The following is a 246,974-nucleotide window of genomic DNA, read 5'->3' on the forward strand; positions in this document are numbered from 1 at the left end:
TTTATAATTAAAATGTGATTGACTTTTAAGTAACACACGTACATATATATATCCAACGAATAAAAAGAACAATAGATGAAAGGATTCATTTAATGAGTGAAACCAATGTGGAGCCAATGTATGTCCTTCCAATAGTCCTAGTGCATTTCCATGATATATGGAATGAATGACAATATAAATGCAAGTGCTAGCAAGGAAGTGCAATAGATGTGCTTAACATTCCTGGGTAGGAGAAGCAAAGAAGAAAAGAGAAAGATTCTACATCTAACAACTGGTTTGGGGCTTTTTTTGCATGCAGTTGAATAACATGTTAACTACAATATATATGCACAAGCTGTATAATTATTTCAGCTTAGGGGGCGTTTCATTAACTCTAGAAAAAACAAAACAAAACAAAACAAAAAAAGGAGTACCTTTCATTCCAGTCCCTGACCCAAAATGGAACAAGGCCAGATTCTCAGATGGTGCAATTTGACATAGCTCCTTTGACTCAGCAGATACACTCATGGCGGAAGAGCAGTACATTCATTCATTTGGTGATCTTGCAAGGTACAGGGTTCTGATGTCATCAGTGTCACCGAATGCAGGTCTGATCATTTAAATCCATATTCTGGGCTTTCCAGAGTCTTCAGCATCATCCTCGTCCAGCAGCTGTCTCTGCTAGGGCTGTGCGAGTAATTGAGTTTTTGATTCACTACCAAACTGAAAAATGGAAAGAAAATAGAATGTGTTTGGGATGATCTGAAACAAAAATTGTTCACATTTTTGGCAAACCGAAAAAGTTTTAAAAAAAGTTGTGCATCGACTGAAACAATTTGACAAATTGACCATGAATTCATGAAATGTTTTGGTCAACCTGAATTTTTCTGCATAAGGATAATGATGTTATGTAAAAATAGTGTAAATATGAATAAGATGAACATTTTAAACCCCTCCATTAAGATTTCATCTGGATTTTTCTGTAGATTTTTATTAGTGCTTATGTGTGTCAATCACCATTTGGTAGCAATAAAAGACACATGACAATCCTCTACTAATCCTTGATTTATATCCAGAAAGCTTCAGTAACACAGTTTGCTATTTTATTATCCTCTCTATCCTATGTCAAAAGTACAAATGCCCATGAGACGTTTACACGGGAAGCTTAGAAATCAAATGCCCAACCAATTAGCTACATCTCATCTTCTGATGTGAATAATAGATCTAAATGAACATCTAAAGCACAACATGTTTAAGTATCCTGACTCTGGAAGAGGGAGCAGAGAGATCTGTGGGGACTTTTGGGCAACATATAAAGACTTTCCTTCTTCCACTTGAATTCTGTGGTGGGTTTAGGAGGGAAGGGATATAAAATTATGGAATTTTTAAAAGGCTTTTCTTTTGTTTTCTATTCTCCTTGGCTGCATTCTTATATTTTAATACCATATAATAATAAGGCACAAGGAGAACCATTCAAAATATTTTTTAATCTTTATTAAAAACAGAACTGTCTTTTGCTGCTGCTGGACCAAAGTTTATAGAAAACCCATAAAATCCTACAATGGCTGACAGGGCTGTAACCATCACTTCTATTCAAATGTTTAAAGGACTGTAATGAGAGTTTAAATGATCTCAGTGATTGTAGAATGCTGTACTACTTTCATATCCCAAATTTGCAGGCATCCTCTCTCGATCTTTTCTGTCTAAGTTTTTATATGGGCCTGATCTCTGTAATATCTGAATGCAGCCTAGGAATCAAAGATGAAATAACAATCTTCTTTCGCTCTCTCTCACACAGCAGGTAGGGAAAATACTTGAATTAGATTATGGATGATTTCTGCATTTAGGCCCTGATTCAGCAAAGCACTCAAACATGAGCTTAACTTTCACTGACTGCGATGGGACTTAACATGAACATAGCTGTGTTGTCACATAGTACTAGCATATACTGTCGAAAAACCTTCTAGGATCAAATCATTAAATTTAGCAATTTAGCACTGGCAAAAAAAAAACAGCAGCAGCAAAGATTAGTGGCAGAAATTCAGCCTCCAGCTCCCTGGCCACTCTGGAAGAGTTGCATGTGTGTGTGTGTAAGGGAGTGGGAACTTGGAGTTCAAAAAACAATTTTGAGTTATGGTTTCCCACCCCTACTCCAAAAAAAAAGGAAAAAAGTGAGATGCTTTTTGATAAAGACAAAACCATGTTAGTTTTCAGATACCTTTAACACAAGTATTTTGGGGGAGTTCTATAGCAGGGTTGGCTGAACTTACTCAGTCCCAAAACCCCCCTCCCCGCTGGACAGAATACTCTAGTCTCCCCTTCCCTTCCCCCCCCCCCCCCCCAAGCTCCCCACTGCAGCCTGGTAGTCGGGTGGAGGCGGCTTTGGGAGCTCTGCGAGCCGCACTTTAATTGTAAAAGAGCAGCATGTGGCCCATGAGCTACAGTTTGGCCACCCCTGAGCTATAGCCTGTGTAAGACAGGCAGTCAGACTAGATGATCACAATGGTCCCTTCTGGCCTAGGCATCTCTGAAAAATATGGCTGGTTTAGTTTGCTTCCAAGTTTATGTACACATGAAGGCCCACTTGCAACCACCCACACACTTACCTTTATAGTCTGGGTTGAAGAAAATAATTTTAAATGAGGCTTGCTGGGGGAAATTAGAAGGCATGGGGAACATTAGTTAGGGTTTAAAATAGAGTGGGTCTTGAAACTTTTAACTATGGATCCACAGCTGTGACTCCAGTCTATTGTAGGGAATAATCCTTCATTGAGGGATGGGTGACTGGATTTAATAGTTTTTTCCCCATCTCTAATGTTTAAGATTCTGCAGAAGTTTGTAGTAATCAGAAGTAAATTCCTGTGTCACTGGAATTCATGGATTTGCTCCACCTATGGATTTCGGTTTTCCACTTCAGTTTATAGAAGAGATGATATGTTTTTTCCCCAAATTCTTGCCAAGGGCAAGATCTCAAGGTTCTACACAAAAGAAATAAAACCCAATGATGAGTTTAATCCGGACTAATCAAATAATCCACACGCATTACTATCTGATAGAGGCACAGTTATTATCAAGTAAAATGAACACTAATATCATTATCAGGCCAGTCAAATGAGTCACTGGTTTCTGAAGTAAAGTCATGCATGGAAGATTTTAAGAAAGGAGCATTTAAATATGTTTACATAGAAAATCATAGTTTGCCATCAAAGAATCAAACAGTAATTTGGTCTGCACTATGTATGCTGACCGTCTGAGATGCCCCATTGCTATCTTTGATCTTGAAAGGAATCTTGCCTCATCTTGAGAAGTAAATATGTGAAACACAAAATGAATAATAAAAACTGTAAAATGTCAGCATCCTTTTAAGATCAGATGAAATGTTCTCTTCAAAGTGTGAATGTCCCGGTTCGTACTATAATCTAGTTACAATGGAAATTCTTTTTTTCATGTGAAGAACTGGGGAAATTTATCTTGAACAAATATGCTGCACACACAGAGTAAACTGGCTGACCAGGAGTCTATTCTCTATTAACCTAAGAAAAGTATCCTGCAGAAATTACAGCAACGTCACCTATCTGGAGGGCAGTATATCTTAGGCCATTCGGAGTATCTATTAGTGCTAGTTTTTATCTGTCTCCAAAGGGAAGCTATGTCTGACCCCCGAAGGAAGGTCAACAACTTAATTATTGTACTCGAGACAAAGCTACTTTGTGCACAGGAAATGAAAGCTAAATAGAAGCACTTTGAAAAGAAAGACATTTTACTCTCTGAAATAAATGAGACTTGCAGAATCCAATATTCTTTTCATCCCAAGCAGAGCTCCTGACTAGATGTTAACTGATGTGCATCATGCAAACAGGGGAAATCCAGCATCCTTCCTGCCTTCGGAACACAAGAGTTGTAGAAGGATGAAGCTACTCGGAAGACAGTAACATAAAGGATTTTACATGGGAGGGGGAGAAGGTGGTTAAGGCTTTTTGCACTGTGTTCATACCTAATTAGAAGACCAAATAAACTTCCTTTGGAGACCCCTCAGGGAATATTCTTATGAAAACATACATTCTGTGTACAAGGGCTGTTAGGGGGATTTACCTGGGAACAGGAGGGATGCAAGTTGCTGGTTCAGCTGGTCATTGCTCTTCCCACTTGCCTTATTGGAAATGAATTAACTCATTATATGGAATTTTGCCATGGGAAAGGGCAGGAGCAAAGTCCAGCTTAACATACAGGAAACATTCCCTCTCCAAGGCAAAGTATAAGGGTACAGATTGTCATAAGAATTGCTGTGTGCCTGGTACCTGTTATAGGCTATTGATAGGGTTCTAAATTGTATTCTTTAACAGTGACCTTGAGCAAGGCACTTAGGGTCAGATTTTTCAAAAGAGGTCAGCACTCAGTAAGTCCGGCTGAGAGCAGTAGGAGCTGCTGTTTGCTGAGCTTGTTGGAAAAATCTGTCCCTTAATATTTCAGTGCCTCAGTTTACCCATTTGTAAAAATATGAATAATACGTTACTGCCACACATGGGTAATGTCTGTAAGTGCTTTGCGATCACTGCTTTAGAAGCACTATGGATGTACACAGTGTTATTAGTGTCATTAGTCAAGGCCTGGACTAAGCTGCTGTAAACAGTACAAAAGCACTCCCCAATGCTGCAGAGTAGTTGGAGCTGTTCTTTGACAGGGCAGAGTGTTACATGAAAGAATAGAGAAAGAGGAATAGAGCTCATCGAATGGGAGGAATGGGATAAGTGGTAGGAGATGGCGGAAGACAGATCATTCGGAAGAATGGGGCCGGGGGACCAAAGGACATAGAAATCTCCTCTGCCGTGTCATAGTCAGGTGTGTGCCTCTGAAAACACAAACTCATTGCACCAGATGACAGGAGACCTGAGGGCAGTGGTAGCATTAGTATTTTTTTGGATGGGCTTGTCATACAATTATTCACACGCTCTCCCCCACTAAAACACATAGGTGATTCTTTTCACTGAGATCCTGCACCATGGTTAGCGTCGCCTCCAGGATTTGAGGGAGAGAGACAATTCTTTGGGGGCACCCCAAATTGTGTTAACTTGATGTTTATTAAAAGAAAAGGAGCAGGCTGGACTGCCTGTACCAGCCTCTAGCCTTGTATTACAGGAGATGTGGAGCCCAGTTGCTTACGCTGCTGCACAGTTGCTGACATTGATAGAGCTAATAATACTGGGATGGGGTAGTGAAAGGTTTAACGTGGGCCTGCGAAGCTAATTAACACACCTACTTGCACCTGAAGAGTGGACCAGGCCTAAGTAAAGATGAAGGCCTGTTGGGAGTGGAGCTGGGTGGTGTCATGTGGAGAGGAAATCTGGAGTAGATGGAGGGCTGCAGGGCGAGAACGCGGCAGCTCCTCTCGTGGCACTAGAGTGTGGAAGGTCTGGCAGGGTCAAGGAAGAAGCCCAGGAGAAGAGTTGGGCGCAGCCATTGGCATGGAGCAAGCTCTGGTGATGAGCCCTGATATAAGGACAGGTTCTAGGTTTCTATTTCTGTTTGGGTTTGGGGATTTGATGGGAGGATTCCAGGGGTCAGCCCTGTAAGACTTGGACATGGGAGAAGGGTGAACCTAGAGAGGTTGTGGGGAGAAGGATTGGAAAATAAAAGCTATGGACTACGTTAGAGCCGTCCATGACTGCTGGTTATAGGTCTCTGGATTGGACCCCAGAATAGGGGGATAGGGAAGGGCCAGGGTTTCCTTACTAGTCACTAGGGAAGTTGGCATGAGGCCCCTGAGATGGGGCTAAGAATGAGACTGATAGCCCTGAGCGAAGGGGTGTAAGGACTGTGGGGCCTAGAGTTGAGGGCTGAAGAGCCCAATGTAAGAATTGGGACATTTTTTTGTTGGCTTTTGTGAATCCCATTCTAAGGTGCCTGTCTCTCCCCGTTCACCGTATGCAGCTTCTAGGTACCTAACAGGCTTTGTGAATGCCAATGCTTTTTCAAGGCACCTAAATGTCAGGTGTGACAATGCTCAGCATCAGTATGCCCAAGTTCCTTTGTGAATCTAGCCATAGGAGTCTCAGTGACTTACAGGGTGCACTGAATAAGGCAGGGGCCCTATGGAAAAACTAATATGTGGCCACGTAATTACAGACTGTATCATAATGCATGTGCACAAGGGGGCAAATTAAGGTTGCAAGGACAACTTTAATTCTGCCATTTCCTAACTTTTAAGTGTTTGACTTTACATTAAACGAACGTTAAGGTTGCAGTGTTTTGCATGTAATAAAGAATACATACGAGGGATTGTTCCATTTTGAAGGGTTTAGCTGCAAGAGTGACTGCTAGAAACTGTTCTTTTAACATAGTGTTACCATTTAACCAGTGGACCTTTAAAACATTTGGAACTGCTTTTAGATTTGTGTTTCTTCAGTAGTTACAAGATGCTGAGCTGCTCTAGAACTGGAACCCTTTTTAGGTAATGGATTGAGATAACCAGCAATGTTCACAATAAAATGATCACTGCTTGGGTGGGATAATGTACTTCAGAGGGAAAGGCATGAACTGAGCTTCAAAATCAAAAGCTGGTGCTTTGTGACCAGACAGCAAGAGTCAAAAATCAGGCCAGGGGTGCAGAGTAATAGGCACCTATATAAGACAAAGCCCCAAATATCGACAGGACCCTTGTGCTTTCTACCTTTTTCCAGGTATGGGGAAATATGGACAAATTATGTTGACCATGTAAACTTTAATCCCAGCCTACATGGTGGCTGGGAATGAAACAGTCTGACTATTTACATTAGTCTGACAGATTACATAGATTCAGACCAAATAAACAGATTTAAAATGTAGAAGGATAGATTTTAATTTGTCTATACATGTGTATCTACAGAGAGCATAGCATACAGAGAAGCCATGCTAAGTTGTAAACGAAGTCGAAGTCTGTTATGTCAACACAATTACCTTTAACTACTAAATTTGTAATCTCATAACAAATGTCAAAAGTATTTGACAACATGTTTTCCATGAACTATGTTGAGTGGCATTAATTTTGGTGCCATCCTTTGTTTACTGAGTGAATCCCATATCAGCCTTTCAGGCTAACTGTCTACTGTTAACTGGGTCTTCCCATTTATCCTCTTTAAATAATGGTACACTGTCTTTTTTCCAATCCTCTAAAAAGTTGCAATAATCTATGAATCAGGGGGCTGAGAAAAGACTGTGCTGATATAAAGCTGAGAACTCTGTATGCTACATAATTGTCCCAGATGCTTGGAAACAACTGTTGGGGTCAACTCAGTCTGCATGGAACTGGATTGTTTCAGTTCTTGAGGGTTAGCACAGTCCTTTCTGGCTTTGGTTTGTGTGTGTTCAGCTTCCTGAGTGTTACCTCAAGTTTTTGAGGTTCACATGAGCCCAAAATCTCAAAGCAAAATTCATGCAGTTTTTATCTACTCATGTATCAAAACCACGTGAAACTATTAAGCTCTGCCTGGATTCCAACTGTAACTATAAATTATCCTGGGTTCAGTCTAAACTTGGCCCCAGTTTGCAAGTATCAGCACAACTGGTCTGAGCTGCAGGTTTTCAACAGGTGAAGCAGGTAAGTTTCATCTGGTTTCATTATGTCTCTTTTGCACTGCTCTAACTTCAATCATTTTCATGGTTACAGTGGGAGCCCCACAGAACTTAAAATGGAGAAGACTCGAGCTTTTAGCCTGCCTCCACCGCTGAAGATTGTTCTTCATGGTGCATTTTCAAGTGTTTTGCCTGGTCTAGTTTTACCCTAGTAACTTGGCCTCCACTCTCCCTTGGGAGAGTATTTTAATTTGTCTACTGCTATAAATATATATAATCTTCTTCCTTGGTGTTTCACCTTTCAAGACATATTTCCCCTGAGTCATGGCTTAGCTGCTTCCCTAGACTTTAAGGCAGTCTGCTTACACTTTGACTGAATGCTGGCAGAGGTCTCCCTCTCTTTCCCGCTAGTGCACAGCAGTACAGGAGGGATGTAGTGGCAAGGAGGCACCTTCACATGTGTAACTCACTATTCTTGCAGCAGCTTGAACCATGTGATGGCTGATTCCCTGGCTGTGTCTGCTGGGGGAAAATAACTCTCTGCTTAAGGCCTAGACACGAAGAGGGGAAAGGACAGCCATCTTCACATAGTAAGTGCCCCTCTGGAAAGGGAATGTTATAAATAGCTGCGAAGGGGGAAAACATCATTTTAGGTTCCTAAGGTTGGACTTGGCAAGCAATGCTTCTGGGCCTAGTTTCATAACTCCTGGTGCTTCCTGTCAATGCTGAGTCCCCCTCTCTAGCACCACCTATTGTCAGTGAATGGGATGTATGTGTATGCTGGGGTGGCTGCCTTGAAGGGAGTGGGATATGAAGGAGCATTGGGGAGGGGAGAATGTTGGGCAGAAGGAAGAAGTCAGGGAGCATGAGATGATGAGAAAACATAACAGAGGAAAAGAAAGAAGGGAAATAAAGAGTGATGAAAGGTGAGAGAAGGAAGGATGGAACAACAGACACTGCATGCGATGGAGGAAAAAAGATGCGGAATCTCTACAATAGCAAAGGAATGAGAGAGTAGAGAAATTAGAAAAGTATAACAAAAACAAGGAAGACATTGTACATTACAATAAAATTGATTACATTAAAAGTTGTCGATGTTACTACTGAGTATTAAGACTTCGTATGATTGGATTCCTTGGCTCATAAAGTATAACTCTTTTGTCCCCTCTGGAATACATCAGCTTGCCAGAAATGGCAGGCATTAAACATTTGTTTTGTTTGGTGCTACACAACCCACATGGATTCTTTCACTTCTGTCCAGTTACTAAATATTTTGTCACTTGTTCAGAAGATACTAATTGGGTTGGTTGGCTCAGTCCTGTTAGGCAACAGATTTTGGACTCAGGCATCCCCTGTAGAAATCAATGTCAATAGATTTACATCAGTATAACTGAAATCAGAATCTTGCATTTAGCTCTTTCCTCATAAGCAGTAAGAGACCACACAATTTCTGTACTTCTGGATGCTCTTTTAGGGCTTGTCTACACAGGGACACTCAGGAAAATTAATCTGAATTAACTGAAGGTGTGAATTAAAAGTGGATTAGTTAAACTGCATTTAAACCCATGTTTGGACACTTTCATTCAGAATTAAAGTGAGCTTAATTTGATTTAGTTTAATTACCTTTGGACATACTTTACTTTGTAAATTAATTAAACTAACCAAATTAGAGCCATGTTAATTTTGAATGAGAATGTCCACACTTTTTAAAAGAAATCCTTTCCATACCAATGTTGGTGCACAGAGCAGAAAACATTCTCTTTCATTCCTCTTTGTCATTTGCTGTTGCTTCTATTTGCTCTCTGGTGTTGAGATTGACTCTTCTACCCTCCCCGTTAAGAGTTCTTCTTAAAGTTTCTCTCGGGCCCCGTTGTTTGCTCGCACCAGTTGGTTTCCACTTGACAGCTTCAGGTCTGTGTGTTGGCATCTGGAGTACATGCCCCAGATATATCCAGTGCTTCCATCTGGTTCTAGTGGAAACAAGCTGCTGGGTAGTGATTTCTCAGATCTCTTCACTGGTGATGAAGGCTTTCCAACAAATGCCCAGGATCTTTTGTAGGACCTTATATCCAGACATCTAGTTTTTTTTACTGATGTTATGGCAGATCTCCAGTTCTTGCAGCAGTAGGTCAGCACCATGATTATGCTTGAACTGGAAGTTCTCAGTTTTGGTCTGGTGTAGAATATCTTTGATTTCTGTACATTGATGAGTTTAGTAAATGCTGATCTCTTTCCTATCTTTGATGTCACTTCCTTCTCGAGGTTTCAGCTGGCTTCTAATGTGGTGCTGCTCAGGTAACTATTCCATTTTCTATATATTTGTGCCTTCTAATGTGATATTACTGCTTAAAGTACGCAATACCACTATCCTAATGAAACTGACAAAGCTGTTCAATGAAGTTTGGGAAAAGAGACCTCTCCTGACCAGTGGAAACATGGAGTCTTTGTCAGAATACCCAGAATGGTGAACTTACTGACCGGAACAACAGAAGAGTTACATTACTCTCTGTTGTAGGAAAAGATTCTGCATTGTGGTAATAAAGAGGCAGTGGATGTAAAATGTAGAAAAGAACAAAATGTATTCAGGACCACCCAAGAGATCCTGACTTGATCAGATATTCACACTAAGGACCATCATAGAAGAATGTATAGAATGGTAAGCTCCCCCCTTCATTAATTACACTGATTTTTTTTTTAAAGACATATGCACAGACAGAGATTGTGGAATATTCTTCAGTCCTACAGAATCCCAACTAAAGTTATCGACATCATCAAGGCAATGTGCAGATATACAACATGATCTATACAACAGAGTGTTTCAGTGTCAGTGCTGGCATGAAACAGGGCTGCGTTTTAACTCCTCTGCTGTTTGGCATTGCCATAGACTGGATATTGAAGAAGTGTATTAGCAATACAAAACAGGTATAGCACAGATAAATGGGAAGTGGACATCTGGGTTTAATACAGTTTAATTAATCCACTTTAAATTCACACTTTAGGTAATTTGGAATAATTTTCCTCAGTGTTCCCATGTAGACAAGCCATTACTCAGGCCTAGTCCACACTTAAAACTTAAGTTGAAATAGCTACAGGGCTCAGGGGTGTGAAAAGTCCTCATCCCTGAGCACCGTAGTTACTGAGCTAAGAGCTGGTGTAGGTGTACCTAGGTCAATGGAAGAAGGCTTCTGTTGAGCTAGCTACTATCATGTGTGTGGTGAAGTTCCTACAATGCTGGAAAAGACCCTTATGTAAGTGTAATCTGTGTCTACACTATGGGCTTACAGTCCAAAGCTATGCTGCTGTAGTGTCAACATGGCTTATATGTGGTTTCTAGGAATTACTTCCTACTTACCTCATTGGGATTATGTGGCTGTCAGGTTTGTAGATGTAAAATGAGTGAGTGCGGAGGGATGGGAAGGGAATGTTAAAAGAAGATCACGTGAATGTTCTAGCATTTTTCATAGAGGAGATAGTAACGGACATAAACAGACAAAAAATATTTTGTTTTTACGTGGCAAATTGGTGGACCAACTTAAAGCGATAGGCCTAATTTCATCACTTGACAACTTTTGAAATATTTAGACATTCATGGTTTTCTTTAAAACCAAGTTTATGGCTGGAAAAAGTGAAATTTCCCCTTGAGGCAAGAACAAAACTTAGCTTCATCAAAGGCTTTCTGGATAGTTATAAACTACTGAAAGCTGGGGGTTAGAACGGAAACTGGAACACAACCATATAAATAGAGTGGTTACTGCCAAGCTTGCTCTAATAAGCAGCAAACTGTATATTAGGTCTGGGGTAACATTTTCAAAAGCATGTAAATGATTTAGAAGTCTGGATCCTATTTCCAAAAGCGACTTAGGTATTTAGGCCCAGATCCACGAATGTACTTAGATGCCTCAGTCCAGTTTTTAGGCGCCGTTATGGTGTAGGAGACTCCTGCTTGGCTGCCATTCGAAACTATAGGTGCCTAAACTCCCTCATTGCTTACATTTTTGCAGTCAAATTTCCCTAGGTGCCCATATTCCTGCCTCTGGGCACATGTACTACTGCCTCCCTCTAGGTGTCTGGACATCTATCTCCTAACTGAGCCCCTAAGTGCGATCCATGACCTAGGGGAAGATAGACACTTTTCTGCCTAGCTCGCATGCGGGGCCTGATCCGATGGGTGTGCTTGGAGCCACCTAACTCCACAGAAAACAGTCCAGGAGGGGAGGAGGAGTTGGACATGCCTTATAACCTTTTGCCTACCTGTCACAGCACTCCCCCAAGAGGTGGAAAACCACTTGTTCAGATCCCAACCCCCTCAACCTGCCTCATGAGAAGGGATTTGAAGAGGGCTCTGCCACTTCTGAGGTGAGTGCCCTAATCTCTGGGCTATAGGCTCTTTCACTGTCCCAATTAATAAATAATACATGCTGACTTTGTGGCTCCCATTCTAAGGCCCCCTATGTCTCTCCGTTTGTTGAATAGGGAGCCAAGGCACCTAACTCAGGCTTTGTGGGTCACAGTGGTGCTCTAGTTATTTTTCTAGGTGCCTAAAAGTTAGATATTGCAACACTCAGAATTGCTCTGTCTGAGTCCTTTTGTGGACCTGAGCCTCAGAGTGGGACTTGCGGTCTCTGATGCTCCCTAATGGGATTTGCCACCGAGTTAGGTGCCCAGGCTCCCTATACAATGCATGCGGAGACTCAGGCACCTAAGCTTGGAATTCACAAAAGCCAGCATACCATATGCATAGCTGCCAAAATGCAGGTGCCTTGGGGATATTAACTATGGAAATGTAGATGCCTAGGGACTTTAAGCTTTTACAGGGATAGGCAGCAGCTGAACGGGGGATTTGAGAATGCCACTGGCACCTAATGCTGGATTTAGAAACTGGGAGTGCAATTCACAAGGAGGAGTTAGGAGGTTAAGTCCTATTGACTCTCTGAGACTTATGTGCCAGAGTATCTAAGTGAAAAAAAAAGGGGGAGGGACTTAGGCTCCTAAGTCACTTAGGCACTTCTGAAAATTCCACCTCTGATTTCTAGCTTCCTGGGTCAGAGGGGAATGAGTTCTTTGAGTACTGATCTTCCCTACCACTGTCCCTCAATCTTACTGTGGAATGGCCACCTCTATAGAAGATAGAACAGTTCAGTGTGTTGACCCTTATTCAGTTCTTGGCTTCTCTGCTGAGATTGCAAACAAGGATAGCTCATTAGAACTAGGTGTAACATGGATGCCTATCCATTAGACACCAGGCTGAGATACTCACTTCTATCACAGATATACATCTGCATCATCAAAACATGAATAGTCTTCTGAAGACCATTGTGCCAGACAATGTGACTGATGGCATCGCACCAAGCATTGTGTAGTGGAGTTCCCAGATTTGGCTCAATCCAGTAAATCCATGAATTTCTGGTGCAGCCCTATGGGCGGCCTCAGGTAGGGTCAGAGTGTACTTCTCTTCCTGCATCAATGGAGAGTTTGAGAGCATGGTGTGCTGAGGTGTTTTTGTCTGCCCTGGTGACATGGATGAAGAGCATCTAATGTTGCTTTTGAATATAATGAGTGTTTGAAGGAAGGCCAGATCTCTGTGAGATTGCGACTCATTTTGCACAAAGCCAGATCACTTTATGCTCAGGATTTGGTGCTGACAGCATATGTAGAATGCCTCTAGTCACTCCAAGTCTGCCTAAATGAGGATCCAGGTTTCTGACCTGTATACCAATACAGGTAGTATACAGGTTTGATAGATCCTGAACTCTGCCTCAGTGCAAAGACTTTTTTGCATCCAGAAGTGAGACATGGACTTGAAACGGGAAGCAGTGAGACCTATTCATCAAAGAATGACCAGCTTCCTGTGACCTTTTGAACTGTGCTTGCAGCCAAGGTACATGAATTTATAACGGTCTCCACAGTACTTGACCCCACCTAGCTCAGCTCTGAGGTTCTGGACCTTGGTCTGCCATGAGACATACAACCTCATAGGACAGGTGGCATCTGGACAACCTTGCAGAGCGGGGCTGAAATTCTCTGACTTCTCCACAAGAAAGGAAGTGTTGTCGATGTAGTCGTAGTTAGTAAACAATTCTTGACCAATCTTGATTCTGACATGTGGAGCAGCAAGTCCTGGTAACTAGTCGACAGCTATACAGAATAGTGGTGGGGTGAAAATGCATCCCGACATCACACCTGAGATTGTATGGAAACACTGTGAAAGCCGTGAAACAACATTCACCCTTGCACCAGTACCATCATGCAAGAAGAACATTTGGATCACCAACTTCTTTTAGGGCAACTTGGGCAAGCCAAAGTGCTGACCCATCAACTGAATCAAAAGCTACTTTGATGGCGATATAGGCCATCATTATAGCAGAGGCCAATTCAGGGCTGAACTTCCCAAAATTTGTGGTGTTCAGATTGGGATTTTAGGTTTGGGCTCATCTCCAACAGATGGCTGGCTCAGTGGCTTTGTTGTACCAACTTCTGATCTCGTCTGACTTGGGCTAGAGTCACACTGCTGATCTAGCGCTGCAAAACTCCATCTTTCAACACCATGAATTATACAATTAGCTATTGCTTCAAAAAGTGAAAGCCCAGCAGAGACTTTCCTTGTGTCCCCACTTGTAGCATGAAACCATTTGGCTGTATATGATGGTATAATAAATTAAGTGAAACCATGAACTTCTGGTCACAATAAAAGCTTACTCCTGAAAGCATAAAAATCTGCTGAAAATTCATCTGCTTAATGTGAGCAACTGGAGTAGTGCTGATATTTCAAACTTTATAGCCCTTGTTTGATTTACTTCCTTCCACACCTAGAATGTGGCTCTGTTTCTGCCCATACAGTTATATCCAATGGAGCAGCAAATGGTAATACAGTTTATATGGGACATTGGAAAATAAGGGTATTTTCTTTACTGCTGTGCTTCAGGAAGGAATAATAATAATAAACGAAACCAGATGAAAATCTGAAAATCCACTTCCTATTACAAAAATCATTAATAACATTAGGCTAATGGTTCCAAAGTCACCCCAGATGTAATTCTGCTAACATCAAAAGAATCATTCCAAGGGATCTAAATGAAGATATAACATGATCTCACAAGAATGACCATTTTACACACTATGCAGAAAACCATTCTAAATCCACTGTGTTTTGTGTATTAAATGTGCAACACAAGTGTACCATGAGGAAACACACTGGTCAAAATGTCAGCTGGTGTACATGGGCATAACTCCATTGACATCAAGAGAGCTATTGCAATTTCTATCACCTGAGAATCTGGCCAGCTGCCTCTTCTACCCTAAATGGGAGATGACAGGATAAATTTTACATGATGCTCTACCACACACTAATGTGCAAGTCCTTTGCTAATAAAAACAGAGAGCAAGCAATTGGCGTTTGACGTTGTATGAGCAGCCAGGTAACCAAATATCTAAATCAAATGCCAGTATCCAGGTGCTAATTCCTATCCCCCTACCACCTCCCCTCCCCACCCGCCAATGGGCTGCATTGAATAAGAAACACAGCAGTATTTTGTTTTTGCAGAAGGCTCCTGTCTGATTTAATTACAACATTGTAAAATTTGAGTGAATTTACCAGTCAGTGCAAACTCCACAATGGAATCATACCATTAAAAAGGGGCCTATTTGCCAGCTGTGACCTGGTAAGTATGGTAAGACCATACTTACTGAAATCAGGTCTTACAAAGACAATGAGTCTTTCATTATTGCCTGCATAGGATCATAGATACTTAAGGTGGAAAGGGTTTCTTAGGTCATAAAGTCCAATCCCCCTATACCTAGTGCAGGTTTAGCCCCTATGTTAGTCCCCTGAGTGTGTTATCTAATCCTTTGTGAACATTCCTTTTGATTGTGATCTACCTCACAGCCTTATTTCCATCAGGAAGTTTTTTTCCACTATGGCTAGCCTAAGCATACTCTTGTTTAGTTTAAGGCCTATAAATATAGCCTTGGAGTTGATTTTTAAAGGTATTAGGTGCCAGTGATTTCTATGAGGCACTTAACTCCCATTGATTTATACAATATTACTGGCTCCCCCCCTCAATCTAGCTCTTTCTGTGTTTTCTCCCTCCTGCACTGGCAATTCCTCTGCCTTTTGATACTACTTGAATATTTGATCACTAGAACTCCTTACTTTATTTCCCAGTTCATTTAGGATAGGGAGGCGGCCAAGTACTGACTTCTGTGCATCAGCCCTACTCCAGAGGCTGCAATCCCTTCCCAGTCATTTGATGATTAATAATTTATCACACGTCTTTGTCTCTGATTTGGGGACCAAGTCAGCAGTAATGTTTTGTTTTCCACCAAGATTATTTTTCTTTAGATGTCAAAGTCAATTTGCATCCACATGGGGTATTTCGAAGGATATTTGTAATTCACCACATGGGCAGCCACACTGTCTGGTAACCCTTGAGATCATTTGTGGCAATGTACATGACATTAGCTTGATGGCCACTGAAGTGAGAAAAAAACCCCTCAGCCTTTCTTTTAAATGCTAATTATTCCATATGGATGCAAATTAAACTTCTTTTTGTTGGTGGCAGTAACTGATGGTGTTGATAGAGGGAAAGAAATTGTGTACCTTACTGTTAACTCACACTCCGTTCCAGCAATGCCTACTTGTTAACAGTGACCTAATTTTGTATGTAACAAATCTGACAGAAAATATCTTCAAGATCAAAGATCTTTGGCTGAGTTACAAGCACCATGAAAATAGTGAGGGATTATTCTGTCCTGGCATGCCAAGCAATGGTTTAGCACCTAAAATGAGAGATCAAGTTATTCATATTATCACCTGTTGGCTGGATAAACACGAAGGACTTGTCTACATGTGGACACTCAAGAAAGTTAATCTGTATTTATTAAAAGGTGTGGATTAGTTAAACTGCATTAAAGATGAGTGGACACTTTCATTCAGAAGTAAAGTGGCCTTAACTCAGTTTATCCTAATTCACTTTAATTCTGAAAGAGAGTGACCACACAGAGGTTTCATGCAATTTAAATTATCCAGTTTGAATTCACACCTTTACTAATTTGGATTAATTTTGCTATCCCTGTATAGACAAGCCCTAATAGTAAACAACTGTTTTATGATTTGACCGACAAACTTCTTCTGAGAAAGAAGAAGGAAAACACATTTCCTAAAATTTGGTCTACACTAGAAATTAGGTCGGTATAACTGCGATGCTCAGGAGTGTGAAAAATCCACACCCCCTGAACAATGCAGTTAAACCAACCTAACCTTTGGTATAGACAGTCTCCCATTACCTAGTTTCTGCCTCTCGGGGAGCTGGGTTACCTACATGGATTAGAGAATTCCTCCCGTTAGCATAGGTAGCATCTTCACTGAAGTGCTACAGTGGCACGTCTGCAGTGTTTTAAGTGTAGACAAGCCCTGAGATTCTGAGGTAGGGCTCCAAGTTAATATATGTAGGGTTTATATCACATCTTGTTTTCTTCCAGTAATTCTTCTGCACAAATGGACGGGTATAATGGCTGCATAGTATTAACCTGAAGATTACTGGAAACATGGTGCTGGTGCAGCAGAAAAGGTGAGCTTTGAGTCAAAGTTCATGCAAGTTATGATCATATTCAGCTGAACAGCAATGAGACAATGCACCTTTCAGAGAGAGACCACCTCCTGGAGAGGATTAGTGTGCAGAAGATGGATGGACAAAGGCTATGGCTACACTGATGAAGATCGATTTCTCTGGATCGACTGAGCCATCAGTGAAGACCCACTAAGTCGATCCAGAAATAGACATACTAAGACCACCTTCACAAGTGGCGTAGCGCTGTGTCGTTCCCATCAGCGCAGTGCAGTGAAGACGGCGCGCAGAAGAGAAGCAGAGAAGTCGACAGGAGTTACGCAAGTTTTTTGCGTAGCTTGAGTAACTTCCACCGACTGCCGCCGAATCTCGGAGGTAAGTGTAGACAGGGTCAAAGTTTGGTATTCTGACCCAAAACAGATTTGGACTGGGCTGAATTTAAACCACACCAAAAACCATGGGAGCTGCTCTCAGGAGATTTGGGCCCAAAGTGGCGGAAATCTTGTGAGATCAACTCTTCTCGTGTCATTTCAGTCATCGTAAAGCATAGGAATCTTGACAGGAAGGTTGTGTTTGAGATTTCAAGTGCATTCAAACCAGAAAACGCCCCTTCTTTTGGTTTTGGATCCCAATCAGACACAAATCCTTTGGATGGGTTTGGATCTGGGAGTTCAGGACAGAATCTGAAATATACACATAAACCAATAATACTAAATCTTTTAATAAAATCTTAATTCAAGAAAAAAATGCACTTGGTAAATAAACCAAGAGCTCTCATTTTCAGACATGAGGCACACCCTGCAACACATACACATGGAGGTTCTTTATAGATGGTTCTAGAAGAGAGAACACAGACATCACACATTTCAAGACTGGGGTTTTTAAATAAGTCTGATGGAGCTGGAATTCCATGCGAATTGGGTGCCTAGATTTACATTATGGAATCCATCTTGGTCAAGAACAAAACTGAGCATCTGGGCTCATGAAGAGGGGCGGGGGGTACTGTCACATGCTGTTAAGCAATGACGTGATATGCTCTGTTGTAGTTGGCCTTTTTATTGACTTATATTTGAAATCCTGGATGACAATGTGCAGAAAAGCTGACATGTTGGGTTCAGATTTAATCTGTGCATTTCTTCTCAAACTGTGATATAATTGGAACATCACTGTTTCAGGATTCTGGCAAAAGAGTAAAACTGTCCAAACTACTCCACTCTGGTTTGAATTAGCCCCTGGAAAAAATATTTTTAGCTTTGAAGGCAAAACTGTGTACTATAAAATCTTGAACATCACATTAACAAACAGACAACAGATATTTTAACAGATTGGAAAAAGGTTGGTTCCAAATCTTTGAAAAGATAAATTCATGTGTTAAAAAACCCCTGAAATCTGACTGGCATTAAATAGTAAGAAACATACCAAGCGTAGAAGTATAGAAGAAAGAAAACTTTAAAAGTCATTATTCCAGCAATTTTTATACAGTGTTTATAATGAATCCCTGCCATTGTACTGGCTATTAGGTATGGTGTCCATAAACAAAGCAGTCTTCTAATACCTTTAACCAGAATAATGGACTAGTTCTGGGATTTATAAATGAAAAGACCATTTTAGATAATAATACCAAGCTCTTACACAGCGCTTTTCACCCATAGATCTCAGAGCACTGTGCAGAGGAGGACAGTAGCATTATCCCCCCTTTTTTTTTAGATGGGGAACAAGGGGACAGAAAGGTGAAGTGACGTGCCAGCGGGGCCAATAGCAGTGCTGGAAACTGAACCTAGCTCAATTGAGTGCTTCCGTGCAGACATCACCTACGCTGATGGGAGGAAAGGATTATTTATCAGGTGCATGGTTTTTTCTTGAATTAAGATTTTATTAAAAGATTTAGTATTACTGGCTTAAGTGAATATTTCACATTCTGTCCTAACCCCCAGATCCAAACCATCCTTAGGGGGCTTGGGTCTGGTTGGGATCCAAAGTCAAAGAAGGGATTTTTCACAACCCTGAGAGGCGGAACTATGCCAGTGTAAATTCCCTGTGTAAACCAGCCCCTAGTCTGGTTCTTTATCCACTAGACAACACTATTGTAAAGAGAATATAGATTTTCAAAGTTGGCTGCTGCAGTGTGCAACAGGGAATTGGGTTGCTGTGAACATTGGGAATTTTCAACACTGGAGCGCTGACAATATCACCCCTATTCTGACTGCCCCCACTGGCTGAACCCTATTAGATTAGAGTACCCAGCTACCGCTGTGCCCACCAACATGTGAAAGATAGTCTGCACTGCTCTTGGCTATCGGTAGTTAGGAGACCTATCAGGTGACCCAGAAGCAGTCATAAAACAGATGTTGAGTGAGGAAGCTTTGCCTTGGAAATGTCTCATCGGTCAGATGCCAGCTCAGAACCGTTGCAGGAGAGGTATTGTAGAGAAGGAATTGACATCAGATGAGGGGCTACCACAGCACACCTTCACTGCCAAACGCTGTCAGGAAACATCCTCCATTTAGACCTTTCTCTGGAACACCGTATCAAATCTCCAGGGCCTGCAGCGTTTTAGACCATCATACCATACCTGCACACACACATTGCAGTGAGCTGTGGTCTGCATATGGAATTCAAGATGGGTAAGTTGCTCTCTGTGCTCTAGGTGGACATGGAGGAGCCCTTCTCATCCTTGTCACAGGCACCAGAGGCAATAACCAGAGCCAACACCTGCAGAGAACTCTACTGAATAATCGCCTTCCACGAGAGATGCAGTGAGTCACCAGACACATATACCCTGGCCTAGTATAAAAGGCTGATGCCAGTCTACTTTGAGGGCTGAATTCAGTCAGAGGGCCCATTTCAGTGGGGGTTCATGAGAAAGCAGGCTCCACTACTCAAAAGTTACATCACTCCGTGTGCTAATTCCTCAAACCTTGGCCTGCATATGTCAGAGAATGCCACCGTCATGGCCTGTACCTGAGTTACCTGTGAGCATCCATCTCCTCAGACTTGCTTCCATGTCCTGCTTTCCCAGCTACAATCTGGTAGATCTGGCCTCCCAGGGGGCAGCTCACTTGCTGGAGAGACCTGTATGCCAAGTTTTCCTGCAGCTGCAGAGAAGGAAGATGCTGTCATGCTATCACTGGAGCGAGTAGGTATAGCAGCTACTCCCAGTACACCATTCCAGACACGCACTATCCTCACCAAGCCACAGCAGGCGATTTATTAAAATCTCCAGACTCGCCCTACCTGCTTCCCAGGCAGGTGGAGATGAGGAGGGCCCGGCGGCCAAACTTCCACCCAGGACCTGGGATACTACATACACTGTAGCTGCTGCTGGCCTGGGGAATACAGATGATATGAACCCTCCTGGCCAGTTCACGAAGGGAAAGGTTGTCTTGGCATGTGAAGGGGATTTTAGGATGGTTCCAGCCAGTATGAAAAGTCGTGCAGACTGGCTGCAGAGAAATCTGAATTGCACACATGACGTTAACCCAGGGGTTCCCAAACTTTTTTTGCTGGGATCCCCTTTGAAAATATTTCAGGCTATGATGACCTTCCCCCCCCCAAAAAAGTGATGAACACCCTCATGCCATGCCACCCTTACCAGCATGTGTGGGGGCTGACAGCTCACGATCCCCCCCATAATAACCTCATGACTCCTTGAGGGTTCACAACCCCCCGTTTCAGAACCCCTGCATTAACCCATTCATTGCTGGCTGACACAAATGGGCGCAGTGTGACCCAAAGGGTGCAATGCATGGTCATTAGTGCCAGTGTCCCAAGGGATGCATGCAGAATCTGCATGATCCTATGCGGATGCTGGCAGACATTTGCTGGATCCGATGTTCCCAGCTGTCCCAGGATTGCCTCCCGAATACTGCGTCGTTAGAAACGGGTACTTGCATGAAGGCATGACACCTCAGCAAAGATCACCATTCCCCCGTCAAATGAGTCCAGGCCGAGCCCTGGACGTGTGCACTCCCTGAGCCAGCGGTACCCTCACCTCTGACTCGCAGATGGGCCCTGCCCCTCCCAGTGACTTTCTGGTATCAGACCCAAGAACTGACTCTCCTCGAGTCACATCAGCCAGCACTAACACTACTGACCAGCACAGCCCTCCAGCTCTGACAGGAGGAGGGTGCATCAACTAGTGCTCATCTGCCTGTCACAGATGGCCCTCTAAGAGGGCGGTTGCTGCAAGAATGGGAAAATAGGATAATAGGGACCGATGCAGCCATCATCCCGTCCTCCTGCCCTCCTCTTCACAAACTCATTGGAATCAGAGTCTCAGATTAACAGGCTGCTCTTTATATGCACCATCGGCAGGAGCCATCATCATGATATTCGAGGGAACAATCTGCACCCACAGAACGACATGATTCAGTCCTGTGTAATTTTTTTGTTTTGTTTTGCTCTGCTCACCTGAAAATCTGTGTGCACTTCATCTGTCTCTGATTTGTTGCACCATGGTCTCCTGCTCCATTACTTCTGTCCTGGTCCTGCACCCTCCATCCCTCGCCTTAGCCAATTATCTTGCAGCATGAGCTGATTTGTGTCCACTCCCTCAGGCAAGGGTGTTCCATGTCTCCTGGCACCACTGTGGTGTGCACAACAGGAATAAGGTTAAACTTTTGGGGAAGCCTGTTGTGCCCTCCAGCTGATGCAGACACCAGGCTCTGCAGGTGAAACAGTGAGGAGCCCTTCTCAACCTGGCAGTAAGGAAAACTTCTAGGCTGTGTGAAAGGGAACAGACAGGTCGGTGCTAATGGTGTCCCGCAGGGCCCCAGGTGAAAGGACTCGGTGCTAGCCTGTCTGAGGAGATGGTAACCCTGACAGAAACTGAAGGGGTGTGTCTGCAGGTCATGCTTCAGCACATCACATCCTGCAGGTGCCTGAAGGCTCTCAGGTTAAGCTGTAGAACGCTGCATTACCTGCATCATGGGGAGGTCCTTCTTTGACTCTCAGACCCTCTCTGCAGAAGTGGGCCCCTCTTGTGTGTGACACCGAGGCAGGGCAAGTCATGCCCATCTTCTGCGCTGTTTCCTTTGCCCCTCTCATGGCTGGGTTTTGTGCTGCAGTCAGCCTGCTGTAGCGTCCCCCAGCCCCCGCCCTCCTCAAAATACCCAACAAGACTGATCCTCCCTCAGACCACCGACCCCCCACCGCAACTTCCCATTCTATTCCTTCGAGTGTAGTGCGCCTCCTCTTGTTTACCTCAGGTCCCAAATGACCCTGAACAACTGCCGTTACTCACTTTCTCCCCACTGGGCTAGCAAGAGTCTGGTTTATGAACACAAACTGTATTTTCATGTACATGAGGGAAACACCTCCGTACTCTATTTGTACATGAAAATACAGTTTGTGCTTGCAAATACGCTCCTGCACAACCAAAATTTGAGATGTGGCATTTGGAATTGCGTCTGTATATTGTAGCCCCTTTAGAAAATGTGGGCCTTGATCCCTAGTTTCACTGGAAGAAAAATGAAAGTTAATGCATGAATAAAATCAGAACATGTTTTAAATAGTTTTTTTTTTTGCATTTTTGAGGAAGTTAGAAATTTGTTTGTTGCAGCAGACTTTAGATAAAAGAAAATAATATACCTCCATTAAATTAAAGAACACAATTTTTTTGCCCTGTCCCTATAGGCTAGCAATGTTTTGTGTGAAATGCTTTCACTAGAGGACAGATTGGAAAAAAAGAAAGTGATGGTATCCTATCTAAATGCTACCCATAACCTAAACTCCACCCAGAATATTGGATCTTCCTGGTAGTGAGCAGCTGTGAAATAGTTCAGTTAAAAAATCTTGTCGTTAGATTTCTGAGTTAAAATCCCATTGAAATAAATGTGGGCAGTTCACATCACATTTAGACCTATTGGGCCTGATTCTGCTCTCACATACACCAGTGCAGCTCTGTTGACTTCAGTGTAAGAGTTAGTCTTCCTCTACACTAGTGTGAGTGAGCAGCGAACCAGGCCCACTGTTTGTCTGAAAGCTCAAACCGCCCTGCATTGGTTCAAATTTTTAAGATTAGCACCCTAACTAGGAACTTTTCTTTTGAAAAACGATAGGTTAGAATGAACAGAAACTGATGGGGCCACCAGAAAGCATTGGCACAGCGTACTGGTGCCTGTGATGCCAGTTTCCTCCCCCTGGACTTTAAACTTGTAAGTTCTGAAGCTGCATGGGTGCTTTCTGATGGGTAAAGTGGACCAACTGCCCAGGAATAAAGAAATACATAGAAGTGGATGTAAACATTGTAGGAGGAAAAGCAAGCAAGCAAGACAGGAAAAGGTGAATAATAAAATATACGAAGCGGCATGAAGGAAGAGGAAAGGGCTTTGTTCAACAGCTTTGTCACATAGACCCACTTAGGTCTTACCAAAGCACCCATAGGGGAACCACCATTTTAGCTCACAGGGCTGTTGGAACTGGCTGACTTTACAAAGGGTTATTTAGCTTACTAATATGCAGATTTGTATTAGGATGTGTCACATGACATCATGAACAATCTTTATTGATTATCCAAAAAACTTAGGCAGATCTTGTATTAAAACCATAAAATAAATCAACTATAGATCTCTATTTATGCAGACAGAGAAATAAATCATCCACAAACGTACACTCCTTCTAATGGAACACATTTTATGAATCATTTACCAAAAATCTGTGATCATTACACTGGATGTGTTCATTTCCCAATAGATGATCCATCACATTGTGCTTTTTTAAAAACAAAGTGAAGTGACTTCATTACCAAGGGCTGTCCAAATTCTGATCTATCTTACACGGGTGTAAAGCTGGAACCACTCTACTAAAGTTACACTGGTAGAAAACTAGCGTGAGATAATTAGGACTCTATGAGGAAATTCTGGCCCCGTTGAAGTAAATGGGAATTTTGCTATTGGTAGCAATGGGGCTCAGATTTCACTCCAAGTGTTCAAAGTTGAGTATGCTTAGCTCATACTTTTTCTAATATGTAAGGAATGGAGGGAATCAAGGGAAATCATATAATATTATATATAAACTGACAACTCTGAAAAATAGAGGTCCTGTCTCCTTAATATGAGAGAGAGTGAGCAGAGGATAATTTTTGAGGGCAGAAGGAATTCTGCTTTAGACAGACAACATTCCCCAATAGGATTAAAAGTGATCAGTCTCTAGCTTAATGAAACTCAGGCCTCTCTGAGAGAAATATAGCATTGGTTGCATCAGCACGTATAATGCTGTTTTCTGAAGTATCGACTGTGACCATATACTCTAAGATTGAAGGTCAGAAGTCAGCTATGCCAATTTACACTAGCTGAAGAACTGGCCACAGATGTTCAGGAGTGGGGAGCAAAACTCAATATATCAACTCAATGCTTTTTCCTTCAGGAAAAGCACTCCAAGGCTGTAGAGCTTTCTGCTCCTTCCCCCATCATCACAGAGTAGTGTTAAGCATACACACCCTACATGTGAATTGCCTGGTAGCTTTATATTGCAAATAGGTGCCTTAACAAAGAAAAAAAAATCACTTCAAACGTAAAAAAACCAAGAACATTTTAAATACGTATGCAGTAAATTTACCCTGATGCACAAACATGGCTCCCTTGATCCTCTTTAGTGCTTTTCAAGTTCATCTGGTCAGAGTGAACATTCATATGACACTGTTTAGTTCCCCTTGTCCCCCAATATACATGTTCTAAGCTGACATCTGATATTATGGAATGTGTCGTAATCAATTCTTAAAATTATAGCACCATTGGATTTTTATTAACTCGCACAACAACAAAAAAATCCCCCTAACAAAACCCAGGACCTCATAACTGATCAGCCTTGTTTTATCCTCAAAGCTGCTTTAACAAGCAGGGAGTAATATACTGCAATTGCTATGCCACAGTTTAATTGTTCTGTTTCTAAACCTAATATTGCAGCTGTGAGTTAAGTTTACACCACAGCTTTCAAGAACATGAAAGTGTGGTACATCTGTGCAACAGAAAGCTAAACATCTCTTGATCTAATGTGTTTACAATGACATTTGATACTGTGGAATTGCTTGGAGTTTGTTAAAGCTACAGAACAATTTTTAACTGATATCATACAAAAAATATGGTCTGCAAAAATCTCCTCATAAACTGCTCAGCCTGAACAAGTTCATTGATATGAGACCAATAAAACTGTGGAGGATAATATTTTCTCAAGAATCTTTGTGGATCGTTTGATACAATGGAAATGGAATTCTGACCATATCTTCTCTCTCAGACTGTGGACCATATTCTCAACTCTTTCAATCAAGTATTTGAAAAATAAACACTATTTAAATAAAAACACCTGACTATTTCATAATAGCATAAAGAGAGAACACAATATGTTAACAAGTGATACTTAAATCAATTGGGGGAACTCAGTACATTCAGAAATCAGAGTCTTCAAGTTAACAGGTGGCAGAGCTGAGTAAGGTACCCTGGACGGACTTCATATTCTGTGTAACAAGCAGCTTAAGCATTATTTACTTGTTAGTGCATTTATTAAACTCATAAGTAGTTCGAGAACTTTGGAAATGGGCTCATAAATGTCAGCTGCAGTTTGTGAACGGCAAGTATGCAAGTGTTTTGATCAATGCTTTACAGGAAAGTTAAAGGGTTATTAAAATTGTTTACTACTGCTACATGAAAAGGGAACAAAGCTGTCGAATAACTTCAGTGGCAATAAACTGCTTAAGGCTGTAGATTGAATGCTGTAGCAGAAAAGAATTTCCACCTTTAACCAAAAGATTCAATTCACATACAACATACGAGTCCACACACTATGAAGCTTGCTGTGTGTTCTTTCTTCGCAATGAAATACAACCTTATGGTTGGTTGGTTTTGTTTGCAACATCAAGTGGCCAAGAGCAAGGGGGGAAAAAAATCAGATATTTTCCCCCTCCACAGGTTTCTGTCAGAAATATTTAATATGAGTAGGTTCCTGTATGAACATTTTCTCATGCTCTAATATGTCCTTCTAACACCTGTCGTCCTTTGAGAACTCACAACGTGGAAATTAGGTAAGAAGAACTTATCTGCCATTTCCTCGGTGGCAGTTCACATTGATGCATTGGATATTATCCAGTCTGACAGTTGAAATTCATGTAAGCTAACATACTACACTGGAATCCACTCAGGTTTTTACATTTATTATTTCAACCAGAATTAAGACCTACCCAAAGCCTCTTCATAAAAAGACCCCAAGGCTGCACAGTGGCAACTTGACCTTTGGGACAGTCTCTTTGCATCAAAAATACCTTTAAAAGCATATAACTCCATGGGGGTAGATCTGTAGCAATATTTCAGTCTCTTTCACATGGAAATTTAGTACAGTAAAATGCAACAACAGTGCCTCCCCTCAGTTCAATTAATTGAGAAACAAAAATTGCCCTTAGAAGGGAAGAAATGCATTTATATTTCTTAGGCTTTTTTTTTCCTTTTTGTAACATCATAATGTTCTCTTCACGGGTGGGAAACTTAATCTTCAAGTGAAAAGCTTGTTTCATCGTATAGTTCAGGACGAGATGACCTGGAATGCCGTGAATATTTCAGTTGTAGAAAATCGCCCAATTCATCAAGGGCATTCAGGACCTGCAATATCATTACACTCTATCAGTTATCTTAAAAGGATTTAAAGCTGTTCTCACTTCTGCTTTACATCTGAACAGCAAGTGTCACAAAAACATGTGGTTTTCGCAGTTTAAAACCAAAGAAAAAGGAATAAAGCCAAAGAGGTGAATTTTTGCTATCAGCTACAGTGTTGTATGTCAGTGAAATCAACTGAGCTGCACTGGAACAGAATTTGAGAACAGAATTTGGCCCTCTGGCAGGTTATGTTGTATTAGTCAATGGCAATATTTATTAGCCAACTGTTGGCAAATTGTGCCCATTTCTCAGACATGCAGGGGGAAAAATATTCCAACTAGAAATTCTCTTTTTTACATGAAAAAGGTACATATATATAACATAATGCAATATTGCTGCTTCTGTATTCATATTCCAAAGACCAGCTTCACCACTGTATAACTCTAGTGGTGAACCATGTCCAGAATGGTTATCTGGATTATTATGAATATGTTGAACAGGATTCTGTGTTTTATAGCACATTTTCTGCTTTTGCTTGTTTTAATATAACAGCTGGCCTGATCCTATAATGTGTGTGGTTGTGCATCTTTAACTCCCATTGGACTCAATGGGAATCAAGTGCATTCAGCATCTCCCTGGAGAAGATCAGAACCTTGCAGCTGCAAGCCCATGCCGAAGAGGAACCAATAGGTTGGTATCAACTAAAAATACAGCACCTGTCCTTCAACCCTGTTTCTGTTTACCCAGTGACATACTCAAGAACAGAAAAAAGGTTAGTTTGTTTTTTCTGGTTTAAAAATGTGGTAAAATGAGCTAAATAAAGAGGGACCTGCAAGGTAGCTAAAAAAATTCACCATTCTTGGAAACTTTCCCATATTATGTGTCGTCCTTCTTATGTATTCCAGCCAGTGGTTTAAGCCAATGGTTGATGTGGTTTGAAATGTCCCTGGCATAAGAGCTGTGTGTTTTTATCTTACACGGAATTTACAGCACATTCACACAGTGGTTATCCTTAAAAACTTTTCAGCTGCCTGAGGGAACTAAATAACACTAACCAGGACATTTCCCATTCCCCACATTAAGTATAGGGATGTTTAGATAGTGTTGTAAATACTGTGGCAATGATACCTCAGTGCAAAGGCAAAACTGGAACTTGTAAAAAATGACTGCAGGAGAGCATTCAGGGCCCCAATTTGCATACTGCTGTGATGTGAATTGCAAGATCAGTGCTTGAAAATTGTAACTTTAATGTGTTTATTGCTACTGTTTGAAGGAAAGAAAACCTAAGCGAAATAAAGAGCTGAAACCCTTAATCTTCAGGCTGATATCACTGCATATTACTGCAGTTTCATAATCAAAAGCTTATGCAACTCTGGAACTACACAGCAAAATAACAGCCTACTTAACTACACCTCTGTAATTGAGCATGGATATATATTTATGTTACCATTCAACTTTATCTTCATGTTAAGTATTCCATTGTTCCTTATTGTAGCTTTAAGATTAGCAGGAATTTCTTACTGCACATGTGTAAACCAGATTTTTCAATTTTGTTGCTAAAATGGTCTAAATTGGCCTGGAGACTAGTCTTGAGTATAGGGCTAAGCCTCAGTCCTCCAAATGTGTTTGGATCTATGGGGTCACATCAAGTCCCACAGAGGCTATGTGTGGGCACAGGGGCCTGCTGCATGGAGTCAGAAGCAGGATCAGGGCCCTTCTCACTTGAAAACATTGAGTGTATAAAATTCATTAGTTTCTGAGAGTTATGCTCAGGCAAACGGAGCCTTAAAATCAGTTGGAAATCAAAAAAGTCCCCCCATCCATCCTTGCTTAACTCAAAAATGGATGAACATATTTCATCTAAACTTCCTTCTGTCTCTTAGCAGGAAAAAGCTCCTTCGGACTGAGAGAAAGATGGAAAATTTCAATCTTAAAAATACTACCTTTTTTTAAAGAAAGTTATGAATGAACACATGGAAACAGAAGTTTATAATGGACATCTCAACGTAACTGTAACCGCCCTTCGGGAAGCAGGTAAAGATACAGGGGTGGAACTGATCATACGGCACCATTTAACCCTCTTGTTAGATAAAAACCATTCCAAATATCGGATTGAAATTTCCACATGTATCATACAAAACCCAAGATGGTGCCATATTTTGCTGCGGCAATTTAACTAACAGAAATATGGAATGAAAATAAGAGTATGGAAACCCTTACAATGCAATTATTTCCACATCATTTAGGGTTTCCTGCTCTAGCAGTTTTGCCCTAGTAGTTAACTTTAGTCTTGGTGTGCTCCTCATGTAGGTCTTTATTAGTTATGACAGATCTGGTCACTATTAGAAATAGTGGAATATAGTGCAGTTAACTGTCATATAGTATTTTAAATAAAATATGTAATCATAAAGGCTTTAAATATCAAGTGGCAAAGATCAAGAAAAACAAATACAAAATGAATTATTGAGATTCAAAGTAACAGACTTGTAGCTTCTCCCTGCCCCCCTAGCATCTGATGTTAATTTCACCAGGACATCTGCTATGCTTACCGTGTCTAACATCTCCCGTGTATGTGAAGCTGACACACAAAACCGAGCCCTTGATTCTCCAATAGGAGTAGCTGGAAATCCAACCACAACTACCCCGATATTTTTGTCTAACATGAGCCTTGAAAAAGCCCTGGAAGGAGGGAAATAAGAAACCAAAAGTGAGTTATTGCCAATAAACTGACCACAAAGAGAAAACACTCAAGTGTGAAAAACAATGGTTAAAAAATCTTGGCCCTACTGAAATCCATGGGAGTTTTGCTATCAACTCTCCACTGCCTTGCAGCTTGTATAGTCATTTTCATCTCTGCAAAGGCACTGTGGAATACAATCACTGATGTAAGTGAGCAGGGTATTCTATTAGGAGTAATTTACAATCAGTTCGCATAGGTGCACATGTTTATGTAACGTGTAAGACAGCAAGAATCAGACCCTATATCAGGCAAATATTTAGACCAATGGATAGTGATAAATAAAATTAATGCCATTTAGATCAAATTTAAAGCACCTTTTATTGAACAAGGCACTGAACATAAAGTAGAAGGATGCAGCATGAGACAGGGAATTGAGAGACCTGGGCTTAATTCCTGGCTCTGCAAAGACTCCCTGAATGGTTAGGTTATTTAATCTCTGTATCATTTCCCCACCTGTAAAATGGAGGGAACAGCTTACCTGCTTAGTGTCCCAAAGATGAAATTGTTCATGTTTGTGAATTAAGTAATGCAGAGGGACATAGATCGATTCATAACACTTAGCTGGGACTAATGGTCTTGAATATAACCTATTCTACCGATCTGTGCAAACTGGTAGAGAAGACTGTGGTCATGAATAAACTGATCCAAAGATAAAGCATGTATGAGCTAAGGAGACAGCTATAGAGGGACTCTGACAAACAGCTTCAACAGGGAGTTCCAGAAATGTGGCCCCAACACCGAGAAGTCTCTGTACCTTGACCAGTCCACAATGAACTTCAGGATGGCAAGTGGAGACATCTTGGTTGACCTTAAATGCCTCAAGTGGGAAACAAGATGTTTCTGCAACTATGCATGTCTCCTATTTCCCCCAGCATCTAGCCTAATTATTTGGGATGTGTCCTGGGCTGAAGATTTTCTGTAGCTCATGATTATAAGATCCACTTTCTGCCTGTCAGATAGTCCTTGCAAGAGGGTTTGATAAATAATTAAACTTCAGACCAAAGGGATCCTGGTGTAACTGGGAGATAGGGGAGTTCACTATTTCCACAGATCCTGAAATGCTGATGTAAGCTTGATCATAGAAGGACACGAGTTCTCAGTGCAAAAGCTGTCCTGTGTTCACATCAGCAGGAGTAAGCAATTATCATGGTGGGCTTACTGTTACCAGGCCCAATGGTATCTATGGACCTGTATCTATGGTATCTAAGAAACTAGGGTAGATGCCCTCCTGAGAGTTACTTCTGCAAAGACTCCAACTCCTTACACTCTGGGCCTTAATTGATAAGCTAATAGGTTTCTTCCAATTTCACTTACATAAGACAATAAACAGATATCATCAGATACTGTAAAATGGTGAAATGTACATCACTCTAAGACACATCATGTATTAGATGGAGAACAATGAAATACAATGAAAATAATTAGACAATGCACAGCTTTTAAATTATTATAAATTTTGGAAAACATAATCGAAAGAAGAGGAGGTTACTTACCTGTAACTGGAGGTTCTTTGAGATGTGTGGTCCCTATCTGTATTCCACTGAGGGTTATGTGAATGCGCCATGCGCCCAGAGCCGGAGCTTTTCAAAGTAGTAGTGTCAATAGGTCCACACGTGCCCTTGTACAGCCTCATGGTTTCACCCAAGGTGATAAAGGGCAGGGTGGATCGACTGCATCTTTGGTTCCTTCTTCACTGCAGATCAACCATATCTGCAGCAGAGGGGAATGGGCCTGGAATGCAGGTAGGGACCACGCATCTCAAAGAACCTCCAGTTACAGGTAAATAACCTCCTCTTCTTCTTCTTCGAGTGATGGTCCCTATTGTATTCCACTGAGAGAGATTAACAAGCAGTACCTCAATTAGGAGGAAGGTCTGAGGAAGATGATGGAAAGGTGGAACTGAGGACCACTGTGCCAGACAAAGCGTCTATTGCAGAATCATGCACTAGAGCATAATGGGAAGAAAAGGTGTGTACCGAACTCCTCGTGGCTGCCTTATACATGTCCGCAAAGGGCATGTTGTGGAATGCTGCTGCAGTTGATGATTGTGCTCTTGTGGAATGGTCCCACATCCCACCTGGTCTGGGCTGTCCTGACAATTGATAGCAAGAGTGTAATGCACCCTGAGACCCACTTCAAGATTCTCTGGGTAGAGAAGGCCTGCCCTTTAATTCTCTCTGCTATGGCAACAAATAGCCTGGACTTCTGCAATGGCTTTGTCCTTTGTTGGTCAGGGCCCTACATACATCAAGGGAGTGAAGCCATTGTTCCTCATGTGATGCATACAGTTTGGAAAAGAAGGTGGGTGGCTGTATGGGTTGGTGGAGGCAGAAGCGGGAAACAGCTTTTGGTAGAAATTTGTGATGCAGGCACAGTGCAACTTAGACCTTATGGAAAGGGGGGGTTTGTCATCATGGCCCCCAGTTCACCAACCCTCCTTGCAGAGGTAACAGCAACCAGGAAGGCGACCCCCCCAGGAAAGAAGATAAAGGGAACAGGAGGCCAGATGTTCAAAGGGAGAGTTCATTAATGATGTAACAACTAAGTTAAAGTCCCACTGGGAAGTGATAGGCTGAATGGGCGGGTATTTACATGCAAGGCCCTTCCAGAATTGGACAGTCAAAGGATGGGTAAAAGCCAAATGCCCCTCCACCGGAGGGTGAAAAATGCTATTAGCTGTTGTATGCACCCTGATGGAGCTGAGAACGAGCCTCAAGGCCTTCAGATAGAGGAAATAGTCTAAGAACTTCAAGCTGCCCACAGCCTCAAGACCTTTCTGTTGGGCCCAGGAAGAGAAACATGCCCATTTGGCTTGGTAGGATTGTCTTGTGGAGTCCTTCCTGCTACTGGAGAGGACATCTGATACTGCTGATGAACATTCCTGTGCTAGCGGAGGCGTCCATCCAAAAAGCAAGCTGTCAGGTGAAGTGTCTGTGGATTGGGGTGCCTGAGTCTGCTGTTGTGAGCAGTTCCAGAAACATTAGGATTGGAAGTGGAGGATGCTTCGTTATGCAGAGAAGAAGAGGAAACCAGTGCAGAATGGAGTGATCAGGATGACTGATGCCCTTTTCCGTCAGAGTTTGTGAAGGATTCATGGCAAGAGTTGTAGGGGAGAGAAGGCTTAGTTGACCCAGTCCGACCAGTGGACGACCAGGATGTCGCCCTGTGAATGAGCAGTATTGAATGACTTTGGTGATGGTATGAGATGATCAGGGTTCCCCAGTGAACAAAAATGTCCATGATTACCATGTCGTACAACTCCCATTCATGGTCAGCTGCGAAGTTCCTGCTGAGAGCATCAACAATGATGTTCTGGGTTCCTGGCAGGTAGGCTGCTGACAAAATGATATGATGTGCAATACATTGTTTTCAGAGATATACTGCTTCTGCTCACAGCATTGGGGACCTTTTGCCCCCTTGCTTGTTCATGTAGTAAACCGTAGTGCTGTTGTCCGACATGATGAGAACATGATGAGAACGGATAACTGGTAAAAATGCATGGCATGCTTTGAATATTGTCCAAAGTTCCAGGATTTGATGGGCATTCTGGTTTCCTGAGTGGTTCAAGTGCCTTGTGTCATGAGATCTCCCATGTGGGCACATCAGCTGTCGAGTGATGTGTCCGTTATGATTGTCATGCTTGGTGAGAATGGAAGGAATGGCATTCCAGAACAGATTTGGAGTGGGTTTGTCCACCATCGAAGGGAAGAGATGACTTTTGGTGGAATGGTCAGAATGGTGCCATGGGATGGTGCATGGGGGAGTAAAATCTCTGTGGCCATAGTTGTAGACAGCAGAAGTGCAAGCAAGTGAAGGCCATGACTTATGTGTATGCTGCTATGTGACCAAGGAGAGAAAGGCAAGTTCTGGCTGAGACCGAGGGACTGGAAGTCACTAAGATGATCAGGTCCAGTAATCTCTGGAACTTGTCTTTTGGCAGATAAGTGCGTGTGGAGACTGCATCAATACATGCTTCTATGAGTTCTAGGAACTATGTAGGGTGCAAAGTTGATTTTTTTGATGTTGATACTCACTCTTAGGAAGGAGAGGAGTAGGAGCTGGCATGTTAATTCTTGAGCTTTCTTTCTGGACTGCGCTGACAACAGCTGGTCATCTAGGTAAGGGAAGATAAAGATTCCTTATAGTTGGAGGTGAGCTGCTACCACGGAGAAAACCTTTGTGAAGACTTGTGGGGCAGTGGTAAGTCTGAACAGGAGAACTCTGTATTGGAAGTGTCAAGGACCCACTATGAAACTCAAGAACTGTCTGTGGGTTGTATGGATGTCAATATGGAAAGTAGATGTCTTGCACATTGAGAGCCATAAACCACATGCCTTTTTCTAGCGAGGGAATGATGGCTGCAAGTGTGACTATGCAAAACTGTGGCTTGCGAATGGAATGGTTGAGGCATTGGAGATCCAAGACTGGTCTCCAGCCCCTCTTCTTTTTGGGTACCAGGAAATAGTTGGAACAGAACCCTGTGCCCTGAAAGGATGCAGTGACTGGCTGCACTGCTCCTTTCTGTAGGAGGGAGTCCACATCTAGGGTAAGAATACTGTCATGAGAGTGCTCCTTAGGAAAGGATCCTGGTGGGTATGTGGAGGAGGTAGTGTCATAAACTCAATGGTATAGCTGCGTCAACTGATATCCGGGACCCACTTGTCCATTGTTATCACACTCCATGCTGATAGAAAGAATTTGAGATGGCCCCTGAAGGGGGGGGCTGGTAAGAGCGTTGGGCTGCAAAGTGGTTGGCAGCTCTCTAGTTGCACTCAGAAATATCTCTTATGCGAAGTTTGAGTGTGTTGTGCAGAGGACTACACCATTGGATAAGACGGATGGGAAATGTGGATCTTTGGGTATTTCTGTGGAGGCTCATTGGTGATAGACTGGGGGAGTTCTGTAGTGTTGTGTAGGCGGCCAGTTGTAAAATTTTCACTTTGGCGCAGGAGTATATGTCTAAGGGTCACAAGGTGGCGCTAGAGTCTTTCAGTGAGTTTCAGTGAGCGCAAGGAATTATTCGTCTTTTGATTGAGGACCTGTTATTCATCAAAAGGGAAGCTTCAACTGTGTTCTTTACCTCTCTCGGGCAACCTGAGGAATGTAACCAGGATTCCCTCCTCATGATGATTCCAGTCACCAATATGCGTGAGGACATGTCCACTGAATCAACTGCAGCCTGAAGTATGGACCTAGAGATCAGCTTGCCTTCCTCTGAAATAACTTGGAATCAGGCATGATCCTGCTGAGGTAGCTTATCTGCAAAATCTGTCATCTGTCCCTAGTTTAAAAAGTCATATTTGGCCATCAGTGCCAGGTAGTTCGAGAGCCGGATCTGGAGGCCGGCTGAGGAGAAGACCTTTCAACCCATAAGAGTGGAGTGTGGAGGCTGTTGTTTAGCCTGTTCCACAGCAGCCTGAATCACCAGGGAATTGAGTGGAGGGTGTGAGAACAGAAACTCAGACACCTTGTGGGGGACATAGTATCTCTTTTTTGCACCTTTCAGGATGGGGGTGCATGTGGCTGGGGTATGCCACGTGGCGCATGCTGGTTGGAGAATGGCATAGTTGATTGGTAGGGCCACGTTGGCCAGTACCGATGCATGCACAATGTCTAGTGGCTGATGCTGACTCTCGTGCTCCTCTTCCAATGGGATCTGAAAAGCATTAGTTATCCTCCATAGCAGTTCCTGAAACTGACAATAGTCATCTGGGGAAGAGGAGGGCATCAACAACTCAGCTGCATCTGGGGATGAGGGAAACCTCTCTGGATCTGTCGGTACCATTGGAGCTGGGCTGACTGGCATATCGCCTAGCCCCAATTCTGAATGTCTACTTGACAAAGGATGGGGGTATGAAACAGGGGAGTCCTCCCGTGTTGAATGAGGCAGTTCCAAAGTTGAATATTGAGGCCATGAGTTCCAATATGGCCAACCTAGTTGATCCTGCTTCTGCTGCAGCAGTGCCCAAGGAGCTGGGTACCAGTGGCTCCTGGGCTGAAGTAAGGGAGGGTATTGCCACAGTGCCATCAGAACCCTCTGTAGTCATGTCTTTGGAATGGAAGTGTAACATCCAAATCCTCAGACTGAGAGGAACCGGACTCCTGCACATTTGCCAGTGCCAATGGAGTTGACAGAATGGGCTGTGTTGTAGGAACACAACCAGAAGGTGACATATCTGACATGAAGGATGGGGCCTTTTTAGCAAGTGAGTGTACCGGAATATGTGGGGAACTCATACTTTCCAGGATGAACAGTACTTCTGAATCTGCCCAGAGTCAATGGCGCCCGGTCTTTGGACAGAACTGGGGCTGGTAAGAGGACTTGTGTTGGGACCAATGGTTCATGGGATGCTGGTGGGGCTGATGCAGGAGGGGTACGCAGGTCTGGAAGTGGGACCAGCAGATCCAGCAAGTGATGTGGCTTCTTGTTGCTCTTGTGGGCCTTGGAATGCGGTGCTCTTCTGTGGCCAGAACTTGTGGACAGTGTGGTGTCTTTTTTGGATCTGGACAAAGACTACTGCCATGCTTATGCACATGCTTCTGTGACTCAAGGCCAGGCCCCAGCATGGGGTACATAGTGCTGGTACCAGCAGAGCCAGACTGAGGCTCCGCTGTAGGAAGTGCACTCTTGGACTGTTCAGGCCGATGTATGGGGGGTTTCCCCAGCCAGGATCCAACTGCAGTCCATAGTGACCTCCATGAGGTGCTTCTTAAGAGAGAGGGCTCGGCCTTCCTGTGTATGGGCAGGGAAGGAGAGGCAGATACTGCATCTGGTCCCGGCATGGGCTTCCCCTAAGCAGTACCGACAGCGTTGGTGCTCAACGCGGATCGAAAACCAACAATAGGAAGAAGCGCAGACTTTGAATCCCAGTGTCTTCGGCATTATCCAGTACCCATAACTGAGTGCTCAGGTGGGGGCAGGTTGGCGGGAAATGGCTGAAGCTGTGTCCCAAAGTCCTTAATTCTACAAAACGTCTAGAAACAGAAAAATTGTTACAAAACCAGTAAAATCCTGACTGTGCACGAGAATAAAAACAGTTTTTCTGGAAAGTTTGGAAAGTGCATCGCCAAGGACAAGAGGACAGTGGAAGCTCCAACTTGGAAAGGCAGAGGAGAGAAGGAACTGAAGACCCGGTCAACCCGCCCCACCCTTTATCACCTCAAGCAAAACCACGAGGCAGTACAAGAGTGCCTGCACAGACCAATGGACATTACTATTATGAAATGCTCCGGCTCCGGACGCATGGCTCATGCACATAACCCTCCAAGGAATGCAACAGGGAACATCACTTGAAGAAGAAAGAAGAGATATGATTTTTTTTTAAATTCTGTGCAGTCATTTATTGTATGGAGAAGCTGGCTCAAAATTAAGGCCAGATTTCAATTTAAAGCTACTTAGGGCAAGTTCACTGAAAGGAAGAAATTTCTCCCATGCAACATCTACAAGTAGGCAGATTTAATAGTTTAAAACATGCCCTCCCTCTATATAATTTTAATGTAGTTTGTTTGCCTAGGAGGCACATTTCAGTACTTACCCTAATTTAGCAGGCATATAAAGGAGCAAAGGGACAACAGGGGAATCATCATTTCCATAAACAATGAAACCCATTTCGTGCAGTCTCTTCCTGAAGTATCTTGTGTTTTCGCTTAGCTGGCGCACTCTCTGAAGCCCTGAAATGGGACAGTCGTGAAATCAGTCAGTGCACAGATCCCAGTGGGGCTTCTCTCCAGAAAAATGAAACCAAAACAGCGACATCAGTTGCAGAAATGCTTGGCTAGCCTTAAGATCTTTATGTAGCAATTTGATCCATGAGAAAAATATTTAGTGAGTCAACTGTACAGGCTACATAAATACAGATGCATATACCGTACCTGTGTAACAATAGTGTAACTCCATTGACTTCTGCTGAATTACAGCTGACCTACAGTGACATGAAGTGAGACTCAAGCCTATTGTATTTATCCTATCTCTCTCTGTGTCTCTGGACATAGCTTAGGGAACAGTTGCCTTTATAATGCATTTTTTTAATAAGGACATGCTGGATGAAATGTACTCATGGGTAGCAGTGGTGGTTTGGTATGATTGTGTATAAATCCATCCAGCTCTATTATCATTCTTCCCTGACTAACAACGTCCTGCTATATTCTTGTGCTGGAAAGATATGCAAATTCCATTCAAAATAGGTGCAGAGATTTTTTCTATCATAACCTATTTTCACAGGCTCTCATTCTAGGAAACCTGTTTCCACATGTCCCTTGTCTGAATCGCACTCCAAACTCATAGGCAAGGCTCAGGTTCTCATGGGTTTGCATCTGTACTCACGGGCTGACCAAAAACAGAAGCAGAACTAGTAGCCATGGAAGAACCAAAGCCAAGTTTATCTTACTGCATTTGAGCACTGTCCCTTCAGGGATGCATCCAAGGGCGGAGGCTGCCCGCTTCCTACCCCTATATTACCCTCCCTTACTGGTCCACAGCTAGTGAAACATTTCCAGCTAACACAGACAAAGAACAAGTCAAGAGAGGATAGAAAATCAGCTTTATTTTTTTTCAACTTTAAAAAATAATATTGTGTCCACCATTCTTTTTTAAACAATGCTGAAATAACCATTTTTTCCAAACATGCATTTTAAGTTCTTCCTCCCACCCACCCACCCACCAATTAGGTGTATATATTTATAAGACTGGCCAAGTAAAAATGTTTTGCAAGAGAAAGTAAAGAAATAGGGAAGGGGAAACCGTTTTATTTAAACCCTTTAATATCTTTACTTTGGAAAAAGGTGAATGAGTACCCTACAAATACAGTTCCACATGCACTATAAACAAAAAGGTTAAAGAAATACCTGATATGAAACTACCTGCAAAAGAGTTTATCATGAAAGCATTACATAAAGTCCCCGTCAGTGGTTAATGGTTCACAGGAACACAGGAACTGACAGATTGGATCAGACCCAAGGTCCATCTAATCTAGTGTCCTGTGTCTGATAGTGGCCAGCATCATATGCGTTAGAGGAAGTTGTGAGAACCCTGAAGTAGGTGGATATGGGGTAATCAGCCTGGTCTCTGATAGTTAGAGATTGGCTTCAGCCATTATGAACAAGCTTTAATATCCCTTGTACAGTCCCATACACTGCTACAGACTGGGGACCGACTGGCTAGGCAGCATTTAGGCAGAAATAGACCTGGGGGTTACAGTGGACAAGAAGCTGGATAGTGTGCCCTTTTTGCCAAGAAGGCTAATGGCATATTGGGCTGCATTAGTAGGAGCATTGCCAGCAGATCGAGCGAAGTGATTATTCCACTCTATTCAGTATTGGTGAGACCTCGTTTGGAGTATTGTGTTCAGTTTTGGGCCCCCCACTACAGGAAGGATGTGGACAAATTGGAAACAATTCAGCAGAGGGCAGCAAAAATGATTAGGGGGCTGGAGCACATGACTTATGAGGAGAGGCTGAGGGAACTAGGCTTGTTTAGTCTGCAGAAGAGAAGAACGAGGGGGGATTTGATAGTAGCCTTTAACTACCTGAAAAGAGGTTCTAGGGAAGATGGAGCTAGGCTGTTCTCAGTGGTGTCAGATGACAGAACTAGGAGCAATGGTCTCAAGTTGCAGTGGGGTAGGCCTAGTTTGGATATTAGGAAAACCTTTTTTCACTAAAAGAGTGTTGAAGCACTGGAATGGGTTACCTAGGGAGGTGGTGGAATCTCCATCCTTAAAAATCTCTAAGTCCCAGCTTGACAAAGCCCTGGCTGGAATGGTATAGTCAGGGTTGGTTCTGCTTTTAGTAGTGGGTTGGACTAGGTGACCTCCTGAGGTCCCTTCCAACCCTAATCTTCTATGGTTCTATGATTTGCTGCCAGTAATTCTGATAACTCTGGATACTGTTGATATCCATATAGCTATCTGACACCTTTTTGGATTGATTCGATTAACTTCCTCAACTGTGTCCTGTGGCAAAGTCAGGGTCATCTGCCTCCCTTTGCTCCTGTCAATTGATACAGGGAGGAAACAAAAGAGAGAGATCCATTTCCTCCTTTCTCTCAACGCTATGGAAGCACCTCAGGGATGTGATCACTAGTTTGGGAAGGGCAGGCCAGGAGCCCAGATGAGCTTAACAGCATTCTTCCACTGCCAAGCAACACAAACTACAGCAAACAAGCACTATCCTATGTGCCTCCACCGGGGGAGAAGAATATGATGGGATGAGCAGCTGGCTGCCCGGGACAGTTACCTAGGCCAAACTCTTGACTTAGGTAATCAGACACTGTCAGAGTTCAAGGATGATTTTTGATCATTGTAGAGAATGTGAAATGATTAAAGTCACTTTAACAATATTTTAGATGCATTAACTTTCTTAAGTAAGTGACATCCAGGTATGTCTGCTTGAAGAGAAATTACATTTATAAAAAGCTTTTAGTTGCTTTGTAAAGTACTTTCACTTGTATCAATGTGTTGAACAGAAAACAGCAATACAGGTCATTCATACATTTGAAATACTCACATATTATAGTCTATTAAAAATGATTTTCTCCTCCTATTGTTTTAATGGCAGCATTGCTAAACTGAATGTGCTTTTCAAAAATTTGTCTTCCCCCCCCTCTGCCAACCTTGCAAATGGATGAAACACAACATGTAAGGCATGCATAGTTACACTAAGGATGTATACAAGCAGTTCCATCCAATCCCTGCAATAGCTATACAAATTATAGAATTATGCATACTCTCCACATCAGTTTGGAAAGTAGAATCCACAGCTGGTGATCTGTTTACACCCTGAAGCAAGAGAACTGATAGACCTTGTAATTTTTTAAATCTTAGCTGATGTAACAGATGCTCTTCCAATTCATATAATTGTCTGATCCTTTGAATCCTTCTGAACTACTGTATTTCTCCCAGTCATGTCCTGTGGCATTGATTATTATGGGATAATTATATGCTGAATTAGAAAGTATTTCCTAGTTTCTGTTATAAATTTGTTGCCTTTCAACTAAGAATGCCCATTTGTTTTTGTGTTATGGGAAAAGGGTAAATAGGAGTGTTTTATTTGCCTTTACTGTACTATGCTGATCATGATTTTACAGACCTCCACTATATGATCTCCTTTTTATTCTTTCCAAACACTCTTTTTACACTTTTTACCTGTCTTTTTACACTTTCCTTGTATGGCATCTCCTTCTAATACCTCTGATCTTTCTGGTTGCTACTTTCCTTCTGATGATTTTCAGATTGGGTGATCAAACTGAACAGTAATTGAGGAGATGGCATAACACCCTGTATCAAGATGTATAATACCATTGTAAAAGTATCCATGTGCTTTATTCCTAAATATCAGTCACCCTCAGTCTGTGAGATGTTCCAATATTAGGACGATTGTCCCTGGTTCTTGCACGGAGGGAGAGAAGAAGGAAGAGTTGTGCAAGGGCTAGGGAGAACTGCAGTCACTGGGAGCATAGCGAATGCTCCCTCCATCTGGCCCCATGTGCATGATCCATCCTAAAGAAGGCAGGGAGAAGACAAGGCCATAGGGATAGCTGGGAGCAGCAGTCTGTACCATCAACGAAATGGTGTAGCTTTGTGGTGAGACACAATCTTTCTTGTGCTCTTCATGGGGCAATACATCTCTGTATCATACTCAACAGAGATCAGTGGCTTTTAATGCCACAGTCTATCCCTTAATCTTTTTCCACTGTAAGAATTGCCCATGTTTTACCTCCTACATCTTATCCAGCTTATAATGCATAAGAGGACCTCATCTCGTAACCCCTGGTTCCTCAATAGCACTGCATAAAGGAATTTCAATAACAGCTTTTGGAATGTGTAAATGAGTTATGTCCATGAGTTCCTTCGTTGTATGCAGTGTTCTTGTAGCCATGTCGGTGCCAAGATATTAGAGAAACAAGGTGGGTGAGGTAAAAAAATATATATATATTACCTCACTCACCTTGTCTCTCCATGACTTCCTTTATCAGTTATTTTGTGGGTGCTTTCAGAGAACATCTTTACCAAAACCACACTAATTTCGCCCCATCAATTTATACTCCCTTAAATTCTATATTACACAGTTTTCTCAGCAAGAAATCCCAGAACTTCTGGGTTCACCCTTTCTTTTTTTTTTTTTTAATTAAAAATTAACACTATAATTGGCCATCGTCCAGTCTTTTGCTTTAATAGTAGCCTAGTTGTTCTATCCTTCAGTTCCTTAGAACTCTGATGATTACCATCTGGTCCTGGAGATTTATTGCCATCTAATCAGCTTTTTCATTGTTGATACCTTTATCTCCAACAGTACTTCATCTTTATTACCTGTGAAGGATAGTCACAAATAGACATTTCCCCCCCATTCCTGTCATCCTGGTGGGGTGAAGACCAATGCAAAAAATCCTACTTAGCTTCCTTATTATTTCCTCCTTTATATCTAGCTAATCCTAGCTTCTTAATTCTGAGGTACTTCATATATGTGTTTGGGTTGACAGCTTTAGCTATTTGTGCTTCACATTTCCTCAGAATCACTGAATTTCCATTATTAAGAGGATTCCTTTTTTGCCTGAATGAACTTTTACAAACCTGGAGCTGAATTGTGGTATCCCATTCACAGGAAGGTGCAATTCATCATGTCCAGAGGGCCTGCACAAAGTTTATGTACCACTTCAGTTCATTTACTCATATGACCAATCGCACTGATTTCACTGGGACTAATTATATGAGCAAATGCTCACTAACATAAGTGAAATTTCCATAGTTGGGCTCTTGCTATTCAGCTGTTGCCCTACTCTTCCCTTGTTTTTGTTCTGAGGAATGCAGACATTGTGACTCTAAATAGGTAATTCTTTAGTGGTCTACATTTGGATTCTATGGATTTTCATTTCCTAACTTTTCCCCTTCAGGCTGTGTCTAACTTCCTATTTAAAAAGAAAAAAAATCCTCCTTTCTTGATAGGTACCATCACAGTACTATCTTCTGACATGGTCCCCTGCTGAGGCGATGTCAAATTGTATCCTTTTATGGTCATTGGGCCAAATGATGCAGTTAGGAAAAAAGCTGTAAAATGGTGAAGAGTGTGGTAAGTTAAAAGTGACCTGCAAAATAAAAAAATTGTGTTTCTACCCTTTTTGGTTTTAATGATGCATAAAGAAAGACCTAAAGCATTTTTTGTTTTCCAAGGTATTCTTTCCTGCTTGTTTTTAATCTTAGAAAAAAGCAGGGATATCAAGCTTAATCTTCCCTCTTTAAGATGGGGGACTCATTGGAGGATGGGAGAACTAGAGTGAACTTCCTCAGCCATTAGTTAAAGGGGTCATGTTGCTGAATGTTCCAGAAAAAGAGCTTTTCTCCCAAGCCCTTGCCAGGAGTTAGAATGAACAAACTCAATCTCTCTCTCACCTACTCCTTATTGTGGCCCTGTTATAATTTCATGATTCCAAGCTGACAATGTTTAGTAATATAGAACCTAGATCAGTATAATCTGATAGAGACAAACGAGTTTTAAATAATCGGACTAAAAGTCTCTCCTCCTCTCAGTTGCTCAGGCTGCAGTCTCTACTGATGTGATAACCTCACTTTCTCTCTATTCCTCCAATAAATCCTCCCGCAAAAGCAGGGGAGTAAAGAATCAATATTTCTAAATGTTAAAAAAAGAAGCAGTGAAAAATCACTTATATATGTAAAACCTTTCAGTCTTTCTTTCTACATCACAAGGAAGCAGATTTCAAGCAGACTTTGTTGCTTCCCCATACCCTTTGGCAGCCTGACTGCACAACCATGTTTCCGATACGAGGCCGGTATCACACTCCTCATTACTTCATTTCTGTTTCTACATAGCAGAGATTCTACAGTAAATCCAGCTCTGCCCCACCTAGAATTTGTATTCAGATAGTCTATGAATTTCTTGTGGTTAGTACTACAGCTCCACCACTGCAAGTAAACCTGTTTTGCATTTCTCCCCATGGTTAATCTCCAGTAATTACAATACCCATATTATTCTTATGTCACTAAAGCGTCAGAAATTTTTATGTCTCCCAGTAAGGTATTTCAGCTTCTCTCTTTTGTTTGTAAAGTGTACAGTATTGGTACTCCACATGAATATTTATGGTTTTTACTCTTAATACCTGTTTTAATTTACTTCTTTCTGCTGACACCATCCATTTATTTACTGGATTGCTGTTCCTTAATTCCCCATTCTTTTCTCTGGTCCAGCTGCAGTTACTGTGCTGATCCCTAGTACTAGCTAGGTACTGAGCAGATTTCATTGTCAGACTACACTACTACATAGCACCTGTTATCTTTCACTCTATTCCCTTTCGGTTAATGTGGGGATCACCACACCTATGTAAGCCCTCTTCTTCTAATCATTTCCGACTGCTTAATACATTCTAGGTTTAACTAAGATCTACTGCTTCATCCATTCTGTATCTCATCTAGTCAAGGCGCTCTCTTGTCAAGCTTCTGGCGGGGAAATTTATAGGGAAACTGGGACTTGCTCTATAGTGATCAGTGTTTTGCTGAACAAATTAAAAGATCCCATAAAACCACTGCATTTGTAACTTCATGCACAGAGCTGCCCACACAGACAACTTGTTAGCTACAGTTTCTGCAGTTCAGTTTATAATTTTTTGTGTAAGAAATCTGCTGGGTTAGTAGAGGCTGCAAATAGTTTAAACCATCTCTCCAATGCTACTAAAACAAAAACAGATGTGCCAGAGCAAGGAAAACAAATGAAACACAAAAGCATCCTACTACAAAGCTTTCCAGTCTCTAATAAAAACAATAGTCTGTGGTATTTCCAAAAATATTTTTGGTGTAGTAGCTCTCAAAAGAACCAGGAGGAAATATTGAGGGAGGGACCACAAAGTAGCTTGATTGAAATCCACAGAATGAAAGTTCTCCCTTCATTTGAATATGAAACACATTATTAGCACCTCTTAATGCATAGATTAGAAAGAACTGTGTGGGTGTGTCTTAAAGATTAAAAATCACTGTAGTATTTTAAAAGACTACCTAACCTAGTTCCTAAGCTCTCAGTCTGCAGCATTTGAAACTACTGGATTTTCAATTAGGGAAAGTTTTCATAGATGCAGATGTCGTTGGCGGATGTAGTTTAATACTTGCTGCCTTCCTCTTTCTAGTCAGCTATTTGCCACAATGCTGGAAAAAGAGTCTCAGCCATTCAAAATTCCAGGCTGTTCAGTATTTATCAAACCATCTGATCATTGTATAGAGTTGACAAATAGGAAATATGTAACAATTTAAGGTGCAGGTAATATTCGTTCCCTAATAAGGGAAAAATCCTACCATGGGAAACATTAGAACTGACAAAAGAATGTCATTTGCAGTGTTCTTGAAGCCATGTCAGCCCCGAGATATTAGAGAGAAAAGGTGAGTGAGGTCATACTTTTTATTGGACCTCTGTTGGTCTCTGAGTTTACACGGAGCTCTTCTTTAGAGCTTCTCCTGTTGGTGTAAGCACTCCACCTCCCTGAGAGGCAGTGGCTATGTTGGAAGGAGAAGCCCTCCCATGATGCTGTCTACTCCAAGGGTTAGGCAGGTATAGCTATGTCACTATCCCTGAGTGACGTAGTTATGCCAACATAAGTTGGTAGTGTAGACTGAGGCTATGTGCACACTACAGCTTAAGTCGGTATAAGTTATGTCGTTCAGAGATGTGAATAAGCCATCCTCCTGAGGGACGTAAGTTACACTGAGCTAAGCGCTGGTGTGGACAGCGTTATGTTGGCGGGAGAGCTTCTCCTGCTGACATAGCTACTGCTGCTCGTGAGGGCTGGAGTGATTAAGTATTGTCTTAGAGCGTCTGCGCTAACAGTACTACTATCAATGCAACAGCACTGGGGTAAGCTTTCTAATTAACCATAGCCCAAGGCTCCTCAAAAACTGAATACCCATTTCCCCCCACAGTTTTCCCTGAATCTACATCCTTAGGCAGTTCGTAAGTGGGGAGGGGAGTTCTCCTGGGGAGCATGCCCACGGGGCCCATTTCAGGAACTACACATACTGATGGAAGAATGCTTATGGGTATTTTTTAAAACAATGATAGCAGACAGTATGACATCCCAGATTTAACTCAGACTATTAACTCATTTTGCTGGGAGTGGAAAAAGTCTAGCAAAAGATCAAAAAATGCAGGAATTCTGAAGAGTAAGGTGATCACCGCGGGAGAGAATACTTGAAGAGGATGGGTGGGCTGCTGACTGTTTCTTTACCAAACCTCAACACTTTCCTTTCTGATGTTAAGGTTTTTGGTTAAAGACCACATACTTGCCTCATACACATTGTCACATGATGTAGAGCTGCTTCACTACTTCCATATATAATCAGTTATTTATCTTGTATCCTACAGTGATAAGTGAAGCAGAAAACCCTCAAGTTTGTAATTATATTTCAACACTTTTTATTTTTAGTTTTATGTGGCTCTTCAATACTAGATGTAAAGATAGTTTTGGGTAAAGAACAGGCCTTCATTTAAAGGGCCCCTCAAATACACTAGATTAAATCAGTGTAATAATGATGCAACTTGGGTCAGAATCAAATTTTAGATGTTCAAAATCCTATTATGGCATGTTTAACCAAAGTTATCACGCTTACATTTTTTCTCTGATTCTTTAAACCCCGATCCTGTAAACCTTTCCTCCTCTTAAAGCCTTTAGAGCCTGATCCTGTAAACCTTTCCTCCTGTTAAGCCCTTCATCATATGAATAAGAATTTGCAAGATCAGGTCCTTGGGCCAAAACTGTGTCATTGTATCCAGGTGGATTCAAGAGTCTGTCTGCAGGATCAGAGCCTAAGACTGTAAATATATTAGTTCAAAAACTCTTAGGTTTATAAAATTCTGATTATTAGCAGCCTCTTTAATCTACGCAACTGACATACGGCACAGTATGCATGAAGTGCTAGGTAGCTATATTTCATAAAACCTGAGCCACATCATACGCTATATTCATAGAAACCAGAATGACGGGACTGTGAAAATCAACTTTTTGCTAAGTAGTTAAATAAGAATTGTTAAAATCCCTGAGTTCAATGCTGAAGTTGAGTGTATACCATGTAAAAAGTTCCAAGTTTTGACTAACTGAATGATGCTGAAAGGAGAAAGAGAAAGTTGAGGGATAAAGAGAGGATTTTTAAATTTCATAAATATTCTCTACAGTGTAAAATATAAACCTTTTTGGTAATTTGTTCATTATGCTTTTATTAAATAAAATATAACATCTGGATTTTACTATACAAATATAAACTTATTGCATCTGCAATCTACCTATTACTGGCAAATTAAGTATTTATATTTGTTACGCTTTTTTAAAAAAAAACTATTTTTGCTGCTGGGTTTCAAGGTGCTGGCAATTCTGGTAAAATGCTGATTTTGTTTTTATTTAACATACAGTATTGTATATTGCAAGTTTTGGCTCATTAATTTTAAAAGGCTTTATTGTCCACAATGAATATTTTCCTTTAAGGACGAAACAAAGGGAATGAGAAGACAAGAAAGAAAAGAGAAGAAGAGAATGAAAAAAGAGAGGTGGGTTTACTCATAATCTCTCTGGAATAAAATAAGTACTAATGATGGGTCCAACTGGGGATACAAGCCCTGAGTCAGGAGGATATTGGGAAACCAGATCATTCCTGGTTCCCTCCTTGCTCTGGGATGAGAATAATCTGCACCATCCCCTGGCTATACGCAAGTCCATTTACTTCTCACTTGCTGGAACTCCTTTGCCAGCTGGCAAATTGAGGAGGCAAAGCCTACTCTTTGTCCCTGCTCACTTACTCCCCATCACATGTGTGTGTGTGTTGGGAGGCGGGGGAAACAGTGGTTCTGTGGAAGCTGCCATCCCACCTGTATTGCCACCTGGAATATGGGTAGTCAGTGCAAAGGGACATGGGTGCTTTATACCCTCTCACTGCCTTGAGTAAGCATGTAAGGCAGCTCACAGTTGAGCTCTCTGGGTACAAACATGCTCTCACTGGAATTCCTCAATGTTAGTGTTGAATTCAATAGTTTAGCAGTCTGAGGGCCAGATTCTTAGCTGGTGTAAATCACGGACTTCAATGGAACTATGCTGATTTACACCCGAAAAGGCTCTTATCCTGACTGCAAAACTATCCTCTCTCTCAAACAAAGTTCCTTTTACACTACCAAAGACATTTGTTTTTCACTTCTGAAAGCTTTAAACTAGCACAGAATTTAATGTGTCCAACTTCTGCATGACATTTTACCTTTGAATGTCTCATGAAGGTTTTTAACCTTGGAAATTCTTTATCAACGTATTGAAAAGAGGAACCAGCAACCTGTAGCCCTTAATGTCTATATCTCAGGTGTATGTTCACTGAATGAGGGTTATTTTTCCTGAACATGTTCCAGAGTGGATAATCCCACTGTCTGTACTTTTCCTTGGCATACAGTGAGCTATGCAAGACACAAATCCACCTGCTTTAATCTTCTCCAGCTGTTTTTACATGGGGACTTTTTAGATAATTAGTTATCCAATCAAACTTCTCATACCAGTGTCAGAATGTCTCTTCAATCTGTATTCCTGGGATACAGAGCTTCCCCCCTGCCCTCCTCTAGTAACAACTAGATAGTAAAAAGAAAACTTTAATAGACTGCAAAAAATTTTGTAAAACAATAGCTGTTCTTCTTCTCCCCTAAACAGTTACAGATGGACTGATTTTCTTTCCTTCTCTGTTCCACTATAGAAGTAACACATATGTACCTCCATGTGCATTAAATCACAAATAGAACATTGTAAAACCAGGGTGCCTAAAGGAAATGAGCTCTAAGATAATGATTCTGTATAAAAACAACTTTGTTATGGATTGGGGAGAAGCGAAGGCATTTTCTTCTACACTAACACCAACTACAAACCAAATGATTTAGACTAATACTCCTGCTAAATAAGTCTTCCAGGACTAGAGACAGACTAATTTTAACTGTGAACTGCTGTAAAACACTTTCCTCAGAAAAAGCAATGGTAATTTCAAACAAAGGACAAAGAAGAGGAGGAATTGTACAAAATGCTGTGGACTTTTTATTGGTCAGGTATGTATAGGCACTTACTGCATTATCAATATTTGTGTGCATCATGCAAACTAAAAGCATCTTGCATGAAAACAGGGAGAGAGCAACAAGCCCTTGCTGAGCATATTTACTACCCAACACAGGTGATTAATCACTAAACATGTCAGTCTCTCAGCTGAAAGCCAGCCAGCACACATTGCACTACATCTGTAACGTATTAGCTATTACTGAAATGCCAACGATCTAACTGCATTTAGGAAAGGCAAGTCTCTCTTGTGTTTCTTAAACTGATAACTCACTGCCAACTGGATTGATACGACAGCAGCAGCTTCTTCTGGACCCACCAAAGGGAATCTAAAGTTCTTCTATCTCTAGAAGGAAGAAGGTACCATTTAAAGACTACTGTGTCATGGAACTATGTGTTATTGCCTACTGTGAAAATGAGATTTTGCTTATTGAGCACCACATGGTGAACCCCTTGCTTTCACTGAATAATTCCTATTTCCTTGACTTCAGTACAACTACTTGAAGGAATAATTACACACCAGCGTGTGTGAAGGCCTTCAAAATCTGGCTCCAGAAGAATAACTGTGAGATTTATTTCTGTGTTTGTCTGTGGATCTCTTCCACCCCCCCCTTTCTCTAATGCTTAATTTGCGAATAAAGGGAAGACCATTATTGTGCATGGGATTATCAAAAGCACCCAGCATTGCTCTCTGTCCCAGTGGTGTAGCGAATGGGGGGAAGCAGATGTGACCACACACCCCTAGCAGTCATTAGGTGTATGCGTGGTGCCTTTCCAGGCCTGAAGAATGAGCCCGTCCCATGCTCACACTGCAGCAGTGGCTCCCGTCCCAGCTCTTTGCCTGGGCATTGCACCATGATGCATGAGGTTGCACAGGGCCCAAACCTAAGTGGAGCCATGACCCTGTGCACCAGGTTGCAATGCCTGGAGGAGGGAGCTGGGCCTAGCCCTGCAGGACAGGAGCCATGGCTGCCAAGTAAGTGCAGGGTAGGCTTGCTCTCCAGCTCACCACCAGTGACCCATCACCCCACAGTCCCAGTTGCACCACCTGGCTCTGCCACTGCTCTATTCCCATTGACGTCAATGGAAAAACTTCCACAGACTTCGACAGGAGCAGCAGTGCTGAGTGCTTTTGAAAAATTTTACTCTGTTAGCCTATTACACAAGTTCCCTGGCTTGTTAGAATGAACAGGCCATTATTCTCTATGGATGCAGGTGGTGCCATTGAAATCAGTGCAACTACGTTCTGTGATTGTTCTGATTCAGCTTCAGTAAGGGTGAAAGAATCTCGCCCGGTCTCATCATCTGCTGCTGAGAAAATGGCTATGGATGTAAGACCCTGATCCAGCCAAGCACATAATCATTTTAAGCACATGTGTAGTCTCATTGCCTTTACTCATAGGCTTAAAATTAAGCATGTCCTTAAATGTTCTGCTGGATCAGGACATAAGAGAAGGTATTGTATCTCATAATGAAAAGACAAGAAGAAAATCTGAGGGACCAATAAAGGAAAATTCCATAACAATTAGAAAATAATGTAGCTCATCATGGCTCTGGTCCTGCAAGCTGCTGTGAGTGGGTGGTGGGGCCTGCCCACAGAGAGGTCTTCTCTTTTACAAGAGACACTGACAAACATATTTAATGTTTTGTAAAGCTAAAGGCCAGGTTTTCAAAAGAGCTCAGCTCTCACCGAGAGCCATGGAAACTTAGCTGTGAGGTGCTGAACTCTTTTGAAAATTCACTTCTGACTACAAACTACTAGTCCATTTTAATTTTTCAGGCAGAGATAGAAAATGTGACATGGAGTTAAACCAGAGCATAAACAGCAAAAGTAATTTACATTTTAAAAATATCCTTTCTGTTTTAATGATCTCAGGTATTGTTTTCTAACATACAAAGGATAGTAGCTTCTTAAGAATATATTTTAAAATTTGACAGTGTCCCATAACTGCATATAAAAAAGGAATGCTACTTTATTGTTATGAATTGCCACATATTAATAGAAAAAATATAACTTTTTAAATGCTTTAATCTGCAAGTTACATCACTATATTTTCTTCATCATTATGGAAATTGCTTTTGTTTGCTAGCTGTCTTAAATCTGTACACTTAGTGGTTTTGTTTTTTACCCATCAAATTTAAGTGTAAAAATATGGTTGTGATATTCTCAATAAGAAAAAAAGGTCCAAGGTCACAGCTGGAAGGGGCTAGCATGGCGTTTTCAGACCTAATCTTAGTCGAGAAGCTATGTCAGTGCTTTACAGGCAAGTAAGCATAGTAAGAGGAATCATTAAAAACCAGACAAAGTCCAAGTATTCTGAGCTAAGTGCAGGTTCATCACAGAGATAAAACTGCTAAGGCAGCTGTTAAGTTTCCTGAGATTTTGCCAATGCTGTAATGAGAAGCCATGAAAAGAAGGTATAAAGAATATATATATATATATATATATATATATATATATATATATATATATATATATATATATATAAAAATCAAAATTATGAAGAGCTTACCAAGTCCCATATGAATGAAGAAGACTATATTTGAGATTAAAAGGCAATGTAAGCTTGAAAAGGATAAAATGACTTAAAAAAACCCAGAACAAAACAATGCAGACTAACCTATAGAACTCACAGCTTTGTTGTATTAGTGAGGAATATAGTAATAGCTGTGAAAGGTTCATATGGGGATTAGACCACTTGTATTTTATGAACAACTGTATTACATGAACTACAGTAGAACATTTGCAGTTACTCTGGCTAGGATAAAAATAGCAAGTGCTATTACTCCTCAAGCTTTAGTTCCAGAACTGACATATGGGCTCAAGGAGAAGTTTCCTCTTCTTCAACCAAGAATGCTATAAAACTGCACAAATGGCCAGATGTATCAGGAATTTTTTCACCATTTTCTGAATCCTCTGGCATAAGCCATTGTGGAGGTAGAATACTTAACTAGATGGACCATTAGTTAGAACCAATGTGGCATTTCCTGGTTTGGTTTGCTCAGTCAGCAGGAGAAAACAAGTAGAATGATGGGCTTGCAGTATTTACTCATGGATTCTGTAAAATTGTTACAGGCCATCTAGCGTACATAAATTAGTCAAGCTGTAACAGATACTGCTGAAATGATCATGAAATGATGCTTCATGGTTTCAGGACTCTATCACAAATACTGGGATAAGAGGTACCCAACAGTCTAGGTATTCATTTGTAGACACATTTTTGGGGACAACTTGTATTTCCTGCATTTCTTTTTAGTTTTATAATGTGGGAGTTTTTGATTGATAAAATGGAACATTCCACTACAAGTAAAACACACGTTTTGCCAGTGCATTCACAGGTATTTGTTAACTGTAGGAGAAATGGTGACACTCAGGAATCCTGGGTTCTGTTCCATGTTCTGAGGGGAGTGCACTTTAGTGTGTACAGACCCTTCTGCTCCTGTCCCACTCAACCCTGAAAGCTTCTACTCCTGCCCCTCTAATCTGTCCATGTCCCAGTTTTAGAACCCCCCCCAACCAGCAACTTCTGCTTAACCCCTGTTTTGCCCTTCATCCCATTCGCCTCCAACTCCATCACCTCACCTCAGCCCACTACCTTCCCACCAAACTCCAACTAGTTTCTACTGAGCATGTGAAATGGAGATGTTTTAGGGGCTCATATTTGGGTGGATTTTCACAGAGATGGCAAAAGGCACATCTTTGATACTAGAATGACCCCTGTCTAGTTTCAAGTCCTTGCTCCAAAGCAGGGATCTGCTTGAGCTACTCGGGGAAACCGTTATACACTTTTATGCCCATATTAAAAATTCTAACATTTCCTTAACTTTGTTCAGAGAAACAACTGAAACAACTTTTGTTGAAATATAACTAAGTAAATAAATTCAGCCATCAGCAGACACCTGGCATGCATGGAAAATTTCACTCTGAAAGGTTAAAGTCTGGCGAAGTAGAAAGAACTGAAAACAGGGGCTTATAATAGAAAGTGTTGGGCAATGTTGACTACAGATATCACTACCTGTTATGCCTATAATTATACAGCACCACTAGTTTACACATGCATCTACTCATACTCTTCAGCCATGCACCCAATATACTACAGGGAACAACCTGGAAGTTGCAAGGGCATGACTAAACAATCAAATAGGTCTTACCCTATCTGATTTCTATGTATCTATCATTCTAGGATTCAGTGAGAATCTGTAAGAATGGGATTAGTTTACTCATTTGCCACCAAGGCATTTCACTATCTCTTTGTTAAGTTAACACAGAATAACTCCCCAAGATGTATTTTCTTTCCTTTTCAAAATACTTAACACATGAGTTGGCAGCTTCCCTAGATATTTGTGGGTCAGAACATCTTCACCTACAGGAATATTTTGTGGGAGGGGAAATACTTTGTGGGAGAGAGTCCCCCAAATCATTCTGTAGGGTGAAGGAGTAGCTTTACCCACATACAATGAGTTCCATTCTCACAATCCAGCAGATCCTCAAGGAGAGGCCAACCCTCCTCACTGGCTCTGGGGGTTCCAGGTTCATCTCTACTCCATGGTAACACTGAATTCATTACAGCCTCCCTGTCAGGCGCCTCCTCTGCCATTGGGACCTACACTTACAGGGAGGGTTCCCCAGTGCAGAGGATCTGTGAAAAAGGTAATATGGCCTGAGGCCATGTTATCTTTTCAGGGTAATCTTCATGGGGCTGTTGGAAGATCCATCCCCAACCTGATCCATTTCTCATGAAGACCCCAACTCTTCACAGAATTTTCTGTGTGGTCCTTAATTTGAGATTGGGAAGAGAAACATGTATGGAGGTGGCTTGCCGAGAGATAAAATCCATATATAGAGGGTTTCTTCCACTTTTGGATCTAAGGATGCCATCTTGTCTGGGTTACGACTTTCCCATCCTGTAACATGTTGTCCCACAAGGATCATTCACAAATTAGCAGCTGTTATTTTATATTCTAGTAGTGCACAAGGGCCCCAGTCAAGATCAGGGCCCTGCTGTGCAAGGTGCGAAACAAAGCGTGCTTTCTCGGTCTCCTTTTACATTCTGAGCCACAGTCTCTGTTCCTGATGCCAAAGCAGCATCAAAGCCTAATGGCCTGATGTGCAATACATTTGTATTCAATATTACAAGGCAAATTAAAATAAATTGCCAGGACTTTAGTTGCAATTTATTTGCTATAGCATTTTCAACAGAGATAACTCAAGCAATTCAATTTATGTAAAAATACAAACATTGGGTCACTAAACTACACTGCAGCTGACGGAACTTTTTCTGAAACTCTAATCCTCCAACTCACTTGAGGGTGGACAGGTTTAAAGGCTCCCTCTTGAACCCAAGTCCCCTATCAGAGTGCATTAGACTGTGTGCAGAATCATGCTAGCTCAAAGTCGTATCTAAGCAGCTTTGAAAAGCTGAGTTTAGAAATGCTCTACAGATATAATGCTTTATGTACCGTATTTCTTAGGCCCTAAATACATAACTCTTGAAAAGGGTTGGTACAATATTGCCCTCTGTTGGTGAGTGTTTTTATAAAACTGATTCAGAGAATTCTATAATGTATCAGGACTGTTTGCATATATAGTAGGTAAAATACAGAGAGTACATTGGAATGAGTCTCTTATATCAGATAGTACATTGCTATTACTATCCCCATCCCTTACCTTTCAAATTGGAGAGTATAACAACAGTTTCCTTAATTGGTTTTGGATTATTTGACTAAAATATCATTTCCCCAGCCTCCAGGCATCACAATGGAGTGTTTCTAGATTCCAAGTAACCTGAATTTTTACTACTGCACTGAAGCGAATTTTGGGCCAGATTCTCCATTCCTTGTTTTCTGCACTGGCATCTTGCAAATGCTGGCCTGGGCCAGAGGATTCATTGGCCTCTGGTGCAAATCTAAGTAGTCCCAGGGATGCTCTGGCTTGCAACAGCCATTTATGGGCCATTACCTCACCCTAGTTTGCCCCTCAAACCAGGACTACGAGGGAGGGCCAGCAGGATGTCCTTAAGTAGCTGTCCACCAGGCAGGGAACCCTACTACAAGATGATTCTCTCTCTTTTGTGCTGCTGACCCAGCATAAATGAGCTGCTGTTCAGGACAGAATCTGGCTCTTAAGTGTAGGTTATACATAAAATTACAACATCCACATCATACTCCCTAAACACCTTTAGAAAATTAAAATGCACTAGGTACAACAACATAGGGCTAGGAGCTTGGATATACTTCAGTAACATACTGCAGTATTAGCGGATAGTTACAGAACACAGTTGTTCTACAGTTTACTCTATTTAATTTACATTAGACAGAGACTCTGCTCCTAAGCTACATTAAATAGATCACTTATCGGAGAAAGAATACAAATAAGGCTTATCCTCCATAAATGACATCAATATGTCTTTATTGCAGTTTCTCCGGAACATGGGGACAAGGCATGTTTGGAAACAAATTAACTTCAGGACACAACAATCTAGTTACAAACTGAAGTGTGACATTAGTGTCATAATTTTAGCAGTATCATCATTTACAGTGTCACACCTTGGTAGAAAGTCTATGGCATGCTTTTAACTGTTTGCTGTTTCAAACGTTTACATTCATTAAGAATCTCATACAGCAACCGTCTCTACTGAGACAGGACTGAGACATCACCTACAGTCCCCAGCTAAAATCTCTCCAATACATCATTAAAGATCTACAACCTATCCTAGCCGATGATCCATCTCTTGCTCAGGCAGTGGGCGACAGACCCATCCTGGCTTACAGACAGCCCCCCAACCTGAAGCAAATACTCACCAGCAACCATACACCCTACAAAAAATCCTACCCAGGAACCTATCCCTGCAACAAACCCCGTTGTCAGCTCTGCCCACACATCGTCTCTAATGACATCATCACTGGTCCTAACCACATCAATCACACCACGAGGGGCTCATTCACCTGCACATCTTCTAATGTAATATATGCCATCATGTGCCAGCAATGCCCCTCTGCCATGTACATTGGCCAAACTGGACTATCACTATGCACAAGGATAAATGGACACAAATCAGACATAAAAAATAACATCCATAAATCAGTGGGAGAACACTTCAATTTCCCAGGGCACACTGTCACTGACCTGAAAGTTGATGTACTTCTCAAAAAAAACCTCCAAAAACAGACTTCAAAGAAAAACTGCTGAGTTAGAAATGATCTGCAGACTTGACACATTCAAACTAGGTTTAAAGAGAGACTTGGAGTGGCTGTCTCACTACCAAAGGTAAATTACTTTGGTCACCCATTCTCACCTCCTACTCAATGGTCGTCATTAGGTCTTAAGTACCGGACTCCACCTCCCCCATTGTTCTCAATGCACCTGGATACCTATAAGATGCCTCTGTGTTACCTATTTTCTGTATTACTGCATCTGAAGAAGAGAGCTGAAGTCTCTCGAAAGCTTATGCCTGCAGATATTAAATTTGTTAGTCTTTAAAGTGCCACAGAACTCGTTGGTTTTTTTTTTTTTTGTTAAGACAGACTGAAACTCCACGAGCGGTCTCTAAGTAGTATTTTTATTGCAATACATACATGAGCATAACAAGATGATTAATGAGAGATACTCAACTTTAATTCTGAACTCATGCTGTGAAGTCAGACGTAACATTTTAAGAGTTTATATACTTTTCCTCTTTGTTTTTGGGAAGCAATGTAGTCTAGTGGCTAGAAAAGCTAATTGAGAGTAAGGACTCCAGAAGTGCACTTCCATCTCTGCCACTGTCTTGCTCTGTGACCTCAAACAAGTCACCTAACCACTGTGTGCCTCAGTTTACCCAACAGCAAAACAAATCTTCTTGCAGGAGTTTTGTGAAGCTTAGTTTGATAAAAAACACACAGGTGTGCAAAGATGGATATGACACAGTCAGGGGTGCTGGAACAATATTTATAGTGGGAGTGCTGAGAGCTATTGAACTAAACTGTAAACCCTGTATATAATGAAATCCACTTCAAGTCAAGGGGTTCCAGCACCTCTGCGGACAGTACAATGTGAATGACTGCATTTACACTGCAGCTTTTAACATACTTCTCTATTGCCTTGATGACCTTTGTTGTTGGAAGGTATTTTTTGCTCCCTTTCAGTAAATGCTAAGACTATAAATAAAATGTGTGCAGTTAGTAAAAAGTGTCTTACCTTGTGTTGTTCCATCTAGTCCCATGACACATTTCATTGCCCTAATGATTTGCTCGGCTACAGGTGGACACATAGATGTGGCATAAACAGCACTGTGGGAGTGAGTTCGTAAAAAATCCACAAGTTCCTTAAACAAGTGAAACAAAATATGGATTAATTTTGCGTTGTCAGGAGAGCAGAACTCCTTCCCAACTATTGCTAAAGGTGGAAACATACAGAGATCAAAGATATTTGACTAAGACGTTTCTCGACTGATTTATTTTCTTGATTGTTATTAAAAATCCATGGTGTGACGAAATACAGGTGATACTTTACAATATAAGCTATGCAACCAAAGCTGAAACAAAGCTATGAACTACAATGCTACTTTGCTTATATGAGAATCTTTACAGAAGAGGGGGAAAAACCAACCACATGTCTCACCAAGGGACCGATTAACAGCTGCATTTAAAATACTGTGTTGTCCCACCTTTCAGAAGAATAAATGTGATGTGCAAATGCTAAACAGTGCAGTTTCTCTTCCATTGGGTTTAGCAGAAGAAAAGAAACCACACCAGTGTTTGTAATCAATTTCACTATAGTCTTATTAGTTTGTCTTTAATATAAGGCTGAACCCTAGCTAACCAGTTCCATCAACATCCATTGCAACTCCCCATTGCCACATGCTCCCCACGTTAACACACTCCTTAATCCCTGTGACACATGCTTTTGCACAGGATGAAAATGAAAACAGGCTCCAGTCATGCAACTGGATCCACCAGCCTGAACCCCTGCACCTGTGCAGATCACTATTGACTTAATGGGAGTCAACGGGGCACGGGGATTTGTGCTAGTGGATCTGACTGCAATTCTTAGGCCCTGATGCAGTGATGCCTCCCTGCTACTTACCTGAGCCAAAAGACTTCATACAAATGAAAAATCATGGGGAGGGGGCCTAGTTACAGGACATAAAGGCTTTAGGCCTTGTGTACAACGGAAAGTTTTACCAGCTATACTGATTGACATTATACAGGTATAGTTTTACTGGCATAATCCCAAACTGGGCACTCTTGTTCCTGAATGAGTGACTTTTTTGGGTTTACCACTTCCCTAGCAATAGTAGATAAATTGAAAAAAGCCCTTCTTATACAGAAACAAGAGTGACTTCATGAGGGTATTACTATATTGGTTTGAATGGACACTGTAGGTATAAAAAGCAAGCAAGCAAACAAATCAAAAACAATCCCTTGGTCAGCCTCCCTGATGTTCCTGTGCAGACAATGCCTTAGATTTCAGAATCTGATGATTCACCCTTCCTAGTGGCATGTAATCCAAGGATGGCGGTAACTCAGAATTCTAACAAGGCTGTAGCTGGCTAAGCCCTTTAATACTAATTTCACAACCCTATTTACTTCAAAGAGCAGATAAATGCAGCTCCTTAGCTCTGAAATCAAAGAGAAAAGCATGGAAAGGAAGAATGAGACTAGTTTAACTTGGTACTGGTATGTTGTAAATTACAATAAATTCTTCTAAAGTAACATTGCTGTACCTCACTAGAAAGCGATTACTATGAAGAATATTAGCAACCTGTTCTTTCCTTTCTCTTTTTCCCTGCCCCATCAGCCGTTTGTTCTGTATTTGCACAGAGGTCCAGGTCCATGCCTGGGGTATCAGATGCTAGGGCAGTCCAAATATGAATAAAAATAATACAGAAACAAACTCTTGGACACCAAGAAATCATGGCTGGATACTAGCGGTAATTCACTTGTTTATATTTTAAAATTTTTGAATAGCAATGAAATTACGTTGTGTGCACAGCAATACATTTGACACAAGAAAAATCTACTACTAGTGCCACTAAACTCTTTAAACTGCACATCCTGAGAACTTAAAAACAGGCAGGGAATGAAGAGCATTTATGGTTCTTAACTCACTGATACAACACATGGCAAAAAGGAGCTAAAACTGGACATTTTCATGCCAGGCATTTTCTGTTATAAAAGCAACATTTTACCTAACCAAAAGATGAGGCTTCACATGAACAGAACAGCAGAGGTGGATTACTATGAGTAAAGGTAGGAGAGGATAAACCCCTCCCCCAACACTGATGATATTTTTGGGCACTTTAGGGACACATATATAGAAAACGTCCACTGGGTTTAATAATTGCCTAACCGGTGGATGGTGAGGGTCAGATTTTCAAAATGAGATCGTTGGTGGTGAACACCCAAATTTATGGGCCATATTCTGCTGTCAGTTACAGTGGTAAAAGACTGGGACAACCCCATTAAAGCCAGTAGAGTTGCCCCAGCTTTATGTCAATGTAACTGACAGCCGAATTTATTCCCTTAGAAGTGAATTATTATGTCTATTGGGGAAACTCCTAAACTGGTGTACAGTATCCTAGCTTTACTGAGGTCAATGGCACAATGACAATTTGCATCACCTGAGGATTGATCCAATTATTCTTGTGCACAGAAGTCAGAGAGCAAAAGTGACATATGCACACACCAACGAAGCTTTAGGTACAGGCTGGATTAAGATTAAGGCCTGTTTGAACACTTTGTCCTGAAAAAAAGGGAACCAAAGGAAAAGAATGGATGACTACCAGATTTCACAACTGTGTGCTCCACATGCCTTGTTGTGGGCTACCCGTTCAATTAAAATACATTCAGCTACACCTGTTGAGGTAGTTTTCCTTGAATACACAGGGCAACTGAGGGCACAATTGTTGACATTGCAAATAGTCCTTCAGTAAATTTCCCTCTTCACCACCCTCCAAAAATGTAAATATGACACTTCATAAACATTATCAGGGGATGAAATTGTGGCTTTAATCTCTGTGCAGCACCATGCACTTTTAGCATGTTATTTAACAAATGTTCTAAACTAAAATAATAAGCAACCTACGTGCAAATCTTTACATCAAAGTATATTTAGCCAACCAAAGAGCTGGCTGAATGTCCTCAAGACAACAAACAGCAGCATTATTTATAAAGCCCTCCAACCAGGTTTGGGACAAAAGTACCAATAGCACAGCAAATTACATAATATTAATAGCAAACAAAAATAAGAAAGTTGAATATTTTACCCATCCCAACATATAGAATATGTGAACAGCTCAATCATGCATTTGGGATTCAAAGAAGAACGGTGCATTCTTTACTATAACACTACTATATAGCAGATTATATGGAAAGGTGTCTACATATGCCATACACAGACACGATGCCATTTATTTTGGTGTAAAACAGATACAAAAAGTTTTCTATTTACCTTCTTGCCAGCTATGTATCCTCCAGCTGCTCCAAAGCTTTTAGTGAATGTACCCATCAATACATCGACATCTTCAGGGTCCATTCCAAAATATTCCACGACTCCCCGGCCGGTTGGTCCCACAGCACCAATGCTGTGAGCTTCATCCAAGTAGAGGTAGGCTTTGTATCTCTTCTTCAAAGTGACTATCTCTGGCAGGCGCACAATGGAACCTTCCATGCTAGAGACCGAGAATTGCTAATTAATTTTTTAATCCTGGTCCCTTTAAATATTAGCACTATGGTACACAATATGGATAACATGGTTACCCTGATATCACAGCAGGCCTCTTTAAAGCTCAGATCAAATTCATAGCTCAGAGAAAAACTGGGAAGTCTTTATACCCATTGCTGAGCAGACAGTCACTGACATGACTAGTCCTAGTGACTTCCTTGGTCTTTGGCAAGTTATCAGTCCTACCTCTGCATCCAGAAAAGAGAAAGGAAGCATTCAAACGACATGTTAGACTTTATCCAGAGTAGTGTATATAATACATTACAAATGCTCCACAAAGATTCTTTGCAGCTCTGGATCACATTCTGGCCCCACTTATGTCCTATATGCCACTCTGACAACATTTACAGTTTGTAAAAGCAACAGATCCAGGCAGAATTACCCCAGTGAAGGAGAAGTCTAGGGTAGCACAAGTGGGAATCAGGGGCAGAATTTCTATATATGGGCTTCAAAGCAGCCAACAGGTGGGTGTTGGGACGCTCCCTAACTTAGAACAGCCTTGGCCCTTGGAGCAGGAAGAATCTAGGAGGCACAAAGGTGGCTTAAAGTCATCGTTGACCCTCTGCTCCTGTTGTGTGGCTTTCAGGGGATGCCACACACAATCTAGCAATGCACAGGAAAAGATCTCTACATATTTTATGTTTTTTTTTCCCCATAGTACAAGAGAAGGATTCAATATTCCGTGCTGATGCACTAACTTCATCTTGAAATTCCTAGGGACAAAAGGATAAGAAACCCCGTGCACTCTCGGATGGGTGATCTGCAGGATACACACTGCAAGATGAACTCCCCAGGAAACAAATTAGAAAACCACTTTAATGCAAGGCAGTTTAGTTATCCATACCTTTGCTGTGGACACTATTATGCCTTGAAAACCTGGGTGAGATTACTAAGGAAGCTTATCACTAGATACCTTCAGATATACTCTCAACAGTTTATTTTTACAGAGAGTTAAACTTGTTCTCTTGCACTAGATGTGGTGAGGGAAAAAATGTCTGAAAGTGCTAACATATTTCATACCAAAAGCAAGGTGCTTTGTGCCAAGCAAAACCTACATTCTGTGGGTAGGCCCCCTGCTCAGGTGGGTCAAATTGGAAATCTTGAGGCAGCGCCAGCTAAATTGAAAAATGGAGCCTGTTCCTGAATTGAATGTGCAAATGAGTAATACAGTCAGTTCAGCCTCCCGGCATTATTTATCTCCATATCAGTTTCAAACTGTTTTATGCTGTCCTCACAGATTTTAGTATTTGCAACATGTAGCTGCATTGTACAAATTATCAGGGAGAAGCTGGAGGTTTGGCAGTCGAATAGGGGACAACAAAGCATTTGGCACAGGAGAGGCTTTTCATGATTTTGGCCTCTTTTCTTTCCTTCTCTCTCACGGGCAGGGTTGTAGGTTACTTGGAAGTTTTGGAAGGACTAACCCCTGCTTCCTAAATCTCATGAACTCTTGACAATGAGGAGCCTTCCCAATACCCGACACTACATCCAAACAATGGCAATGTGACAGTATTTTCATATAGCCCATGTTGATCAATGGGGGCAGATTATACCGCTGTCTGAGTTATTGTTTCCGGGTGTCTGCAGACTCTGGCAGACACTCTTCATTTGTTTACATTTGGAAATTTATCTTCATAGCTATTAAGGCAAACATCTTAATTTAAAGGCAGAAAATTTAGATTCCACTGCACAATTCTCTAGCAAATTATGTGATTACCGAATTCCCAGAATACACAGAGCTTGATTAAATTCCCACTCCTGATATATGACTGCCAGGAGGTTTTAAATGGGAAAGGAATTGGATGGAATTATTTTCATACAGTATGGCTGAATGATGTAAATAGGAGTTAATTGTTTTTCATCTAAACAGGTTAGTGAAACAAAGAACTTTTATTTATTTTGTGGTGTGAACTTAGTTCTCTTGAAAGATGCTGGTTTATTTAAATCCTGGGAAGGTGGCCAGAGCCCACCAGAACAACGAAAGGACCAACCCCTCTGAGCAACCAACAGTCAACCAACAGTTCATCTACAGAATGGACAGAACACAGGCAGCTTTACTGCAGGTTTCCCTGAGTGCTGCCCTGCTAATGAGTCTCAACCCTCCCGGGGTGGGACCAGCACTAGAGACAAGAGACCATTTTGGTTTCTGTGCCCATTCAGTCCTGGACCTCTCTGCTGACCTTTGGTGATTGTGGAAGAGGGCTCGTGATGCGGACACCTCTTTACTTAGAACTAGACTGAGACCCAACTCATTTGATGTTGGCCATCGAGCAGCCCAAGTGGAAGATAAAACTTTCAGTAAATATTACCCTGGGCAGGATTTAAACCAGGGACCTAGAGTTGAAACTAAATTTACCTGTGTGTTTCATTTTGGTAGTGTCATTCTTGCAAAACTAGCAGGGCATTTCACAGCTCTGGAGGTTTGTAAGAAGGGGTGTACCAAAGTTTTAACATTTTTTGGATGTGTGGGTGGGGAGAGGGTTAAATTATGTCGTTATGGCCTGACAAAGGGGTCGCATAGAGCTGTGCCATCCACTGAGGAATTCAGGAAAGGATTGTGCATCAGGGGGCATAATCCCTCCCTGAGGAGCCCAGTGTGCGTGAGGCCTGTGCAGATTACACCATTCATTTAGGATGGTGCAGGCTGCTCCTCCTCCCTCCGCTGGGCGCCTCCTCCTCTGTGAGGTGATGTGGAGTGACTGGATGAGGCCTTAGTTCTGCTTCCTTCCTGTTCCCTTTGGGGCACTGTGTGCCTCAGAAGAGTTCAAGGACTGCAGCAGTGACAGGCCCTCGCTTAGGCTGCGCGATGTCGTTGGGGAAGCAATTTGTGCACCCCAGTTTCACGCACCCCTATCAGGGGCTTTAACCAGAATCTGGCCCCAAATTAATCTATGAAACAGAGTGATAATGATGTCAGGGAAACGTGATTGGGTACAGAAGTCTAATATCGCTGCATTAGTGCCTCAAACCCAGCCCGACTGGAATTCGTCAGAGTTCAGACCTGCCCTGGTGGAGTTCTGTGTGGTCCTTTCAGCCTACAGCTTCTGAGGTGATTTTCCCTCACACAGTATTCTGTCTCCAACCCTAAGCTGTTCCCTTCTCAGTGCATCATAAGGCCAGTGAACAACTCAAAAACAACTATGAACTGTTTACAACACTGATGTCCCCTGACGCAGTTACAACAATTCAGATCTGTACTGCAGACAGGATCTGAACTGTGTTCTGTACTAGAGCTAAAGCTTCAGGTACATACAGGGTTTTAGCTCTGCTACACAACTTGGGGACAACATGATTGTGTCCCATTTTCTCTACAAGTCTAACGAGACAAAAATGTTGTAAAGAGGTCCCCTGGCAAGGTGTGCACAGGACACAAACAATGTAGTTTCCGAGTCACTGAATTTAGGTCTTGATTCAATTCCCATCATAGTTAATGGGATTCTTTCAATTAGCTTCAATGAGCTTTGGATTAGATCCTTGGAGATGGAAGACACATATCACTGTAGGTCAACTATTCCTCCCTCTCTGCCAGTGCAGGCTTGTTTCATATAGCACACTAACAGCATTTTATCCAGTTTCATTTTAAAATTCTCAGGCAACTGGGCTTCTATCATTTTTCTTGGTAGAATGAGGCATTTTCCATAGCCTCATTCATTGCACTGTCAAGAAGATTGATTTTACTGATATTCAGACAGCCATTTCCCCTTTCTTAATTTCATCACACAACTCCTAGATATGCCAGCATGTAATACCCTTCCAATCTCTAAAGACTTATTCTAACCCTTCCAATATTTGAAGACTTATCATATCCCTTTCCTTAGTCATTGCTCAGATTACATATAAATCTTTTCTTATAAATCAATCCCTCTGTCCCCTTGATCATTTCTGTCATGGGTCTTTAAACTCCTTCCCTCTGATCTGACACATAACTAGATACACACAGTGTATTCATGTTGATCTTGTTCTTCCAAAATACACACATTAAATCTTAATCTTTGCTTTTAGCATTATTTTCTTTGGTAAACTTTGTCACAGTGGCATTTAGAAGGCTTGAGACAGACGTCTCTATTTTGTGGTTTATTTGACTTTTTAAACTGTTGCTGTAAATTACCGTACTTTGAAATGTTAGGAAGCAGCCACTGATTGATTAACCCTTTTTGCTGGTCTCTGGCCAGTGACTTAAAATGTTGCCCGTTTGGACAAAGGGACTGGCAATCACCTAATAGCAGGATATAAAAATTGCCCCGCTAGTCTGCCTTGGGTACTGGCACTGAATCCCAAAAAACCTCAAGTATACATGAAAATGCACTGGACAGTGGCCAAGCATTAGAGAACCATCCACTGAGTTGTAAGGAAATATGACCAAGTCAAATTGAAATGAAAATGGAAAAAAGTTTGATGAAAAACCTTCTGTTTTGACCGCTATATGTTGCCCCTCACTTCTTGCCTTGGGCCTTGGCCCATCTGACTCATAAGTAAATATGTTACTAGGTAGCACAAATCTACCAGAAACTGAGCAAGAATGCAATAATTGACGGATCCTGAATCAAAAACAGTAGAAGCCAAGGAAAACACTAGCTAGAATTTAAATGATAAAGACATGATTTAACAAGTCAGTTTAATTTCTGCCATGGACACTGCCAAAACTTGTTCATGCTTTTGTACTAAGGATTGATAGCCATGTGGTCTCTCTCAGCTTGGAATGAATATGGAATACATTTACTTTCAAACTAGTCCAAGTTAAAAGTCAGCATTCATTAATAGTTATATTTACCTGTGCTGAGCTTTCCTTTTCCGAATGTTAAATAAATTTTAGAAACAAATGGTTTCTCGCTGTTTACTTGACATCCAGCTTGGGTCCTTGACAAACTATGGGCCAAATTCTGCCTTCACTTACCCCCATGCAAATTCAATGGGCCATGATTTTTCAACACCCATGTTAGCTCGCAATAGTTCTTTTCAAGTTTTTCCAGTCTTGTAAGTTAAGATTCATGTGCAGTGTAGCTGAGGAAGATAATTCTTTAACATGCCCTTAACATACCAGTAGGTTTGCAGGAGTGTAAATGAAGGCAGAATTTGACCCTTAATTTTGATCTCATTAATGTCATAAAGTGGAAAGTTGCATCCATGGAAAAAGATGCCAAGCCAAAGTTGTAAATCAAAATACTTTAACTTGCACGATGGATCTGATCAAGTGATTTTAATTCTATTCAATAGTTATCAATGATGCTCCATTTCTTTAGAAACCCACTTAAGAATGCAGCATATGACTATAGCCAGAAGGACACTTTAAAGAATTCTCCTCTCCTCCTTAAAAAGGACTAACTCTAGTCGACACAGGTGTTGGAAAAAGCTTACTGCTACATCAAAACCAGAGTCCAACAAGGAAAAGGGTCAGAAGGAGAGGAACCAGCGGCTCATGCACATATAAAACGAAATTCTAATGTCTTCCCCCTTCCTTCATTTTGTGTTTAAAATGTTATTGCCAACATACTGGGTTTGTTTTGGTCTACTAATCTGTCCCTACCAGTGTTGAATATTTGGAGATTACTTATCTGTAATTGGAGGTACGTTGACATGTGTGGTCCCTATCTGTATTCCACATGTAGCTATTCATGCACACCATGATTCTGAGTCTAAAGGTTTTTAGTAAGCAGCATCTGTTGGTCTGTAGAAGCACAGTTGTTTTCCTCATGCTCTGACCCGGGGCTATAAAAAGGGCAGTGCGGGCCAATACCTCTCCAATTCCTATTCTTACCTGAAATCTGGTCAAGATCCTCAGCAAAGGGGATGGAGGGTGGGAAGTGGAATACAGATAAAGACCACACATCTTGAAGAACCTCCAGTTACAGGTAAATAACCTCTATTTCTTCTCCAAGTGATGGTTCCTATTTGTATTCCACACATGGGAGATGAGTAAACTGTATTCAAACAAGAGGTGGGTATGAGGATACAGCTGGCATGGATGTCTGTAACGTTGCCATCCCCACAGTTGTATCTGCAGTAGAAGTCTAGACCAATGCATTAAGTCTTGTAAAGGTGTATATGGAGCTCCGGGTGGCCGCCCTACACATATCTAATAAGGGTACGTCTCTCAGAGATGCTGCAGAGGTTGGTGGGAATGTGAGCTAATTAGTAACAAAGGATGATGCAGCCTGGTATCCATTTAGAGAGTCTCTGAGCAGACAGAGCTTAATCCCTTGATCATTCTGCTAGGATGATGAAAAGTTTAGGTCTTTTTCCTATTGTTTTGTTTTCTAGATAAAACGTCCAGAGAGTGAAGCTGTCTCTTCTCATCAGAGGCATAAGGTTTTGGAAAAAATATTGGTAAGTGAATGGTTTGATTTATGTGAAACTCCGACATTATTTTAGGGATGGATTTTGGGTGGAGATGAAGAGAGATCGCTTTAGGAAAGATGGTATATGGCACATCTGCCATGAGTGCTCCCAGCTTGCTCACCTCCTGTGACGGGGACTGGGAAGGCAACTTTATCGAGAGATGGGACATAGTACAGGTTGCTAATGGTTTGAAAGGAGGTTTGGTGAGAAGTGAAAGGATGAGATTGAGATCCCATTGTGATGTTGGTCTCACCACTGGTGGGAAAGTTCTAAATAGTCCTTTTAGGAATCTTTTCATCACAGGGTGAATAAAGATAGTATGGTTCTCAGCTGGGTGATGAAAGGTGCTGATTGTTGCAAGATGGACCCATAGGGAACTGATAGAAAGGCTTGATATCTTAAGGGCAAGTAGGTATTCTAGAATAACACAAATCCTAGAGGACTCTGGAGATAACGAAGAGGAAAAATGTTCCCATGTGGCTAAATAGCACTTCCTGTTAAATCCTTTCATGCTTTGGTTGAGAATGGATTGAACTGCCATTGAATATGTGTGCTCTATGTCTCATGCCCATCCAAATACCAGGTCTTGGGTTGTAGTGGTCCTGGGTTGGGATGTCTGATTGTATCATGGTGTTGTGTCGGCAGATCTAGAAATAGTTGGATGTTGGTGGGTGCATGGGCTGAAATCCTCAGGAGGTTTCAGAATCAGCTGGGAGTGATGAGGATGACCTGAGCCCTGTTGTGACAGATCTTTCACAGAATTTGTGGTATTAGTGGGATGAGAGGGAAGGCATACCTGAGGTGATCTATCCAGGTAGCAACAGGGCATTGCCCTTCAGGTTGCAGCCATAGCTGCTCTGGAGCAGCATGGGGTAGTTACTTGTTCCTTTGCAAGGCGAAGAGATCCCAAGATGGTGTTCCCCACTCAGTGATGATCTCATTCAGAACAGAATTGCAACTCTCCCATTCATGGTTCATGGAAAAGTGTCTGTTGAGACTGTCTGCTAAGTAGTTGTGTGCATTTGGTAGGTATATTGCAGAGAGGGTTATGTGGTTTGTGATACACCAATTCCAGAGGATGACTGTCGCTACACTCGGCAGGAGGGGGGATCTTGTTCCCCCTGTTTGTGTATTTAGAAGACAGTGTCATATTGTTTGACATTACCTGGATATGTCTGGATTAGAGGAGTGGAAGGAATTTGTTGCGGGCTCTAAGGAGTGCCCTTAATTCCAGTAAGTTGATATGGATCCTGACCTCCCAAGGGGTCCAAGTGCCTTCTGCAGTGTAGATTGTCCATATGGACTCCCCAGCTTAAGAGAGAAACACCTGTGATGATAGTTGCCTTAGATGTGGGTTGAGCAAGAGAACTCCCACTTGAACTTTCTCTTGATTTGTCCACCAGGTAAGGGGGGCTGTAACTTTGGCTGGAATTGCTACTCTAGTATTGAGGTTGTCTTTGTCTGCTGAGTAGATGGACTGAAGCCAGGTTTGTAGGCAGTGGAGATGAAGCCTGGTGACTGGTGTTACATGGGTGCACAAAGCAATGTGGCTTAGGAGGGAAAAACAGGTTCTGAGTGTAGTCCAAGATGTGAGGGCAATCTGTTTTATCAGATCACTCATGGTGTGGAAGCTCTCCAACAGGAAAGAGGCTCTTGCTGTAGTTGAGTCCAGGGTCACTCCTGTGAAATCTATCGAACTTGTGAGAGTCAACATGGACTTTTTGTGGCTGACACAGATTCCCAGGGAAAATAGTAGATGGAGCAGGAACAGGGTTGCCAACTGGAATTCCCCGCTGAATCTGCCTGTCTGGAGCTATTTGAAAAGACAATAAACCTGTGTTTTCTCATCCAAGCAACTACCACTGAAAGAACTTTTGCAGAGATCCTGGGTGCCATTGCTAGTCCAAATGGGACTCTGAATTGGAAGTGGTCTCTCCCAACGAGGAACATGAGGATTCTCCAGGGGCACAGGTGAAAGTCCATGTGAAAGTAAGCGTCTTTCATGATGAGAGCCACTAACTATGTGCCTTCTTCCAGAGAGGAAATTATTGATGCCAATTGGTGCAGAATTTTAGTTTTTGGATGAATACATTTAGTTGGTGCAGGTCATGAATTGGTCTCCATTCACCAGACTTCTTGGAGACCAAGACATACGGGGAGTAGAACCCCTTCCTTTGATGTTGCAGTGGCATCCATTCTATAGCCCCTTTCTGGAGGAGAGACTTTACCTCTTGATGAAGTTTCTCCTTGTGAGAGTGGTCTCTGACAAGGCACTAGGAAGGAGGATTGTGGTGGGGAGAGGAGATAAACACAATTGTGTAGTTGTGGTGGATGATCTCTACTTCCTATTTGTCTGTTGTTATTGCCCACCAGTTGTGAGCAAAGTGGGTAAGGTGGTTACCAAAGTTTGAGGGTGGGGAATGAGGCATGGCATCAACTTTGGTATGCATTCCTGCAGCATACCATTGAAAGAACCCCTTGGATGGTGGGTGGAGCTGGGTGGCTGTCGCAGAGATGGTAGAAGCCGTGTATCTTTTCTTTGAACACTGTCTTTTGTGGGTGGGTTCTTAAGGGTACTGGTGATAGAATGCCTGAGGTGGCGGTCTGGGCCTGTAGGTTTGCTTTTGATGTTTCCTCTTCAGAGCTTGCGGGGTAAATGCCCAGTGAATGGAATGTTGTCCTAGAGTATTTGAGAATTCAGAAACTCATCGGTCTTTTCATTAAAGAGATTAGACTCATCAAAGGGAAGGTCCTTGACGGTATTCTGGACTTTCCTGGGGAAGCCCAAAAATTGCCACCATGATTTGTTCCTCATGGCTACAGCAAGAGATATCTTGGCCATCAGCCTGCCTTCATCAACAAGGGCTTGGAACTGTGCACTGTCTTCCTGTGGAGGTTTGTCTTTAAAGTTTAGACATTTTGAATAATTCAAGAAATCATATTTTGCTATCTGGACCTGGTAGTTAGCAATTCTGAATTGGAGACTTGCTGATGAAAATGTTTTCCTTCCCAAAAGGTCAAGGCATTTAGCGCCCTTTATGTGCTGGCTACTTAGTGCATTTAGTTCTACCAGTTTGGGTAGTAGTAGAGTGCTGTGTCCTGGACCTTCCTATAGTCGCTTGTGCCATGAAAGAGTTGGGTGCTGGATGAGTGAATAAAAACTGTACCCCGTTAGTTGGCACAAAATATAATTTTTCAGCCCTTTTCAGGGTGCGGACACAGGAGGCGGGGATATGTCACATAGATCTGGCAAGTTCCAAAATGACCTGATTGATTGGCTCTTCTAGGATAGTCCAGAGGGCTGGATGATGTCCAGTAGATCATGCGGGGTGTCCTGGACATCCTCAACAGGTATCTGGAGCTTGGTGGCTACCCTCTGTAACAGCTCCTGGTACTACCTGTGGTTGTCAGGCAAGGAGGGGGGGATGATGGACCAACTGCTTCCTCAGGTGAGGAGAATGACACACCCGTCTGAACTGGCAGAACCAGTGGATCCAGCTCAGCTTTTTCCTCCATAAACTCGACTGGAGCTGGTTGGTATCAGCTGGGAAAAGAGGGTTGATGTGATTCTTGCACAGATCCAGTACATCTATTATACGGATCCCATAGGGTCCCAATTAGGCCAGTTAGAAGAATTGACCAATGGGGGAAAACCCCAAGGCAACAGTCCCTTGAGTAGCCATATCCTGACAAGGTAGATGGTTCCAATGTCTCCTCTGGGTTCTGTCTGGGCTTGTTTCCCTGAGGTGTGATGGGGGGAAAGACTTGTCTGGAGCCTCAGGTTTGTTTGAAAATAATATACTCCTGCTGTATTGGCAGTGCTATCAGTACTGGTGGAAGGATGAGCCAAATTGTGGACATAGTAGGGGAGGATCCTCTTCTTCTCAAGGTGATTTTTTGGATATAGGGATGTATCTAAGGAGGACTGGGCCTGACAACAGAGAAGATTTTGTGTAGGATAGTGTGAATATAAGATTTCAGTTTTTCCTGGGATTTGGGAAGCCCCTGAGAAGGGGACCGGTAGATCCAGGGCATTCAAAGGCGCATTTCGAGAATCCCACATGGAGTATGTTGGAACCATTGAATGGGGTCCCAGTGTGGAGCTCTCAGATGGGGCTGGTTGGCACTGTTCCTTTGGTCTGTGAGATGAAGCTGGAACCAGTACCTTTGGATCTTTCTTAATTTGAGCTTTGCCTTCTTGAATGGCAGGTTTATGTGGTCCTAACTCCTTAGGACCCATGTGCAAGGACTCACCCAACTTGAACCAAGGTGGGGAGAAATCCTTTTTCTTAGAGGCAGATCTGGATGGGGATCTGTCTTTATGCCTATGGTCATGTCCCCTACTCTCATAAGAGGGTTTATTACGCATAAGGGTTTTAGCTTCTACTCCAGATCTTGTGCTTGGAGGGGTGCTCCTTGCAGTCTGAGGCCACGGTACAAGGGGGTCTCCCCAGCCTTGATCTGAATGGGGCCTGATAGCCTACTCCATCAAGAGCTTCAGCAGGTGGAGCGCTTATTTCTCATGAGTTTGGAAAGGGAAAGAAAAGCAGATACCGCCCTTGGTGAGGCAATAAAGGCAATGCTGGTGTTTTTTGCTGATGAAGAAGGAACAGGGACAGGAGACACAGTTCTTGTACCCTGGGACTCTTGGCATAGTTCCTCTTCACATGGAGAAGCTTCCTGGGGCAGGGAGAACTAAGCTAACTATACTAATTATAAAACAACAGTAGAATATTTAGTCTAAACTACAAAAATATTACTAAAAATATTTACAAATTGTATTTACAGATATTAAAGTAGGAAGATTTAAGTGGATGCAGAGAATTCTTACTCAGGCCATGAAGTGGTAAGAAGGAACTTAAGAGACATCCATTTGCTTTGACCTTTTTATCCTTGCTTCAGAGCATGAGGAGAACAGCTGCGCATGTGCGGACCAATGGACCCATCTTATTAAAAATCTCCAGACTCAGGCAATGTTTACCTATGTGTGCAATACACATAGGGACCATCACTCAGAGAAGAACCAGTGCTTCATGGGCAGGTCAGCTCTCATCCAATATTGCATCAGCCAGTTGTGCAATGATACATCATGGTGGCAGTGTGGTAGGGATTCCTTCTTGATCCAGTACAGAACTGGTTTGCCATCTAAAGCATGAGCTTCGATTTCTTATTTGCCTACTTATATAATAAAGATTTTAAAACTAGCTGATGTTTGGACTAGTCTCTGATGAGGTGCTGTAAGAGAGCTGGGTATTATTACTACTCTTATTGTATGCTTTTTGCTTGCACAGTTACAAAGGCTACTAGTGGAAATAAAATGGCCCAACACTTTTAAAAAAACAAAACGAGAGATCCCAGATACAATATTTGACTCCATGTCCTTCTATGCTGACTTTCTTTAACAACCACTTAACAGGTGCCACACTGAGGCTGGGATTTTTAATGGAGACTAAGGGAGATAGGTGCCCAAATCCCACTGAAAGTCAATAGCTGTTAAGGTTAAGTTAGGGTGCCTAACTTCTGTAGGCCCCTTTGAAAGTCCACACCCACAAAAAATAATCGGAGCTTTTGAATCAAACTCTCTCTCTGAAGTTTTACATGCCATTATTTTGCAAACAAGAGAAAGGCACATGGCTCTTCTGCTTTCTTCAAAAAGAAAATTCTCTTTGAATACTAGTTGTAGATCTAAGGAAAACTATGCTCAGTGTCCTATAAAATTGGAGATTGATTAAGTGACAAATGCCAGAGCAAGTTGACATTGTGGGTCTGTGTAACTGCTCACTTTAATCAATGCATCCATGTCACAAATCTACCTTCACTTTCCCTTGTTGGTCCACAACCAAAGTAAAGGATCTAAAAACTAAACAAAGTATAGCAGCTAAAGTGTTTTCTGTAGCCATATGACTAGCAGGAGAATTTGTCATTAAAATGTTGGTGGTCCACTTAATTTCTGCATGATCAAAGTCCTTAAAACTTAACTTTTTTTTAGTTGCACCCAGCTATGTTTATTTGCAGCTTTGTTCTGTTTATTCTGGCTAAAGGGAGATATTTAGCCTGCTTTGGATCAGCTGGCCTGTTGTTAAACTGTTCATTCCTGAATGACTGGTGTTTAGATGAGGGCTAACTTGTTCGCTGCAGCAGCTGGCACAATTTATACAAAAAGAACGTGCTGATGACTATGAAGATATGATGACATGAAATAGAAAAGGCATTATTAGAGCGGTACAAGTAACTGACTTTTATTTGCTTGCAGATCTGAAAAATCAAAAAAATCATTTTGGGTCAACTTGAAACTGAAATTTTTCAGATGTTCTGGCAAACTGAAATGTCAAAAAATGTGTTTCATGGTGGTTTGGCATTTTTAACTGTTTTTCTTTTTTCAAAAAATAAAAGCTAAGCTTAGACCCTTGTAAATCTAGCCTGAAAAATCAAAACAGTTCATTTCAGAAATGGCATAAAGAACTGTTTTCTTTTTTCACTGAAACAATTTGCCAAAATTGACACAAATCTGTGAAATGTTGCAGTCAACCCAAATCTGCCTTTTTCAGTGAAAAAATTTTCCGCCAATAAATTTTGCCCAGCTCTAATTCTAATGAAAAAAGAATCCCGCTCAGGACGACTAGTGTTAATTATTCATATGACAAATTGCTGCCACCCAACGTGGCTGTATTTCAGTGATGGATAACGTGATCCTTGTGTGCACCTTTCAATATTGGTTTGTAAATCACTTTGGCATCCTTTGGGCTGAAAGGATGCTATATAAAATGATCTGCTATACAACTGCAAGGTATTATTACTATGCATAATACTAGACAGACTCCCAAAGTTGCCTCTATTATGCATTGCCCCCTTATATTGGGACATAGGTACCAGAACTGTATAATTCTTTGAATCCCAGTTTTATACCCACAACCTTAGTGCAGCTCCATTGGACATTGACACTGATTACTGAAGATGTGCTAGTTTCAGTAAGGTTAAATTTAGTCCTAAATGTTTATACTCTACTGTTTGGATATAAAACGGGCATACAAAATGTATACAGTAGCAGTACCTGTGCCTTTTTTCAATTAATCAGTGCATAACCGTCAACTCTAGAAAGCTGTTCTGTTTTATCACTTTGGGGCAGATTCTCAGCTGATGTAAATTGTCAAAGCTCCATGGAATTAAGTGGAGCCACAACATTTACCCCAGCTGAAAATCTGCCCTTTGTATTTACATAGCATACCCCATCCCAAAGGAAAGTGCTTTGCAAACCAATATTCAAAATTACACACAAGGATCACACTGGAGTTGATTCTATTTACATTAGGGCTTAGATTGACCATCAGGATTTATATATAAAACACAAACTGTCTTTACTGCCTTATTACTGTTAATATTACAGACCAACAAGACCACTGAAGATCGTATGTGATCTGTGAAGCAATTAAAAAATACATTGGATTTCTCAGGCAATCCCAGTGTTAGGTCTATTAAATTACTTTATAATACAAAGTACTCACACATTTGTAAATGTCTACATACCTGTAAATGCCTTCTACTAGGATGAGAATTTTTTTCCATGCTCTGTGACTTCGAGGCTGCCCATGTGCTATTGCATCCGTCAATAATTTCTCTAGGCTCTGCATGTCTTTATTTCAAAATAACAGAAAGGAAGAAAACAAAGTATTAACATAAGGGGCTTTAAAAGGAGGCTTTATTTTTTTCTGGCCTCTATTTTTTTTTTTTTTTTTTTTTAAATAAAAAATTGACATAATTAGGGAAACGTCTCCTGAATGCAAACTTCTGTTGTTAAAAGGCCACAGGCGATTTAATTTGCCTGCCTTTAATCTTGTGACAATACAACCAGAAGAGCTTTCTGCAATGATGTACCTCAACTGGAAAAAACTTTTCCATTAAGCATTAGAAATTCTCAGCTTCTCTATTTGAAAATAAAACTGAAACAATTCTGTTAGCTGGTGATTTTAATTATCTGTAATTCTTTCTTTGGATTGAAGAAATGCACAGCATCCTGAAGCTTTCGTATAGTGAGCTTTACATAGGTAGATTTTCAAAAGAGCTAACGGATTTAAGAGCACTAGCCCCACTGAAAGTCAATGACACGTGTTCCTATGTCTCTTGGGAGCTTGAGAATATTTCCTCCCACAAATGCAAGCCTGTTGTAATAAAATCTGTGGGCCAGATCCTCAATTACTATAAATCATCTTAACTTCCTTGATTTCTATGGAGGACACTGATTGACACAAACTGAGGATCTAACCCTATAGTTTTCTGTTTATTACCATTAGATTTGTGGGATACAAGAGGACATTAAGTAGACAGATTATAATTTGTATGTATTTTGCTTCACCTTTCACTAATGCCCCAAATTTGAGGAGTTTAATCATTTACATAATTTTAAGAAACAAAAGTAATCACAATGGTAATACATTTATAACAAAAAAAAGTTAAGAATGTTATATACAATTATTCAGGCTTCAGGATATGATGATAAATAAGTTTTAGAGGAGTAAAGTAGTATTGTGGTCATAATCTGCAGTGTATAACATAGCCATTAAAAACAGACATGTCACTGATAACAAAACAGAATAGCTGAAAAGATCTTTCATTACGAACAAAACAAGCAAATGCCATAGAACGTCATGTTTATTTCATTTGAAATTCATTTAGCAAAATTGGGACTTCTTAAGCCTACTTCAGTTAAGCAGCTTTAGGTCATTTCCATGCATAGTATCAGTAAATGCTTGGCTCTTGATGCATGAAGCCAGCAGGATGACAAGAGGAGGAATCTTGTCCTTTACAAGAAAGATGGGGGTGTGATAGAAGATGAATGAGAGAGAGAGAAAAAATACACAAACTGGTACAAGTGCACTGAATGAACTCTTTGCTTCTGAGCCAAAAAGACCATGTTTGGCATTGATGAGGCTTTCCTATAAATGAAGCCAGAAGCAGTGCTAGAAACTCTGCTGCTCCCTCAGGGGTTGGTTATGAACAATATGGTGCCAAGTAGATACTTTTTAAAAAATGGAATGACAGATACCCACGTACAAAAGAAAAGAATGCACAAAGATTAGGGCAGAACCAAAACTTGGTTCCTAATACATATTTGACTGAATTTGGACCAATGTTTGGATGGCCCCTCTTTGAAGCTGGTTACTTCCAGCCGTTTGTAAGAATCTGTAAGTACACATTCCAAAATGCACCCTGCCTGGCACCTGAATATGTGCAGTCCCAATATCCCGACTGCTGCCAGAAATAGGATCAAGTTTGTGGTAGATATGTGAGGGATGGGTCCGTATCTACTTCTTTTGGCTGAATCCTTTCCTCTACAACTCTCCTGGGATTAGAAGTGGATCCATATTTCTGGATCAGATTACCTCCAAGTTCAGGTGGAAGATTCGATTTCAAATTGTGAACTGGGATCTGATCTGAATTTCATAGGTGGCCTTTTCACTAAGAAAGGGTCAGCCAGGATGTTAGATCTGAACACCTTTGCATTTGGGGGTTTGAAATGCAGCGCCAAATCTGACTTCTGCATCTCAGACTCAAAGCTCTGTCTCATGTTCATCAAGAATTCTGGAGTGCTTTAAGCCCATGAACACACTGTCATTTGGAGTGCCTCAGAATTCAGCGACCATTAACTGCAGCAGCAGTGGGTGGAAGTAGAGCATTAGGACCCCGTGCTCTCCATTAAAAGTGATAGTTATACTCCCAAAGAAGAAAAAGTCCTTTGTGTCTATGTTTGCAGGTGGGTGGCTGGGAGCGGACAATGACACCTTACAAGGACAGCTGGCATGTTTTATATTAACAAATACCACATTTTCAGCAATAAAACTTGAATGCAGTTATTCTTTTAGCATTATGACATCTAATCTTGACCTTTATATTTTTAAGAAAATCAAACCTTCTACTTTATGAAGCTGTACCTCAGTCTATCCCAGCGAATTTTAAACTACGCAGAGTAAATGAACCATGTTTGTGCACCTGGTCCTTACACAGGGTTAGACTATGAACTTATTCAGTAGTACCATAACTCCATGAGTAGTCCCCATTGACTCAATAGTATAAAGTATTATCCAGCATCACTAAGTATATCCCACGCTAGCCTTTAGCAAAAAGAAGGAGCTTCCTCATGAACTCTTATGTAATATATATGTATATTGAGCTGAAAGTGGTTTGTCAATTTATAAGTTTTGATATGCTTATTATAAACGGCAACTTTTTTTATTTGGCTGTTCCAGAGAAGTTAGAGAAAACCAAATTACATTCTGAATGTTGCTGTCCCATTAGTACCTCTTTTGCCACCATCAGAGGTCTCTGTGGGTCTCCTCAATGCGGCTTGTCACTGGCTGTATTTGCTGCCTGTATATGGATGTTAGAAATAATACAAGGTGCTTCAACAGAAGGAGCAAGAGATTAATTAAACAAATTGACACCGTGTTAGGAGAGGAGTAGGAGTCGGATGGATCTCGGAAAAGATTGTTCAGTTGCCCAGTTTTCTCTTTTGCAAGCCTCAAAGAAGATGAGATGCTTTACTTAAAAACAACACCTTCCATTGATCAGTGGTAGTTAGAAGAGGCAGGACAATAAAATAATACTTCAACAACGAGTGTAACTGTTGTTAGTGCAACTTTATGCTAGTTTCTGAGGAACATTCCTGTCCTACCACTTTGAACCAATACCTGGTCCCATCAACAAAGCTGGAATGGGGTCCAGGGCTTCTGTACAGACAGAACACATCTACTACTAAAAATATTAAAGGAGGAAACCTGTTGTTTCCCCTCAGGGATCTGTGGCCCGCTGCTCTGTCTCTGGGAGATGGCCATTTCACTACCATATCCCCAACATGACCCCTCCACTTGCTAGCACAATCGCAGCACAGCACTGCTCCAGGGTACAGAGAAGGATGGCAGAGTCTCCCTGCAGGGATTATCCCCTGGCTTGCATTCTAACACCACAAAATGATATTATTTTGAGCCTTTTGGGGGTCTTGCATATCAGTGGTGGGAGTCCCAATTTTGCCATTTCGGGTGCAAGCTAAGCCAATAAATAGCAAAGTTTTTGTTGTCAGTTGTGGTAATGTTTGCTCACCTAGCTGAGGTCTGAGATTGTGATTGCTGCCCTGTGGTGAATAATGCCATGTGGACAGCACAGTTGTCCACTAGATGGCAATCAAGTAAATAAAGTTCTCCTCATGCTTCTAAACTGAATTATTTAGCAACTATTCAGAGCACTCATTTGCAGCCCCACCTGCACAGCCAAGTGCTTGCATATTTAGTAAGTGGGAGTTCTTCTTCCATTTTGCCTTATCCAAACACACAAATCATTGAGCAGAGGGGGAGCAAAGTCTTTCCAGTCTTTTCACCTCCCACACAATACCCATTAGGATGTTGCAGTGGAGCTGTACATCTTCTTTCGCTTTCTCCCTCCAGCTTCCTGGCTGCTGCAAAGGAGTGTCTCTTTCCCGGCTTTCCTGCCCTGCCCCAGGCTATTTCTAAGCTTTCCTCATGAATGAATAAATCCTAGTGCCTGTCTTTGATTCTGCTTGTAGCTCCCCCAAGAGAAAATGGATTGCCAGATTTTGCCAATTTAACTGCCACCTGTAGGGTTCTGAATACCAGTTTTCACTCTGCTGAGGGGCTGAGAGGTCTGGGACAGCTTTAATTAGCAAAGTTCTTGGAGTCCATCCCCAGATAGCATTGCATTATTTACCCTTGCCTGGTATTTGGAAGCTTAACATGCAACCATAAGGACTGGTAACTTCCCCCCCCCCCATAAAAGCATAGATTCTGTGAAAGTTAAGGGTACTCACTCAAGAACACTTCCTGCTCACACTTGGCAAGTCACACATGAATTTTTCAAGTGAAAGAAAGTGAGTGCAGACAAAGCATGGCAGGAAGTAGATGTACCAGAAAGTTACCACAGTTCTCTCTGTGGCAGTGTCTGCATGTGTCATAAGAAAATAGGAACTGTCAGACTGAACCAGATTCATGGTCCATCTAACCCAGTATCCTGTCTCTCGGATAGTGGCCAGCACAAGCTGTTTCAAAGGAAGGTGCAAGAAACTGCACAGTAGGCTGAAAATGTGCCTCCACATGAAGGTCTCATTCTGATCTCTAATAGTTAGAGACTGGCTTACACCCTGAAGCATGAGTATCAACTATTATAACTCTGGATAGTCTTGTTAACCATATAGTGTGTCCCTTTGAAGAACTGAAATTCCCTGTGGCATATCCATATCCTCCAAAGCATTCATTTGCCTGACAACTTCGGAAATACCAGCGTCCTGTGGGTTAATACAAACTCAGGACTGCTGTAAGGAAGATCAGGCCCATTGGCAGAAGTGTACTATATGTGGAACTCTGCACGTAAATACTTGCCATACATAGATCTGTCTCCAGAACCAACCACTGGCCATTTAATGAAAATGAGGGAAAAGAAGTATTTGACTTAATTTAAGTGAAACTATCAAACTGAGAATGCAAGAAAATAGAGCAGGGCATGATGAAGGGCTAGCTACATGGCACAGTAATGTGCGCTGGAAGGGTATTATTTCTAAGCTGCGGCCCTGCTGGGATGGAGGAGAGTCCTGGCTGAGCAGAGGAGAGTCCTAGTCTGCTCCGCCCTGCCAGGACCACAACCTCCCTGACACCCTAAGCCTGCAATAATTGGGAGGGCAGAAGTGACAGCTGCAGGGAGCTCTCTGCAGTCCCGCTCCTCTGGGAGGGAGGCAGGGAGTGGGGCCAAGAGAGGAGAGTTGCTGAAGGCTCCCTGCACTGCCTCTCCTGCTTTCTCGATTACCCAAACTCCCGAATATCAGAATAAAAGCCACCTCCCCCATGCTGTTTGGATAATTGTATGGTGTATTTCTCAGCTGACGTGCTTTCTAGCTGAATGACTAGTGACAGCACTACTTGCAGGAGCAGCCCTTTGTGCCGTTAGCACCTGTTACTGCAAGTAGCACACTCCTTATTCAGTGCGGCTGAGACAGGAACACTAATGAAGACAGCCAGGACGAAGCAGAGCACAGTAAGGGATCAGAGTTCCATCAACGCAAGCTTTCCCCTATCATGGTGTGAGCTCTGTGAACAGGCACAGAGTGGGGGGAAATTTCAATCAGTACAGCCAATGTCTTTGGCCAACAGGAAACCCAGGTGTGGCAAGGTGTGATCTTTATTGATCAGCCATGCCCCAGTTCTTTTCCCCAGCACGATCATAAGTAGCCAGACTTGTAAATACCTTAGAAAAGGACATACCACAATAAGTACAGGTTTACTACTAACTTCTATCCTCTATTCAGCCACAGAGCAGGTGGGAAGGTGGTAATCACCGCTGAATGCAGCACTGAACATTTAAAAAAAAAAAAAACCCGAAGTAAAAATGTCTGCTCTGGGCCACTAATGGCTCATCAGGCTGATGCAATTTATAGCATGTCAGTTTGCAGAGCGAACAGTACACAAGGGAGCAATGTGGCTTGCATCACATCTGACCTCTTTGACAGGGCCATTTTAAGACCTTTGTAGGCCCTAGGCACACTTGCCTTCGTAGGCCCCCTGACCTAAATAACTAATTTGATTTTAAGCTATGAATAAATAGTTTTTTAAATTTAAAAAAAAATGATATATAAGAAAAATTTTTGTAGGCCCTGAAAGTTTTGTAGGCCCTAGGCACTGTGCCTATAGTGCCTAATGGATAATATGGCCCTGCTCTTTGATTTCCCTAATGCTATAGATCAGGTTCCCATTTGCAGCTGGATTAACTTGAGGTGGCTTCTCAGTGTGAAATCAACAAGACACAAACTTTGGGACTGTTATCAAGTGCCTTAACCACTCAGCCATGGCATCTCTTACTAATCACTTATAGACAAGATGAAATATAAGATCAGAGGTTCCCAAGCTGTGGTATGCGTACCACAGGTTATACATGAACTGGATGATCCATCCAGTCACTGCACAACAATTTAACTGCACAACCAATACAATTTGGGAGCTGCTGTGCTAGATAATGATTATTACATTCCAAGAGCTTTAGTATCATGGAAGCTACATAGAGAGGAGTAAACCTCACTTAGATTGTAAGCTCTTTGGGGCAGGGACTGTCTCTGTTCTGTGTCTGGGTGAGAGATATTACAACCTTATGCGGTATCTTTGGGGACACTGTGTTACATTCATGAATGGTTTATGTATGACTGTGTTCTACTTCATGGGGAAGGTTATCACAGTTACCATAGGAACTAAAACCAGTGTATGGGGGGATAATTAAGGTGAGATTCTGAGTCTAAACAACTCTGGAGAGGCACCACCCCCTGGACTGATGTGCATATGCTGGTTCTAGATGGGTTTTCCAGAGACTAGGACAAAGAAAGGGCTTCTGGTTTAAAAAAACCCTGAGCTTGAACTGACACAGATTTGTTTCTGATCCAGCATATTGACAGACCTTCAGTCCAAGGGGAGACAGGGCAACTTTTGGAAGGGTTGGAAAGACTTTGACCTACAAGGATCCCATAAGATTGACGGGTAACTCCTAGGATGTTTAGTGTTTGTTTAAATCTGGTTTCTGGTTTTTTTATAACATTTTCTCTGTAATGCTTTTACGTTAAGAATAAATGCTGTGTGAAAACAGAAAGAGCTGTGTAATAACTGGTAACTCTTGGCAACACACTTATAGCCCAGGAGAGAAAGAAAAGCATAAGTGCTGACAGTGTAAGGCTGCGCAGCCTTAAAACTCCCTGGTCAGAAAGGAGTGGAACCCATAGACAGGGAACAGCTGGAGACAGGAGACCTGACTGAGAACTCTTGGAGTGGACCATGGAGGAGGGATAGCAGTGCAGTGAAATGGTATTGAGGTAAATCAGGACTTCCCCCATATGCAGACCCCTCCGTGGCCTTAACTTTAGGAAGAAAAATTCCCTGTTCCAGATACCTTCCTCTGTATTTACAAGTGTGAACACAAGCCCACTAAAACTCCCATCCACTCCTAGCAGTACAGGAGCTGCGTTATGCTTATAGCATTCACAATAATGTAATGTAGATTGAACGTAGATACAATCACTGCAATGAAACATGTCCCCCTCAATTTTTCATTATCTGGTTGATACACTGGGGCCATTGCTGGTGGGCTGGTAGTACAAATAAGGACCAGGCTCCATCGAATGGTTTCTGGAGTTTTTAACAATATGTCAGTTAAACTAGCTATAGGGCTGAAACAGAGGAACCACCAATGGGAATTTCCCCCCCTAAAATGGTCTAAGATAGACACAATGTGTGTATGTCTGTCTGTCCGTAAGTCTGTACATTAAAATATAATACTGAAGGGGAAAGGATTGTGAATCATTAGCCAAAAGTTTGCAAGTTGTTTACATGTGTCCTGTGAGGCATTTGAATCTGGCTAATTTTAGAGTTGCTCTCTCATATCTAGGTGGTGACATTTAGATTTCATTTTGCCAGAATTACTCCATCTGAGTTTTCAAAGCATTGTATACATCTTTAATTGTGGAATTAGAGGGAAAACGGATTTGTCAAAAGACAGGATCTTTTGGATGCCTTCTACTATTTTATTTGGGGGAGGAAGGGGATCAACGTCCTAGTTTGCTGCTATTTATACAATGCTAATCTTGCTGGATAGAGTGGTTCCTGAACACACCTTGTACATGTTTTCCCTATGTAATTCAGGAAGTATGTGGCCCAGAATACTTTCTGTTTATTCATGAAATTGTAGTGTAAGTATTCCGCTTCATTTTGATAACCATTTCCAGCAACCAACAAAAACATAACAGCAAAACCCTGTTCACACCTTGCCCTTGTCTCCAACGTATCTTGTATACACATACAATCGGAGAAGTCAGGGTGAAAGTGCATGTGATCTAAACAGTTTAAACAAGGCTCTTACACGCCATGTAAAAAGAGACTGGACTAGGCAGTGGGGAACAGGGAAAGAGTTCACTTTCTCCAACAATTAACACCGCCTACTCCATTCACATGTATGCACGCTTTGAAAGTATTTACAAGGCTGCCAACTAATCTGGTTTTATTCTGACAATAAATAGTATAAAAAGAATGTTTTTGTAACTATTTGAGTATTATGTGGCATAAAGGTCTTTTGACTTTTCCTATTTACAATGCTGTAATATTGGGTCAAATCTATGCTGGTGTAAACTGGCACAGCTCCAGTGCAACTGTGCCAATTTATATCAGCAGAGAATTTGACTCCATTCTCATGGTTAGTAAGTGACTTTTTTTTTTTTTTTAAAAAGAGTGCTCTATTACAATCCATTGCTGTTTGCCTTCCTGTCTGACCCTATCTTTACAGCTCTCACAACGTCATAGTAGCATTCAATTCTCCCCTTTGCCCCACATTTCCATGGATGGAGTATTGTTACAGCTATTCAGCAGAAGGTCCTTGAAATGGGCCCTGACATGGTGACATCCTCCATCTAATGCAACTACCAGACCTCTTTCAGAGGGCTGTTTGCTCCCCTAATCAGCCATGACACAAATCAGTCCCCACTCCCTGCAGATAATGAGCATCACCTACCAGATGAGGTTGTGGAAAAATGATTTAAAAAAATTGCAAAAACACTTTGCAATTTTAGTCAATTTAATGCTCATTAAAGGCTCTGAACAGACTGGATGCAGTTTTCTGTTTATCTGCAGAGCACAGGGAAGTTTCCCCATATGCTCAGCAATGTGACTTGGACAACAAGTAGATCAGTTGACCTATTTTCACTAAATGTGAGAATTAAAGCACAAGGTCTAACATTTGGCTTACATGTGGCCAATGAGCTTAGCAGTCCAAGAATCAAGGCCTTGATCCAGCAAAGCACTTAGGCATGTGCATAACTGTAAACAAATGAGTAGTCTCATTAAAGTCAATCGGACTATTCATATACTTAAAGCTATGCAGTATTGGAGCCGAAGCCTGGTGTGTCTAGACAAACTGGAACAATAGGTTCAAATATCTGCAAAAGAATAAATTTCTGAGGCAGTTAAATAAAGAACCATTTAGATTACTGAAGGCTTGTCTACACTTAAAATGCTACAGTGGCACAGCTGTGCCACTATAGTGGTTCAGTGTAGATACTACCTATGCCAAAGGGAGGGCTTCTCTTATCAGCATATGTAATGCAGCTCCATGAGAGGCGATAGTGAATTCTTCAGTCAAACTAGCTATCTACACCGGGGCTTATGTTGGTATATCTATATCTCTCAGGGGTGTGGATTTTTCACACCCCATGAGAGATGTAGATAAACCAATGTAAATTCCTAGTGTAGATCAGGCAGAGTATGGATCTTTTGGGCAAGGCATTCTCTGTATACACACTAAAAATGCAATGATGTTGGAGTAGCCAGTGACAATGCTATTGTCCTCTGACACAGTCCATTTTGCAAAGTAGCCAGCACCTAAACATATTTTTAAGATGATGTCAAACCCCTGGACATGCCATTTTTAAAATTCAGTGAAGTCCCATTTACAAAGCAAAGCACAACTTGCTAGAAGATAACTGCATTCTAAATGGTTTATCGTGTAGATAGGGCTTTACAAAGGGGGTTCTGTTTGTCTTCTTGTATACGTGCCAGCTGGCTGTCATTCTATGTTCCAGCAGTTATTTCAGTAATGTGCATTTCAAAATACAGCTTGTGAAACACCTGGGGATCTTTTAGGATGAAAAGATATTCCATGCAAGTAAAACTACTATTATCAGTTATTGGATGAGGAAAGTGAGTTGATAGGTAGGTTATGGATTTGATTTATGAAATGTCTTCATAAGAACTCTCCAAAATAGCAACTTTATAGCAAGGGTATTTATATATATGGCTTCCTATGTGCAGGGTGTGTGTGTGTTGAAGAGCAGAAACAAAGTATACAAAGTTTTACAAAACGTTCATATCTTTTCACAGTGAAAAGAGTTCTCTAGGTATAATTCAGATTAAGGGCCAAGGAGAATGGGGTTAATTCAGAAACTATATATAATGCTCCAGAAGGTTCCCACAGTTTCATAATGATAAGTGTTGTCTTACTGTAATACTGATTAATGCAATAAGGCTCAAAATAGCTAAACTATTTAAACTAGTCATCTTTTAAATAAAACTAGATTGGCTTTGGCAAATCAAATCCCTAATCTAAGGAACAATGGGTTACATAAAAAGAAACCCTGATGAACTTCCACTGGTGTTTGCTGAGGTGCTTAAAGGAATTACCTGATTTTCCATCTGCATTTTGGTGTTTGTTGAACTAGTTAGCTATCGCTGTTAGTTTCACTCCACATTCTTTACAAAGAATATCAGCTGTCATTTATCATAAACCCAAGCATACATGTTACCTTACTGGGGGAAGGGAGGAGAATTTGTATGATGGCTCCTTGACAAGTGATCAGTGGTTAAGGGTAGAATTTATCAGAATATGAATCAAAAGCCAAAGTGGCGTCTTCAAGATTCATTTAGGAACCTTGAGCTGAATCAGATTCCCTGAATGGATATCTTCTTTCAAGTGCTATGAGAAATAGCACAAAATAATCTGGGCATGAATGTGGAGCTGGTGTGGGGAGAGGAAGCAAGTTGAGAACCATTGGTTAGAGATCATCCTTCAAAATGTCATGCAGCAGAAAGTGAGAGAGGGATAAGTTACTGAGTAGAGTACAGTGCAATCTAAGGAAGAGGTCAGAGATCAAGAGAGACAGAAGTATAGAAATACTGCCTAGTATGTCTAACTCTCTTAGGTTGGATCACTCAATGTTAGTAAGCACACTAGACAATAAATTTATAAATAGTTACTTTTGTAAAAATATTTTGAATCATTCATAAATTGTCTTTAATGAGGTTATGGAATTGCTTCTTGGCCAATTTAAATGATGCTAATAACAATACTCTATCTTATAATTATCATGCACCTTTCAACATAGGTTTTTATAAACATATACATAATTAAATGACTTCGCTCATCTCGGGCATGGGGTAAAGTAGTAACTGATTACACAGTGCATGACATTGTACAGAACAGTGGAGAATACCAACTGAAACTGAAAGGGGGATTTAGGTAGACAAATACAGTGACTCTGCCAGCTGTTATAATCTTTACAACTGCAGTTTGCAAGTACAGGGAGTACAGCAAATGCCACAGCAGCATTATTTAAGTAAAAGGCAATGTTGTAAATGTTTTAAAAGACCATGCAACAGAGTGACAGGCCCTTTAAGGGGAGAGGGTCCAGCAGCCCAGCTGTGAAACACTTAATTCATCTCTCCAGGTGGAGAAAATGAGCAAAGTCACCTGACAGCCAGGTCATGTAGCTAAACCAGGCCTTCTGAGGAGAGAAATAAAGAAGAAGCCTATGGACAGCCAGAGAGAGAGAAGGAAAGACTCAGGCAGAAAGCCCTGGGAGTTGCTGCTCAACAGAGAGCAGGGAGAGGTTTAAATGAGCAGAAGGGCTGCATGAACTTCTCCACTCAGAAAGACTCTCCCGAGCTCCCGGACAGCAGGCCTGGGGGTGCAAGCCTCCAGGGAGCGGAATCTAGGTAAGGAAGCTGGAGTGTGGAGGGCAAGTCTGCTAGAGCAAAGTCTCAGCCGGGTCGGGACTAAGAACCCTATGCCAAGAGTTGTGAGCCAGTTAGGAAGGCTGGATGGGACTTGTGTTTCCTCGTGAACTTTGGTAATAAATGCAGACCACAAGAAGGTGTGTTATTTGACACACGAAAGCCTATGTTGAAGTTATTGGGGAGCCCAAGAGAGAGAAACTGAAACAGCAGCTAGCCTGAAGCCATACCAATAGGTGGTGTTGCTACAGACATGCCAGAAATTTAGGGTGGGATTTTCAAAAGTGCTGAGCATTAGCTTAACTCTGCTCCCACTGACTTCAAAGCAAAACAGAGTTAGACTAGTGCTAAGCACTTCTGAAACACCTTAGTCTTTTGTAGGGATTTTCTGTTGTAATTGTAAATTAATGTTTCTAGCACTGGACAGAATCTCAGTAAGGTGCCAAACCAGAAGGGTGGTTACGGTGAGAAATATTACAGCGGTTTTGAAAATTAAGTTTCAACATGGCTAATCAGGGCACCGGTCATGGCTTTTTGTAAATAACAAACGGTCATTGTACGCCTTTCATTTTTCCCCTTCCAAAACCAGAAATCATCTATAGCTTTGAAGGGCTAATCCCCCTTCCCTCACAAAAACATTCTCAAATAAGTTGCGACAAAACATGAACAAACAGTTTTGTCTGGTTGGAACACCTCTGCCACCAAACATGTCCAGCATCAATACTCACTATTATGTTTGAAGACTCTAATGGTAGCACCGGAAAGTCTTGCACCAAGAACAAGAGACGTGTGATTCAACTCATCACTTAAAATGAGGCAACCCTGTGGAGAAGGATTACAGTAAGTATGAACAAGAACTTTTAGAATATTCACAAGTTAATGCAAGTGTACCGATCACGTATGACCAACCAAGCTGCAAAGTTTAAATGTGAATTGAAAAATTTCTGATCTCTGGGGGTATTTGGACCCAATCATCAGTTTCAGAGACATATATAAATCTTGGAGACAGATTCTTGAATATTCCCAGGTGGTGGAAGGGGGCCAGATACTGTCTGTAACTAGCCGGCACTGAATTACCCTGGTGGAGGGGAGCTTCTTACTGTTGTAAGCCCAAGGGACTTGGCTCCTGCATCTACTGTTCCCTTTCCCCAGTGCATTGTGAGTGGAGCGCAAATCCCCCAATCCTTCTTTGCTGTAAGATCCCATAATAACCCTATGTCAGTGATGTAAGTCAGAGTAACATTCTGGAGCCAGCATACTGGCCTACAGAATCAGGAGCTGTAACAGCCTTGTTGCACCTCACTTGTGCTATATCTGAGTGGTGCTGGGCACAGAGGAAAAATCTGTCTGTCTCTTTTACAGACACAGACACACACAAAATGGTGCTGTCCAGTCACTGATTCCATTAGTTAAAAACTCATTTTCCTTTAAAAAATCTCAATGAAATGCATGAAAAATTAACATTGCGCCATCTGTTAAATTAGCAAAAGCCAGAATTCAGGTTTCCGATTCAAACTGGAACCTTATCTCGACCCTGCTTTAATCCTAGGCTTTATGCTGTGGTCTTTTGTTACATGACCACAATGCAATGCAACATTTTGCAAATATTTATTTTGCAACTACAGGTTAACTAAGCAGTGGTGGAGAAATATTTCATACCCTGAAAGGCTGAAATCTGCCTGGAGGTATGCATGTGGAACTCACTCTGAAATTAATAAGGATTGTGAGTGTGTATCTAGATATCAGGATGTAGCCACAACATGAAGGTAAATTCAATGAGAAGTCTCCATAATTTAGGGCAATAATTCACCATAAACAGTCACCTACCCTGTGGTAAGAACTGTGGTTTTTCAAGATGTTGTAGTCAGTGTGGCTCTCACTCCGCATGTGAACGAGCTCTGAATCTTTTGCCTGGCAGGGACCGGCAGGGCTGCACATGTGAGCTCCCTCATGGTTCTGTGCAAAGGCATAAAGAGAGCAGGCGCAGATGCTGGCTCTCAATTCCCTCACAACTCAGTGCTTGTGTCAGATGAGGACTCTGAAAGGGGTGGAGGGTGGGTCGTGGTTTCCATACTGACTACAATATCCCGAAAAAAAAAACATTGACCACAGGATAAGTAACCATTCTTTCTTCTTCGAGCATGTGTGTGGATCCCACTTTAGGAGGAGGCAAATAATTCCTTCTTCCAAGAAGGAGGGCTTGAGGAGCATTAGCTACATCAGCTGAATAGAGATGAGAGCACCGCTCGCCCAAATTTCATATCTGATCTGATAGCCAACTCCAGCAATGTGAGATCTGGCAGCCAGTGAATGGGTTTCTCCATGTAGCAGTCATAATTGTCTTCGCCAGTACGGGGCTAAAATGATGAGAGTCATCTGGTCCCATCTTTCTTTGACAATGCTCCTGGGATTGTTGAGAATGTGTAAAGGAGGCCTTGGTTTCATTGTTGAAGAGAGACATTTGGTAAAGATCCTGGATTCATGTCTCCCCTGGAACAGAACTTTGGGCACTTAGCAATGTCTTGGGTGGTGAACAAATCTATCAACAGAGTGCCCCACTAGAGAAATATTGAGTCTAATTTCTTCTGGGATCACAACCCCTCAATTTGCAGGTGGTCTAAGTGGACTCTCCAATCCACACCCAATGCTTCTGTAACAAGTGGTCTGGCAAAAGATTCCACGATGCGCGTGGGATGCTTGCACCCCTACTGTGGGATCCACACTGATACATATTCGAAGAACAATACTAGAGATTCTGCTCCTTCCTTCCCATACAGTACCTCTGAGCATCCCAGGATTGCAACATGAAGCTCAGATTCTACAAATGAGGATCATTTCCCCATCGTTGTGTCCCTCCATTAGACTACATATGCTCTTCCCTCTGAAATTGTTACATGGCTCCTCCAGCCCCTCTTCAGTGGCAGGAGAATAGCAGTAATATGGGCAGGTGCATTCCATTCTTCAATGCATTGGGTGTAGAGAGCAGATAGAAATAGTAGGTTGGCGCAGAACAGTAACCTCCCAGGGGTAGAGAGCAATGGAGAGAGGTGTCTGCAGGACCCGCAACAATACGTGGTAACTAAAGAGGACAGAGGTGAGTGGAGGCTGGTGGAGCGAGATTCCAGGGAGGGTGGTGAGGGCAGGTAGAAAGGAATAGAGTTGAATCCTTAGCTGCAGGGAGATCAGTTGAGCCGGGGCCTCACAGAGGAAAAGAGATTCAGTAAGAGACGACTGATTCAGCTCAGAGAGGAACTATAGGGGATCATGCACTCAGAAACCTGCCCAGATGCATGGTATTAACTCTTGAGAGACACGTTTCCACCACACTCCTGCCAGTGGAACCCCACCGAGAATCTAGAAATTAGTCATTTATCACCAAGGTTTCTGATTCATTTATTTCACCTAGACGCTTTTGGCATTTCTATGTTGCTCAAACACCATATCTGAGCCCGTTTTAAAGTAATTTTTGTAATCTCAAAGAAAATATGTATGTCTCAAAGGCATTCTGTGGGTCTCCTGTTTTGGAAAATTAACCAAACAGGAGTTTCATCTTTCTACAGTTCTCAAATATCCTTGCAGATGTCTGATCTATTCAGTATTTTTTTCCCTCTCTCATCCTAGAGCTATCCATTACTGTCAAAATATCAACCTCAAGTTTCAATATTGGAGAAAGTTTTTTTAAAATGATATCAATTTCAATAAAGGATATTTTTCACAACTATAACTTTGTTACTTTATCCTAGGACATAATTCTCTCCCTTCTCAGGTGATCAAGGCCCATAAGAGTCTCAATCTCATGCTTCACAAGTCCCTTAACATAAATTTTTGAACATATACTACACTGTGGGATATCAACAGTGAGCTCCAAGAAGGATGCATTATGTTGTCTCACAATCATGTCTAACTCAAGTGAGGATATACATTTCCCCTATAAGCACACTGTGGTTCATCAAACCGTTACTGTAAGATAGTCTAAACTTTGTGCCCATGTTTATCGCCAGCTTTCTTTGCAATGTTGGTCTGAGATTCACGTAGTATCAGTACCACACCGCATTTCTTATTTGCAGGGAGCTTTCTAAAAACCTAGCCCAGTTCTGTGCTCAGATCAGTTTTATGCTGGTGTAGCTCCACCAATATCAATAGATTTACACCTAGGTAAGCAGGGGAGAGTCAGTCCCACTCTTTAATCCTTACAACAGCTCTATGTGATGGGAGGCAGAAACTATTCATATTTTAGAGAAGGGTAAACTGAGGAAAAGAGGGCTAAGTACTTACATCAGTACTTAGATACAAGGAGAAGTGCCTTAGCAACACCCAGAAGTGACTGACAGAGAGCATGATGGAATGATGAACCCAAGGTAAAGAAGAGCATAGGTGTCAGAACTCAGAAGTTCCTGGTATTAAATCTTATGTTCAGACCAAGCCTCACAGTTTACTGAGGGCTGGCGTACACTGATGGCGATGGTTGACGTAACGTAGCTTGTGTATCTCCTGTCGACGTACTTACGTTCACTTAGCACGGCATCTTCATGGTGCTGCATTAATGGGAGACACCATCCCATTGATGCAGGCTTACTCCTTTCGGGGAGGTGGATTAATTTAGTCAACTGGAGAGCGCACACTGATCCTCTGAGCAGGTCTACACAGACCCACTCAATAGATGCTGCTGCATCAATGCCGCGGCAGTGAAAACATACCCTGAGTGTATGAAGTGTAGGCAAAACAACAAGTCATACTCACCTTCCCAACCAGTGCTGGAATATTCATAGAGTTAGTAGCAAAGCCCATGCCAAACACCATAGCAGCTTCCACATCAAGAAATCGGGCCACCAGGTTCTCCAGTTCTACGTGTTTGTCAATATTGCCTGGATTAAGAGTTACAAGGCATTTTAACATCTCATTACAATATAAAATGTATCTAATTCCAAAGACAGAAAGAAAGAAAAACGGTCTGGAAATACGCAGTTAAATTTCATAGATGCTTCAGACTTGACAAAGGTTTTCCATTTATATCTTGCACACCTGAGACAAAATGCAAAATAGAAGGATTCACGTGAATTATAATTGGGCCAAGGAGGTGACTGACCTCTGTTGTTAAAGTAGTACAACAGTTTCCACAACAGCCTCCTATTTTCACATACTAATAACTTTGTGAAATGTTCACATTTTTGTCTTCATGTTTTGTTTTTTTTTAAAGTAAGCATGTAAAAAACACCTTTAGAAGGAAAGTTTTCGCTTGAGTTTTGGTAAAATGGGAAACAAATGAACAATCCCCACCCACACTTTTCCCACCATAAAAAAAGGGGGAAAAATCAGAACCATACTTTGGTAGAGAGGGATAAAGAAGAATATTTCTCCTGTGTCTTTTTGAAAGCTGTGAACCAGCAAAAAACCTCTGCTGCCACTAATATTTAACTAAAGAGCAGAGAACTCTCCCTTCACAAACCAGATCTTTCACATCTGATTGAGGTGAATGGAATCAGGAAAGCAGTCTTTATTATTATTTCTCATTTATATAATGGTAGTGCCTAGAGGACCCAATCAAGTATCAGGGCCCAACTGTGCTAGGTGCTGTACAAACAAATACAAATGATAGTTTCTGCTCTAGATAGATCATAATCTTAGGATGACATCAAAAGGAATAAGGAACAGACAAAAGCATGTGGGACTGGTAGGATGAGATATAAAGCAATTTTGCATAAAAAGCTAGTATTCTCAATTTGCTATCTGCCTAGCCACTAGCGTGGTAGTGTTCTATAGGCACCTTGGCAAAGGTAAGTCTTAAGGAACAATTAGAGGAAGGAAAGGAGGTATTTTTATGGGTTTTGACAGTGTTTTCCCCATGAATATTGTTAGGGGGCATAAGAGAAAGTGTGATGGTGCTGAGGGAACAAATGGACCTATTCCTGATAATAGCTTGTGTCACCCACAGAGCAGAGGTGTGGTTGGTGTCAGTACACCAGTAGGTCTGGAAGGTGAGGCAGAATTAAATGGTGAAGGGAACTGAAAGTGGAGACAAGAAGCTTTTGTTTGATCTGGTGGAGACAGGTGAACAAATGGAGGGCTATTTAAAAAAAGGGCGGGGCAGGGAGATATTACATAATGAGAGCGGTGAGCCAGAAAGGTGATCTTCCCTGTCATAATTGAAAACCAATTGTAAAATGTTCTCATTATTGTTCCAGCAGCAACCATAACTCAGCTGGTTGTACTGACGTAGTGTTTTCTATTTCTGTTTTTCTGTTCACATGTATAAAGTACTTAAAGGAACATCATCAAATTAAAAAACCCCCACATGTGCGCTGAAAAAAAAATTGCATATCCATCTTTCCAACTCTGGTCAGTTGTCCTAACAGTAATTCTTAAAGGTATGTTTTTGTCACTCTTCGATGGAACAGAAAAGGGTAGCATGACGGTTATTTCTTTAACCCATCTTTGTTAATTTTGCTAGGATGATAAACTGAACTATTTGAGATTTGTGTGAATTACAAATCCATGCAATGGAAGCTAGATGCCAATAAAATGCAGTCACTCTATATTACTATCGGATATAAATCCCTAACTGCAAACCAGAACCACTCCTATATTTGGTGGGTTTTGTTTTGCAAAACCAAAACCTGATTGACAAGGATTTGCAACACCAGCCTTGGCTTTGCACATCACTAATTATAATGGAACTACCGTAGGTGGTGGGTGAGGAATAAGTATGATACATAGACCAGATTTTATCAATGAAAGGCTAGTGACAAAATCATACAGGGTGGGAAGAACAAAGCTGATTCAGGTTTTAAAAGCAGAGGATATTAAATGTATTAAAACCAGTCATTTAAGTACAGTATATAATCAAATAGGAGGATTCCCCTAGCATGGGAAGGTCCTCTGGTGCGTACAGCCAGCCATGCCAGTTCTATGTACCGTCTCACACTCAGCACTCCCATATAGTGCCAGCACTAGTTTTCTGGCAATACCCAGCTAGTGGAGCTGCTCCTTGGGAAGCAGCAGGTGCAAGTTATAGCAACCCTAAGACTCTTCTGTTTTGCTGGAATCAGACAAGGTCACCTTGATGTTACATTCCCCCCACATCCCACCAGACTCCTGCCCTGACTGCAGCTCAGCCGGACCCGAGAACTGGGGCCATAACGCTTTCCCCAAACAGGTGGCATAAGCTGTCTAATTAATAAAAGAAGAAAAACAGCCACCAACAAATTTGAAAGGAAAACCCAAATAATTCCCCCCTCCCCAATCCCAAATTCCTCTTCAAAGATTGTTATAAAAATGGTGAAATTTTCACCATGGTAAAATGGTAAAAAAATTAAATATTTAAACAATTAAACAATTAAATAATTTAAATTAAATAAATTAAATAATTAAATTAAACAATTAAATATTTAAACAAAAAAGTTAGATGTCATTCATTTTCTATTATCTGTTCAGTTCATTTAGCATTTGCATTTCCTCATGGACAAAGATGATGGTAATCAGTTTAATCAATAGTCTAGTTAGTTTCTTTTTCAGGTTCTTATATGCTAGCACAGTGTTGTAATGTCGGAGTTGCAAATGCTGGTGGGCAATATTTAATTTGGTTTTTTTTTTAATTAAATTCTTTCCACTAAGTTTTTTCTTTTTTTAAATAGTATGGAAAATTTTCTGTCAACCTTGGGTTTAATAAAAGCTGATTTTAAAAACAAATAAATCACTTACATCTGGGGCCAAAACAAAACTGACAGAGTCCCAATAATCCTGACACCCAACATAAATCACAGGCCTAAATTTTCATAAGTCAGTGGTAATTGTGAAATTCAAACCTGAGTCACATGAAAGAATCCTGATTTTCAGATGAACCCTCTCTCTGAAAATCAGATCCTTTTAAAGGTGGCTGAGGTTGGACACCCACAAACTGAGACACCCAGAATCATTAGTCAGATCTGAAACTTCAGGTCATAAATACTGCAATTGATTCTAAGGGTACAACTAAGTTCACATTAGATTTAATTTCTTATAACTATGTTATCTTCAAGGCAGTGACTGTCTCATCCTATGTGTTTGTACAGTACCTAGGGCAACAGGATTTGATCCTGATTAGGACCTTTTTTAATATAAAAAATAAAATAAAAATAGTAACACAACCATCACCTCCAGCCAGAGTATGCTGCTAAATTTCACATGAGGCCTTATAGCTTGAAAAAAGTAAGGTGCTATTGTAATTTAAAGGTGGATATGGAAATTTAGGTTTTTCCTGAACAATCAAAGAAATTAAAAGACCAATCAAATAATAATAATAATAAAATCAGAACAAAGCAACAACTGATTTTTGGTTGAGCACCAAAATTTAAACTCTCCCCACAACTGCCTTCGATACAACTCACACCCAACTTATTCTGTGTGGCCTAAATCTAGCCCTTTGCACCTAGACTGAGTAGCAAGGGGAGAATTTCAAAAGGGATTGGGGAAGAAATCCTGCATGGCTGCTATGTAGCCCTAATCAAGCAGTAAACCCTGCTGCTTCTGGGTGCCAGCTCCGCAGAAGATAATGGCCATACAGCAAAAGAACAACCAAGTGTTTAACTGCAGAGCCCCACAGAGCTAAGTTTTGCACTATGCAGGGGTGCAGCTTGTCATTCAGGATGCACGGCTTGTCCCTCTTTTTAAAATAAAGGGAGAGTTCACTCTCCGACTGAACATCCCCAAAGCCTCACATAGATTCATAGACCCCAAGGCTAGAAGAGACCACGGTGTTCATCTAGTCTGACCTCCTGTATAACACAGGCAGAAAACGTCCCCAAAATAATTCCTAGATCAGATCTTTTAGAAAAACATTCAATCTTGTTTTAAAATTCGTTGGTGATGGAGAAATCACCACAAGCCTTGGTAAATTGTTCCAATGGTTAGTTACTCTCACTGTTAAAATGTATGCCTTATTTTCACTCTGAAATTGTGTAGTCTCAACTCCCAGCCATTCGATTAAGTTATAGCTTTCTCTGTCAGAGTGAGGAGCCCATTTTAAAATATTTGTTCCCCATGTAGATAGTTATAGATGGAAATCAAGTCACCGCTTAACCTTCCCTTTGGTTAAGCTAAATAGATTGAGTACCTTGAGTCTATCATTATAAGGCATGTTTTCTCACCCTTTAATCATTCTCATGGCTCTTCTCTGAAACCTTCCCAATTTATCAACATCCTTCTTCCACTGGGGGCACAAGAACTGGACAGAGAATTCCAGCAATGGTCAAACTAGGGCCAAATAGAGGTAAAATAATCTCTGTACTCCTACTCGAGATTCCTCTTATGATGCATCCCAGGATTGTATTAGCACTTTTGGCACAGTGTCCAATTGGGAACACATGTCCAGCTAATGGGCCCCAAATCTTTTTCAGAGTCACTGCTTCCTAGGGATACTATCCCTCCCATCTTGTAAGTATGGTCTATGTTCTTTGTTCCTAGGTGTATACACCTATGTGTATATATCAAATATCACTTTCTAAGATACACAAAGTATCTTGCATGGTTGGGGGGAAAAAAAGAAACAATATTTTTTTTTAAAAGGTAAGTGATTAACTAACAACTTATCTCACACACTGACAGAACAAGAACCAATCTCTCTTATTAGGTCCTTATGCTTCTGTAGTTACAAATTGCATATTAAAGTAACATGCAAATGACTGGCTATTTCAGAAATAGCATAGACAGGACTTCGCTTTTCTCACTGTCATCATTGTTTTAATCATGTTTACTCAGACTGCAATCATTCCTCCTAAAATATGGAGTAACAAAGGACTTGTCTATATAAACAATTACCATGGCAAGTTTGGGTGTGAATCTATCCAGTACATAGCCACGGATGAGCCTGCTATGGATTACCTGTCCCTGTGCACCCTGCTGGTGCGTATTAACAATTTACGAGTGTGCTTTGATCTAGCCCTCTTTGAAAGAGGACTAGCTCAAAGTGCATTAACATGTTAATCTATTTCCAAAGTCAAGCACCTGAAAAATACTAGCATTCTGACTCAGTAGCATCTTACATCTACAATGAACTCTTCACCATGCAAGGCAGTGCAGATTCAGGCCCAAGGTTTTATTATATTATAGATTTTATTTGGCCTTCTGTCTTTAAAAGAAAAACTGTAATCACTGTACTTCTTCATTCTCCCTTCTCTTCACTACACTTCTCCAATAAATGAAATATTCTTTTCATACACAGACCTATCATTGCTTAGAAAGAGATCTTGCTAATTAAGGCCTGAACATACAAAGCACTTACGCATGTGTGTAACTTCGAAGGCACTCTTTGTGCTTACACTTACACATATGCTTAAGTGATTTTTGGATAGGTACCATAAACAATCTTTAGCTTTAGCTGTTATACCTCAATTTATTAATACTTCAAGTACTTAAGTATCTGCTCAGGGAAAAAGCTTCTTGTCCAGCCTTACTATGATGAACATCATAAAAAAAATTAAAACTATATTCACACAACAGTCAAACAAAAAAAAAGTTACTCATCCCAAGCGGGTAAGTAAATAATTCAAAGTTAACAAACATTGCAAGTAGCTTACTTTAGTATTAACTAGCACAGGGTTAAAGCAGCACTACTGATATAACACCAAATGATCTAAACCCATCCTTGTACCTCCTCTTCCTACTTTTTCAACCCCTTACCTCCTTCTTCTCACTGTAACTTGCCCTCTGAAAGGCTGTACATCTTAGAGTCAATATATATATGCAAGAGAGCTGGATTCTCTTTTAATGCTTATTAAAAATAGCTAGAATCCATACAAACAAGTGCCTCATCTTCCCAGCCATCAGCAATTCCAACAGGAAAGAAATCAAAGGTCATGTCACTATAGGACTGACTACAAGCTGTCACATTTTTAAATCCAAACTCTATGCAGTCTTAATGATTTTAGATGTGTGGACATCTGCTGCAACATGTTCCTTGGAGAAAAAGAAGAGAAATGTTGCCTAACTTTATGCATTGAGAGTAGTCCCAGTGTGACTCAGTGGGACTATTCATAGAGCATACAGTTAAGCATGTGTGTAAGACTTTGCATGGTTGGGGCCTAAAGGGTTTGTTATCACAATTTCTTAAGTACTGTAGATAAGCAATGTAGACTGTGCTAACGGCATAGGGGTGGTAGAGTGAGTGCAGCCTAGGGACTGTCAATCAAGGTGTCCACTGCGTGATCTTTGTGGATCTGCACATGTGCAGAAGGGATTCCTGGCTGGAGGAGCTAAGGTCTCAAAGTCTCGTTATGGTTATGAATCATGTGAAGGGTAATGGTCTTGCTTTGCCCATCAACTAGTTTACCCAGCAACAGATTTCTTAATGTGTTTACCGATCAATAACTCTCTCATGCTCTGTATTAATTGGTCAATGTTAATCAGTCATTAATAATATAGGGTTCATATATATATATGAGAGAGAGAGAGAATACAGTTACCAGTTCTTTGGCATTATATGGCTAGGCATTATCTACTAGCTAGGTCGCGTCACTGTGACTATGCCTGACCAACAGAGTTACAGTGTTTATGATTTCATTTCTATAATAAAAGCTATTGTTTAAATACTTACCAAAGACTCTGGAATATGAGGCAGAACCTGTCAAGGAGTGCTATTGCCTGATAGGGGAAAGGCCTAGCAGTGACACCAACAAGCAAGCCAAAGCCAAAAACTATTTGTCCCATCCAATTTCCTTTAACTTCACTGCCCCCTCTTCAAAATTTGTGTGCTATGCATTCATGCCCTGAAAATTTAGCAAATTTAGTATTGCTCCAGCAATAGAAGATAAGTTGTTAGACTGAATATTTGAACACTATACATAATCTGCTTTATTTTGTTTCCTTAAAGACATGACAGGACATGTTTTAATTTATTAGAGACATTTCTTTTAGGCAGAACACTAGTCCAGGAATGTAATTCTGCTTTCAAACAAATATAGAATTTGAATCTCTAATCAAGCTGAAAATCATATAAAAGTCCTCCAGTAAAATGGTCTACAATCAAAGGACAAAGAATCAACAGTTCTCGGATACTTAAAAAAGAATTTAAAACACCCAAAGGTCTCCAATCAAATCAGAATTCAAGGAAACCAGGGATAGTAGTTCTGGGATATCCCCAGATCACAAGTTATGGTAGATAAATGCCAACCTGAGATTCTTATCAAAACATTTATTTCAACCACTGGGTTGGCCAGTTCATGAAAACAAAATAAGACACAATCCAAAAGAAACCTCTGAGTGATGTCATTGGCACAATCATTTTTGGCAGATTCAACCATGATAGTAAGATAGAGCTGGCTGGAAAACTGAAATTTGTTCATGTGAAAAATTTAGTTTAATTTTTTTTCTGTCCTGCATTAGAAACAAAAAGTCAAAAGTATTGTTTTTCATGAGAAGGGATTTCTAGAAAAATTCCATTTTGAGATAACTGAATTGGAAAATTTCATCTTGCCAGCTGCCCACCTGGCAGGATTTTATCAAATTCAATTTTTCGCCTGCAGGCAGAAAATGAAATTGACAGGACCCTTCAAGGTGCTCAGCCATTATTTTGATTTTCCCAGTAGAAAACTGAAATTTGTCAGCAAAACTGATTATTTTCCCACAACATTTTTTGATTTTTTTGCAAAAATGAAGACTACTCTGATGAAAAATTCCTCACCATTTCATAATCAGCAGGGACATTGAGCAGATCAAGAGATTTCAGGCTCCCACCAACACACACTGCTAGTCATGTTTCATGAAGTTCAGTCCAAACTTTTAGTATGATAACCATGGCCATTAACAGACGTCTCCAGAGGGGGACAACAACAGCTGATAACCAACAACTCTAAAGACTTGCAACTTGTAATACCCAAAGTTATGCAAGTTACCAAAATTAGTCAAATCAGCTTTGAAAAAGCACTACAAGCTGTCTTTGCAATCAACAGTAGCTGAAGGCAGAAATGGGTAAGGCTAGAATCCCTTAATTTTATATTCTTGCGCTACTAGCATCATATATAAAAGAGTTTCAGAAGACTATTCCTTCACAATGGCCAGGTACAGAAAGGACTTCTGCACAGCAATGCAATCAGAGTTGCTTTCAGGTGGGGAAAGGAGACAGATATACCTTTTTTGGATGGCAAGCTAGCACATGGGACAAAAATTTACTGAAGATTAACCCTATGGGCTGCAATACCTATAGATCTGCCACTGTTCATCATAAATGGAAAACAATGGGCTGTAGAATAAGAATGTAGAATAATATTAATATAATAGTAATGCATTTTTATTAAACAACTAATCAAAATCCTGAGATTTATTCAATGCCATCTGTTTTGTTAAACAGTTGTGTAAATTGCAGCCCCCTGGACAGATTAGCTGAATAAGCTCTCTAGGAAATGTGAAAAGGAACAAGCAGTAACTAAATTTTCCATTTTATTTACATAAATATTATTGCTAAAGGGATTCTTTATTTCAAAGCATTTACAAATGTCTGCAGGGAGAATGCAGTCACTTTGGCAGTAAGATGCATGTACTGCAAGTAAAAGGGTTTATTTCTGAATAATGTTATTTCTAAATGAAAGCACAGTGATGGAATTGTCTTAACAGTAAATAAAAATAACCTTACATTTGGATTTTGGGGAAAAGCTGTGTGAAAATACATATGCCACTGGCAAACAGATGAAAAATAATCAGACAGAACCTTGAAAGTTTGACACTCTTCCCCTAAAACTTTTTCCTGTAGAAAATAAAAGATTTTTACACTCTAAAACACTGCCTTTCTTTCTTAGTGAAGATGTACAAAGCAAAAGCCTGAAGAAAGAAAACTGTATTTCCATGGCCGAGAGATACTTCCTTTAAACTTTTCATATAGTTTGAACCATAGCCTGACTGGTTTATTATAAGGAGTTCAGCATTATATCATCACATAATACCTTTTTTCCCCAATAAAATGCTTTGTACAAATATGAATAGTTCAGACAAGGGTAACACATGCGGCCTCCCACAACAGAAAAATAATCTATTTTTAAAATATATCTTGATTAAAAAGTTAACTAAAGTTTTCACAAACCCTTGTTATACCAGACTATGACTGGGCATATTCCATCTATATTCTCTGATACCCAGAAACCACTCAGACTCTCCAGCAGACCAAAGAGGAACAGAGATCTCCCTCCCTTGAAACCTCAGCACATACTGGGCCAGTCCTCTTTCCCTTTACTTCTTTCCTGGCCTTCTTTTATAGCCCTCAGCTGATGGCTATTTGGTTCATTGGCCTCCCCAGACTGACCAGCTAATTAGCCACATATTTTCCAATCAGCCTTTTCTATGGCACCTAATTGGTGTCTAAGTGATTAGAGCACCACCAGTTGTTAGTCTTCTCCTCACATCCTCCGGCGTGTACTCCAGGAGGTGAGGGCAATCTTATTGCCTGCCTCTCAGGGTGGGCGGAAGGGTGCTCGCCGCCTGTCCCTTGCTCCTGCAAGTTCTAGTTAACAAGCACAGAATCTTACAAGTATCCAGTTTCATCATGGCATCTGTAAAACAAACCATTTAGCAACAGAAACCATGGTAGTAATTCAGCAGTTTACTCCACTTACCCATTTCCTGCCTGGTGCTGCATACTCCTGTCCCATAGCTCTGTAATACATTTGCCACTGTTTTCAAAGCATTAGCATCCGTTTCTGCAAAGCCGAGGTAGTTATAAGAACCCATATTGATTACATCCTTGATAGATCTTCCAGTAAACCTACAATTAAAGCAAATTTTAAAGAGAAGGGCCGTAAATATTTACCCATCAAGTTTTGTTCTATTTCCATATTTCAGTAATATGCAGAATGTAATTTCCCATTATAGTTGTCAGTTCTTTTCTACTCTCCTGGCTAAAAAGAGGAGGTTACTTACTGTAACTGGAAGTTCTTCAAGATGTGTGGTCCCTATCTGTATTCCACATGTGGGTGCGGATGCACTCCATGTGCCTGAATCAGGATGATTTTTTCCAAGCACTGTTCGTTGAATTGCACATGCACAGTCATAGAATCACAGAAGATTAGGGTTGGAAGGGATCTCAGGAGGTCATCTAGTTCAACCCCCTGCTCAAATCAGGACCAACTCCAGCTAAATCATGCCATCCACAGCTTTGTCAAGCTGGGACTTACATCCTCTAAGGAGGGAGATTCCACCACCTGGGTAGGTAACCCATTTCAGTGCTTCACTACTCTCCTACTGAAAAAGTTTTTCCTAATATCCAATCTAGACTTCCCCCAATGCAAACTGAGACTGTTGTTCCTTGTTTTGTCATCTGCCACCACTGAGAACAGCCTAGCTCCATCCTCCCTGGAAGTCCTTTTCAGATAGTTAAAGGCTGCTATCAAATCCCCCCTCATTCTTCTCTTCTGCAGACTAAACAAGCCTAGTTCCCTCAGCCTCTCCTCATAAGTCATGAGCTCCAGCCCCCTAATCATTTTTGTCGCTATCCACTGGACTCTCTCCAATTTGTCCACGTCCTTCCTGTAGTGGGGGGGCCCAAAACTGTACACAATACTCCAAATGTGGCCTCACCTGAGCTGAATACAGGGGAATAATCACTTCCCTCTATCTGCTGGCAATGCTTCTACTAAAGCAGCCCAATATGCTGTTAGCCTTCTTGGCAACAAGGGCACACTGTTGACTCATATCCAGATTCTTATCCACTGTAACCCCCAGGTCCTTTTCCGCAGAACTGCTGCCTAGCCAGTCAGTCCGCAACCTGTAGCAGTGCATGGGATTCTTTCATCCTAAGTGCAGAACTCTGAACTTGTCCTTGTTGAACCTCATCGGATTTCTTTTGGTCCAATCCTCTAATTTGTCTAGGTCACTCTGTATCCTATCCCTACCCTCCAGCATATCTACCACTCCCCCCAGTTTAGTGTCATCTGCAAACTTGCTGATGGTGCAATCCACCCCATCCTCCAGATCATTAATGAACATGTTGAACAAAACCGGCCACATGACTGACCTCTGGGGCACTCTGGTTGTTATCAGCTGCTAACTAGACATTGAGCCATTGATCACTACACATTGAGCCCGATGATCTAGCCAGCTTTCTATCCACCTTATAGTCTATTCATCTAACCCATACTTCTTTAACTTGCTGGCAAGAATTCTATGGGAGACTGTATCAAAAGCTTTGCTAAAGTCAAGGTATATCACGTCTACCACTTTCCTCACATCCACAGAGTCAGTCATCTCATCATAAAAGGCAATCAGGTTGGTCAGGCATGACTTGACCTTGTTGAATCCATGCTGACTGTTCCCAATCACCTTCCTCTCCTCCTAGTGCTTCCTCATCATCCTCATGTGTCCCCTGATGCTTCCAACCAAGGATATAAGGGGCAGTGTGGGTTGACACCACACCAGTTTCTCATCTTACCACAGTGTGGTCAAGTCCGAAGCAGAGGGGAAGGAGGGCAGGTAATAGAATACAGATAGGGACCACACATCTCGTAGAACTTCCAGTTACAATAAGTAATCTCCTTTTCTTCTTTGAGTGATGGTCCCCATGTGTATTCCACATATGGGTGACTTGTAGCCATGATCAGTGTGGTGGTGGGTGCGAGGAGGCTGTTGATAGAGCCATTTGCAATATAGCTCATCCCAGGGCCTTGTACGCAGCTGCTGCATGATCCAGGGTGTAGTGTGTTGTGAATGAGTATACGGAACACCATGTTACAGCTTTGCAGATATCTTGCTATGGAACATTTGCTAACAAAGCAGAGGAAGTGGCCTGTGCCCACGTAGAGTGAGCTGTAATTGCGGTTTGATATCTTGTAGCAGTCCAGTATGCAGCCTGGGTCCCACTTGGAGGTACTCTGTGAGGATAGGGGTTGGCCCCTTGATCTCTCCGCCAGGACCACAAAGAGTGGTGGAGACTTTCAAAAGAGTTTAGTCCTTTATAGGTAGAACGCCAGGGCCTGCCTGATGCTGAGGAAATGTAGTCTCTTGTCTGTAAGGGAGGTGGTGTAGTTTTGGGCAGAACACAGGTAAATGGATGGATTGATTCAGATAGAATTCTGACACAATCTTGAGGACAAATTTGAGGTGTAGTCTCAAGGAACAGGACTGGCCTAGTGGACTGAATTTTTGGGGGTGCTGACGGGCTTGTTCTGCTGCCTGGACAACTAATGAGTTGGGGGCTTGGTGGATGAAGAGGAAGCCAGAAACTCTATAGCTGGCACAATGTTGCATCTCTCAGCTTTTTGGGGGTGGGGGCCTCACTGACTGGGCCGGTTCCAGAATGGCCTCATTTATAGGGAGAGCCACTCTGGGGGATCTATGTGGCTGGAGGATTGTCTAGGAGATGGTGTTGGGGGTCCTGGACTACCTCCAGCAGGATCTGTGAGTCAGTAGCCACTTGGTGGCTACACTGGGCTACATCCTGAGACTCCTCAGAGTCTGTTGAGGGTTCCAACAGAAGCTGTGGTACCTGCTTTGACAAATGGGGAAGGGGCCTTTCCTGCAGCAGGAGCAGCAGTTTGTCCTCTGGCATGAGACTGTCTCGGATAATGGATGGGTCAGAGAAAAGTGGTGACTGTGAGTATGGCAGGAACACCTTCTCTGGAGATAAGAATGTCTCCATATGTCTCAGTGTCTGCTGGGTGCCCATGGAGACTACGGAGGGAGCTGATTCCATAGTGAGGCCTGTCCTGTTCATGTGTATTGGAGTATCCAGAGCCGTGGTCGTAGACGGGGGCTCTTAGAGTTGTAGAGTCTAAGACCTTGTGCCAAGGTCATTGGTGTTACCGATGGAGTCTGCTTCTTCTTAGCCTTACCCTGCAGTCAGGGGGTCTTTGGCACTGCTTCCACAGTATCCGTGCACAACTTCTCACCCCACCTAGCATAGCTTGGGTAGGGAACGCACCTCTTAGGAGCAGTGTGCTGCAGGGATCTTCTTTTGTGCTCATAAGAGTATTTTTTTCTCTCATGGTGGGATTTATCCTTACTTTTCAGTGTTGGTGGTTCCACACTGGTCTCGTGCTTGGAGAGGCACTGCTAGCTGAGGAGGCTGCTGTACACAGAGATCTCCTTGGGCAGGATCTGAGTGCATCCGGGGGGGTCTCATTGTCTCTTCCAACAAGAACTTGAAGAGATGGAGCTCACAGGCCTTTCTGGGCAGGAAGGACTTACAGATGTTATACTTTGTCAAGATGTGTGCTTCTCCCAGGCAGTAAAGGCACCATTGATGTTCATCACTGATGGAAAAGGTACGAGGGCAGGAGATGCAGTTCTTGGAACCTGGGCATAACCCAACAGTTACAGAAAGTGGGACAAACTACAAACTATACTACAACTTATAATAACTATATCAACTCTCCTAACTAAGCTATAGAGTAAAACTAAGTCTAAACTATTTACAATAGAGAAAGGTAACACTCTTATCTGGGTAAGAGTGAAGGATGAATAGGGGTTCTGACTCAGGCTGTGCGGCAGTAAGAAGGAGTTGGAGTGGTGTCAACTGGCTTTGCTCCTTATACCTTCAGTTGGGAGCACGAGGAGACGTACCATGCATGTGTGGGTCAACGGACACTGCTTCGAAAAAATATCTGGACTCGGGCGCATGGCGCAAATGTGTGCCCATCTGTGGAATACACTTAGGGACCATCACTTGAAGAAGAACTGTTGCTTGCACAGAATGTTTGCTACATTCCATCCTACAGGTGGCTGCATTTCAGTGTTGAGTGAAACAAAGCTTGTATATATTGTTTAAAAATTGCCTTAGGATCATTCAGGAGGAACAATGTACATTTGACATATGCTTATCTGCTTCCCAACTCTGTTGGGCCATCAGAGGCATGGCTTCCATCAAGTTGTGTTAAGAGAGCCAATATTAGAGGAACAACAGTGCATCATTCATTGGAAAAAAGAATAGGGAGACATTTCAATGTAATTTCAATAATTTGAAAAAATAATTCATAAATCCCACAGGCTATAACACACCCTAAATCTTTCTAATGTGTGTGCTTACTTTTTCAAAATATTTCATTAACCATAGTATAAACAGAGACACTATCTACACTTTCACCACATGTGAATTTCTACCTCATTTTCAATAGAATAAAGTTGAGTGTATATAAAGTCTTAGGTTCCGAGCCGCTTGAAACTCAGTACCAAATAATTGGTGGAGATCCTTGTGTGTAAATCAGAAATCTCGTCTACACAGCACAAACAATCACGGTTTACAAATGTGCTTAAGAAAGGTTTAGACCAAACTGGGTTATAACAGAGTTTGGCTGAGTAGTGTGGATGGGTCCAAACTGTATCATAAATGCCTTAAAATCTCTATCTTTTAGGTTTTTACCTGGGTTAAAGCAATTTTTTTTAAAAGTCCGTTTGCAGCATAATTTGGCCTTTTTCCATACTGCCTGGCCAAACAATGTTAGAAACACAGTGCCATATCTTCAGCTGGTGTACATTGGTGCAGCGCCACTGACTGTAATGGGTGAAGTGTTAACTGCTGTTGTTTACCCTTTGTAGATGGGGGGGGGTCAGAAGTTATTTTTTTAAAACCAGATTAAAGCAGATTTTGAAGAAGGGGGAGAGGGGACAATAAATAAATAAATAAAAATATTTACCCATCAAGTTTTGTCCTATTGCTATTTTCCAACTTGGGAAATTACATTCTGCATACTTGTACTCCCATTATAGTTTTTTACTTCCCTGGCTAAACACTGTAGCTTGCTGCTTGTAGCCTGACCCACCTAAACGTCCAGTTGTAATCATCTGTAACACGCTCCATCAAGTCAAACTGTGGCCCAGGGACGCTGCAGATTGGGCGGTTCCAATTACCTCGTATTCTCATGTAGAGGTTTCTTGTGTAAAAGTTCTCAAAATCTTGATAAAGTGGCACAAAATCCTGGTTTGAAAACACGCACAGGGTTACATTTCTAGGCAAGTTTCCATCCTATGTACCTTATTTATTTAAATTCGGAAGGCAGACTAACTCATTAAGAAACTGGTGGTAATGCAAGCCTAGTTGTCCTGTGCCATATTAACTCTCAGTTTTGCAGATTGCTTAGTTATCTCGAGTCCCATGCATGGCCCATTTATTTCTGACTGGCAAATAGCAGAGAGCTTATGAAAGTGTCCAATATTCTGAAAGCTCATAATAGGAGGAGCTGTCATGCCAGGTACACACTGTGAAAGTTATTTTGAAAATAGAGAGTTTCATTATAATGCTGAGCTGCTAGCAAATGTGGGGTAAAAAGCCCATCACAGTGCATAAGAAAATGGATTAATTAGAGTTAATCAGTGATTTATTTGGATATTTTCAGTCAAGACTAGAAGTTCCCACCTCAGTTTATTCATGCCTTCACTTCTTCTTGTAGGGCATTGACTTTGGTTGACAAATAGTTAACCATGGATTTTATATATATGCTGCACCACAGTCATACTAATTAGAAATATGTACATATGAAATATGAGAATCAACAGACTACATAATGGTGTGCTAAGGTAAAAAGGCTTTATTGGAATGTTTAGGGTCATCATTATTCTCTAGTGGCCAAATCACGAATTGAATTACTGAGGATAAAGGCTTTATATCATGCTACTTCATTATGTAGCTTATGCTTCTTTAAAACCCCTCACAAAAACAACCCCCACCCCACACACACATTTTAGTAACAGAAACCTATTCCAGATTTTTTTTTTTTTTTAAACAGAGTTGGTATTCTTTTTTGTATCTTTCTTCCTGCAGTTCCTTGTCCCTTGAGTCAACCTACAGAAGGCTCAGAAGAAGATAATTATCAACTAATCAATTTCAGAATCCATGCAAATGAAATAAATTTGCTTTTCTGTGCATCACAATTCCATGCCTTTAGGGTCAAATATCTTGGGCCTCCCAGGGAAAGAAGTAATTCTTGCATGTCTCATTGAAAAATGAGATTCTCTCACTTATTTCTAGCCCTGATCATTCATGAGGCTTTGCCACCAGTCCAAGAATGAATATGGTCAGTCCCGGGCCTCAGGCCAATATAATTTTGCGGTGGGGACAGGTGAAGAAGGAAACATGTTTGCAATATATAAGTCCCACATTCAAAAGCTGCTCATATTGTTAGAAATAGTGCCCTCAAGGGAATCTAAAGGATCAGGCATGAATTGATCATCTATAGTTGCTTGGAATCATTCATGCTTCCACCTCCTCTGGCAGGTCTGCTTCAAATTGTTGGATCAGTATCAGACAGACAGATATTCGATATGGATACAGTCAATTTAAAACAGACCTGCAAGAGGAGATGGAAGCATGCATCTAAGGCCAGCTGTTTTTGTTTTGTAGGTTTTGTAGCTGGAGCAGACGAGTCAGACTAATTTATGATCTACTTGGCAAAAACACACCCTGGGACTGGAATCTGCCAAAATACTATCTGTGGAGTAGCGAGAGGGGAGAACAACAATGGCCTCTGTTTTAAAAGGTAATAGTATAACAATATTGTTATTATATGCTGAGTATTAACAGAACTTCAGTGTATTTGCAGAAACTCTTTGGAAGCATCATTTATGCATGTGTTAGCTTTAGCATAATGAATTTAGAGTCAGATCAATCCCCAAATTACACAGGAATAGCACTACAGTTTCCAACAATTGTTAGAAATAAGGGTTTTATATTTTGGTATCACAGATTATTTTCTTCTTGATGCCTATATATGTGTGAACTTCATTTATATTTACCATCTCCTGTGTTTATAGAAAGAGAACAAGTCACTGTCTTAAAATAGCAGTCTGCTAGAATTTTTTAAAATATATATTCTGAGGTTAGAAATGTTGATTAGTAAGCACAATAATGCTACATGCCTGAGCTTTGGTTATTTCAAGACCTATTTGAGCTCTGAAGCAAATGTAAAGCTCTTGATTCTGAGGATTGCCATTTCTCTCCACTTTTACTATTAGGGGATGTTACTAACAAAGTTTCCTTTTTGACAGATAGAAGAGGAAACCCAGCTGCTGGAGAGGTCATTGCCAAGAAGTAGATCAGCTAGCCAAGGTACAAAAGAGGAATCCTTACTACATGTGGTGCTTGAGTTCACTTTCCTCCCCATTCTCAGTCCAAGAATTTACCTGAGCAACTTTATCCCCCAACAATTCAGGAAATTGGATTCCCACTGGAGCAGACTTCCCAAGAACTTTTGTAACTCCAAGAAGAGTCTACCCCAATCTATAAATTCCCTTCACCCCCATACAATGCTCTTCATGCAATGATAGTTCAGTAGCGAAAAATGATTCCATACCTTGGTATGTTGCCAGTTCACTGTATATATTTTGTAAAGCCAAAGAAAAGTATGTGCAATGCACTAATTTTTTTTTATACATACTTTTTGTTCTTCTCTTTCTGCAGCAAGATGACATCTTTCTAGTCCCCAGGATCTCATAAAATCTCGCAGGTAGCCGAATATTATTCCAATTCCAAAACCCAAGTAAGTAAAAACGACAACATACATTGGTGCTTGTTCAAAGTGTTCATTAAACGGCCTTTTGTAGAGACCTCCATTTGATATGCCATTTTTCTGTAAATACAAAATAAGAATTTGTGATTAGAACATTTCAACGGGCCTTAAAACCAAAAATAATTTGCTTCAAGACTTCAGGCTTTTAGACGCAATCTCTTCCTGTAGCATAGCATGGATTAGCAGAGGTGTATCATGACACTAACAAACCTAAATTTAAGGAGGATTACTCCTTATGTTGTAGTCATTGTTATAGTTCTAGGAATAAGACAAGCAATAACAGAAAAGGGGGCAATCTGGTCTTGTATCTTTAGTTAGTTTACAAAATTGAGACTGCAGAATCTGCTAGTGTTGAAATCAAGGACTGTTATTTGTGTCCATTTAAGAAAACTCGTATCACAACAATTTTTTCCTGTGTATGGAAAAAATACTTCCCTGGGACACTAGTTAAAGGTTTTGCAGGCAACCAAGACAAATGCATAGATCCACTGAAAAAATTAGCGGAAAGAGAAAGAATCAATAACGGTGCTAATGCTACTGATGCTCGATTTGATTTATGCAAATATTATAATGTTTACCTGAGAGAGAGAGAGAGAGAGAGAGAGAGAGAGAGAGAGAGAGAGAGAATTCTATCTAAATACATATGTATTTTACATATACACACACAAGCACTGATTGGTTCTTGAGGAATTTGTCTCTACCTCATGTTGGATTGTAAGATTACAATCCAACCCTTTGTTTATAAATTAACAAATTTTGGGTCACAAATCACTGAATTACTAAACCTCCAAGATGAAGGTTTGACAGACTAAATCAATATTAATCAGCATTGATACAGCAGCATGATCAGAAATATGGATCTTATCAATACCTATCACATGTATCTGCGCTGCTAAGAGTATGGAAATTCAGAAGAATATCTAGCCTCAAAAATGTTTAGTGAACTGAAGATAAAAAACATGTTCATTCTCTGTCAGATTTAAATGTTGCTAAATATTCCATTTATGTAAAGAATTTACTGGATGAGGCTTTGAGATTGATTGATTTGTTCCTCATTTCATTTCCTTTGATTACACATTGCCATTATTGACTCATTCAGAACTGGATCATTTACTGCATTATAGTTCGCAACAGTAATCAACCAGAATAATTTTTTGTAGCTTTCCTGTGATGATCGAAGCTATTGTAACCGTGGCACCATCCACTCCAGCTTGATCACATAAGTGGATCAGCAGCACATTCTGATTAACTATATGAAAATTAAAGGATTTGTACTGAGGTCATATCACACACACACAATTCTTCATGGCTTAAAAATTGAGGCCAGGTCCTCAGCTGGTGTAAATCAGCCTAGCTCCTTTAAAGTCATGAAGTAAGGCTGATTTACAATAGCTGAGGATCCGGCCCTAATTCAGTAGTTTCACACTATTCTTTGCCATCATTATAGACTCAGACAACATTACAGTACAGGCATTAAACAAGTACTGAGCTATGAAATCTTTTTTAAAATGTGTGAACACAGCACGGCTTGTAGATCTAGAAAACTGCCAACAAAAGCTTGTCTGCCTGGTGTGGCAAATCATGCCAGAGGGGAGTGATTTGCACTAATATGCTGTGCTCTAATGACCCTGTGTAATTCCTGCTGGCGCACTCTAACAGGTACCCAGTTCATGTTAAGATAGTCCTTTTTTGAAACTGGGTACCTTTTAGAGTGCACCAGCAGGGTTTACACAGGGCAGTCAGAGCACAGCACTCTAGTGCACTTTGCAGATCACACCCCTCTATAGTGCACTTTGCTGGTGCTGTGTTGACAAGTCCTAATTCCCTCCTGTCTACTTTCATTTTGCTTTCCTCATTTTGTTTACCCATGCCGCACATAGCAGAGCAAAGTTCACTTGATTCCCTTCCAGAATAAGAACTGCTGGACCTAATAATTTCTTCTCTCTCTCTCACCTCATCAAACGTCCTCAATTGCAGTTGTGTGCACAATCACTTGATCCTACATCCATCCCTTATATGTTTTCAAACATTTGATGCTTATGAAAGACAAAGACCATATTGTGTACTTGAAAATTCTCATTGGTGATGACATGGGAAACACAAAACTTTTGGTGCTTGCAAGCCATTTCAGAACTATAGAGGTAAAAAAGCTGCACTCTGAATTCATCTACAAAGTTTGAATTTGCCCCTAAAAGCCTTTGGTAATTCACTGGAGCAGCTAACCTGTATGTGTGTGTGTGTAATATATATATATAAAGCCTTTCTAAAAGTAGGACACTTTTATGTCATAGTACTTTAGAGCCAAGCAAGTATCCAAATTAATTTCCCCTTTCTTTCCATTTCAATTGCATTTTTCCAAATATTTTTATTGGATGGGAATGCATTTTTAGTGGCATGTGTCCTATCTATAAGAGCATTAGAAATGAAAGGAGAGACATCGTATTTTGTCAATATTTCTGTCTTTCACAGACAGTGTGTTATCTTGCTATGAACAGGTCCTACCAACCAGGGTTGTCATTTTATTTTTGCTTTAAAAACTATGTCCAAGAACCACAACCATCTTTAAGACTATAGAAGCTAATTCTCACACTATTGCAAACTTAACGTTTTCAACACCTCTCTGTCAAACGGAAACCCCCTATATTAACTAAGGCTATTAGCCTGACATTTGAAGAATAGAAATCTTCAATTAACCTGTGCAAGGGATGTCTGTCATCTCTGACAAGGCATTTAACTGCTACCCACACACACTACCAGTAGTAGCCAGTCTACTAGTCAAAGAACCAAGGGTTAGATTCACAAAGGAATTTAGGTGTGGCGACACTGACTTTGCCAAGTCTCACTTTCAATCCCCTGTAAAATCACTGGCATTCACAAAGCGTGAGTTAGGCACTTAAGTGCTCTATACAATAAATGGGGTGAGATAAGCACCTAAGAATGGGATTCACAAAAGCCAGCATGCTAGGGAGCTCCCACTGAAGCTAGCTAATGGGTGATGCCAACATAAGGGGTGTGTCCTAAGCTCTGCACCCGAAGGAGTTCATTGCCTAAGTCTAAAATGGAAGGAGACATCTTATGTGACTCAAAACAAAGGACAGGCAACATCAATCTTATAGTGCTTCATCAGCTTGGATGAAGATAATAGACACAGATGATTTAAATACAGCATCACAATGTAACTGAACCACCTAATAGACTCTGTGCAACACCAATGTTAGTAACTGAACAAGGAAAGAGTGTTGGAATACATAACAAAATAACGGTAAAGGAGGCATGTTATTTTAGTCACTAAGTGGATGATGGCTTGTACTTGCTACTGCAAATCATTTTTCTTCAACTGATGCCAGACTTCTTGCAAGGCTATTGGCAAGAAGCTGTAGATGAAGAGTTAATAGATAATACAATATTCCTCTTACAAGCAGGGCGTTATCATTTCAATGTTATGCTTTTTGGACTTTGAAATGTTCCCACACCTTTCATAATCTAATGAACGTTGTATTGGCATGCCTGCTTTAAAGAATCCTCTTTCGTTTGCCTACTGTTGATGAAATGGTTGTACTTTCCTCAATGTTCGTTCAGCATTAGCAGAAGCAATGGAAAGACGACCTAATGCTGAAGAAAACAAGAGTGGATATCACAACTCCAGTGTCACTTTTGTAGATGAAAAAAGGAGCTCTCTGCGTACCATGGCTTGTTTAGAAGAGATAAAATCTGATCCAAAAAAGATGGAATACTTTAATTTCCCTCAACTGACAGATGTAATGTAGGTCTCCCAATAGCTGGGATTTACTGGCTATTACAGGAAATTGATCAAAGGCTATGTGAATCTGGTTGATCTATTTGCAGCTTTCAGTAGGGAGAACACAGAATTCAAGAAGAACATGCAATGCCAAGAAATTTTCAGAAGTGCCCAAGTGATTTAGGAGCCTAAGGGTATGTCAACACAGAAAAAAAAATCTCTGACAGTGAGTCTCAGAACCTGGGTCAACTGATTTGGGCTCGCACTGTGGGACTAAAAATAATAGTATAGATGTTCAGGCTTGGGCTGGAGCCCAGCTATGAAATCTCAAGGGGGAGGGTCTCGAAGTTTGGGCTCCAGTCTGAACATCTACACTGCTATTTTAATCCTGCAGCATGAGCACCGTGAGCCCAAATCAGTTGACCCAGGCTCTGAGACTTGCTGCTGAAGGTTTTTTTTTCTTGCTGTGCAGATGTATTCTCAGTCCCATTGACTTTTAATGAATTTAGGAGCCTATCTCCCTTAAGTTCTTTTGAAAAATGTTATCCTAAGTGAACAGTATTACTTATTGTTTGCTCTGCCGCATCAGTTTGTGTAGGCAACCCTTCCTCTGCATGTCCCACAGGCACAGGTTTTACAGGGGAATACCCTTTGCTAGTGAACTTTAATCAAACTACAACCAAACTTCTAGGCACACAGTATAAACCCGTAACAGCATACTCCTTCTAAGGAATGAAACACAAACGTGTGAACAGTACTTACATACTAATTGTGACCTGCAATTTCCACAAATTGCCTAAGATCTCAACACTTTTCCATTGTCAAGCACAAGTGGATAATCCATTTTATCTACTATATGGTAGAATTATTCCAGATCCACTTAACCCAGTTTTCAGAAGTGTCTTGAACATGAACCATTCTACTTTAATACTCTGAGCCTGGAGATGAATGACTAGCACACTAGAAATGTCTTTGACCCGTGCCAAATACAAAAGCATCATTAGAATGTATATCCAGGAGAGAAGCTGTTTTGAGTATAAATGACTTAGTATGAGCTGTAACTCACTCCAACTCCAACACAGCTATGGTTTTACTGCAACCCCTCCGCCCCCTCCCTCCTGACCCTCACAGGCATGCAGCAGGACTGATTATATTTAGCTGAACAGTTATTTGAGTGAAGATTTCAAGTTTATGCTACTGCTTAGAGAAAATGCTAGAGTTTATAATATTGAATTTGGGATTTGGCTCTTCTCCCAATAAAATAAATGGGAGTTTTGCCACCAATGTCATTGGGTGGAGAAGCAACCTCCTACTCCCTTACAACACTTTGCAATCTTTGCAGTGAGAGATTTGAGATTATTCAGACAGCAATAAGATAACCATATCTGTTGGAACAAGTACTTCACTCTGTTACAATGCACAGCAGAATTCAGATATGGAGAGCCTACACCAAAATCACTTAAGTAACTGAGGAGATTGCTCATGGGGCCTGTCCCTGAGATGGGACTTGAGCTTCCTACCTAGTGCTTGCTACTTAGAGTAGCTTCTCCTTTCTCCTTGCATGGATTGGGTCTTGGGTTCTTTTTGGTGACACCTGGTGCTTCCACCCAAGGTGGTTCCTCACTGTATCTGGGACAGAAGGGGTGCTGTGCCTTGGGAAAACGAATGATGCTACCAATAGGCACGGGAGTATAAAACCCAGCACAGAATGAAACTATGAAGTATATCAACAGAAACCCTACCAAAGAGATGACATGCCCAAAACCAACAATATAACAAAGGGGGACTTTACTGGGAGCAGTAAAATAGGATCTGGAAAGGAAAGGGTTAGGATTAACTAATAAGTACTAAAACACCAACAAATTAATCAGCAACCCCCCCCCCACAAGAAAGGCCCCCCTCACAGTGTCTTTGCTCCTGGGTGGGAGAGGGTCACCTCCTGGCTCCCTAGTCTGGAAACCTGTGGAGGTCTTGGCTGGCTCTTGGCAGCTAGCTCTATGTCATATTTCTGCCACTCTGGATGCTGGTCTCCATAGGCCTGGAACTACCTGACTTATGCAATGGATACCACAGCAGTCTAAAGACTCCCTCATCTGTTCTCCTTCTCTTAGCTCCAAACCCAAAACTGAAACTAAAACTAGTCTCTCTGTCTCTGAATTAGGATGAAGGGCTAATCAGCCCTGGCTCATCATTGGCCCAGCAAACTGCTTGCCCAGATCATTCTATGCAGAACCCTCCCTATTGGCCATAGTGTGAGTTTCTAATCCATTCTGTCCCAACCCCTGACTCCAAGCATGCTGGAAAATGGCGTCAGAGGGCTCTATTTCTATTTCTATTTCTGATACCTATTTCTGTTGTATGCCACAGAGTAGGGCCACCTAAAGGCTCAATACAATGTTCCAGAAGCTGGAAAACTCCAAGTAGGGGTTACCCTCACATTATGTCACTTGAAAATGTATTTGATGACTCTCCACCTTTAGAAATAGAAAAGATAAAAATTATTTTGGTATCAACCTTCATTTGTGACAGGATGATCTTATTTTTGATGAGTTACTGGAAATCTTAGCATTATAGAGGATGGGTAATCAATACAAAATCTGTTACAACTTGAAAAGTTGAGGGCAACACAAAATAAAGAAATATATTTATCTTATCTGCCTTTGTGGGAGGGGAGTGGCATCATAGCTTCATAACCCTTGCTCATACAAACTCCCTACATTCCTTTCCTGGAGAAATCCAAATATAATTAGGACTTTTTTTTGTTTAAACCTGTATATCTACTAACAAAGACTCAGCAGGAATACTGCTGGGGATTGTAGTTATGTAATGCACTTTATTAGCCAAAAAAGAGGCAATTGAAACAACAACAAAAAAAGTTCAGAAGAATTCACAGAACCTGTTTGATCTTCTAAATAGCTTTATCTTACAGAATCATTTGCCTTCCAGAATCTGCTTGTTACAGATTATCTTTAAGAACCTGGTTATTACTCTTGCTGATGTCTAGAACAAAAAAAGAGGAGCCAATCCTATCATTTTAAATAGCAAGTATCTCTCCACTCAACTGTCATTTACAGTCTTTATCTAAGTCCTAATCCCCAGCAGCATTCTGTCCTGGGAGCAGTATGTCACAAACAACAGGACTGGGCTGGGTTCTTTGCTATTATTTCCTCAAGGAAGTCTATTGTGTTACAACCAAAAGATCAAGAAGTTAGTGATGTGAAGTAAGTGTCTGCAGGCCAGCATAACCAATGACACAGCTCTTTTCAGGAGTATTAAGTCATCATAGTACAAGAAGCACTTGAAGACGAAGGGGTTTACACGCAAAAATCATACAGATTACACCAGCAGCATTTATCAGGAGCATCTGCTATGTAGCCACTTCCATCAGAGGAGATAGCTCTGTTTTTTTGTGACAAATAACATTTCCTATTTCAGAACAGGCTTCATTTCACAGCATGATGAAAGTTGACTTTCTAGCGATATGAGCAGAAATGATATTTTTGAATGCCAAAGGCTGGAAGGGTAGAAGATATATTCACCCACAATATTAAGGAAGAAGATAAGTTATATAGGCCAAAGACAACAGTACACAAGAATAGATAGGATATAGATTAACTAGGGAGAATGATCTATCATTAAATTAACTTTGGAAGGTTATATGTTGACACTCATCACATACTTATTCAAGATTCCTCTCAGCCTTAGACAAAGAGATCTCAGGTTCTGCTCTTGCATACTCTGCATGATTCCAGGAGCAGTATCTGTTATATCAGTGGTTCCCAACCTGCGGCCTGCGGGGGTTTTCAAAGTGGCCTGCGACTCCCCTTCTGCTGGCTGCAAAAGGGAGTTGGTGCCTAAGGACCCAGGCGGAGCATGTTGCTGCGGGGCTGAAAGACTGGTGTGGGCTCCTTGCAGCCAAGGGGATGGGAGATCAACCCTCCCCTCGCCCTGGCTGTAGCAGGGAGCACGGCAAAGCGCTCTGCTTGAGTTCATAGGTGCTGGGGTCCCTGCTGGAGCGAGAGGGAGGGGAGCACTGATCTCCCGTTCCCCCTGACTGCAGAAGGGAGCCACTGCCTAGGGACCCAGGTGGAGTGCACAGGGCTACAGGATGCATGCGGTTTCCCTGCTGAAGCCAGGGGGACGGGAGATCAGTGAGGAGGCAGCCTCCTCACTGACCTCTTTCCACCTGGCTGCAGTGGGGGGGCAGCCTGCTGGTGGAGACTGGTGGCTCTTCTGGGCTCTAAAAATTATATCTGTGGCCCTCGAGCCAAAAAGATTGGGAACCATTGTGTTATATATTCCAGTGGATGCCATTATAAACATAATGTCCATGGCACCTAATCAAATTGGATCCAAAGGTTTTTGGGATGCATAGAACCCATCCCTAATGACTGGCTATTTGCAGCTAACATGGCGTTCTAGAATGCTTGCAACTTCACTGACATCCATACATGACTTTAAAGAATTTTTTGGAAAGTTTTTAGAGTCAGACAAGAACATATGACCTGGGAGTTCTGGGAAAGAACATAAACGTGGATAAACATTACCCGTTTTGTAAATCAGATGGTAATTTCTGAAACTCTTACAATGCCTATTGTCTAATATTGTCTGTAGTAAACAGTAAATAGAAGGAAAAAAATCAGTGGAAATACTTGATATCCTCTTGGCTTGCCATTTATATGTCAAAGAATAACCTGAAAGTGAGAGGAGTATTCAGAAGTATGAAGTCAGCTTTTTTCAACAAAACACTGCTGGTGTACACACTGCAGTCATCCCCCCCACCAATAAAAGCACCCTATTTTTTCAACAAAATAAAGCCACCTCGATGACGTGCACCACTGTAATTATAGAGGTGGCTGTAAGTTGACATATGTTATGTCAACTTATTCTTTTTAGCATAGACAAGGCAGCTAGTGCTCCATGTGCCATTGCCCAGAGTGAATTATGCAAACTAAGGTAAGTGAGGAGCAAGAAGGCAAAACATGGAGAATAACTATTAAGTTCAGAATCAATGGAGACAAAAGATTGAGGGCACTATGCAGAGAAAGATATTTTCCAGCATTTCAGCACTTATACAGGGAAAAACCAGATGGGTTAAATCAACAAACCAAGCAACCCTGTGTGCCTATGAGATGCCTATAAAAGTAATGTTGGCATGGATCACAACATCTAATTACAGCATTTATTTACTGATTATTTCCAATGAACATATGGACATTTGGATTCATATCGTCTCATTGTTTCCTTGTATTCCACCCTTCACCTTTAACCATCTCTTGTCTTATACTTGGATTGCAATCTCTTTGGGGCAGGGTATATCTTTTATTCTGTGTTTGTACAGCACTTAGCACAATGGGGTCCCGGTCTCTGACCAGGTCTCCTAGGAGCTACCACAATACAATTAAAATTTGGTCATTGCAGCATCTCCACTAATAATTCATCCCAGTATTTTGACTATGTATAGCTTTTGGGGTGAGAAGAATAGATTAAGCCCCATCATTCAAAAGGACTCCTACTTGTTCAGTTCCCTGAAGCTGACATTGACATTATTATTCCCACTTCAGAAAATGTCTCCCAGAAATTCTTTGTCCTTCAGGAACTCATTATGCTGGTTTTATTTGACATGGAATTTATGAGACATTGACAGTGGATTTGGCAAGTTGTAGAATGGGACTGAATTGACAGACACTTTATGATGCTCCAACTTGGTAAATGTGGACAGTCTGAATTCTCAACGAAGATCTACATGGCATAATGCAGTAGTGCAATTACATGCAAGTCAGGTCATTCTGACTCAGCACAATGCCGCATTTGGCCAGAGAATGCATTAGCATAAAATTCAGCTTGTTACAAGACTTCCTCCTCAAGAAGAAACATTTATAGATTGACAAACTGATACTGCACAATAGGCTGAATCATCTATGGATCCCAGGGCTTCACCCATACTATGATGCAAAGGCCTGAAATAGAACCAAGATTGTGCACAGACAACAGGTGGAAGAATAGCTTAATGGTAACAGATGCACATGCTTTACCAGGAATGGATGTCTCTCTGGAGGTCCTGGCGCATGCCAAATAGACATCACAATGCTCAGGCTTGACAATTTAAAATTACAGAAGTTGTCTCAAAGCAGCATTTGTCACACAGGAAAATACCAATTTTGAGTAAAGCCGTCAGGCGCTCTTAGTGAGTATAGACTCACAGACCTCAACTATTGCGTTCACTTTGTCTAGCTTATTTTTGTTTTGGCATCAAAATCATTTAAACATCAGCTTAGGGATCTGAGAGTCATGCATAGACCAAACAAAGCAGGAGTCACTGCAAAGCACCAATGATCATGGATTGTCATGCTCTTCAGTGACAGCTGAGTAGGTTAGATTATTCTGGCCACCTATAGGAGTTTACTGGTACTCTAGATTCCATAATTTTTACTTTGCAGTGCTGCATAAATACAGGCGACTGAGCCTTGCTCCAGTTGTACTGTCCTAAACCCACAGCAAAAACAAGACTGGAAAAATCTTCTCACCCATGTGTGTACGAATCTTTTCTGGGCAAGTGCCATCAATTCTGCAGAAACTTAAGCTCCCATTTAAAAAACAAAACAAAACAACCCTCAACAAACCCCACTTATGGGTGCAAAGAGAACCTAATAAATGTATATAGGATGTAAGCTAATGCACCAGTGGCTTCCTAGTCTGAAAATGCACAGCTCCAGTGTTTCTGCTGGTGTGTGGGGCTGAGGCAGCCATTGTGGGCTGTACATAAGTGTGAAACCTCTACCAAAATATCCCTGCCACTCCAGCAGCAAGTTCTGTGCTTGAGAATCCCATTGACCTGCAGGGAGCCCTGTCTCTCTCTTTTTAAGGGGGAGGGAGGCAAGGACCACTGGCCAAAGTGCTACCGCTTCTTTAAGGAGATAGAGATGAGGTAAGCTGCCCAGGCACTGCTGGTTGGAGGGGGAAGGTGGTAAGGGACCAGAGCAGGCATGAGCTGTTATTTTCATGGGCAGGGAGGAGCAGAAGACCTAGGTAGAGCCGGTGCTAGGCAATAGCAGACTAAGTAATTGCTTAGGGTCCTGAGAACTTCAAGGGGGGCTCCCTATTCGCTTTTTATTATGTGTTTTGTGTGTGGTGTCCCACCAAACTATTTCTGCTTAGGTAGCCCAATGGGCTTGTGACTCTGGCTGAATTAGGGGGACCATTTATGATATTATTTAGCATTAATATTTCAAAATTACAATATTCATGAGATAGGCCATGTCAGGTACCATTATTAAGGTTATAATTTGCTAAGTATGATGATATTGTTTATGTGCAAGTGTCATATTTGTGTTGGAAGTTATGGATATCTTTGATGTATCTTTATTTTAACTTGTGTTGTGTCTCTGGGCAACACCCCTGACAGGATGGCTGCAGCAATAAGCTGCTAAATGGCCCATTAAGGAAACTCACAGGTACAATGGGCCCAGGAAGAGAACCCAGGGACTACAGCTGATGAATCACCAGGACTTACTCATGTGACTCTGGACTCCATCTTATTTCTGTAAATTTCCACAAGTAGCATGGAAAAGACCAAGGGACATAAAAGGCAGCACATCCATTTTGTCTTGAGTCTTCAGTTGTCCGTCTTTAGCCTTCAGCCATCACCTACCTCTATCTAGATCAATTCATCTACAACTGAAGCTGTGAATCCAGGTACTGGATGTACACCAGAGGGACTATACAAGCCTGCAAATGCCACAATTCTGTTGGAAACCTGATGTATATGGACTTTCAAATCATTTGTATGTATGTGATTGTATAGTCATTTAACATTTATCTTATAGTTTATTTCTTTCCTTTTATAATAAACCTTTAGTTTTAGTTACTACAGGATTGGCTGGCAGCGTGGTATTTTGGGTAAGATCCAAACTTATATTGATCTGGTGCTGTGGCTGACCCTTTGGAGTCAGAAGAATCTTTTTGGTAAAGAGCATAGAGTTTTAAATAACTGGTCTCTTTACTGGACCTAGAGGCTGATTGGGAGCCAGAGACTGAAATACAGTTAAGAGGGCTGTGTATATTTTATTTTAGTTTCTTGATAACCAGTAAATTGGGGAATCAGAAGCACAGTTCGTGGCTGGTTGGGAAGTCAGCCTTCAGTGTCACCCACCAGTACTGGGAGAATCTGCTCTCCTTTTGCAGCCTGCCTTGACCTTGGCATTTTCAGGGGGCTATCCTAGGCACGGATGGGTCACAGGGCTAAGCACCGCCTCTGGACCTAGGTGTAAGAGGAGGAAGAATTGGGAGGGCAAGGCCCTTTCGTGTGCTAGGACAGGGCTAATGGCAGCACACACACACACACAAAAAAAAAGAAGAATGCTGTAAAGAGCTAGGGCAAATTCATTTAGTGGGGATGAAGTAGCTTAGCAGGGCAGAGCATTTTGAGGATGATGAAAGAGAAAACTAACTCAAAAGAGTAATTATGGGTGTCTCAGCTACTCACATATATACTGATCATACAGTGTGTCACAATGGCACAAAGTTTAGAGAAGCATTTGCTCAACACCTCCAGTGATTACTTGTTGGAACAGCTAATTCTGAAACACACAATAGGACCAAGTCTAGAGCAACCTCTCCTAAGTAAGAGACAGGAATTTATTTAAACAGCAGTTATAGTTGGGCAATTAAGTAGCAATGACTACAGCACAATTAAAGTTCAGCATCCATGGGAGACAGATCAGACCAAAAACTATCATAGGAACAGCCACGCTGGGTAAGTATCAGTGATCCATTCAACATCCTGTCACCAACAGTGGCCATTACCAGCTGCTTCAGAGGGAGGTGCAAGAAACCTTGCTGTTGGTGGTTATGGCATTTGCTTGTTCCCAGAGAACAGTTAAAACTTGCTGAAGGTTGAGGGTTTATATTTCTTCCAAAACTCTTGGTTTTAAAAAAAAAGATTTACTCTCCATATACATGTTTAATCATCAATGCTATCCTTTGGCAATGAATTCCACAGGCTAATTTTCCATTTGTTAAACAAAAACTTTTGATTTTAGGAAAAAAAATATTTTTATTAAGGCAAAGTTACATTAAAACATTAGCATGCTACACTGTACATTACTTATTACTTATTCGGGAAGAGGTTACTATGCAAAGAATCAGGGTAAACATTCTGGCTTTTTGAATTTTTCACCTTTCAATTTCAGTGAATGGCCTCCTGTTTTTGTATTATGAGAAAGGGTGAATAGAAATTAATTCCCTATACTGTTTATTATTTTGTATACATCTGTTATGGCCCCTCTCTGTTAAACAGTTCCAATCTTTTCAACTGCTCTTTATCTGAGAGCTTTTTCACCCCCCTCCATTCTTGTCACCTGTATCTGAACCACTTCTATTTTCGCTCTGCCGTTTTTGAGATGGGCTGACTAGGATTAATCCGTTTACTTCAGTTGAGGCTGTACCATTAGTTTATATAAAGATATAAAGTATTTTTCATATAGTATTCCCAGTATCATTCCTTATGCACTCTAATATTTTGTTTGCCTTTTTAATTGCTGCTGCACATTGAGCAGAGCACTTCATTAAGTTGTCCATAATGCAAAAATTGTAGATGATACAAAATTACCTAGGCTAGTTGAGATTTCAGTAAGGTGTAGACAACTCTAATGGGATGTAAAAAAAGCTGTGGTAGATGAAAGAACATGGCAAATGAAATTCAGCGTAGACAAAAGCATGGTAAGACACATTGGAGAAAATAATTTGAAGTACCAGTGGTTCTCAACCAGAGAGGTATACTTCTGGGGAAATGCAGAGATCTTCTACGGGGTCCATCAACTCACCTAGATATTTGACTAGTTTTACAAAAGGCTACATAAAAAGAACTAGTGAAGTCAGTACAAACTAAAATTTCATATAGACAAAATGCAAAAGCAAGCAATTTTTCAATAATAGAGTGCTGTGACACTTTTGTCTTTTTATGTCTGATTTTGTAAGCAAGTAGTTTTCAAGTGAGGTGAAACTTGGGGTATGTAGGATAAATCAGACTCCTGAAAGGGGTACTGTAGTCTGGAAAGGTTAGAACCACATTCATAGACACATAAATCCGGACCAGCATGCTCATCTAGTCTGACCTCCTGCACATCACAGGCAACAGAACCTCACCCACCCATTCCTGCAATAGGCTTATAACCTCTAGCTGAGCTGCTGAAGTCCTCAAATCTTGCTTTGAAAACTTCAAGTTACAGAGAAACGGCCATTCGCTGTAGTTCAAACCAGCAAGTGAGCTATGCCCCCTGCTGCAGAGGAAGGTGAAAAAATCATAGGGTCTCAATACACACTTCTGGGTCCTAAATCAATTGTAACCATTAAGGACATTTTTTTTTAAAAGATCTGGGTATTACTGTAAAAAGATCAATTAAAACACCTGCTCAGTGCACAGTGGTAGTCAAGAAGAGCAAACAAAATATTAAGATATACTACATAAAGAATTAGATAGAAAATATAACAAGAAACTTCCTGTATTGGAAGGTTAAGCCATTAAGGGTTTTTTTCACTTTCCTTTCCATCATGTAGTATGAGCCACTGCCACAATCAGGATAGTTGACGAGGCAGAATTTTAGTGCGATTTAATATAGCAGTAGGGTGACCAGATGTCCTGATTTTATAGGGACAGTCCCAATATTCAGGGCTTTTTCTAATATAGACACATATTACTCCCCACCCCCATCCTGATTTTTCACACTTGCTATCTGGTCATCCTATATAGCAGTTCTTATGTTACAAGAATAGCAGTTACTTGTTTAAAAAAAAAAAAAAAAAACCTCCAGAAAATGCCTACTTTGCTTCTTTATTAGTCATTATTTGAAACCTGTGTAGCAGGGGTGCAACTTTGCATCCTAATGGAAAACAGTTTGACATAAGTTTTCTTTAATTGTGTTTTATAAAAATCTGTTTGCTTAATTGTCTTCAGCAAAGTTCTTCTGGCCATTCATTTTTTTTTAAAATACAATAGTTAATAACAAAATAGCATTAAAGGCAAGTCTCGACAACGTGGTAAGTCCTGGTGCCGTAGCTTCTCTGAAGACTGTACTCTTTTGAACCAACATATCAGGAAAGTAGAGCATTGTAGTTAAATAATCCTATGAAATTTGGTAAACAATTTACCTTGGTAGAGGCAGACATCTGTGAAATTAGATTTTGAATAAGAGAGAAAGTTCAGTTAAGACTCTACTGTGGACTTGGAAAGCAATCAGCAAACCTTCGGAGAAATCTAAGAGACCAAGTCTGATATTTTCTTTTACGCTTTATTGTTTGGTGATGTCCTAATGGAGGAGTTCTGTATAATTTAATAGGCATCAACCCTATACGATTCTTTAGATATTATTATAACTCCTTTGTGGCAAGGCACTTCCTTCGCTTCGCCAGCCTCAGCTTTTCTCTTTCTGGCTGTGGGGGCCTGGAGTAAATCAGTCCTACTCTGGAGGGTTTTTTAATTCTTCACTTTGGTTTATTTTTCAACCTTTACAAGAGGGGCCTCAGGGTAGGCCCAAGTAGTTCTCTTAAAGAAACAAACTCACAATACAAAAGAAATATATTTCCTTGCTCCCTCCCTGAAATGTTGACTTATTGTTCTGGCTTCTGAACCCCAGCCCTTCCTTAAACAGAAGAAACTTGATTGTTTCTCCTATAGGGAAGAGAAGAATTCTCCACTTAGGAGAAACCTTTTCTCTCTGCTACAGCTTGTTTTTCATTTGTTTTCCTTCTTTCTCATCAGAAGAAGCATTTTTAAAGGTCATCAGCAGACTTACTTGGGCTCAGGTGTCTTTGATTAACCTCAGGTAATCTCTGTTCATAGGGAAAAATACCTTCACCATTCTAGGATTGATATAGCTGCCTTCCATCAGTATCTTATAGCTGTCAGGTCTGACTTCATCACACTTTATAGAAACAGTGATATCCCGTCCAGAGGTACTTTTTGATTTTAAAACAAAATGCTATAGAATTCTATAGTGGGGATAGAATTCTGCATTAAATTCTGAAGGGTGTGCCAAAGAAACTATAGAAAAAGTTAGCTTTTATGAAATTAAAAAAGGACTTTGCTGTACTGGTGTCTTTGAAACATATAAACAATGCACTCTACCCCCATCTCACAAGGCCCTTCCATGGCTCAAGAGCCAGGGTTTCAGAGCTGCACTGGTTTTGGGGAATGATGCACAGCGGGGCTGCAAAGCTGCCACCCTGTGCCTCTCTTTGGAGATGCAGAATTGCTGGTGTAGCAGCCGCCACCCAAAACATGGACCATTAGATTTATTTAACGTTACCAGGACCATAAAAACTCAGTGAAAATCATTACGTTTTCAAGCAATTATCATCTCAGATGGCATGGTTGAAGCAGGTGTGAAGTGGGCAGGGAGTAGAACTTTACAACCTCCCCAGATCCAGAGGGAAGCAGCATTAATTCCCAAATAGATAACTACATGAATAGCCATAGGACCAGTTGCGATGAAAGCAGCTGATCCCAACTCCATCTTCTCCTGCCCCCAAACTCAATGGGTCCCAATCCCTCTGATGCACACTGCATACATGCGGCATACTACATAGTATGCATGCGGTATACTACAGAGGGCTCAGTAGCTCTACAGAAGAGGCACTACCCACTCCATTATCTGAATTTTCTGTATTTGTGGAGACAGAGAAGAGGATCTGAGCCTTACTGACTTCATCTTGTGTATTTGTAATACTTGTGTGAAAAATATTTATTGGCCATGACTAACCTCGAAGTAATTTACACAAAGTATTTCTTGTACTATGTCTCAATACTTCAAATTATTATGAAAAATTAGATAAACCAGAAGTAATTATTTTACGCAATCAGTTAAGTAAAAATTGCTACATGATTATTTTGAGTATAATGCCAATGAATATGCTCTTAATAAGCTGTTCCCGTAATTATGCAGGTTTCTACATCTACATGAGTAAAACTGGCAATCTCTTGCCTATCCCTCCAGCAATTACAACATTTGAAGAGACTAAACTTGAGTAAATATTTGGGGCAGGGCTGCTGTAAGGTAAATCCAGACACCAGACTTGGGGAAAAAAATTGGGCCACCCCTTACGTGTGCCTTGATTTTTCTGCAGACCCTCCCTCCTTTCTATGGCCCCCTTTCTACACAGATCCCATAGCATGAGGGAGAGGACAAGGTGGAGAGCTCTGTAAACACAACAGCACAGCTGAAAATGAAGAGACAGGTGTGTGCACAGAGAGAAAGAGGAGGTGGAAGGAGGGGTTGGCTGGAGTATGTTTGCTTTGGCCCATCCAAGACAGCCTTTTAAATACCCAGCAGGAAGCAGAGTCCTTGACCTGCTATTGAATCCCTTACCAATTTTAGTGGCTTTTTAATCATATTTCTCTTCTCCCTCCACCCAAAAAATGTTTTCACTCCTGTTGCTGTGAAAGAGGAAACTAACTTACTATATAAAATTAACAGTGACACTGACAATACACAACCTGCTATTAAGTGCACAAATAGAATTAGCATTTTAAAAACAAACCCATTTTATACTTAAAAATACCTTTATAAGCCATAGTTTTAGTACAAAGAATTCTTATTTTTAGCATTACTGGCAGGTGCAATTTTCTTCTTATATAAAGAAGAAACTTTTAAACATACCTTAACTTTTGAAACATACCTAAGTAGCAAGCTGGCTGCCTCTCCGTAATTTTATTTTAAATGAAATTTTCATACGCATGAAATGAAAGCAATTCTATTGCTACTATTACTCAGGCTCCACCCACTGTCTAATCTCAGGAACTGTTTATTTGCTGAGTTTGGGAAGCACTGCACACACCAGACCTCATTATGTAGAAGACTGAGGAGTTCCACACACACAGGGTCCACTCCGGCTTCCAACAAACTCAATGGCAAAATCTTGTGAACTTCAAACAGATGCCAAGTTAGGCTCCTACTCCCAAAGTCTGTTTTGTAGGCTATACTATTTTGTAGGTATATACCAGCCCATCATGTATTTTAACTGTCTTCTTTATCCATGCCTACAGACACAAATTTAGCATAACAGTGGTAGAAACTGCCTGGAAAATCATTGCTATTATGTTGATTTAATAAAATAGATGGATTATGAAGTTGTTTTCTTAAATATCATGGTATCTGGACAAGGAAAGATTGGTTTTAGAGTCCATGCAATAAATGACTTCATTTTCATGTAGAAGTCTCTCCCCCCCACTTCACCTACAGGAAGAATCCTAAATTGAATTAAGATTCTTTCAAATGCAATCTTGAGAGTTCTTCTTATCCATCATTATGGGATGACTGGTGCCTAAAGGTCAAAGATAAATCAACACACTATCTAGGTTGAAAAGGGACTTTCAGGATAAAGGGCATAACACAAGGGGGAAGAATAGCCTCTTTTGGATTAAATTATACCAATACCAATGTGAGTTAGATCTTTCCTTTAGCAACTATCCTTTCAGGTAAAAGCCCCAGAGAGGAAAACTGATTTAATATAACATACTGCTGGTAGATTACAAATATGGTAACAGACTACTGATAATTTTTTATAAATTGGTCAGGTCTTTGCTGTGTTCTTCTTAGGAGAGTGTAGAAGGAAGATGGGAGGAAACAACAGATGAGTCTATCAGAACTGACCCTACTGTAGGATGTCAAAGGGAGTATGGCAGAACCACCAGTCCCTTCTAGATACTTGGTAACATTCTGGGCACGTTGACCATGGAGTAAAGCACAATAGGCACTACAAAGTTTAGCTCCTGATGAGTTCCCACTTAATACTCAAAATACCACAATGATAGTCATAAACATAAGAACCTAGAGAGACTTCCATTAATTCTAAGGCCAAGAGAGACAATTATGATCATCCAGTGTAACTTCCTGTTTGACACAGCCCATAGAACTTCCCCAAAATAATTTCCAGAGCAGATCTTTTAGAAAAACATTCAATCTTGATTTAAAAATGGTCAGTGATGGAAGATCCACCACAATCCTTAGTAAATTGTTCTAAGGGTTAGTTACTCTCACTGTTAAAAATGTACACCTTATTTCCATACCGAATTTGTATAGCTTCAGATTTCAGCCACTGGATCACGTTATACTTTTCTCTGCTAGATTGAAGAGCCCATTATTAAATATTCGTTCCCCATGTAGATACTTATGGACTGTGATCAAGCCACCCCTTAACCTTCTCTTTGGTAAGATAAATCGATTGAGCTCCTTGATTCTAACATTATAAGGCAAGTTTTCAAATCCTTTAATCATTTTTGTGGCTCTTCTATGATCATTCTCCAATTTATCAACATCCTTCTTGGATTGCGGGTACCAGAAGTGGACACAGTATTTCAGCAGTGGTGACACTAGTGCCAAATACAGAGGTAAAATAACCGCTCTGCACCTACTCGAGGTTCCTCCGTTTATGCATCTCAGGATTGCATTAGCTCTTTTGGACACAGCATTATACTGAGAGCTCATGTTCAGCTGAATATCTACCACAACCCCAAATCTTTTTTCAGAGTCACTGTTTCCCAGGATAGAGTCCCTGTCCTGTATGTATGGCCTACGTTCTTTATTCCTAGATGTACATATTTACATGTAGACATATTAAAATGCATGTTTGCTTGTGCACTTTACCAAGCAATCCAGATTGCTATGAATAAGTGACCTATCATCTTCATTATTTACCACACATCCAATTTGTGTGTCATCTGCAAACTTTATCAATGATGATTTTATATTTTCTTCCAGGCCATTGACAAAAATGTTAAATAGGACAGATCCAAGAATCAACCAAGAATCCAAGAATCAATTCCCCATTTACAGTCACATTTGGAGACTTATCAGTGAGCCAGTTTTTAATCCATTTAGTGTGTGGTATGTTAACTTTTTTATTCTAGCAAGTTGTTCTCCCCAAATACTTATGACCCTTTCTGGAATAATAGGATCTCCAAATAAGAACATCATTCAAAACTCGTGGTGTTTTCCATTAATATGAGTAACAGAAAATCATCTGAGCAAAACCAAAGGAACAATAATCACTTCAGACTTGACATACTGCAACTTCTCAGTGAGGACAGACATTTTGCAAGTTTGAGAAAATTTTTCTTTAAAATTTGGACTAAATGTTTCCTACTAAGAATACGCAGTACTATATAAATCAGACCATCAAGTCTTCAGAAAGATGCTGAACACCTGCAGCTCACACGGACTTCAGTCTGAGATGCTGGAACTCTGCTTCTCTGAAAATGAGGCTTTTGAGAATCTAAGGAAGCATCATCTAGCATATAATAGTTACATAAGAGGTAAGAAGTCCTTGCAAGCAGCCGTGATGAAAGAGAACAGAGATGGTTGCCATGGTTCTGCTTGACTCAGTAAGACAGAGCAGAACCCTCCTGCATTAAGGTCAGACAGGAAACAGATAGCTGGACAATAACTAGCCCACATGGATCTGGTCAAGGAGTTGGGAATCTCCAGCCTATTTCCTCTGGTCAGTCTCTCTCCAGGCCTCACTCCAGCTGACTTGAGTCACTGGTGCAGTTACAAAAACCTATTGGTTCCTCAATTAATTGCATAAACCAGAAAATGCATAATTAGTCAGGTGCATTGATGAATAATTATTTGAGTTATGGCAGTGCCTACAGACCTCAAGCAAGATCACCATTGTGGTAGATGCTGTAGAAACACATGAGAGACTGTCCCTGCCCTGTAAACATTACACTCTAAACAGACAAAAACTGGGACAAAGGAAGAGTTGGAGATGTGAGACACAGAGAGATTCAGTGATTTCATGGCACGTACACTGAAACAAGGTTTTTGAGTGGTTCTTACAAAAATCAGATAGGTGCCTCAAGGAAGAACGTATACGAGTTGCTTTTAAGAACTGCACTGGTGCTGTTATAAGCTGTCCAAGCAACTTTGATTCATTTTTAATTTTACTTATTTGTTCGAATGAGCAGTTCTAACATTGTATCAAGGATTGTTTTGCTTTAAAATAAAGCAGAAGTAGCACCTGCCTTTAAATACATTACATTTGGTTGTCTTGTTTCATTCTAGAACTTCAGTGGAATCCTGATAATTCAAAACCTTGGGTGACATCAAAATATCATCTGATAATCAGCAGTCAGTAGAATAGTCAACAGCTTATTAGGAAGAGAAAGGGAAACAGTGGAGGTTCAGATAGTTAGGATTCTGCTAGAACATACTGTACAGAAAACTATTTTAGAGCTGGTATGCTCAAGCAAAAAGAAAAAAAACCAAGGAAGCATACCAATCTGTATTGTAAATTGTTTCATGCTGTCAACTTTCCAAAATGATCAGGTCTTACAGCCCAGATGGAAATCAAAAATACCTTTGCCAAACACTATGATGATGAGTGCAGTATAAGAATCTATACAGAATAGAAATCATATAACCATAGAAATGAGGGATGGAAGGGACCTCAAGAGATCATCAAGTCCAACCCCCCATACTGAGGCAGGACCAAGTAAACATAGACCATTCCTGACAGATGTTTGTCCAACCTGTTCTTAAAACCCTCCGATGATCGGGATTGCATAACCATCCTTGGAAGCCTATTCCTGAGCTTAATTATCCTTATATTTAGAAAGTTTTTCCTAATATCTAACCTAAATCTTTCCTGCTTCAGATTAAGACCATTACAATTGATCACAGTCCTCTTCATAACAACTGTTAACATATTTGAAGATTCCTGTCATGTCCCCCCTCGGTCTTCTTGTCTCCACACTAAACATCCTAGTTTCTTTAACCTTTCCTCAGAGGTCAGATGTTCTAAACCTTTTATAATATTTTTGCTGTGCTTTGCACTCTCTCAAATTTATTCACATCTTTCCTACAGCGTGGCACCCAGAATTGGACATAGTACTGCAGCTGAGGCATCACCAGTGTGGAGTAAAGTCTTATATAAAACCCTCCTGTTAGTACATACCGGAAGGACGTTAGTTTGTGATCCACTTTAACCCACAGAGATCCTTTTCAGCAGTACTACTCCCTAACCAATTATTCTCCATTTTGTAGTTGTGCAACTGATTTTTCTTTCCTAAACATAGTACTTCAGACTTGTCTATACTGAATTTCATCTTGCTGAATTCAGACCAATTCTCCAATTTGTTAATGTTGTTTTGAATTCTAATCCTGTCTTCCAAAGTGCTTGTACCCCCTGACAGCTTGGTGTCATCTGCATATTTTACAAGCATACTCTCCATTCCATTATCCAAGTCATTAATGAAAATACTGAATAATACCAGACCCACGACTGACCTTCTGGGACCCTACAAGATATGCCTTCCTTGTTTGACCATGAATCACTGATTACTTGTTGAGTATGGTCTTTTAACTAGTTGTGCACCCACCTTACAGTGATTTCATCTAGACCACATTTCCCTAGTTTGTTTATGAGAATGTCAATAGAACATTACAATATATTACATTTAAGAAGTCCTGGCAGGTGCAAATCACCACATTCTTTTGGAGTGAGGTGAAGACAGCATCTTAAAAGGATTGTAGCTGGGAGGGAATATTTATACCTTGAATGAAATATACTTACTGCTATATGAAAAGTACAATAGAAACAAACTTCATGATGTGAATTCGTTATGACTCCCTGAACAAGACATGGACATTTCTGCATACCCATAAAGAAAAGACTAAGGTCAGTTTTTCAAAAGTGTTAGCTTCCCTTTACCTTCCTAAATGAAGTGGCCAGATTTCAGAAAAGTTCTCACACCCAACAACTCCCATTGCTTTCAATGGAAGCATGGCTGAAATTCTGGCTCCTTCAATCAACGTCTAAATGAGACTTGAGCTCTTTTGAAAAATCTGGCTGCAATGTGGGACACTGAACCCTTTTGAAACTCGAACCCCTTCCATGAGTCTGTGAAGTGAACGAGAGTGATCTCCTTTTAATTAACATTGGTTACATAGGGAGAAACACGTAACTGAGCAGCTTGCTAGACTGGTTCCAGCTGACCAGAACTTGGGAGCTCCACTCTTGTTTCGTAAGGTCACCCTGGACATCATGACCTTTCCACTCCAACAGTACGTTCCATTTCTGTTATTTTGATGTGACAGTTATCTGACAAATAGACTTTGTCAGGAAAACCTTTTTTATTTTTTTTCCCCTGATGTGCAAGGACTCCCCGTTGGATTTTAAAAGAAATTATAAACGTGACATAATTCTTGAATTTCACAGAAGCATGTTAAGATAGATCACAGTATTTATATCAGCACAGACTAGTAAACAAAGATCAACCAAATAAAATCTCAGAGTTGATCGTCACAGGTTTATTCCCATCATCCTCAGAATAGAAGCACGGTAACTTGAGAGCAGCAACCACCATGGACAGATTAGGATGTTTTTTCTATTTCACTGAATATATTTATTAAAACAATGATGAAATATTTCCTTTTTGAGTATTACAATTTTCTTTATACTAATATTTTGGAAGACAACTTGTCCACATAATTTTGTTCATTTGTTTGGACCATATGCTAACTTTTATATAAATCACATTCTGTGATTAAAAAAACCTGTTCACTCCTCTGTTAGTAGTTTGGTAACCTGATTCTTTTTAAAGAATCAAGTAGGAACCAGACTGCTATGGTTAGAAATTGAACACTCCAAAAACAGTCCCTCTTGGAGCCATTTCACTGACTCCCCATCGTGATTAAGCTTCTTGTCTTTGTTTTCAAGGCTCAACATCCCTTCTCCTTTCTGAGAGGCCGTCCTGTAGTGGCTTGTGCATTTCCCTGGCTATACCTCACTCTCTCCTCAGTTCTTCACTCTCATCCTGATTGATATCAGCTTCCACACTGGAAATCAATGAGACTCTCACTTCTTCTCTCCTTACCCTCCTCCTTTGGCCAACAGACAGCAGCACAACTACCATCTTAATTACTCCTTTGACCTAGTTCTCACTAAGCATTTTGTTTTTTCAAGCAGCTCCACCTCAGAATCTCCTGATCACTACTTTGCCTTTCAACACTGCTCCCTCCTCATAACAACCAGACCAAATTCTCTGATTTATCAGCTGCTCTAAACTCATCTTTTCCTCCCTGACTAGTCAGCCATCAACTGAGTGAAGGCTTTTCTTTATAAGCAGTTGAGTATTAAAGACAGTAGTAAGCTTGATATGAAAGGGAGGAACAGCTTTGAAGCTCACTGGTACCCCGATTTGGTTGATTCATTATATGCAATATTGTTATTTGATAATTAAAAATTGCACCAGAAAAAGCAATTGTAGCAATTTTTGTTTAAATGTATGCTTTGATCTTTACAGATGTGAAATAGGTACCTAAATTGAGTTACTCCATTTATTATTGTAATCTGACTACTTTTGGAGGTATGCCTACAGTATCTGGTTGCTGAATAATCTAATTATGATGGCGAGTTTTTTTCCACCCCTTTAATTAATCAACGTTAACTAAAAAAAGATCACTCGCATTTGCTATCTGATAGGGCCAGATTTTCAAAACTTCTCAACACTCACAATTGGAGTTACATTTTCAAAAAAATTCATCTTCCATTTATAGAAAATCCCCCAATTTCTTTTAATGTCTAGTGTCCTGCTTATTTCTGTGCTACACCACAAGGAGTCTTGAGATCTTTGTCTTTTTGAGACCCTAAACAATTTTCTTGCTTACTTTATCATTAAAGTGATTGTGCTTTATGGGCCTTGTTTTGGACATTCTTACTGAATGACATACTGGAATGATAAATACAAAACTTCCTAATGTTATTGTTTTTAGAACTCTAGCCTTCAGTGATTTCAAAGGACCTGTAAATTAAGAAAGCTGTAGACTGCACAAAAAATAACTACTTGTTCTAGCTTCAGATGAACGGAGCTCTAAAGCCAATAGGGTTTTATAAGTGAATTTAAAAAATGAACAGAAATAGAAAGAATTTTCTTCGGTCTGAGATGTAGTAAGTACTATTAGGGGGTTTTTCTTTTGTTATAAATTCCAATCAAATTGTTTCACTAGATTAACATCAATGCTTGGGATTATGGGTAGTCACAATGTTCTGATATGTAAATCTGATTCCAAACACTTTGAATATATAATTTGTCAGTAACTCAAGGATTCTCCTTCCTCCTAACCACATATCCCATCCTTCCTTCTCCTCCTTCTGGCAGTACATTGTATCAAATATGCTATGTCCAATGTCGCTCTTTGGTTCAGTAAATGATTAGTTCGGAGTGCAAGACACACCCTCTAACCCAGGAGGCAATGCAAGGCTTGACATATTAGTCAGGGGCCAGTTGGATAGATCAATTGGACAAAGGGGCAGGAAGAGAAATAAGAAGCCAGCAATGAGGTCCAAGCACAAACTCATGGTGAGGATAACTCCAGTGCCTCAGCTACTGAGAAGCAGGGTAGATAAAAATTGATTAAAATTGGATTTAATTTAAATTAAATATATTTTAAAAGAATAAATCTATTTATAATTAAATTTGAAAATATGACAATCCATGTTAAGGACTAAACTTATAGGCTATGTGGCGCGGGCAGCTAGTTTAGCCCTCTCATGGGTACTGTGCCCTCTTCGGCTATGCCTATGGCGTGCCTGGGTGGGAGCAGGGGGGGGCCCGGTCCCGCCCTCTGCCCCGGGCCCCGACCCAGGGACCCTGTGTGGAGTAGTCTTCAAAAGTCCGTGACTCACTCCCTTCCCTGGGTCACCTCTCTTTGGCCCCACTGCTCGCCGTCTGCTTCCTGGAACTGGGTGGGGAGGGGTTCTCCCTCAGGCCTGTGCCTTAGGTCCCTGGCCGTAGCCAGACAGGTACCCCCCCCCCCCCCCCCAATCTCTGGTACCTCTGGGGTTGTAATAGGTGGTAGTGGTTGCTCCAAGTCCTGTAGCCGCTCCGCTCTTTCTCTTAACTCCCTTCCAGCTGCCCCTGTCTGCCTGACAGGGAGGCTTTTAACTGCTGGGGCAAGCTCCCTGATTGGCCGCAGCTGGCTTAATTGGCCTAATTGCCCTAGAGTGGCCCCAGCTGGATCACCCAGGGAACAGGGATTTGTTCATTCTGGGGCTAATATAGACCCCCTCTACTACTCTCCTGTAGCCATCAGGTCTAACTCTGTCACAGCTATTAAAATCATTTAAATTAAATAAATTAAAAAAGTTATTAAGTAGTATCTTTGCTACCAAGTTTTTAAAGCAAGACAGACCACTGAAGTGGTGAAAGGCATTGGATAAGCACCTGCCACCAGAATTTGTGGAAGGGCTAACCCAGCTTTTGACAACAGAAGCCTCTTCTGCAGGTGCAGAAAGAATATTTTATTAATTTCAGTTTATTCAACTAGTTCAGTTCAATGACTTGTTCATTCAAAGTTAAGAAACTGACTGGGAGTTGAAAAAGCAGAAAAGCATGTTTTCCTCTTCCAATCTATGAATAAAAATTAGGTGTGAGGTATACTAGAGGTATACTAATTCTAAAACCTCAAAGTATATGGTGACCAGGAACAATTGGTTCAATTTGCTAACTACAGACCACACTTCCTTTGTTTAATGAATCAGTGAGCTTTAAAAGCAAAATATATTTTAAGAAAAAAATAAGTTTATCACGTATCCAGCACATTTAACGTAGTTTTATTTAAATAAAATAATAATAATAATAATTCATAATAAAATTATTTTTAATTGAATTCCAATTTCCATCCAAATAGAGCTTGACACAAATAGTGAATAAAAAAATAATTTAATAAATAAGAAATACATCAGTCACCGTTTTCTAACATAGTAAAAACAAGTAAAAATTAAGTATCTGAATAAATATTTAATATAATAATTAAATATTCAATTACGTTAAGCCATATAATTGCTTAAATAAATGTATATAGATACAGTATATCCTCCTGGATAGCACAAAGAAATGCCAAAGGCTATGTTCCCTTTAATTTAAATCAATCCACCCTGCTCAGAAGTGGCAACGTGCTGGGATTTCTATTAGATTTTTTGCTAGTCTCTTCAGTTGTACATTTTTCAGGGCAGGGGTCCTGCCTGTATATTGGTGTGTAAAGTGCTTAGTACACTTTAGACACTATGCAGGTTATTTTAGTGCCCATGAACCTACGCTCCACACACGGCTGCATAACTCCCTTCCACCTACAACGATAAGAATCAGCTTTGGGCATTAATGGCATATGAAGGAGAGCTTTGGGCCCAACAATTCAGTACTTCCAAATAAAAAGATAGTCCATCCATGGATTCCACAGTGAGCTTTCTTAAGGAGGTGATCGTTTCAGACTTGGGATCCAGGAACTCCTCACTTGGTTTTGTGTGCAGAGAACACACATAGTTTTGTGTGCACAGAAGTTGCGAGTGGGAAAGGGAAGACAGAAAAAAGAGAAAAGGAGACAGCCGTCAATTAGGGGTGGGGGAGGAGTGGTAGTATTCTACAAAAGTACCAGGATGTTTCTGCTAAAGCAGTCAATAGTTAATGTAGTAGTTAACAGATGTGATACTCAAATTGGCAACAGCCTTCAGAGGTCACACTTTAGGACCTTTTCAGCACTTATTAATTCTGCATTCTGAAATCAGTGGGAATTCTGCGTGACTAAAGAGTAAGGGCTGATTCTCAGGTGCCGAGGAACCACAACTCTCAGGGCAGCCTTTTCTGAAAATTAAACCCTAAGTAAAGAATGCTGAATCTGGCATTTATAGTTTCACTTTTCTTGCCAGCCTGGTATGACATCATTACACAGCTCACACTTGAGTTCTCTGCAACCATAAGGGCTAGAATTTTCTTTTAAATGAAAGCTTTAGTTTTGCAGAAATTGATGGAGCCACTACAGAAGTGTTGCTATGGTGAATCACATCTCAATGGCCCAGCCAAACCCCTGAAAGAGTTGAGAAAAAGGAGGTTTAGTTTCCATGGTTCACAGATTTGTGAATTCTTTAACATACTGAAATGAATTTAGTGTTTGTGAAAAGAGCTGGATCAACAAGCCTGGAAATGAAAATCCTCTAACAGCTTCAGAACAACAATAGTACATGTTTACTGAAACTGCTCTGCAAGTGTGCTTCAACCATGACTTGGAAGGACAATTTCTAGGGCTAGATCTACATATCCATTCATTCAATGCCTGCCCTCTATGCCAAGACTCCAAACTATGGTTCTGCCATTATTTTATGGGACTGCCATTAGTTTTGTAGTATGGATGCCTGTCAAACAGAAAATGGACTGAAACCATCCACTCATTTCATAAAGGTTGCACAGCAATCAGAAGGTGATGATGACTTTTGCTGTTGACCTGATTTGCATTTGAACCAGTGATCTATACACAAAAAAGTTCTATATTGATTAATTTAGAAATGAATAAATTAGTTTGAAACAATGATCAGTAATCATTCGGTGGCTTAGAACAAATAAATTAGGCTCAGATTTTGCTTTCCCATAGATTGCAAGGGGGAAAAGAGCCTTTGGATTTAAAAATAAAAATGATACACACACACACACACACAACATACACATTTTTCTATTGGCTCTGCAGCAGCAATTAATTGGAGTAGCAACTATACCAACTACATTCTACTATATAAATGACTAATCATTGGTACTTGCAAGCGGGTATGCTCCTGATGAAAGCATAAGGGCTGACGCACATACACTCTTAAGCACGCTAAGTGCTTTACTGGAACTGCTTAGAAAATGGGTCCCTGCCTTGAGACATCTACAATCTAAATGATGAGCTTCACAGGTGAGTGAGGATAAAACATATGCCAGGGAAGGATGAAGAAGAATATGAGTTAAAAATAATTGAGATTACTCCATTTAAGCATGCACACCTTCAGGTATATATGCATGTATGTGTGTACACAGACACGTGCACCATCTTGCATTGGAAAAACCAGTGTCTTTCTTTATAATGGTGCACAAGCCAAGAGTTTCTAAAGAGAACATGTTTTGTACATGAAGTTGAAGAAGGTAGATGTCACCCTGTTGGCTTGCAAATGATTATAAAGAAAGACATTAATTTTTCTACTACAACATAATTAGTTAAAAAGAGAAATTATTTAAACTACAGAAGAAATTGAATAAAAACCTGAAACTAGTCCTATGTAATCTATTTATTAGGTAATTAAAAAAAAATCTATATTAGAGGGTGGAAAAACCTAAATATAGGGGAGCCATGAATTTGATGAACCTCTCTGCATAAGTATATAGGCATTCCCACATAGAAGGAAACTTTTTGACCATGCTTTGCTGTCCTCATTATTCTTATCAGGATATGGTGTTTCATGTTCTCTAAGAGCCACATCATTAAAGTGGAAAATAAGAACGAAAGAAGACTGGTTAAACAAACCCTGTAAGCAATAGGAATGTCCTGCACTATAAGAACCTATAGGACTAGAACCTAGGAACCATGGAGGCTCAGGGCTACTGACATCTTCACATACCTACTAGAGGCTTAGGCTAAGGAGCCCTGGCAGGACCCTGCAAAACTAGGGTTGGCAGGAAGTATTGCCCAAAAGGGCCTGAGTGGCAGCCCCTCACTGAACACTGATTGGCTGATACCAGTATGTAAACCAGGAAACCATAAGGGAGAGCTGTCCGAACAACAACATAGACTGGCTGCTTGCTTCTGCTTCAGACTATGTTAACACTAGACCCTAGATTCCAGCTCCTGACCGTGGTTCATCCTTGACCTCGCTCTCTGTAACCTGACATTTGTCCCCAATCTCTTGACCTTTCCTGATGCATTGATTTGCCCTCTGGCCTATCTCAGACTATGATCTCCTGGCATCTGACCTGACCTCATTCCTGACTCCTGCACTGACCACTAGGTCAAACTGTCCATGCCTTGGTGGTGACAGTTTGCTCAGACTGCCTTTACCCTGCCTGCCAAATCCATCCAACTCCTCCAGGGGGTCAGGATCCCCTCCAACAAGTGGCTCCTCAAGGACCAGGGACTTGCAGGACCTAGTGACCCATCTACAGGAGGGGAACCTTGCATTATAGACGCAAGCTATACAGTGTGCATGTGAAGTAAAGACGCTGCATAAGAAATTAGCCCAGTCACAGGCTCAGGTGGCCCAGCTGACTGCTGAAGCATAGACCATACGAGTGCAGCTAGTGCACTCACAGGGAGAAGCAGTGACACTGCATGCTGAACAGACCGTGCATTACCTGAACCAGTCCCTGTGGTGCCACTGCCCAAACAGTTTGACGGAGATCGTTGGAAATTCTGGGTGTGCCTGAGAGTTCTTCCTGCTCCACCTCTGAACATACCCCACAGACCAGACTAAAATGGGGCTAGTGTTCAGCTGGCTTTCCAATGAAGAACTCGTTTGGGCCTGTCCCCTGTTGGAGCAGAAAAGCTCAGTGCTCTCTGACTGGGATGCCTTCCTGCAAGCCATCATAAACCATTTTTGATGACCCGTGTCACATCTGCTCTGCATAGGCTGCTCTCCAGAAGCCTCACCAAGGCAAGGGCTGGCCACCTCCTACACCACTCATTTCCGTTGGCTTGGTGGGGAGTCGATGAGGTAAAAGACAAGCTTGCCTACATTGAAAACCTCACCCACCTAGATGCTTTATTGACCTTGCCGTGTGCAGACTTTTTGCTGTGTGAGCAGGAGAAGGAAAGGAGAGGTGGCCCAACACCCCATGCCTTCCCTCCATACCTGTAAAACCAAGTCCTGTAGAACCAAGTCCTGAACCCATGCAGACTGATCTGGGTTGCTGCCATCTGACCCAAAAGGACAGGCACGTTCATCACAGCTGAACTTCCTTTTTTACTATGGGGCACCAGGACTCACCCTTGTGCGTCTGCCCAGCTTGGAAGAACTTGGGAAACAGACCAGTCCAGGCCCAGTAGAGAGAAACAGCCTGGGCATCACCAGAACTCAATGCTCTAGAACTACCCTCTCCGCCCTCAAGTAGAACCTGACCTAGGAACCATGGAGTATCCCTGCATTTCCAGTTCTACTGTGGTTGCAGGTCTTGGGGCAGATGCAGCAGATCACCCACAACTAGCAATGATAGACTCTGCGGCTACTGCCTGCTTTATAGACATTGAAGCAGCCAAAATCCTCCCCATCCCTCTCCAGTTGAAATCCACACTGGACCTGGTGGAGATGACAGATGGGTTACTCCTATCGTAGGGGCTGGTGAATCAAGAGACCATCTCCACAGAGGCCCATACTGGAAGGGCATCAAGAAACAATATGCTTTGATGTGGTCCTCTCTCCATTCTTCCTGATAATTTTTGGCATTCGTTGGTTGGAGGGGCACGACCTGTGTATCTCCTGATGATAAAGGAGCATTAACTTCTCCTTTGAATATTGTCAGAAATTGTGTCTCCAAAGAACCTCCAGCTCCCAGGTGACCTGCACCCAGGGCCCCAGGATTGGATGAGACCCTCAGAAGTGGAACCCTGGACAATGGGGACTAGTCAGATGGGAGCAGCTCCAGGCCAGAACCTCAGCCTCCCTGACAAGTAATGTGACTACCTGGATGTGTTCAGAAAAGAAACATGCAGACTCACTATCCTCACACAGAGACTATGATTGTGCAATAGACCTACAGTCTCAGGCAAACGCCCCCTACGGATGAATATACTCCATGTCTGAACCAGAACTGGAGGTGCTACATGTGTATATCCAGGAAAATCTCATCAAGGGCTTTGATCAATGATCTACCTCTCTAGTTGGAACACCAGTCCTCTTTGTGAAGATTATCATGCATTGAACCAAGTGACTATTCATAACTGGTATGCCTTGTTCCTCATTCTGGAATTGCTCAACTGCTTGAGGACTGCCAGGATCTTCATGGGGTGTACAATCTAATGTGCCTAAGGCCTGAGGACGAATGGAAGACAATTTTTCATACCCAATATGGCATCACCAAGTAGTCAAAGTGGCCATTTGGCATAACCAATGCCCCTGCAACATTCCAACATTTTGTAAATGATGTATTCAGGGACATCCTGGATCAGTACATGATTATCTATATTGGTATTTTCTGAGAACCCTGAGCAGCTCTACCACTATGTCTAGTCTGTCTGGGAAGACTACAGAGGCATGGTTTATATGCTAAACTGGAAAAGTGCGCCTTTGACCAGAGCATCATTGAATTTTGGGTACATCATCTCCCCAGAGGGAATTCAGAAGGACCTGCAGAAGGTGGACACTATTTACAACAGGACAGCATGCCAGACCCTCTGGGAACTCCAGTGCTTCCTGGACTTTGAAGAAGTTAGTGATGAATCTCCTATAGAAATTTGCAAACTAATAACTGCCCTGACTTGTCCTCCTTTGCAAAGATGTTCAATTCACTTGGTTGCCTGAAGCCCAGCTCAGTTTTGACCACCTAAAAGCCTCCTTCACCACAGCCCCAATTCTGGCACACCCCCACCCAACCTGTCCAGTAGATCCATTTGGGCCTATGGGTGGTACTCTCTCAGCAACTTCGACTTCAGTCAGTTCTGCACCCTTGTGCATTCTATTCTCGAACACTTACCCCCACAGAGATGAATTGTGAAATATATGACAAAGACCTGCTTGCCATAAAAAATGCTTTTGAAGAACAGCAGTACCACCTGGAGGGAACTGCCATTCAGTACAGGTTTTCGCTGGCCATAAGAACTTTGAGTAATTCCTCAAGGCCTGGGTGTTGAACCAGAGGCAGTTCAGGTGGGCCTTGTTCTTTTCTTGGTTTGAGTTTACGATTACCTACTGTCTGGGAAAGCGAAATGGGAAAGCTAATGCTCTATCATGGAAGAGAGAATACTACTGGGAACCGACTTCTGAGCTCCCCTACCTCCTTAAGCCTGGAAAATTTGCCAATGCCATGATTCAGTGAGACCTGCTGTCCCTCATCCAGTCCACCTGGAAAGAAGACCCACTTACCCAAGGGACACAGTCCATGCCATTGGGGGCTAAGATGCATCACTTCATGCAGGATGGGATAACATACTTTGATGAGCACAAATATGTGCCCCCAGAGTGTCCCTGATTGGAGGGGCTACAGCTGTGCCATGATGCGCTACCGGCAGGTCATTTTGGCCACTGGAAGACCTCCCACATGGAGGTCTGAACTTGAACCAGAACTTGCGTGCCTCCTGACTTTCTGTTTGCCCTCTGGTCTGTCTCGAACTGACCTCCTGGCATCTGACCCTCCCTGGCTCCCTAGGTCAGACTTTCATTCTCCTGCAGCATGTTTTTGTAAATGGATGAATGTAATTCATAAGTCTCTTAAATGACTCCTGTTTAGAGAATGCTGTACATGAGGTAGTAAATAGTCCTACTATAGCCAACTTCTCTTTATTCCAATTTTCATTTCTCTTCCTAATTTTTGTTTTAAATATTGCAAGTAGTTTCCTAAGATTCAATCCACAATCACTTAAAAGGTATCTTTGTAATTCATGGATCCATACTATGAAAGAAACATTCACCAAGGTGTGGCAGCTGCCATCTTGACCAACACATCAGAGAATGAACTGGGGAACTCCAGAGCCAAACAATAGAATTATAGAGTTTAAGGCCAGAAGAAACCTGTAGGAAGGAGTCTGGACCTGAGGAAGGGCTGCAGTGACCCGGCTGGACCGAAACAGACCCAGCAGGCAAGTCCGCCCAGCAACAGAAGGGCCAGGCTGTCATAGGGCTGGCAGGCCAGTCTGCCTGGCAACCGAAAGCCCGGGCAGTGATAGGACCGCCCGGCCAGCCCAATCAGCAACTGTGGGGCAGAGTCTCTACAGGAAGGGGCAGTATAAAAGACAGGCCCCGGAGCCCAGTATAGAGGAGACTGCCTCCCCCGGAGTCTGGATCCGAGGAAGGGCCACAGCGACTTGGCCGGATAAGACGGCCGTACTACAAGACAACTAGCTCATCTAATTTAACCTCCTGTATATCCCAGACCAACACTACCACCACCTGCACCTTAAACCCAACAACTGAACAAAGTATTACAACGCATCAATCTCTACAGCTTGAGTTCATTAGGCGGTGTTCATTAAAATCCTATCCTTCACATATGCTCAGCTGCCTCTTGACACTTGTGATGTCATAATTTCACTATTTCTCTAGTTACCACAGAGTCTACCATAGTAGACAAAACCTGACTTTCTAATGCAAAAGCCAAGCTGACATTTTGTGGGGGGACTAGGGGAAGGGGGTAGCAAAGGAACTCTCAGCACTTTTTTTTTAATGCAACACAAAACAGCAAAGAAAGACAAAAGCCCCCTGCTGAAACCCTCCCCTACCGCTTGCAAGCCACTTTCATTAGACACTTTCCAGCAGGGAATTCTAGGAAGAAAAAAAAGATACTTATTAAATGCATTAGGAGGCCTGTTGAAAATGGATAACTGAATCAATCTGCTTGTAAAGACAACATACCATACAGAAAGAGAGATGAAAAGAACCTATAAAATAGTAAGCATCTGTTTACACTCAAAGCTGCCACTGCCATAGGAAAGGTTTCTCTGGTAGATTTTTATTCAGAGCAAATTCTAAAAAGGCTAAGTATCTGGGGACTGCTTGTGTGTCTTCTACACCAAGATAAAGCATATTTAAGAAATATAAGGGGCTCTGCAACCATGAAAGACCTTTTTACCCTTGAAAATCTTAGCTTGCAAAGAATGATCTTTGGCTCACTCTTTCCTTTCACTTTTATTTGAGGATGAGAGAAGTGGGGAAGGCAATGTATTTCTACGTTAGTTACTACACATTATTGGCCTAGTTTGCAGAGTTCTGCAGCTCCTGTTGAATTCAATTGGAGCTGCATGTGCTCGGCACCTCTGAAAAAAATCAGGCTCAACAGCGTAGATTGTGATTGGTACTGATGTGGCCATAGAAGGATCCCCTTCCCTGCATGGTTTTTTTAGGGATAACCAGACCTTGGGCTGGGTCTCAAAAAAAAAAAAAAAAAAAAAAGGTAATTAAAAAAATTAATATGCTTTTTTTTTTATTGTAACTTTCCCTGCTATCCCATTTTATACTTCAAGATTACATTTTTCAGGCTGGGCTGAAACTAGACTTTACATACACCAGCTACCACCCACTTTATAACTCCCATGACAAAGTCACCCAAAGATGTGACCTACCCATAGAATTATAAAACCTAAGTATCCATTTACATCTGTAAGCAGGTACAAAGAACAATGCCAAGAAAGACTGCTGAGCAAGATAGGTGAGGGATGGTAGCCATAAGTAAAACACTGGGCTATATAAAAGGTGTGTAATATGTATTAGGACATAGTCTGAAAGGAGTTTGTCATTTGTGATTCTAATTTCTTTTTCCTTTGGGGCTGAAAACTTCTGGGCTGCTGCCTGGCACCTCCCTATCAGTCCATGAAACCCACACATGTAAACGAAAGGGCTGCTTGTATAACAAATGATGCAAGTTAAATTTTTATATAGTGACAGTATTGACAGTGTATGGATGGAGAGCCATACCTTTTATAATGTGGATATGGCAGTATATGTATACTCCACTAGATACAGAATGGGGTGAAACCTTAGGTGAATCTTTAATGACTCTAGACTTGTTGTGAATTCAAAAGCTTAACTTGGATAATTAAATTTGTTCTTCAAGAGCTGGGCAAATTATGTTACAAAATAATGTATTCACTGAAATCAACACATTTTTTTCCAATCATGAAATGTCCAAAGGGAATAAGATTTTTTTTTTTAAATAATGAAAGCTTGATGTGACACATTTTAGCCTATGGATGGCTTGCAAACAGTTTGTTGCAAATATTGCTACAAGCATCAGAAGTTTGAGCTTTCTGATTGATCACATGATTGGCTGAACAGCTGGAGGGTTTATTTGAGTCACTGGGTTTAAGATTCTTTCAGGGAGAAGATGGGAGGGCTTCAGAGTGAGGATGAGCAGACAGATATAGAAAATTCTTCAGTCCATGTTCTTTTAGTGTCTTGTATTTACTGGTCTCTAATATCTCACCTACATCACTATGGTCAGTGACACATAACAACTGTGTGTTTGTGAATGTACATGGCCCAAACTGTGCTGGGTAGGGGCAGATCACAAAAAATAGTCCGTTTGGGGGCTCTTTGTCCAGTGGTCTGAGTGACATTTATAAATCTGTCCCCTGGGCTATATTTGTTTAAGCAAGTTCCTGTTTGCGAAGGCCTTTATTGGCTTTCCTCACATGAAGCTAACGAGAGAGGTAGGCACAGCAGCAATATAGGGAGAACTACAGAAGAGAAATGTCAGGCCTTCTGCAGCTGCAAAGAAACCATCCTAAAGAGTACCAGTAGAGCTTTGTTATCTCACTGTGGTACCTCTGCTAGGGGCAGATCACAGCAGTCTCCTGCACAGAGATCAGTCTATTTTGCAGCAGACAGGCAGGGCTTGGGGGAAGAGAGGGAGAAGGCAGCTCCTTGAAGTACAGAAGATGTGACAGTCTGTTGTGCACTCACAGGATGATGCAGCTGAAGTCAGTGCATCTGGAGAGGATGCACATGACGCACATCTGGGTTACTGAGATCATTGAGGACTGTTACCAGGGGGCTTGTAACAAAAGTCAAGGAAGAGCCTAAAGGATGTTGTGTGGAGACTCTGCTTTATTCAGTGTCTGAGAAATGAAGTATGTGTTGGTTTGGGGCAAACATCTGCTTACGTGTCACACAAGCTATCTGGGTTGGAAAACGGAGTAAATGGAAAAATACTCCCACTCCTATTATTGCTTCACTTGCAATTTAACAGATGCTGCATTCTGCTCCTGTTGGTTGGCTGGCTGGCTGGGGAAGTCTGAGAATCTCCATGACCTCTCCTGATCCTTGGGGCATCCCTTGTTCCAGTGCCAATTTTGTCCCACCCCTTCCCACTCCGGGGATCACGGTTTTAAAATTGGATTCGATTAGCAGCCTACAACGGTGAACTCACTTCCGCACACCAGCACCACACCTCACTGATCAGCTCCAGGACATCATCTAAGAGCTCCAGAGACTCTAAAACATTGAGAATAGCCATTTTGCTGGTGCCAAGTGCAGGCTGTTGACTTTCTGGCCTTGAGAAAAGCAGTTCAGGTAGAAATTCTGTGTAGCTGAATGTGATGATGGAGATGGATGTGTAGCCAGGGGCACGGGAACAGTTTTTCTAGTGGGGACGCTGAAAGCCACTGAACAAAACTGTGAGCCCTGTCCATGACCAAGGCCATGCACTCGGTTGTTCTTATTATTTCAAGCCAGGGGGTACTTCTCCACCCCCAGCACCCCTCGTCCCAATGCTACCAGGTGTGGTGGAACTCTGCATTCCATGTGTCACCGCTTTCTGGCTTCATCCAGAGGCTGGAAAGCTGATTCCTAACCGGAACCTCCCTGGGGAAGCAAAGTGCTGCTTGAGGCTGGCTGATGTGGCTGCAGCTATTTCAAGGTTTGTGGTGAGAACATGCTTTGAGTTCTCATTACTGAGGAAAAACTTGCTCCTCACTAGGCTCAGGGGAAAGAATGGAAGGATTTGTGCAGAGCCAAGGAGGAAACAAAGAGCACATGCCAAAGTCTGTTATTGGGAAGGCCTGGAGAGCAAAGGCTGAAGAGGTCAAAGCAAACATTGGGAATCTCATGGGCGTGTGGCCTCCTGGTGCTATGCAGAAAGGTCTCCTTGCCCTTCTTCATGTTCAAAATTGCTCCACTGCTTGAGTCACATTGTGGTCAAATGCAGCAGCAGTAAGATCCCCCTCTACACCAGCTTGCCGCTAATATTCATGTGTCACTTTTCCTACTGACACTGCTGCCTGTCGACTCCTGGTCTGAGCAACAATGGGAGGGAATTGTCTGTGCAGAAGGTGTTGTGTATTTCCCTGCGCTGCAGATAGCGGTGTACACACAGTGCATTTGTCCTGGGGTGCAAACCTATTACTTCACAATCTGGCTGCGGTGAAGGATCTCATTGGATGCTCAGTCTCTGACAGGACTGAAGTATCACCAGGTGAAGAATTCTTCTGTTTCTGTTGGCTATTGTAGTCCACTCCTTTCATTCCTACTATCCTCTCTAATCAAATTATTAAAATCTCTCTCCCACACTTTCAATCCCAAACCTCTCACAAAATGCAAGGATTTCTGGTGTTCTGAAAATGACCTGTGCAAACACATATTCTCCACAAGGAACTTCAGGAGTCCTCTGCTTGGCCAGTGGAGGGAAATGTAGACTTCCCACATAACACCCTGTTTTTCCTCTTCTATTCCGATTTCTGCTTTGCTACCCTGTACTGCTTCACTAATACTAAACAGCAGCAGAGTGAAAGTGATTTTTAAAAATCTAGTAAGCGCTTCCATATAGTTTTTGATGAGATCTGCCCCTAACAAAAAAACAACAATTTTTCATGCTTCTGCAGCTTACCAGTGCAAGCAGACACACATAAAATGATAGGAGAAAGGTTGCTTCAGGGCTGCCTACATCCCTATAAAACTAGACTTTAATCTTCACTGCACATTTATAGCCAGCATGCTTTTAAAAGCAGCAGGATTTTAGTTATGATTCTGAATAAGTGATGGCCAAAGTCTAGTTTTATAGGGACCTAGATAGCACCCAGAGAACCATTATCCTATAATTTTCCTGTTGCTGAAATCATTTATATATTATGCTATATCTTTGGCTAGCACAACAGCTAGAGAATGCTGCCAGAAGTCACTCTATTTGCTATAAAAGGCAAAACACCATCTAATGAACTGTTTACAGTGTTGTAGTCATGTTGGCCCTAGCATATTAAAGAGACAAAGTGGGTGAGGTAATATTTTTTATTGGACCAACTTCTGTTGGCGAAAGCATGTCTCTTTCACCAACAGAAGTTGGTTCAATAAAAGATATCATCTAATAAATTGGAAAGGTGGGCAGTTCAAATATTGGAGTGACAGAATTTGGTACACAATAAAATTAGTGAGTATACAGATTCCTTTTGGTAGCTATTTTTGATGGAGAAGAATAAGCTGATATGGAAAAGAGTTTATATGATGTAGCTTGTCAGCTAGGAATGAATTAAATTAATTAACTTAATTTATCCCAGGAATTTGCTCCTTTAGAAGGTTTATAGATTTATGTTGAGACAAGAGCCTTGGAAGAATCCAGATGACTAGAAACAAAACCAAAACTCACCACTAAATATTTCTGAGACCCTACTGTGTCTTTTTTAACAAGGCTTGTCATCCAAAGACCGACTGATGGTATTGCCACCTTTTAGGTTTCATTTTAGGTGACAAAAGTTGGAATGCATATAGTTTAGTTTGTCCAACATTCTGACTTTGCCAAACTTTAATGATTTGGGTTGCACTGTTCCGTCCACCTCAGGTTGACTTTTTTAGTAAAATTTCAGCTAAAATAGTTCAGCCATTTCTCAGAATGATGCTAGGGAAAAATAAATATTGTTTTACGCATTTAAGTGAGTCTTACGATGACTTTGTTCAGAGGCACCAGTCTTTAGATCAAGAGCTTGAAATTTTGAAGGAGGGGCATGTCCTGTGGGCAGGAGTCTGTCTTTTGCTGTTCTTGTGAAAATGTGCCCAAAGCTGGCCAAGTTATAAGCCTCCAAAAAAATAAAAATAAAAAAAATCTCTATTTACACATGCTCAATAGAGACTTCTTAGAGTTTGACAGCTATGGTCTTCAAAGATCCCATTTGCACTGGCAACGCTCCAGCTCAAGGCTGCAGGAGCTGAACTGGACTTTCCCTGCAATTGTTCTTCTGGCTGCCAGTGGCCACTGTAGCACCAGGCACATGAACTAAGAACAAATGAGATTGTCTGCCTTATGCTCTCAATGTTTCCTGTGCTAGCACCCAGGAAGCAAAGAGGAGAAGCCCAGCTGAAATGCAGAGGGGCAAGGAGCTGGGCCTGGAAAGTGGCAAGATCGGAGAGCAGGATAAAAGGGTTGGGTGAGTCTGAGACGAATAGCCAAGAGGGTGGGTGTAGACTAGAGAGTCTCAAAGCTTGGGCTTAGGCCTAAGTGGGAACATGTACACTACTATTTTTAGCCCCATGGTGTGAGCCCCAGGAGCCTGAGTCAGCTAACCCAGGCTCTCAAACTAGCTGCTTCAGGGTTTTTTGCCTTGTAGGTGTACCCAGAGAGATTAAGGACAAAAAAATACATACATTTTAGGTGCTCAATTTGAGATGCCTATGGTATGATTTTTAGAGAATTTAGCATTTTATATGTTCAGACCACAGCTCTCGTTGACTTCAACCACTGATCATTCAGCACTTCTGCAAGTCACACTGCATGTGTCTTATACTGGGTGCTCGGAATGTGAGGAACACGCCTGTGAACATTCAGATTTAAGTGATGTGTCCAGTATCACACGGAACTCTGTGGCTGTTTGAAAGAGTATTACATGAAAGCACGCAAGGGGACCTTGAGTGCACACCAGCAGGGTCTACCGGGACCAATTAATGTGCCATGTGTAAGTGTGCTTTAGGAATCACACCCATTAGAGGGAGGGAACTTAGTTACAACCCAGTTGCCCTCTGCCACCGCCCCAAATACACCATGGTTGGAGGCCTATCTACACTCCAGCTTTCAACCATATCCCTGCAACCAGGTTAAATTCCTAGATAATTCAAGAGATCAGCCTAGTTACAGGGACACAGTTAGGTCCTGTCTGCATCACCACATGTAATCCTGTTAAAAACTAGGTCCCCTGACTCTTAGGATTGCAATGAAGATATGGTCAAACGGACTCATTTACAAAAGCTCCTGGAACAATGAGATGTACAATTTCTCCTTTCCCCTATATAGGAACTTCCTGCATTAAAAAGGAGAGAGGTTTGGCTCTCTCCCACAGTCCCAGTCAGCACGGCATTAGACCTCTTCTCCGAAGAGAACAGTATCTCTTCTAGCAGAGTGCCCTACAACTCCTGCACTGCCCCCCCTTCAATGCTACCTCTTTTCCCATCATCCTCTGCCATCAGTAATGACATGACACAAATTGCTAGAATTGGGGAGGGCCTGCCTACTCCCCACACTTGGTAATCTCAAATTACCCTCTACCTCCAAAACCCTACCCCAAAGCCCATTTAAAAACACCCTTTATTCAGAAAAAATGTTTTGGGTTTTTGCAGGCCCAGGACAGCCACACACACATACAGGTATTCTCACACCATTCAGATGCAAAACACGTCAGTGATCCCAACCCAAATAGTTTTGCTTGCTGTTAGCTTCTCAGCAAAGAAATTTATGAGGCTGAGCTCTGCAAAGCCTGATGTTCCAGTTGGTCACTCAGGGTACATCTACACAGGGATGAAAGACCCACGGCATGACCGGGGCTGGCCTGGGTCAACTGACTTGAGCTTGCAAGGCTCCGACTGCCAGGCTAAAAATTGCTGTGTAGACAATCAGGTTCAGGCTGGAGCCCAAGCTCTGGACCATTCACCATCACAAAGTCCCAAAGTTTGGGCTCCAGCCCAAGCCCCACTGTCTACACAGCAATTTTTCAGCCTGGAGCCCAAGTCAGCTGACCCAGGCCAGCTGCACGTTTTTTATCCCTGTGCAGATGTACCCTCTGATGCAACTGTTGCACCATTCTCCATTTCTTGGCTTTGTGTGGGGCCAATTTCACCGTATCACAACCCCATTGTTGCCTCTGTATCACCTCTCAAGCTACCACATGGATCGCCTAAACAGTGGAGGTGTACAGGTTAAAATGCTCATCCCATCGATGTAACTCCACTGCTATGCTGACATAATAAAACCACCTCTGCGAGAGGTGTAGGGCTTCTGTCGGCTTAGTTAGGGTGACGCAGTATCAATGTAGAGACTGCATCTCTTACATCGGCTGTGGGGCTGTGATTCTTCTCAATTTCACTGCTCCAGATTGACAAGAAAACCCCACTGAGAGCTGAACAGCTGGTCTCATCTCCTGGCTGCAAGCGGGGCAAGACTCCCTGAGCTGCTTCTCAGCCTGCTCCCTGCTAGGAGTTGGGGCAGCCTTGTTGATTACATGGCTGAGCCATGAAACTGACAAGGCTGCCTGGCTCCCGGCAGTGAGCAGGAAGGGAGGGTGAGAAGCTGGGGCAGCTGGACCCCACTCCCCAAGGGTGAGAAGACCCTGGCGGCTTCCCCTTGGGAATGGGAAGGCAGGAAGCCCCGGATGGCTTCTCCTGGCTCCCGGCAGGGAATGGAGAGTGGAGCAGGGAGAGCCCACCTGGAGCCTGTGGGGCTTTCAGCTTCCCACACTGCCCCTCTTAGATCGGTGGAAATGCTCCAGGTGAGGACGCACTCCACCGACACAGGTATTGTGGACATCAGCCATTACTTCAGTGGCTGTCAGTCGACCTATGTTAGGTCGACTTATTTTTCTAGTGTAGACAAGGCCTTATCCTGAAACACCTTAGGCCTTAGTAGGAGGTATGTCTGCACTTTGAGCTGGGGGTGTGATTCCAGGCGTGAGGAGACATATGCACGTTCGCTCTGATCGAGATATCATGCTAAAGCAGAGCGTGGTCACAGCAGCACAAGTGGTGGGAGGGGCTAGCTGCCCCGAACATGGGCCTACGGTCTTGGATGAGTCTTTATTTCAATGTAAATTAGGACCTGAATACCTTTGTTGTTCTGGACCTAAGTGACTTGTCAAAGCTCAGTGTCAAAACCTGTTTTATCAATTACATCACCTGAGTATCCTGCCCCAGTAGGAAACTCCCCATGCAAGTCACTTAATTATCAGTAATGAGTGGGCAGAAAAGTGGGGTGGGGTGAGGAGCAAGGATGAGCAGGGGATAAGATTCAGTGATTAGAACACTAAAACGGAGTTATGGGAAACCTGGGTTCAATTCCTGCACTGCCACAGGCTTCCTGTCTGACCACTTCATTTCCCCAGGCCTCCATTACCCATCTGTAGCCTGTGGATAATGGCGTCTCCCTACCTCACAGGGCAGCTGGGATGATAAATACATTACTGATTGTGAAGTGCTCCAACAGTACAGTGATGGGGACCAGATAAGTACCAGAGACAGAGTAGCAGCAGCTTCCACTACATATCTGGATGGCAAAGAATTGGAAAACATGATAAAACGGAGCAGGATTAGCTGGGGTGAAGAGACAGACCAGATAGGAAAGGGTAGATTCCTATGAGGAACAAGATTCCTGTTGTACACAACTCTCCTGTCTGCTCTTCTCCCCTCCACCCTCAATCTGTGTTGGTAATGGGCAATATAGTACAGGTAGGGAAACAGCATGGTATTTTGACTAGGGCATACAAATAATACTAGGGCATGGGACTAGAATTTTGGAGACCTGGGCTTCTTTACACTGTCCTGCTGTGGGGGCATAAACAGTAGTGTGTACCAAAGTACTGTGCTGTACCCCTCCCCCATGCAGATGCCGCAGGCATGAATTAAAAGGTTCATAATTTGCGTTCTTGGTTTGCGTTCATTTAATGCTTTTCAGACAGAACTATATTAACGTGAACTAGGAACCTTTTAGTTCATGCCTGCAGCATCCTCACGGGGGAGTTACAGTGCAGTTCTTTGCTGAACACTACTATTTACAGCACTGCAGCCCGAACTGTGGGCAGCATAGACACAGCCTTGGATTCTCACCTCAGATCTGCACTGACTCACTGTGACCTTGGGTGAGTCACTTGATCTCCCTGTGCATCCATTTCTCCATCTTTAAATGGGGAGTAATGCTATTCCCCCACCTATCGCTGGTTTGAGGTTTACTGTTGAAAAGTACCAAGTATTATAATGCCATCTCCGTCACAACAGCAATGGCACCCCTTATGGTCCTGAGGCTGGTGTCTTGACAGGCAGCAGCTCCCAGACACATTCATGGAGGCATTGCCAACCCAGCAGTTGGGCAATGGAAAATCCAACAGGGATAGGGTTGCCAGGTGTCTGGTTTTTGACTGGAAAGTCTGGTTAAAAAAAGGGACCTGGCAGTGTCCGGTCAGATGTACTGACTGGACACCAAAAGTCCAGTTACCACAGGCTGGGAGGGAGAGGGGGGAAGTGGTAGCTTGTCATCCAGTCCTGAAGAGGCGGCTCCCGCAGCAGCATGCATGCATCGGCTTGGGCAGCCCCTATGGAGGAGCCCAGTTTGCAGGCCTGCGGTGGAGGACACAGTGTGGGGGTGGGGAAGGGGCGAGGTGAGTGGGGTAAGGGGCTCCCGGCGGGCATGGAACATTCTCCAGGAGGGAAGGAACACGAGCTGCCCCGCCAGCCAGCGCTTCCCCCAGCTGTGTTCTCAGACAGCTCCGGGGCGGGGAGGGCTCGAGTGGGCAGGGAAGGGGGCTGCTGGGCAGGCAGCACAGAGGGAGGCAGAGGCAGGTGGCTGTTGTGCAGGAGGACCACATCTTGGCTCACCAGTGGGGCTGCCTGGCTGCTCCCATGTTTTGGTCCAAGTGTCTTAGTGTAAATAAACCAAATGCGGCCACAGCCCTCTCCTGACCTGCACTTACAGGCAGCCTCCTGGAGCTGGGGTTTGCAAATCCCTTGGGGCTGCTCAGGATGGAGTTGAAGGGGGAGAGCAGTGAGTGTTGGGGTGGGAGGAGAGAGGAGGAAGGGGGGGCCCAGGCCTTGGGGAAAGTGGTGGGACGGGACCTCAGGGGATGAAGCAGAACAGGGGTGGGACCTAAGGGGGAAGAAGTGAGGCAGGGTGGTCTGGTTTTCACAAAATTAGAAAGTTGGCCACCCTGGCAGGGACTTGACCCCAGCTCGGCTGGCTACGAGTGCCTTAGGGATCTACCTGACTGGTGTTTATAGACGGGTTCCCTGCCCCGCTGAGGAAGGGTCAGATTCATCATAAGTAGGAAGCTGAGGCATTCATGCAGTGGGTGGCCATGTTATCCCAGGAATCAGACCAAGAGCTGCAGCCAATGAGAGGTCCAACAACACAAGAAGCTGGAGATCAAGGAAACCAAGAGGCAGAACCAGCTGCATCTCTCTGTTAACTCACCCTCCCCTGTAAAACACCTTGCACCCCCCAATTGCCTCCAACTACAAAATGATTGATTAATTCCCCCCTTCTCTTCAACCAATTTGATGTTTAATGGTAATAATTCCCAACTCTTACAGCTGCATCGATTAACCACTCCCTCCATGCCCCAGCCATTATTTTCTTATTACTCACCCTCAAGTACACGCTATTCTATTTTTCTGACTATGTTCCTATTATTAACAGGTGGCAAATCTTTTCACTCCTCCGAATTTGCTGTCACAATTTCTCATTCTTTATTCAGCAGCTTAACTATTTCTGAAGGGTGAGATGTACCCCTAAGAATTTGCTACCAATGCTAAAAGTATAGATTTTATATATTACAAATGGAAATATTTTTAATTTTTAAAATGATGCCACAGAATTTCACATTTGGCTTATAGGAGCAAATCCGAAGACGTGGTTTTCCCTGTCATTACACAAGCTGTCTTCCCATCCTCCATCCATACTGGGGTTGGGCCAGCAACCAAGAGCCACTCATACTGGAGACTCCTGGGGCTAGCACCTACTAACCTTTACATTAGGTGTGTCCTTACCTGCCTTAATGAGGGTGCTAAATGCATGAGCTTCTCATTATGAAAAAACTTAAGCCAGTTGTTTCTTGATTTTAATTCATCTGAGCCAGGCAATTGAAACTGCTACAGTCATTGCCTTAATCTTTAGGCATATGCAAAATTAGAAAAAATGTCAGGTAAGCATTCAAGCACAAACTGATGTTGCTTACCATTCCACTTCCTAAAGCACAAAATTGATCATCTTTTTCTATTCCCACCTGAAACTTTAGCTCAAAAATGATGCAACCATCCGTATATTCTCAAAACCAGCACAACTTTGGTTTGAAGATCCAACACATTTCTGATAATGATAGGCTTCACCTACAGACATCTTTTAACATTTAGTTCATACAACCTGTTTTACAAGAGAACACCTGAGGTTTCGATGTACCATATAGGGAAAACCACGCACTTCTCATTAGCTGTAGTGAGGCATTCATGCAAATGAAAGGCTGTGGTTTCAAAGAGGCAGATCAGATGCCAACACCTCGAAAGAGTGGTCTGTATACCAATCTGACTTTTAAGTACTACTAACACTGTAAAATTAGTGTAAATAAAAAAAAAAAAGATCAATTGTTAAGCCTGCCAAGCATGCCTTAGTAAAACAAGGCACAGTGCCAGGCATACAACAGTATAATCACCTGGAAAATCAAGCAGCAACAACAACAAAACCTTTCCCCTTCCTCATTTTTGCACCTTTATTTCTAAATCACACATGTGCAGCGTCAAATAATAATAAAAACACTGCACAAACTTTCTAAGAGGATAAAACACGTTTTCACCCATGATTCATATACCATCAGCAACACTAGCAGGAAAAGCTTTAGGGACCTACAACTTTAAGGTTTGTGTGTTATCTCTATTTCTGATATGAAATACCAAAGTCTAGTTAGACCAAGGGCTCCATTCTATTCCCTGAGCACTCATAACACTCATGGACTTCAGCCAGTGACGCAAAGAATGCAGGATCAGGCCCCATGTTGTAAAACTTATCATAAAAGCCAATACTGTACCATCAATTCAATGAAAAATGAAGACAGATTTTTACAAAGCTAGTTTATTAAATACATTTGTAACTTCATCTAAATGAATTCAGAGTTCAGGCAATTAAACAAGTGATTAGTTAAATCTTACCTTAATTTCTTTAGCAATTCCATTTTTCTTATAGATTCCACTTTTTAATAGGTTATTCTGTTTCTGATGACAATGTAGATGTCCATTGCTGACAGCATTGGGATTAGCCATTTGTTTAAATTAGTAAAATTCTCAGTTCTTAACAGCGTCTCAGGTCTTTCTACTTTAGAAAGGCAGAGGGATGAGCAGATAAAGTTCTGAGTTGAGGCCTGAAAGGTATCCAACTGGTCTGTCTGGCTTTTCCAGGAGGAGAGGAGAGACTATCTTTTTGCAAGATCTTAGAAACTAAAACCAAACTGTTACCTTTATACTGCTTCAGGCCCAGTGAGGTTGAATGGCAAGTACATGGTAACAGGTCTGCTTTTAAAAACTACAAAGTGTACAACTCATGCTGGTTACTGTATGAACACAGCACCTATGTGAGTCAACAAGATTACTACATGCAGCTGGAAAGAAAGTGGGTGAATTACAAGGTGGAGACACTTAAAGATACACTGCCTCCAAAATATGTGGTAGTACCAAACTTTTGTCCCTTGATTACATTCAGAGAAGTGATAAGTTATCCTGCTTTGAGAAGATTAGTAAAAGGTTGAAAGTTTAAAAAGCAAGGTGAGCCACAAAATTTTAAGGTTGCTCTAAGAATTTCTACATTGGAACAGGTAATACTTGGTGGTCATAGAAAAATCACACGTTACATTCTTCTTAAGCCAATATGACGGCAGACACAAAATTAAAAAATAGTAAGAAGGTAATAAGACTTTCTAAAGAAAGATTATATATTTTAAACTTATGCAAATCTTGATGTCAGTCACCGTTACTATTGAAAGAGGCTCAGTAGCCAAAATTTGCACAGATTTCTTTGGCCTCGATCCTATAAACACTTATGCTATTTATTCACTACTCTGGGTTGCCCTTTTGAAAGCAAGGGGACTACTTACAGAAATAAAGATAAGAAAATGCAGGGTTTGAATGGTCAGGGCCTTTATTAGAAGTTAGCACTTCCATTCCACCTTCATCAGAACACCTTTTTTATGTCTCCATTACCAAGACATCCTGAGACAAGTGGGTCTTTACTTAGGCAAACCTTCCATTTGGTGAGATCTTTCTGGTATGGACCATTGTTATTTAGTAGTGTGAACATAGTTCTCAGTTGCTTTAGCTTTGCTAACAATAGGATTAAACAGATGGCTATGCAATTCAAATTACTGAGAGGTGTCAAAAAACCCCTGTGTTACAGGTAGGTTTGAGCGGGTCTTATTTTTAAACTTAAGCCCCAAAGCATTTATGCATGTAAATAGTAAATTGGACTACTTATGTGAATGCTTGCAGGATCGGGCCCTTTGACTTTAAAGGGAACACTCATGTGCTTAATGTCAAGCATGTGTCTTCGCAGAACAGATTTTACCGGCAAACAGATTTTCTGGATGCTTTTTCCTATTGAGGTTGCTTATCTATTTGATTGTGTGAAGTGGAGACCTTTATAATAACAATATTCTAACGACATCTAGAACTACAACTTTAAAATCCTTACATCTACCTACCTTGAAATCTACATTTCAAAGAAAAGTAAGGATTGAGGCTTTAATCAGTAAAAATATTTGAAGTGTTTAAATAAAAAAATTAATAGTGTAAAAGAAAGCTGCTCACTTGACAAATTATAGGTTACAATACAAAAAATGTAGCTCAGTATTTCACACCAAAGCAAACACATGAGACTTTCAAGTTATCATAAATTAAATTATTACTATTTAAATGTTGAATTAACCAGATTTTAAATCTGGAGTAGAAATTTTTTTTGCCAATTCTGAAATCTCTTGCCATGGGTATGTACTGAAATATTAAACAGTGTTTCCTCACTCTTTTTCTCTTCTAGGTGACTTATGACTTACAAAGGACAATAATTTAAAGGGGCCAAAACCTCTTTTGTGTCTTCAAAATGCGTGTGTAAGGCCTGAAATGTGTTTTTTTTCCTTTAGAAGTATCAGGAATGTCAAATCACATCTTCCCTTATTTGTTGACTGTTGGAAGACTCAGAAATGTGTATTTAGAGCTTTTCTAGTTTTGAGTTGAAAGATAGGGAGGGGTGTTGAACTGTTTACAATGAGAACTTTTCTCTCAAGAGTCTGAATTAGATTGTTTGTTTTTTGTAAATGCCTCAGTTTGCCCATAAAACTCACGACCCCCTTCAAATAAGCAGGTTTTATTTTCTTGGTATGTCAGAATCCCCCTAGTTCTCCAATTGTCCATAAAGTCTTTTAGGGTATTTAAGAGCTGTACCAAGATAAAAACCCTTCCAAGCCTTTAATATATATGACAAAAGCAGCAAAACAAACAACCCACACCACAAATCCCACAAACACACTTTTACATAAGCCTGATGCCTGATTTTGTCTTCCTTTGCCAGTAACCTTTGACCTATATCCTCAGTATCAGTATGATGGCAACAGCCTTTGTTGCTGAAGACTACAGAACCACTCACAGTTATGGAGATAGCAAAGCGATGACAAGTATTATTAAAAACAGTTTTGAAAATGTAGTCACACAGAGAGTCGGTCTTAGGATTCGAATTCAGGGGTTCCTGGCCTTTGACTCTTGCTCAGCCTGCTAGACATCACTGCCTCATTTTTATATGAATCAGAGTTTTTATTAGACTCCATTAAGCCAATCAGCAGGGTGACTGTAGTGTACAATGATGGATTAGTTATTGTTATTGTGCAGTAATAGGATAATAATAGAGATTATTTATAGTAAGTGATTGAGAGATGATACTTAGGGAAAAGAACCAGGTAAGGACAGCCAGGAAGTGGGTGGGGTGAATGTACAGTAATAGTGAGTGGTATCCGCTGTTTTTCTTACATCACTAAGGCTAAGTCTACACTTACAAGTTTCCAGCAGCACAGCTGTACTGACACAGCTGTGCTGCTGTAAGAGCGCTCACGTAGCCTTGTTATGCCGATGGGAGAGAGATGTCCCGTCGAAATCATAAAACCAGCTCAATGAGCCACAGTAGCTAGGTCGGTGGGGGAGCGTCTCCCGCCGACATCGTGCTGGTCACACAAGCGCTTATCCCAGCAAAACTTATGTCCCTGGGGGGTTGTTTTTTCACACCTTTGAGTGACAAAAGTTTGGTCGACATAAGTGCTAGGGTAGACATGGTCAAAGAGAATCCTTACCAAATGAAGGACAACTAGAATGAATTATGTCTGTTCTTTCTGCACCTAGCACACCTACTCAAAGCAAGGCATGTTGAACGGTTGCCATATTCCTATGGTTTCTCAGTGAACCCCAGTCTCCTGGAAAAGATGCTTTGTGCACTTTTGAGATTGACTGACCATCCTATGGAAGAAACTGTATCATCTTTGGACACTTCTTAGTAGCTTTTCTACTCTGTACAGGATCTTATACTTCCCTCATCACTGTAGTATCTGAGAGCCTTCCTGTTGGGCACTAAGTGATTTGATTAACATCTGCCATTGTTTCTCTCATCCCTTCCTCCAGGGAGGGATGAATCTGCCCTTCAGATCTCAACTCCACCTTTAGTTCTGAGCTGGAGGGTCCAGACCTTCAATGAATTTTAGGCCTAGCTTCTGTTGAAATCAACCTTTGAGGACCTGAGGTTAATCCCTATTTGTTAACCATTCAGGTGGAGGGGGCCTCAAAATGGGCCCTGTACTGCCTGTGGCTTCTCACGTGAATAAAAAAGTAAATAAGGTCCCTTTATTAATTTCACTTTCCAGTGTGCCTATCAACATCTCTCTGAGATCATGAACAATCAATATGAAATTAAAAGATCCCATCTTACCTAATAATTTAAAAAAGGCACTAGAGAAAGGCCACCCTACCCAGCCTAAACCCTGTCCTTTCAGCCCATCCTCTCAGACTCAAACAAAGCATAAAACTTGGAGTTCACAAAACAGGTATCTTTTGAGGCAAAATTATAGGCAAAATTAATACCTGCTACAAGTCTGTTCAGGTCAACGTTACTTGGTTACAGCAGAGTGGTTGAATCCATGTTGAAGGTTTTTTTCTGCAACAAAACAATATATAAATCATGGTTGTGCAGCCAGGTCTATCGCTGCCTAATTGTGTTTGTACCAGTGAATAATTCTGAGAAAAGGCAGAAGTGTTCAATAAATATTTCTGTTCTGTATTTGGGGGTGATATGGTCTCATCATATGGTGATGATAATCTTTCCATTCCACTACTATGTCTGGAAGATGTTAAACACAAGCTACAGAAGTTATACCTTTTTGAAATCAGCGGGTCCAGATAACTCACATCCAAGAGCTTTAAAAGAGTTGGCTGAGGAGCTTGTTGGACCATTAACACTGATTTTCAGTATGTTTTGGAGCACTGGAGAAGTTCAGAAGAGTGGAAAAAAGCTAATGTTGTACCAATTTTTAAAAAGGGTAAACGGAGTGGTCCAAGTAATTATAGGCCTGTCAGCCTGACATTGATCCCAGGCAAGATAATGGAGCAGCTGATTTGGGACTCAATTAATACAGAATTAAAAGAGGGTCATGTAATAATGCAAATCAGCATGGAATTATGGAAAATAGATCCTATCAAACAAACTAGATATCTTTTTTAATGTAAGTACAAATTTGGTTGATAATAGTAATAGGGTTGATGTTATACATTTCTGTAAGGCTTTTGACTTGGTACCACACAAAATTTTGATTAAAAAACTAGCATGCTATAAAATGAACATGGCACACATTAAATGGATTAAAAACTGGCTAACTGATAGGTCTCAAAATGTAACTGTAAATGGAGAATTGTCATCAAGAAGGACTGTTTCCATTGGGGTACTGCAGGCACTGGTTCTTGGCCCTATGCTATTTAACATTTTTCATCAGTGACTTGGAAGAAAACACAAAATCATCACTGATAAAGTTTGTCGATGACACAAAAATTGGGGGCTGTGGTAAATAATGAAGAGGACAGGTCATGGATTCAGAGCTATGTGGATTGTTTGGTAAACTGGGCACAATATGCATTTTAACAGAGCTAAATGTAAAAGTATACAGCTAGGAAAAAAGAATGTAGGTCATACTTACTGGATGGACCCTCTCTCCTCGGAAGCGGCAACTCTGAAAAAGATTTGGGGGTTGTGTTGTCAGTTGAACATGAGCTCCCAATGTGACACTATGGCTAAAAGAGCTAATGTGATCCTGCAGTGCATAAACAGAAGAATCTTGAGTAGAAGTAGAGAGGTTATTTAACCTCTATATCTGGCATTGGTGTGACCATGGCTGGAATACTGTGTCCAGTTCTGTTCCCCAAATTCAAGAAGGATGTTGATAAATTTGAGAGTGTTCAAAGAAGAACGCTATTACTAATTAAAGGATCAGAAAGCATGCCTTACAATGATAAGCTAAATAGACTGTGATCTTTGAGTCTAACAAAGAGAAGGTTAAGGGGTGACATGATTACAGTCATAAGTTTCTACACGGGAACAAATATTTAACAATGGGCTCTTCAGTCTACCAGACAGAGCTATAACACGATCAAATGGCTGGAAGTTGAAGCTAGAGAAATTCAGATTGTAAATAAGGCATACATTTATGACAGTGAGGGTAAATAAGCATCGGAACAATTGGATTCTCCATCACTGATGATTTTTAAATCCAGATTGGATGTTTTGCTAAAAGATCTGCTTTAGGAATTATCTTGAGGAAGTTCTATGGCTTATGTTATACAGGAGTTATACTAGATGATTGCAATGGTCCCTTCTGACCTTGGAATCTATCACTCTATGAGTCTATGAAAAAAAATCTAGATGGCTGTCCTGCCTCAACACTTCCTGATCTGGGGATATAATGCCTAGAAGACATGCACTAGCAACACCACCGCCACCTGGAGCAATGACCTCTAAAATGGCCCATTACACCAAGAAATGGGACAAAGGACTTGGTAGACTGGTAATAAGTACTAATCTATGATGCAAAATAGCAGTATTCATTACTTGGTTTTAATCCAGGGACCCAGTCTTGTGAACACTAATGGTATGTCTACACAGCAAATAATAAAAAAAAAAGACTCACAGCATCATGTCTCAGAGTCCAGGTCAACTGACTTGGGGTCATGCTTGGAACCTGGGCTTTGAAACTCAGCAAGGGGAGAGGGTCTCGGAGTCCAGGTTCCACCCCAAGCCCAAACATGAACATCTACACTGCTATTTTTAGCCCTGCAACATGAGTCTAAGTCTATGTCTACACTTTCACTTAAGTTATACCGACATATGTCATTGAGGAGTGCACTCCTTAGGGTGACATAAGTTACACCGACAAGCGCTGGTGTGGACAGTGCTGCGTTGGCGAGAGAGCTTCTCTTAATGACATAGCTACTGCCACTCATGGGGGTGGATTAATTATGTAGATGGGAGAGCTCTCCTGTCGGTATAGAGCGGATACACTAGAGATTTTACAGTAGCACAGCTGCATCGGTACAGCTGCACTGCTGTAAATTCTCTAGTGTAGGCATGGCCCAAGTCAGTTTACCCAGGCTCTTAGATGTGCTGCTGCAGGCTTTCTTTGTTTTTTGTTTTGCTGTATAGACATACCCTTACACACATGCTTATCATTACTACTATGAATAGCACTCATGGTAGTAAAGTTAAGCACATGCGTAGGTGATGGCAGGAACAGGAACTAGCCTGCTGGCAAGGGCAGAAGATGGTCAGCTGCCACAGCTAGTAACCAAGCATAAACAGACACAAATGAATATAGACACACATCAGGTTTGTGAGGATGTGTAGTGTAATTTGTAGCAGGAAGGGAGATAACAGCATGGCCTAGTTGACCAAGCTGTGGATTGCAACTCCAGAGACTTGGTTCTATTCCCAACTCTGCCACTGGACTGCTTACTGACTTTGGGCAAAACACTTTTCCCTCTCTCTGTGCCTCAGTTTCCCCATCTGCAAAATGGGGATAACAACACTTAACTCCATGGTAACGTGCTTTGAGACCTACTGATGAAAAGCACTGTATTCAAGTTAGGTGGTATTGTTATTAGGCAGAAGCTCTATAGTGAAGCAGAAAGACAAACTAGTGTTAGGGATTTGTTTGAGTAAAATTTTCTGTTAGGCATTAGAAGAAAGTTACTTTTTCTGTGATCCTTTACCATTGCCCCATGCTATATCAACAGATGTTGACTCATATTGAACCAAGATAAGACGAGAACAAAAAGTTCAACCTTCAGTTTCACTTTCAGTTTGATAAGCCCATGGAGGGGCCTGCGTGGAACGAGCACTTCCCTAGATTCCTGTTAGCAATGAAACTGCTGGACTAAATATAAGTAGAGAAGAATGTATGCCACAAAACACCTACCTGCAGTGCTCAGGACATCTGATGCTAAAGGTGGGAGAGTGAGGGATGATGCACAAAAAATGTCACTTCCCAAAACAGGTATTGGACCTGATGCTGTTCCTGTGTCACCAATTGGGGCTTTTTCTGAGCTGCAGCTTGTCTGCTCTGCAAAAACCAAGGACATTTCCTGTTATTTTTAAAATCCATCCCCAGACAGAGAAAGCAGGCTTTAAAAAAAGAGGCTTTATCTGGGAAAACCCAGACATATGGTAACCCTACATGCCCCACTGATGGGACACATTACTAAGGACCCCTCTTGATCACTCAAATTCTGCAGAGGTGTGACGCGATATAGAATCACATGTTGTTATTTATTGTTTGTACTGTAGAACTGCCTAGAGGTCTCAGTCAGGAGTTCAGACCCCACTGTACTAGTCGATGGGCACACAGATAGCAAAGCCCCTGAACCAGAGATATTACTGTCTTAGCATGACAAGAGGCAATGGGTAGATGCAATAAAGCAAACACAGAGGGAACAGACAAGCTAATCATGATTAGCTTAAGAAGCAGCGACCACTGCACACCAGTTGCCTAAGCCATAGGCATACGGGTACCATTTTGAGTGGCAGGCCAGCCTTATCTCAGCAGTGGGGGAAGTCAGCTTTGGGGGTGCAAAGGATAGTTGGGGATAAGTTCTAGGGGAACAGAGACAAGTTATGAAAGTAAACCTGGGGGGGAGGGGTGTGTGTGAAATGTGAGGAGCTTCCCCCTTCTCCTCATGCAGCCAGCCATATTCTGATCCATCCCATACCCCCACCTCTTCCCATCCCCCGCCTGCCCTGTTGGCAGGGAGCTATGACTAAGACTTCTTCTTCTTCCTCTTCTTCTTCTTCCTCCTCCTCCTCCTCCTCCTTCTTTCTTTCTTTCCTCCCCTCACTGCCTGCTCTGTCTATGCTGAGTAGGAGCCAGGAGGAGGAGTGATGGGCAGCTAAGTAAATAGAAAGACACGCACCTCTTTTTATATCTGCAGCCACAGCAAATACTAGTGACTGGGTGGAACAACTGCAGGAAAACCCCACTCCCTGCTGGATGCAGGACCAAGAGGGGCCTCTAAAAATGTCTGTCACACCCAATGAGTGCCACTTGGCAGAGCTGCATCTTTTGGCCATGTGCTCACTCGCTATAAACAGCCCACAGAGGGGTGATTATAGCTGCAGCCAAGTCAGAACAGTAATGTTTTACACCTGCTTTGCATAGGGGTAAATAACTATGCAGAGTGCCAGGTGGTGGAGGAGGCTGTTAAGACCACACAGATGGCAATGTGATGGTGGGCTGCTGAACTGTGATGAATTTCCTCTGAGAGCCGCATCAAGCTAATTCATTCCTGCCAATCTACTGTGAAAATCTGCAGTGTTCAATACAATTATCTTCAGCTCAAACAGATCCAGCTGGGGTGGAGCAAGAATTTAACTACAATCCCAAGTGGGCCCCAGAACTTCCTGCCACTTCAAACAGCAGCAGTTTAGGCAGATTTGCTGATTTTTATCAAAGGAGTGGGATACTATTCACCTGTTCCCAGGCACATTCAGCAAGGAGTGAGCATGATGTCATCATTTTATGGCAGCATTAGGAAAGGATCCCACACAGAAAATAGGAGATTTTAGTGTGCTCAAGTGCAACAGAATAAAAACCTCCCCAACTCTCCAACGTTACCTTAGTTAACTTGGAACAGGTAACAGCTCTGGTGTTTAATAGTCCTCATAACTTCTCTCTGATTTTTTTCCCCTGTAGTGGGGTGGCCTAAGGGCAGCTCATTGGGAAATACTGCAAAGCAAGCAGGAACTTGAATTTTCACGCTCTCTGCCTGAGTTCCACCATGATTGCTTTATCAATCTCCTCTTGATATCTGACTTCCTTCTCTTTCACCTGCCAACAGGGTGGGCCCAGATTTTGTGGGTTAGCACTCCGCAAAGGAATGTAGTTTTAATTTTGACCCAGATGCATCCTGCATACCCACAAACTGTACCCCCACTGCTAACTGACTTCTGGTAGCTATCATATACACAGCTACACCAGCCCCAGAGAGCTTGAGAATTCAAAATCGACCAAGCTAATACATCAAAAAAACCCATCTCTACGGTGGAGAAGCGAGAGACAGATGGCCAGTTACTGGGTGCAGGCTGATAGCAAGGCAATAGCATATACAAGGCCTGATTCTCCACTGTCCGGCTCTCCATGTAGCTATTCACATTCAGGGCAGGAGGATATAAAATGTTACTTCTGGTGTGAGCGAGTGGAAACATAGCATTTGGTAGTGTGCTGCACTTACCATGCACAGATTAAATGGCTACACAAGATAGTGGAGAATCAGGCCAACAGTATGGGTCTTTTTATATCACTATGTCCAGAGAACATAAGAATGGCCATACTGTGTCAGACCAATGGTCCATCTAGCCCAGTATCCTGTCTTACAACAGTGGTGAATGTCAGGTGCTTCACAGGGAATGAGCAAAACAGGCAATCATGGAGTGATCCATCCCCAGTCGTCCACTTCCAGCTACTGGCAGACAGAGGCTAGGGACACCCAGAGCGTGGGGTTGCATCCCTGACCATCTTGGCTAATTGTCACTGATGGACCTATCTTCCTGAACTTATCTAATTCTTTTTTGAACCCTATTATAGTTTTGGCTAACACATCATCCCCTGACAACAACTTTCAGAGGTTGACTGTGCATTGTGTGAAGAAGTACTTCCTTTTTGTTTGTTTTAAATTTGCTGCCAATTAATTTCATCGGCTGATCCCTGGTTCTTCTGTTATGTGAAGGAGTAAATAACACTTCCTTATTCACTTTCTCCACACCATTCATGATTTTATAGACCTCTATTATATCTCCCCTTAGTTGCCTCTTTTCCAAGCTGAAAAGTCCTAATCATTTTAATCTTTTCTCAAATGAAAGCTGTTCCATATACTTAATCATATGTGTTGCCTTTCTTTGTAATTTTTGCATTCTAATATATCTTTTCTGAGATGGGGCGACCTGAACTGCATGCAGTATTCAAGATGTGGATGTACCATAGATTTATATAGTGGCATTATGATATTTTCTGTCTTATTATATATACCTGTCCTAATGGCTCCTAACATTCCATTAGCTTTTTATACAGAGGTCTAACAAGCTTCCAAAAATGTTGATTCAGGACTAGATACATCCCTGTTACAACTCCACTGAAGCTAGGGATGAATTTGACCTTCACACTAGCTGGATTTATCCAGCTCCAGGAACCGATTGGACAATAGCTTGAAACTGAGGGGCTGTCCCCACTTCAGAAATTGCTTTTTAAGGAACTGTAGGTAAAAATCACAAAATGGGAGGAGCCATCAGAAAAAGACCCCCAATAACTTGTGAACGAAAGATGAATTTGGTTTAATCTGCAGTTCAATTATGAATTGCAAATCAAGCACTGAGATGCTGGCAAGTTAAATGGAGTGTGTTTCTTATAACTTGACTTTAGGGATAGGAGGGGAAGTTTCCTCACAGTTTCACTACTATAATGGTTTGTTAACTTTTGGAAGATATATTGTTTCTAACACCAACTTTAAGGAAGCTCAAAAATGTCTGCCTTTGCAGCAGACACAACAAGGTCAATTGCAGTCCACTGATACTGGAATACACTTTTTGTATGTTATATTCCTTTCCTCCACCCCTGCGGCTGTCTCGTTTATTTCAATTGTAAGCTTTTCAGCTTTCCAGTGCATCCAATTATACTAAGTTTTTGCATTGGTATAGTCCTAGAACCTTCACAGTTAGCACTTATTGGCCTCTTAAACATTACTGAGTGGACTTGTACAAAAAGCAACCCAAACTAGGTATTTGTCACATTCCTGATTTCAAGGTCTCATCATAGAGGAATCTGCCTGGACAGACTAGGTGTTTCAGAGTTACAAGGAAGTGAACTATTTCACTGAGACATCAAGATCAGTGGATGCATGAAGTGTCTATGAACCAAGGGAGTCCTGATTGTTCTAGTCATCTTGGAGCCTTGAGATAACAAGATACTTGCTCTATGCCTGAAAGTGGTATTGTCAGACAAGATTTCTAGTAACATATTATCTGACAGCATGTGTTTTGATTAGGGATCTTGTTTTTGTCATAATTTTGTGGGTACTGAAAAGGGAAATGCTGTGACTGACAATACATCTTTCCTTCTTAGAGGATGTCTAGGGCCAAATTCTCCTCTTGCTTGCACTGTAACACAGTATAATTGCATTTATATAATTTGACTCATGTCAGTGAAGTTAGACCAGTGTAAATCAAGTATAAGTGATAGGAGAAACAGCTTTAGTTTCTGTAAATCTAAGCTATTTTATTGTCTGTTTTTTAGCTATGGCCAAGAAACCTGTTAGTAGATCACCCTAGTTTTGATGGATTTATGGAAGCAGCATAGCATAGAGATGACCATTACAGACTAGTAACTGCCATACTGTAACCAGAACTAAGCTTTAGGTTAGGGTGCCCATGAGTTTGTTTGAATTTAATAATTATTTTAAGTTTTAAATTAGATATGCACACATTACAAATATAACAAGTATATCCCAGAAACATTACTAAGTCTATCATTCATCTTAAAGTTATGATGACACGGATAAATGATTCACATTATTTTAATAGCTTATTACATTTTCAGAACTACTTGATTTGGACAGTCTCTGTCTATGTATTATCTCATATGTATATATGGATAGATAAAGGATACTTTTCTTTGAGTGGAAAAAAGCATCGGCATGTCTTGGACCCTCTTGGTTTTCTCTGCCTAGATGTCAAGCCTTAAGGTTCATTAATGGCACATGGAAGAGGCTGGCTGTTAGATTTCAGTATCACTTGTTCATCTCATTTAGTTTTGGTGTCTCCCTGGACTATGATGTTCATGGCTATTTTCAGAGGTGTGGTATTAATCTTTCAGGGCTGTACCTATGTGGACCATTTATTTTCTATAATGGCTCTGGGGAGGGAGATTTTTTTAACGCAGATGGGAACAGTTTCCCCCTATCCCCATATTCCATTTTGTTTTTTATTGTAGAAGTGTGGAAATGGAAAGGCCATTTCTTTATATGCAGCCAAATTTTCAAAAGTGGTCACTGCTTTTGATGCTCAGCTTGAGACACCTTGAACTGTCAGACTGGGCCCCCAAGAATTGAGGCACCCAAACCCAGTCACTATTCTTGAAAATTTTGGTTTAAGGCCCCAAATCTGGCAAATACTTAAGCAAGTGCTTAACTTTGCTACTGCCCCCAATGGGACAATTCATGATAGTCAAGGTAAGCCCTTGCATAAGTGATTGTAAGATCAGGGCCTTCGGCCTGGCTGCACAAAAGAAGTTAGGCACCTAAGTCCTAGTTTTAGGTTCCACTGTGATGCATAAACCTCCTGCCAAACCTTGTAGGCCCCTAACTTCACTCAGCGCCTAAATTATTGTAATCAAAAGTTTCCTAGGTGCGTATGTTTCTGCCTCTGGACATGTGCACACTGCTGCCTCCCTCTGGGCAGCCGGGCACCAATCTCCCACCTAAGCCTCAGAGCAATTCACCAACTAGAATAATATGGGTGCTCGTCTGCCTAACTCATCCGAGGGGGGCCCAATCCAGCAGGCACCCACTGAGTACGCGACCAGATCAGGCCCCTGAGATGACGTCACCCAAAACAGTCAGGGACCTCCCTCATAACTTTGAGCCCAGTGATTAGGGCACTGACCTGAGATGAGAGGGAACCCGGTATAATTGCCCCCTCTGTGTAAGGGGGAGAAGGGATTGGCTAACTCTCAGCTGAGTGCTCTAGTCTGATGGTTGGGAGGGGTCTCCATCAGCCTTTCTGTTGAAGCTGCTACACTCTGTAAATAATCAAAGAGCCACTGGAGGAGGGCACTGGCTCCCGGGCCTCCCACATCCTGGGTGCATGCCCAATCACCAGGCAACAGGAGTTGTTATCATGCTTATGTGCTCTTTCTGGCCCAAATGGCTCTTCAGAAGGTGCAACAGCTTCAACAGGGGGAGATGGAACAAACTTTACCTCAGAATATCCCATAACCCAGTGGCTAGGGCACACCCCTGAAAAGTGGCTGATCCCTGTTCATATCCCTTTGGTGTGTGGGGGAGGGGACTTGAACTGTGGGGTCCCTCCAGCCCTGGTGAGTACCCTAACCACTGGGCTAAAAGCACCTTTCTCCTGCACAGCTGCTTGGTAAAACAGCCTAGATAAAACTAACTCCAAGGGAGGGTTTACAGCTAAGAATTGCTAGCAGAGCTAGGTGCCTCCCTGCGGCCTGGACTTCGACAACCTATCTTCAGGAGAGAGGTGGGGCTTAGCACATACCCCTCTCATCAGCATCTGTCACTGGCTATCTGAGGCAGCTCCCTGACTAGCATACTGACTTCTGTGAATCAAAATCTAAGGTGCCTGTCTCTCCTCATTTATTGCACAGGAAGCCTAGGCACCTAATTCAGGCTTTGTGAATCACAGTGATTTTCTAGGCACTGGAAAACTAGGCATGGCAATGATCAGTAACACACTGTCTAACTCCTTAAGTGCATCCAGGCCTTTGTGACTCATTAGACAAGGTATGCTATATATTAGATATACCCATCTGCAGTATTACCAATCTCGGAGGGGGAGGGGCATTCAAAAATCACCAGTTAGGTTTTCAAAATCATAAGATTGCCTTAAAATTCATAAATTTGGGGTTATTTTTATTTGCCTTCTGCTTTCTGAGCCTTTAGGGTACACTTGGCTCATATTTTCAAGCTCTTCTCTGCAACTATGAGTGCTAGACCGTTTGGCTAAAAGAAAGCTGAGATTCTCATGCAATCTTTTGTTTCCAGCAATCAGAGCTTTAAAAAACAAAAACACACACAAAGAAAATCAAAAAAATTGACAACATTAGGCTACAGTTATATTCTCAAGACACTGTTGCAATGTTTAACAACATTTAATTTTTGCTGGCCAGCAAATATTTTTTCTATGCTTTGGTGCAAATGAGTTCTGCAGACACACGAGACCTGTGCCCAGTAATAAAAAGAAAATTGGAAAGATTTATTATGAAAAAAGCCCTGTGCTCCCTCCAGATGATCTTTTTTTTTTTTTTTTTTTTTGGGGGGGGGGGAGGGGGCAGGGGAGAGGGGGATTCCTAAGAGAAAATAAAGAACCAGCAAAAAACTAAGAGTCAGAAATTACCTAGAAGATTGTTACAGGTGAAACCCTGAACAGCTTTAAAATTTCCTGCCAAACTTCTAATTAGCTTCAGAAACAAACCTGTCTGCCATGGAGAAAATGAAAAGAAGACATATGGACCTTGCTTTGACGAGTCAAAACTTTCTTTATCATTACCAACCAAGCCACAAGAGTGGCCCAAAGGGACAAGTCCTTGCCAGTTAACACACTTGCTGGACAGTACCTGACATAATGCCTCTTTTCCCCTAATCACAAATCTTGGACTCCTTAATCCACCCCAATGCACCAGAATAAGGCATCTTAATGGCCAGCGGCCCCACCATGTATATACATAGGCACTGTCCCCCTTGTCTTCCTAATCTGTCAGGGCTTGGGTCCTCTTTGTCCAGTCACGCCTTCATCAGGACATAGGTGTTGGCAAGTTAGTAATCTGTTAGGGGAATGACTCCCCCTGCCGTCATGCACATCAGATTAGGAGGCTGCATTCCCAAACCTCTTATGTCAACTGGTCCTTTAGCTAACTTCCTTGCAAGGATTCAAATCTCCAAGAAGTTGTGATGCCATGACTACAGAAAGGAAAAACCTGCCTAGAAACTCACAGATGGGAAAAAAAATGCAAATGCACAAACCAAGAACCTGCTGCAAAAGTACAACAGGAAACACAACAGAAAAATGCAGCACACCACACAACTCCTACCCCCTACCACAGTCATGCAACATCCCCACCCTGCACCAGTGGTGAGCAACAATACCTGACCATGAAGGAGAAGCCAGGCAGGCAAAAGAGCTTTGGAAGCACAGGACAGGAGAAAGAGGCGGGGGCCTTCTCTTCTGGTTGTCATAATCAGAGTAGCTTTACTACATGATCACCACAGTTCCTCTCCAATCAGAGGCATCAACCAGTGATATCCCTGCCATAGTTCACCCTTAAGGCAAATTACAGTTTTCCCCATTGAGACTACCAGCCAGGTGTGTGGGTCTGCATGCAGATCTCTATAGATAGGACTAGCCAGGGTAGTATTGCTACTTCATCTACTCTTCAACCCCATTAATGAAGTAGGGATAGGGGATTTTTGCTTTCCTTCTCTGTCCCCTCATCACAATGACTCAGGCAAGCAATGTCCAACTGTATTTGTCTGGGACACTCAAGAATAACCACTCATTTGCCTGGGAAAATAAAATGGATCAACATTAATGTTAAAACTTAACCAAGAGACGATCAAGACATGGGTTTAAAACTACAGAGCACACCATTATGATGTAACTTCAGTTTGTTTATAGGAAGATTGCCTCGGGAAACCATGAATGAATTTCAAACATAGCAACTTAAATGCTCTTGCTCACATGTAATTTTGTTCCACTGGAAGGATGACAGCCATACAGCACCGGATGAGGATCATGGTGAAGATTCCTTCTTTGAAGGAACAGCCTTGTGAAATAGTTAAAAAAAAAAAAAAAAAAAAGGAAAAGAAAAGAAAAGAAAAGAAATTACAAAGCACTGGATTCTGCAGACCCACTGAAGTCAGCGAAACGACTGTCTAAGTACTAGCTAGGTTTTAGAATGCGTTCACTAAAATGCTAGTAAATGTAGTCATGTGACACTGGTGGATGGCTTCTCCACATCCTCTGCAAACACTAGACTTACAGATGACCCACTTGTCACAAGTAGTGACACAGAATTAGGCAATTAAGTTGGAAGATGACTCTATATTTGGCGTACCTTAATTGTATTTCCTTGTCACTGATTATTCCAGCCTTGCAAATTTTCCAGCCTTGCAAAATTCTACTCATTCCCTCTGTTAGGACAAGTAACTTTTTTAAAAATGGGTGACAAAAATGTGTGTTTACTACTAATTATCATGGTAAAGGGCTGGTGAGTAGCTTGTTTTGTGAGGGTTAGTAAAGTTTCATGGCACGTTTCCATGGCTATATTACTCAGTGTAACTTGACTATATTGCTGTGTGTACTGCATGTGTGTACTACATACTGTTCTAATGTAATATCTTCAAAAATAAAATGAAAAAGTTATTGCTCATTTTATTTACCAATTGTAATATTTCTGTAATTATAGTCTAAAAGTTGTCTCTGACCCAAATCTTTCAGTTCTTACTCAGGAAAAATTGCTATTGACTTCAGTGGGAGTTTTGCCTGCATAAGGGCTAAACTGGGTAGGCTTTGATACCCCCAGCTCCTCTGCAAACTTGGAGTCCTTCCCCTATATGGAGCCCCATTGAATTCAATGGGACTCTGAACAAGTGCAGGTGTTCAGCCTGAGCGACTGGGGTCTAAGGAAGAATTTAGAACTTGGTCTCAAATGTAGCTAGACCCAAGACACTATATTCTGATATGGATTTTGGAAATCCACAAGGTTCTGGGATGGTTAGCTCTAGAGGTTTGATTTCAAACTTTTCTTCTTTAATTTCACAGCATGATTTTGAGAATAAAATTCGCTGCTATTCTCTGTCCATGGTTGTTTGTGAAACATTACCTGATGAATCAAAATATAAGTTAGAACAGCCTAGATATCTACTGCAACAGCTCCCTTTGGTTCACAGAAGCAGCCCAGATTGGTAAGGGCCTGGTGCATTTTGGCCCCATCTCCACCCTTCTCCACAAACACTTCTTCCTTCCCCCAGTTGACATCTGGGGCTGTGAGGGGGAGTGTCACAGGAGTGTCCCTAAATCAGAGGGATTTCCAGGTAACTATTTCTGTACAGGAGTTGTCTGTAACCCAGAATCAAGGACCTTGTTTTGGTTTTCATTTTATGCCTATGAGGTTGTAACCTCTTAATGTATCAGCCACATTTGTCCAGTATCTGAAGGCTGTGTAAGAAGATGGTCTAGAGAAGATCATTATTTTAGCAAAGTGATGGATTGCTAGCTTGTAATCAGACTTGATTTGGTAACTGGATGCATATGTGTAAAAGTGGCTTAAAGTGTGGCTAAATTTTGCAATTCTTACTCAGATATTACTCCAGGACAATCCCTCTGACTTCAGTCAGAGTTTCCCTGATTGAAATCTGACTAAGGACTTCAGAATTTAGCCACAGCTTCCCTCCATTTCCTTTACCTTCAATAATGGCCTGTTAGGGTATGGCTAAATTGCAAAACAAAACAAAAACCACGTGGCAGCGAGCCTCAGAAGCCAGGTAAACTGAGTCAGGCTTGCAGAGCTTGCACTATGGGACTAAAAATAGCCGTGAAGGTGTTCCCACTCAGGCTGGAGGTTGGGCTCTGGCAGCTGGTGAGGGGTGGGTCTCAGAGCTCGAGCTCAAGGCTGAGTGGGAACATCTACACTGCTATTGTTAGCCTTGTAGCATGAGCCCCTTGACCCCGAGTCAGTTCACCCTGATGACTAACTGCCACGGATATTTCTTTTTGAAATGTAGATGTGCCCATAGGCTAGTCATTAGATTTTAGCATACCTAGTTTGCTGATAGCTGTATTTTTTCCTGTTTGATTTTGATGGGAGGTCTTTGTAATAGGGAGCCATGAACAGGGCTAGCCCTAGACCAAATGGTACCCCAGGAAAGGATAGTCTTTGGTGCCCCCTCCTCTATTTGTTAAACTTTTGAATACCTTAATTTTTATTGCATTTGTAGCCCATTTCACGATTCGGATGAACGATTTGCATGCATGACTTATCTCTGTCATATAAGATGATAAATTTCCACATGAGGATCTATAAAGCTTGGAGGTTTGAGGAAAATATAGTTCTCAGAAAGTCTGGAGAGATCCATGAGATTCTACAAAGGTCCAGAACATTTTAGGAAGTTAGTGATCTATGAATCCACATACAAAATACCTGAAACATTTTACTTCAAACATTCTATTTTCCCTTTTGTCGCTAACAGCAAAAACAGCACTTGAGCCTGGTGCCCCCCAAACCCAGCACCTGAGGCTGTCACCTGGGCCATCTGCCCCTGGCTATGAAGATATCACATCAATGAAATGTTAGCTAGGGAAGTGTGGGGCTGAAAACAAGGGTATATGCCTATATGGAACTGAGAAAACTGGAACATCTGGCACACACCTGAATGTCCTTCATACTGCTAGGACTTCCATGTCAGGGACGCTATGGCAGCAACCTGGGATTTTTGCATCCAAAGATTGGATGCTACTTTGTCCTCTTGTCTCCACAACATTCTAGGAGGTACAGAAAGGTGGCCATTTTTGTAGATGCAATTGTAAGTATTGCAGTTTTAAAAAATAACTAATGCATGTTTTGCTGGCAGAGAATATTGATATTATTGCACTGAGTTTGTGTACAGCACTTTTGGCGTTTTAAAGTCTCAAGTCCTGATTCTTCACACACCCTACTAGTGAGAGTAACCCCATTGATTTAAATGGGATAACTCCTGCTATTAAAGCTAAGCAAGTCCCTTGTTCCCTCTATAACAGTGGTTTTCAACCTGTGGTCCGCGGACACCTGTGGATTTGCAGATTATGTCTAAGATTTCTGAAGGAGTCTGCATCTCAATTTGAAATTTAGGGGTCCACAAGTGAAAAAAGGTTGAAAACCACTGTTCTATGAAAAAAAAGGTGGAATGTGAGTCTCACATCGCTGGAAGATGGTCAGATACCCTAGATCTGGGTGTGGTACAAGAACCTTAATAGATAGATTTAGTGCAAGAGATTCTAAGCAACTCCTGGGGATATTGGTTTGAGCTATTACATAGAGATGGTGGTAATTCTGAGCAGCCTGATTCTAGCAGTCATCAATATAAAAAGGGGCAAACTTCACTTATACTTGTGAACAAATAGGCTTCTCCTATGTTCATTTTTACTTTCCTTCTTTTGTATTTGAATAAGATATTCCAAAATATTCTTACACTACTTTTTTTTTTTTTTTTTTTAAATAAAAGTGAGTTACATGTTGGAGTCAGATGCCCTTTCACAGTGTAGGTAATCTGAGCTTTTTCTTTAATTATGTGCTGTCCTAAATTAATGATAGTACTGCTCTAAGGACCATGCAGCAGGGAGAAATGGGCTGAAATGTTTCATGCTTGAGATCAGCCTGGAAGTTGTGTTTCCTGTAGCCAGTGGACCCCTGCACCTTTGTGGAATCTTCTGGAGTCAACAGGGCTCTGTAAAGGCATGAGGCTCAGAGCCAGCAGAGAACTCATAGCAGGATCATACCTGAGACTTTTTTCCCCCCCTTCAGATTTTGTTATTGCACAAAATTGACCTTTGTTTAAAAAAAACTGCCAAGGGATTCTCCCTTTCTTAATGTCTTCAGCTCAAGACTGGCCTTTCTGGAAGATATGTTTTAGTCCAACCCAAATTATTGGACTCAATGCAGAGGTAACTGGGGGAAATTCTATGGGCTGTATTATACAGAGGGCTTCTGATGTTAGGCTTTAACTGATAAGCACCCAGAAAACATCCCAATACACCCCCTGAGACTTAGTGTTTCTCCAATAACACCAGTTACTTATACCTAAAGGGTTGTCTACAGGGCGCAGTAATGTGGATTACAGGGGTGTGATTTCCAGACCCTACTGGTATGCACTAAAGATTCCCTAGTGCATTTTAACTTAGTGTTGTTTGAAACTGTGGCACATCAAAGTGCAGTAGGGAACATTACTAAGGGATTACTCACTATAGTATATACAAAGAGAAAACCCTGAAAATCCCTAATTTTTGGACATCTACATAAAACTAAAAAATTGCTAAAAATAAAGACCAAAAAATTAAATGAATAAACCCTCCAACGCAGCAGCCCTACTTATAAAAGAGGTCAGACTAGATGATCTAATGGTTCCTTCTGGCCTTAGAAATCTATTAAACAGGACTAGTATCTTTGCCATGTTTTAGAATAGCTGCTAGAGTGACACAATGTATGCCAACAGGAGGAGTTTTTCTGCTAACACAGCGACATCACCTCCCTGAACAATGTTCACTACACCAACATAAACACTCTTCTGTTGCCCTAGTTGTGTCTACACTGGGGGTTTTGCTGGCATAGCTATGTCACTAGTGTGTGTGGTTTCTTTTATACCTCTGACCAACATAACTATGCTGACAAAACATTGTAGTGTAGATTTGGCCTCAGGCCAGACTACACCAGAAATTTTTGCCAGTATAAGCTAGGTCAGTTAATGGTGTTATTTTATTGTATTTCTTTTACTGGCAAAAGGCCTAGTGTACCAATATAAAAGTGCCTTTGTTGGTATAATTATTATGGTTGCTGAATCAGTATAGGCAAAATAACTTTTTTGCTATGTTGCTTTGTTGCTATGAGCTGTGTCAACAGCAGGAGGTTTTGCTGGTGTAGCTCTATTAGTAACCTGTTCCTAGTCTAGACCTGGCCTAAAACTTTCAGTGGGAGTTGAATGCCTAGCTCCTTTATGCTCCTTGGAAAATTTTAATTGCCGTCTCAAGTGTCACGCGGGCTGGCTTGAGTCGGGGGGGCATTTAGTATATTGTGTGACATCAGTATGGCAGAGTCATGATAGTGCGTGTGAGGTATATCATGTCAAGCACTGTTAGAAAGAATATATCGTGCTGAGTAAGATGATAACACTTATGTTTATGTATTATATGTGAAATGAAAGTTATGGATGTATTTGATGTTTCTGTATGTCAGTGTGGACTGGCTGGGACACACCCCAGACAGAGAGGCAGCAAGACAACAGCCTGCTTAATGGCCCATTGAGACACTCACAGATGGGAGGGGCCCAAGCACACCTGAAGAGTCATCAGGATCGTCCCAGGTGACCATGGACCCCAGGCACACTTGAAGAGTCATCAGGATTGGCCCATGTGACTCTGGACTCAAGTCTGGGTCTTGTGACTGTCCACAGGCCGCATGGCCAAGGGAGGGGGTTTATAAGATCAAACCACGGAATCCATTTTGTCTTTGCTCCTGTCCAGTCTGCAGACACACACCTACCTCTGGATCAATTCATCTTGTAACTGAACTGAAGGACTTAGACCCATCCAAGTACTGGATGTAAACAAGAGGGAACTATACAAGCCTGCAAATCCAGAAACCTGATGTATATGGATTTTTAATCATTTGTATATCTGTGATTTACTTTAACCCTTTAACATTTCTCTCATGGTTTATTTCTTTCATTTTACAACAAACCTTTAGTTTTAGTTACTAAAGGATTGGCTGGCAGCGTGATATTCTAGGTAAGATCCAAACTTATATTGATCTGGTGCTGTGGCTGACCCCTTGGGGTCAGAGGGAACCTTTTTAGTAAAGAGCACAGAGTTCTAGTAACTGGTCTCTTTACTGGACGTAGTGCTGATTTGGGAGCCAGGAATGTAGTAAAGGGGGCTGTGGGCATTTGTGGACTGGCTTCTTGATATCCAGTGTAGGGAAATCAGAAGCAGTTCATGGCTGGTTGGGAAGCTGGACTTCAGTGTCACCTACCAGCGTGGGGAGAATCTGCACTCCTTTTGCAGCCTGCCCTGCCCTTGGCATTATCAGTTGGCTACCCTGGGCACGGACGGGTCACATCAAGCCCTTAGGGAATTAATCAATTTGGACTAATCTTATACTGGTGTAAACCAGCAGTGACTCCACTGACATCAACGTGAGAGTCCAGAAGCCATTGCTGACTTCTGAAAGGATTTGTTTCTCCCCCTCAATACAGATACATCTCTGACCAGTAAAACAGGAAGCACGACCCTTTTCTTGAGGTGCCAATGATTCAAGGAGCATTGGGCATGCTGCACCATCTCTGAGGATCGTACTTCCTACTCCACTGCCCCGTGTGGAGAAAACCAGTTAGAAGGGACCTGTTAGGAGTGGCGTGCACTCCTGGGGCCAGCTGGAGGGAGAAGTTTTTATACTCCTCCACTGTAATGGGGCCTGGCCCTTCCACATGGAGCAGAAAAGAGGAAGAAGGCTCCCTGAGCCCTGGCCTATACTCATACTACGCACAGAAATAGCAATAGTTTTAAGCAATAGGCATATGGGTGAAGCTCAGGAATTAGGGTTATTAATACAAGTTAGGCAATATTTATGGGCTGCAGGGAGTAAAGTGAGGGGAAAGGGGCTAGAGATAAAACATCAATGGTATGTGTTTGTATGCATCACATCCGTTCCCGACTCCTTTGTCTTGGTGTTATCTCCGCTCTTCAGGGCAGGGACCTCTCTTCATATGTTTGTAAAGTGCCCAGCTCACCTTTTGGAGCTATACAATTAAATTAATCATAGATCTCAGGGCTTTGGGAAGGTGTGTGAACAGGATTGACTCCATTTCGCAGGTGATGTAACTGAGGCACAGAAAGCAAAGGTCCTTTCCAGTATAACTCAGCTGAATCATACCAGGAATTAATTTAGATCAGAAGGCTTCAGCAGTTTTCCTGTGGGGGGCACCAGGATGGAGTAGAGAAATATGAGACTAGTTCAGGGGCTAACTTATTTTGTAATGTGATCCACCTCTTAACAGACAATACCTTATGGGCAACCTTCACTTCTAAACCTCCCACCACCCCATTTGCAACCACACAACAGTCCTGTGGCAATGACACCAATAATTGATTCCCTACTTGCTCCATGGAACCCATGGCCTAAATCTCCTCCATCACTTAGGGATTGTACAGAGTTGTGGACCTTACAAACTCTGCAAACCATGAATTCAGCCCTGAAGGGTTCCATTAGAATCCCAAAGATGCAGACTCCTGCTCCCCTATAATCTCATTGCTCAGAGCCCTTCTCCATCAACCTCCCCCTTCCAACAGAACCCAGCCATCCCCACAAGACCCTCATTCTTGCTCCCAGGTTTCCCTATCTTATTAGACAGGGTCCTTCTCCCCTCCCTGCATGGGCTGCATCAGAAGTTTCCTATTTATCCTCTCTAGACTTAGCATCCTTCCTCTGCTAGGAACCAAGCGTCACCCCTCCTCGTAGCAGCAGCTGCTTTTCTTTTTCTTCTTTGCTGCAAGTCTTACCCACTGCTTCCTCATTCCCCTACCCAGTGCCTTCCTCTGGCCCACTTCAAACATCACACAGCTGGTGGACGGGGGGACTGGGGACTGACCATGCCTTGGGTCAGGTTTCCTCCTCTGACCCCAGATAGCCCTCAGCCCCAGGAAGGAGTGGGGAGACTAAGATAATGGCCACCCCACATGACCTTGGCCACGTGGCAGAGCTGGCTGTCATCCTGACTGAAGTTTGAAAACTGCTGGCTCTAGCAAAGTGAATTCTAATACCAGCTTTGTCATAGGCTTCGTATGACCATTGGGTTGTTTTCTTTGTGCCTCACTTCCTCCATCTGTAAAGTGAAGTTACTTCACTTTTAATACCTCACACAAATGAGGTGAGGCCTAGCTAACTCTCTAAAGAGCAAAACCTCACAAAAGCTTCCCACTGGCTGATGTTGTAATGGAACTCAGGATGTTCAGGTTCCTCCAGGCACCATACTCAGAGCTTCAGGCTATGGGGGTGACAACGAGCGACACCAATGGATGTTCTATTTGATCAGATCCTGGGATTTCCTACAACATTTGTCAGGACTGTGACTGTTTCCCACATCACTTGGTGCTTTTCTTTAAGACCAGCTCCTGCACGCATAGGATCCTTTGTGATTCTCCACTTTCAGTTGTTAAGAAATACTCTTCTGAATGCAGAGAAAAGCTTGATTACATTTTCTAACTTTTCTCCACAACTGCAAGGGTCAGAAACTTTTTTAAAACAAAAGATGAGATTTTCACATAAATGGATGACTGCAGGAGCTGACACTAAGATAAATGACAAATATTGGGAGAATCACAATAAACATGAAGAGTTGGCAACACTGCATGTGTAGCCTTTTGTACCTATGCACATGTTCTCAAGTTGAATTTTAACATTGCTTCCCTAGAGAAACTGAATATTTTGAATATTGAATTGTTTATTTTTAATTTAGGTTTACATTGGACTTTTTTTACAGCATTAATTGCATATAGATGGTATATTGCATAACCCCTCATGCTGTCCAAAAAAAGGACAATTACATTTTGCAACAACTTTTGAAGGTTTCAAAATGTTCTCATTGGAACAACAACGACAACAACAAAATCTTTTGACCTTTTTTGTGAAAATGGAATTGTGTCAAAGTGTCTGTTTCAGCGTGAAAGCTGAGATTTATGGTTCAGGGCTCTAGTTGTTTCTCAAGAGAACTGGTGTTCATATTTGAGACCCTAGTGGTTAGGGCACTGACATGTGGGAGACTTAGGTTCAAGTCCCTGCTCTGCCTGAGTCAGACCAGAGGTTTTTTTTTTTTTTAATTCCAGATCACATTGAATCAGGCAGAGGAGGGATTTAAACTGCTGTTTTCTAAACCCCTGACCAGTGCCCTATGCACCAGTTTAGAGAGAGACTTTCAGCCAGAAAACTTTGTCCATTCAGCTCTAATTACTATATATATTTTGTGATCCTGTAACAAAAAATCCTATTGTAATGGAGATGGGCAAGGAAGTAGAATTAAACACTCATATGAAAAAATAAACACAAAACTTGACTGCTCTGCCATTAAGGATTCAGCTGTACTCTTTCATCAAGTTTTTAACATATTTAGACATTCCTGTGTTGAAGCACCTGGGATTAAGACAATAAAATAAAATCAGTTACAGATCAGCAGAATATAACGAAGCTACTGCTTGCTAGTAAACCGCATTCTCTTATTATGAAGATCAATCAAAATACTGGCCAAAGAGCTCTTATGTCAGCTCACCAGTCTTGGGTTTTAACAGGGCCCTGAAATAGCATATCCCAGAACCATACGTTCTTTACTGCTGCCCACTCTTGAGTGTTTAAACCACATAATCAATAGCAGGAGTGGAACAGCAAAACTTAATGGGACCTGGAGATCTATAACCAACCCCTCAAACTGGGCCCAGAAGTGGCTAGTCAGCCAGAGCAGATCCCAGGGCAACTGCTGATGTATGTTCCTATGACAAACATTAAATGGATTTTTTTACTGATTGAAGCTAAGTGACATCAAGATACTACCAAATCTTTATTTTTACAAGCCTTTATTTAAATTAGTTTAGATGTATCATTGACATGCAGGGTTGTTTCGGTTTGGTTTTTAATGTTAAAGTGTTATAAAACCTGAAAGACAAGTTGGGCGAGGTAATATCTTTAATTGGACCAACTTCCGTTGATAAAAGACAAGCTGTCGAGCTGCACAAAGCTCTTCTTCAGGATAAAGAATAAATATTTTTAAAATGCTAGGATTACTAAGCTTATACTGACCTCTAATGGCCATAAACATGTATAATCATTGAAGGGTAGCTGTGTTTGGAGAAGTGCAAAGTCTTGATGGAAGTAGTGCTAGCCTGACAAGAACAAAACAAAAAAAAAAAAAAACCCCACAAAACTTTTCTGATGAAAACTCTGATTAAGTAGTGAGGGTTTTTTTTTGTGATTTATTGTTTTGAAGCACTATTGCCTTTTTAGGGATAGCAGGAAAATGTGTGAAGATTAAACAAAGCTTGCAAAAAAGAGAACTCTAACTGAAAGTTTTATTTCTCTTCCTTTCAATCGATCTGGAATCTTTCCCCATGGCATCACCAAGAATTAACCATCTTTCTATCTCATCCTTTTTAGTTAAACTGCTGATCCTTCGGATAATAGGGGAAATATTTAAGGTGTTTAAGATATTTGAAAATTAAAATACGTATTATTGCCAGCATTTTTCAACTTGAATGCTTAGCCCCTAGATCTGCAATCCAGGACCTACATGAGTGGCTTGATGTTCAGAAGTTCTGGGAAACCCACAGCATCAACAGATGAGATCGGGAATTTAAAAACCTTATCATGATATTATAACTCCTCCGATATCTCAGAGAAAGGACCATCTAGTCCATAAGCAAAAATAAGTCTTTCATCCAACAAAGGTTTCTCCCCACTGCTTTATTCTTCAGGTACAAAGCACTAAAACAAATGCTTGCTTCACTATCCTCAGTTAGCTCTGCAGAGTCAATACTGCAAAGAAGATCTGAGCAGGATTCTTTTCCATCTTGTGCATCTGAATTGTTTAATAATTTCCAATCATTTTCAGATGTCACTGAGGTGTAATCTGGCCTGTAGTACCAATAAAGCCTAAATGGAATTTAATGTTCAAAATCTTACTACAAAGACTGAAGAGCAAAATTCAGAAAACCATAGACAAACCAATGCCATAATAGCCACAGCTTGATATTTTTATTCTTACAGAGAAAAGTTAAGTGTGCAAGTCATTAATATGCTAGCTGCACAGTGAATCTGCTCTATCTATAAAAGAGGAATCAATATACACGGCACTTTAACATTTTTATGCAAATATCTTTATCCCTGAACATAAGTAGTGCAATGCTAGTAGTGTATTGTGTAATAGCTCACCTCAAGTAATCACAGCCAGTGCTAAATTGCTGAAAAGGAAATTAAGCACCAAAGAGCTAAGTGATGCTCTATAGAAAATTCCATAAAATGAATCATCAGGCATAGATGGGCCCCATTGTTGAACTTTGCAGCCACCACATTTTTCTCACTGAGTTAAATGAGGATGCTTAAAAGCAGATTTCAGTTGCAGTTGGTGCTTTGAGAACACAGAGCTGAGAAACATTTAAACACAACAGAAGACAAAAAACTTGGTCCTCACTTTCATTTGAACCTAAGATCAGACTTGAATCAGTTTGAAAACGGTTTTCTCAGGCCCTGAGAGCTCTCCCACAGATGGGGAAGGAGGATAAAACCTACCCCAGAGAGCAGAGCTAATTGGAAAACAAAGTTTCCATTCATAGGAAATTTGAACATAGATGAAAAGTAAAAAAGTAAAAAAATTATTTTAGGGAACAGAAACTCTGAAATACTTACAGTAGTTTCAGAAACATTGAAATGATCCAATAGAAACAAAATATTTCAGTAATGCCAAATTGTTTCATTTTGATAATGTCAAGACATTACAGTAAAGTACACTTACACAATAATAATCTAAATGAAATGGAATGAGAAAGTTGAGAAGAAACAAGAAAGTTGGAACTAAATGAAAGACAATGAAATATTCCATTTTGATTTTGACTCCTTGCAAAAATTTTCTGTTGAAATTTTCATTGAAAGCAACACGTTCCCACAAAACATTTTGATTTCAATGAAAATGCATTTTCCAACAGAAAACTGTTCTGTCAAAAAGTTTGACTAGCTAAATCAGAGCTAAGAAAGCTGATTATATCAATTCTGGAGACTTACAATTTGTCTATACATGTTGTTTTTTCAGGAACAGCAATTTCTGAATAACTCCATGTATGGACAAGCCCTAAGTTTCCAAGATTCATCTGACAAATCTCTGAGCAGAACAATGTGTTAGGCAAATTTTAGTAAGTGCAGTTAGGAGGGATTCTGGAACCAAATTTCCTTCTCATCTATTTGTGATTTTAGAGGAGTCAACAGGAATACAAATTTAATCAGAGGGATTTTGATCATTACCAGTCATTATCAAGCCCTCAGTAGAAATTACATAGTCCGAGACCTTTCTTGATTTATCTCCAGTTACAGGTTTTTAATATTTGAATGAGGAGAATATGCTGTTGGGCAAATTCCTCAATCCAGATATTTTCCAGTGGAGATCATCAGATGACTCCTCCTTTCCCTTCCCCATTTATCACTTCTATCTTCCAGCATTCCCACAGTCACTATCATAAGCAGATAAAATCTTGCCCAAGCCTATTCAGTTAAGTGTGGGTCATACTTATCTGTTTTGTTGTGTGAAACATTAAGTGGAAGTCGTAAGCTGGCCAGGGATGAAGGTGCAGTGTGGGAGTGTGATTGGAGAATAGGAAATCTAGCTGGAGAAGGAAGCATGTGGATGGACCTGGGTGGAAAAGAAAATAGAAGAGGAAATGAGTAGATTGGCTGTCAACATGACCTTGTGGGTAGGGCATTGAACTGGGATTCAAGAGACCTGGGTTTTATTTTTGGTTCTGCTTCTGATCTAGGACAAGCCATTGTACTTTCATGTGCCTCTGTTTCCCCACCCTTTATCTGCCTTGTCCATTTAGATTGTAAGAACATCACATAAGATCAGAAAAGAGGGGAAAACGGTGGGAGAGAGTAAGAAAAATATGGGGGCCTATGCGAGGAGGTGAGGGAAAGAAGGGGAATGTAGAAGACGTGGCCTGTCCCTCCCTGTCAGTCTCAGAAGGAGGCTATGCCCCCTTGCTGCCACACCTGTGTAGGCAAACTTTAAAACAGGGATTAGATTTTCATGGTCTATAACCTCATGCCCTCTGGCGGGGTGTGGCAGACAAAGCAGTCTATGGCCCAACGAGGCTTCACATGGCTTCGTGTCCCAGCCCCAGTGGTAAGGGGGTAGTGGTATGCGAGCCCTCCTGACTCCACCGTGTCCCAGGCCAGGGCCCTAACAGTGGCAGAGTATTCCATTACTGGGTCAGTGGGGCTCCAGCTGCAGCTCACTGACAAGGGCTCGAGTGCAAGTCCAGCTGGACCTAAGTTGGCTGTCCCTGGGCTACTTCCTCCACCGCCGTGCCCGTGTACCTGTGGCCAAAGGTCATCATCAGCCTCCCCGGGGTACATTGCCAGCAGTAGTCCAATCAAGCCCTTGCTGTCTAGGTTGTCCAATGGCTCAGGTGGGTCGGGTGAGTCCTTAGGGTAGCTGGGATCCTCTCCAGCTTCTCTCTCCAACAGCGGGCTGGGTACCTCCTCCTCCTTCAGTGGCTGCCTCCTGTCTGAGATGTAGAGTCCACCCTTTATACTTCTTGTTCCTGTCTGGGCTCTGCCTCTCTGCTTCCAGTGTGGTGGGTATGATTTCCCTGGCTCCACCCTCCAGGGGTTGAGTGGCAGTCCCTCCCCGTCTGTCTTGGAAAGAGGCCATGCCCCCTCACTACAGGGAGAGACAAAGAATTCCATGAAGAAACAATGGACAGATGGACAGAGGGAACAGAAAAGGGGAGCAATGGCAAAAGACAGGGCAGATGGGGGAAAGTGTAGGGCAGTTGGACAACAGAACAGAGAGACAAATCATGGCCTGAAAGAATTAAAGTGATGGACATGGCACATTTGTGTAGAGCAGGATCAGGAGCCTTAGTATTTCCAAGTCCAGTCAGAGAGGTTTCAACAACTTCCTAGTTCAATAATTCAATTGGTACAGCTGAGTAAAAACCAAATAGCTGCTGCAGTCTAGAAGAGAGATGGTCCTATCCAATTCACATGGGCACAACTGGGCTACTAGGATTAGCTCTTTGGGATTTTTTGAACCCCATTTTGGGTCTTTAAGAAGGTAGCCTTGTCACGGTATCCCACACCACACTATTCTCTTTAGAATAGATGGGTCAAACCGCTAATGCATGTCAGGTAGTTGCCAGTCTTTGGAGGTTATGTATGGAAGGTCTGCCCACAAACCCCTCTGGCCTTCATCCCAGATACACTTTTTACTCTTTGACAGGCATTCAGCGCTTGGGCAGACAAAAAGAGTAATATTTGTGTAAACCATATTCTCCAAGTGTGTCCTAAAACCTTTCCTGAATTACCGAGTGGGCTCAGTTCTCAGTTCCTCCATCCTTGCACTCAGGGAAGCGCTGGTTTCACGGGTGGGGCAGAGAAGGTTTTAAGCCAACTTCGTGCCCCCTGTATTGCAAGGCTGTTCAGAGGGTGGCCCAGCTCCCAGTATAAATTACAGGGCAGCCATGATGCAATGCAGTCTGGCCAAATGTTCTGCCTGTCCCCAACAGGCTCCCTGTGCCAGGGACTGACGAAGGGCTATGATAGAGTCCTTACATTAGTTCCAGGGTATATTCTCAGCAGGCCATTTTCACCTTCCTTAAGGCCCCTTCAGTAATTTGGCTATAATGTAACTGAGAATCAGTCCCTGCATGTCTGTCCTTTCCGTGTCATAGACTTTTACAGTTGCTCCAAATGCGGCATTACCGCAGTTCCCAATATAGGCAGATGTTACTCTTAGGGCTGGTCTACACTGCCGTCGATGGGAGATACGCAAGCTACATATCTCCCGTCAACGTATTTACATTGATGTACCATAGCGTCTATGCGGCATCGCATCGATTGGAGATACCCTCTCTTTGATGCAGTCTTACTCCTTTTGGGGAGGTGGACTAATGGCGTTGACCAGAGAGTCCATCTCCCATCAATGGAGTGGGTGCTGCATCAATCTCTGTGGAGCCCACAATGTAGACAAGCCCTTAGTAAAAGAGGGCAGACTAGGATGGCCCCAAAAGAATATGGTGTGAGCTCAGAGATTGGTTAGATTTCCCATATGAGGATTTTAATTCGGACTGCAAACTGAATGAGTATACATTGTTATCTTAGAGCAGCACTGGAGTGAATGAATTGGCACTGATGGTCTAGTTACCAGAGCACTCTAATTACTATTCTTTTTGTCAGAAAGCTGATAAAACCTATCACCTGGGCACTGGGAAAGCTGTGCACCTGCCACTTTACATGCACTGAATTTTGATGGTTAACAGTCTCTTTGGACTGCAGTCTGGTTTTACTTACATACATTACAAGGGATACTAACATGTTCTTTTTTCTTATCTGAATAATTGGTGTGTTATAGTGGTCTGGGGACATAGCCAACGAAGAAACATACCTTGACTTTTCATTTCTGCTGTCTCATGTTGCATTGTAGATTATGGTTAGACACTGATTTAACCCTAGCTATTTAACTGTATGCTACTTAACTGAGGTGTTCACAAAACTGTTAAAAGTTTAATCATGAATCACTGGTTATCTTGAAAGTTAACAAGAGCCTTAGGCCAAACCATTGCCTGGCTGAATGCTTCATATAACAAGGTATCATTTATGTATCCCAGAATGAATGATTCACAATTCACTTCCAGAGTTACTGATAGAATCAGGAGGAAAAGTGCTAAGATTGTCCTAAAACTAATCATGTTTGCAGGCATTCTACTTGGCTTCTGTTACCCTGGTTTCTTAAACATTGGTTGTAGTTCAAATTAAAGCCATTGCAGTGGTAGACAGTTCCTGGGCAGGCTGCCCCCGTCTGAGACCAGTCCCCCTTCCAAATGACAGGCTCATACCTCCACCCTGAGAAATGGATCTAAACAAGGAGATCCATCTGAATACTTTCTTACCTGTGCTTGAGCCAAGATGGGTGAGGTAATATCTTCTATTACCCCAACTTCTTTGAACTAGGAGAAAGCTTTTGCCAAAACATATCACCAACTAGGTCTGTCTTCCTAATAGTATTGGGGGTGGAAGCTCATGTCTCTCACAATTAAGATTATGGTCACTCTTTGTACTATTAATGTGATGGATGTGATTACATGTTCATAACTACTGTATACCTCGTCTCACAGGAACCTCTGGCAGGGAATATCCCCGAATAGAAACAGTCAGCAGTTTCAAAATCAGGTCGTTTAAATTTTTTTTAAACAAGCATTATAGATTAAAATAGTGGGAGAGTCATGAAGTTGAAATTAAACTTAATATAAATTCAGAACTAGGCTGGCTCTTTTTTACAATTTTCTGATTTAAGGAAGAATAATACCTTATGTGGCAGAAAGGTTCTGTTTCTCTTTAAAGCAACTCACAAGCTAGGTCAGCAGGTGCCTGTCAGTCTATCCCCTGCAGCTGCACAACCTTTATCTGTCTGCCATCTGGGGCATTGTGTTCAAGGGAAAAGATCCACTAGTAACAAGTGGGACATCCTCATTTCTCTAATTCAAATATCCTCATATTCTGAGCATTTGCAGCATTTTAATTTGAATTCCTTATCCACAAAACTGGGGGTGGAATTTGCTGCCAATCTGCGTTTGGGCAGATTTGACATTTCAAGGGTTACGTGATCATTTCAAAGAGTTCTTTTGATCCTTTGTTAGAGATTGGGGAGTATGCAATTACGAAATTCTTCCTAGGTATACTTAACACTCTCAACTTTCCAAAGCCACTGACTCTCTGGATGGAGCCTGAGTGAACAGTCAGCTGACAGCAAGATCATTTGGATGTTAATTAGCTTCCTTACCACAGGTGCTATCCTTGTTTTCCCAGCTGCACTGTCAGTTTAACCATTGCCTTTTAGAAGCAATATTAATCTGACTATAATAATTCATAGGGCAACTACAAATCATATTTGGCCTGTCCTATTTCATATGCAAAAGAAGTCTTAGCTCAGAGCAAATTATTCAGAGGAAAAATCAAGAATTTATAGTGCAAAGACTTATCATGAGCACAGGGAATGCAGTCCTCAAATACCTAGTGTTTGCAAATATTCCAAATATTTTTGCTGAACTAATCACATGCTTAAAATTTCCACACTAAACCCACCCCTCCAACCATAAGCACATGGAGACAGTCATTCCTGAAGATCAGTTGGTATTTCTCTTTACTTACTATTTAATATGACCTGCTATTCAAACAGCTTTTGTAAATCTCAAACATTTCCCACTCCCATTCACAGTCACTGGGTCATACACCCGTCTTGCAACTTTTATTGACATGCATAAGAATTCTCTGTATAGATCTAGGGTAGAGTGTGTAACACAGAATTTGAAACAATGCAGAAACAAAATTAATTTAAATTAGTTTAAAACTATATTGGAATTAAGAGACTTTCTGTCTCTCTAATTTTCAATCAATATTCAGCTACCTGTGTTTAGAGAGATTTAGGGTGAGATTTTCAAAAGCTCTAAACATTAACCTAACTCTAATCCCATTGAAGTAGGCTGGATTCAACTCAGCGGGAGCATCATGGAGCACTTCTGAATATACCACTCTCAGGGCCAGATCCAAAATATTTGCCGTCAATGGGAATCTTTCCATGATCAGGTCCTTAAAGTACAGATTGGAATCTGTAGTGACAGGTAAACATAGCAGGAGTAGCCAGACTTTATCAGCAGAAGGCACCCATAACCCCTGTCAACACATTGACACACCCTCACCTTATAATACAACCACAGCCCCTCCCCCTTGCATCGCTTGGCAACTGGGAGGGAAGAGGAGGAGTCAGATGCTCAGTCACTGAGTGTTGTCAGAGAGACCATATCTCCACTCTTTTGTCTCCATCTCTTCTTCGCTCTTGAATGGGACCAGCATATGGTAGGTGGAAAAGTTGAAGATTAAGGTGTTGAGAGGGCTTGATTCCTATATCTATACCCCACCCTCCTCCATGCAATCTCTCTGTGGCTGCTGTAAATTATGCTGGGGACCAAACCAACCCTAAACAGCCCTAAGGTTTGGGTGCATACAAAGATGGTGGAAGCAGAGGGCTGTGCCACTGTAGCACTTCAGTGTAGATGCTCACTAAAGGGATAAGAGGGGTTCTCATCTCTGTAGGTACTTCACCTCCCTGAGAGGCAGTAGCTAGGGAAGAATTATTCCATCAACCTAGCGTTGTCTACACTTGGGGGTAGGTCGGCTTAACTATGGGTATGTCTATACATACAGCACTGCAGCAACCGCTGTACCGATACTGCTGCGACACTCTATGCTGATGGGAAACAGCTCTCCCGCTGGCACAAAAACCCCCGACCTCTGCAAGCAGCAGAAGTTATGTCAGCAGGAGAGCTTCATAAGTACTCCTGTGCACAGCACTAGGTCAGCAGGAGAAGCTCTCCTGCTGACCTAGTGCTGTGCACAGGAGCACTTATGTCAGTGTAATTTATATTGCTCAGGGAGGGTGGAATATTCACACCGCTGAGTGACGTAGATTTTGCTGACAAAGGCTGTAGTGTAGACATAGCATATGTCGCTCATGGTGTGGATTTTCACACCCCTGAGCAATGTAGTTGGGTTGACCTAACTTTTTAGTGTAGACCTGGCCTAAGCCTCACCTTGAAACCAGATTTCTTTAGGGAAATCTCCACTAAAACATTCTGACTTGTCTCTGTATTAAAGTGTAAGAGAAGTCCTAGCATGCTTGAACAGGCCAGCTTTTGGTCTCCAATAAATTGTGTATTTAAAAAAAAAAATCCCTTTTTTCTGTCAGGTAATCATTTCCTTATCTACTACCTTAGATGGCAGCTGGCCAGATATTCATGCAACAGGGAGTTGCTGGTCATGAACCATTTTAAACACACTGTTCCAGATTTACCCACACCCACACCATTCATATATAAGCTAAACTGAGACAGAAGTAACTCCTTCCTTGTTTTCTCTGGCCTAACAATGGCACACCCAGTGACTCAGAAGACAAGCATCTTGCTGCAAAATCCAATAGATGGCTGTATTGCATTTCTTTCTTTCTATTAACAAACTATTACATTTGCTATAGAGAAAAACAGCTGTCACTGTGCTATGGAATCTAATTCCAATCATATTTCTAAAAACTGTAGCAAAAACTAGCATGGTGTTTTTTACAGCACCTGAATAGAGACAAAGTTATAATTGCTCATTAGATCAACGTTATCTTATTACTTATTAACTATGATGTGACTATTCACTGTTTACTGCACAGTACTTGCTCTCATTTTCTTGGTGGGCTCCAGCTATTATTATGCCAGCTTCTCCCGCTTTATTTTAATCTCATCTTTCTGTGTATTGAGCAGAGAATTAAAAAAAAAAATTTGGAAAGTATAATCAACATGGATAACTGGATCAAATTCTCTGGCCTATGTTACACAGGTCAGATTAGATGGTCTAATGATCCCTCCTAATACTAAAAAAATCTATGAAGAGTTATATGGTCCCTAACAGAACTGGCTGAATAGCACAAAAAAAAATTAGTATTTTGAGAGTAAATATTGTAAACTCATTCAGCTGTTATTTGTGGCTTATTTTATTGTATATGAATGTCTGCTTGACCAATGCTTTCCTTTGTGAAAATGTTCATGAATCCTAAATGTTTAACAAATATTAGCATGAATGATTATTCACCCTGATAATTTGTCCTTGAAATCATTATTGATTAGACTGTTTTGATTATTTTCCTGTTTAAAAATGTAAGATATCTAATCATGTTATCTAATGTAAGTATCACGATGTAAGTTATCTAATCATGATCAGAAATAATATTACATGACTTAGATGATCAATCAATGCCACAATTAAAGATCAGCATATACTCAATGCACTAGCATCAGTGAATACCACCCTTCCCACACACACCCACTTCCCCATAAAGTACTAAAGGAATTTTTGAACAATGAATACATTCATAGAAAGTCAGAATCAGTTTGTGAACAGAAAAAGGGCAAGATTCATCAGATCAGTTCATCAAAAGTAATTTGAATGGTGCTAGTCCATAATGGACCTACAAAGATTTAGAATTAATCACGATTGCCAAAACTGAACTAACTCAATCCTCTAGTATTAAATAGATATTAGACTATATAATTGAGAGCTCCACTGTTGCCCAGACATAAGAAATAGACCTCAAGAGAGAATCTAGCTCTGCTTAGCAGAGCGTAGAGTTAAGCAAGTACCTTAAAATATTGTTCATGACTATGTTCAAGAATACATTTTTTTTTTATTGGGGAGAATGGAAGCCACTGTTCTTGGTGCTGTGCCAACATAGAATAAAAAGACAGTTCCTGCCCTTGCTTTGGCCATGTTCATACCCACTACTCACTTCTGTTTGCTTTTCATGAACACAACAGGCAAACACATATACAAATAACAATGGTCACTGAGAGTGCGCATCTAAAAGCAAATATTTCTGTAAAATAGAACTGGTCAGAAATTTTCTCCATCTCCCCTCATGGAAAATTGTCAAGTTTGTGGCAAAATGTCAAAATCCAGAGTATTTTGTCTACAAATGGAAATATTTAAATTCTGAAATGCCACTGTAATGCATCATAATCAGTTGTAATTTGGGTGCTCAATAATCACATTCTCCTCTAGAGATTGTGCTCCATGGTCAGACTACATCTTCCATGATGCACCACAGTTTCCTCTCTTGGAAAAAGGGGGTGGTGCGTTCATGACAATCACACGGCCACAGTGAAGCATGGGAGATAAAGTCCAGTTGGGGAGCCTAGTTGAGAACAGGAGCATAAGACCACAAAACAGCATTTCAGAACTGAAATATTTAGGGTTTTTTGGTCAAAACAGCTTGGCTTTGAGCTGAAAACCAACATTTTGGGGCTTTTGTGCAATCATTTTTTTAACCAAATAAATAAATAAATACAATAATCAAAGAAAGCAGAACTTTTGAGAGATTTATATTTAGTTGAAAACCTAGTTTCAGTTGTGTTGAAAAATAATTTCACCAACCCAAGTATAAAAGGTAATTTCAAATTCAATATTCAACTATTTACACCAAAAATCTCATCCAATCAGAGAACAGAAACACTGACATGTGACCTATATGTCCAATCAAAACTAACTAGTAACTTGAATTCTAAAGAGCAAACATTATCAATAAACTACTCATGAACAATTTTCAGACTAATCATTCACCAAAATTCACCATCACATCACTTCAAATAATTAATAAATGTGCAAAAGTTCAATCCTTTTTGTAGATAATGAAGATGAAATTCATCACCTATATTATCCATTGCTAATTATTTGCTCAGATCTAGCAGGCAGACTCTTCAGGCTGCAATTGTAAGGACTGACCTTAAATCAGGAGAAAATAAGTGTGAATGGTGGGATTCTAAGCAAAAGAGAATTAAAGCTGTACTAATTATTGATTTTTTTGTTTTGTTTCCGCCATCATACAAAAAACATCAGGGAAAATGTTCAACTTGGTTCCAAAAACGTTAAGGATTGTTAAAAAATTGGAAAAGACCATTTTGGTTTTGGGTCAGCAACAATAATTGTTACGTGCATACTTCCCTTTTAGTTCAGTAGTTGCCTGGGCTGTTGGAGATGCAAGTTTGAATCCCCACTTTGCAGTAGGGTCTTGAACTCACAGATTTCTTCCAGGTGAACCCTAACTGCCAGGCTATAGTCTACAAAAAGACACACACACAGTTTGCTAGCCCTGAAAGACTTTTCCCTGGACAAATTTGCATTTGGTATCAGGTTTTCAGAATCTGCATTTTTTTTGGCAAATGAACCATTAGTCCAACAAATTTCACCCAGCTCTCAACAGAATACAGTAAAGATTTGGTTCCACAATCATTACCTACAAAATACTTCCAGTGACTTGAAAATATTCAGATCAAACAGTTAGGACCAAACTTTCAAAAGTGGCCTCTAAACATTTGTTCAGAAAACAGCATAGGCAACTCTTTGCATACACAAACTGATGTATTTGCAATTTTGGTGGTGAAAGTTTAGTGGCCCCTAGAGAAAGTTTGGCCCAATATACAATACTTAGAAGTAAGTCCAGGTTTGTTAAAATGGAAGCTCTAAATTCAGAGGTATAAAGGAATGAGGCAAGGCCTGTGAAGCATAACTAACTAAAGCAAAACAAAGTTCTATAATTAGATTAAATGCTGTATTTAAAAAGATTTTAAGGTTGTGACAAGTTCTGACAGGAAATTCAAAGTTGAGGCTGAAGTGTCAGTTTTAGCTTTGAATTTCCTGTATTGGTTAACTGGTGACCCAACTTTAATGTATTTTAACTCAGATTTTATTTTTAATTTTTAGAGTAAATAAGAATTTAGAGTAAAATAGCAGGTTTGGCTTGAGTGTCTCTCCCCCTTACAGTTTAAAAGACCCAAACAAACCATTGTAAATTGTTGGTTTAATAGAAGGCTCTGGGAGGCACCAGAGCTCCTGGAATTCTGGCAAAGAACAGCCAGGTGCTGCACCACCCTGCAGTTGTCTGTTTAAAAAAAAAAATAGTACGGACTCAGCTCTCCTCTGTGCCTGGCCAGCTCTGCTGGACAACGAGAAGGGGGCAGAGACATAGCACATCCTTCTCCCAACCTCTCCACAGAGGGTAGTTCCAACAACACCATTAGTCTTGCAGAGTTCTTGTGCCAGTTGAGACTACCCATTGTATCTAGTCTCTGTACAGAGGGTGAAGGAGTGAGAGAGGGCTTCTGTAATGGGTTTGGGAAGGCTATATGCTAACCTCAGGTACAGTTGTGAATAGGCCTCATCTACTCTAACTGAATTGACTTTGTTAGCACTTGCACTCCCCGTTGTTATGTTTCTTACTCTTGGATGTATATATATACTTCCTATCTGTGATTTCCATTTCATGAGTCTGACAAAGTGGGTTGCAGCCCACGAGAGCTTATGCCCGCAGAAACGTGTCGGTCTTTAAGGTGCTACAGGACTTTTGTTGTTTTTTTTTGTCCTCTGCCTATACCTCAGCTCAGGGCCCAAGCATAATTTTTTCAGGCCCAGTACAAACTTGTAACACAGGCCCCCTCCCACACACATACCACAATCCCTTATCCCATACATACAATCTCATGAGCCAAGAAAACATCTTTTCCTCATGGTAATGGGGGTTGTAGCCTGGGCCAGGCCCTCCGGGCCATGGTAAAGTGTATCCTTTCCCCCCCACCCCCTTTTGTGAGGGCCTTGTCTCAGTTTACATCTCTGTTGTAGTCTTTCAAAGCTTTGATCTCTCTCTATCTATAATACAGAATTAAAACTCAGCTAGGAGGAGAGTGACACAAAGTCTTTAAAGGAAAATATTTACTAAATCTCTCTCTGTGAATACATAGCAGTTTATTTATAATCCTGGAAACAATTGTGAATATTGTCAATAACAACTCTTTTAAAGACAACACTTGCAGGAGGCTTACCCTGCTCCAGAGTTGTAGTACTTGTTACTATCACAAGGTCAAATGCAAAATATAGTTATGTGCACCCGCACACACACACACACCACACACACACACACAAACAAACTCCCCTAGGGTTCTTTGGGAGAATTTACCCTTCTCAGTTGCTATGGAACGGGGTCCAAAACCTCTGTAGGGCACACAAGCTCATTAAAGGTAGGACACAAATAATTGTTCCACAGTCTCCTTCAAAGTCCCATTGAGTCTCTGCAACAATGGTCTGTGATATGCACAGCCTAGTTGCCGTCATCTTCTCCAGTAGCCTGAGGGAGCCTGCAGTCCATTCAAACAAAACTGGCTAACTCCCTGGAACACGATCCTTCCAATAGAGCCCCATGGTCTTTGTGCTACTCCACCAGTGAGGATTTTTTCAGTCTAGTCCACTCCAGTTTATAAATTCCTTCCCATCCCCTTGAGTTCTCATTTGTTCCACTTCAGAGAGAGAATCTGGGTATGTCTTTACAGGCTACTTGCCCACAATGGAAATAACCCAAGCAGCTTCAAAGAGCTAATGGGTATTCTTAAGTGCAAAGTCACCCCGCTCAGCTCTGGCAAGTCTTCAGGCACAGAGAGTCCCCTTCAAACAAAACAAGAACCATGTGTCCTCACTATTCCTTCCCTTATTTCCACCATTAAATGCTGCCATGCAAGCATGTGCATTACACTTCCTGGCCATAAGGAGTGGGGAATGTTTAGCTCTTGATGTGCTGTCCAGATAAATATCGTTTGGAAAGCATTTTTTGAGACAGCACAGTGATGATTTTTCATCTGCAATATCAGTTACCAAAAGTATTTGGACAACATTATAGACAAATCACTGGCAAAGTTTCATTCAGGCAGGGGAAAAAAAACAAACAAACCAACTAACTCTTTTAAGTTGAATGAGAGCAAAAAAACACCTGAAGCCAGCTTACTTTCTTATGCTTGTGAAATTGAAACAACCTTGATAAATTGGTAAGAAAAAACTGCTCCCGGGCCAAGAATTTGCATGGCAACTCTTAGCCCAGGGTGAATTTTTATGGTTGAAATCTGAACTCTTGAATAATGGGATTCATGATGGAAGTGCTGACATAACCTTAGCTGAGAATAAGCCTCTTTTCTAGTCTTTTAACATTTGAAATCCTCAGACTCAGGGTCTCAAATGCTGGAGGCTCCTTTCCTTGGCCTGTGAGCATTCGATAGATTTTTATTTTAAGAAAACTATTTTTAATGCCACCCAGCTAATATGTTGGAAATGGTCCCGCTGCTGCAGCTAACATGGCTTCTTCTCAACTGAATCTCTGTGCTTGGCTGATATAGTGATGGATTTGTCTTTGAGATGGATATTTTTGCTCTCATATGAAGATAGCACTTAAGAATGATCACAAATATAATATGCCTCTTTAATATCTTTCTGACATAGATGCCCATTGGTGGGTTAACTACTCTGTGTCAGCAACTTTTGTCAGGCCTGACATATGCACTATACCTGACACACTGTTGTCATAATCTTTACCTGAAAGGTGTCACGTAATGTGTTGTCACTGTGCACTCTACACACCCCTGGATGGCACCCCCTTTGGGTGATTCTGGGGATTAGGCTCTGCCCAGTTCAGCACCCCTTCTTTGTCATCCATCGTCTGTAGCTCTCCTTTGCTCACAGGGTCGCAGCACGACTACTTTATGACCCAGCCCTCAGGCCAGGTCACACTAGGATCCCCTTCCAGCAGAGGAGTCCTTCAAAGTCTTCCTGCTCAGACAGCATCAGGCACTCCTCACATCCCTGACCCTGTCACTTCTGCTGTGACCCAGGCAGTCTTCTAGGTCACTGCCTCAAACAGTACCATGCTGCAGTAGGTGGGTAGAGGAACCTAGGCCTGCCCTCTACTCTGGGCTCCAGTCCAGGGCTCCGTAGCAAGCAGTTAAAGTCAGTTGCTGTACACACCTTACTACTATAACCCCTAGACTTCTTCCTACTGTATTTCCCTTACAGGTGAGCTTCTTCCTAATCAAGGTTCTCCACCCAGCCTAAATCTCCCTCCTTTGCCATTTAATTGGGTGATTGAGCCTGCCTGTCCTAATTTAGCTCTTTCAGGGCAAGTGGGGGAGGGGGGAAGGAGGGAGGGATGTGTCCCATCACAGGTATCTTATACAAACTGTTGATGTGCTGGTTGCAAAAAATCTTTATGTGGTGTATGTACAGGGTGTGACGAAGAGTTATAAATACATACTAGAAGCATGTTCTTAAATTGTGTTTAGCAAGCAACGCATAAGCCCAGTCTGCCCTACAAGACAAAGGAGTGTGTGTTTGCTTGTCTGATCAGTCTGGTCATAAGGCAGACACAATGAAGGCACATTTACATGCCAGGTAAACAAAACCATCAGGAGAGCAAGTGGGGAAAGATCTCCATGATGGATGGGTTCTGCATACCCAGGAAGCCTTCCAGCCTCCTCAGACAGGCTCAGTGAACTTTGGGAAGATATAAAGAGAGAGAAAAAGCCATTTTGGCATTCTTCTCCTGAAGATACAAAGAAACTGAGCACTTTGAGATGTGTGAAGGGTCCTGGCCAGAGAGTCTAGTCAGCCATGCTGGAAAAGAGACTTGGTGAGAAACACTTCTTTCAACAAGAGACTCAGAGTTGGGAAAATTGGTGTATGCAGAAAACATTGCCCTATCTGCGCAGCACACAAGCCTTCATATCATCAGCTGCATCTTAACCTGAGATCTTAATATAATGGCTGATTACTTCCAATGCTGGAAATTTAGGCCTAACCTGAAAAAAACCATGGTGACTGCTTTCCATCTGAACAATGAAATGGCTAATACCGAACTAGATGTGTGGTTTTGCGGGGAGAATGTCAGACATAAGCCTAACCCAAAGTATGTCGGTGTTACACTGGACTGGAGTTTGACCTTTCTACAACACCTCAAGAACACCTGCGATAAGGTCAGGTCTTGTGTCGCACTTATTAGGAAAATGGCCGGAACATCATGGGACTTTAGTTCATGGACCCTACCAACTGCAACAATTTCCTTGTTACGCACTGTGGCTGAATAACATGCACCAGTGTGGTCTCACAACAGTCACACTAAACTCCTTGATATTCAACTCAATAACACCATGTGCATAGGGTCAAGGATGCACAAATCGACCCCAGTTGACTGGTTCCTGGTCCTATAACATATCCAGCCTCCACAGATTAGAAGAGCTGCCCAGACATCTTGCTTTCTTATCTAAGTCAATGCAAACACAAGGAGCCTGTTGCTTGATGACCTGCAGAACCCACCAAAGATAAGATTAAAATCCCACAACTCTCTATGGAACTGCATCAAGACACTTACACTCAACTTTGATGTTGAGGCTCAGTAGAGAGACATGTAGAGCATTTCGACCACTCAAAACAAACAGCTCGTCGTTGACCCTGCCGAAGAACCACCGGGTTTTGATTTATGTCGGAAAGACTGGTGCAGATTGAATCACATCAGGACATCTCATGGGAGCTACGGACAAACCCTCTTTAAATGGAAAATGAGGCAAACACCTGTATGCGGATGTGGTCACCAGTCACAAACAATGGAGCACATCATATCTGAGTGTTCCCTTCGTTTGTTAGCTGAGGGCCTGAAGGACAGTCACCAGTTCGCTGCTGTGGCAATGTGCTGGCTACCAAAGCCAGATAAAAAATTGTAATCATTACTATGTACCCAAGCCATACAAAAGAAGAAGTGTATTTTTACTTGTGTTTACTTGTAACTCTAGCTATCTTTATCCTTATACTTGGTATCATTTCATCCTATGTCCTTTTGATAAATAAACTTGTTTTACTTTTACTATAAAAGCTTTCAGTGCACTGATTGAAGAGAAGGGTGTGTTAAGTTAACAGGCTGCAGTATATAGTCTCTTTAAAGGTGTAACAAACTTGATAACTTCTGTGAGTGTTCATAAGTGGGCCAGGGACTGCAGAGAGACATCTCTGGGGAACTCGGGAGTTGGGGTTCCTTGTTTGTTCCCTACAAGGCAAAGTTTGTATTGGCAGAATCCTGAAGAGTTTGCTGTCAGGCTGGTGTGGCAGAGAGTCATCACGCAGCTTAGTAGTAGTAAAATTCTTATTGGTTGAGGCTGAGAGACATAATACAGTAGCTCACAATTCTGGAAACCCCAGCAGGTTGTCACAATGCTCTATGTCATCCTCACAGGTCACGTTGGTATCTAGTTGACCTGTGGCAGATGAAGCATGAAGGAAACGAGTGCTGGAGAAAGAAGTCAAGTTCTGGATTGGCCGTTAGTGACAATGAACTTTTGAAACAGTGTCTCTTCCTCCTCCAACCATAAAGTCATGACTAGTGAAACCCTTCCCTTCCAGGTAGTGGACATCTTGGGGAATCCAGATTCCCTCTGTTCAGGAACAAAGCCTGAATGTTTCTCTCGACAAGGAGTTTTTCTATCTATTTCACAGATAGACCACATAGCTCTGGACTGGGCTGGTTACCTGTGTGATAGCAGATCCCTGACTGGAGGACACATAATATATTTCTCACTGAATTTTGACAAGATTCACAGTACTGAGGTTCTGGAGGTGGTGGAAGAAACTTGCGTTGTGACTTGGACCCATGTCTCTGATGGCTTGTAAAATCGTATAAGTGGATATTGGCTCCAATTTTGGTGCACATTGTTAACACTGTACTGTAAGCAAGTTACATTTCCTCCCTGGATCTAACAGCATTCAGAAGAGAAATGTCCAAAGTTACCCCCTTCCTACGCAGGTGTGGATCTAGGAGTGGGTGAGCAGGGCCATTGCCCTGGGTTTCAAATTCCAGGGGGCACCAGACCTCTGTGCTGCTCAGCTTTTCTCTTTCCTCTGATTGGCCAGCTTCTCTGTTTTGTTTTCTTGCTCCGAGTGGAGGGTGAGAAACCCCAGTGGGCCAGCCTGTACTCCCCTTAGTCTCTGGTCAGTGTCCCCTTCTGGATCTCTGATTTTGAACCTGTAACCTCCCTCCTGTCCCTGTTTTTCATTTGTTGTCCCCTGTAATTATTTGAGCCCTGGGCTCAGTAGCTCCTCCCCTGAGGCTATGGGAGGAGCCTTCAGATGTGGGCAGGCTTGTGCCTGCCCACTCCCCGAACTCAATAGGTGCTCAGGGTGGAGGTGCTGAAAATGTTTTCCACCCTGACTGGCAAAACAACTGGGGCTGCTCCAGTTCATAGGATTTCCTTTACTGTTAATTTCATTAACAACAAACATAAACCTCTGCCTGAGCTTTCACCTGAGTTGGACTTTCTCCCTCTGCTCATTTACCTAGTTCCTTCTTGCCACAAAGTGACTGAATCTGTCACACTCATGGGTTGGAGTCCCAACTGATCTATCTGTAGAGGTGAGTCAGCAGAATAGCTCTGTGCAGGGGCATAGAACTTGACACCATGTCACATTCCCAGGAGATAGTAAGATACCATCATCCCTCAAACAGACCATTTTTATGACCACACTTGATGATAGCCCTTCTTGCCGTGTCTCTAACTTTCCTATTCTGCAAAGATTGTAATGAGACATCCCTGGTTTTGTCTAGCATCCTCTGAAATCTGTAATTTTGGGCATGGTATGTGGACTGCACTGGTCTCATTATTGATTGCCAAGAGGAGATTATTGACCAAAGCTCAGGTGTCATGTCTATGCAGCCTAAGAGTACACTCACTGGATTGGGCCCTCCTTCGTGCCCAGTGGCCCACCAGTAAGAGCACTAATCCACATTGTGAGAGAGCTGGGTCCTGATGTAGAGCATGGACTTGAACCCAGGTCTCCTGCATCTTAGGTGACTGGCCCAACTACCAGGCTATTGGCAGGTGCACTGCTCTCAATTTCTCCATTGAAGCTGTTCCACTTGGTATAAAATACTTAAATATTCATTGGAGCCGGGACTGGAGGACACATAATATATTTCTCACTGAATTTTGATGGCAAGTGTGTGCACTAACCCCTAGACTATAGAAGAGTCACTCTTATTGTCTCTCTGGCCCAATGAATATTTAATTATGTTATACAAAATGGAACAGCTTGAAAAGGAGAGATTGAGAGAAACCGCACCAGAGCTCAAGGGTGTCAGTACCACTTCCTCACTCTTTTGTGAGAAAGGACTGACCAAGCAAAGTCACCTAACTCCAGGAGAGGGTTCATGGCTGTTTATCCTGAGCAAAGAAAAGCACCTCTCTCTGGCTTGGTCTTAGGACCTAAGTCTCTGAGGAGCAGAGTCATACTCCTCTCCCACACCTCTCTTCTCAGCATTTCCTTCTGGCTATCTTAGGCAGCTCCCTTTTCAGCACGCTGGCTTCTGTGAATTCCTTTTTTAGATACCCAACTCTCCCCGTGCATTGTATGAGGAGCCGAGGTGCCTAATTTGGAATTGTTAATTCCACTAGAACACAGGCCTGAGTCCCCGCTGTGAATGTAACCCTCAGTGTTTCAGTTCACTGTCTGGAAAATGGAAATAACCCTTCCTTTCCCCCACCTTTTGTGTACTGATCATTTCGCTTGGAAGCTCTCTGGGGCAAGGACTTTTCCTTAAAATGTATAGATACGCAGTGTCTAATACAATGGGACTGTGATCTCAGCTGAGGTGCATAGGCACAGCAGTATTACAAACTAACATCCACAGCAATAAGTAGAGTGGCTACTTGTGCTCTGTATAACAAGGGAAGTTGTCAGATGTTTTGCTATGGCAACATTCACTGCAAAAGAGAGGATGTCACAAGTGTGTTATGAATTGATTTTGAGGCTAAAGCAGGCTGACAAGAGAAGGTTTATCTGCTGTGCAACAATAACACCCATTGCCAGTCGTTCAAAGAGAAGATATTTCAAGGACAGCCTATCCCTGTATGACACAGAGAGACTGCCTTAGAAAAGCAGATCTGAGGTCTTACAGTGGTAAGGTAGTTTTCAGTTTAAGGTTTTTTTTGTTTTTTAAAACTTCAGTCCCTCAGCTGGAGTGTTAACTTAAATCTTACTTGTGGTGCATCTGAGGATTAATCAGTTTCCCAGCTCACATTGGGCTGTCTAATTTAACAATGAATATACTAGGTGAAAAGCAGTGTGCCTGATGGAAATGGAAGGAGGCTGGGTGGCCTGGAAAGAACTGTATTCTACTAATGTCTTGCAAAAACGGATCAAGAAATAGATAAAAGTAAATTAGAAATCTATTAAAAATATATTAGCAGTGTCTGCAAATCAAATTACATAGAAGATAATCAATCTAATTTCAGGGTCACTGGTGAGTATGAATGCTTAACTTTTCTTGTGTTTGATGAAAGCATCTATTAATTAATGTTGAGTCTTGACACGAGTACTTTGAGTACTCTTTCCTAAAGGGACCTGCTTCTATTAATCACCCAGTCTAGCAGAAGATGCCCTTACTCTTTACAATGAAGGCAAGACCTTGCTTCAATAAATCCTATTTCCTAATATCCTTCAGGACTGGTGCAGGATAGTGTATACTAAATGTCTACAGCATGATGGAAGGCCTCACTCTTTTTCCATTAGTTAGTTAGTTTGTATTGGGACTACACCTTCCTCACACTGACCCTCCTTTTCTTTTATTATTAACCTTTTATTGAACTTTTGAACATCCAAGCACAGAAGCCAGGAATCCACTGAATATTAATGTATTATAAAAGAAGGAGATAAGAGCAACACACACATCCACTAATGGATATGTAAATATTTTCTGACTCAGAAGCAGGGTCTGATTAAGACCATGTGTCATTAATGAGACTAGTGAAAGTAATTTTGATGATGGTCTGAGTGCATTGTACTTCAGTACTCAAATGGAAATGCATGGGGTTTGAATAAAGAATTGTTTATTATTGTATAGCTCTGTGGGACACTGACTCTTCCCCTCAACCGCCAATCCAAGAGCTCTATGAATAAAGAGAGGATTAGAAGGTGACCTTGACATATGCCAATGTAGGGTGTTTGTTTTCTTCTTTTTGCATTCATTGATTTGAATTCTGCATAGGGCACCTGGTTACATCAACAGGAAGGTCACAAAGGGTTGTGTTGCTCACACTTGTCTTTTTTTTTTAGTCTAATGAGAGCTCAGAGCTTTGCCACCCAGGAATCAATGTTGAAAAGAAGGACAGCCATGTTGTTAAATGGCATTTCATTATGCTGGTTGGTATGGTAGTTTTGTGTGACCTGCATAGTTTCCCAGAATAAAAGTTAATCTTAAAATGCCACGGCTAATATTGTCATAATCTAATTCATGCTAATAATGGGAGCAGCCTCATTTGAGGGTAACAATTAAGTAAGCCACTGTTATGCTTTTCATCCATAGATATTGCAATTATATTTTACCCAGAAGGAAAACAGCTTCAGCTGAGAACACTTACAGGAAATAAGAGGGATGGTGATATATGGGCTCAGCTTTTCGAAAGCTTTGATAAACAGGCATATGCTGTGTAGTTCACCATGACTGATAGTGCAAGGATGTGGGATGTAAAGTAACAGAGTGATGAATGCATTCAGGGTAGAACAAAGAGAAAACAACTCAGGGAAAGTGACTTTGACTTACTGATTTCTCCCAGCTACACTTACTGCTGAAACATTGAACTGTGGCCTGGCCATATGGTAACAGAAAAGTAAACACTGGGCTATCCATTGTTATCCTCTTGTAATGAAGCCAAAGGAGAAGAGTCTGGAGTCAGGCTGCCCTCCCCCCACCACACATGCTGCACAAGTGGAAGTCGCTGAGGGAGTGGGGATCCCAGCTTGTTCTTCAACCCACAGTTCCCTAGGGGGTCCATACACCCTCCCCTGCCAAATGGAAAGCCAAAGCCTCTGCCAGAGAAAAACAAACAGCCACACTGCTTTGGACCCTGCTACTGTTGCTGCAATTCTGCTCTGGCTGCCTCTGTTGCGATCCTGAGGTGATGGTTTCTGAAAACATGTAACTGCAGCAGGCTCCTCTGCTGCCCCCTTGCAGCAGCTGCTGATCGGCAGTTGAGAGAGAGAGCGTTCCCTCAGGAATGCAAAGATACAGATACCTCTCCCCTTCCCTTGGTGCATCAGTGCCCCTCCCCGGTTTGGCTTTTTTATGTTACCTGGAGCCAAGTGGGAAAGTCCCCTTCCCCTTCCTTAATAACCAGCGTTTCTCAAACTGGGGGTCCTGACCCAAAAGAGGGTCCAAGACTATTATGGTGGGGGGGTCACAAGTAGGGTTACTACCTCTGGGCTTTTCCAGACATGACCTCTTTTCTTGGTCTTCTGATCTGTCTGGGCAGTTTTTTGAAATATGAAAAAATGTCTGTGATTTTTGCTTGCCTTCAGAGGTGGGTGGCTAGAGAGCAGTGGCTGCTGGCTAGGTGCCCAGCTTTGAAGGCAGCACCAGCAGCAGTGCAGAAGGAAGGGTGGCATGGTATGGTATTGGACTGGAGGCTGGTTGACAGTGGAATGAGAGTGGGGCTGTGATAGGTCTGGGGACGCTGAGGTAAGGCACAGTAGGCTGCTGGCTGGATAAGCTGTGGCTGGCTAAGGTTTTTGTTGACAGGCTAGGCAGAGTGAGATGAAAGAGATCACAAATTAAACTGAAAGCAGGCTTGACAATGAGGACAGGGAAAGCACTGAGGAAGACGAGATGCAAACAAGTAAAAAGAAAAGGGTAGATTCTCTGGAACCAGAAAAAGAACTAGCAAATAGGAGGGTAGGGATGGGAAATGAGCAAACTTGCATAACAGTAGCATCCCTAGGCAAGGACCTAAAGATGGGGAATATCAACTCCCTGAGGACTGCAGAGTGGATCAAAAGAAGTGCTAGAGATATAGCAAGAGCTAAGAAACTACCTGGTGGAGACTTGTTAGTGGAATGTAAAAATGAAAAAGAAGCAGGGAAACTCCCTAAGACAAAGATGCTAGGTAAAATAAAAATAAGCTGTCAGCTATCACATTCTTCACCGAAACAAGAGGGGTATGGTATGCACCAGCTGAAATGTCAGAAGAGGAAATAGAACAAGGAACAGGTGAAGATAAGGGATAACTGCTAAGAGGCTAATTAGCAGAAGAGGACGTGATAGCCAGCCCTTGACAGTTGTGCTGGTAATATTTAAGGGAAAGGAGCTATCAGACAATAACTTTAGGGTATCAGATATTCTGGACTAAGCTTTATATTCCTTCTCCTGTGAGATGATACAGGTTCCAAAGATCTGATCACGTAGCAGATATTTGAAAAGGGAAAGTAAATATGCAGTAAGCTTGGAGGTGAACTGTCATATGATAATTGTGAGGAAGGGACAGATCAAAAATGTTGCAAGTGTAGAGGTAAACACAGCTCAGCATATGGAGGGTGTAGTGAAGCACAGCAAGCTAGAGAAATACAAAAAACAAATTACTAATAACAGCTTATATGCAGAAGTTGCTAGGAGATAACTAAAAGAAAACTTGATATGGGGAAAGGGAATAGCCAGCAACAAATTAATGGGAAGGAAGTGACAAGTAACACTGTGGTAAAAGGAGAGGACATGCTACTTATAGAAACAGATTAATTGGTTTATGATGGAAGTAATACATTATATGTCTAAAACAGGAAAGAAAACAGAAAATGAGAATCAGAATTAATGCTGCTAAAAAGTACCTATGGGTTAACAATCAATCAGTGGAAAAACTTTATATTTTCCTAAATGAAGGAAATATTGAAGGATAAAAAAATGGTGGTGTCCATTTTCAGCAGGAGTATTCATAGACTAATAGTGCCTGGGCAGGAATTAAATAAAATATTCTGGATATGAAGCCTGATATAATATGTATATAAGAGACTTGGCTAATAGAAAAACTAGACTACAAAATCCCAGAATACGGCATATGTAGTCAGGCTAGAGAAATAGGAAAGGGTGGGAGTGTCTGCACCTTTGTTAAGAAGAATCTGAACTATCATGAAGTAGAGGTAAAAATGTTAAAGATGAAGTATAATGCTATTGAGATTCTGACACAAAACAATTCTGTCTCTCTAGGACTTGATACTGTTTATAACCCATTCCCATAGAGGTTATGGATTGAAATAATTAATTGCAGATGTCACATGCCCATTCATTATCTGTGGTGATCTGAATAATCACAAAAGTCTGTGCAGAATTTAGAAAAATGATAAAAATGGAAAATGTATAGAGCAATTCTTTGAAGACAATAATTTAGTAGTATAAAATGATGGAGCGGCTACCAGGTTCAATACAACTGATAGAAGCATCTCATGCCTGGATCTGGGAATAGCTGCTGGCACCATAGCAAGTAGATGCAGTTGAGAACTTTACAGAGAGGAGGGAATGGGTAGCGACCATTTCCTGACATGAATTACATCTGAAGTAAAAGGAAATACCAAAGACAAGGAGACCCACTGGGAATCTTTAAAAAAAAAACAAACAAACAAACAAACCCATAAGTGAATGAGCAATGTATAAATGAAGATATTGAGAAATTCTGTAGTAATATTACAAAGGGGATCTTAAAGACAGACAGCCTAGCTCTTCCTAGAATAGTAATTACTTAAAAATAGGAAAAACGTACCATGGTGCAACAACTAATGTGCAATGGTAATTAGGGAATGGAATAAGGCATACAAGACAACAAAAATTTCCTTAAATAGTGAGGACTTGACGAAATATAAGAAAAGTAAGGCAGTTGCCCAAAGGGCTATAATAAGGGGAAAACTGGAGAACATACTGCAGAAATCTAAAGAAAAATACCAGTACATCAGAGGTATAGAAACAAACTGAGACAATGAATGGAATAAAGAGTAAGAGCCACATAATACCAAGTCTTGCAGTTGCAGGGCATCGAGTAGTAATAGCCAAGAAAGAAAAAGCAGAAATTCTAGCCACCATGTTTAAAAAAGTCAGGAATAAAGAGGAACAGAGAATAGAAATTAGGCTGAGGAAAAGAACATTAATTAAAGATAATTATGCAGTGATGAAGAGGTGGGAGGAGGATGTGGATATTATTTAAAATGAAAAATTTAGTTTGAGAGAACTCCAAAAGAGTGATGATAAGGAGCTAAAGCATCTCCCAAGCAAAGACGAAACAAGCTTTGAAATGGTTAAACACCAAAGTGAAGGAAGCTTGAGGGTGATACTAAAATGATATAACAACATATGGAGAATAGGCAAAATACCTTAGGACTGGAGATACCTGATTATTTTCCCAGTGAGGAAACCAGGCAAGTTGCACTCAAGTCCTGAGGCACACATATTAATTGCCCTCACAGCATAGTTAGATAAAACCATGGAAAGAATAGTAACAGAGAGATTATTAGAAAGAAATAGGTTCATAGATGGAAAACAAAGTGAGTTTTGAAGTAGTAGAAGTGTGATTGACCACATTGTATGGCTGGAGATAGAAGCACAAAAAAGCATGAAAACCGAAGAATTCCTCATGTACCCTTCCTGGACATAGAAAAAGCCTAAAATGTGTTATGAAGAGAGGAATTATTTCATAAAGTGGCCTCCCTGGGTATTCTAAGAAGAATGCATAGATGGAGAAGGAACTTAAGCAAAAGAACTATACAAGTCCGAATAAGATTTTCCAACATATATTCAATTGCAAATGGAATTCCACAGGGGAGTATAGTTGGCCCAACCCTCTTTAACATCATGATAAATAACATCACTAACAGTACAGGAGTGGGGATCGCATTATTTGCTGACGACTGCGCCGGATGGACCAAAAGCAGAAACTTTGAAAGCACTGCCAAAATAATCAATGATGTTCTTAAGAGAAGTACAGAATGGGGAAATAAATGAGGCTTCCAAATCTCCATAGACAAAACTAAGGTAATGAACTTCACAACAAGGAAAATCTAAAAAGATGTACAATTGTACCTATATGATCAACAGATAAATATAGTGAAAAATTACAAATTTTTAGATGTGCTATTTAATAACAAGCTCAGTTGGAGCACACACAGCTCCAAAGAGGAACAGGAAGAGAGGGAACAGATTTCTCCGTGCCTTCACTAGAACTCAAGAAACCATAAGGCTAACTAACTTTTTGTATCCATCATTACAGCCAAGCTAGCAAAGAATATGCTAAGAGTAAATTGGGCTTTTAAAGTACGGCCAGCAGGCATGGCCATCCTGTCTGTTTCCTGATTAGGGCTGCAGGCAATTTACAGTGATAAGTCTTACAGCAGGAAAGATATTCCTAATGACATATTCCTGCAAACAACCGAACTGGTGCAATTCTAATAGCATAGATCCCAGCGCATGTAGGGATAGCAGGCAACAAATTGGCAGACACACAGAGAAAAAGTACTATTAGTCATGAACAAGTTGATCTAAGAAGCTCCGTAAGCAAACTGGAATTTAAATATCTAATAAAAAATGAGCTAAGGAAGGAATGGCAGGAACTGTGGGCAAACAAAATGAGAGGGGAAAGTTCCAAGAAGTATGCCCAACAGTTGAAAATGTTGAGATAATCCAAGGCTTGGAGGGAAGAGCGAAGTGGATCTATTTAGAATTCTACCAGGATATTGTGGATTAAATAGTAATTTATTTCTAATTAGCATGCACAAAGTTGAATTATGTGTAACATGTAAATTCCAGGAAATGATAGATCATATACTTTGGGATTATAAAGACTGTACCAGTGAAAGGAGGTATTTATATAGAACACTCAGAAGCCTTAAAGGGGGTGTCTACACTGAGCTCTGGGACGCTCCCTCAACAGGGTGGCAGAACTCAGGCACCAGCCTCAGCCTGAAAGTCTATACCACAATTAAACAACACTTAGCCTGAGCCCTTTAGCATGAGGTAGCTGGCATGGGCCAGCTGCGGGCATCTAATTGCAATGTAAACATACCCAAAGTAACAAAGTTTTCCTTGCACCATTTATCATGAATACAAGAAAAATTGGACCAAATTAAGAAAGCTCTTCTGCAGTTCTTTAAGAATACCAGGAAAGGTGCAAGACTCTAAGTAATGAACAAGATACGAAGTACAGTGCCTGGTGGTGATAGACTCAGGAAGCGAGTCTGCTATACCACAAAACCCAAGAAGAAGACAAAGGAGAGACAGCAGAAGGCGGAACATGTGGGTTATCACCACAATGTCACACAGGTTGCCCATGTGAGGGACACCTGGCCAGAGTGGTAGTAATGACTGTGAAATTCTCAGGGAGATTAGAGAGGCTATAAAAATAAAAAGCTCAGTAATAATGGGGAATTTCACAGTGCCAAAAATTAAATCCCTGCAAGCTGCATGGCAACTTTTTAAAGACACCATAATAGAGGCTCAATTTAAATGTATACCCCAAATTAAAAAACAGAGGACCAAAATAGTGCCACCGTGGCAAAACAATGAACTAAAAGAAGCAGTTAGAGGCAAAAAGGCATCCTTTAAAAAACGGAAGTTAAATCCTACTGAGGAAAATAGAAAGTAGCATAAACTCTGGCATATAAAGTGTAAAAATATAATTAGGAAGGCCAAAAAAGAATTTGAAGAACAACTAGCCAAAGATTCAAAAAGTAACAGTAATTTTTTTTTTTTAAGTACATCAGAAGCAGGAAATCTGATAAGCAATCAGTGGATGATCGAGATGTTAAAGAAGCACTCATAGAAGATAAGGCCATTGCAGAGAAAATTAATGAATTCTTTGCATTGCTCTTCATGGCTGAGGATGTGAGGATGATTACCAAACCTGAGCCATTCTTTTTCAGCGACAAATCTGTGGAACTATCTCAGATTGAGGTGTCATTAGAGGAGGTTTTAGAACAAATTGATCAATCAAACAGTAATAAGTCACCAGGACCAGATGGTATTCATTCAAGAGTTCTGAAGGAACTCAAATGTGAAATTGCTAGACCTACTAATTGTGGTATGTAACCTATCATTTAAATCAGCTTCTGTACCAGATGACTGGAGGATATCTAATGTGATGCCAATTTTTTAAAAAGGCTCCGGAGGTAATCCTGGCAATTACAGACCAGTAAGCCTAACTTCAGTTCCAGACAAATTGTTTGAAATAATAGTAAAGAACAGAATTATCAGACATATGATTTGCTGGGGAAGAGTCAACATGTTTTTTGTAAAGGGAAATCATGCCTCACTAATCTACTAGAATTCTTTGATGGGGGTCAACAAACATGTGGACAAGGATGATCCAGTAGATATAATGTACTTAGATTTTCAGAAAGCTTTTGACAAGGCCCTTCACCAAAGGCTCTTAAGCAAAGTAGGCTGTCATGGGATAAGAGGGAAGGTCCTCTCCTGGATAAGTAACTGGTTGAAAGATAGGAAAGAAAGGTTAGGAAAAAATGGTCAGTTTTCACAGTGGAGTGAGGTAAAAAGCAGGGTCCCCCAGAGATCTGTACTGGGGCCAGTACTGTTCAACCTAGATATAAGTTATCTGGAAAAAAGGGTAAACAGTGAGGTGACAAAGTTTGCAGATGATACAAAACTACTCAAGATAATTAAGAGAAAAGCAGTCTGTGAAGATTTACAAAAGGGTAAAACTGTATGACTGAGCAACAAAATGGCTGATGAAATAAATGCAAAGTAATGCACATAGGAAAAAAATAATCCCAACTATACATATAAAATGATGGGATCTAAATTAGCTGTTACCACTCAAGAAAGAGATCTTGGAGTCTTTGTGGACAGTTCTCTGAAAACATCCACTCAATGTGCAGTGGCTGTCAAAAAAGCTAACAGAATGTTGGGAATCATTAGGAAAGGGATAGATAATAAGACAGAGAATACCATATTGCCTTTTTATAAATCCCTGGTACACCCACATCTTGAATATTGAATGCAGATCTGGTTGCCCCATCTCTAAAAGGATATATTGGAATTGGAAAAGGTACAGAAAAGGGCAACAAAAACAATTAGGCATATGGAACAGCTTCCATATGAAGAGAGATTAATAAGACTGGGACTTTTCAGCTTGGAAAAGAGACGACTAAGGGGGGATATAATAGAGGTCTGTAAAATCATGACTGGTGTGAAGAAAGTAAATAAGGAAGTGTTATTTACGCCTCATAACAGAAGAATGAGAGGTCACCAAAGGAAATTAATAGGCAGCAGGTTTAAAATGAACAAAAGGAAGTATTTCTTCACACAATGCACAGTCAACCTGTGGATTTCCTTGCCAGAGGATGTTGTGAAGGCAAGACTATAACAGGGTTAAAAAAAGAACTAGATAAGTTCATGGAGGATAGGTCCATCAATGGCTATTAGCCAGGAGGGACAGGGATACAAAACCATGCTTTGAAGTGTTCGTAGCCTCTGTTTGCCAAAAGCTGGGAATGGGCAACAGGGGATGGATCAATTGATGATCTCCTGTTCTGTTCATTCCCTCTGAAGCACCTGTCATTGGCCACTGGGCTAGATGGACCATTGATCGGAGCCAGTATGGCCGTTCTTATGTTTTTAGGGAATTTGTATGATTAAGTACCAGCACATGATTTCATCAGCCAAATGGGTTTCAGGTTCTTTGCTGGCCATTTTACAATTCTCTTGCTCAATTTGTTTACTGATGGGAATGTTTGCCAAGGAACTATGGAAAAATAGTGACATATGAGCAATCTGCTGCGACATGCTGTAGTGGTGTTGTTTGTGCTGCTATAGTTACTAAGCTTTTCACATTTTCATAATTTATCTTTGAGAAGTTGGAAATTGGCACCAAAGGTTTTGGGGGCTCATAGCTCCAAGTTAGATGTTTCTCATTTCTGTGCTTTTTCTATGTTGTAGAAATCTGTTCAGTTTTAAGCAGAAAAACCTACACTATTAGTGGAGCCAAATAGATGTTAAGTGCAGATCAACTATTTCATCTGCTCTCTTCCAGGGTGAGCCCAGGGACAGAAGCATATTTACAGGCCAGGTTGCAACTACTAAAACTAGGTGTCTGTGGTTTAACAACAGAGTTTAACAGGCTCATGGGTGAGGAGTGTAGGGGTTTTTTACTATACATTGGCCCCAGAAATTGCCTGACAGATATCATTATGATTTCCTTAAATTTTTAGCCATTTTCTACAAGATATTAGCATTGGGTCTGAGCCACCTGAACATGCTCTAAGATGATCTAACTGACACATTGCATAAAGTGTTGCTGGCACCTGGCAGGCTGTCTGGAATAGTGCTCTCAACACTGCTAACACCAATGAAACTGAAACGATATTTGCAACAGTAGGAAATATTTGAAAAATTTATCCAGTACAGACAGGGTGTAGAGTGATGCATTAAAGGAAAATACTTCATCAGAGGTACTTAACAATGCACCAAAGTAAGGGGAGACCAAAAAGTACTGAGGGCAAAGAGGCTCCAGAGTGTGAGTGAGCTTGATAACAAAGATTGAAGCAATACCTCAAATGGATCATCAACAGCGAGGATTGAAGTCAGGAACTAAAAGCAAGTGTCTCTACCACTGCCTGAGCTAAAAGTCCTACCACTGTTGGCTCAAAGCAGATTCATAAATCCTTATAAGGCCCAGCTAAAATGGGACAAAGAGTCACCCTATATAATTGTGGGTGATACAAGCAAACTAGACATCTATGGAAAAGAAATCCAGAGAGAAAGGAGACTGGGGAGCAAAGTGGTGGTGTGGGGTGGGGGGGGGGTGGGGAGGAAGGTTTAGCAAAAGGGAAAAAAAAACCCAGCATTCAAGGCAACAAAATTTTGACTAAAAGGGAGAGAGAGAATCAGCAATATGAAGAGCTGGTAAGTATTCTCAGGTGTTTTCCTGTGGCCAAAACACGAGCAACAGTTTGCATATGTTTTTCCATATGGGGTTGTCCCCACGCACTGCCTGACTCCTCTTCATGTTACAGGGACTGTCTAAATCTGGACATGACTCCTCCTCCTCTTTCTTCTTCCTCTTCCTCTTGTATGGATTGGGTAGGTAGCAACAATTACAAATTTGTAACTAGGTTTGCTAGCCAGCACATTGCCGCAGCAGTGAGCTGGTGAATGTCCTTCAGGCCCCCAGTGAAAGAATGAAGGGGACACTCAGATATGATGTGCTCCATTGTTTGTGACTGGTGACCACAGTCGCATACAGGTGTTTGCCTCATTTTCCATTTAAAAGAGGGTTTGTCCACATCTCCCTGAGATGTCCTAAGGCAACTCCATCTGCACCAGTCTTTCTGACATAAATCAAAACCTGGTGGTTCTGTGGCAGGGTCAACAATATGACACTAGAACCCCACATTGAATAAAACCACCACAAATCATGTCCTGCCAGGCATTGTTCTAAACACAGAGAAAATCTCCTCTGACATGTGTAAGATTAAGAGGCATTTGGCAAGTGTTATGGAAACCTTCACTACTCAGAAAGTCATGCTTCATCACATTACTGAAACCATTTTCTTGACACTTTGGATTTTCTATAGGTCTCTTAGGGTATGTCTGTACTTCAGTTAGACACCCATGGCTGGCCCATGCCAGTTGACTTGGGCTCGCAGGGGTCAGACTAAGGGACTGTTTAATTGCAGTGTAGATTTCCAGACTTGGATAATCAGATATTGGATCAAGAGCAAAGGCACATTAAAAAAAAATTAAAACACCACATGTAAAATAAAAGGGAATATTTTACATAATTAGTTTATGGAACTCATCAGCACAAATATTACTGTGGCCTACATTTTGGGGAGGGTTTCCAAAGGATTAGACAATTATATAGATAATGATAACATCTACTTACATTAAATAAATAACAAGGGCCATGAAGTTTCTAGTGGAGGGTGTTGGGAAGACACATCTCCAAGAGGTGGCACATTCCATAATTGTCCATGGCAGGGTTTCATGTATCTTCCCCTGAAGCAGCTGGTACTGGCTACTGTCGGAAGCAGGCACTGATGTAGAGATGGACCTCTGGTGTTACCCTATAATGCAATGTTCTGACGTTCCTCCATCAGCCCCTGTCCTGCCATCTCACACGGTAAAACACAAATTGCCTGTAAAGATGATAATTTTCCTATCAATTTTTAAGGTCAAATCAATGATGTGGAGAATTTGCAGCGGTGTGGTGAATAATTTACATAATTACCATAAAAAGCACCCGAGGCGAGAGCTGAATGAAGGAATTAAACTTCATTTTGTGAGCAAAACCTGATGGGCCAGATCCCCAGCTAGTGTAAATGAGGGTTGTTCCCCTGAAGTACGACTGTCAGCAACACCTTCCGCTACTGTGGCTTGTCTCAATTTTGACCTCACCCCCACACCCGAAAAGAAAAATGTCAGTGGACACATTTGCTATTTCCCCTCCCACCCTGTTATTTTGCCAGTTTTCATTCCAGATCTGGAATGCAATCCCTAAAGGCCTCACCCACACATTTGCTGCCACTGAGATGGAGCCAGATTGCAAAACCAGTGTCTCCTACCTGGTTATCAAAAAGGTGTACTCTGTGACCTCCAAGCCAGTACACTGCAAAAGAGTGGGGAGATTCCATGCACTGGGTTTTGCAAACTAAGCCTGGAGCAGAATCCAAAGGAGCCAGGTGGCTTCCCCTGGGCTGGCTTGTCAGCCGGCCAGCAGTGTGTGTGTATGTGGGGGGCTGTACTCTTCCCAGGGAGGGGGTTCCAGAGCACAAAGAAAAGGCAGGAACTGATCCTCTTTTCTGCTGGTGAGTGTTGAGGAAGCCAGCTGAGGGGATGTTCCACTCTTTCACTAGGTGGTTTAAGGAAACTCATGAATGAGCTACACTCTAATTTGGGGAAGCTGTTTGCCGGCTCTGCACTTTGCTCCAGCTGTTGGGGACATGGTGTTGTGTGAGTAGGAGTTTGTTATCTAGCCTTTGATTAACTGGCTGAATCAGGCTCAGCAGCAGCAGCAGCTGCTGCTGGTGGTATTCTTGTGCAGAGAAGACTGAAACTCAACCTGTGGCTTAAGTTTATTTCTTCATGGTCCTTCTGAAAACAGGGTACTTGATAAATAGAGGTGACACTCATAAAAAGCCAAACCCCAATACATTCAGAGGAAGCTTCTGATTCCCCTGCTATCAGGGAACCCATTACCTAAACTGTAGAGCCATGGCAGGTCTTCAGTGGGAGCCTACATATTCCTATGTGACAGCTACTTGTGATATTGTTCCTCACAGCTTGGACTACACAGCCACAAGAGAACATGAGGTGCCATGACATCATCGTTGGAGACAATGGACAACCATACAGCTGTTCTGGTGTTGACAATTTTACAGTTGCTGTAATGCAGGGAATAGGAGAACTCAGAGCACTAGTAATAAGCCTGACATTTACCCACCCTTCCTAAAGATCAGGGCACATCCTTTCCATCTTTCTGTCTATGTCTTTCTGGCACATCAGTCACCAGGCTATGCTCGTCATATCTCACAGCTGAGAGACAAGCATACTTATTTCTGAGGCACAGCTGTGAACTAACCCTGTTCCTCTCAAAGAGGAAGCTCAGCAACATGCTCCGCTAATCGTTTTAGTAGAAGCATCCTGCTAGTGTGACGTATCCATTGTTTGTTGGAATCAGATGATAGATTCATTAGAAATGATGTTCCACAGAAATAAGGTGGCAAATTTAAAGATGAAAATAATTGAATGTAGATAATTTAACAATACTTGAAAAGATACACAACTGGACTCATCCTGTCTCTGCAAATAAATTACTTACTATCAACTAGAACAATTAAATGGCTTATTCAGTACTCTAATACATAATAAATAGCTGCCTGAAGATTTAAAAACTGGGGTAAGAAGTAGAGGAAAAGAGGGCATTTTTCTTGTTATGCTTCCATTTTCGATTTATATTCAAGGACAAATTACATTTTTTTAAACTAGATCCTTCAGAAAACATTTTAATTAGTGTGAATGAGAGGGAACCTATTTATTTAATATAGCACAGATTAATGAAAGTGTAATGAATTAACAAGGCAAAATGTTCTTTAGAAACTCTGCCTTCTTTCTGAAATGTAAAAGCTATATTATGTAACAGAGGAGCTAGAATTTTTCTTAGCCATCCACAGGGAATCAGTTAATTCACTGCATATATTATGGGATTCCCCTACGGCGTATATTCAAGGTTATTCTGCATTTCCATTTTAAAATGAGTACAGCTATCTGATTAAAGGGACTCTATCTATGGCTATCAGAGAAGCATGGAGAGGGATTTCAGACAATACTAATCAACTATAAAACATCCTTTTAATTCTCAAATACTGCCAAAGTTTTTTAAATATATATGAATCTTGGGTTTTCTTTTCTTTAAATCTTTACATACACAAACTCATACACTGCCTATGGTGAATTGTAGTTACTGATACTGATTGTCTACAAACTGAGCACCTAGCTAGTTTATGCTAATACATCCTATTGTTTTTATTACCCCTGTCCTTCTTAACACCTGTCCTTTTGCCTGTTTCATCTACCTGTCGTGTCTTGTCTTGTAGACTGTATGTAAGGTCTCTGGGGCAGGAATGGCCACTTACGATGTATGTACAATGTATAATGCCGATCACAATGAGGCCTCTAGGTGCCTCTAGGTGTTAGCATAATGATAAATACAGTAGACCCTCAGAGTTACAGACACCTCAGGAATGGAGGTTGTTCATAACTCTGAACAAAACATTATGGTTGTTCTTTCAAAAGTTTACAACTGAACATTAACTTAATACAGTTATGAAACTTTACTATTCAGAAGAAAAATGCGGCTTTTAACCATCTTAATTTAAATGAAACAAGCACAGTTCTTTATCTTGTCAAATCTTTCTTTTTTTAAGCTTTCCCTTTATTTTTTTAGTAGTTTACGTTTAACACAGTATTTTGCTGTATTTGCTTTTTTTTTTTTTTTTGAATTTCTGCTGCTGCCTGATTGTGTACTTCCAGTTCCAAATGAGATGTGCAGTTGACTGGTCAGTTCATAATTCTCATGTTCATAACTCTAAGGTTCTACTGTAATATTAATATTCTGGAAGGACGGCTCTAGAAAGTGAAATGCTTTGTTGATTCACAAAACCAAGACAGTTCTAAGAATATCCTTCCTTTTATAGACAGTGGGCCCAATTCTCATGTACACTAAGGCTATGTTGTACTTCTCTATTACAAGTGGCTGTGAGTAATTTATACCCACTTTAGGCCACCATGCTGGACACACAGTGTAAAATGGTGTTAGTGTGAGTATCAAGCCCAGTATGTATTTCTACTTAACAGAGCTACCGACGCTGTATATGTCAGGCAGGTCACTCCCAAACCTTCCACCTAGGGGCAGCAAATCCGCTTGAGGAAAGCCCCTTTGTGCATAGAGCTTGGGGGAATATAACTAGGTCCAGAGTGAACATCCTGCTGCAAGAATTGCTAATAATGTGACTCCAGTGTGTTGTTGCCCACTTTTGCAAACATCACCCATGACAGCAAACCATTCTTTGCTACATAGTGGGACTATGTTCCTTCTACCACTTCAGATGTGGGTGACTACAGATAAGTACGTCGATGGTTGTTGAAGTTAGAATACCACCTGCATCATCTTTCTTGTCTGATGTGCACTATAGCTACTAGTGGAAACACCCCTGACTCCACTGATACCCTGTCCTCCTTTGCTCACCCTTCCTTATCTCCATTTGTCAGTTTATTTGTCTGTTGCATATTGTCTAACTCCTAGACTGTGAGCTTTCAGGTATAATTTGGGCAGTATGGCTCTATTTCCTGTTTGGAATAATTTGTTGCTACTACAACATTGCCGTGTGTATTCTTTCGGATAATAGAGTAAAATCATACATAAAAAGATGGGAATTGTGAACTATGATTTCAGAGTCCAAAGTAGTATTATCTGGGCATTATTATTATTATTATTAACTGGGCATTATTATTTTTGGGTGGTAGGCTTATATTGCGGGTATTTTTCACAGTCCCTTACCTCCTCAGTTGTCCTCTAACCAGAGAATGGTAGTAATATAAACACTCATACGGATGAGGGCTTTCTTTCTCCTGCTATGTAGATGGAAAAGCGTATTACTCTAATAGGTACAGAGAGAGAATTCCAAAGCAAAGTAAAAGTGTTGCTTGGTATGTTGGAAACAGTTACATTTGTACAGAGTTTCAAGATCAGGCAAGCTTTTTTTTTCATTTGTAGCTTGTTCAGTGTGTGGGAACATGAGCACTACAATTTGTCTATCTATCTATTGTGTAATATCTCTGAACTGGAGTTAAATGAGTGAAAGAGACATTTCTGAAAAATGTCAGATGTGAAAAGGTACTGAAAGAGATAGACAGACCTATGTTAGAAAATGTGAAGATTATGAACGCACCAGTACATCCACCATTACTGTCATAAAATGAGAGCAAGATTTTACCCTAGAGGTTGGTGTTGATCAAAGTAAAGAAAATTATGTCCTGTGTGCCTTCCAGAACAATTTATTGAAAGTCTGGGGATTAAGGTTCACCCCAGAAGTAAATGCCATCTATTGACAAGAATTAGTATTCATGCTTTTCCTGTGGCAACCGTCCATCATGGTGAAAAGCCATGATGTTTTTGTAACCCTTCTAGCTTCAGGCTATATAAAATACATTTAAGAAAGATGTATGACTTGCTTTTTATGTAATATTTTTGCTCATTCTATTTACTTTTCTTGTTTTACAAGAAACTGGAACTACAGTGGCGGGTGAGACCAAAGTAGAAATCAGTTCCCTTAAATTAAAGGCTGAGATGCCTGGAACACTGCTTGGCTCTGCTTGTTGCACCTGACAGTAACTGGGACAAATTCTAATTTCACTCTAATCACCACCTTTCTGCCCTTCCCCTATCACGATGACAGTAGGGGTCAGATTAGAATGTACCAATCAGAGCCAATCATGTCCTTAGAATACTACCTACTTAGGGACAGCAGGAATGGGTAGTGTACAGCCAGCTATGCTGGCATCCAGGAATTCCTCTACAGAGGGGAATCTTCAACTGCCCCTTTAAGTGGCCTTTGTGCCATTGGAATGTCCAAAGTAGATTTAGGATTGGACAAAGATCTGGCCCTGCAAAATCATTTACACCCCTGCAAAGTGTATATAAATGCTTCTGAACTGAAAATCTCCACTCACGCACACAAGCAACATAAGGTGCAAGGTATCCAGGAATCAGGTCCTAATTTCAAAGATCATGGGCCCGATTCTGATACTACTTGCACTAGTTTTACAGTGGTGGAACTGCACTGACTTCAGTAAAGTTAGTCCTGATTTACACTAGCCAAAGTAAGATCAGAATCTGGCTCAATTACTGTGGAATTGTGGGTTTTTCTGATGGCCAATCCAAGAAGAGATGACTTGGATTAAATGTTGTCCAGGAGGCAGGGAGGGCTTTCAATAGAGCATAATAGATCTGATTCCACTACGAAAGGAGTTGGGCTGTAAAGAACTCTCCACCACCTGTGCACTGCACAGCACTGCTTTGTAGTGACTCTCTTTGTGGTAGAGCAAGTGTGTGTAGGGAGCTGGGACTATTGTAAATCCATTAGAAAGAACCACAGGCCTAAATCACCTGCTTGGAAGTATGCAGTTGACTATTTGCTACTACATCCCATGGACTGCAGAGGCAGTGAAGTAGCTGGGCAGCTACCCCATGCCAAATTGTTGGGCTGTGTGGGGGCTACCTTCATTCCAATCCTCAGCTCCCAAACAGGCCCTGAATGGGCTAATGGGGGTGTATACCACACAGGCCTTCAATGGGTTAATGTGGGCCTGAGAGGCCAATTAACATACCAGGCTGCACCTGGAGGGAGAGCTAGGCTTAACTGATGATGAAGCCCAGCTGGGCAAAAGCAAGCTGCTTAGCATGAAGAGAAGAAGTTTGTGGCATAAAGGAGCTGAGCAGGGCAGGACTGAGCAGGGCGGGGCGGGCGGTTTATAGGAGAACGTAGGAGACAGTATGGCTGGGAGTAGGGTGGAGAGATGCAGATCGGACTGGAGATGGAAGGTTTTCTGACCCTGAGCAAAGTGATTCTACAAATGGAAGAAGAGCCTAGTAGAGAGGGAGAATGGATGCGAAGTAGGAGGGGGAAGAAAAGAGTAGAAGCAGAGAATGATGATGTCTACAAACAAAACAAAGCTGAGGAAGGAAGTAAACCACAATGTTACAATTGTAAGATCATTAGCTGAAGAAATGAGAGTAGGTGACATTAACCCTGGATTTAAAGAAAGCATCTGGGATATTATAAGAGCCAAGAGGTTGCAAGATGGGGATCTTTTAGTTGAATGTAAAAACAAAGAGCAGGCTAATAAACTGCTAAAAACAAAAATGCTAGGTAACATTAAAATAAGTTGCCATCTACCAAGATATTTGACTGAAATGAAGGGGGTAATAGAGCCAGTGGTGTTAAAATGGACCAATGATGAGATAAAGTCTTAGTAAGTAAGTGGCTAAGTAGTGAAAGAGGAAGAGACAGCAAGCCATCAGCAGCAGTGTTAATAATGTATCTTATGAGGAAATTTTAAGGAGACTCTCAGAACATCAGGTGGAGAAGGAAGAGAAAAATCAGTGCAGAACAAGGGGAACTGCAGGCACAGTCTCACTCTATCAAGAATATGATAAACACCACATAAAGAATACATGATGGATGTGGAATAGGATATATTGGTAGTGAAAAAGGGAGGTTTATTACATTTGTGATGGAAGTGCACATCACAAATGGGGAAAAAAAATCAGAAAAAATGAAAATTATAACAAGAGCAGTGGAAAAATACTTGTATGTTAGCAATCTGTCAGTGGACTATATTCATGTGATTTCTGAATGAAATTAATGGTGAAACATTACTAGTATGGTGTGATGCCCTGCACCCCCATGTTCACCCTTACAGTATAATTGTGTATTGTTTAATGCAAAGTATGTCATATAAGATGTCCCAACTTAATGAATCACTCAAGATGTGCTTGCGAGGGGTACTGACCCAGGGATCCCAGATGAGTCCCAAAACGTAACCCTTCTGTCAGACAGTCGGCCGCAGAAAGGGCCAGATTCTATATCTAGGGGGCCCTGTCAATGATACAGGGCTTGAGCTCCCACCCAGTCACCTGGGAAATCACACACTATCCCCTGGGCGCCCCAAAAGGCAATACTTCCCTTTTCACAAGTGCAGTGGCCGAGGGTAGAAAGTAAACCTTTTAATAACAAGAAGGAAGTAACACAGCACTGGTTTGGGAAGCAGTGCAAACAGAATTCATGAACTCAATGAACCGAACCTACCGCAGAGTACAGGGGCGTGTCCTTTGCCTCTCCCTTCGTGCTTTTCCCGGTACTGACCATCATAGTTACAGTGTCCACCTCTCGGCTGGGAGCTCAGCCAGTCCCCTTCTACAGGCTCTTGCCAGACACAGGATTGACCAGTCCCCTCCGCTGCAGTCTCTGTCATGTGTGGGCCCTCACCACTGTTGGTTCCCACCATCTGGGGGTCCTGACTGCTGCTGGCTCCTACCACCTGGGACCCCCTCTGCTGCTGTCTCCTGCCACCTCCAGGCCTCGCCGAGACCCCCCTTGCTGGAACCCGCTATCTGCGGGCACCGACCACTGCTAGCATCTGCCACCTCCAGCCCCTGTGGGATCGTCTCTGCTGGTTGTCAGTCAAGGTTTCCCAGTTCCTTTAGTGATTTCAGCGGCCAGTGAATTTCAGCTTTCAACTCATGGGAAAAACTTTTACTGACACAGGAGCAATGTCCCTGCTTTTAACAAAACAAAAGACTCCAAAAGGAATCATTAATTCTACCTTTTAACAGTGGCAGGAGATAATCAATCCATGCCTAAGGATAGTCCTTTGCCAAGACTAGTGCAGCCTCACCAGGAGATTCCCAAGCCCCTCTCTGCTTGATTTCAGTCTCTGGTATCCAAACACCTCCTTTGCTGAGTCCTGTTCAGATGAGAGTGACTCTTTCATCAACTGGAGTTAACACTTCAGTGATTTGTAACCCAATACCAGCCAAAGCTGACCATTTCCCATCATGCTGCTCAGCACCTAAGTGGGCTTATGCAGATACAGAGCCCATGCAAATAAAATGTCTAACCCCTCCCCCCCCTTCAGCTGACTAAGCAAGGGAAGGGCATCTCAGACACTCAGACCTTGCCTACATGTGGAAGTGATTTAATCAATTACATTCTATTCCAATAACAGAGTTAGTACAGATGGGGATACATGTAGCATTAGCTTGGATCACAGCATGTATCAGGAGAACGGAATGAAATGCTCAACAAAACAGCTAAAATGCTATAAGAAAGGGAAGGAGTGACATAGAAATACTCTCATTCTGGTGTCCTTGCACCACAGGGCAGAGGCCAGCTCCGCACAGAGTTCCATGAAAGTGGCTTCGCTCATTTGAAAGTTCTGTAGCCACTGCTCATCATCCCAGACCTGCATAACGATGTGATCCCGCCACTCAGTGCTTGTCTCACGCACCCAGAAGTGATGGTTCACCATATGCAGATGCTCCGTGAAGGACAACAGTAATGTGGTGCTGTTTGTCTGCATGTCCCTCAGCAGGTCAGGCTCCTCAGATTCCTGTTCCGATTCGGAGCTCATGATATACTCAGTGACCAGCCACAATGTGTTCAGAACGCTGAAAGCAACAGTGGAGATCCATCTTTTCAGATAGAGATGCGGGATCCATCTTTTCAGATAGAGATGGCAGGAGCGCAGTAAACAGAGGGGAGCAGTTAAAAAAATGGCACGAGTCGGTGCCAGCAACTAATGCAGTGAATGATGGCATGTCAATGCAATTCACCATGGGACATTGAGTCAGCGCCCGTGCTGCTCCACGCTCCTTTCCCCCAACCCAGAATTCCTAGCAGCAGAAGCTGCTGAGTTGCACGGTGGGAAGCTGCCCACAATGCACTGCTCTCATTGTTGATACTACAGCACCAAGTGTGGAGCTGCCCACAATGTGTTTTTGTGACAAAATGAGTAAGGGTGAATGGGTAAGGGAGAAAGAGAAGCTCTGGGCCCAGAAAGCCCTGCCCAGCCATGTTCACAGTGGAGACTGAGCTCAAAAGGGAGCAGCTTATTTCAGTCAGGGCGGATGGAGCAGGGGAGCAGTTGTGTGATGCAGGATCCTGCCAAAAAGCCACTGAGGCCCCATGTGACTGGGCCAAGACCAAACTGCCAAGTTGCCCTAGGCCTTTCAATCGCGGAGGTGGATGACGACGAGAAGTGACTGCGAGAGGAAGGCCCTTTGGACCGTGGACAGAGAGGACTCCAGGAGGGACTCATAGGTGAACCAGGGACACTAGCAGAGGAACAGAAGCCAGGGTAGGAAGTGGCCCAGAGAGTGGGCATAGGGGCACCTGTCCTCTAGGCTGCACATTTCAAATGATTGTTTCATTGAGTCCTGGGTTGGAACCCGGTGGAGCAGGGAGGGCTCCAGTTCCCCAACCCCCAGCTGTCGCCTCCTGCTGCTGAGTGCCGCAGTCCCAAACTCCTGTCCTGCGTGCTGCAGCTCAGAATACCGCCACTGGATGGCACTGCTGGGCCCAGACACCCCAACAGCAAACCCATTTAATATTTAATCTAGAAGTTATGTAAAAAGGTACACTTCTGCATTTTGATTTCAGTGGAATCTGAGAGTGCTTTAAGCTCGGGAACATCATGCATATGTACACAGATGCCAAAAACTAACATTTCCATAGATCATTTATGTTAGATACTTCTAATAACTATTGGAATAATGTGAAAACAGAAGAATTCATCTGGCATGCTACCATAGAGGCAAGGTTTTTAGGACATAAGTAGGGATTCTGATTTTAAGTTTCAAACTCCAAAGTATGCACCCAGTTCAAAAGAAAATGAAATCAGTGTTTATCCAATATAAACAACGGAAATGGTTACTCAATTCATGGTAACTTCACTCCTTTCCTAGTGCAGTTTGCTTATATAGGTGATGTCCCTGCTCTGTGACTTGTGTCTAAGGGCATGTCTACACAGAACAGTAATGCAGACTACCGCAGTGTGATTTCCTAAGCACACTAATGTGTTGCACAGGAATTGGTCCATGTAGACCCTGCTGATGCATGCTAAAGTTTCCCTAGTGCACTTTAAAGTAGTACTATTTTAAGTAGTACTATTTGCAAATACAAAGAGAGCCCCAAACTCTCCTGCCTCCCAATTTATGGATATCTATATAGAACTCAAAAATTGCTAAAAATAAACCATGAAATGATAACCCCCTGAAAACAGAAGTCCTAGGCAATAAGTATTGTGTTGTATGAGGAAAACCAAAAATATACAGTGGCACCACTTTTATCCATAAAATCCTTGGATCATTCATAGCAGAAAGTTACTTTATGGGAGCTGATATTCAGGAATTAGCAGTATCCCAATTTTGCTGTAGTGTTGGCCACAAAGGTTAATTTCATATCAACGAATTGCACAAATCATAATTTGCATGTCATGAGATCATCATAATGGACATGTAATTGAGTACTATAGCAAAACCTTTATTTTTCTCTGCGCATACTACTGAAAAAGAAAGAAAACTGTAATTAAAACCCAAATATCATGTGTTAAAACACTGTAATTTTAAAAGGCCTGATTCTATAGTCTTTAGTAAAATAAAAATGCCATTGTTTTTAATGGAAGTTTAGCTTGGTTTAGCTTAGTTTAGTTTAATGCAATACAGCATTAAAATGCAATATATATATATTGGCTTATCAATGAATCTTTCTCCTACAACACTGGAAGAAGGGCCAGGATTTTCTTGAAATATAGGTGGGCATTTTCCAAAGGAGGTGCTCTGAGAGAAAGCACAATACAGGGCCAGATTGTGTGTATGACACGCTACATAGCTTGGTGGGAATTAGTTTGTATGAGTAGTCTCACCTGGTTTAAGTGGGATTACTTGAGTGAGTAACTCCTCATAGTGTGCATCTGAAATCTACAGTCTGGCCTATAGTGATTAGGGTCCTGATTCAGTGGTCCAACCTTATTAGGAAAAGCAGTTGAGTACATGCATGAACACTTTGCTGGACTGGGGCCTAGAACATGAGGGGGAGTCAGATGATTTGAGATCTCAGTCTGCATTGGCACATTGTGTGACCTGGGGTTAGTAATTTAGGCCAACATTTTAAAATGTTGACACCTAAGGTTAGTCACCTAAATGCACAGTTAGGCTTCTAAATGATGCTCAGAACTGATGAGCACCCACCACTCCGGGAGTCCAGTGTTGAGGTTTCCAGTTAAGCCCATTTTAAAGATAGCTCCATCTGCAAAATCAGTTTCAGATCTGGGGTCAGATTTCTGAACACCTCAAAAGTTCACAAGTGTTTGATTGGGGTTTTGATTTGTACCCATATCTAGTTTGAAATAAGAAATGCTGAACTGGCAAAAGAACACTGAGATAGACAAGAGGGCTAGCTGTTGCCTATACTACAAAGGAAAACTCTGGCATAATAAAAAACATGCTAAAGAGTAAAATAGTATGTTTTCTCATATATACTTTCCCCTCATTTTGAAAGTCTCTTTACTGTTACCCAGTATTGCTGTTATGCGTCTGACCTAATGGATCAAACAAAAATAAAAATGATAAAATCTGAACATAGACAGAATAATAAATTATTACAATAAATGGCAAACAACAGAAGTTAATTTGTTTTTCTTTACTTGGCTTGAAACAGCATTTCTATCAAGCGAAGTAAATTGATGCAGCTTCTTTTTGCCTGGGAAATTGCAGTACATACTCAGTTCCAGCTAGTCATCCTTTTTTGTTATGAAAACAATGACAGCTGTAAAAAGGATGCACCTTTTGTTACTATTGTTATTATTGTAGTCACATAGATTAAAACCTTTGATACTGAAAAGTCCTGAAGATGAGGACAGAAGAAGACAAGGAGTGAGTGAAGCTTGGACTAGTGAGTGATACTGCTGGCTGTCCAATACATCAGTAAAGCCTAAAATTACCAGTTTTGCGAGATTTTTTTTTTTTTTTAACCTAGTTCTAGCTGGAGCAGGTCCTTAAGGAATCCATTTCAAGGAGCTTGGAATGACCTTGAAGTATACACTCTCAGATTTGTCTGTCTAAAGCTGCTGGTTGTAGATGTGCTTTAGATCCATACAATAAAATATCAAAAAGGAGCAACTAGGGGATTGTGTAAACAGATGAAAGGCAGAAGATCCAGTTCATAAATTCGGTGGAGATTTTTTTTTTTTTTTAACCTAGTTCTAGCTGGTAATTTCAAGGAGCTTTATCTTTTCTTCCTCCTAATTATATAGGCAGCATAACAAACTATATTGTTTTTATGTCACTGTTGGGGACAGTTTGTCAATGAACAAGCTGTAACTAACTAAATGAATAATAAATAACCACACACAAATCATGCTGAAAAGGTGATTGCTGGTCAATGGCTCATTACAAAACTAGCAAGGAAGCATGTGGATTAGAAAAGTTATCATTCTACATGCTCATGTCTTCCAGCGATCTCATTAAGGCTTCATTTATTCTGCCTTAAATTTTAATTTCAGAGAGAGGCAAGGGGTTCTAGAGGATGGGGCTAGGCTGTTCTCGGTGGTGGCAGATGACAGAACAAGGAGCAAGAGCAGGAATAATTTCCAAAGGAAAATGCAACATTATATCTGGGACTGGCTAACTGCCACCATGATATTTCCTTAACTCTTTACTGCATCTCAGTCTCTCTGGGAAACAAGATGATATTTTTTTTTTTTTTTGGGGGGGGGGGGGGGGGCAGCGTTACTGAAGGAACATAGAAACCATTCTCAACCACTCACCACACAAAGGGCAAGTTTCCTTCAGGACACAACTGATTTCCTCCAGAAACTCCGCAGCATCAACAACCTCCCTCAGAACAGCATACTTGTCACCGTGGATGTTTCTCTCTACACACCAACTTCCCTCATGACTGTGTTGCTGGCTTCCTCAAATATCTACAAGACAGCGGACAACACTAAGATATCCACCCCAAACACAATCGCCAAACTCCTCCATTTCATCCTCACCCATAACAATTTTACATTCAACAACAAACACTTTGTCCAAACCATGAGAACAGCCATAGGTACTAGGATGGCTCCCCAATATGCCAGCATCTTCATAGGCCACCTCAAGGAAGAATTTCTGGGAGAATGCAACATGAAATCCTGAGATACATCATGGTATCTCTGTCCTCTGGACAGATGACAAATGACCTCAGATTTCCACCACTAAATTCAACAACCACCAACCACCACCAAACTCTCTTCAGGATACTCCCACACCAGCATCAACTTCCTGGGCACCATGATCAGCTTTGATAATAGAACCCTTCCCGTAGATCACCACACTTACCTCCATAGATCCAGCAACCACCACAGACACACCAAGAAATCTATTATCTACAGCCAGGTACTCAGATACCATACAATATGCTCCAAGGAGGAAGTCCAGGGTACACACTTGAATGCACTTAAAAACACCTTAATCAAACAAGGACACTCCAACCGGAGAAGAAGATTGGATCATAGAACAGGGCACCCTAATTCCCCAAGAAAGCCTGCATCAATGTAGAAAAAAAATACTTCCACTGACTGCACACCCCTAGTTGTTACCCACTACCCCACACTGCAACCCCTACAGGGTATCAAACAATTACAACCCATACTTGATGGGGATCACATGCTGAAAGAAATCTTTCCTGACCTCCCCACTTCTGGCCTTCAAACAACTCTGTCCATCCAACCTCAGAATCAGAAGCAGGCTCCCCACAGACAGGACATACCAACTCATAATGGCACCAGACCGTGCCATAACCGATGCAAATCCTGCAGCCATATCTCCACTCCTACAATGACCAATACTCCCCACAACACACTTTCAAGATCCATAGGTTCTACACATGCCTCCACAACAACATGTGGGGTAGCTCATCCAGAGCGTCGAATGCCCTAACAAGAACAATGAAACAAGATAATCACTATGCTCTGAAATTAACTCTCACAGAAAAATGATAAAAGACAAACACCCTTTCACCCATGGGCAAACACTTTCTACAGAATGATCATTCTAAATCTGACCTCTGTCCTTGTCCTCAAAGGAAACCTGCACATCTTCAAAAGGTGAGCCTGAGAGTTTAAATTCATAATACTGCTACACAGCAAAAATCATGGCCTGAACAGAGACACTGGTTTTATGTCTCACTACAATGTGTAACCCACTGACTCTCCTTTGTACTATGACTGAAGAGATATTAATTGCCCATTTCATTCTGAATGTTAAGTGTAAAGAGTTAACACATGTTGCAACAATTCAATCTGTTCCATCTTGTATTTAGCTGTGACACTCAAATTACTTTTCCCAGACCTGAAGAGGAGCTCAGTTTAGCTTGAAAGCCTGTCTCTTTCACCATACAGAAGTTAGTCCAATAAAAGATATCATCTCACCCAGCTGGTCTTGCAAGTATTTATATTGTCCTGAGCTGGCCACACCTAAAAACAAGGCCATTGGATTATGACCTGGAGTGCATGTGCGAGTGGGAGATACAAACGGAGACAAACAAAACAGAGACAGATGGTAAAAGGCAAAAAGCAAGACAGTTAAGTAGCAGGATCTTGTATGTTGCGCTTGTAAATAAACAAGATTAACCAAGGAGAATACTCCTTCATCAATTTCTATCCCTAACTGGAACATTCCCAAATCTCGGGCAGAAAAGGGGCCACAATGTGTTTTTAATTACACCACATTTGGGCTATTGTCAGGAGGGAGACTGTTACAACAAGAGGCAAATTAAAAGAGGCCCAGACAGGCAGACTTTGGAGTTTTTTTCTTTTTCACAGGCCACAGCAGCCATATCTGGAGCTGGCTTTGCATGTGTGATGTCCCTCAGCAATAACTTGGAATGAGACTAATTTGATACTATGCGACTATATTATCACTTCTAAAATATGTCAAGGGACCAGGCACTATGCGAGCCTCTTGGAATATTAATATGTCCTTTCCATCATATTCTAGAGAAAAAGCTAATTAAAAACATTTCCCTCACTCAAAGAAACATGCAAGTATTTCTTAATTGGCATGGACACTTCTCAGAACAGCGTGCCTGACACAATACAGCTTCTCAGAGCAGAAGGTTTAGTAATGGCTCTAGTTTTTGGTGTGTTATTTTTCCCTTTTCTTTCAGGTCATTTATTTTATCCTGTCAAACTTAATTTTAGAATGAAGAATAGAAGAATAGAAGTGAAATGAACTAAGCAGGTACTGTGCCTGCCAATCAGTGGCTGGATATTCTCAGCAGCTTTAGCCAATTAGCAGGGCTGTGCCTCCCACAGTTGGATTCCTTTGTCTGAGACAAGCACACCATAGTAGTCAAGGCTTGCATATAGGACCTGAACAGTTACCAGATGAACTAAAGAGAATCAACTGCCTGGGTGAACCGTTAAGCTTTGCCAAACTGGAAATTTCACTTCCACAAATCACATTTATTATACTCTGCAGATACACGCAAATATACATAATTGGAGGCTTTACTGTAATGAAACTACAGATGGATAATTGTAGATTAAATGAGCAGATGCATATCTAAAGAGCTATTCAAGGCATAGCAAACAGTAAAATCTGTGTAGAAATGATAATGTAATTTTAGTGTTAGTCACTTTTTTTACAGTACCTTCCTGAATATTTGAGCATCCATGTTCATGTATTTCTATCAGATCAGTTAGAGCTAAAATAAATACAAGTTTTGCTTCTTGCTTTTGAAGTGTCCAAATGATTGACAAGTACGGCACAATCCTTACTCACATGAGCGGCTTCACTGCTGTCATCTGTGCCATGTACACTGCACTTGTACAGCCATTTGCACCAATGTGAGGAGGAGCTGCCAATAGAGCAGAGGGTTCTTCAGGTCTAAAATCCACTTCCCTCCTTGTTCAGGCAGGTCCTGGATTTGTTACCCTTCAAAGCATGCATCAACACCTTTCTTTTTCCCTCCTCAAGTATTTAGGGAGGTTGAGGATCTATAGGAAGAGGGCGTGCACACAGAAAGATCTGCTGGGCGTTCATGGTTGTGCAGAGGGCCTTTAGAGAGATGGGAGCTTGCAGGGGGGAGAAGGGGGAGTGTTTACACTGGAATTCATATGACTGGAAATTTGAAAATACTGTATTGGTACCTTTTAGATTTGTTAATGAAGTATTTCAATTCTGAGAGGTCCCCAGGGCTTTTCACAGGAGCCCAATGTATAGAGGGGGGAACTATAATATAGTTAAATCACTCACTGGTTCTCTTAAAATCACTCACTGGCTCCTCATGATAGGGATTTACTGCAGATCACCAAAGCAGGAGGAGAAGGTAGATGAGATATTTCTAGAAGAAACAACAGAAATATCCAAAACACAAGACCTAGTAATAATGGGAAATTTAATTACCCAGACATTGGTTAGAAAAGTAATATGGCAAAACACAAAATGTCCAGGAAGTTCTTGGAATGTGCTGGGGACAACTTATTTCAGAAAGTGGAGGAAGTAACCAGGGGGCAGCCTTTTTAGATGAGGTTCTGATAACATGGAGGAATTAGGTCCATTACTTAGCAGCGTGGGGCATGGGTCACTTGCTGTTGGATTCTCTGGTGGATTCTCTGTATCTTGAAGTCTTTAAACCATTATTTGAGGACTTCAATAACACAGTCATAGGTTAGATGTTACAGGAGTGGCTGGGTTAGGTGCTGTGTCCTGCATTGTGCAGGAAGTCAGACTAGATGATCACAATGGACTCTTCTGACCTTAAAGTCTATGAGTCTTTGAGTAAAACAATGGATGACACCAAGAAGGCCTGTGTGTTTAAATTCCTATTTTGCTTCAGTCTTCTTTAAAAAAAGTTAATAGTGACGAGATGCTCAGCACAATGTTAACAACAAAGGGGAAGAAATACAAGTCAGAATAAGAAAAGAACAGTGGTAGAATATTTAAGTAACTTAAATGTATTCAAATCAGCATGGCCTGATGAAATTCACCTTAGAGAGTTTAAGGAACTTGCTGAAGCAGTCTTGGAACCATTAGCAATTATCTTTGACAACTCCTGGAGGACAGGTGAGGTCCCCGAGAAAAGGGGAAGGGCAAACATAGTACCTATATTTAAAAAGGAGAACAAAGAGGACCCGGGGAATTACAGACCAGTCAGCCAGCTTCTATTTCTGGAAAAATAATGGAACAAATAATTAAACAATCAATTTGTAGGCACCCAGAAGGTAATAGGTTGATAAGCAGTAGCCAATATGGATTTGTCAAGAACAAATCATGCCAGGCCAACCTAATTTCCTTTTTTGACAGGACTACTAGCCTAGTGGAAAAGGGGGAGGCAGTAGACAGGATCTCTTGTTTTAAGCAAGGCTTTTGATACTGTCCCATGTGATATTCTCACAAGCAAACTAAGGAAATTTGGTCTAGAATAAATTACTATAAGGTGACTACACAGTTGATTTAAAGACAGTAGTTAGAGTAGTTATCAATGGTTTCCTGTCAGACAGGAAGGGTGTATCTAATGGGGTCCTGCAGATGTCTGTCCTGGGTCCAGTACGAAACAATATTTTCATTAATGACTTGGATAATGTAATGGAGAATATGCTTATAAAATGTGTGGCTGCCACCCTGCTGAGAGGGTTACAGTTACTTTGGAGGACAGGATTAGAATTCAAAATGACCTCAGTAAATTGGAGAATTGGTCTAGAATCAATAAGATGAAATTCAATAAACACAAGTGCAAAGTATTACATTTAGGAAGGAAAAAAATCAAATGCACAACTACAAAATGGGGAGTAACTGATTAGGGTTACTACAGAAAAGGATCTGGGGGTTACAGTGGATCACAAAATGAATGAGCCAATGATGTGATGCAGTTGCAAAAAAGGCTAATATCGTTCTGGGATGTATTAATAGAAGTGTCATATGTAAAACACGGGAGATAATTGTTCTGCTATATGTGGCCCTAGTGAGGCCTCAGCTGGAATACTGTGTCCAATTTTGGGAAAAGATGTGGAGAAATTGGAGACAGTCCAGAGGAGAGCAACAAAAGTGAGAAGTTTAGAAAACCTGACCTATGAGAAAAGATAGGAAACTGGGCATGTTTACTTTTGCGGGGGAACTGGATAGTAGTCTTCAAATATGTTAAGAGCTGTTATAAAGAGGATGATTACCAATTGTTCACCATGATCATCAAGGGTAAGGCAAGAAGTAATCAGCTTAAGTTGCTGCAAGGAAGATTTAGGTTAGATATAAGAAAAAACTTCCTTACTATAAGGATAGTTAAGTACTGGAATACGTTATCAAGGGAGGTCGTGGAATCCCTGTCATTGGAGGTTTTTAAGAACAGGTTAGGCAAACATCTGTCAGGGATGGTTGGGTTGTACACGGTCTAGCTGAGGGGTCCCTAAATTGTGGGGTACAGCCCCCTAGAGGGGTGTAGAGGAATGTTCGGGGGCCATGCTCTGCCCCAGCCCTGCCCCCTCCCCCAGCTGCAGCCCTAGCCTTAGCTCCCGACTAAGGTCCCGCACCCCACTCCTGGCTGACCCCAGCTCACAGACCTGTTCACAGCACCATGCCCCACGGCCACGGCCCCGCGGCTGCAGCCCCAGCTGCAGCTCAAGCCCCGGCTCCCTGCCCCCGACTGCAGCTTTGGCCCCTATCCCGGACCCGGCTATCGATTGCAGCTCCTGGGGGGGGGTGCAGACCAGGTGGCGGGGGCGTGACCCCAAAAGTTTGGGGACCACCAGTCTAGCCTCAGCACAGGGAGATGGACTAGATCAGGGCTGTCAAACTCATTGGCTATGGCGGGCTAGATTTGAATTAAATGTACTTCAAGTGGGCCATACAGACCATAAATCGAAATACTAGGCACAACCGTTTTTATGTAGTATGATATTTTATTTGCCAGATATCAGCGATATAAAAACTGCAGTAAATTCACGTCTACAACTACTACTATTTTACGATTAAAATAATCGATCAATGATTAAGAATTATAATACTGCGCGATGCCCCAAGACCACACTGCCCCTCTCCCTCCTTTTGGAGCGCTGTGTCTCGTGCACACAGCGCTCCACATGCGGCCGCCAGAGTACACAGATCTTGTGGCAGCGCGCGATGCCACCAGGAGCTAGACCAAAAAGGTTAACGGGCCGTATCCGGCATGACACCCCTGCACGAGATGTCCTCTCAAGGTCCCTTCCAGCCCTACATTTTATTAATTCTATTAGTTTCATGCTTGAAAACCATTTTTATTCTTGCTGAAGCCATTTTGCATAGAGCAATAAAATAGCATAAAAATAATCCATTTTGAGCCCCAAGAAAAGTAGCCAAAACACTTAAAGATTTAGTAATTCAATGAACCTGACTTTGGAAGCCAAAGATGGGGAAATGAGGAGCTAAATGAATCAGAATATTTCCCCCTTGGCTTACTCACTGCTCTCAAGGAAACAAGCTGTTTTCTCCTTTCCTCTAAAGAAGCAGATGATTTGGTGGAAGCAGTGTCAGGAATAACAAGCAATACTGCAGGATAAGTAGTAAACCCCGACAGAATAAAATAATCCTTTATGAAGGAATCCCACCAGACCTTTTGATAATACTGTAAAATCCCTATTTATATTTTTGGGACAGATCATAAGCTCCCTATCAGTGAGAAACAGTCAGTATAGATGGGCTTTAATTTTTTCTGAGTGTCCCAGAAAGAATTTTACCTTTCATTTAAGGCGTTGACATTCTCTATGCATGGTATAGTTTTTGCCTAATAAATACTAATGCTGATATCAGTCCCCACCCTCCGGCATATAGGAATATATATATATTCCTATACATGTGCCCGCAAGGGTCTGTTGTAAGGAGTCCTTTTAGTCAGTTCATTGGGTAATGAAGTAAACATTATATTAAGAAAGCCCCATAAGCTTCATTTCAGACTTAATCCATTCAACTTTATGAATCTCCAGTGAGCATCAAGGCTTATGCAAGACATGTTCATAGCTGAATAGCAGAGATTAAGGTATAAAATCAATACACCTAATCAAACTGTTTCATTTTCCCCTCTTCTCAAATGAAAGCCAATAAGACCCAGAGTGACTTGAGTCTGTCTGCAAGAAACAAAGGAAGATGTGATTTGCTGAAGGGAGACAGGTTAAAATGTGTTAACATTTAGCAGAAGGCCCTGGAACATTTCCAGCATGCTACAGTCTGACTGACACAAAGAATTAAAATAATAAAGCTGATATTGGTGTGATCCATATATACACAAATGTATGCTAGAAGGAAATGCTGGATCTGACCCAGAGTGCATTGAAATCAATGGGAATTTTTCCATTCACTTCCAATAGGCTTTGGATCAGGACCATTATCCTCATTCTGCAGCATGAGATGGATGCCTCAAAAAGATAATAGGAAGAGGAGTCATTTGTGGAATTCCAGTTTCTTGACACTAAAGAGTACCCATATGGAATAGTACTTTGGGTGCTGATGGACTGATTCCTTTCCTTGCCATTTGGGAAAGTTATTTACTTCCTGCCTTTATGTTTCTATTCACTGTTCAACACGTGCTCCCCATTTCATCCAAGAAATAGTTGCATTTCAGGGGTGGGCAAAATGGTATTTGTGAAGCTCTCTGGGAACTTTTGGGAGAAAATGCTCCCTAGAAACATCAGGGCCATCACTAAGGAGGTGCAGGGTCTGGGGCAAGCCGAGATCCCAGTGGCAGCCACTGGCCTCCCACTTCCTGCCCGGTCCCGGCACATAGCAGGGAAGTGAGCTGCAGCTGTCCGCCTCCCGGCTGGTCCTGGCACAAAGTGCAGGAACCCACAAAGTGCAGGGCCCGTGGCGGTCACCCTGATTTACTGTATCCTATGTATGGCTCTGATAAACATTACATATCAGTGATAATGGCCACATGTTTATAGAGGGCCCTTGACCTCAGAGAAAAGCAGCACTTTCACAGTGAACAGTTCTATTTTTGTCCTCTGCGTTGGCTGTTTATTCTATATTATAGAAATATAGGGCTGGACTGACATAGGCCTTACTTGGTTGCACAGAGGAATAAATAACTCTCTTACCTCCTTGCTTGGACTGTGACTCCAGCTATGGGTACCCAGCAGACACTGCTTACCTGATATTCCCCCCTGGGAGCAGGGGGCACAGACGGACAAAGATTGGGATGACCCATGGTTCTAGACCCCCTATTTTCTAGCCAGGTACACAGAGAGTAAGCTGAACCATGAAAAGGAAGTGCTAGATTTTCAAAAGGTATTTAGGCTCCTAAAGATGTAGATAGGTGCCTAGTGGGAGTTTCAAAACTGTCCAAGCAGACTAGGTGTCTGAGCACCAACAGGACTTACTCCCTGCCAGAAGCAAGACAGGAACAGGGGTGGAATTGACTGAGTCAAAGTTCATGCTCTGTTTTTGCTCTAGGAATGATGCAGCTGTATACCACCCCTTACTCAGGCCGCATGGAGGAGTTCTAATGCTGCCCTTAGTGGATATCACTCGAGCTATTCACTGCTTACTTGCTTTCATCTGTTTAGTATATCTACTACCAATAATCTCTTCTCTCACCTCTTCCTCTTTCCCTTCTATTTAAAATACAGCCTTTACTGTACTCCTTTCACCTTTGGCGCGTCGTTTAATTCTTTGCTCAGAATTGCCATTGTCCAGAACCAACACAGTGAGCCCTCAGTCACCTATCGCCCCTGCGCCTGGCATATCCAGATGCTGGACTCCATAGCTACAGCTTCAACTTCTCTTGTAAAGGGTCAGTCATCTTCAGACATGAAAGAAACAGAGTTCAGGCTGCAAAACAGGCTTTGGCCCATGAATCCACTGATCACCACCAATGCACTCACAACAATTGGCAGTGCACTGAAATGAGCAACAGTCTCTGTGTACAAAGTTGGTGCTTTGTGCAGGCAAGTGGCTGCATCTGCAGGCCGGCTGGATATCTGGTTCTTAACATTTTTGGAACATACCCGACTCCAAAATGGCTGGAAGTTGAAGCTAGACACCTTCAGATTTGAAATAAGGTGCAAACTTTCAATAGTGAGGGTAGTTAACCACTAGAACAAATTACCAATCGCTATGGTGGATTGTCTCTGCAGATCACTATTGGATGTTTTCCTAGAAGATTGAACTAGATCCTAACAGGATAATTCAGGGAAATCCAGGGATGTGTTATATAGGAGGTCAGACCAGATGATCAGAATAAGTCTGTCCCAACCTTATACTGTGTGACTCTATGACACTGTTGAACCAAGAAATGGATTCATGGATCTGAAAGGCGCCTCAAGAGAACTTGGCTTCCAATTCCACTTTTAGTATATTTTATTTTTTTACATACTTAGTTTGTTTTGCATTATTAAAGTGCTGACAACATGTCCTGCACAGCACAAGACCAGATTCTCAATTGGTACAAACCCACGTAGCTCCACTGCAGAGCTGCACTGATTTACACCTGCTGAGAATCTGGCCCTGTGTCCCAGCTATCAGGAGTTTTGAACTGCTGAGCGTGTCTGTAATTATTCAATATCATTAATTTCTTGAGCTAAATCTTAGAAACTAATTGGGGTTGAAGATCCCTGGGCACTCCTTGGAATTTGCCCCCTTATTTTTTAAACCCACCGGGGCCAGGGGTTGCTTCACCAACAGCTAGTATTGAAATGAATAAAGGCCTTCAAATTCATGCTGGTATTTTCCCACAGCTGAGTAACTAATCTGAGGAATGGTTAATAGGGTGCTGAGAACTGCACTGTCAATGGTTACGTTTCAGCCTTATATTATACCTGCGATTCTCATCTCAACCAGAGGCCTTTGAAATCCCACATCAATCTTTAGTCTACTGTACAAGTTAGGATACAGGCTTGTTACGCTGACCTTGAACAATATTTTCCATGACAACAATTCAGTATGAAGATAGATGCCAAGTTTTTTGTATTTTGACGGAGAAAAAGTGAAGAAGAGACTTTTTAAGTTACGAATTTACTATCTTGTACTATAAAAAGCTTGATGGTAGCATAAAGTTCATGCCATGGCTGCAATTAAATTTGGAGATAGTGTTACATTATACTGAGCGGGTGAGAGTTAGCAGACTAAGAGCCACATTATACTCCTAGTGCAGTGCAGTGGCTGGAAATTTCTAATGGCTTTCTTTTTCCGACAGCCCAGCATTCTGCTTCTAATGCACTAGGGCTCTGCATAGCATTGACAGCAACCTGCCTCTACTCACATCTAGAGCCAGAAACATACTGAATAAGCACAGCTAAGGGTGACAAAGTATGTATTTGTTCGCAAATGCGGAGACTACTTCAAGACCAACAATACAGCTGGGGGCTTTTGGAGTACGAGCTGAACTCTTCCACTGCCTAACTCCCAAATTCTGCTTTAAAACATGCAGGTTTCTTGTTTGATATTATGAAAATAATATGTATAATTTCTTTAAATGTGGAGCAAGAAATCATACAGGAGGGGTTGTGGAAGGTTGAGTGAGAGGATGATACATTTTTTCTTGTTCTGATGAAGTTCCAGGTTCAGTGTTAGAAGAAAGTGACTATGATTTTTCAATACTGGTACACAACAGACATCTGGAAAAAAATAGCCAGAGGTCTGCCCAGTCTCTCTCAATGGTGGCACTATTCCAGGATTTAGGTTAAGGCTAACAAAAATGGCAACAAAAATGATTATGGGGCTGGAGCACAAGACGTATGAGGAGAACCTGAGGGAACGAGGCTTGTTTAGTCTGCAAAAGAGAAGAATGAGGGGGGATTTGATAGCAGCCTTTAACAACCTGAAAGGGGGTTCAGGGAGGATGGAGTTTGGTAGCAGATGACAGAACAAGGAGCAATGGTCTCAAGTTGCAGTGGGGGAGGTCTAGGTTGGACATTAGGTAAAATTTTTTCACTAGGAGGGTGGTGAAGCACTGGAATGGGTTGCCTAGGGAGGTGGTGGAATCTCCATCTTTAGAGGTTTTTAAGCTGCGGTTTGACAAAGTCCTGGCTGGGATGATTTAGCTGAGGTTAGTCCTGCTTTGAGCAGGGGGTTGGACTAAATGACCTCCTGAGGTCCCTTCCAACTCTGATCATCTATGATTCTAAGGCTGCCTCCACTTGCCCCTGTATTCAGAGACATGAGAATGAAGAGTGATGAGGAAAGAGAAGCTCTTCCTGTGTGATGGGTTGCCCCTCCCAAACCACCATTATTCATATTGCATTTTTAGTTAATAGATGCGTGAACAGCAAGAGAATTATATTTAGGACATAGGAGCGCTGGTGTGTATTTGCTACAAAACTGAGCCACAGATCTTATGGGATGAGACTAGAGCGGATCAAAAAGTGGGGGGGGGGGGGGACAACAAAAAAAAAAAAACAACACCTCATAGCCCAGGATCCACAATTCAGATGAAGGCAAGGGGAAAGGTAGCTTGAAGTCATCTATATACCCTCTCAGTCTTGGACCTGTTCCCCAGGAATCTGCTCTAATTTACATCAGCTTCCCACAGTTGCCTATAGGCTGCTGCATGATCTAAAATAGTACTATAGCCACATCCTACCGCCTCCACAACATCCTTGGCATGGCCCTATACTGGGGCCAATGCCATCCCTACACTGCCTGGGTACCTTCGTGTGTGTGAGACAGTCCCAGCTAGCAAGAGATACTTGAGTTTCACTCTTTTCTATTACAGGAGCAGTGAAAAAGGGCTGGAGTATGGCCCAGAATCAAGGATAGTAGCTCATTGCAAATGACTGTTTGCTGAAACAGCTCATTGAGTTATACTGACACACATCCAATATCTGATGATTTTGTTAAATATTATTTAAAAACACAATAAAAATGTACCCATTTGCTTCAAATTAAGGAAATATTGTCTTTGTGTCAGTTTATGAAATGAAAGTGAAAGCAATGTCCCATGCAATAGGTTAATAGATGCATAGATTTTTTTCCTCCTGTGTAACAGTGGCTATAGAATTTCACCCAGTTACCCCTTGTACTCATTTTGTTCCAGTAACTTAAGAACAATTTTAACCACTTGACTACTTCACAATGTACCAGGTAGACAGGACAAAACTAGAAGCATGAGAAACATTCATAATAAAATGGAATGTTAATCAATTTTAGTTTGGTATTTCATTTTAAGATCCAAAATGGAGCAAAAGTTAGAAAATGTAGATAAAATACACAGCTTACTCATGCAAAAGCAGGCCCAAATGAAATAAAAACTGGCTTGTTTTTTAGGGAAAGGCAGGTTCTATTTTGGAATAGGTTATGCTTTAAAACTTCCATGTTTTTTCAGGTAACTATTTTGTCAAAGCTGTGAAAAAGAGGATTGTGGAGAATGAAAGTGGAATGCTGAAATCATGCAGAGTAAGAAACATGGAGAACATCTACATGTGAAGTGACTTGAAAGAAATTATGTAAATTTTGCACAATGCTAGGCAAATGTCGTCAATGTTTCTACACTGGGCAAAACTTTGAAGAGCTCTTATTCCAATGGATCAAAGCAGTGAAAGTGTACAACAGAAAAGCAATTTATTGTTAACTTGCATCGAAAATATGTGCTTTCTTTTCAGTCAGTAATGCTTTTGATTTGAAATAGAAGGTTAGTCTGTGCCCAGACAGAGTTTTCAAATGGCAGGAGTACCATAAGCCATTCTTTTCACTGGAAATAATGACTTACAAGACCTGTGACCACTCTGAATAGATAGAGAGTAACATCTCGGGTATGTGAATGAACACTGAGACCCCACGTGGTCTACAAATCATGCAATACTTTAATGTAGCCAGAGCCCTCATGTAGAAACGTTTGTCCCCTACAACAGCACCCTACCCACAAACACTTCTCAGTCCTCTCTCTCTGTAAGGGACTGGGGTGCAGGCTGTCTGGCCTAGTGGTCACAGCAGGGTTGGGGTCCACATGCAAACGATGGTAGTTGGTGAGCAGGGATCAGAGAAATATTGCTAGAGCCAGGTTCAATAAGCAAGAGTCAGGGTCAGAGTCAAGTAGGCATCAGAGACCAGAGATCCAAACTCTCCTAGCATAGATACAGTTTAGAACAATAAGAGAGTGGATTTGCAGGTATAGCTCAGACTGGTTCTGCAAATAAAATAAGCCATAGTAGAATAAGCACTTCTATGCCCATATAAGTTGCATCTACACCAGTCCTTTTACTGGTATTGAAACACCATACAAATATCACACCCCTACCCAACGCTACTAAACAGGCAAAAGTGTCTAGCACAAACCCTAGCTCAACTGTATCACTTTGTTGCAGAAGAAATATACTTTTTAAATATGTCTGTTCCTGTGTAGGAGATATTCTTCAGGCAGCTCTGCTGCTTTGTGAAGCACTTTGGTTTGCTTTATGCATTGTTTATTTCTTAGATGTATTTCTTTATTTCAAGTTTCTCCAGGGTAAATTTTATTCTCCCAAGAGGTTTATTCCTTTGTTAGATATTCATTTTAAAGCACTCAACTGCATTACCATATACCTAGTGATTTTGTGCGGGGAAACTATATTCTTTTGCAGGTTTATTGAACTCACACATGTTGTTTTAATTGGCCGCCCATGTAACTGTCTTTCATGTGGAGACTGGATGACTCAGGAGAATTGGCAATAACTTTCTATGCCTTTCCAGGTCAATGGTTCAAACAGTCATTGGTGACTGAAAGTTCCCATGTAAAGAGTGTTTGATGGCCTATGTGAAATGAATTGATTTCAGTCCAGTTGCTGTTTGACAGGCTATCACTAAAACCAATTAGCGCTGCAGTTGGCAGTCTCAGAAAAGAGGCCAGGGAATAAAGTTCCCCATCAGCTCAAGAAGATACCTTTTTATGTCAGGGTGAAAGCACACTAGCTGGTCAGTGTGGGGGGAACCTTGCTGCCTCTGCCCTTGCCTGACCTGTTTCTTTGATAAGTAGGAGGATTTCATTTCCCTCCAGTTCCATCAGTCAGGCACTAAATGCACTTAAAAAAACTGGGAGCATATTCTGTCCCTACTCCTGCCATCACACTGAAGTCAAAACAGTTTGTATGAGGTGAGAGTTAGGGCTTTGTCTCTCATCAAATTATAAATTCCATTAAGCACTGTCTGCCCTGGTGGTGAATCTGAAGATCTGCTTTGCAGATCATGGAAAATGAACGCATTTTCAGCCCATTGTTCAGAGAGGGATTTCAGAACACAATCCTTGCTTTGCTTAGCTATAACTGCCTGTGTAAACCCCTGTGCATCGTGCTGATAATTTGCTCTAATGGGTGGGCTTGTAAAACAGCAACAATGTTAAAGAGAGAGAACATGCCTGAGTCTCAATCATTTTTGCTTTACTAAAGGGAGTGATAAATTACAAAATAAATTAACATCTGGAACAAAAGAGGGTTTGCATGTTAGCCAGTTCATAGACTGCAAAATCCTGGTGTCTTAAAGAAACCACTGCACTGATTCAGTTAATATTCAGATAGAAAATTAGGACAAGAGAGGTAAATGTTTCGTACATTCCCACATGGTGCTCTCCCAACTCCCCACTAATTTCGACTGGGAAGAACTAACCAGGTGGCATTGCTTAGGTTTCTTCATTGTTAGTTTGCTTAGTTCTCAGTGGTATAACAGCAGAGGGATATTTCATTTGTTTTTTCTTATGATGTTTGTAATGAACTGCTGCTGGGAACAAATTAATGAGATTGCCAAAAGGTGCAGTGAAACAGTACCACAGAAACTGTACAAGAATGCTAGTTAGGCTCTATTAAAAAAAATATAAAAGGAGATGTAAAAATCTGCTCTGCTCAGCTTTATATGAAGGAAATGCTGAAAAATGTTCATACTGCAATGGGTAGCACTTGAGGGGGAAAAAAACCAAATTGAATAGAAAAGGAATAACCCAAGGGAAGGAGAGGGTTCAGGAAAGAAGGCTCTCATAAGTCTCTAACAGCATAACAAAATCTAAATTTCCCTTAACAGTGTGAGTAGGTGAAGAGATATGCAGCTAATGCTTCTGGTTTCAAGAGAGTTTCATTTTTCTTGGGGTACATTATGTAACAGCATTGTGTGTCAGGAAAGAAAAGCATTCTGTATCTGCAACGGTTCTTCTCTACTTCACATACATTGGAGAATTGGGGTAAAGTTCAAATTCATTTACAATATACAATACCCAAGAGAAGTCTAGCAGTTCAGACCCACTGAAGGGGAAAAAAATTACATTTCACTTAAGGAAAAAAAAGTACATAAATTATGTGTATGACACCAACAGTGGTGAGACACAAGGATTTTCTGCCTTTTTTAAATTCAAGCCCAGTAGGACATATGTTCTTCCAATTGTACTAATTCCCAGAATTCAAACAGTTGTGAACTTTATGAGTGTTTGAAATCCAAACCAGCACCTTGGATTCTAAAAGTTCATTGATATAGGCAGACCCTGCACTCATGTAACTCAGTTTGAGATACATGGCTCCTTCTGCACCCAATCCACAGAGGAGGTGGATCTGTTTCAGCTAGAGACCCTGTCTGTTTAGCTCAAGCTGCAAAGAAATGCTTGTAGTTCTGAAAGACCCAATTCCGTCCCTGGAACTGGACACGATGACAGACAGTGCACCTTCGCAAAGCCCCTCTGAAGTCAGTGTCTCTGTGCCTTCAGACCCCTGTGCCTGTGCATTTACTCACAGTATTGAGCCCGGGTTTTGAGACAACACCTGACTATGGCGGAGAAAAGCAGGAAAGTATGGCTCCAACAATCAGGAGTTATTCTATCATCTGAGAAGAGCTCAGGAATATAGATACAACTCTCCTCCGCCCAGTCTTTTCTAGTCACTGCAGCTTCACAGCCATAATACTTAGTATTATGTTTGAATACTTGGAAGTTACTTGCACTCAGAAAGAAACCAGCAGACAGGAATACAGGGAGATGTAAACACACACAGCCTGAGTTTATTCTCCTACTCTAAGACCAGACAGAACTGGCTGAGGTATCCCATAATAGTCTAGCTCTGTTAACTATGGCAAGCTAAGCAGGACACAAGATACACAACATATTCCTCCCTCCTTAGTGAAAAAGTCCATTTAAGAGAACAATAACTAAACAAGAGAATGAGGGTAGACATTTCCCGGCTAAACCCTGGGGATTATTCTGCTCCATAAACATGGGTTTGCCCTAGCTAAAGATTTAACCGTTGAGGAGGCCTTCTCTCTCTTGGAGGATTATGGTGGACATCTGGTGTTCTTGCACCAGAAGGTGTTATTGGTGCAGGTCTAACAATGGACTCAGGACACGTAGCTCGAACAGGTGAGGGTACTGTATCTGCTTCAGAGATGGATGGAGGAAGGGGAGTCAGGAATCGGTGACTTGACTCGAGGGTGATTCTTGTCTCAAGGATATTTCACCTACAATGGTGAGGTCAGGCAGTTCAACTGGAGATGTGTCCTTGGGGCTTGTGTGACCTGGCAACAACTGATCTACATGCCACCGCCAGATGAGTTCATTTGCAGCCTGGACAGTGTAGGAAACAGGTCCTGTCTGGGCGATGACTGTAGCAGGGAGCCATTTAGCTCCAGAAGCATAGTTCCGAGCTAGGACGGGCCGATCAGGACTAAAAGTTCGATCTTTTGCTCTGTGTGCACATCTGATGACTTGGTTTTGCTGTTGACGTTGCACAACTTGTCATGCTTTGGAGTGTTTCAGCAGATCAAAACAAGTGCACAGCTGTCATCCCATCATTAGAAAAGCTGGAGACACTTTGGTCATAGCATGAGGTGTGTTTCTGTAAGATAGTAAGGTGTCCAGATGCTTTTGAATGGACAAATGTCCCTGTGCAGACTTTAAAACTTGTTTCATTGTCTGCACAAACCTTTCTGCTAATCCATTGTGGATGGATGATACGGTGCTGAAGTGATGTATCCCATTTGCTTTCATAAAATGTTCAAACTCCTGAGAAACAAACTGCAGTCTGTTGTTGCTCACAAGTTGTTCTGTCAGACTAAAATGACTAAAGATTTCACGCAGTCTCTGGATAGTACTTTTTTCAGCAGTAATGGATGGCAACAGAGAGATTTCTGGCCATTTGGAGTGGGCGTCAACAACAACCAGGAACATGCTTCCTTCAACTGGCCTGGCAAAATCAACATGAATACATTGCCACGGATTTTCAGGCCAGTCCCACTGGTGTAGGGGTGCCAGCTGAGGTATGTTCCTTAAACTCAGACATGAAGTACAATCTCTTACCTTCTCTTCAATGGCACTGTCCAGGCCACCAACAGTAGCTTCGTGCAATTTCTTTCATGTGCACTGTTTCACAGTGACCTGAATGTAGCGGTTCTAAAATCTGCAATGTCAGTAGTGGTGGAATAATGAAGCGCCTTTCCCCACAACAAGCAACCAGAATGGATTGATAACTCCATCCTCCTGGACATGTAGCGATGAAGATTGGGTAAGACCTGAGAGTCCTGTTGAGATGTTCCATGCATCACTAGGTCCATAACATGGAACAGTACTAGGTCAACTCAAGTTGCCTTCTTTACTTGAGTTGCAATGATGGGTGTGTTCTTTACTTGTTCAAAGTAGAAGATTTCTTTCTGGCCAGCATCTTGATGTTTAACTGGCAAAGGCAGTCTTAAGAGACCATCTGCATTGCAGTGCAGAGTGGATTGTCGATATTTGATCTCATATGTGTGCGTGGAAAGCAACAATGCCCATCGTTTCATACGACTAGTAGTCAAGGGTGGAATGCCAAAAATTGATGTTAGAGATCGATGGTAGGTGAGAAGTGTGAACTTCCATCCAAACAGGTACTGGTGAAGTTTCCAGATTCTGAAAACAATACCCAGTGCTTCATGTTTGATTTGGGCATAGTTAATTTCTGCCTTGCTTAAGGTGCATGATGCAAAAGCAATGGGTCTCTCCTCTCCAGAAGGCATAATGTGTGACATGACTGTTCCCACACCATAAGGAGAGGCATCACAGGCCAATTGTAGAAGTAAGGATGGGTCAAAATGTATCAGAACCTCTGAATTTAGCAATGCGTGTTTAAGCCTTGTTAAATGCAACATCGCAGGCTTCAGTCAACTTCCATACCTTGTTTTAGCAGAGGAGTTCATGTAGTGGTTTTAGTAGTGTTGCTAACTGTAGAATACATTTTTCATAATAGTTCAATAGCTCTAAAAAAAGAGCAAAGTTGGCTAACATTTTTAGGAGGTGGAGCTTCCACAATAGCCTTGACTTTTGCAGAAGCCTTACGAAGGCCAGTAGAATCAATGACATGTCCCAAAGGACTGGAAAAATTCACATTTGTCTTTGTGGACTCGTAGATCGTACTGTTCCAGTCTTTGCAGGGCGGCATTCAAGTTCTTAAGGTGATCCTCCTCATTCTTGCCAGTGACCAGGATGTCATCAAGATAGCACTGGACTCCTGGCAATTATCGGTACAGCCCTTTATGCGTCACAATAGTCAACAGCTCTTGGGACATCTCATCGATGTGCCTCTGTAAATACGCCTGACACAGATCAATCTTGCTGAACTTTTGTCCACCAGCTAAGCGGTCATTGATGTGGCGAAGAGAGTATTGCTCTGCCTGCACCAGGTTAACAGTAACCTTAAAATCCCTACTAATACGAATGGAGCCATCTTCAATACTGGAACGATTGGTGTTGCCCATTGGCTGTGGGTAATTGATAGTAGGACTCCATTCTTGACCAGATGCTCCAGGTCCACTTCAACTTTTGGCCTGATGGCATATGGCACAGTTCTGACTCTCAGACATTTTGGATGGCTGTCAGGCTTAATGTTCAATTTCACAGTGATTCCTTTCATACTTCCCAGGTCCTCTTCAAAAACAGCAGCGTGTTTCTTTAATACAGCTGCCAGATCTGTTTCTCCCTTAGCCATCAGGTGCACTTCTGCCCAATTCAGCTGGATCTTCTTAATCCATGGCCTTCCAATTAAGGCAGGGTAATTGCCTTCAATCACAAACAGTGACAATTGAGCAGTCTGTCCATTGAGCTCCACTTTAACATCAGTAGTAGTACCCAGCCTAGGTACAGCTTCTCCAGTGTACGGCTTCAGAACAATTTTTGTCAGCTTAAGTGGAAGATGCTTTGGCTTTCCCTTATACACAGTGTCTGAGACCAGCGAAATTGCTATGCCTGTGTCCAGTTCCATGCATACAGGTTTACCTTCCAACAGCAGGGTTATCCAGTATTCATGTGAGCCAACTGCCATGGACAAGATGTGGAGTGGCACTTTTTCATATGGGGTGTCACTTTGATCATCCTGATCCTGCTCTACCGTGTGCAGATTTTCCTTTTTGGTCCACCAGACAGCACGCTTCTTTTTCTCCTGCTTGCCTGTTCTGTATGACTCTTCTTTCTTATGTTTGCAGGCACGCTCGATGTGTCCCTTTTTTGCCACAGTGTCGATACTCTAGCTCTTTACACCAGCATTCCGATGCATGTGACCAGGCTTTCCACAGCGGTAACATTCCTGGCTCCCCACTGTCTTGTTGGTAGGTTCTTGTGACACCTTATGCGCTCTGGTTGATGCACTTAGTCGTTGTGCTTCCTTTGCTGCCAGCTCTAGAGAGATTGCAATTTCAATGGCCTTCTGAAAGGTGAGCTTGGCCTCTGTCAATAGGTGCTTCTGTATTGCTCCACTGAGCAGCCCACACACTAACCTATCACACAGGGTGTCTTTTAACACAATTCGCAGTGCTCAGCAAACTTTTTAATTGGGCTATTGTTTCACCTTCTTCTTGATTCCTTTTGTGAAACCTAAATCTCTCTGCTATTACCAGTGGTTTTGGGGAAAAGTGTGCCAGGATTTTCACAATGTCACTAAGATTTTGTGCCTGACTTATCAGGTTGCACTAAGCTGAGCAGCAGACTAAATGTTTTAACTCCCACAACACTTAAGAGAGTTGCCACCTTCTTATCTCCAATTCCATTTGCAACAACAAAAAACTCAAAACGCTCAGTATATGACTCCATTGCTCCACAGTTTCATCAAAATGTCCCAGGGGCCCAGTGAGTGTAGCCATTGCTGCCTTTTTTCCCTTTTCTTTTAGTCTAGTATTCTTTTAGTCTAGTATTCATGTGTGTTGGGGCTGGTTCACACACAATTACTAATAATTTCTTTTCACTAGCACTGCTTCCTTCTTCCCCCTTTCCAATCTGTCTGCTTTATTTTCGGTTTCTGCTGTCAGCACAAACAACAGAGCCATTCAGAACAGCAAAAGGTTTTCCTTATGTTTTACTTTTGCTTTTTGCTGGTGGTCATTCAAGCATAAGTCCGTCATCGTCACTTTAAGTTTGGATACTTGGAAGTTACTTGGACTCAGAGAGAAACCAGCAGACAGGAACACAGGGAGATGTAAACACACATAGACTGAGTTTTTTCTCCTACTCTAAGATCAGATAGAACTATTCTCTCAGCTGAGAAGAGCTCAGGATTACAGATACCTCTCCCCTCCACCCAGTCTTTTCTAGTTACTGCAGCTTCGCAGTCATAACATTCAGGACTGGGTCTGATGCTCAGCTGGTGTAAATTAGTGTAGCTCCATTGACTTCAGCAATTTACTACAATTTACATCAATTGAGGATCTGGCCCTCTCTCTTTTGAGTGTCAGCATTACAAGTGTCCTGGAATAATACTATGGAAACCACTAATGGGCAATGAGAGAACTGTCTGCCAGACACTCATGGTGTTGAACTTTCCGTGTGTAAATTCGGACATGGGTACCCTCGCTTAAGAGCTGGCTGAGGAGGAAGGGCCTGGGCAGCTGGCTGAGGGCTGGGCCTCAAAATCCTGAGAGACACCCTGCTGTGGGCAGAGGGCCAGAAGCTGCCGCAGGAGGATACAGGTCAGCAGCTTAGTGGAGGACGACACTGGGGAAGGGACTCAACAAGACCATTACTGTAATAATCGCTTATAGAAATCAAAGGATTTATTGATACACTGCCCAGTAACAATTCCCTACACAAAGGCAGGATTAACTTCCTCCTGGCCCCCTGGAACCAAGAATGCAACATAATATCAATTCAAAACAACAACTTAATGTTAAGATAAAGATACAGCAGTGTCCATTGGTGGAAGTGCACTAGGGTGACCAGACAGCAAGTGAGAAAAATGTGGATGGGGCAGAGGGTAATAGGCACCTATATAAGGCAAAGCCCCGAATATCGGGA

At 41.6% G+C, this 246,974-nt stretch overlaps 1 protein-coding gene and 1 long non-coding RNA gene across 6 annotated transcripts; one reads left to right on the plus strand and one right to left on the minus strand.

Moving 5' to 3' along the window:
- Positions 1 to 25,706: 25,706 nt before the first annotated feature.
- SPTLC3 (serine palmitoyltransferase long chain base subunit 3) lies at positions 25,707 to 163,928 on the minus strand. Of its 3 annotated transcripts, none has more exons than XM_067564674.1 (15): positions 163,839 to 163,928; positions 162,147 to 162,290; positions 159,876 to 159,908; positions 158,770 to 158,842; positions 108,348 to 108,539; positions 105,738 to 105,892; positions 100,602 to 100,750; positions 90,769 to 90,893; positions 86,757 to 86,850; positions 74,027 to 74,132; positions 59,894 to 60,113; positions 56,639 to 56,765; positions 36,947 to 37,082; positions 29,221 to 29,350; positions 25,707 to 26,677 (listed from the first exon to the last, which is right to left on the minus strand). In XM_067564674.1, the coding sequence occupies exons 5-15, from the start codon at positions 108,471 to 108,473 to the stop codon at positions 26,564 to 26,566; spliced, it is 1,482 nt and encodes a 493-aa protein (XP_067420775.1). In that variant the 5' UTR covers positions 108,474 to 108,539; positions 158,770 to 158,842; positions 159,876 to 159,908; positions 162,147 to 162,290; positions 163,839 to 163,928; the 3' UTR covers positions 25,707 to 26,563. The 3 variants fall into 3 exon arrangements, with proteins under 3 accessions (XP_067420775.1, XP_067420774.1, XP_067420772.1); XM_067564673.1 differs by lacking the exon at positions 163,839 to 163,928 and adding an exon at positions 163,138 to 163,250; XM_067564671.1 differs by lacking the exons at positions 158,770 to 158,842; positions 159,876 to 159,908; positions 162,147 to 162,290; positions 163,839 to 163,928 and adding an exon at positions 154,816 to 154,926.
- LOC137164082 (uncharacterized) lies at positions 48,705 to 71,786 on the plus strand. Of its 3 annotated transcripts, none has more exons than XR_010922920.1 (5): positions 48,705 to 48,822; positions 66,425 to 66,490; positions 68,356 to 68,491; positions 69,229 to 69,397; positions 71,291 to 71,786. It is a non-coding gene; the product is annotated as an uncharacterized lncRNA (long non-coding RNA). The 3 variants fall into 3 exon arrangements; XR_010922922.1 differs by having other exon boundaries at positions 68,356 to 68,473; XR_010922921.1 differs by lacking the exon at positions 69,229 to 69,397.
- Positions 163,929 to 246,974: the final 83,046 nt, after the last annotated feature.

Source organism: Emydura macquarii, unplaced genomic scaffold (genome assembly GCF_026122565.2).
Source record: "Emydura macquarii macquarii isolate MOO-44397 ecotype Brisbane River unplaced genomic scaffold, CSIRO-AGI_Emac_v2 contig_2676, whole genome shotgun sequence".
Lineage (NCBI taxonomy): Eukaryota > Metazoa > Chordata > Testudines > Chelidae > Emydura > Emydura macquarii.

What these genes read in the sequence shown, in the direction of transcription:
- SPTLC3 (XM_067564671.1), bottom strand. Translation starts at nt 154,926, where the DNA reads ATGGCTAATCCCAATGCTGTCAGCAATGGACATCTACATTGTCATCAG. An exon ending in GAATTGCTAAAGAAATTAAG is followed by an intron (nt 108,540 to 154,815) that starts GTAAGATTTAAC and finishes TTGTATTTACAG; the next exon opens with AAAAATGGCATATCAAATGG. An exon ending in GATTACAACTGGACGTTTAG is followed by an intron (nt 100,751 to 105,737) that starts GTGGGTCAGGCT and finishes CTTTAATTGTAG; the next exon opens with GTTTACTGGAAGATCTATCA.